Here is a 243793-nt window from a genome sequence, read left to right as displayed (position 1 = left end):
AAGTGTGTTGAAACTGCCTAAGGAGTGCCTGAACGCATTTGTTATAGTCTCTGTAAGGTTGGACTGTCTCTAGGCACCCGAGCACTGATGCTGTTACACAATACTGACATGATGAGCTGGATATCTGCAGCTCTAATCTAAAAACATAATTAAAAGCTTTAAAAAAACAAAAAAAACAACTCTAAGCCCATTAGTGAGGTTGTGCACTGAGCGATCAAAGGGAACTACGCCAGCAGAGGAGGCTGTGGTCTTACGTTAAAACATTTTCAGGGCTTTTGTCTGTTGATTTGTTGAAGCTCAGATGGAAAAAAGCACAAGTGAATCCTGATCTTTTTAGGCCCTTAAAGGGGCCCTATTAGGCTCATTTTCAGCTTCATATCTGTATGTTTTGTCTCTACTGTGACATGTCTCCATGCTTTAATGTTCAAAAAGCTCTTTGTTCTTCTCATACTGCCTGTGCTGCAGCACCTCTTTCACCCTCTGTCTGAAACCAGAGCCCAGTCTGCTCTGATTGGTTAACTGGCCAGCTCTGTTGTGATCGGTCACACACATAGAGACTTCCCTCAGAGTTTAACAGAGTTTGAGTTTACATTTTAGTGAATAAAGAACTAAATCGTTGTCAAACTATAGCAAATAGCTCTAAATTTGATTTCTTAAAATGCCCACCACTTCATTCGCTCTCCACAGGGACTGCTACCTGCAACAAAGGCTGCTCACACAAGATTGGTCAGTCCTACTCAGTAGTGCTGTGTATTGGCAATAATAAGGTGATACGATACTTACCATGTTACAGCTACTAATGCTACTAATAATGATACGTCATATAATAACAAGAAGTTGCATCATGACAAATATAAATATATACAGTGGGATCGTCCTTTTTTCATCGATCTGATGCCAGAGGTCTTTGCGATGTGAAAAAATGTGTTTGCGCTGCAGTGCATCATGGTCCCGAGCGCCACAGTAAGATGACAGCCTGCCATCAGTGAGGGCTGCATGTACCCACGTTGCGTAATCCAACACCTTCTGGCTTCTTTCTCACAGCTAAAAATACCAGCAGGATCTAAACCTCCATCTGATACCGAAATCCTCGCCATCTGCATTCGCAGGCTTCTGCCTCACCGAACATGAAACATCCGTGATTTCTTTGCTAGGAATAACAAACAGTAATCCCTGCAAGAGTTTTTATTTTGGCTGAAGGATCATGAGGGTTCAAGTCTGCAGGCTTGCTGAAGTCTGATGATAGCAGCCTTTATTACATTCTGTTGTCACGCACTTTCAGCACTGTAACAAATCTGGGAAAGTGCTGATTTGTGTCAGTCTGAATTTCAACACCACATACTGATGGAGGATGCTTAACAAGGCTAATGGATGATCTATCACATTTTTTTGCGTTAGGATCGAGCCAGCTTTGAGAACTCTCTCTTTGTATTTCTTCTCATAAACATTATCCGTTTCTCAGTTTGTCAATGCAGGCGAACAAAATAGGCTGTGTTCTTGTTTTGAAGTGACAGGATTAAATTTGCTTGGGAACATGGAACCGTTGGCTTTTATTGGCAACAACTAAATACAATTGTCCGACCGATTAAGTGAAATTGTACATTTTCCCACAGCACAGCTGACTATCACTGACGGCAAACTGGTTTAAAATCACTTGGTTAAGGGAGAGGACATCTCTAACCGGTTGACTGATCACAACAGGGCCAGCCAGCTAACCAATCAGAGCAGACAGGGCTCTGGTTTCAGACAGAGGGTGAAAACAGGTGCTGCAGCACAGGCAGTATGAGAAACATAAAGAGCTTTTTGAACATTAGAGCATGGAGACATGTCCCAGTAGAGGAACTAAACACAAATATGACCCTGAAAATCTGCATAATTGGGCCCCTTTAAAGTGTTTTTGGGAACTCTTCCCCCTAAATGACATGGGTTTTTAACATGTGACTGAAGTGCTTTAAATAATACTCACTGCTGCAGAAGTTAGTTTATTTAATAGATCTATATAGATATTCCAGTCATAAACCTACAGGTAAAAACATCAACACTTTGACTGATGGAGGGTTTTGATCTGCCTCCGCTGTGCTATGCCTCTGGCAACAACTGGATGTTACCAGGACAATAAGTGGAAGGATTTTTAAACCAGTGACAAATTAAAATGTGTTTTCAGTCTCCTATGTTGTAACAGTCTTATGGCTTTCATGTGGTGTAGCACTGAGGTGAGAATTGGCTGACATCAGTGGGATACTGGAGACCAAATAAGCTTCCTGTAGAGTTACAAACACATCTTTTCTCATTAAATGCTTCAGCTTTCTCATTCAAGCAGCTGGTTCACATGTCTTGTTTTGGGCCTTTATTTGATTCTCTCAGTGTGTGTAATCCATTGTTTCTTTCACTCTCTCTGTTCCCTCAGATGTAATTAGCTACGCAGCAGCCAAGTATGACTGAAAGAAAAAAAAACTGATGAAGTAGAAGAGGTCAGGAACACACACCAAACACATCTCTCCAAATGTCTGTCATGCCTCGTCTTTTCTTGTTACACTTTCTTTTTAATTTCCAGGTTTTGCACGACTGTTACAAATCATAAAAGCCTCTTTGATTTCACACATAATCCCAGAGAAAACTGTTGGAGCGGAGTATGGAAGTTTAGACATGCCAAAACTACTGAATGAGACAAGAACCAACAATTTTACAAAGGATATGTTAATTTATAGGGACTGGATTCACTGGATCAGTTGGTTATTCTCCCTAAAAACATTTATAATTGTGACAGAAAATTATAGTATTTGTAGTTTGGCCAATTTTCCTGGAACAAAAATGTCTAGCGTGTTTTACAAAATGTGTTCCTATGAATCCATGAACCGAATAATTATTTAAAGAAAAGGAAATAAACATATAGTACAATCTCCTCTTGTGACTTGGATTCTTGTTAAATGGGTTTAAATGTGATTTTACATTCGACCAGAGACATTCACTATAATTACATCAGGTGTTTGTAACATCCACGGTGGCGTTTACATTCTGTTTTAGCATCGTCTCGTCGACAGTAACGAGCAGTTTTCCCGCACCTTTCTTTCGTTTGTTTGTTTCACATGATCAGATTTAGTTTGAAGGTTCCTGAGTGAAGTATTGCTTTAAACACTTGTGCTTTCAGTCAGGCTGCAGTAAGGAATAAAGCAACACCAAAATATTAGCAGGTCATTTCATCTGGTTCCACTTCCTCAGTTCTAAGAGGTTTGGTGGACAGTGAGGTGCTAATAGTTAGCGCTGTTGTAGCCTGGTTTGGATTACTTTGAAACATTAAAACACTCATTTTTTCCAAACGGGATATGTTCTTCTTAAATATTTATCCAAATTTCAGGTTTTTTTAATAACACTAGTTGACATCTAAATTCTTTGAAAACAAGCTTTTAAAAAGCTATAGCCTACTAGGAAGTGATGTTATAGAGTGGTGCCGGAACAAGTCCTAGAAAAACCCTGAAATGAGCCAGTATTTGACCACTTTTGGGTCCCTCGTCTTGAAGTCAACGTTTATTTTTTCCAGTAGATGCCTGAAATCAGGTCTGTGCTAGAAACAAGCTATAGAGATTTTCACGTTTGGTTTTATGACTTAAAATTTGCAGTAAATACCCCACTCATGAAGGTACGAAGCTTCTATATGTCTTAAACTTGGCGGTTGCTAACAAGTGACTAAATAAATGACTAAACGTCATCTCAGTGACACCATTCCGCCTTCAGATAGCGGTGGTGACGTACGACTGTGATGTTGTTTGTTTATAGCCTTATTTTAGCTTTTGACTTCAAGCAATTGCATTTACTGCTCTGAAATCATTAGGTGGTGATAATAAGTGGAGATTATCCTGCTGAACAACTTGTGTAAGTATCATAAATTTGTGTTTGCCAGAGGGCTTATATTCAGCGATTTACCGAAATGTAAAAATCCCTTTGGTTTTTGTCGAGAGGGCCCTAGTGATTCTCACTTGTGGGTTGGACTAGAACAATACATCATCACTGCACCACTCTATTTTGTCACCATTCAACTGCAGCAATATCTAGGGTGATATACAGTATATATCATCCTAGATATAACCCCTTTTCCGTCTCCTACATAGCAACAAGTTATTAGAGATTTGTTTTCCTTTCCTCTTCCTTTAATCATGTTGCGACCTTTAATATTTGTCCTCTGTGATCTTGATTTAAACCCAACAGACGTGTGACATAAGTGGACTTTATGACTGCTAACAAACCTTCGATTTAAGAGATTATTAGTTGGAAAATAAATCATTAAAACCTGATATTGTCAAATAGTATTTCTCTTAAGGAAAATCAATTCTTTGTTTACTATATTTTATCATGTATAAATAGGGAATATATACCAGCATACCAATAGTGTAATAGAGTTTGTAAAATGAATTAATATTCATAGATAACATTGCTTTAAATACAAAGCTACTTTTGTATTTACATTCAGAGATATATTATAAATACCTTTCTTTACCTGTCAGCGGGTTTTACATATTCAAACATATCAACATGTGTATATATATATATTCAAAACTCACAAACATTCATATATACAGATAGTAAATATATTTACATACAGTAGGTCACATTGTGGTGTGCCGGCGTTGATGGTCTGTTTGAATTCTGCTGTAGAGGCTTTGGAACATGTTGAGATACCCAAAGGCAGGAGATTTATTGCTTTGTGTTTTATTGACATTTTCTGAGAGAGCTGGCGTACAAAGTCTCGCCTCTTCACTAAAACCCGACCTTGACTTGCAGAGTTGCCTGCAGTGTTGTCTCCTCCATATTGCTTTCAATATTGCTGCCGTGTCTCGTGTGGAAGGAGAGTCCCCGGGGAGTGGCGCTGCAGTAATTGAGAGGCGCTGGCAGAGTTTAAAAAGGGCGAGGGGTTAAACGGGAGGCCGAGGCTGATGCAGAGTTTGGCCTCGGTGAGTCGGTTGGGTCAGAAAAGATCCTGAGGGCCCAGGTGGATGATGATAGGTGTGGCTATGGTCTGCGGCTGGTAAAAGGCACTGTCGATGTACAGGCCGCCTACAGACAGAAGACACGAGCAACCGGGGTTAACAGAAGTAATCAACAGCACTTAATGCAGATCCTCTTTCTCCTGAACTCTGAGGTGACGAGAATGAATGGCTTTAACCATGTGATCAGAGACAAGGATGCATATTTAAAGCAGAATATATACTTTTTGTAGCTGCTCTCAGAAAGTAGCTCCCAGACATTCTTAGTGCTCAGGAGATTCAGTGTACCCTATCACTTTGTTTTAAATCAGCATTACAATGTTTCTCTACAAGCGTCTCCAGCACAGGTGGTTTCTGGGTGTTTGCAAGCTATAACAAACGGCTAAATTTGTGAAACAGCCTGCTGCAGCTTTTACTTAAAATACAATACATAGACATTACAACTTGGCTTTTATTTTGAAAGTTCGGACCATCATTCCTATCTTTGCTATGCTTGTCAAACTTCCAGTTTATGCATGGTACATTATGTAGTTTTACAAGGATATTAATTGCAGGTTTGGTTATTAAAGTTTATAGGTTTTATTTGAACAATGAGGCTCAATTTGAAAAAGAAGCAGACTTATGACGACTGAATTGAAGTGTGATACTGACAGATTCGATGAGCTGTCTAGCTAGCTAGTTTTCGGCTAACATTAGCTACTTGGGTTTTAAATCTATGAAGACAAGCTTAAAACAAGCTGAAGTCTACTAGCCAGTTTTGTTAGAAGTGGTGCAGGAACGAGCCCAACAATCTTGAAATGAGTTAGCACTATATATTCCCTCATCTCGAAGTCAATGTTTTTTTTGACCGTGATTTAGTTAGTTTATAGCATTAGCTTTTTGCTTCTGGAGATAGCATTTACGCTTGAGAAGTCAAAAGTGATGATCATTTGTGAATATTATCATGCTGAATAAAATGTATAAGTATCTTGAACATGTTTTTGCCACAGAGGTTTTTTCTCTGCAACATACTGAAATAGAATGGAAAAATCCCATTGATTTTTGTCTAGGGAGAACTTGAAATGTTGACTTTGAAGTCTGCCTACAGCGATTGTTCATCAATGCACCACTCTATTTTGTCACCATTACAATTCTGTTATTACGGCTCCATGCTAAACGCTTCAACATGTGGATGAATCTAAAGCTTGATAAAACAGTTCTTTCCTCGTAACAGATGCTAAAATATGATTGGAAAATTGCTGTTGGGAGCTAAAGGGGATAGCTAAATGCCAGCTGAGCGATTGTAACTTTGAAGTGCATGGCCACATCACGGAAAATTGATAAATGAACCAGCAACTGTGTTTTGAGAGCTTTACAAAGTACAAGTTACTCATCTCTAGACAAAAATATTCATTTATTTCAACAGAATATAACCTACAAACAGGTCAGAATTAAATCTCTTTCTGAAAAGAAAGTATTTTTACTCATCACGAAAAGCAACAACAGCTAAAAATACTCAACAGCAAATGTAAACCTGGATTTTCACCATCCAAAAACAGAAAAATATTCTCAGTGCAAACCAAATGTTATTTATCTTTCTTTTTTTTTATCTCAACCGAAATTCTTTAAATCATTAGAAAAGCAGAATCAAACACAAACAGCATTCACTTTCATGAGGAGTAATTGAAGGAATAATTTCACCTTTTCACAAAGAAGATCTCTGATCAAATTCATTTCATAGTATATGTTTTTTGTATTAATTACTTCACTTTGGGGTGAAGTGTCTTGCCCAGGGACACAACGACATGCTGCTGCAGTGGGGATTGAACCAGTGCTCCCCTGATCCGAAGATCAGCACACTAACATTACTGCGCCACAGCCTCCCAAAGTGTTACAGCGGTAACGAGTTAGTTCCCTACTATTATTATCTATGTTTTCTTTCATTACAGACTGTTTAGTTCCATACTGTTCTTAATAATCAGTGTTTATTTAGTACCCTCATTTCTTTAGTTCCCCACAGAAAATGTTTCGATTAATGCAGTTTATTTATTTAGTTCCCTGATATTCGGCACTGTAAAGTTTGGTGTGGTAGGTTGTTATTGTTACTTCCTAACAATGACTGTTTAAATCCATACAGTGGATACTTAATAATACGTGTATGACTAGTGCCCTATTTTTTGTTTTTTTGTTCGCAGTACTGGACTACACTGGAAATATGGCATTTGTTAGACTTTTATTTCCTTGCATTGAATATTTATTTAGTTTCAGTTCCCTTGGATGTATAGTATTTGATTTAGTTCCATACAGAGGCTCTCAATTTCCTACAGTCAAAATGTAGTCAGACACTTACACAGTAAAACAACTACAGTACACAACATAGAAAAGTAAATAAATACCTACTAAAAACTGCAACGAATTGGTTCCCTCGGTGGATGAAAACGTTTTATAAAATATTTAGTTATGACCACATGTTTTTTCTCCCTTGCTATGGGTTTAATTGATCTGGTTCTTCAGGATTTAGGAAATTAATCATCCAATAAAGAGGAAGTTTGGTTCCTTTCTACAGTTTTTTGTTTAATTTTCCTACATTGGATAAGTAGTTTGTGTACCTAAGAATCTGTTTAATCATTTTAATACCTAATAAAATATGCTTATTGTCTTACAGAAGTTAGGGGTCTGTATTGTTTACATTTCACAATCGGCTTAATTTTATTCCCTTTTGTAGATTTAGTTCCTTTTAGTAAATGTTCATTTAGTACTTTCAATACTAAACTGTACCAGTCTTTAAAACACTGCAGCTCATCAAACACTGAACTCATTTTGTGTTGCATAATGACTTATGACCGAAGAGGTTCTTTTTTAAACTCTGAAATCAGGCCAACTTTCTGAAGGCCGAATTGATCGAGTTGGATGCGAATAAGGGAACATGCTATACAGTGGTACTGATTGGGTTTACAAGTCAAAGCTCTGTGTAATACAATGTTGGTTTTTGATGTTTAAACGTCCTGAACATAACAAATGAAGGTCAGAATCTATCTTTAACCAGTAACTTCCTCTGAAGTGGGGATGAGGGTCCTAATAGGGGTAGAGGTGGGTGATGGGGTATGATGTGGGGACTCTGATGACTGGGACAACTACTGAGGGAACTCTGGAAGGAAAACCTAAGGGAGAGCAAAGCAAAAAAAAAAAAAGAACTTAAATGTTGTAGTGATGGAAAAAAACCAAATGGAGTGATTATTGTTCAGTGACTGAGTTTACCGTAGGGATGGAGGGCGCCTGCAGGGCTGTAACCATAAGGAGCCCCAAAACCTGAGAGGAGAAAGAGAAAAAGTATTGCACAGTGGAGTTATTGCACATACCATGCACAGTATGTATGTTTACAGCTGAATTAGACAATCCATTATGAATCTTTAGGTTTAACATCATTACAATTCCTGTTTGTTTGTTTCAATAAGTCAAAGGACTTATCAAAAGCATGTTTACAGATATAAAAGGATTAATCGAAAGTTCTACAAAAACTAATTTGTACACTGCATGTTTTATGTATGTCTACCACTACTACAAAATGCAAAAGAAAGACGTGTTTTCAGCAATAAAATAACACACTTTTAAATACTTTGTGTCCAAAGGCAACATTGAAATCAGAATAGAGTTTATTGACAGGTTCGTTTACACATACAACACATTTTCTTTGGTGTGTCGTGGTGCAAACATAAAAAAAGGAAACATGTTGTAAGAGAAGGTCAAAAATAAATGATTATGAAAAGAAAATAAATATAAGAAAATATATGCACTCTGCACATTTTGTACAATGTCTTGGCATATACAGTATTTCTGCACAGAAACCTACATTTCATCAAGAAGCGCTCCGCTCCCAACTGTGTGCATCACTTTGAAATGTTGTTGTGTTTTGAGCTTTTTGCAGTGATTGGTTGTTGATGGAGCAGGGGGCCTCAGGAAATGTATTTAACTTGACTAGAGAACTTCAAGTGTTGATCATTTTTGACTGATGATTGATTTGGAAAACTAAGTTGACTTTATAAATTATTGGAACATTTCTATGCTAAGTTTGTCAGTTGGTTGGAGCTGGCTGCCAATACCTGGTAACCACTGCCATACCTGCGTGTTCAACACCGTAGATGTCCCCTCTTTTCAATACTGTATCTTGAATAAGGGCACTCTCTGGCCCACAAAAAATCATTCAAGAAGATAGGCTTCGAAATCTAAATGGACAGTCATCTGTTTAAAGCAGAAAGCCTAGTACCAACCACCACACTGCAGGACTATGCAAAATGAAACTTTAAGAGCCAGGACAAAACACCTGAACTGAAACAGTAAAATAATTATACATATCTGGCAGAGAAATAAATGAGACTGTTGGTACACCTATTATATCGGAACCAAGCTACTCTCAGCAACCTGTTAGCTTAGCATGAAGACGTGGAAACAGCTAGCAAGGCTCTTTCCATCAACCAGCACTTTTACTTCTAATGTAGTCAGTAGCGGTTTTGGGCATGGGCGAAGCGGGCAGCCACCTAGGGCGGTATTTCGTGGGGGGCGGCATGAGCGAGCACTTAAAAAAGAAAAAGTCATCTGGGCCGCGAAGCGGTTTTCTATCTATCATATCACTGTGTGGGGAATTGACAAATTGGCGCCCTCTGCAGGTGCCCCTGCTTGCTGAGAAGGTCCCGTGCACAGAAGCTGTGTGAGAAGGGGAAAGGGGAGCGGTCGCGGTTGACAATTCACCTCTGGGTCTCTCAAATGGAACGGACAAGGGGGGGAACGGGGGATCCACTGTATAGAGCTGTCACTGTCACACCTCGACTTTCTTCCGAATAACGCACATTTCATTCATAATATTATATTTACAGGCCTATAGTTCCTACACGTGTTTGTTTGATTGAATTGTGTGCAGGGGCGTCTCTGCATTAGGGGCCGGTGTGGCGCAGTTCACGACATGATCGATAATTCGATTCCCACTAACAACAAGTAATATATGTGTATTTTATTTCGTAACTAACATTATTGCGTGTTTATTACATGATATGACATAATATGACAATGGTAGCGCTGTAACTGTCTGGTACATTCCAAGTCGCTTCCTGTACGTGTTGAGTAATGGTCGCGCTTCTCCTAGCAGTCTTCCTCAACGGGCATGGGGCTGACCCCTCAGCCCCTGTTTAACCAGGTTAGCAGTCAAAAACACAGTGCGCTTGCCCAACGCAATTTCAATGATGAGCGGTGGGGCACAACGGTTTTGGCCCCATAGACAATGAAAAATAATAGAAGGACATACGTCACATATTACCATCCACCGTTGATGCAGATTTCTGTACAGTTAGACCAATCAGAGTTATTTGTTTGATGCATTTTTATTTGAATTTGAACGAAGCAATAGTAATTTGTTAATTCACTTTGCCCGTGATAGGCAGAGACATTTTGTCAGTCCAAGTTTCTGTTCTGAAGCGGCAGGTGCCATTTTGTTCTTTGCTATTGAGTCAGACCTTTATAGTTGTATATTACTTACATTTCTTTTTTTGTGAGTTAGTTAAGTAATGTTAGTGAGTGTAGCTGAATGACATAATCTTAGCAAACACTGCTCAACTTTACGGCTTGTTCGTCGTTGAGGCTGAGTGGGCTTTTTGCTAGTGGCTGCTGTTAGCCTAACTTAGTTAACGTTAGCTGCGCTCCACTGGCAGCTAGCCGTTCCCATTCCCATTGAGCTTGAAGATGACGGAGGAGTTGTTCTGCCAGGTGCTAGGCCCACCGGAGAACCGGGAGCTGCCACTACCTCATCAGTCTCTGCTAGTGCGGCTGTTAACGTTCCATCTCCCATCTTGCTTGAGGACGGAGGAGTTGTTTCTGCCAGGTGCTAGGCCCACCGGAGAACTGCCACTGGAGTCTTGTGGACTGAGTTAAATTTAGTACCTTGCCATTAGAGCAGAAATTGGAGACTAAGCGTTTGGGACCAGACCAGCCAGTTAATTTGAATATTATTCAGTCTGGAAAGGACAGAAACCGCTCCTTTATTCAGAGTGGTTAAAAAAAAAAGGCATGGCTAACTGCGAGTGTGGCTAAAGGGTCTCTCTTTTGCTTTCCTTGCCTGCTCTTTGGGGGGGACACTGCTTGGACTACAACAGGGTTCAAGGACTTGAAACATCTTTCGGAACGTCTGAACAAACACGAAAGCAGTGGTTCGCATGTTGAAATGCTGTTAGGTTAGGCTTGCTTGGAAGGGTTAATGTAGCAGCTCAAATTGATAACGCTCACAGACTAGCTATTGTTGTACTATAGGCTACTACACCTGGCTTATGTGATCTCTCTTAGTAAGTAGGTTAGCAGGTAGGTGCACTTTACATGACTCACTTACAGCGAATATATGTGTACTGCTTCAACAGCCCCCCGCGTGCATGTGCACGTGCGAGACCGGGCCCCACCAGTCTTTTTGTGCCAGAGACGCCACTGATTGTGTGCATTGATTGATTCTTGAAAAGTAAGTTTGTCTTTCATTTACATTACGTTGTCATAACAACAAAATTGCTGAAAAAAACCCCCCACTTTTTTTCCCTTCGGCGGTGGGGGCGGGGTTCGGAGGGGATCTCGCCGGGGTGTAATTCCATGTAGAACCGCCACTAAAAGGAATAAATACTTTGTAGCTTCACCAACTGTAAAATGTCAGGTTTCTATTTCTACACTTCGGATTTTGTAAATATTATTACTGAGTGTTAGCTAGCTGTTTTCAGTCTCTGCGCTAAGCTAACAGGCTCCCAGGTTTGTATTCTGTGTACAGACATAAGAGCAGTTTTGTTTGTGTTAGTATTTATTTATTTAAATAACATGACCACTTGAATCCATCATATTAATGTGTCAGATTTGCCGCAACAGCTAACTTTTTCCACATTTCCTGTAAAGTTGAAAATAAAGAAAAAATTTAGTATTTTTCCAAAAGTATTTTCCCAAATATTACTCACTGAAAACTGTCAACCATTTCACCCACATTAAACCTTTCAATCTTTATGTTTAGTAATTATGATACAAAAAAGTTAATAAGTAAAAAGATTAAAAATGGGTATTCTTAGTGAACCCTACAATGATTTTATTTGAAATATAACTGATTCACTCCTCAGCATAGTGAACCATGTAAAACTCACCCGGGGGGATGTATCCATGTGTGGGTGCTGTGCTGATGTAGGGGGCTCTGGGGATGACGGGGACACTTGGAGGTCTGGCAGCGAGGGCCGGGAGGGTCAGCATCGAGGCTACGGGTCTCTTTGGCTACACACACACACACACACACACACACACACACACACACACACACACACACACACACACACACACACACACACACACACACACACACACACACACACACACACACACACACACACACACACACACACACACACACACACACACACACACACACACACACACACACACACACACACACACACACACACACACACCAGGTACACACACGAGCACTGAATATGACGTGGTTTCATTTAAAGGTGCATAGAGAAGCATGTGATGTACTCACAGGAGGGTTGGGTCTTTTCTTCTTGATGCTTGTAGATTTGGAGCCGGAGAACAGGCTGTTCAGGGCGGCAAGCGCTGCGCTGGCTTTAGCTACTTTCTTATTGGGACCCGTTCCCCGAAAAACCTGCTTGTCCACCTCCACCTGTCACACACACAGAGGAGGACATCTCCTGATGAGTATAAAAGATAGGTCTATTCTTCTTAATGTTGGTCTTTTTCTGAGAATAAGAGCTGAAACTAATAATCAATTACAATAATTAATTAATTAATTAATAATTTGTTAATTGACGGAACATTTTTAAGAGAGTATTTTGATAATGGGTTAACTCATTTTGATTTTTCGAAATGTCTGGTTCCAGCTCTCTTCCATCTTTATCGTATGAGATAGTTAGATAGACTTGAGAGTTTTTCTAACTGCTCATGCGCGGAAGTGGTGTGTAAAACTTAGGAGCGTGTAGCTCCCGTTTCAAACTTTTGAAAAATACGGTTATGAACGGATGATCAAGTTGTTCAGTCAAAGTCCATAGTGAAATATAATGTGGGGAATATAATGGCATCAAAGAAAGCACACAAAAAGGCTAAAGTGCCGTTAAACGAGAGCAGCGGCCTGTCGGGAGTGAATGACACACGAGCAGCTGAGGAGAACGCCATGGAGAGCGAGTCCTCGCAGGTGAGCCACTCGGAGCTGTCGGCACTAATACGCTCAATAATAAGAGAGGAGATAGGGGCTGCTTTCGAGAGATTCCAGCCGCAACTTGATGCTTTAAAGGGAGAACTCGACTCATGTTGTCAGAGGCTTGGTGATGTGGAGGAGGGACTGACCGATATGGATTGTAGGGTTGCTATACTCGAAACCGCAAATGGAAATCTAATGAAGGAAAACAAAGAGTTTAAAGACAAAATTGAGAGGATGGAGATTCAAAACAGAAAGTTGAATCTACGTGTGTTTGGACTGAAAAAGGATATAGAGAAGAGCGATCCCATTGCCTTTGTGACAAACTTTTTAAAGGAGGTATTCGGAAGTGAGCTCTCATGTGACCCGGCAGTTGAGATGGCATACAGGATTGGGCATGGGACTGATATGAGACCCAGACCTATGATTGTCACTATGCAGAGATACCAAGCAAAGGAAGCTATCTTGAAGCTGGCAAGAAGCAAGGGAGAGATCATTTTCCGAGGCATGCGAGTGAAGATATTTCCTGATATTACTGCGGATATCGCCAGGAAGCGAGCACTTTTCAATGACGTCAGGATGAAGCTGCGTAAGGCTGAGGTGAGGCATGGACTACTGTTCCCTGCAACACTCATCGTAACCTTCAATGGACAAACAAAACTGTATCGGGACTGTAGTGAAGCTGAGCATTTCTATAAAACAGTGATAAACCCGGTTTCAGCTCAAAGCTGAAATAGAGGTGGGAAATGACTGATGGACATGACATAATTAGATGGTATGTTTATGCATATTAGGAGATGAAATTAATTATATTATGCAAAGGGAATTGTTGCAGTTTTGGTGTATTGCAAATGTATTTATTGTAGGCCAATATTCACTGGCCTATAAGTTATCTACTACCTTATTTTAAGTTATTTATTTCATCAACTGCGACTATGAGATTACGTTTGATAGATTTTGAATAGAGGCCAATTTTAACTGGTCTCTATTGTTGTTCATTCCTCCTAAAAATGTCATTTTGATTTATTGATTAATAAATTTGATCTTGCGTTGCAAGACATTACCATGAATGTGTTTAACACAAAGGTTTTTATCTAAAATGTTAGGGAGCTACCGTGCTGCTCGTTTAGGTGAGTGAGTATGCACATGGATAGCAATCTATGGGCAGTGAGGTGTGGGGTTGTGTGTGTGATGGTGTGTGTGGTTGAAGTTGTGTTGCTTGTATGTTTTGGTTCAGCTCTCAATTTGAAAAGAAGTTAAAAAGGAAAAACATTTAAATTGCCATCTTAATGTCAAATAAGTTACCAAATAAAGGGTTTAAATTGGCTCATATCAATATTTGTAGCCTAAGAAATAAAGTGTCTGAGATAGAGGAAATATTATCATGTGGTATTCATTTGTTAGCAATATCAGAAACTCACTTAGATGACACCTTTAATGACGCTGCAGTGGACATTCAGGGATATAGTATATTTAGAAAAGACAGGAATGCATATGGAGGTGGGGTGGCAGTATACATTCAAAAGGAAATACCAGCTAAAGTCAGATATGATTTGATGTCTGCTGATATTGAAGTACTTTGTGTTGCGGCTTCCAAACACAAACCTTTTAGCCGCTGAGAGTCTATGAGGTTTGGGTCCTCAGGTACGTAGATTTATGACGCGCCACAGTAGACCATGACAAAGACACGCTGAGATCCAAATATGCTTAGGTGCATTTATTGAAAGCACAGAGCTATCACAGCGCAGCAAGGATGGATAAATGAATGAATGAGTAGCGGTAGCGGTCAACAAAAATTACGGCTACTCCCAACCCTGACTCTCTCTCTCTCTCTCTCTCTCATCTGCGTCACCGGTGAGTGCCCACCTTTACGCACACACACTTCCGCACGCACACACGCCCACTCCCAGGTGAACCACCCCCTCTGCAACACACACACACTCTAACACACCGTGCTGCTCATCTTCAGCCTATATGTCTCTTACACACCAGCCCCTAATTATTAGGTCTCACATAATAATTCACATTTCAAAACACAATAGGAGACATAATAAATCATCATATCAATTTCAACGATAATGCAAAAATCTCTAATAAATTGCTCAAGTCCATGAAAAGTCATTACAACGAATATTCCTTCTTCTGGTCGTCATGACCGATTAGTGCAAAGTCCATCTGACGTCCGAAAACACAAAGTCCATATAGAGGTCAGCAACGTCCTCATGCTGCCTCCTCCTTCTCCAGCAACAAACACACCTTGGATATGGGTCTGTCCAAGCAACTGGTTCTTGTCTTAATCCGAATTTGACGCACAAATCCCTTGCGATCTGGAAAAGTTTGCAAGACACGTCCCATAATCCAAGAATTACGAGGTGCAGTACTGTCCATTAGCAAAACTAGATCTCCTGCGACAAGGTTTCTCTGGACTCCAGTCCATCTCTGTCGTTCCTGTAACAGAGGCAGGTACTCCTTTGTCCAGCGCTTCCAGAACAGATCAGATATGTACTGGACTTGTCTCCATCTTCTCTGTGCGTACAGGTCTGCTGCTTGGAACTCTCCAGGTGGTAATGAAGGCTGGGTTTTAAGCAGTAACAGATGGTTCGGCGTCAGTGCTTCCAGGTCGTTAGGATCTGTGGAGGCCTTGGTGATGGGCCTGCTGTTAATAATGGCTTCCACTTCGCAAAGAACTGTGTGGAGTCCCTCCTCATCCAAGCGTTGTACTTTGAGAGTGGAGTTCAGGACTTTCCTCACCGATCTAATAAGCCTTTCCCACACTCCTCCATGATGTGATCCAGCAGGGGGGTTGAACGTCCACTTAATGCCCTTTTGAAGTAACACATCATGCACCTGTGCCTGGTTCCACTGCGCAATCGTTGTTTTTAGCTCACGTTCTGCACCCACAAAATTTGTCCCATTATCAGAGCGCAGCTCACGGACCTGTCCTCTTCTGGCTATAAAACGCCTTAGTGCATTTATGAAGGAGTCAGTGTCCAGAGAAGGTGCCACCTCGATGTGAATAGCTCTCAATACAAGACAGGTAAATAGGACACCATACCTCTTCACTGTACTCCTCCTGCTCCTCACTTCGATGGGTCCAAAATAATCAACCCCTACACATGTGAATGGAGGTTCATCAGGCTTGAGTCGGTCTGTGGGCAAGTCTGCCATCTGCTGGCAAACTGGAGTGGCATTAAGTCTTCTGCAGATGGTGCACTTGGACAGAACTCTCCTAATGGCAGTACTTGCTCCTGTCATCCAGTATTTCTCCCTGAGCTTGGACAACATGTGGTTGCGGCCGCTGTGTCCTACCTCTTGATGTATATTTCTCAGCAGCAGGGTAGAAATATGAAGGTCTTTTGCCAGAATGATAGGATGCTTAGACTCCAAAGGCAGTGCTGCTTTGCTAAGCCGTCCTCCCACACGCAAGACTCCATCCTCCAGCCTTGGACACAATTTGTGCAGGTGACTATTTTTCTTGACATTTTGTCCCTTTTCCAGACACGAGAGCTCCTCAAAAAACTTTCTCTTCTGGCAAAACTGAATTATGGCCAGCTCAGCCTTGTCAATGTCCTCCACTGTAGGAGCTCCCAGAACAGCTGCACCTTTAAATGTGCACCTTTCCTGCTCCATCATTCTCTGTTGCTGCATGCTCTCTTCACTCTGATTGGCTATTAGCCTTTTTCTCTTCCTGATACAGGACGACAACCATTCCTTGTATTTCAGCCACCACGCCACAGCTTTCCTTAATCGGATCCACGAGGAATAATGATGGATCAGGTGAGTAGTGGGATCCTCTTCAGCTTGTACAGCATTGACAACAGCAGTTTTCTTCACCTCTGGATCGTCCTGGGGGAGATAACTCACAGGCTCAGGGTTCACAGGCCATTCTGTTTCAGGTTGGCAAAGAAACGGAGGTCCTGTTAACCAGAGTCTGTCCTTCAGAAATGCCTCCACTTTGAGCCCTCTGGATGCTGCGTCTGCTGGATTTGAAGCTGTATCCACGTACCTCCACTGAGCGGGGTGAGATGATTTCAGGATCTCCGAAACACGATTGGCAACAAACACCTTAAATCTGGAGCTTTCGTTGTTAATGTATTTCAGCACAGAAGCACTATCAGTCCAAAACACAGATTCCTGAAGACTCATGTGTAGTTCTTTCTTCCACAGGACATCCATGCGACTGGCCATTGTTGCAGCAATCAGTTCCATTCTTGGAATTGTAACTGTCTTCAGTGGAGCAACACGAGCCTTTCCCATAATGAAAGCACTGTGCATTTGGAGGTGCTCATTCTGTAACAGCAGGTAAGTGACTGTACCATAGCCTTCCTCAGAAGCATCGCAGAAATGGTGTAGTTGTGCAGTAATAACATCTCCAAACTCCAGAGGTTTTAGACATCTGGGCAACTCAAAGTTGTCCAGTAGGTGGAGCCCTTGCACCCACTTAAGCCACTCTTTGGAGACAGTCTCTGGTATGGGATCATCCCAACCAACTCCTCTTCTGCACAAATCCCTCAAGATCCTTTTTGCTGTCAGAACAAGGGGACTTAACATGCCCAGAGGGTCATAAATGGAGCTTACAGTTGAAAGGATGCCTCTGCGGTTGAGTGGTCTGTCCTTCCATACAATTTTGAATTTAAAGGTGTCTGACTTGATACACCACTCTACACCCAGCACTCTCTCAATGGGCACAAACTCCCGGTCCAGGTCCAACTGCTCCATGCCTTTAGCTCTGCGGGGCTCTGGGATGGTCTTGAGCACTTCAGATCTGTTACTGTGCCACTTGGTCAAACAGAATCCCCCTTTAGCGCACAGAGACATGAGCTCATGACAGAGGATCAGTGCCTCCTCCTCTGTTGCAACTGCCACCAAACAATCGTCCACATAAAAGCAGTGCTGCAGCTTGTCCACTGTCTCCTCCTTATGCTCATGTCCAAAATCCTCTGCACATTTCCTGAGGGAAAAGTTGGCGCAGCTAGGGGAGGATGTAGCTCCGAAAAGATGTACCTTCATCCTGTATTCACATGGTGCTTGGTTCAAGTCTCCTTGTGACCACCAGAGGAATCGCAGCAGATCAGCATCATCTGGGGGCACTTGCACCTGGTGAAACATAGCTTCTATGTCAGCCATGATGACCACAGGTTCCCTCCTGAACCTGGTCACAACTCCAATCAGTGAGCTGGTTAGATCGGGCCCTTGCAACAGCTCTTCATTCAGAGATTGTCCTTTGTAACTGGCACCACAATCAAAAACAACTCTGAGCTTTCCCTTTGTCGGGTGGTAGACACCATGGTGCGGTATGTACCAGACCCTGCCATCACTTCTCTCCAGCTCTGCATCAGGAACCTTTTCAGCATAACCTTTACCAAGTAGATCGTTAATAAAGGTGTTATACTCCCTGTAAAACACTGGATCCCTCTGGAGCCTCCTCTTCAGATGGTTTTGACGCTGTTCCACCACTTTCCTGTTATTTGGCATGCTGACGTTTGGATTTTTCAAAGGCAGGGCGACCTGGTAGTGACCATTGACATGTTTGGCTGACTTTGTGACCATGTCCATGAACCTCAGGTCTTCCCTGGACAGACCCACTTGTTCCTCCACAGCAGATTCTGGAAAGTCCATCTTAAATTGCTGTTGCCACAGTTCATCCAGATTTACAATGGACACACGGTTCACAGTTACTGGCTGCTCACAGTAATTGGCCTCTCCACCGTTTCCTGTCAGTGGTCCATTTACCGTCCAGCCCAGTGCCGTCCTTATAGCGTAGGGTCCATTGTGCTCACTGCGGATAACTTCCAGCGGTTCCATGGCTCGTGGAACATTCGTTCCAATCAGCAACTCAATTCCAGCCTCAATCTGTGGTAAGGAGATGTGTTTTAAATATGGCCACCTTGTCAGATCCTTATTTGTGGGTATGTTTGCTTTGTGGACTGGCATTGACAACTGAGTATACGCTTTTGGCAACTCAATGAAGCTGTCATCTTCAAGTGCTGCCACCTCCAGCTCTGGCACAATGTAGCTACTGACCACCTTCTCCTGCCCCATGGTCCTGAGAAGAATGTTGGCTCTCTTCCCAGACAAATTGAGCTTCTGCTTCAGACTCTCAGTACAGAACACCGCAGTACTTCCCTGGTCCAAAAAGGCGTATGTGAGAATGATTTTATTGCCCTTCTTCGCCTTCACTTGAATCGGCACGATAGGAAGCTTGCAATCCATCTCACCAGCCCCTGTAAGCCCACTGGAAACCAAGGTGTCGTCCACACACTGTAACCTGGATGCTTCTCTCAGCTGGTTCTGCCGTTGCCACACTATCCTTATGGAGCACAGTTGGATGTCTTAGGCCACACTTCGAGCAGGAAATCTTCCTTTGGCAATTTTTGCTTATGTGTCCTATACACAGGCAGCGAAAACAAGCACCATTTTCCTTCAGGAAGTCAATTTTCTCTTTGTGTGCCATTTTTTCCAACCGCGCACACACATCCAATGTGTGTCCTCCGGTGCAGCAGGGACAGATCTTCTTGGCTGGTGGTTTTATGTATGTAGCTTTCACAGGTTGAGCTGTTCTCTCCACACGATTCACTGTGGTAGCGAAGCTGGTTCCTCTGATGCTGGAGCGAGGGGGAGGTTTGTGATTCATTTGTTTAGTTGTTATAACAGTGTCCTGAATGTTTCCAAACACAGGGTCTGTCAAGATTTTTACCTGTTTTTCAACAAAGTTGGCAATATCCACAAACCTTGCTCTCCTATTGTACCTTTCCTGCAGGTCACATGCGTCGCACCTCCAGCGGTCTCGGAGTTTGTACGGCAGTTTTTTAATGATTTCCACCATGTTTGTGGGTGTGTCCAGATCACTTAAATACTGCACATCCTCCAAAGCGTTGCAGCATCCACGCAGAAAGAGGCCGTACTCCTGGAGGGCTTTCACATCTTCTGTTTTAATAGTGGGCCATGACAAAGCTCTCTCCATGTATGCTGCTGCCACCTTTTGCTCATTGCCATAGTGCTCTTTCAATAGAGCCTTCGCCTTCACATATCCTCTGCTCGACTCAATGTGCTGACAGCTCCTCACTAGTCCCTTTGCATGCCCTTTGGTGTATTGTTCAAGGAAGTAGAGTCTGTCACAGTTGTTACTGGTGTTTCGCTCAACTCCATTTTCAAATGCTTTAATAAACGAATGGTATTTGAGTGGGTTACCATCGAAAATGGGAATTTCCCTTTTTGGGAGTGCTGAGAGGCATTGTTGTTGCATCAAGAGTGTTGAAATTTTATTTTGTTTTCTCATTATGTCCAGCACACTGTCATTTTGTGATGCATCAGTTTGTGTAACATTGGTCACAGGATCTTCAGGAGTGGTTAGATAACGTTGGAGCAGGTAAGAAGGACCTGGGAGATGTTTTATGTCAGGTAAGTGAGTGACTTTAGGCTTCACAACTGTCTGTGTGGTTTCAATTGCGTTGGATTTTAGTTTAACTGGCAGTGATGGGACAAATTCCATAACATTGATGTTAAGTTGTTGTTTTGAGCATGTCTTTTCATAGTATAAGTTCATCCCATCTGAAACCTTTGACTTTGATTTACTGCCAACACTGCTTTGTGATTTTATAACACTTAGTTTTGCCATTTCCTCAGCGATTTCATTCTCCAGTAAAAGCTGTTCTCTTCTTTTGCGTAGCTTTAACTCCTCTTCATCCAATGCATGTTTTTCCTTTAATGCCTTTTGTTTTGTTGCCAAAATTGCAAGATTTGTTTCCGTTTTTAAGCGAGCAGATGAGCGTGAAGCCAAGGATGAGGAATAATGTGAGCGTGATTTCTTGGTTGCATTTGAGATGCTGTCACAGGGCTGTAGTTCATCCTGAGGATCTTGTCCAGTGGAAACAGGTACTGGAGGGTCAGCAACAGACAAATCCTTACTTTTTTCGACAGGAATTTGTTCTGCATAATTTATTTCCTTTGTTGGTTGCTCAGAAGTATTTGTCTGTAGTGGTAATTCATTTGAGTTTTCATGCGGATTTTCCTTTATCCATTTTTCCACTTGTTCCTTGAATGCATCACTGTAATCCATAATGCTAGAAAACCACTCCTTTTGTTTTTTATGTTCATCATCAGGAAGAAGTTGCAATACTTCGTTGTGCAGGTCAGTGGCCTTTTTACACAGTGCATTCAAGTTATTCAGTTGTGAGGGGATTTCAGTTACATTTTCTTTTGATTTCATGTGCGCTTTTATTTGCGGAATAAGCTCTTTGATTTTATTAACGGCACTTTTGCGCTCATGCTGCAACCGTTCGATTTTATTTTCCATTGCTTTGGCCGTCAGTTTGATTTCCCTCTTTTCACGTTCCATGTTTGAACATTCAGCATCAGCGTTTATTTGACTCATTTTCGTTAGATTGTATTTTTGTATGAAGCAACACAATCACATTTCATTCAAGAGCGTATTCAAATCCATCCATAGACATTGCATTTAAATTTATTGACAGAGCGGATTCGATCCAAGCATTTCAACAAGCAGTAGGTCTTTAGACAACATCAGCCGCCACATGCCACAAAGTCCCGACATCACAATCCATTAAAGCACGGAGAATATGCGCCACCATCAATGCGCCAATGCAACCAGCGTATCCATTTAATACATTGTCCTCATTTGACTCAATGCATTCCAATCGAAGCGGATTCCTTAATCCACAAACATTAACAGATTCAGGCCTACCTGTTCCCAGGTAAATGTTTGGCGTGGTGTGGCACTTAGCTGTGGCTCCTTTGTTCTCGGGCTAGTCGGTGCGGGACGACTTGGTTCTTTGATGCGGCTTGATGATTTTCATTAAACGCCTGTTTTTTGTTGACAAATGTTGCGGCTTCCAAACACAAACCTTTTAGCCGCTGAGAGTCTATGAGGTTTGGGTCCTCAGGTACGTAGATTTATGACGCGCCACAGTAGACCATGACAAAGACACGCTGAGATCCAAATATGCTTAGGTGCATTTATTGAAAGCACAGAGCTATCACAGCGCAGCAAGGATGGATAAATGAATGAATGAGTAGCGGTAGCGGTCAACAAAAATTACGGCTACTCCCAACCCTGACTCTCTCTCTCTCTCTCTCTCTCATCTGCGTCACCGGTGAGTGCCCACCTTTACGCACACACACTTCCGCACGCACACACGCCCACTCCCAGGTGAACCACCCCCTCTGCAACACACACACACTCTAACACACCGTGCTGCTCATCTTCAGCCTATATGTCTCTTACACTTTGGTTGCAAATTCATTTACCTCATTTGAAACCTTTGTTGGTGGGATGTTGTTACAGACCTCCTAATTCAAACCTAAATTATTTAGAAAAAGTATGTCAAATGTTAGATAAAGTTTGTGATCTTGATAGAGAGATTTATTTTATCGGTGATTTAAACATTGACTGGAATATGTCCCACTGTGCCTTAAAAAACAAGTTGCAGACAATAGCTAATACATGTAACTTGGTACAAATGGTGACTAAACCTACTAGGATATGCATAAAGAAAGGTGGAGCAACAAGTGCAACTTGTATTGATCATATATTTACAAATGTTAGCCATTTATGTTCACAGGCAATATCAATTCCAGTAGGGTGTACTGATCATAATTTAATAATTATCGTGAGAAAGACAAAGGTGCCAAAAGCAGGACCGAAAGTAATTGTGAGGAGATCAATGAAATGTTTTTGTGAAGAGTCATTTATAAAGGATGTTCAAAAGATATGTTGGGAAAATATTTTTGAAAAACTAAATCCAGATGATGCTCTTGCAGTATTTAATTTGTTATTCATGCAAGTGATTGACAAACATGCACCACTTAGAAAACTGACAGTAAGGAACTTTAGAGCACCCTGGTTAGATGATGAATTAAGAGATCTAATGAAACAAAGAGATGAGGCCAAAATTGTAGCTTTCTCATCAAGTTATGAGTCAGATGGGCAGATTTATAGAAGGTTAAGAAATTATGTAACAGCATTAAATAAAAAGAAAAAACAATTGTATTACGGAAATAAAATTAAAGACATTAAGGATGATAAGAAACAGCTGTGGAGTTTAGTAAATGGCATGATGGGCCGTAAGCCGAAATCCACCTCAACATATCTTGAGGTGGAAGGGAAATTCTTGACTAAACCAGTACAAATTGCTAATTATTTGAATGATTATTTTCTTGATAAAGTGAATGATCTCAGGAGAAATATGAAGCAACCTATAAATAGGAACTCCACTTTTCTAATAAATGATTGAATTATGGAAAATAAGAATTGTAAATTTAAAATAGAGAAAGTGACAATTGCAGATGTTGAATGTCAACTAGGTAAATGTAATGATAAACCGCCAGGTGTGGATAATTTAGATGGTAAATTTCTTAGATATGTTGCTAATTTGGTTGCAGAGCCTATCTGCTATATTATCAATTTGAGTATTGAACAAGGCATTTGCCCACAGGCATGGAAAATAGCAACAATTATTCCACTTGCAAAACATCCAGCTGGACCATTTTCTGGTACAAATAGCCGCCCAATAAGTTTGTTACCAGCACTAGGAAAGATAATGGAGAGAATAATTTTTAACCAAATACAAAAATACTTTGAAGGTAACAATCTTAACAGTGATTATCAACATGCTTACCGGCCGGGCCATTCAACATGTACTGCTTTAACACAAATGACCGATGACTGGAAGGTGGAAGTAGATGATAGGAAGTTAGTGGGTACAGTACTACTTGATTTTAGTTCTGCCTTTGATGTCATTGATCATCCATTGTTGTTGCACAAGCTAAACAATATGGTTTTAATCTGAATGCGCTGAGGTGGGTAGAAAGTTACTTGACCAATCGATGTCAAACTGTTTTTTTTAATGGAAGTTTGTCAAAGATTAAGTCAGTCACTTGTGGAGTTCCTCAGGGTAGTTGTTTGGGGCCACTTTTATTTTCTATTTTTACAAATGATCTACCATTAGTGCTACAAGAATCCAAAATTGTAATGTATGCAGATGACTCGACAATATATGGAGCAGCATCATCTACAAGTGAGCTGAGTCACTGTATGAACAAGGATCTAGAACAGATCTCAGAGTGGGTCATAAATAATAAGTTAGTACTTAATGCTGGAAAAACTAAATCTTTAATAATAGGATCAAATCATCAGATAAAAGGTGAACCTAAATTGCTATTACATTTAAACCATATTGAAATTGAACAGGTCAAGGAAACGAAATTGTTAGGTATAACTCTGGATCAAAAATTATCTTGGTCTAAACAAATTGATAATGTTGTATGTAAAATGGGAAGGGGTGTGTCACTTGTTAAAAGAATTGCAAAATATTTGCCAAAAGATGTCAGTAGACAAGTTCTAGATGCTTTGGTTCTGTCACAGCTTGATTACTGTTTTGTTATTTGGTCTAGTGCTGCAGAAAAAGATCTAGACAAACTACAAGTAGCTCAAAATAAGGCAGCACGATGTGCACTGCAGTGCTCCTACAGAACCAGAGTGACTGAAATGTTGGAGACCCTTAAATGGTTGAGTGTCAGACAGAGGTCCACTTATACTTTGTTAAATTTTGTTAGGAATATTACAGTGACACACTTACCACATATATTATCACAAAGGTTTATATCGCAGTACACTCAACATAACTATCAAACAAGACATGCAATAGAAAGAAGATTCGTATTACCCACATCTAAATCAAATATCAGACAGAAAACAGTCATGTACAGAGCCATGGTCAGCTGGAACTCGTTACCAGTCCACATAATTCAGGAAAATTCTCAAGTACATTTTAAAAGGTTGCTAAAACATTATATGAGCGTTACAGAGTAAAATGTAACTGTGCCTGTGGTTTGGCCTTGTGATGATGGCTAAAATGTGATGACCATTTTTGTTTCACTTCATATACCATTGTTCATATGATGAAATGAGTTGTTCTATTTTGCTTTTAGTTTTGTTTAATGTTTGTTCTGTGTGTGTGTGTGTGTGTGAGGACCCCAGGAAGAATAGCCAACGCTTATGCTAGTGCTAATGGGGATCCTAATAAAGAATAAAGAATAAAGTTAACGAGCATCTGACTAGTATTGCCTACACTTTATATATATATATATTATATATATGTTAGAGTGTAGGCAAAAGTTGTTAACAATGCAATGTCATATTCTGAACCTCTCTACTACTGACCTTTCTGCAACTCTGAAAATAATTAAATTTGAAGATAATTTATTTGAAGTTTTCTGGCTGTACACACATGGTTGAGTGCATTAACATGTAATGCTAAGAATATCTGTTGATGACTCATCTGTGACATTACTGTGGGTGTCACCCACATGCTCACCTCACAGTTCTTCTTTTGGTTCTTTTAAACAAACTGGAAACCATTTGTATGCCAATTATTTATCTACTTGGCACATATTGATTATAAGATATAATAACAATTCCTTAAAGGAAACAAGATCCTGGTGCAGAATAATGTCAAGAAACTCAGAATAAAAATCTATCTGTCAAAAAATAGAAACACCTGCACTGTGATTCAGATTGATTTCACATGATAAAATTGTGTTTATGTTGGGCTGTTCTTTCCTGCCGTGTGAAGAAGTTTTGATATGCAGGAAGCGCCGAACATCAAACACACTTCCTCCCTCATCAATTCCTAATAAGACCTTGTGAAAGGAAGACAGGAAATCAATTAAGGTTTGTGTGTGTGTGTGTGTGTGTGTGTGTGTGTGTGTGTGTGTGTACCTCTATGATGAAGCGTTTGTCGTAGCTGCTGCCGCTCTCTGATATCAGCTCGTATTTTAACCCTCGCCGTTTCTCGTTCAGCTCCATCACAGGGTTTTTACCTCCCGCTGTCAGGATGGGACCTGGAGCTCTGGACTGCAGTAGGACGGAGACAGAAGAGAGGGTCAGTACAAACATCCGTTAAATATTCCAAAATGTACTAGGTGCTTGTGTTTCCCCAATGTACGTCCTTGCTTGTGTCCAAAAAGCAGAGACATTTTACAGTCCCACTAGATAGATAGACAGATAGACAGACAGACAGACAGACAGACAGACAATGATTGACAGACAGACAGACAGACAGACAGACAGACAGACAGACAGACAGACAGACAGACAGACAGACAGACAGACAGACAAGTATTTTATTGATCCGAATTTGGGAATTTTTGGGCATTGCAGCAGCATAAAAAGACAAGGCATTGTACACAGTCAAATTAAAAGACTAGAAATAGATTGTGTGCAAGTTTATACAATACATAAATACGTGGGACTGGGTGGAAAGGCTTTAGAATTGGTTGTGCAGCAAATGTCTTTGTCTTCTAATAAATCTTCAGTGTCTGACATTGGTTCAAGCTCCTGTTTTCTCCTTGTGTTCCGAGTCCTTGATGGAAAAGTTCCTTTACAGACGTATTAACAAGAGTCCCCTGACCTCCTAATATAAAAGATCTGAAAAAAATGGCCTATTTTGGTTCTTATGAGTTTTTACAGACATGTTATGTTAAAATCATGCAGTTGAGGACAGAACTAGGGCTGCAAGATTTAGAAAAAATAACTATTTGGTATATGTTGACTGATTGGGATTGATCCTTTTTCCGTCATTATTCTCATATCATTGAAAAATATATTTGAATAATAATGGTTAAATTATTTAAGAGGGTCAGTACCAAACAGATACGTTAATACTATGTGTAGGCTGTGATATTTCTGCAGCTCCCCAGCATTACATTTTTCATTTTAAGCTATATTTAGGATTTAACAAATGTTATGCTTTCTTTGAAAATGGCACTAGTCCACATCGTGTTTCTTGATGTAAAACTTTTAATTAATTGTGCAGCAATAGCAAAAAACCATGCAGCCTTTTTTAGGGTGCAATACAAATGTTATTTTGGCACTTTCTACATTTTTTTGTGTATTTGAAGATTTCAGTACACTCGGATCCCTCATTAGCATTGAAGTTGGAAACGTTGGGTATGCCTTGACAGCTGACACATACAATTGATGCTCTACCTCTATAAGAACGACAGATGGGTGAATAAACAACAACAAAAGCTGAAAGAGAGGCAGCTGACTTCAGTTGAGGTTTTGCAGCTTTTGTTTGACACTCTAAACTTGAAAGTTAAGATTTTTTTTAATGAACCTCACTGATAACAGGGCTACACATTTAATCAAAGTTGCAAAATGGACTAATGCAATATCCAGGTTGCGTTTACGAAATATTTAATAAAGGCAAACTGAAGAACGAATTAAAGAATATTCTATAAACTTATAGGTACAGATCCTCCCATCTTTTTTTTACTATTCACACTTGTATTATTTTAATGTATATTCAATGCTATTATTGAAGTAACTAGTATTGCAAAAAAATGTTTGCAAATGCAATATCAGTCAAAATAATTGAAATAAGTACATTTTCTGAGTTTTTTTCTCCAAATCGTGCAGACCTAGATCCATCACTAGTTGGTGAGACTGACCGTCTGTGCAGCAGCCCTATACTCGTGTACTTGTAATAATCCTACTGTGTGTGTGTGTGTGTGTGTGTGTGTGTGTGTGTGTGTGTGTGTGTGTGTGTGTGTGTGTGTGTGTGTGTGTGTGTGTGTGTGTGTGTGTGTGTGTGTGTGTGTGTGCACCCCACCTCCTGTGTGTCTGTGGAGGAGGTGATGGAGGTGGAGCTCGAGGTGGTGGACATCCTATCGATCTTGCCTTCGCCATCTGATTTCTCGTCGGCGCTCAGGGAGTCCACATCTCCGTCACCGCCGAGCACGAAGCCCAGAGCCTGCAGCGCCTGAGGAGCGAACACAAATTATTCATTACCTTCAGTAAATAGTCTGTCTCTACTGCATTAAACAGTCATCTAAATATAGAAGTAATTGGTTCCCTAATGTCCCAACACATCCACATCCAGTGTCGGTGATTGAGCTGCCCTTGAGCAAGGCAGTGAACACTGACAGTGCTGCAGTGAGGCTGCAGAATGGCCATCCTCATCATCATTAACACAAACCCAGCCTGTGAATGTGTAACTGAATGTATACTGAACAACAGAAAGTGTGAGCAGTCAAACTTTACAAGTTTAATAGAAATGTTTGTCACAAAAAGATCCTCATCTGTTCTCGCATCAATTGAAAAAATGTATTTTTGTCCAAGTTAGTTAGATAGAATAGAATCGGAGGATGAACCCCTCTTTATTAGTCACATACATGCACACAGCAGAGCACACACAGTGAAATTGGTCCTCTGCATTTAACCCATCCTAGTACTAGGAGCAGTGGGCAGCTATCGTGCAGCGCCCGGGGAGCAATGGGGAGGGGGATTGGAGGTGTCGGGTGCCTTGCTCAAGGGCACCACAGCAGGGCCCAGGAGGTGAACTGGGACCTCTCCAAGTAGCAGTCCACTTTCTATATTTCAAGTCTGTTCGGGGACTTGAACCGGCAACCCTACGATTCCCAGTCCAAGCCCCTACTGACTGAGCCACTGCTGGACAAATGCGGTCTCTGCATTTGACCCATCCTAGTGTTAGGAGCAGTGGGCTGCCATTATGTACGGCGCCCGGGGAGCAGTGTAGGTAACCAGTGTCTTGCTCAGGGACACCACGGTGGCACTTGGTCTTTCGGGGACTTGAACTGGTGACCTTCCAGTTCCCAGGCCAACACCCTATGGACTTTGCCACCACCGCCGTTTGTTGTTTAATATCTAACTCCAAGCATAGTTGTTATTGTTATTATTATGTGGGCTGTTGCTCAATTGTATCTACATGTGATTTGTCTTAAAAGAAAAAAGGAGCGACAGAAGAGAAACAAATATTCTTTTTTTTCTTCATGAATTTGGTCACAAAAAAAGTCACTTCCATTTGTAGAGAAATATTACGGGAATCCCTAAGGGGACATGCACAAGGTATTGAATGTAGCTCTCTGCTTGTGAATTTGATTGATGTCATTTCCCTTTAATAGTAAAGTATATTTTATTCCTATATATTATACAGCCCCGGAAAAAATTAACCACTTCAGCATTATCATTTTCTCTTGTTTAAAAATGTATAAATTAAATAATTAATTATTGTTTGTTGTATTGTATTCTATAAAATACTGACAACATTTCTTTGTGTTGGAATTCAACAGGCTGCCATACATGTAGAGATAAAGATTTAAGAACAATTTGGAGTGGTCTCTTAATTTTTTCCAGAGCTGTATACCATGTATTGAACATGGGGAATACCTTGAGGGCCACTTGGAGCTTGGTCGTCCTCTTGGAGTTGCCCGTGGCCTGGTAAGTGGTTCCCTGGATGTCCACAGACATGGTGAAGACCGGGGCGTGCACTGGGCCGGACTGGGACAGCAGGCGGTACTGGAGGCCCGGGTGGATCTGGTTGAGACGCATGAGAGCGTTCATGGGGTGGTTAGGATCCGTCATCCTCCAGTCCAGGACTAAGGGAGGAGAGATGCACGTGTTAACTGTGGGCTTATATAACCCTAAAGAGAAATTAGATAGTGCTAACACACAACAACAGGAACTATGAAGACCATTTGGAAACCTTAATCTGGAAATTGAACGAAATGTAATCACATTACAAAGTTGTTCCAAACTTCGTCCCAGAATACTGCTGTAAAAAACACCACAAGAAAGTGTTTGCAACAACAGCATTGCACTTTTATTCATTTAGCAGTACTTTTGGGCAATACACTACTTCTGAATTCATTATTGAATTTTGCGCATAACAACAAACGTTTTAATCGTAGGATTACATATAAAATTATTTCAAATAAACCCAACAACTGCATGCAAGAACTGAAAGGCTAATGATAATCAATAGTACTTAAAGTTCAATTTCGACCCAAACAGTCTCCAGATTTTACTGCTGTTAAAAACATATTTAGAGTGCACGGAGCAGTGTTCACTGACTTTTTTATTTTCCCTAAAGACGGATACTGATGTGTTTAGTATTTTAAGCTGCCATTTTAGATATCTGGATGTATTTTTCTTCAGAGTAAGGCGACCCAGATTCATTTCTGTTCTGAATGAAATTCAATGGGCAAACTTGAAATGTATAGCATTTATAGCAGGATAACATTTTAAAAAGGACATATTGTGCTCATTTTCAGGTTCATATTTCTATGTTGTGCCTCTAGTAAAGCAAAAAGCTAAAACTAGGAGTCTCTTTAGTCATTTGTTAGCAACCGCAATTTTTATGACATGTAAAAGCTTCAGAAATTCACGGGTGCGATATTTGTGATGGAAACTTCTGGAGCAATGGAGACAAAACTCCGAGAGACTTGGAGAGAGCTGGAATTTTGATGGCAAACACTGAAGTTTTATCATGAAGTTAACGGCCGGAGAATTGACAAGACATTTGCTGCAGCCACGAGTTGACACAGCGGTTGCCCGACCAATTCTGAAGAACTCTTCAGTAGTAGCAGATTCTAACCAGTTCAGAGTGTATAATCAGCACTCTTCACTAACAAGACTAAAGAAATAGGGCACTAAATGTAATTAAAACTGTAGTCCATGGCAAAAGAACGTAAACCAGTGGACCTACGCACTCGATAAGAAGGACTCCCAGAGGTCCACAAACAATAAACCCTCAGGTCAACTGGCGCTCGGTCATGAACTGGCAACAACAAAGAGCCACAGCTGGTCCTTCTTTTCAATAAACTTCGGGTTTGCAAACTACGTTGTTGGTGCTCCGTTTTATGTGTAAGGACCCTAGTCATGCTACTGCAGAGGTTTGGTGCTATTTTGAGCAAAGTTAGTGGTTAAAAAATGCCGTTTTGGAAGCGTTCTGCGCACTGCCCCGATCGAATGCACATGTTGGCTACTAGCGTTGCTCCCGGTTTTTCAGGGCAAGCTCAATACCAGTTGATGAACGAAAAAAATCTTGTCATGCAGAAAAAGACCCTGGGGTCAATTTTCGCCGGACCATCCATTTAAGAGAGATAGCAGCAATACCCAAGGCTGTAGACTTATGCCATGGAAAAAGAGAGACTGAAAGGAGAAAGTGATGGACTGGGTTAAAGGTTAGCTACCTAAGCAAAATATTCCCCAACATTATTAACTGACATATTTTATATCTAGAACAAAACGTGAGAATTTCTTCATCTAGTGTTAACCACAGAGCTTGTTTCAGGCTTCTATCCATAAAAGAAATGGTTGACTATGAGACGAGGGAACCCGAAGTGGTAAAATGCTAAAAAAAAGAAGTTATTTCCTGGTTTTGGGACTCCTTTCTGCGCCACTCTATCAGGGACATGTCTGAGACAAGATTTACCTATTTTATTTTATAGGCTAATTTTATTTAAGATATTTTATTTATTTAAATGTGCACCTTACGGAGCTTTGTTATACAGTGTTTATGTTTCCATTTTATAGTGAGTTTTCAATAAAACTACTCGTATTTGGCTTTGACTTTGACTGAGCATTTCATTTCACAGCTCTCACTTTGCGGGAAAAAAAAATATATATCGTATATCGATATTCAACCTAAATATATCGGGATATGACTTTTGGTCCACATCGCCCAGCCCTACATGTCTCCATGCTTTAATGTTCAGAAATCTCTTTATTTTTCTCATACTGCCTGTGCTGCAGCACCTCTTTTCACCCTCTGTCTGAAACCCTCTGAAAGGGAACTTGGGGACTGGAGCCCAATAAGCATAAAATTTGTTATTATTATATTATTTATTTAATATTTAATCGTTTCTCTATAGATTTGTGACTCATGTGTAGTTACACAGTTCCTGGTTCATGTACAATAAATATTGGTTCATATTAATGTGAGTTTTTTCCCTCATAAAATCTGTCTTTTATTCCTTAATATTGATAAAGTTATGAGATAATGACACAAATGAATGCAGACTTAATGGTCACTAACTGTAAACAAGTTTCCTGATTCTGCTGATAGATTTTCTTTAAAAAAAACGTATTTCTGCCAAACAGTTTATCACTGCTAATGCTAATCATTTTGCTGCTATGAGATTCCAGTAAAATTTGTGTCCTGAAAATCTCCAACACTGAAACATTAAGAGCAAAGACAATATTGACAGTAAAAATACAGGCTGAGCTCTTGTGCACAACCTCCACCAACGATCAATGAAACATGAGATATGTGTAATAAACCTGAGCGCCCTCACTGTTGATATGCAGCTGATGAGAGGACACTTTACACACCTCCACACACACCTCCACACTCACATCCTCTCTGCCTTCACGGAGAATCATCTCAGAAATTAATTGAAAATGAAACTGACACTTCAGTGACATCTTGTTAGAACAAAGGTTCTGGCAGTCTCCATGATAAATGTTTTTATTCCCTCGAGTTGTATGTAAACATTGGCAGGTGTGCGTTCAAGATTTGCTTTATGCTGTTCTGTAAACACTTGAGAAGAACCAACAGTTGGATGGTATTGAAACGAGAGTTAACCCTGCTAACCTTCCCTATCCGTGTCGTCTGTAGAAAAAATATCACTCGCATACTGCACCCGGTAAACTTTATTTTTGCTTTCAGATCGAGTAGGAGGGGTCAGAAGTTCCAGATGTTCCTGCTGTCGTTTATGTGCATCAGACCTTCCTTTCAAAGGTTCAAGGCTTATTTTTTATATTTTTCCCTACAGATCTTAGACTATTCTTTTCTGATTATTTTTGACAGAAGCATGGCAGTGATGTTGCAGCTGCTGATGTCAGTAAAAGGCACACAACACATTCATATTTACAATCTTAACAGATATACGTACAGCCCTGTGCAAAGAGTTTTCCTTATTATAATGTGACTCCAAATCAATAGATTTGCTCAATAGAAAATGGCTTTCCCTATCAGCCTGTCAGGTAGTGTTATTTTTAAAAGGATGTACTTTAAACATGATTACACGGCATAGTTCAAAAATCAATTCTGATTGAGAAACCGGGTACAGTGATTTCCTATTTGCTACACATTACTATACTGAAGTCACATTTTGCTGTCTAATCGCAATAAGTATTTGCTGTACCTAAGCATCTGATAATGACGGTGGGAGACACTTGCAAGAGTGTTACAACAACCAACATATTTCCGTTAAGGGAAATGCGCCGCAGTTTCAAACACAAATGTGCCAAACCCCATGCAAATGAAGAAACATCTACACCAACTTGAAAACACTTTCGCAGCATTTGGAAAACACTCACTAACTTGAGGAGTATAGTAAATGCTGCCCATGTTTCGTCTAGTCAGTGATTGTTTTCCAAATACTGATTAAATGTGTGCCATGTAAGGGCGCGATTGACCCTTAGCTTCTGTGGTTTTACCTATTTTGTCGTAAGTACTGAAATAAAATTATGATGTGTAAATAAAGTTTGAAGACATTTGTTCTCTTGAACTTCCATTTACAAATCTTTCGCCTTTTCTTTTTTAAAACATTCTCATTCTCCCAATATTTATTAATGTTTTCAACCCTTTTAATGACCTTTAACAGTTGCTACAACAGAAAGATATTTAAGGTTTAGAATGCAGGAAGCAGCGTTCAGTGACCATGACTGTGTTCTCAAAGGATGATGCTGGTGTGTTTTGAATTTTAAGATGCCATGTTGGATGATAGGATGGATTTTTTTTATGCAGTTCCAAACAACCATTGATTCCCATTCATTTCCATTCATTTCTGTTCCATATGAAAATCAATTAAACCACTCTTGAATTGTTCTTGAGGTGGGCAGTTCTTTCAAACTGAATCGTATTTTTATTTATTAATTTCTTCTTTAACTATTTTATATTGTTTGATGTCCTTAAGTATATTGAATGTTGCGTTGTTGGAGGTGCTCAGGATCTAAGATTTCCATTGCCTAAACTACTCTGTAGCTATTGTGCATACAGAAAGACAATAAATAAAGCCTTTGAACCTTTCAAAGTTGAAGACATCTGAATTATGTGGATCCAATAAACATCAGATTTTCCAGGCTATAAAGATTCAGGTAAATAAATGCAGCTAAAAATAAAAAAATATATTCAATTGTAAAAGGGGCAGATTTGTGATGCTCATCAGGTAGAACAATTAAGTTCATTCCTCATATATGAATATTACGTCAATGTAGCAGCAAACACTTTGTGGATAAAGACTAAAAATTAAATTAAAGTGACTAAAATTCTAATATAATACTGGCACAACTTAAAAAATATACATCAATATTCGGAAGGGTCATAACAAAGTTTGAGTTGTGTAAAAATGTGTATTTTGTGCCTCTCCTGTGACATGTCTCCATGCTTTAATGTTCACAAAGTTCTTTATTGTTCTCATACTGCCTGTGTTACAGCAGCTCTTTTCACCCTCTGTCTGAAACCAGAGCCCAGTCTGCTCTGATTGGTTAGCTGGCCGGCTCTGTTGTGATTTTGTCAAAGCTTAGAGATGTCCCGCCCCGTGGTGTATCACCTACAATGTGTTGGAGTGCTAGCCAATAGAAGTGATGTCACTTTGTCGCAGAAGTAAACAAAAGTGTCCAATGGAGGCTTTCCCACAACTTTGGGATTTTAGCCTTTGCAGACCATTTACATGCACAGAAACCAATAAAACACACTATAGGAAACAGCCTAATAGGGCCTCGTTTACCTAAAACATCAGTCTTTGTTTCTTTATATCTTACAAATTGTGATTATTTGGGTTAAAATCTTTAACACAAAGATAAAGATAGAGTTGTGATCATTTTTGTAGTGTTATTTATTCCTACATGGCCGATCACAGATCTCCCCTTCTGTAAAACTAGTGTCACACAGAATACTTGCAGCAGCTTCTACACACACTTGTCTTTACTCATGCAGTCAGTGAATAATGAGTTGGAGGGTCTGACAGCCACTAAAGACTCAAGTGTGTTTCGGTATGAATATGGATGGGACGCTGTGTGAGGAGACGGATGTGCTGATGGACAGGTGCTGCGAGGAAGAGAGGGGGAGGTGTTAATGCACTGCGTGTGTGCGTGTGTGGTGGGAGGCGGTGAGATAATTGCGTGGCAGCAGTCTGCAGTTTTAATCCCTCTGTATCTGCGCCTCCCGTCAGCCGCTTTGAACTGAAGACGGGGGAGAGTTCCAGGGGACGATCGTCCCACAGAGGGAGATTTAATTACACCGACGCACAGGATGGAGGAAGGGAGGAAGGAGGAGGAGGCATTTTACTTGTTTTTTAGGGCGCACAAAGGCTTACTTTCAACCTACTCCTTTTATTTATGCTGCTATAGGCACAAAGTCGGGGACTCAACCTTTCATTTTTTACCCTTCTTCCTTCATTTCTCTCATGTCCACTATACCTATATATTGTAGGTGATATGCCAAGGGGCAGGACATCTCTAAGCTGTTGACCACTCACATCAGCCAGCCAGTCAACCAATCAGAGCAGACTGGACTCTGGTTTCAGACGGAGGGTGATGCAGCACCGGCAGTATGAGAAAAATAAAGAGCTTTTTGAACATTAAAGCATGGAGACATGTCCCAGTAGCCTTTTAAACTCTTTCAATGAGTTGACTTATATTCATCTTAAACCATCATCCCCCTAAAAAAGTTGTTGTTTTTGTTTTTTTGGAATGTAATTTATGATGCTGTACGTCTGCTGCTTCTTTCTGTTAACACATGGTTAGATCATTTTGAATATGATAACATTCATCTTTTTTTCAATAAATATTTACTTTTAGACTTTACAACATTGTGTGCACACAATCCTACACAAACACCACTGGAATATCATTATATTAATAGTTTAATAATATTATTAGCATTCTAATCATTTTCTTCCACTGTGCAGAGAAATCGCATATAATGAAGAAACGCCGAACAGCGTTTGAATGTCAACTTTATAAACGAGGCTTCAAACTACCTGCCTATTAAAAGTATATCGGCTGCTTCTACAAAACCAAAATACAATACTAGACGGGCATAAAATGTAACGGAACAGTCAATCACTTCTGCACTATTGTACATGATGCACGACCGTCGGTATAAATAATTGGACTTTTTTGCTGCAGTTGTAGTGGAATCTAGAATGATCATAGGATTAAAGCTACTGTAGCAGATCAGTGACAGCTCGTTACTGCTCCTATTTACATTAGCATAGAAAGCCATGGCAGATGTGTTACCAAATCATTACTGGAGCTCAAAATAGAGGGGCATCAAAACACACACACTCAGCTCTCTGGACAACTCACAGCACACAGACAAACACTGTATGTAATCGATGTTCCAACCATTATAAACTAATGTGTGACGGACAGGATCGATGTCAGCCACACTTGTATATCTAGCAGCAATGGTACAGACATGTGCCCGAAGAGGCAAAAATAGTGAGACTATGGGTCCATGGGAATGCAAAATACTGTAAGGGAACACACAACTAGTTGCGAACAAAAAGTGCACCAGGTGGTAAAGCAAATGTTCTTAGTGGCCAAACTGTGGTTCAACACATCTGTGTCAGTCTGTGACCTTCAATGATCAAGCCATGTGTTAGTCAGCTTTTTATTTTTCTTACGCAAATCAACAAGCCAGAACTAACACCTGAATAGCCCTTATTTGAATCTTTAAGGACTAAAAGTTACAAGTCCAGCGTTTTTTTCCCTCTCCATCCATTTGACTGAAACGTTACTGGTTGGACGTAGCGGATTGGAGGCAGGCTTTAGAATCAGCCCACATATCTGGAGGATCCGGATCTGTTCCTTTTCGAGAGTCAAGCCATTTTGGCGTCATGCACAATTGAGTAACTTTGAGTAAAATAAGTCCAGCCTCCAACTGTGTCCAGTTCTCACATACCCCCATTCATACATGGGTGTTAAACAACAGGACATTTGCAGGAAAGAAGTTGAAGTTTTCTAGACATTTAAGTGACATAAAACCAATGTTTCAACTGAACTTTAATTCCGGGTATAGCAGGAGCTGCCAAGAAAAGCTGTAGAAACAATCTAAAGTAAGTTTCTAAAATGACACACACACAGTATAACCAGGACGCTATTACAATAGGCGTCACAGTTTAAGATGTTCAATCATATCCAACACTATTTCATCTTTACACTAAATTAAATAACTTAGAGAACTATATATAATGCTATATTTCTCATTACTTTTTAAAGTATCAATATGATCATCATGGCATTGTCTTTCATTTCATACGATAAGGTATATATTTAAAGAATTGTATTCCCTACAGTATACTACACTAATATTTTATAACACTTTATTTAAAGTTAATACAATATTGTGTAAACGTTTCATATTATTCATAACTTTGTTGTATACATTTCACATCATGGCTAGCAGCAGTGCACGATTTAACTTTTTGCTGTGGTCCAAAACAAAGAAAAAAGCGTGAATTTCCAAAAAAGGACGTTCTGGAGTTTTTAGAAGTTTACTTTTCCATTACTGTTCACGCAGATTTGTAGACGTTTGTTGTTTGTGATGGGCAGCTGGGACAGTGATGTTCTCAGGAAGTGTAAGTCACACTGAATTTAAACAAGTGCATGTGTTCAGGTCTGAGTCAAACTGTTGCTACGACGGCCAAATTTGTAGACAATCCACAATAACAACCTTGCTGTTTTTAGAACATCGACATGCATCAGTCTCTTTTGTGCATATTTTATTGTTTATATTCTTTGTAGCACTTTTAAATGTCACCTCTCTTATTTCTTTAATTTCTTATTTGTATTCAAATAAATACAGCCTTTTAGAGAACGATCTGTTATGCTTTAACGGTTAATTTGCCCCTTAGGGATTTAATCCTTCTTATCTCAACTTATTTCTAGGGCTGTCAAAGGTAAAGCATCAACGCTTACCATTAATCTGGAAACCTTGATGTGTATAAAAAACACAAATTAATCACATCACAAAGTTTGAGTCCACTTCCTCTTGTATTTCCAGCACGGAGGTTAACCATACATTGCATGGCAGGGAGAAGGCAAAGAAAGTGGAACCAGAACACGCCACATGTGTTGCACCTCTCAGTAAGAACCAGGACTACCTTGGTATATCTGTACCCGTTGTTTGGGTGTTGAAAAAGGACGAAAGGCATTTTGCTGAAGCATGTGCTAGCTAGTTTCTTGAAAATGGCGGACAGGGTCACCACTGTAAGAACAGATAGTGCTTGCAGTCTGATAGCGGCAGCAAGAATACTACCATCAGAGCATATGCCCTGTGTAACACACATTATACAGAGGACATTCACTGAAGGCAAGAATTGGGATGGTTACTCCAAAAAAGTAATGCAGTACACATTACCATTCACTTTGTGATGGAAACTTCTGGAGCAATGGAGAGGAAACTCAGAGAGACACGGGAGAGCTGGATCTTTGATGGCAAACACTGAAGGTTTATCATGAAGTTAACGTCTGGAGATTTGACAAGACATTTGCTGCAGCCACGAGTTGACAGAGAGGTTGCCCGACCAATTCTGAAGATCTCTCCTGCAGTCTGAGGTTTTTACTAGATTAGAGTGTATAATCAACACTCCTCATCAGCGAGACTAGTTAATCCATTTTACTGGTTATGCTTATCAAAGAAGTGGTTATGCCTATGAGGAGGAGTCAATCGTTTGTCTGACAACCTGGTTCTCCTTGGAAGAGACTGTCCAGGCTGATGCTGTGTTAAAACTTCAACCCTCATGTAATAGAAAAATATTCTACTCACTTACTTTCTTTATTCATATCATTATGGGATTCTTATTTTATAATTTGTATCTCTTTTTACTGGCTGATTCTTTATCCACATTTGATAAATAAATTCCCACCATACTCAGAAGACATCTTATCCTCCACCGCCATTTTTGCTCCTTCTCCTCATCTATGAACTTTCACGCTAAGTTATGTCCTGTCAGTGGCATGCAACGAAAGCAAACACAAAAAGAGACGTTTGATTTATTTTTCTGTCCTCTCAGTATGCAGGTAGTTGAAGACCAGTAACGGAAGTAACACGTTCATTTCGTGTTTGGTAACTGAAATGTTATTACTGCAGTTATCCACAGTAACCTGTTGCATTACTGCATAACAGACAAGTAATCTGATTACAGTAGCGCGTTACTTTGTAGCGTGTTACCCCCTAACACTGATGAGGGCACACAGCTCGGATGAAGATGGATGGCGCTGATGGACAGTCTTAACGTTGACATGACATTAAGACACTGACAGACAGACTCCTGATAATCTCTGAATGCGTCTTTCAGTTCCCCCGCTTTTCCTCCCAAATCGCAGCTACTCGGAAATCTGATAACGTCACACAATTTTCTGCTTGGAGGAAACATTTCACTTAAAAGGCCACAGCTCCTCGCAGAATTTTAACAGCTTTTTGAAGCGGTTTCATGCAGCCGGCTGATACGGTGAATGATGCCTCTTAGGATACAGTAAGCTGTTGACAATTCACTGAACTGAACTGGATTGCTAATGTGATCTTGAGGAGATATCAGCTCCTTTCAAAGGCCGGCCTACAATGGCCCACATCCAGGCCGAGCCGGGGTACATTGTCTCCTCTGAAGCGGAGATTCAAGTGCTTGCCGCCTGACAGCTGCTCTGATCCTCACAGGCACAGTGCCCTGATCTCTGAAAAAGCTCAGCCTCACCTCTTTCTGCTTCACTGACTCTCACTTTTCCTCCTTTTACACAGCGCCTGTCAGAAGGCACTTTGTTTACAGGACTGTACTTAACAGCTGTGCAGCAAACACGGACACAAACAGTGAACGCAGAGCTTTTTGTCTTTTTGATTAGCTACAACTGAGCGAAGTCTTCAATCAATATCCAATTATCTGCTGTTAACAGACAAATGCTAAGCTTTATCCTGGGGAGCCAACCTCAGCAAGACAGGTTTCTAATACATGGAAGGCTTGATACCCTTTATGGTATTGGTATGTAAGGTCTGGTTTGGATCCTTGTCCTTTTAGATTAATTTTCTAAAAAGTGAGATACCTTTGTTTGATTTTTGTTTCCTTTTCATTTATTCATTTGTGTCTCTTTTTGTGTTTTCTGTGTTAACTTAGGTTTTTACCTTATTGCTCATGCCTGTCTTGTCCAGACCTCCTTGGAAAAGAGATTCCTAATCTCTCAAACATATTATGCACATTTTCTGATTGGTATTTTGAGTCTGTACTGTGACATGTCTCCATGCTTTAATGTTCAAAAGGTTCTTCACTGAGCCTTGGTTCATTGGTTTTCCTTCCTTGGACCACTTTTGGTAGGTACTGACCACTACAGACCGGGAACACCCCACAAGAGCTGCAGTTTTGGAGCTGCTCTGACCCAGTCGTCTAGCCATCACAATGTGGCCCTAGTCAAAGTCACCTCTTTTCACCCTATGTCTGAAACCAGTCTGCTCTGATTGGTTAGCTGGCCGGCTCTGTTGTGATTGGTCAACTGCTTAAGGATACCCCCCCCCCCCTTACTCTATTATGTACAATGTGTTGGAGTGCTAGGCAATAGACGTGCGAATGTTACGCAAAAAAGTAAACAAAGGAGTCCAATAGAAACTCCCTCTGGAGAGAACTTTCGGATTTTAGCATTTGCAGACCATTAACATGCACAAAAACCTATATTACACTCTAAAGGAAAGGGAAAACCAAGTGGAACCCCAAAAGCATACTGTAATAGGGCCCCTTTAAGGTAAACTATAAATGAATAATGCTACAGGATAAAAAGAAGGCTTCAAATCAACACTGTGAACGCCATCAGCAGACACGGTTTCCAGTGTTTCATTATCCGCCAAAGCATTTATTAGTCGGTCTTTGGTTATTAGTATTTTTCACAAGTCCCTTGTGGTGTGTTCTGTGTGTTTAGGAATTGAGAAGAAGAGAACTAAAATCATGTGAGCAGACTGTGACTTTTTTTTTAACCCCGGTGAGTGGATGCTCAAAGTCACCTTTCATCCTTTTGATGAAGTCTCTGTCATCTGACCCGACATCCTCCCGGTGCCGCTTCTGACAGCTGCCTGTGGAATGCAAACACAGACACACAGTGACACACACACAGTGACACACAGTGATACACACAGTGACACACACACAGTGACACACAGACACAGTGACACACACACACACAGTGACACACACAGTGACACACACGACACACAGTGACACACACACACACACACACACACACACACACACACACACACACACACACACACACACACACACACACACACACACACACACACACACACACACACACACACACACACACACCTGGAACATTGCAAAGACACTCATGCCATCAACAACACATTGCTATTGTAATTATCTTTTCCCAGAGTGAATACAAAGAGAATGGAACACGGCATACGACAGAAGAAAGACGACAAGAAATATAGTGATGAGAGGAAAACAGGAATCAGAATACAGACACACGGGTACACACAGGAGAGATGCACATACTAAGATGCACAAACACATAATAGAGTTGTAATATTGCTGTCACAACAAATTACACATAATGAATTTGTCTGGTCATGCAAATTAAGCAGCATGTCATCTCAGGAATCAATTCATCTAATGGAAATTGTCAACTAAACATTACAAAGAAGCCCACAAAATAAACGTCTGTGACTTCACTGTTTCAACTTCTTGAGGGCATTTAGGAAGATAAATCAGAATGGTTTGGGCTATACTATCTGTCCTTTGTTTTCTTGCTATTTTACAACAGCAACCAGGTTTTTTCTTAACATGTATTTGTTCATCTGCCTTAGCAGGTGTTCATGCACTAGTTTAAAGGGGCCCTATTCTGCTAATTTTCAGGTTCATATTTGTATTTTGTTCCTCTATTGTGACATGTCTCCATACTTTAATGTTCAAAAAGGTCTTTATTTTTCTCATACTGCCTGTGCTGCAGCATTTCTTTTCAACCTCTGTCTGAAACCAGAGCCCAGTCTGCTCTGATTGGTTAACTGGCCAGCAGGTTTATCCTTAAGTGTTTTAATCTGCAAAATAGCGCATCAAATCTGTTTGTTCTTATCAAGTGCCAATCTCTTTAATGTATAACTTATTACTCCCTGGTTCCACTGAATCATCTAGGGATCGACTGATTGGTTGGAGTCTGGAGAAACGATTTGCAGGAAGACATTTCCTTTGAGGATCGGGGCAATCTAAGTTTGAAAGCTCATACTCAGAACAATTTAACTGGCTAATGCAAACAAACTTTACCCCAGTTTTTATTATTGGGAATTTATCCACCTACTCATATTTTCCCCCAAAAATAAGAGAGCTTTAATTGATATGTACCTCCTCCATGTTAAGCCATTTATGGCGCTATCTGGGAAAAAGGTATTGAGGCGGGGCTGGGACAGTGGCTCAGGGAGAGGTTTCTCCATTTCGTTAATATCTGTGCAATATATACCTGGCTGCTATTTCTGTAAATTGTGTAATTTTTATCTTTTTTATATTTTGTATCTTAATTAATATCAAGCTGTCTTTGCTGTAACAAACGCATATTTCCCCTCTGTGGGACGAATAAAGGTATTGTGATTCTGAACAGAGAGCTGATCCTTTTTTCTTTAATAACATATTTGTTTAGTTTTTTTACCTTTTCTCTTTTTCTCTTTTTCAATTATTTTCATTATTTTTAGTTATTTTTTATTGCTATTATGATATTTCACATTATACAGTCTGTAATGGTATACTTGTATTCAAGCTTATTTAAGGATGGCCATGTGGTCTATGGTAGTAAATTATTGAACTTAATAGTGCTGTCAGTCTGTTTTTTTTTTTATGTACTTGTCAATTTGAAAATGTTTTTGTGTTGCAATGGACTACCGTAAATCATATGAATGGAAAGACACAACTGAACACACACCTTCTAACAGCTTTGGTGAGGGCTTGCTGGTGGGGAGAGGATCCATATTCAAGACCTTGTAAAGCTGTCCGAAAGCTAGGAGGCGTAACGCATGCTGAAAAACACACACAAACACACACCAGACAGAATAAGAGCACGTCACTGTATCGGTAGAGCAACACAAGTGTGCGGTCAGAGGAGAGCAGGCAGCACCGATATCATTTATTTTCCGATCAATGCGCTGAAATTACCGGGCAAACTTTGAGTAAAGCCTTTGACTCTGTTGGGAGACACTTCATGCATTATAGAGGAGAGGAGTAAACACTCAAACGAAGGAGATAAAAGACATATTCCCAGAGAGAAAAACAAAAGCAGAAACAGAGAGAGGGAGCAAAACGTGAATCGAGGATGTCTTCATTATTTTCTCAGCGCTGAGCTCTCACTCTCTGCCCCGGGGGCAGACTTTGTTGTGCAGTGGCAGCGGTGGTACAGTAGTTGTGTGGGTGTGAGCGGGAATGAGTGTTCCCACGCTCATTAAGGAGGCTAATTAGGCTTCCTAGTTCATCAACGCTGCGCTTCACCGAGGGGCTGCTGATCCGAGGTCAGAGTCCATGGGCTTCTGCAGCCACTCAGCTATTTATAGTGCTGATGTGATGCAGTGGACTCGCTTTAAATAAACCTCCTTCAAAATCAGGGGAGCATTGCTCGTCCGGTTTCCTGAAAAAAAATACTGACTTCAACCGAGAGGAAGTGCACCCCAGTGAGATGTTTCAAAGTCTCAAGAGGTCCAGCTAATGATTAAGCTCGGCTTTTATAGCGGGAAAACAGGAAGGGAAGTTTTATCAATCTCAGGGGCGGGGTGCAAAGATAATGTCTATAAAGCAGCAGTTCAAATTAAAGACTTCCTATAAGGGAACTTTTGAAATAAAGTCACATCTGTGTTTACCTTCTCACCTCTCTAGGTGAGAACGCAAATCACTCTGATGTTTGAGCAGCTCAAAACTCACCTTTTCAAAGCTGCTTTTAAAAAGGGACACTTTTATGCTCATTTTCAGGTTTATAATTCTATTCCATGCCTTTACTGTGTCATGTTTATATGCTTTAATGTTCAAAAGAGTCTCTATTTTTCTCATGCTGCCTGTGCTCCCTCTGGAGGTCCCTTTGGGGCCTTTGCAGACCATGCACAAGAACCTAAATAACACACTACAGAAAAGGAAAACCCGCACAATCAGGGTTCCTTTATTGTGTAAATTACTATTGTTATACATTTTTTATGATTTTCTTTCAATTTAAAAATGTATATGTAAAGCATCTTTGAGAATCTTAAAATATCAAAATGTATTATTATAATTATTTAGCTCAAGTTTTAATTGTTTTTGCCATCCCATACATAACTCCAAGGTGACCTTTTTGTGTATGTGTGACTTGATTACCTTAAGGAGCATCTGTGGCCCTGAGGTCAAAGACTAGAGCATCTTGATTGATGCGCCCGGTGCAGACAGAAGGATGTAGATGAAATGCTCCTATGTTCCTTAAGAGCTACTGCTAAAGTGCCCTTGAGCATAGCTTTAAACCTCCTAAACCTAAATTAAAAAACAAAGAGGTACAGTGGGGCAAAAAAGTATTTAGTCAGCCACCAATTGTGCAAGTTCTCCCATTTAAAAAGATGAGAGAGGCCTGTAATTTTATCATAGGTATACCTCAACTATGAGAGAAATCACATTGTAGGATTTTTAAAGAATTTATTTTCAAATTATTGTGGAAAATAAGTATTTGGTCAATAACAAAAGTTCATCTCAATACTTTGTTATATACCCTTTGTTGGCAATGACAGAGGTCAAACGTTTTCTGTAAGTCTTCACAAGGTTTTCCACACTGTTGCTGGTATTTTGGCCCATTCCTCCATGCAGATCTCCTCTAAAGCAGTGATGTTTTGGGGCTGTCGCTGGGCAACACGGACTTTCAACTCCCTCCAAAGATTTTCTATGGGGTTGAGATCTGGAGACTGGCTAGGCCACTCCAGGACCTTGAAATGCTTCTTACGAAGCCACTCCTTCGTTGCCCTGGCGGTGTGTTTGGGATCATTGTCATGCTGAAAGACCCAGCCACGCTTCATCTTCAGTGCCCTTGCTGATGGAAGGAGGTTTTCACTCAAAATCTCACGATACATGGCCCCATTCATTCTTTCCTTTACACGGATCAGTCGTCCTGGTCCCTTTGCAGAAAAACAGCCCCAAAGCATGATGTTTCCACCCCCATGCTTCACAGTAGGTATGGTGTTCTTTGGATGCAACTCTGCATTCTTTCTCCTCCAAACACGACCAGTTGAGTTTTTACCAAAAAGTTCTATTTTGGTTTCTTCTGACCATATGACATTCTCCCAATCCTCTTCTGGATCATCCAAATGCCCTCTAGCAAACTTCAGACGGGCCTGGACATGTACTGGCTTAAGCAGGGGGACACGTCTGGAACTGCAGGATTTAAGTCCCTGGCGGCGTAGTGTGTTACTGATGGTAGCCTCTGTTACTTTGGTCCCAGCTCTCTGCAGGTCATTCACTAGGTCCCCCCGTGTGGTTCTGGGATTTTTGCTCACCGTTCTTGTGATCATTTTGACCCCACGGGGTGAGATCTTGCGTGAGCCCCAGATCGAGGGAGATTAGCAGTGGTCTTGTATGTCTTCCATTTTCTAATAATTGCTCCCACAGTTGATTTCTTCACACCAAGCTGCTTACCTATTGCAGATTCAGTTTTCCCAGCCTGGTGCAGGTCTACAATTTTGTCTCTGGTCTCCTTTGACAGCTCTTTGGTCTTGGCCATAGTGAAGTTTGGAGTATGACTGTTTGAGGTTGTGGACAGGTGTCTTTTATACTGATAACGAGTTCAAAAAGGTGCCATCTTTTTAAATGGGAGAACTTGCACAATTGGTGGCTGACTAAATACTTTTTTGCCCCACTCTATCTGCTTAGACTTCCTGGCCTGCAGCAACAGAACCCACTATCTCTCTGTAACAGGAGAAAATAGATTTTAAAATGATTTTGATCGTAACAAGTAGCCCAAACCCCTGGGAGTTTAATTAGCTAGATTGAGCCTGAAGTACGCTTTATTGACTGTAAACATTGTTACTTCTGCTGTAAAGGTGGGCATTTTAAACGTTGGGCCTTAAAGGGATATTTTTTAGCAGTGGGGGTTGCTGCTTGGATTGAATGCACACTGGTATTCGACCTAACAGAGTCTTTACCAGGAAACCCCTTAACTGTAGCTTAATCAGAAACTATTTTGATAAGTGATGAATGAAACCTTGAAAAGAACTTGCATTTTCTTACATTGAGAAATCTCATTGGTTTTTGAGCAAGCAAAAGGACATTCAAGATGTTTCACTAGTGGAGGAAATAATCAGCAGGTTAACTGAAAATAAAAGTAATCACAAGTTGACGTCCGAAATACTGATGGTGTATATGTGACTTTAATCACTGCAGAGCTATTGGTAGCAGCAGCAGGGGCTGATGGGTAAAGAGGACTGACCTGTGCGCTGTGAGTGATAGCGTCTGCCTGCTGTGCGCTGAGGTCAGACAGGACGTCTGTGGGCTCCCTCTCACAGGGATCGTGCAGTCCGTGGCCTTCTGTAGAGGAAAAAGGTTATGAGTCAGACATGAGAGTCCTCCAAACAGCAACACACTTTGAACCCTCTTTCATTTCTCTTTACAGGAAAACACACACGGAAATAATTAAGCGACTCCTGCTGTGCAGACTCTGAATGCAGCAGTAACTCATCAATGATTCAGGGACTCCAGGGAACAACCTGCCATTTCAACGCTGAGGCAAAGCCCCAATACGAAAATCCAATCACATCATCACGAAGGCTGCAGCTCCGCAATGATCAAACACGGAAGCTGCCGGAATATGGATTAGAAAGAGACGAGGAAGGAAAAAATAAACCTGAGAACATTTTTTTTGTAGAGTAAAAAACATTGTTGAAGTGGATCGCTGCAGTATTAAAATTGCAGAGGATGAAGGAGGTGGATTCGATCCCTCTAAAAATATTTCACCGCCAACTTTTACTGAAACTTCAACCCTCAATCATGTTGCTGTTAATCCAAAAAGGGGGCCCTGAGGGAATCTGCTACCCAATTAATGCTCTGTGGAATACTCGAGACTGAGACCCAATTCCAAACCGACCCCTTCCCACCCCCACTCTTAAAGGGGCCCTATTATGCTTTTATAGAGTGTTCCCTTTCCTGTAGTGTGTTAGATAGATTTTTGTGCATGTAAATGGTCTGCAAAGGCTAACATCACAACGTTCCTTGCAGAGGGAGTTTCTCTCCCACACACTCCTCCCCCAAACGCCTTTATTGGCTACCTTTGTTTACTTCCAGAACAAAATAACATCACTTTGTAACATGTGCTTTTTTTGGCTCGCAATCCAACGCATTGTACGTGATAGGCTAAGGGGCAGGACATTTATAAGCGGTTGACCAATCACAACAGAGTTGGCCAGCTAACCAATCAGAGCAGACTGGGCTCTGGTTTCAGACAGAGGGTGAAAAGATGCTGCAACACAGACAGTATGAGAAAAATAAAGAGCTTTCTGAACATTCAAGCATGGAGACATGTCCCAGTAGAGGCACTGAATATACATATGAACCTGAAAATGAGCAGCATATGTCCTTATTAAGTGAGATTCATTTTTGAAATGGAACAGGACATTCCCATGAAAACACAGGCATGGAACATTTTGAATAGAACCACATACTGCAAACACAAATCATCATCATAACTAGGTTTTTTACAATTCCTACTGAGGGGAACATGAATGACTGAAAAATATTCATGAAATGGTTAAATTATTTACAAAGACAAATGTGTTGACCTAGCTTGTTGAAGAACTCAGCAGAGATTGAACAACTTTATTCATTCTTGACTTCTGTACGTGAAATACCCTTTCTCTTAAAGGTAGTGGTGCACTGACCAAACAATGGACAATCATTTTAAACACTTCCTCTTATTAATGTTCCTCTTCAGATGGGGCAATGACGCTCCTCCAGTGTCCTTGCTCATTTCAATTTCAGTGTCAAACTTTGTGATATCATTTCGCTGCTCTCTGCAGAGAGTGTGAGTACTGGATCTAATCACTACGGCCAGCTCTTATCCTCTGACAGCTTATATGTATTAATTCCTGGCAGGAATAATTTCACCGTTTACAAGATTAAAACTGTTGGATAATTCAACCAGAGGGCAAATCATATGCTGCCAACATGTTTTGACTTTTGGTATTGAGAGCCTCTTGATAATTTATTTGTGACTATGAACAACCATCTCCTCGAAGATGGAGATATAAGCATTGCTATAAAGTACATAAGAATGTATTTCCAGTTCAATCTCTTTGAGGTTGAATATTATATTTGCACAAATCTGAATGCTGGATTATTTTTTTACCAATCCAAACCTTAAGGACATATTCTGTTCATGTTTAGGTTCTTATTTGTATTTAGTGTCTCTCCTGGGACATGTCTCCATGCTTTAAGGCTCAAAAATGCTCTTGCTTACTGGCTGTGCTGAAGCAGCTCTTTTCACCCTCTGTCTGAAACCAGAGCCCAGTCTGCTATAATTGGGTAGTTTGCCAACTCTGTTGTGATTGGTTAAGAATTTAGAAAATGTCCTGTCCCTTAGCCTCGTATAATCACATACAATGTTTTGTGTGTGGAAGAGAAACTCCCTCTGGAAGGAACTTTGGGATTTTAGCCTTTGCAGCCCATTTACATGCACAGAAATGTGTGGAACACACTAAAGGGAAGAGAAAACCCCTCAAACATAATAGGGCCTCTTAACCCATTTAGGCCTAAAACGCCTGGAAAAAATGCCTGAAAAACCTATGGGTGATTTTAGAAGAACCCCCTAAAACCTGAAGTGTTTCTGGAAATTCAGCAATTGTGTCAACGCCTACTAAATAATTGATTTCTCAGCCTCTGTAGCAGATAGAAACAAAATTCCCCAAAGTATTTGAGAGCTTGCAGCTGTGGCTTTCATGAGTGGACTCTGCAGGTAAATCGACTTTCAACCCTGGGGTGCGGTTGAAAAAACTCTGTGGATTAGAGTGGTAATTCTCCATCCTCCACTTAGTTTCAAAACCTTCAAACTCATGGTCATCATCATCGTCGCCGTCTTCACACGTATGTCTTAACCACAAATCCCAGTCGATTGGTTCGACGGGTTCAAAGTCGTCAGCAATAATGTCATCAGCGCTTTGCAGATCGTCAATATCACTACCTTCACTAATTTCAGAATTCCCTCCGCAGTAGACTAAGTCTGCCATGATTGCTCGAAAAACCAAACAATGCCACGTGTATATTCTGATGCATTTCATTGACTAAGACGCCAATAATTAATGCAAAAAAATCCCACTGAGCTCTTGTACCAGAAAATGACGTATCGCTTTCCCGGCTTCAATGGTAGAATGACACAACACTTTCCCGGCTTAAATGGGTTAAATACACTCTTTAACAGCACCTAGATTTGATAACCTCAGTATGTGTGACACCTAAATCTCATCCTGAGTTCACAAACGATGTTAAACTCATGTGTAAGCGTACAGAGTGTAAATGCAGACAACAGAGGGGGCTTGGAGGTTGCAGTAGACGACTGATCCCTGACCTGGAAGAAGGATCCCTGAGGCGATGCACTCCATGACGCGGCGCAGGGCCTCACCTGGACCCAGCGGCCGGTTACACGTGGCGATGGCCTTTTCACAGATCAGCTCCAGAGGCTGCGGACAAAAACAGGACACTCAACAAACTAAATCAATTACAGGGGACGATTCTGGCCGTACAACAGGTATATCAACTTTTAAAACGTCCCATTCCGTAGATGATTACAGATTGTATCACTTCTGTTGAATGTGACACCTTGAAATCCCATTCAGATTCTGAGGAGCCACCTACCCATCCTTTGAGAGGCTGCCACCCAGCCAGTCTGTTGCACATGTCTCTGAAAATCCTCAAGACGATGACGCAAGACTTGAGATCTGTGACTCTGGCCTGGGGGGACAGACAGACAGACAGAGAGACAGGGAGAGAGACAAACATAACTGAGTGTCAGCACAAGGAGCAACACAGCAGAGCAGCACACATCAGAAATATGTCATTTTTCAAGCTCTGAAATATTAGAACTGCACGCTTAAAAGCAGCATTTTTCAAGACCCCTGGAATTCCATTTTGCTACAAATACTGTTGTTAGAGTTATACAAGAAAACATGAGAGGAAGTTTTACAGGAATGACCCAAACAAGAAACAACAAAATTAATAAATGGAAATAAAATATGGAAAATGTATTTAAATATAATTTCTTAAAAATTAAGTTGTAACATAAATTTAAAAAACTAAACCCAATCACAAGAAAACCAAAACAGGAACCCCCAAAATGAAATAAATATATAATAGATTTGATTAAATTAAGTAATAATAATAAAGTAATTTAAATATATATGACATTTTGAACACAGTCAGAAATTAACAAAACTTCACCAAACACGGACTACAAAATAAATGTCAATAATACAAATAAATATAATAGAAATAAGGAACAGTGTATCAAAAACCCATATAAAACAATCCTTCAAAACTATGTTTGTAATATAATTGTAAATAAACAAATCTATCTCATTTAAAATCCATAGTAATCTATATTCTGTTGAAAAATACATTTTCAAATATAAAGTTGTAACCCAAACAACAATAACCAAAACAAGAACCCCCATAATACTTTTAAAAAGTGATACAATTACTTAATTAGTTTTTTTTATAATTTAGCTATCACTTAACATAACCTTTAGAACATAAAAGTACAAAGATAACGCTTAAAATGCAGATAAGTCTAAGAGTCCTCTCTCTAGGGATCAAAAGAACATCGAGCGGTATTTTGTTTTTGTGATTTAATGCAGAATGCCACTCAAGTAAACACAGTAGAGATGTAAAATGGGGCCTTAAAATGAATCAAGTAGTTTCTTTTTGTTTTGCTCCATTTGTAATGTACAGTATAAAAAGCTATAAGCCCTCAATGCTCAGTCCCCTCCCCCCTGCACTCAATTGTGAAATGCTTTAAGTAGATTTCTGTGTCAGGCAGCCAGGACCATTATTGTATTTCTATTATCCCCCCCATGCTTTGCCTCTTAATAGGGAACCTAGTCATTTTTTGAGTTGTGGCAGCAGCTTCATATGGTTGACCTCATATGACAAAGGTTTCCCTGGACATCTCCGCACTTAGAGACATGAATATTCATGAACTACTAAAACCAATGGAAATCCCCAGGACGACCGACATGAAATGCGATGTTTGTCCAGAGAAAACATTAATTACAAACATATATTTATCATTATAAAAACCCTGGTCTATGGTTCCTAAGAAACTTAAAGGAGGAGCTTAAAAAATGGTAACTACTAACCTAATTCATATAAGTTCATGAAATAATATGTTGACATTTTGTTAAAAGTAAGTTGGTCAGTCAAAGTTTGTACTAACTTATTTTGTATAATTGTAAATTCTTTATTTGATAGAGATGATTTATACATATTTATCTGTCTAATGGTTATGTATTATTTTACTATTGATATTTGTAGCTTTTATTTATTGATGTGCTTATTAACCTGCTGCTGCTGTAACCAAAAATAAATACAATAATAAATACAGCAGCAAATCCTATCTAATCTAAATGAATCATATCTGATCTAATCAAGTCAAGTAAAGTTAAATACACTTCATTTCTCATTTTATTTGATCTAATCAAGTTTAAATACATGTAATTAAATGTAATCTAATATTGTTTAATAACATTTAATCTAACCAAATATTATTTTATTTTAATGGATCCTGTTTAATCTTAACTAACCTAATTTTATTTAACATATTCAAATTGTAATATATATTATATAATCTAATCCAATTGTATTTAATCTAATCTCATAAATTGATCTAATCTGTTTTTATGTCATATAATGCTATTTAATATTAATGGATCAAATTGTCTCAAATATCATTTTACATAATAAATCTAGTATAATTTGATCCAATCTAATATAAACACTTTGTTAACATGCTGCTGTAGCAACTTCATAAATCAGAATCAATAAATTATATCCAATCCATCTAATCTATTCTTATCTTGATGTGATGGAAATTGAAGAGTAACATCCTAAAGTTTATGATATTAACATAAAAGAAATAATCAAACTAGAGACAATGGATGCTTCTAATTTGCAGCAAATGAATATTCCTAAGAATACAGCAGGTGAACTCGGTTGCTTTCATTTACACCTGATTGGATGAGAGGATTGCCACGAATGGCATCTGCAGTTATTACCAAGGTGGAGGTCCTCGGGTCATATTACAGCCCCGTGAACATGATTGAACAGAATCTTCCTTGCTCCCTTCACTCTGCATCTGGTTCTCCTTCCCTCAGGGAAGCTGCTCACCTGCCCTTGACTCTCCTCTGTCTCCCCAGTGGTGGATAACTCTCGGCTCATCTGAAACCTGATTTGGTTAAGAATCTCTTCCTGACCTTCAGTTACATTGCACTCTGCCAAGTTCTTCCTCCAACATTTGCACAGAACAGAAACATTTCCCTGCTGCTCTCTTCTTCTACCTGCCAGTTAGTGTGCTTTTAATGAGTGCAGTTGCAGATCATATGTGATACGCACACATTACTATACTATCTCGAATCGGTAGTGTATGTATACATTGAATTTCAAAAATAATCTGCAAAAGAAAATGCAAATGGCTGCATGTTTCTATCCACTTCTGTATGTTAACATTAGGAGTTCAGTGCTTTAAAATAATGCCATTAGGTTGGTACGTTGGCAGAGCTGGGCAAATGCGCTCAAACACTTACTGTACATTAAAAGAGACAGCTGCACTTACAAAAACACACGCAAATGTAGAAACATCTTCACCAACTGGACAACACATGCAGCATTAGGAAACTTGCAACGAGCACACTATTTACTAAAAGTGCTGCATACACAAAACACTGCAAGAAGCTCAAAACACAACGGAAACAGGGACACTAAAAAGTGATGCACACAGCGGCTTGTTTACATCAGCATCAACATTTGCATTTCATTTATATGCACAAAAACCTATATAACACACTACAGGAAAGGAAAGACCCCAAAAAGCATATATAGGGCTTCTTTAATTAGCAAATCATTGTAACACAGGTTTCTAACAGCCGCAGCCTACAAATAAGGACAAGAAATCTGTTTAAAATGTCTTTGCTTCATTCAACACCTGTTATTATGGAGTTATATTTTTAAAGTTATATTAACGTTAAGGCTTTGACGATTGCGCTTAATTTGTAAAACACATTAAAAATCATGTTAACCCAAATTAATCGGATCAAATAAAGCAGAGGACTCAGAACAAGCTATGTGTATTGCACTGACTGGACCAGTGGACATTAGCAAGGACCATCACTACCTCGGTGTAACGACACACCTAATCCACGCAAAATGGAAACTACACTCGATTGCTTTAGCTGCTCAATCATGGACTAGCCAGTTACTTGAAGTTGCACAGGAGTTGGAGATAGTGCTCAGAATAGAATACTACCATCCGAGCGCATGTCCTGTTTAGTGCACAACATACACAGGGTAATCACAGAGGAGACTGTGTGACAGCTGATTTGGCAACGCTTTAGCCAAGTGTTGGAAAATTGTCTGACTTGTAAATCAGAATCCTGCTATAATAAATAAAATAAAAATCTGATTTCTCATACCGGTTTTTCATGCATGTCTTTGTAGCAATACAAAATATCTATTTGCTTTATCTCCCCTAATGAAAAGTAAACACTGTTAATTTAAGTATTATTTGAACAACAGTATTATCATTTGTAATCGATTGACAGCACTAATTTAATGTACACCTCCAGAAAAAAGGAAGACACCACTCCAAATGTTTCTTAAATCTTTATCTCTACATGTTTGGCAGCCATTCTAGTGTCTGTTGGATTTCAACACGGAGAAAAGTTGTCAGCAGTTTATAGAATACAATAAAATAAAAAGAATATTTAACTCAAAGACAAACCTATAAATAATAAAAATGATAATGCTGAAGTGGTCTCAATTTTTTTCAGGGATGTACATATTATTTTCTGACATATATATATATAGTGCTGTTATCACAATAAAAAAGCTACTCATTTTAGCAGCTGTATGCCTACAAATGAGTGCATAAGTAGCGTTCATTTTAAAACCTGTCTGTATAATGTGATTCTGCTTCCTTGTAATCAAATTTGGCATTCACTGCATATTTGGGGTTGGACTCAGAGGTTGGTAGTGTCATCGGTCCAGATGTGCTCACCTGGAACCACTTGGTGTGTCGGAGTGAAGCCAGCGCAACCCGGCACTTCTGCACGTCCAGGACTTCCTCATCCTCATCCTCCTTCTGTTTCTTGTCCTCCTCCTGCTTTCTGTCGTCCTGATGGCCTTCCTCTGGAGAGACTGACAGGGTGAGACGGGACAGACTGAGCGTGACCTCCCACACTCAAAAAAACAGACACACAGGCAGCGGGGGTTGCTAAATATTAGTCAAACCCACTGATCTGACCGAATGAGCTAAGGGGTAAATTTGAGATATTTGTTGAATTTGTTTTTTTTGGGAGAAGGGGGGGTTCGGGTTTCTCATGCACAAGGCAGGATCTTTCATGACATCGACAGGAGGAACCGGAGTAGACGTGAGCACATGCCGCCCGGCCGGAGTCTCACTCTAGATGCAGATCAGTGGCTGGAGGTGATGAAGCACGCCGGATTAGTGTGTTATCAATTACTGCGCAGGACGAAAATGAAAGCATGGCGAAAACGTGGGGGCAAAAAGCCAAATGAAAGATTATAATAATAACACTTTGGAACAGGGGCAGGATTGTTGCTAAGGGAAATTGTGGCTTAGGAAGATTGGGGAACACATTAAGGATTCTTTATTTATTTTTAAAATGCGATTCTACTTGAAAAGAGGGGGGAAATCATCCCACTTTAAGAAAAAAAAGGTGCAGTTTTTCTGGGAGCGCCATGCTAGTATTTTCACTCTTGCGGGGCCGGTCAGATGTTTATGTTTGACTGACACAGTCTCTCCACACCGGGTTCCTGTGGGGGAGCGCTCCTGCCATGACTGGAGGCCGAGCCATGGGAGAAAGACAGCAGAAGAAGAGTGACAGCATGATGACAAGGACAACATAAACATCTGAGAGTGAGAACGCCACCCTGGAAAGAAAGTGAAGGCCGTTTGTTCTCGGGAGCGACTGAGGGGTGCCCGCTGTGGGACAGTCAAGCAGACGAACAAATAAGGGTGGGAGGGGGGGAGAACAGACTGCAGACCACACTGCGGAGCTCAGTGGTGACGGCTCACAGGCTATCAGTGAATCATCGGAGGAAATCTGCGATGGCGAATTGAAACATTATCTTCAGCTTGCCACGGAGAAATATTAGATGTTGATAAATGTCTCATCAGTGTGGAATCCGTGGCTTTATGGTTCAACAAACTCTTCTCTAAAGAGCAGCAGCAGCCCGCCGAGATTAAATCATGGCTATTTTCTACCAGGCTGACAGTAATGCTGACACAGAGCATTAAAATAAGCTCCAGCTCCTAGAGAGGAGGTTACAGTGGAATCTAATTCCAGACACACAGTATTCAAATTCCAATTTATCTGTATGTATGTGTGTGTGTGTGTGTGTGTGTGTGTGTGTGTGTGTGTGTGTGTGTGTGTGTGTGTGTGTGTGTGTGTGTGTGTGTGTGTGTGCGTGTGTTTCATCAGTAGTAATGTGAGCAGCGTGTGTGGTTTGGCAGTCTGTTGCTGAAGAGACCGTGGTGAGAAGCTGAAGAGGATGGAAGAGGTGGAAGACAAAGAAGGAGCTAATGAGAGACACAGGGTTCGTCCAGTGTCACTCCTCCTCCAAGACCTAGGATTTAGGGTCCTTTATGTTCTGCCCCTGGGACTTCTGAGTAAAATATGTACCACTATGAACTTTCTTATTCAGCACTTTCATGTACAATCTGAGCGTACCTTGGTGCACATGGAGACACCAAAACAAATGGAATTGGGAATTGAAGTGAAACCACAGGAAAAAAAACATTAAATTACATTTTCTTTCTGAAGTAATACTTTTTGTAAAAATTGTTCTCTCTTTATCAGTAATTCCCTACATTTTGAACTCAATTTGAACATTAAAACCATCAGGGATTACATCATACCGTTTTATTACTGAACTCTATGGCGTCCCGAGAGTGCCATGGGAATAAATATAGAGCGTCTCAGTGTTAAATAATAATACAATTGTATTTATTTTAAAAAATATTCAAAATGTATATATATATATTTATATCGTCTGGTGGCCGGGCTTGCCACGGTGCCCGGCCGGGCACAGCCCGAAAAAGCAACGTGGGCAACACCTCCGCTTCTCCGTCCCGCGGGCCCACCACCATACGGGAAACAACGATGGGGTCGGGTGCGCTGCGGGAAGGGTGGCAGTGAAAGCAGAGGGTCTCGACGGACCAGACTCAGGCGACAGAAGCTGGCTTTGGGGACGTGGAATGTCACCTCTCAGGTGGGGAAGAAGCCGGAGCTTGTGCGGGAGGTGGAGCGTTACCAGTTGGATCTCTACGCACAGCGTCGGCTCTGGAACCTTACTTCTTGATAGGGGTTGGACTTTATTCTTCTCCAGAGTTGCCCAAGGTGTGAGGCGCCGAGCGGGTGTGGGGATACTCACAAGCCCCCGATTGAGTGCCGCTTTGTTGGAGTTTACCCCAGTGGACGAGAGGGTCGCCTCCCTACGCCTGCGGGTCATGGGGGGGAAAGCTCTGACTGTTGTGTGTGCTTATGCACCAAACAGCAGTTCAGGGTATTCGGCCTTCTTGGAGGCCCTGAAAAGAGTCCTGTATCGAGCTCCTGAAGGGGACTCCTTAGTCTTGCTGGGAGACTTCAACGCACACGTTGGCAATGATGGAGACACTTGGAGGGGCGTGATTGGGAGGAACGGCCCCCCTGATCTGAAGCGGAGTGGTGGTTTGTTACTGGACTTCTGTGCTAGTCATGGATTGGCCATAACAAACACCATGTTCGAACATAAGGATGCTCATAAGTGTACGTGGTACCAGAGCACCCTAGGCAGAAGGTCCATGATCGATTTTGTTATCGTATCATCAGATCTGAGGCCGCATGTTTTGGACACTCGGGTGAAGAGAGGGGCGGAGTTGTCAACTGATCACCATCTGGTGGTGAGCTGGGTCGAGTGGCGGGGGAAGCCTCTGGACAGACCTGGTAAGCCCAAACGTGTAGTGCTGGTGAACTGGGAACGTCTGGAGGAATCCCAAGTCTAGGAGGCCTTCAACTCACACCTCCGGTGGAGCTTTTCAGGCATCCCTGTGGAGGCTGGGGACATTGAACCAGAGTGGGCGGTGTTCAAAGCCTCCATTGCCGAAGCTGCGGTGGGGAGCTGTGGTCTCAAGGTTTTAGGTGCCTCAAGGGGCGGGAACCCTCAAACCTCCTGGTGGACACCGGAGGTCAGGGCGTGTGTGCCAATTACAGAGGCATCACATTACTCAGCCTCCCCGGGAAAGTTTACTCTAAGGTGCTGGAAAGGAGGGTCCGGCCGATTGTCGAACCTCAGATTGAAGAGGAACAATGCGGTTTTCGTCCTGGTCGTGGAACGACGGACCAGCTTTTCACTCTCGCAAGGATCCTGGAGGGGGCCTGGGAGTACGCTCATCCAGTCTACATGTGCTTTGTGGATTTGGAGAAAGCGTATGACCGGGTTCCCAGGGAGATACTGTGGGAGGTGCTGCGGGAGTATGGGGTGAGGGGGTCTCTACTCAGGGCCATCCAATCTCTGTACTCTCAAAGCGAGAGCTGTGTCCGGGTCCTCGGCAGCACGTTGGACCGATTTCTGGTGAGGGTTGGCCTCCGCCAGGGCTGCGCTTTGTCACCAATCCTGTTTGTGATATTCATGGACAGGATTTCGAGGCGTAGTCGTGGGGGAGGGGGTCTGCAGTTCGGTGGGCTAAGGATTGCACCACTGCTTTTTGCAGATGATGTGGTCCTAATGGCTTCATCGTTCTGTGACCTTCAGCACTCACTGGATCGGTTCGCGGCCGAGTGTGAAGCAGCTGGGATGAGGATCAGCACCTCCAAATCTGAGGCCATGGTTCTCAGCAGGAAACCGATGGACTGTCCACTCCAGGTAGGGAATGAAGCCTTACCCCAAGTGAAGGAGTTCAAGTATCTCGGGGTCTTGTTCTCGAGTGAAGGAACAATGGAGCGTGAGATGGGCCGGAGAATCGGAGCAGTGGGAGCGGTACTGCAGTCGCTTTACCGCACCGTTGTGACGAAAAGAGAGCTGAGCCAGAAGGCAAAGCTCTCTGTCTACCGGGCCATCTTCGTTCCTACCCTCACCTATGGTCATGAAGGATGGGTCAAGACCGAAAGAACGAGATCGTGGATACAAGTGTCCGAAATGGGATTTCTCCGCAGGGTGGCTGGCATCTCCCTTAGGGATAAGGTGAGAAGTTCAGTCATCCGGGAGGGACTCGGAGTAGAACCGCTGCTCCTTCGCGTTGAAAGGAGCCAGTTGAGGTGGTTCGGGCACCTAGTGAGGATGCCACCTGGGCGCCTCCCTAGGGAGGTGTTCCAGGCACGTCCAGTTGGGAAGAGACCGAGGAGTAGACCTAGGATCAGGTGGAGGGATTATATCTATTCCCTGGCCGGGACGCGTCTTGGAATCCCCCAGTCAGAGCTGGTTGATGTGGCCAGGGAAAGGAAAGTTTGGGGCTCTCTGCTGGAGCTGTTACCTCTGCGACCCTGACGGAAAAGCGGGAGAAGATGGATGGATGGATGGACGTGTAGGCAGAGGGGCCACCTATAAATTACTTTAGAAATAATTCAAAGCAGCAGCGGCCGCACTCAGTCAGGAAACACTCTATTATTTAGGTGGCACACTCAAGACTCCATAAAATAAGAAAGTTAGAAATAACCTGAATATGGTATTGTAAAAAAAACAAGATTATTCCAGCTCTTTTGTGAAAGATGGGGAATTTTTCAAGTATGTATACATTCATTTATTTGGCATTATTGATGCTTTTTAGAAGCTGTTTCCCAGAGGCACGCCATAAAGGAACCATCAGTCACAGGTCAACGCCACAGACAGATAAGGACCACCCCCACTAAATTCTCCCTGACATCATCAGCTTAGGGGAATTTTGATTAGTGACCAGGACATCACATCAACTTAATAACACCGTTTTTTTTACAACATGAAATTATGGGATGTCCTTTTGAGCCAATGCAAATTGAACACCTGAGGGGTCATCCCCTGTGATTAAAGCAGAGAAGCACTGATCCGGAGTCATTTTCAGTCTACAGTATGTGCTCGGTAGTAGACATGGACCAGAATTTCATGGTAACCAAGAGAGAAGTCCAGTCAAAAGAGGAAAGGGTGGAGGGTAAGAGGAGCATGTCTGAGGCAGAGAGTGAGAGGGTTGGTTTGATTTAGTTGTCGGGGAAGCCCCTTGTACCCGGGGTTTCCTGTAGCCGGGGTTGTGGGGGGGAACGCCTCGTCAGCAGCGGGGCCGCGTAGAAGGGTCAATCCACACAGCGCTGACCTGCGGAGCTACGGCAACAAAACCAACAGTCAGTGAGCAGAGGCCAGCTTCACACCAGGGGTCAATTCAGAGCCAGAGGGCATCAGTCAGACTGTTACTCACCACAACAAATACATCTCATATGTGATTTATATTTAGATATCCTGAAAGTATTAGGACTGAATCATTGTGGATAAAAGTGTGGTTTCTTTTGATCCAGCACACCTGTCAACAACTGTTCCTGGTGTCCAAGAACTTTCCAGAAATTGATAATTGGGAGATTTGACTCTTTTTTTCATGGGATCAGCTGATCTGTTAACTACAAGAAAAAACAATCTCTGTTTATATTAACGCTGCCCAATAGAGTGGTGGATGTTTGAGTCATAAAACCCAGATGATTTAGTATTTTACTATTTCAGGTTCTCTTGTTTTGACGTCCACGTTTCTTGTGTTAATTGCCTGATATAAGGTCTGTGGTTAACACAAGCTGAGGAGATCTTTAGTTTGTACCACAACATAATATATGTCAGCTGATACCCACTAATTAATTGTTGGGTTTCAAAACAGAGATTGCAGTTACTACTAAAAGTCATCACATTTGACATTAGCCACCTTTAGCTTAGCAATGTTTATAGCATAACATTAGCTTTGTACTTCTGGAGATTGCATTTACACTTCAAAAATAACAAAAGTGGTGTTAATATGTCAAGATTATCCTTCTGAACCAAATGTTTAAGTTTCCTAAACGTGTGTTTACAACATCTATGCAATATTTTAAAATCCAGTCGGGAAATCGAATTGCTTTTTGTTGAGGGAGCCGTTTAAATGCTAATTTCCAGGTCTGCCTAAAAAAATAGGTCATACCTAAACCACTCTATTTGTCTGGGGGTTCTACGGGATAGGTGAAGGTGCGACAGACTCAGACACCTGGCAAGGTTGGGTGTTTTTGTCTCTTAAAATGACATCCCCCATGGCTACTCTATACTTGCATAAACACTCAAAATAACCTTACAAAACAGACTGCCATTCACAGTCAGTTACACACCCCAAACCAAAGGATTTTACACTGTTTCTTAATTTTTGTTTTTGCCTCTTCAAGTTAATCATTAGTGTCTCCCCATGTATTAATCTTTGTATAGTCTGCCCTGTCATGTCTTGCTTGACTAAAGAAATAAAGACACAAAAAATAAAAAAAAGGACTCACCACTCTGTTGTTGAACTACACGAAAACAACAACTGTGAGAGAGTGCTTTCTCTGCGTAATAAATGATCTTAGGTTGAGCGCAGACACCAGCTCAGTGGCGTTCATCATTTCAGCCGGAGAAAGAATCCTTCAGTGGCGGATAAAATGAGAAGACTGCTACCAAAATGCATTTCTCTTTATTATAACAAGAGCAATAAGATATAAAGATTTTCTACTCTGTGATCTTGGTGAATGCAGATAGTTTGGATACAAAATGGAACTAATTTTTAGACCCCAATGACAGAGTTTATACACTCTAAATAGGAAGATTCTTCAGGGAACTATGTGGGAGAACCCACCAAGGCTTCCACCTAAAAACCTATTTATTTGTTTGTGTTGGAAACTGTGAGGACAGTCAACACTGCTCTTGCCTGTGTTAAGACAGGAGAAGTGGAAGGATTTCACGCCATAACAAACCTGAATGAAACAATTTCCTTGTTTGTGCTGACAGGAAGTGGTTGAAGGAAAAATGGTTTTCTCCTTGATGTGACTTTTCCTCAGCAGCTGTTTTGGCAGAATCTATTTTTCTACCTTCAGTACCAGCTTGACTCAATCTTCTCCCCTTGGGAGTGGGACCACAATGGTAGTCACTGTAATGGCAGCTCTTCACTTCTAACTCGCATTTCATTCATTTTAAAATGTCCAATTTGTTGGAATGCATAATTTTCCAAAGTTGATTAAAACAGATGAATTGTCTCGTTGGTATTAGGGGCACCTTCGTTTGCACAGCCATTTGGCCCGCCACGATTTTGTTGCAAGATTTATATTGTCCGATAAATAATTGCAATTAATGATATCATTGTGAATTTAAGACCATATAATGATAACAGCATAGCAAAATAATGAAAGAAAATCCTGCAAGAAAATCAGATCTTTAAAAAATCCTTAATTTAAAAAAACAAATGAAACAAAAACGTACAGCCAAAAAGATTACTAGAATGGACTTTTTTTATTCTTTTTGTAACGTTTTATAATCAAAGGGAAATGGCTCATGTTTGATTATGTTAAAACTTTTGGGGTCATGTCCGTATATTGCACGAAAAATTGATTTCCCCAAATTAATGGAGGTCATTTCAATAGGCTGAACGAAATGTCTAATGATAATTCAGGTAACGTTAAAACGAGGTAATGTCCAAATATCGTACATTAGGAAAATAATGTCAAACTGATTGTGGTAAGGTCCATAGGTACCACCAAGTCTGTAATGTCAATATTTTGTCAAATTTGGCAGTAAAAAAATGAACATTCATGCCAAATCAATGTAATTGTAAAACCAGTCGGTAACATAAAGAATAATAAAGTCATGTCTATATGTCGTATGATTGAAAATGTTAGGGACGTGTCCATATATCGTTACATAATTATTGTGACAGGCCTAAAAACCAGGTCATTATCTTAAAAGACGAATCTCTTAAAATATATCTTATAAATTAATTCATGGTTTAACATGTCTGACATAAAGGAAAAACTATTCTACTCTACCCTGTTTATTGGATAGCTGATTGCCTTTCGTCAGATGCAGGATGATATACAACAGTGTCCTTTTTTCTCCAATCCCAACCCAGAACATCCCCTGCGGAAACCATCCTTCACCGGCCATCAGCTATTTCCCCTACACTTGACCCAGATCCATATCGCCCCTTCTCTTTTTTCCCCCTGTTGGCCTCTCAGGTCTCTCAATGTATCGTCCTTCCCAATTTTTCTCCAGGATCTCTACCAAATTAAGCTCAGGTTTCATAGCACTTTTATACCTTCAAATTCCCACTTTATATTCCTTCGTCTCAGCCCTCTGTTGACAGGAAATGGTTCAGATAAGAACAGGGCAAGCATCTCCCCAAACAGGAAGCGTAAAAGGGGGTAAAGCATGGAGGGGAGAGGGGTCAATACCTTTTTCTGCGGTGCTGTGTTCCTCCCTCATGGTTAAGGAAGAGAGGGTTATCTTCAGCGTGAGTCGAGGGTCTTTGGTGCTGCTGACCCGGATGGCTGCTTCGGGCACGCACGACTGCACCTCGAATTTCTCCTCCGTCATTGTCTGCAAGGCAGGGTTGCACCATTAATTAAGAATCGAAAATCAAAGTGGAAACATTGCTGTTTGTAGAGAGCGAGGCGCTGCTGTTCTACTCTGTTTGGGACAAGCTGTCTGAACAAGGTCAGTGGCCTACACATAAAGTACTTGTATGTACTTTATTGGCCTTCACTGCCTTAAAAACAGGCCTTTCATTTTAACCACTCATAGTAAACCTAGGGTGACCGGTGGCAACAAATCATATGTGGGACAAAGAATACATTTGTGCGGGACAATGCGGGACAATACATGTAACTGTATTGCTAAGAGCTAGTTTAGATTGAAATAAGGTCTATCCAGGGTGTTTTTGTGAGTTTCAAAGTATCGCTTCAAAACGTATTCACCTACATGCGCAATTGAAAAAAAGATTCAGAAAAACTCTCTGGAGTCGCCCTCCATGGCTACACCTATAAGTTAATACATTTCTCTGTTGATTGATTGACATCTGACAAACTTAATAGTGAAAGCCCTCTCGTGTTTTCTAAATACCTTTGGATAAAAGCCAAGTTTTGAATGGACAACTGTCAATCAAATGTGGGACATCGGTAAAATGTGGAAAAGTTGGAAACAGACTTTTGCATTCATGCATAAAAAATGCAGATGTTAACACACGTTCAGTCCATCATGGGAAGATAAAGATTGTGCAAGTTGTTCAGATACCATTCGTAACATGGCTACTGCTAGCTGCCGGCTAATGACCCCATCATGAATCAACCGTAAAAATCCCAAAATAACTACAAAGCCTGATTTCCGTGCTATGATATGGGCCCGTGAAAGCAGCAAAAAGCACACAAACTGTTCTGTTTACCACCACATTTCATCTGCAGCTTGAACCCAAGTAGTTATCGCAAGGCAATTCCCAGCACGCCAAACTATCTTGCTTTTCCGATTCTCGTTTCCTTCGCTGCCAAGTGCTCTATCTCTCCCTGCGAGGAATGACCCCCATCCATCACCCCTCTCCCTGTCAATCCCTCACAGCTTGGCCCAGGAAATGAGAGCTTCAAACGGTTTCCTCCATTTATGATGAAGCCGGCACGGCAGATATGGCAGGTAATTAACTGAGATGGGGGGGGGGGCACAGGAAGCACCGTGTACGTTGACAATGCTTTGTAAGCTAGCAGATGCTTAAAGAGGGGGGTGTGGCTCTGTTGAAACTCATCTGAAGGGTAGAGATCTTGTGATACCACTCGTTTTTACAACATTAAGGCTGCTAGAAACCCACAGGGCTCGTAGGGTTGCAGGGAGACATTACTTTTTTTAAATAACAGTTAGTGCTGTAAAGAGAGGGTACTCATGCTCTGACAGTGGGCGTTACACATGTCAGGGAGACAGATACAAGCCCCAGTGCCACTTCCTTTTTCATATCATATCCACTTCAAACACTCTCCATTCATTGAGTCTCTTCTCTTCACTAAAAATAATCCTTTCATCTGGTTTAAGAATACAAATCTTTTTTTCTCTCCCTGAGAAAGGGTTTATTTCGCCCATGAAAATGACTCTGTAATACATCATTATTGTTCTTCATCATTATCCTGGGGGAAGGAAAATGTTTCACTAAGGCTTGAACTCCTCTCTACCGGTTTGTGTTGCTAATGATTACAACTTAATCTGCACAAGTCACAAAAATGTTTTACGAAGTATTTTGATTGTAATATTTTTCAATTAAAGGTCCCCTAGTATATAAAATGTACTTCTTGCTGTGTTTTATACATAAATATGTGTCCCCGGTGTGTAAGTAGACTCACAAAGTGTCAGGAAATACAACCCTTTATTTTTCTTCCTTACCCACATCTCTAAAAACGGGGGTACCAACGAGCTGTTCCAGATTTGCCGTCCTTATGACGTAATAACTGAAATGTGGGCTGGCTTTACATTGAACTCCTGGCAACATCCCGCCCACGTGACACGTCCCAACCTATCGTCCCCAATATACAGTCAGCGAACTGAAGCAACTGTTTTGGAAGTAAAATGGTCTGCGTTTACATTAGCAAACTTCGCTAACACTCAGAACTAACACTGTACTGGAGAGATTATGTGTAAAGAAGCAAGATATAAAAAAGTTCCTGTCCTTGTGGTAAAAACGTTTGAGTTCCATACTGTTTCAGAAATAATCCTTGATGTGATTTGGAACATAATATGGCATTTACTTTACTGCTGGTAGAAAACTTTCACAGGAGAGAGAGCTGCATGATGCTGCAAAGGGGCGTGGCCAACTTCAGGTCAGCTCAAATTTAAAGAGACAGTGACATGATCAGCACTTCAGCAACAGGGCTGAGATAGAGGGGGATGACGCATGCTACAATGGGTGATCTGTTTGGTATTTTGAGCAACACACTTCACAGACAAGTTTTGTATAGATATGGCCCTACAACATATTGTTCAAATATTGCCTAATAGGAGACCTTTAAGGTGGGTTGAAATAAAAAACACTGAAGTTAGTATCACAACGAAATCTTTTAAAGAGCCCCGCCCACCCCAAGGTTGTTTCCTCTGTTGTGCTTTGATGGCTTATTCTGGATGCACAATGCTGAACACGGCAGTGCTGCAGGGGGGGCTGCGTGTACCTGGATCTGCAGGGGGAGGTTAGCGCTGATGGTGTATAGCAGCACTTTGGAGGGTTTCTCCCTGCACATCAGCACCAGTTCCAGATCCAAGTCCCCTTTGATCAGCAGGCCTTTGGCCACCAGGCCGACGCGCGTGATCCCGCAAAGCACTGGCGTGTAGTCCGGCCTGAGGGAAGATGGAGGACAGCCAGCATCAGATTATTTTGTAGACATGGAAAAGCTGACACAAATACAGCCTGAGAACAAGTCCTCAGCAGTGAGGTGATTTTATTTCTAAATGTGGAAATACTCATTGCAACTATGGGGCGAGGTAATGTCCAAATATCAGACGTTAGGACAATAATGGGAAATTGATTGTGGTAAGGTCAATAAATACCAAAAATATCTTTAAAGTAAGGATTATTAAGGTCATGTTAATATATCTTTTGACAAGTTGTAAACATAAAGATTGATGATGTTATTTCATGTCGTACGACAAGTAGATAATGACAAAATAACTAAAGTTCATGTCCAAATATTGTACAGTTAATACGATATGATATATGGGATGGTTGTATTTAGAGTGGTGCAGTAATGAGTCCTACATCTGGGAATGAGTTAGCATCTAAGCCCTTCTGGGTTATCTCGCCTCAAGGCTTTTTTGATGAATTAAGGTCTGTGGTTAACAATAGCCTACACGATTTTCATGTTTTGTTCTACAACATAAAACATGTCAATAAACACCCCACTCGTAAATGTGTCGGTTGCTACAAAAGTGACAAGTGGGCACTCCCTACATTATAACAACAGACACAACTCTGCCTTAAGCTTAATGGAGGGGATATGGACTGTGGTGTTTTAGTTTATAGCTGAATGTTAGCTTTTTACTTCTGGTGATTGAATTTACGCTTCACATATTATACATGTGTTGGTAATATGTGAAGATGACTTGTGTTGGCCACAGATACTGTAACATTCAACACTTAAACTACTCTTTGCACTCTCTGGTTGGATGCAAACTGCATTTTGTTGAATCTAATCTAAACAGAAACTTATTTGCTGCAACATTCCAAGTTCCATTGGAAAAATCCTATTGCTTTTAGTCGATGGAGCCTTTGCTATGCCCACTTCCGGGTCCTTGATACAGTTTCCGCAAGTATTTTCATTGTAATGCTACTTTAAACCACTACATTTCAAAAAGGGAATAGTCAGTATGAGAAAAATAAAGAGCTTTGAACATTAAAGCATGGAGACATGTCACTGAAGAGACACACTAATAGAGTATAATCGGACCCTTTTAAGAAAATAAATATGTTTTGGTAATCTGTGTGAACTGACACTTTTCACTCAAGGTTTTTTAAATGATTCTTCTTTGAGACATTCTGGAAATTCTCTCCACCTGTGCAAAAACATTGCTGACTTGACATCCTCCTATACACCAACAGTATAATATACTGTATAAATCAGCTTCCTCTCTGTATCATGTCTGAGATGATTTCCGAGTACAGAACCTCTGGGTGGATTTTCAGGCAACATGCCAAATGTTGAGGATTTATGATTGCTTGTTGGGCTTGTTTAATCAACCAATCATCACACGTTCCCTCCTGATGATGATTTACAGCAGAACACAGTTTTATGAGGGAAAGGATGTGGTACTGTATTGAGGAAATGGATAAAAGGTACAACGGGTGAGAACGGGTCTACTTGAAAGATGATCCTTTTAACCTAAAGCTACCAACATACATTTAGATAATGTTGAAATTACGGGATACATTTGGGGGTTTCTTGTCTTGCTCAAGGACATTCCAACATTTGAATGGGCCCTTTTATACTTTTTGGGGTAATTCCAGTTCCTGTAGTATGTAAATTAGGTTTTTGTGTATGTAAATAGTCTGCAAAGGCTAAGATCCCAGTGTTCCCACCAGAGGGAGTTTCTCTCCCACACTCACTGAGCAAGACTATTTTAATATAATCAAAAAACTATGGTTCTCTGGACAGAACCTTATAAAATGTAGCTTTTTTATTTAGAAATCATCCCGGTATGAACATTTAAACAACCCTAAAATACACATTCAGCAGGACATACTTTGTCTCAGCAGCGTCTGCCTCCACTTGAATGTCCTCAGCCTCATTATTGCTGGAGGGCTTTCCTGAGGATTTATTTAGTCCATCCATCCAATCAGAGACTTTCTTGAGTGCTCCCTCTACAGTGGACACCAGCCTCTGGACGGCCTCCAGCTCCTCCGGTGCCGGGTAGATGCTGGCGTGCTTGGCCATGACATGGCGGTCGTCATTAGCAAACGATCTGAAAGACCTCTGGGTTCAGGAGAGAAAAACAAGGAGACACGGTCATTTTTTATTTAAGGTTTTCTTTCCAGCTGATGTGCAGGTTGAATCACACGGAGGGCGCAGGTTCAGTGTGAAGCTCAAGGTCATCCAGAGAGGAAACATGGCCGCTGATGGACCTAAATTGACTTCTGCAGGGATTAAACCTGTGGCCTTTACAGCGTGTGACCTTTGAGGAGGTCTATCTGCCTCAACATTTTCTTTAATTCAGCGTAAATGTCATCAGTGGTAATGTGGTTGACTTTTTTTAGTGAGCATGTTCCAAATTATTAAGAGAACCTGATAGGACGTATAGACTTATACCAACTGTCTGTGAACAGAATTACTACATGCCTATGAGCTCTCTGTACCCAACATTGTTCAAAAGTTCATCATGGTTCAATATATATTTGCTAACTACATAAATGAACAAATAAAGTCAGTCTTAAAATCTTCTATTCTGTCTTTCTGGTTTGCTGAAGCAGAGAGACGAAGCTCGGCTGACAAAAGGTAATGGTCCAGACGTCCCCAAAATGTCGTGAAAAATATATGACTTACAACACTGCACAACTTCACTGCCACAAACCTTGACCTTTAATGGGTTGGTTTTGCCTAATTTGTTTGTACACAGGAAAATACCACAAGGGCATTTTAAGATGTATCAGATCTGGTTTTGGGATTTCTATATTCATTGTTATCGAGTCATTTCAGGCTCAAAACATAAGGAAAATTAAGAATTTCTCATTCAGCTGAATGTGGATGTAATAGACGTAAATAATCTTTGAGGGTTTTAAAAATGATCGATCTATCTTAATGTAACAGCACAATGACACGGGTCCATTAAGGAATTGGATTTCTAAGATTATTGCGGGCCCTATTTTTCCCCTTCCTGTAGTGTGGCTTAAATCGCAAAGTCTGATATGCTGATCTGGTATAATGCAGTACTGTAGTACTCATTTACACAGTATTTACTATTTAAATTTGATCCACATTGACAAACTGTATAAAAACAGGCTAAAATAACTCATTCTGCATACTTTTACTGTTGTTAGTTGAAGTTCATTTTTCAGATAATACTTCTGTTCTTTATATTGTTCTCAGAGCAGGTACTCCTACTTGTACTTATACTTCAAGTATATTTTAATGCTAATACTTTTGCATTTTTACTTGTAGTGGAGTATTTTAAGGCACAGGCTGTATGAGAAAAATAAAGACCTTTTTGAACATTAGAGCATGGAGACATGTCCCAGTAAAGGTGCAAAATACAAATATGAACCTGAAAATGAGCAAAATAGTGCTCCTTTAACTGGTCTGCACAGAGCCTTGACCCCATTGTTTAACTGAATCACCAACTGTAATATAGAACTTATCCAGCGAGATCAGTGTTGGACATTTTTTTGCTGAATGGGAAGAAATCTCTGCAGCAAGTAGATCTGATGGAAAGACTGAAGACATTTTAAGCCATATATTTTGTAGTGTAAATGCCATTTAAGGTTATTTCAGGATTATTCAGCTGCTTTTTAGCTGCTATAAACCAGCTCACTCAGCTGTTTCAAAGGTCCTCAATACTGAACCATCACAAATGGGGTTTCATGGTTAAAAGAAAGATCGTCATCTTCATCATTCTTCAAAGCAATGCCGGTTCTGGGTATGACGGAGAAATTGGTAGAGTTTGTTGATTTGCTGGAAGAATCCAGAGCAGAATAAATGTCATTGAACTTGAACCGCTGTTTTTAATTCAACGCCCGTCTGGTGTTGTTTTCCCTCGACTTCCTCCTCAGACACTGGGGTTTGTGTTCAGCGAGGCTCATCACGGCGCGCACGATGACAGCAACACGTGACGAGACCTGCACTGCTGCCAATCTCTGCGTGGCCCAGATACATCCGCCATTACTTAACATTAACATTTATGACATGGACTTAGAGGGATGGAGCGAGAGCGGAATAAAAAGGGCTGATGTGCAAAATTAGCTCCTGCTCCTTTTTACAAACCTGAGTGCCCATCAGACGAGCACCAAACCAGGCTTTCAGTCCAAGGTCAAACAGCTATCTCTCTCCATCACCCATTCCTCTTCAACTCCCGGTCCCCTTTTTCCTCTCCTGCCTCTCTCCCCGCCCGCAGTGTGTAAGCACACCCTCATTACGGTGAGTTATTTATGATGGCGCTTTAATAATTCATGGCCACTAGTCCCGGGGGCTTGTGCTGGAGTTGCGAGGGTCATTCATCACGACCTAGCTAATCTCTCGCTGAACTGCCGGGGGCATTCAAGGCTGTGTAGCAGCAAGTGTGGGCGGTGTCAACAGCCATAACACACAAAACGTACACACAAACATTAACAAGATCTAAATGAAAAATTAGGACTAGGGATTCTGGATGCCGGTCCCACGTCAGGCTTTATTTGTCTGACATCCGGTTGTTGAGGCCCGCTCTGCAATTACACGGTAATGACATTCACTGCTTTCATTAATTGCTTTGCGGGGTTTGTAGCTGGATGCCATTCAGGTAAATCTGACACACACATCAGAAATAACTTTTTTTTCCCTCTGTAAAACCACTTTTTTTCCAGAGATTGTTAATACTTGCTAACACACTGCTGCTAAGCATAATATGACTGTTGCTAAGGGCGATCAAGGGACTATGTGCAGTCATATTAATCCGCAGAAAGAAGCCTGGTTGATTAAACATCAGCTGTGAACAACAAACATTTGTTTTATCCATCAGAAAACATCATGGCATACTTTTTGAATATTCATTTTTACATTTTGGGAGAGCACAACACTTTGGATTCATGATGGCTGGACTGTCGCCAGTAAAGAAAAAGAAAAATTGTAGAAGAGAAAGAAAAGGGTTAAAAGAGAGAGTAATGGTTGCAGAGAAATGTACAGAATAATACAGACAGGAAGTAAACACTAAAGGGAACAGCAGAAGAAGACAGACAGGAAGTAAACACTAAAGGGAACAGCAGAAGAAGACAGACAGGAAGTAAACACTAAAGGGAACAGCAGAAGAAGACAGACAGGAATAAACACTAAAGGGAACATCAGAAGAAGACAGACAGGAAGTAAACACTAAAGGGGACAGCTGGAGAAGGCAGACAGGAAGTAAACACTAAAGGGGACAGCTGAAGAAGACAGACAGGAAGTAAACACTAAAGGGAACATCAGAAGAAGACAGACAGGAAGTAAACACTAAAGGGGACAGCTGAAGAAGACAGACAGGAAGTAAACACTAAAGGGAACAGCTGAAGAAGACAGACAGGAAGTAAACACTAAAGGGAACAGCAGATGGAGACAGACAGGAAGTAAACACTAAAGGGAACAGCAGATGGAGACAGACAGGAAGTAAACACTAAAGGGAACAGCAGAAGAAGACCGACAGGAAGTAAACACTAAAGGGAACAGCAGAAGAAGACAGACAGGAATAAACACTAAAGGGAACATCAGAAGAAGACAGACAGGAAGTAAACACTAAAGGGGACAGCTGGAGAAGGCAGGCAGGAAGTAAACACTAAAGGGGACAGCTGAAGAAGACAGACAGGAAGTAAACACTAAAGGGAACATCAGAAGAAGACAGACAGGAAGTAAACACTAAAGGGGACAGCTGAAGAAGACAGACAGGAAGTAAACACTAAAGGGAACAGCTAAGACAGACAGGAAGTAAACACTAAAGGGAACAGCAGATGGAGACAGACAGGAAGTAAACACTAAAGGGAACAGCAGATGGAGACAGACAGGAAGTAAACACTAAAGGGAACAGCAGAAGAAGACCGACAGGAAGTAAACACTAAAGGGAACAGCAGAAGAAGACAGACAGGAAGTAAACGACAATGGGAAAACGGTATGGGCTCTGGCAGTGTTTAAAGACTTGCTAAAGGAAAAGAACGTTGCTGTTGACACAGTTCCAGCAGTTGGTTTGCAGTCGAGCGGAATATTTACATTTTTGGGATTCTCGTTGCACATTATCCCTTAAAAAAACATTAGGCTTCATCAAATGTGCAGATAAGTTTAAGAAGAATGTGTTTTATTTAGTTGAATTTAAATCGGGCTGGGATATTCTCAAACCTAGCTTTTTGTGAATTCATTCATCAAAAGTCTCCCTCGAATCCTTGGGGATCTATGTTGTGTTGCCCGGGCCTAATACTAATCAGTATCTGACAAAGGAGACAAATCCACATCAAGTGTTTTGGCACAACTCTTGTTATTCTGCTGCCACAAACCATCTAATATCCCTACAATTCATTATTTTGTCTGACAGATAATCCAATTCTTGAGCTGTCCGCAAACAGCAAACTTAATCAGCTACCAAACTGGGAACAAATAGCAACCTTCGCTGAGTACATGAAACACGACAAGCTAAAAACCTTCTATGGCCGGGACCGCCAAGACATCACTTCCATTTTTTTTAGCGACAGTAAGAAGTTACTCGTTGTGTCCTCTTCTACTCAAAATGTAGTTTATCTAGTGAATGATCGGTAGTATGGGTGTATTTAAATATGACTAGAAATGATTAATGGCTACATAACATTACATTAAGCATTGAACTTACATTAAGTGCAATCAGTCATGAGGATACGAAATCAAAAAAGTGATAATCTGCAGTATTAGCTTCAAATTAATTGCTTCCTTTTTTACATTTGGCTAAGGTGCACACACACAATATATAAGGCGAAGCTCACCATGTCCATGCAGGGGCTGGGGAGGGGGGGTGGATCGTGGGAGAGGTCTAAGTGAGGACCGGTGTCCCGTCACTTGGCCTCTTCATGCGTTCGAACGTCTCTCAGTTTCGGCTTCTCGGTTCAGGTCCCACTGTGAGAAAAAATGAAGAAAAATGACTAAATTCCCACCTTCAGTAAATGTGTCTTAATCTAGTATGACTCTATTTCATATTTATTAAGATTCATTTGTGTAGCACTTTTTAAACACCAGGTGCAACATGTGTTGGCTTGGTAATGATGCAGTCTTAACCTTTGTATTTGTTGCTTATGATGTGGGTGATACACGATTTAAGGCTGACTAAGCTGCTCTGAATAAGCCTCAGCTAAATGCTTCAAATGTGTGGCTGCGTTTTCAAGGCTCAAAATGATAATCCCTGATGTCAGATTAACAACCATTGTGCTTCACATTTCGCCTAATTCTATCCCAAAAAATGTTCTACAACTTCTACAATAAATAGTAGACAATAAAACTTTACCATAACAAAAACTCAGACTTGCTTTATGACGCACGCGGTTATGGTTAGTTTGAAAGGATACGCAACCGCTGTTAATAACTCTCTCGAGTCACAATCTGCACAACAGGAAAGTCGGTAAACATCCCGTCGCCAGGGTGTATCAGGTATACTTGTAGTGCATACCCTGTTGTAAACTCCAATATGTACGAGAGACAATAAACAGGTAATACATCATAAACAGTATACAGTTAAATTACCGCCAGTTCATTATATTGAAACTATGAGTCATCCGGCCCATCGTGAATAAACCTGTTTTAAAAAGGATCTGTAACAATGTGCCATACCACAGTGCTAGTCCTTCTGCTCGTTCTCTTCTGGGATGAGCTCATGCTTTTACAGAACAGATGCTTCATGTTTAATATGGGACATTTCAAAAATTTGCTTCTGAGCCCAATTAAAAAAAAAAAACAGCCTTCCACAAACCGCTTTGATGCTGATGCTGCCATGAAATTGTTCTTACGTTATCAGAAGCACGGCAACACATTAATTTAATTACACAGAACATTTTCTGGCCATTAAAAGCATTAGATGAAGCAGCTTCGCTTCGCCCACGAGGTCAAATGCTAATGAGATGAGAGCCGGAGCCGTTGATGTAACTGTGTGTTGGAGGTGTTGGCGGTGTAAAACATCCCTGGGGAATCGGGGGAGGGGGGTCGAGCCGAGCATCAATTAGATTCACCGTCACCTTGACCTTGTTTTCAATGACAGAGCAGAGCAGGCTGGTGGATTTCACTGCTGCAATATAGTCTATTTACTGAATCATCCTTTAACCATTGCATAGGGTAAACACTCCGAGAAAAATCAAGAAAAAGGATATTGATCAATAAGGCACAGCAATTACTGAGCCAGCTGCTGAGATTTCTGCCTTTCAAAGCCACACGTTACCACTCCTAGCCTCTGTTTTAGAACAAAAACTCCCCAAACAGCACAACTTCAAAGCATTTACTACTGCTCAATAATGGAGGACCTTGCTACATGATAGAGTGGGAACTCAGCACATGAATGCTAACAAGCCTTATTCTCTCACAGAAAAGGAGGAGTGTTTGTGCCTCAGTATTCAGTTTGAAGATACATCACCTTTTCACGCTACATACTGCTGCTGCATCTCTTGCTAATCTCTGCTGAAAAACGTGTGACTTTCTGACTGTCAATGACAGGCTGCAGAGGAGGAAGAGGAAGTGGTGGCACATTTAGGCTGACATGGATCCATCACTCTCCTTTAATGCCTACTTGAGTGACAAGTTTGGAACATTTCCTTTGGAAATTCAACATTTTGATACCAGATCTGTGTGATTTATGTTGTTGCAGATGTCTGGTCAGATTAGCCTGGTCCTGACTAGCTTGGTGCGCTCACCAGCCAATCAGGAGTGGCGTAAAGAGATCTATGCTTCAGAGGTATACGCAGGGAGGCGCATCCCATAGTGAGACATCGAAGTGAATGGTATGAATGAGAACCTAAACTGCATAATATGGCCCCTTTAAGTACAGATAGTATGGCTGCTTGTTTCAGGTCTTCTAAAGTCCATCATATAAAGGCAATGTGGTACATTTTGATATATTTTTGAGCTTACTGCCTTTTTTTCAGAAGAAAAAAAATATTGATTCTTACATTGATTTTTCAACACTGCCACAGACAATTTACTGGAATGAAGGCAAAGGATGTTCACTTTCACTTCACACCCACTTTTGCTACAGATATATGTTGAGCTAAAATCTTAAAATATGGAAAACTTAACACAAACCAACATAGTAATCTTGCCCCAACTCCTCCATGAATTAAGAGTTTGTACTTCTATTGGCCACGCTTCAACACAATAGGCTAAGGGGCGGGAAATTTCTAAGCGGTTGACTAATAACAACAAAGCTAACCAGCTAACCAATCAGAGCAGACTTGGCTCTGGTTTCAGACAGAGGGTGAAAGCCTGCAGGAAGTGGGCCAGACGTTGAAGCAAATGTTTGTAGTGGCCAAACGATGGTACTACAACTTGTGGCAGTCTGTGATGTCATTGGGACATTTTCCCATTGACTGCCATTGGGAAAGAGACGTCTGTAATTCAGCGTTTAGTTATTTTGGAACTAAATCAACTAACCAGTACTAACACTGTTATATAGTAGCCCTTATTTAACCCTCTTGTCATGTTCGTTTATCCCCATTTCCTTACCCGGTCAAATCTGAAGGACATAACACAAAAACACATGAATAAATCACCACATGTTTTTTGACCATATTTTAAGCTGTGGTCAATGTCTCAGACTACTGGTTTTCATGAATAACTGCAGTGAATATACAAGGAATAGACACTGAAAATGTGTTCCAAAATTAACATGGTTGTCGTTTTGTTGGTGTGGATCATCTGATGGATAAACATAATGTAGGGTTCCCCATTCATTTCCTATGGCGGTCGTTTTTGACCAGGAATGCCGTAAGTTGACTAAACCTCTCAGAATTCTATTTTAACTGTGACATAGCCAAAACCTCTGTCACCACCTGGATTAACAAAGCAGATAGGTAAGAGCCTCCCATTGGATAATTACTGCATGGGTGATTATGTTTCAGCTGGCAGCATGTTATGTAACCCTAACTGATGCAGTGAGTAGCTTCTCATTTGTTAAACAGTCATGTCAAAAGACATATCCTGTGGTCGTGGAAAATACGTTAATCTGCTTCAGAAGGGTCAAATTATGGGCATGCATCAAGCAGAGAAAACATCCAAGGAGGTTGCTGAAACCACTGAAATAGGGATAAGAACTGTCCAACGCATTATCAAAAACTGGAAGGACAGCGGGGAAACGTTATCTTCCAGGACGGAATGAGGTCGGAAAAACATCTTGAATGATCGTGATCGGCGATCACTTCAACGTTTGGTGAAATCAAATGGTAGAAAAACACCAATAGAACTCACGGCTATGTTTAATAGTGAAAGTAAGAGCATTTCCACACACACAATGCGAAGGGAACTCAGGGGACTGGGACTAAACAGCTGTGTAGCCGTAAGAAAAGCAGCCTGTCAGTGAGGCTTATCGGAAAAAACTACTTCAATTTGTTAGGGAGCAAAAAGATTAGACTCTGGAGCAATGGAAGAAGGTCATGTGGTCTGATGAGTCCAGGTTTACCCTGTTCCAGAGTGATGGGCGCATCAGGGTAAGAAGAGAGGTGTCTGAAGTGATGCACCCATCATGCCTAGTGCCTACTGTACAAGCCTGTGGGGGCAGTGTTATGATCTGGGGTTGCTGCAGTTGGTCTGGTCTAGGTTCAGCACGTATGTGCCCAAAGAATAAGGTCAGCTGACTACCTGAATATACTGAAGGACCAGGTTATTCCACCAATGGATTTTTTCTTCCTTGATGGCACGGGCATGTTCCAAGATGGCAATGCCAGGATCCATCGGGCTCAGATTGTGAAAGAGTGGTTCAGGGAGCATGAGACATCATTTTATGCCTATAATTCATAAATAAATAGAAATACCTCTGATTTCTCTTGTAAGTTTGTCATGCGTTTCCTTACACAACACATATATTCATTTCATCTTCCCAATTTTAAACTTGTGATTAATCACGATTAAATGCTAACAGTTAAAAGCAAACATATTGCACAAGGACAACAGGACCTAGAGTAACAGTCATTGCTGTCTATATTAGCATACAGTATTCTGCTGCACTTCTAATATTTCCCCCATGCGGCCTCATTTTTTAATAACCTTTCATCTCCCTGAAGAGAGGGGTGATTAAACGGAGATAATTAAAAATACAGCAATGACTTTTTAAGGACGTTGACGGTGCTGCAGGAGCAGCAGATGGTGAGCTCAGCGTGTGACAAAAAGACAACGCTGATTGAAAAAAAAAAAAGCCAGAGTGAGTACATGTCAGCAAGGATGAGTTTCCCGCTATATAAATATAGACTTTCTACACAACTCGAAGGAGACGTACGACAAGCTCTACATAAATGAAAGCCACAACAGTGAACGGTATAAACAGTGGGAGCTTTAAACGCTCCCTCTAAAGTCAACTTTATTTGCATAGCCCTTTATCACAGTTACAGTCTCAAAGTGCTTCAATATGCCCACATTATGAGACAATTAATGAAGAGGACACGATCCAAGCTCAGATCTTCAGTGAGAAACGAAACCCTGCGAAAGCTTTTCATTTTGTTTCACCAAACAGCAATTAGGATCATTAAACCCCAGTCAGAAATAAATGTTACACATTAAACGCCACAAGAAAAAAAACAAGGTTAACTGCACTTTATCGAGATGATACAAATGGATTGGTTTGTTTTTCAGAGGGTACTAATAGCTTTGATTTGTTATCATGAAGACCCTGGGAAGCAAGGCACTAAGAGCAAGGATGCACAATACATATTAAGCAAAAGACTGTTGCAACGATGACGTGTTTTTGTAATCCAGACCCCAAAGTTAGCATTGCAAGGGTTTCATCAACAAAAGGCAATGGGACTACTGATGTCCGCATATGGAAGAAATTAAGCGTTGTAGCAAACGCTTTTGATATTTAACACGTTTTGTTCAGCAGGATAATCTCCACATATTACCACCACAACAAGCTTACGGAATTGTATAACAAAATACATCACAGCTGGATGGCTGCGTAGCGCCACCACTAAGCTAAAGGAAGAACAGTGTCATCGTGATAACGTTTAGAAGTCTCATTTAGCCACTTTTATGCCGCCGTTTTTGACACATAGAAACTTCAGAGAACTTCATGAGTGGAGTATTCACTGGCATATTTGATGACGTAGAACAATGACTTTTATATACTACTGTTCTCCTTTAGTGTCCTGCCCTTTATGTTTTGTGTTTTTGACTATTGTTTATGTATCGATTCTGTCTCTGTCTATATGTTTTGTTTGTTCATGTTTCTGTACTGTTTTTAACTTTGCTCATGAACTCTGTTTTAATAGCAAAAGCCTAACCAGGGACAGGGGTTGCAAATTAGCTTCGGCTAGAAACTTGTATGCATGACATCTGTTTTGTATTTCATATGAAATAATGTTTAATACATTTGTCCCTGATCAATAAACATCTAAATAAATAAATAAAAATAGAACAAAATTAGAAAATGATTTAGCTTGTGTTAACAACAGACATCATTTCAGGCTTCTAACCACAAACATGTTCAATAAACCATTGACTTGAGACGATACTCGAATACTGATCGAATAGTCAACATAAAGAATCTAATTAGGTATTGTTTGACATTTTTAGACACTGTTGCCACTACAGCAATTACATCCTGAATCCTTAAGTATTGATGTGTCAACAGGTGTTAATTTCTTCCCATAATTAAGCTTTTCAGTGCATATTTTATCATATATATTCAATAGAAGTCTAGGATAAAATGACCATATTTCTCACTTGGATTTACCCAGAAAAACGATGATCAGTTTGTGGTTTCAATTAGTGTCAAGTCTTCTTCGATAGAGCATGTTGTTTATTTTGTCAATTTGGTTTCATTTTGAGTATAATAGGCAATACAGCAGGGTATGCTTTTAGAAGTGTGACAGGTATTCACCAAAGGTTGGTTTGATTTCAAACCATTCAATTGACTTATAACTTGAACCCCTTTCCCAGTGTATATTCGGTTAGGAAGGGTTAATTATATCTTTTTAGTATCCTAAAATTTCTGTTGCAGCGTTTTGTTGACTTTCTCTGGTCACTTATGGTTCTAAAAAGACAAGATTGCGAAAGGCAAAATAACAAACTAGAGGTAACAAATGCAAATGGAAAGCAACGGGTAACACCATATTGACGACATAAACATTCTATTTTCAATATATTATTGTGTATGTGTTTTATCTGTGGAAATTGATTTTTTATTTATTTTTTTACCCTTTTAGAAGTTTTTATTAGATGGCAAACGTGTGGAGGCTTGGTGCAAGGTAAGATAGAGCTTTGTGTTTGAGAGTGAATTTCAGTTTACAGCAGCTAAATGACTTATAAGCTGTCCATAGCTCCAACGATAAGGTGAATTAAATAAATAAAGCTCAAGCAATATTTGGATATACAGTCAAACTTAGACTAAACTGCCACAAGAAAATAGGGTGTAAAGCACAGAATAGCAAACAAATTGTTTCCAGTTGTGTGCAATATTCAATGTCAAGGTTTTAAATATTTGAGTTGACCAGATACCTGCAGGGGGAGCAGTAAAGTCAGACTGAAGGCTGAAAGCACCACTGGCAGCCAAACAACGAATGTAAGAGAGTGCCGGTATTGCAAAAGCAACAGAGACTCTAAAGTATGAAAGATGCTTTCAGATTAAAAAACTAAAAGAAAAACTTTTTACAAAAAGTTGCTTAACATCGGACTGACAGCCGTGATTGTGGTGAGAGACAAGGCACAGGGGTTATTAGTCCCACTCCCAGTGTACAGAGGAAAGCGGTTACATTGCAAGTGTCAGAGGTCTTGCTAAAAATGCATCCACTCATGCTGCTGTAATGCACTCTGGACAGAAACATCCAACAAATGGCTGCGCTCTTCCACTCCAAACCGTCCCTTCCTCAGGTATCCTCTCCCTATAATGCCTCCTACTGTCCCTGGCCTCCATGTAGAGAAGGGGGTAGATTAACTACTTTCCAGGGCTGTGTTTATTTAGGTCGTCTTCACTGCGGGGAACTTTTATGAGCAGCCTTTTATGTTCACACAAGACTTCAATAATGCCCTGTGCAATCGTGCGAGCTCACACCAGACGGTTATAGGGAGTAGAAAAAAAGCGTAGTTCTCTCTTACAAAGCTTTTTTGACCAACACTTGATCTGACAACAACGGGATCCGCAAACTCTCTAATAATAATGCAGATGCAGAGAATCTCCGATTTTCCAGCTTTCTTTGTACGGTGGCTGACAGGGGCAAACGTGCTATAACGGCATTAAACACACCATTGGGAGAAACGAGGTGTACTTTCAAAGACAATGCAAATAAAATGTGCCAAACACATGCAAGTTAAGACACATCTTCACCAACTTGAAAACGCATGCGCAGCGTATATTTTAAGTGCTGCATAAACCAAACGCTGCAAATAAAAACACACTGCAAGAACCTCAAAACAAAACGACAGAGACAGTAAAAAGTGACGCACACAGCTGGGACCGGAGCGCTTGTTGACGTCCGGGTATTATAAAGTTGGCTAACTGTGACACTTCCTCAATATGTATGTTTTATTGGCTTCTTTTAAAAATGTGATCGCATGATTCATTCTGACATTATTCAATATCTACCCTCACAGTTGACCAACTTAACAATCCGATAACATCAACAAGCGCTCCGGTCCCAGCTGTGTGCGTCACTTTTTAGTGTCCCCGTTTCCATTGTGTTTTGAGCGTCTTGCAGCGTTGTGTTTGCAGTGTTGCTGGTTTTTTTTTGCATCGCTTTTCATAAACGCTGCGCATGTTCCCTCGTTGCTGAAAAGTTTTGGCACATTTGTGTTTTTATATTAACAAAAAAGTACAAATTGAGCTCGAAAATATAAAGTATATTGCTGCATAAAATGAATATTCTCACGTGCACAAGTAACACACAAAGTACTTGAGGTGTGTTCCGTCCTGTTAGCTAGGGTGACCAGACGTCCTCTTTTGCCCGGACTTGTCCTCTTTTTATGTCCTGTCCGGAGCGTCCGGGGGGGGTTTATAAATTCATGAAAACGTCCGGTTTTCACAGTTTTTCATGGGACCATTAAGCGTGTACTTAAATTGAATGGCGCTTTGCACAGAAGTCTACTGTACTTAGACTTCCCCCCCAACAATCACAAGTGTCCTCTTTTTCGCCACCTCAAATCTGGTCACCCTATGTTAGCCAATCATGTACAATGTGTTGGAGCGCCTACCAATAGAAGCACGAGTGTTACGTAGTGATGTCACTATGTCGCCAAAGTAGACAAAGGAGTCCTATGCGGGCAATCCAGGTGGGGGTGGGGGGGACTTTGGGATTTTAGCCTTTGCAGACCATTTACATAAAAACCTATACAACACACTACACAAAAGCATAACGGCCTCTCTTTTAATATCATTTATTAATAATAATATATTTCATATTTCAGCCACAATTAAATGACTAAATTCCAACATTTTCAGAAGAAAAGTCAAGTGTCAAAGCGACGCTAACCAGATAACAGAAAAAGACGAAAAATAAATGGTGAATTAAATAACAGCTAGAAGATAGGGAGACTTTCCTTCATATCAGGGAATGTGAGACAGGAAAATGTGACTTAGAGGAGGTGGACAGCTTTAAAAAGCCTGTATGGTTAAGGTAAGTGAAAACAATGCATGAAAAATCTTGAAAAAAGAAGTTGAGATGTTAATCAGCACCCTCTCGTCACTGTGAAGATACTGCAACCTGTGTCGGAGAAGACCTTACGCCCTTTGATAACAACCTATTTAAGGCTTGGATCTGCACACTTTCTACACGTTTGTTTTAAGACTAGGCGAGTTCGGATCTGGATGAGTGATAATTGGAGAACAGCGCGGCTCGAAACATCAGGGACCATCGAGATTAAAGCAGGCGAAGCAACGCTGTAAACCTGACAGTCCTGACAGCTGCTGTGGCGGGCCAACAAACAGAATAGAAAACAGAGCGGATCAACAATAAAACACTTAAAACATAGGCCATTTTTTCTCAGTTTATACATCTTCTATAACAAGCTTCACTCTGTAAGGCCCCCGGTTGTCATTTTAGAACATCACTTTACGTTATCTTAAAAAAAAGTCAGTAAATGTTTTGTTTTTTTAAAGACTACATTTACATCGTCAAAGGTCCTTTTGTAAAATGTGCCGTTGTTGTTGTTGTTACCGGTTTATGCCACAATAAGATAGCAAAAAGTAGTCAAGATAGTCAGATTAGCTTCGGCTGCTATGCTAACATCATCCGTTTTATAGCAGATAAACTTTCATAACAGCGTTGTGATGCCAAACAGCGTCGGTTCAGACTGAACCACATACACTGATGAGGATGGGGGGTCTGCATCAGCTGCTCTAACGAGCTGAGCTAACGGCAGACTAAACGCCGTTGGAAGAGCAGCACTGCAGCGGGCGGTAAATGGCGCTGAACCACATTAATAAACAATGAACCATGGCGCTCTGGAGAAAAGGATACGGTTTGGGAAAATCAGCGAAGTAAACGGTGATGTCACGACGCAGCACCACTAATGTAGCTGTCAAAACACAAATGTCTAGGGATAGCCTACCTTATATAAGTGTTGTATGAGCATTATTACCGGACATTTTGACCGGCAGGTTTTGAATTTACCGGTTTTTTAATACATTTTCCCGGCCAAAAAACGGGTAATTACCGGCTAACGGAAACCCTGCGCTATAGCTGTGCGCATTCAGATTTTTAATATTTAAATGATGTGTCCTTTCTTGTTATCTGGCCACCACAGTGGCTCGAAACCTCATATACATTGGGAAGTGGCATACATTTATAATCCAATATATTATTCATTAGTATGAAGTTTGCTGTATATTTCTTTGAAACCACGAATTGAACACTTATGAATAAATATGTTTTCTGACTCTGAAAAATTATGAGTCTTCTGGTAATTTATCACTTGTACATTTCAATCAATATATTTCATTGCAGTTTGATTTAATATGGCTAAAATCTTCATTGTTTTCCCCCTCTCCTTGATTTTGGGACTGTGCCGTCATTACATTCAGTTCTAAATGGAACATTTAAATCTGCTGCATCAAGTTCAGAATTCAAGAGCTTCAAAATGAGCAGCTGTCAAATTAGAAAAAATACTGAATCAAATGTAGCAGTCTGTCTCTGGCCTGACACAAGCTTGTAGCTTTGAGGTGTAATTAAGGGTTCAGTTTATTTGGAAGAAACAAGGTTACTTCCATGTCCAAGGGCAGAAGTGATTTATCTGTTGTCAATGGCTTCATCAGAAGGCGGGGGAGGGGAGTGCCTGCCATCATAACCTCCTGAGTCACACACACATCTAATACCCAATCTCTTCTTTTTTTTTACTCTTATCACCTTGGAAGGGTACGTTAAACATAGGGACATAAGGTTCCAGATTCAAGAACAATATCGGATTGTGGGCTGGTAGCTAAACAGATGAGAGATAACTGCTCAGTTTGCGCTGTGAACAGGCAACTCATTCTCCTCCAAATTGTGTCTAATCAAGACAATGAGGACACAATGTGTTGGAGCAGTAGCCAATAGAAGTGCGAGTGTTAGATAGCTATGTCACTGTGTTACACGAGGTGACTCAGGCAGTGTGTGGGAGAGAAACTCCCTCTTGAGGGAACTTTAAGCCTTTGCAGACCATTTACAGGCAAACCTATATAACACACTACAGGAAAAAAGAAAAACCCCAAAAAGCATAAAGGGTCTCCAATGAGAAAAAATATATACACTGAATGAGTGGGTATTTGTATACCAGAATAGGCTTAAAAAAAAAGAAGTGTTTTAATAATTTTGTGATAGATTGAAGATGTTTTTGTTTCCCTGGCACAAAAGGGTAATTTCATGACAACACAACATCGATTTTGGCTGAAAAATTTGATATTGCTTTATTCCAACAAATAAGTAAATGGGTCACAGAGGGTATAAACCAGGAAAGGGAAACGTTAGCTGGTTAGCTGGATTTCATCACAAAAGCCTCACTAGCAGATCTTGGCAGATATCTGCATGCCTACCTGTAGTCCGGAGTATGGAGGGTGCTGCAGCTACAGTAAAGGTTGGGCGGGCCCTAAAGCTAGATTTGAAGCCCAGCTGGGCGACGGCCACACAGAGGGCTCAGGAAACACAGCTGCTTTGTTATGAAACAGCGGCTTCTGTGCCTTATTTTTTTCAGCAGAGGATTAGGCCTTCATTAATGCATTAATGGATCAGTGGTGCACTGTGCTGCCTGAAAACATCCAAGTAAGCACAACACTCTCAGCCCTGTCCAACACTAAAAGCAGCTTGTTTATGTGGGAGTATTGGTCTCTCTCAAACTGAGGGGTAACATTCTGTTTGGTTGTGTATCAAACATGTCATGGTAAAGGGAGTTTTCTGTTGATGCTAATGTAGATTCTCAGTTAGAAAATAAAAATGGGACCTGCATTTAATGTCCTCATTTGGTTTCATAAGCGCATTTACTAGCTGATCAACGCTTCACAAAGAAACCAACTAGGGCTGCCCTAAAGAGTAAAGATTTTTTCCAGTCGACCAATAGTCATCAATTCAAGTATATACTATGATATATACTGATTATTAAAATGATTTGTTTCTCCAAAAAGATTTCATTTGCCTGTCACCTTGTGGGGCGCGACCTTAACATGCTCAGAAAGATCCCAAACTTTGGATTTCCTGCCCGACAAAATGAAGTTGGTTTTTCTTTGACTATAGAATAATGACAAATGAGTCGACTAAGACCATTTTAGCAGACTAACGTTTAGTCGACTAATTGGGGGCAGACCTAAAACCAAAAGAGTGATGGATAAATTCCCTCACGTGGATCTTCATTGGCGACATATTGTAAAAAATGCACTAAGTTATAGCTATGTCAGTGTTAGTGCCATGTAACACATGTCTTCTATTGGCTAGCGCTCCATCACATTGTACGTGATAGACAAAGGGGCGGGACACCTCCAATCGGTTGACCAATCATAAAAGAGCTGGCCAGCTAACCAGCTAATATAAATGATAAAACCTGAAAATTAGCATTAAACGGTTAGCCTCAAAGCTAGCAGCCACAAGCTTAAGGAGGGCTAGCTTTTAAGGTGGACTAGTCATTCTCATAGACAAGCTACTGTTTGCAGCTGTTTGGTGGTTCTTATTTTCTCTTGATTCAGGTTAGTCAAATGTAAGTTGTCAAATTAAAAATGGTAAAGGATGTCTTCCTCACCCCCAGAATTAAGTGAATTTGCAAAGTTTCTAATAAGACTTTCTTCACTTATTATCCTCGCAGATTTTTTGGGATAACCAGATAACCATGCAGACAATGATGCGTTGTCTGTGGTCTTGGGTCAGGGCAAACTGCTCTTACATAGAATATATCACAAGAACAACATGTTGAACTGATTAAAATAACGATAACAAAATAAAAAAGACAGATTTCCAACTCTGTCTCAGAAATCTACCCAAACTTTTTTTCTTTTTGACTCTAAAACGTTTCTCTGCAAAGACAAAAATATTGGGTAAAAATGTGAATGTCTGGATATTGTGAATACTGAGAAATGGAGCAGTGGTCTCTGCATCTCCAAGATAAAACCGCCTTAGTATCGACAAAGACTCAACAGGATTTTTGCCAGGAAATTATGAGAAAGAACAGAGCGCTGAGAGAGCTGCTGCCTGCTTCAGACCTGCTTTATTATTCTAGTCCGCAGAAAGAGCTTGCCTTGCATTTGTATTGCTTGCCATACCATCTCCTGTATTATCCTTACAGTGTTTATAAAGCTATTTAGGCTCGACCGTGGAAACTTTTATATACAGCAAATTAAGTTTACGTTGTGCGTTTATTTCTGCTCACAAGAGTGTGTCAGTATGAATCGCTGAAGAGTGTGGATGTATGCTGAGAATAAGAAGGTTTCTGTCAATCATATAAAAGGCCTAAATGAATATAAAAATATGTTTTGATTATATCTAGATAAACAATTTTTTAATTCCATCCCACACCTATTACACCAGTATTTTTACATTCAAGGGGCCCTATTATCCTTTTGGGGGCTTTCTTTGCTGTATTGTGTTATATAGGTTTTAGTGCATGTAAATGTTCTGCAAAGGCTAAAATCTGGAAGTTCACTCAAGAGGGCAACCTAAGCGTGTGTTTGCCACAAAGCTTATTTGCTACAATATTCCAAAATTCATTGTAAGAAGGAATGAAAAATATGTCATCCATGCTCCAGTAGCAGTCTCACTCAATCAATGATAACAAATAAGGCAATCAGGGGATGATGCAGCTCCAGCTCCTTGCTCTGTCCACAACCAATCAGAATAGAGTGACATATGAAGCGAGCCTCCTGCGGTGGGTACAAGCAGTGTGTGTGTGTGTGTGTGTGTGTGTGTGTGTGTGTGTGTGTGTGTGTGTGTGTGTGTGTGTGTGTGTGTGTGTGTGTGTGTGTCTCGGCCAGGTAATGGAGACATCATGAGGCGGGGCACGGCTGTCCACTCTGAGCTGAGCACTGAGGACCTTAGAGGACGGGATACCTGAGACCTACAGTACATTTTCATTCCAAACCACTCCTCTTCTTCCCATCAGGCTGCTACATTTTTCGGGTAAAGTGCCCCCATTACAGGGTTTCTTTTGGGATGCTCCCACTCATTACTTGCTATTTTTACAGAAGCAATTTGCCATATTTGGGGGAAAGACATTTTTAGGTTTGTTTTATGTTTTTAAAGGCTGATAACACAGACATGAAATATTGAGTTAAGGTTGAAACACAGCATTGCAACCATTACAATCAGAATTACTTTATTTATCCCAAACTGGGAATTCTTTTCAAATTCATACTGATGGATTTATCAGCATTCAAACCTGACCAATACGCTCAATCAAAACATTATTTTACAATGTATTTCAGAATCAGAAAATCTGAAACAGGTTTATTCCCAAGTAGGTTAACACGTACGAGGAATTTGACTTGGTGTTATGATGCATATACATATATAAAAATAAAACAAAAATTGGGACTGTGATAAAAAACTATTATAAGATAACTATAATAATATTAAAGATATAAAAGTATGTATAAGATTTATTTCCAAGGATTAATTCCACGTGTTGATATTGACTGATAAGTCTGTGGTCAATGTCACTGTCTAGAGGCCATAAATGTCATCATAGTAAATAAATCATCAAAAACACACAATGAATGCTATCAATACATGTTTTCCTAACACGCCATTTATGCTTTCAGTATTGGTTTTTTTTCCTAATGGAAAAAATCACATCAGCAGTTGAGCCAGGGGCATTGAAATCATTCGGTAAATACTTGAAATGTAAGATTGAATGTTTGAAGAATTTGTGCTACACTGAAACATTATGGTTGGTGAAATGTTTACCTCAACATACTATATTGACAAAATCAATGAGGAGCCAAAAAGCTACATATCGCTACTGTTATATTTTTGGGTTTTAAGATTAATGAATTTGGTCCAATTGGTTTCACAGTTCTTACACAGGGATCCCATCTCTCTTTCTTTGTGCATTTACACAGATTTTTGAGGACGTGCACAGAATGGAATGTCTCTCTCAGGCTTGCTTGGGAGCCCTGAGTGAACTCTGAATATAGTACAGCTGTAAGAAGCTAATTATAATATCCAGCAGCGTAGTATTAGGCCTCAGTCCAGACAGGCTTCATGGGCTGAAGCCAATTCACTGGTTCCATTCACCTCACACCATCCACAGCCTGAGAGACAGTTATCAGACTCTGCACCTCGGCGTACCCCAGCAGACCCGCTGCTACAACACCTGAGGTGCCAAATAAAGCTGTAAACTGCACTTTTAAATCCACATTCAAAGCGTATAGTAGTCAGGTTCACAGAGGCAGGCTAGCTACCTCTGGGTTGGTGCCGAGTCCTAAAACCCAGGGATGAGTTAGCTTTTTCAACTTCAGTTTCCCTTGTCTCGAAGAAAAGGTTATTTTTAATTTGTCTGTCTATGCTTTTACAGGTTTTCCATTTCCTGTAATGTGCTATACCTTTCTGTGGATGTAAATGGTCTGCAAAGGCTTCTCTCTCTCTCTCTCTCTCTCTCTCTCTCTACACACCTGACCGTACGCAGCTGTTCAGAAGTTCATACCTTCTATCAATATGTGCCAGTGCATGCTTTCTTTCTCCTGAAGTGTGAAAACACTCTGTAAGGCCAATAACACTTTGTAATTGGCCTTTTCTTTCTTCTTTCTTTCACACAAGGACAGCATTGTTTTGTTCCAAAATCTGATCAATCTGAAAATGCTGGTCAAGTTGAAATATTGTTTTAAAAGGGCCGCTCTGATAAAAGCTGAGTGACAGAAAGGTTTTGTCTCTGTAATAACTTAAGCATTTCATAAAGTGTTGTTGGTATCCTGCATTTATTTCATTCGTCAGACAGCTTCAGAATAGAAAGAGAAGTGCATTCCCTACAGATTTGGTACACAATGTTATTTTAGGGATGGTAATTCATCACGTTTATTGAGTAGATTAACGTTGGAACATAACACGTTTTTCTTGAGCTCAAACACTCCATTTATTTTTCCAAACACAAACTTGTGTACGAAAACAAAAAGACCAAAACTGTTTAGGGCTTGTATCCACAAAACACATTTTCTGAAAGCAAGCATCTTTTCCCACGGTTCGAGAACGTGCCGTCCTGTTCTTTGCGACTGCCCCGAGAGCTTCAAGTTAAAAATATGTTTAACCTGAAAAGTGCTGCTGACGTCACTGTAGAAATTGGAGGAGACACTTGTTTTTGAGCGTGTGTTTCAGACGGCAACTGACCGTCGTTTTTGCTATAAGGCTGTGACGTTGAGAGGTGTAGCTGATTCATACAAAGTGTGGGAGCGAGAACCTTTCCCTTTGTGTCCATGGTGAGGAACAATGTCAAAAAATATAAAAAGTAGCCCAAATCGATAACAGTCGAGGAGGTAAATCTAGTCCGTCTCATAATTCTGCTTAATATTCCGTCATTCTATTTTCTACAGCTCTGGAAAAAATGAAGAGACCACTCCAAATGTTTCTTAAATCTGTATCTCTACATGTATGGCAGCCATTGCAGAGTCTCTTGAATTCCAACACAGATAACTGTTGTCAGTAGTTTATAGAATACAATAACAATGTTAAATAATCATTTAAATCAAAGACAAACCTATAAATAATAAAACAACAGATACTGATAATGCTGAAGTGGTCTCTTTTTTTTTTCCCGGTGCTGTGAACATGTTCATATGACTGAGATCTTTACCTAAAAAGACAAGTGTGATAGTTTCAAGGGGCATTTTCAGATTTAGCTTTGTGCAGCAGTGGAGTCTGGTCTAAAGCCGCTCTGTCGACTAATGGCTTTCATTAGTGAAGCTCAGGATGCACACATTCTTCCTGAACTCCACCTCATCGCACTCACAGCTCACGTACTGCTTCCAAACACTCCTGCTACCCAGTGCAAGACAAAGGAGGGAATTTAAAATATCACCTGATCCTTTAGCCAGCCCTATCACCTGCCGCACTCAACCCGCACACGTGAGCTCAGTGTCAACTTTCTACAAAAATATATATATACAGCTCCACTCCAAATGTTTCTTAAATCTTTATCTCTACATGTATGGCAGCCATTCCAGTGTCTGTTGAATTTCAGTCAGTAGTTTATAGAATACAAAAAAAAAATCATTTAAATGTAAGACATACCTATAAATGATAAAACAAGAGCAAGTGGTCATGACTGAAGTGGTCTCTTTTTTCCGGGGCTGTATGTATTAGATATTATAAATCCCAAAGACCAGAAAAAATGTCTTTCAGTCAGCACCTCTTCAGAACAGTAAGTGGATATTGCTAATATATTAAATTATCTAAATTATCTGGAAAAGTCGTTGTATTCAGGGAGGAGACATGATTATGAATAAAGGGCCAAATTACATTTACAAATTACAAGTTCTACTTCACCAGGGAGGGCTGGCTGAACGCTACCGGAGCAGAAAAGCCTTGGTAAGTATTCCCATCCCTGTGAATTTGCTGGCAAAGTGCTTTGCTTCCCTGTGGGTCTCTTTTTCAGCGAGCCTCAAACAAGCAGCACTCATGTTCCTGGAGCTGAACAGAACTTAAAAGGGATGCGAGGGAGATCTTAGGGGAGTGACAGCGCCTGGTGCGGGGATTCTTTCCTTTCTTTCCTGGGCTGACAACAATCGGCTGGGCCTGTTCATCCCTGTAGAGTCAGCGGGGGGCCTTAGACTGCAGGAGAAAACAGCCTGAACTGTTACTAAAGTGAGGAACAGGTTTAACAGGGACTGACTCTGGGCGAGAACAGAACTTTAAATTCAAAACCACAATAAGGTAACAAAGAAAATACTCCTTATATTTAAATCCTAATTTTAAAGGGTCCCCTATAATGCAAAATGCACCTCTTGCTGTCTTTTCTACACAAATATGTGTCCCCGGTGTGTAAGGAGACTCACAAAGTGTCAGAAAATACAACCCTCTCTCTTTTCCTCCTTTCCCACATCTCTAAAAATGGGGGTACAAACGAGCTGATACAGATTTGCTTGTGTAGCTGGCTTTACATTGAACCCCTGGCAACGTCCCGCCCACATTACACGTCCCAACCTATATCTACCACAACATACACCAGCTGAATCCTCTCCACTGCACATCCGTGTCTGTGTATTCAGCAGGATGTCTGCAGGAGGGACTTAAGAGTTGGTGTATATTTATATTTCTTCATGTTCATACTTTAGAATTGTTTATTTCTTATTTTATTTTTATTTTATACTATGTGCAAGGACTTGTATAGTATTATGCTGCAGCAACTGGCGTGGCCAGCTTCAGCTCAGCTCAAATTTAGAGTGACAGTGACAGAATCAGCACTTCAGGAACAGGGCTGAAATAGAGGGGGATGAGGCATGCTACAATGGGTGATCTGTTTGGTATTTTGAGCAAAACACTTCACACACGTTTGTATAGATATTGCCCTACATTATATTGTTCAAATGTAGCATTATAGGAGACCTTTAAAAGACAGCTGGTTTTGTTACTTCCTATCTTCCAGTTTAGTTTTAAAAAGCTCCAAAAAAAGTCAGTTTGACAGTTTATCTGATTATTTTATAGATAACGAAACCAACTGGTTGTCCGCTGATCGGTCGTGACCAAGCATATATTTTGACAGTTGTTGCTTTTTGTCTGTTTTAGTTTTGGTTTGGATGTCAGACGTCTACCACACCACAACTGGACTTGATCCTGCGTCTACTCGACCGACCTCCTTATCTTAATAAGTGTGATCAGAGTACCGATTAGGAAGTAGCAACAAATCTTTAAAATGATGAAACTTAATAAGACCTTAGCGTGGATACAAAGTCAGCACGTAGTGATGAAAGTGGAGATTACCTGAGCTTCTTAAAGGAGTAGTAAGTGTTCATTTATTATTCCAATAGAGCATTAGCAGTGTCCTCATTAACCGCGTTATTATCAGCAGAGTGAGGCATACAGATTATATACTTTTTGGGGGGAAGAGCAAAGGTATGTTAACAGATATAGAGTGGTGCAGGAACGAGTCCTAAAACCCGGAAGTGAGTTAGCATTTCACCACTTCCGGTTCCCTCGTCTCAGAGTCAGTGGGATTTCTCTGTAGGATTTTGGAAAATAACTCCAAATAAGGCCTGCCTCACTGGGGATTTTTGAAGAGTTTACGTGTCTGAAAAACGATGGTTGTTAACAAGTGGCTGAATAGGACTACAGAAGCTGTCGAGGACGTTGTACATCATTACGCCGAACACGTAAACACTCCCGCTAATTTTGTTTGCCCCTGTTCTGCTTGAAAGCAAGTACCTGCGCTTATGCAAACTCTTAAAACAAATGCTTCAACTTGTACAATTTTGAATCTGTATTTTAGTTAAACTCAGTGTGGCTAAAAGGAAAGCTTTGTTCAAATATGCAAGTGCACGAAAGTAGGTTGAAACGTTCTTAAGTTGGCGTGACGTTGAAGTCGTGCGACCCTGCTGTACTCGTATGTAGTTCATTTATAGCATAACATTAGCATTTTGCTTCTGGCGATTAGATTTATGAATGAAAATTATAAAAGTAGGGTAAACGTGGAGATTATCCGGCTGAAAACTAAAATACTAAAATATGTCATCCCTGCACCACTCTACTGGCAGATACAGTACCTATGGCATCAGTTGACTATGGAAGGTTTGACAAAGAAAATGTTGTATTGGTGGATGCCTAAACAAAATTGGCAGCATTAAACCTATTATTTACATTACATAAACAAACGGTTACCTCTTACTGTCCAAATGCTGTCTGCTATTAATTCAATAAGTGCCCTTTCAACTGCCTTCACTGATCTGCAGAGCAAAAAATGTATCTCTTTTCAGTACTGGTATAGGGGGGAAAGCGTGAATATGAATTTGGGAGTGTTCTGTGATGTCTTAAAAGGTAAAATGAAGCGTGTGAGCTCATGGCCCCATGATGGAAGTCCATGAGGGGTTTTGTAAACAAGTCCCAGTGCTGGCAGAAGCAGCCGACTGGCAGCGATCACCATTCCAACAACCAGAGGGCTGCCGGGTTTGTGTTTTCTGAGAACATCAAACAGCTCAGGAGAAGAGACGACGTCCTCGGGGGAAAAGCACCGTGTCTCGGATGATGAGGTATTTATTTCACATCAGATCCGATTCCTTCTATTCCGTCATCAAGCTGTAAGTACGAGGCTACTTCCAACGTCCATCATGAGTTGAGCTCTCCAAGCTCTTAGGGTGGGTGAATTCAGAGGGAAGGTGGAGCTGAAATAAGAGAAGATGGAGCCGATGGCAGCAGGAACCTCTGCTCAGGTTTCACTGCCTTACCTCACCAGATCCGTTCAACTACTAGAGAAGCAAACGCATGACAGGATAAGTAAACAACCTGCTGACGCAGCTTTCACTTAATATTTATATGCATTCATAATTAATGTGGGTGCGATGTTATATGTGGTCGATATTGCCCAGGTTTTTATACCACTATATGTAAATGTTGTTGTAAGGCTGTCAAAACGAGACATAAAGACAGCGTATGACACCAGATGCAGTATGGGAAGCTAGGATTTTTCGGTATACTGCTTTTGACATACTAAGCATTATGATTTTTCTAAATGGTAGTAGAACAGGTATTGGAACTCATGGTTCGTGGAACACAATGGTCTTAATCCTGTGTCTGATGCATGAGCTGATCATATTCAAAACTAAATAATGACAGAGGCCAAACTAATATTTATTCAGGCTCAGTCATGTCCAATCTCTTTGGTCAACACAGTTTGGACAGCTAAAAAAGGACTGAAACCTAAATTAACGTTTATTATATAATCATAAATAAATAAAAGTATATCAGCAAACCCTAACAGTGGAGAAGCTAGAATCATGTCTGCCATCAGATGTGGGTGATCGATTTAAACATTGATTGATTATTTACATGTTTTCCTGTTGCTGTACTTGTTGTTTTATAAAAAAGGTTGTTTTGTTTCTGTTTATTTCAAATGTGTGAACATATTTAAATCTGTCTCAAATAAAATATATATGTTAAAGGGGCCCTATTATGCTTATTTTAAGGTTCATATTTGTATGTTGTGCCTCTGCTGTGACATGTTTAGTGGAGGAGGAGGAGAATCTCCCTCTGGCATCAACTTTGAGATTTTAGCCTTTGCAGACCATTTACATGCAGAGCATAAGTCTGGTTTCCATGGTGAGTTTGACTTGCACATGACCCTCTAAATGTGTTTGGTTCTTCGTGCTAAAAGGACAAAAAACTATTTGGAGAATACCTACTTTTCATCATTAAAATTGAAGAGCAGCAACAGGGAATATCAAAGACGTCAAGATATAGACTAAGTGGAAATATGTCTGGCTGGAACACACGGTGTGCAACTGCTGAGAGGGCGAATCAAAAGAGGACAGCTTCACAACTGTCACTGTAGAGCCACAACTAAAGGGGGGGGGGGGGTGTAAACGTGTTGTAGAATGACCGAGTGGGGGCTTGTGAGGTGTAACAATGATGTAACTCTAAAATGAAAAAAGGCCTTTTATCTTTGGCCTAATCATTAATACAAAGAGTAAATAAAACCCATATCAACTCTTATTCTGTACCCCATGCAAGACCCTTTTATTATGTTGATGAAACTAAGTTTTCATCGTCCATCTGTCATTTGTTTCCGACCTCACAGCTGGGGAACATCTGTCATCCCACAATTTAAAATGAACAAAATAACTGTTGAGTCATTTTCACTCTAATGACGAATATATTCATCGTCAAGTTCTGCTCTGGTGCTACGTCCGAAACACGTCTGGACATCTTTTTGAGGCAACACAGCATTAAAGCATGGCCACTCCAGAAACCATTTAATGATCCTGAATTCTCCACAAACATTGGTAGTAAATAATACCAAATAATATTGAAACGCATTAATGTCGATTGTTAGATATTGTACCACGTCACTGAAACTGACAAAAATAAATATCCAGAAATGTTCAAAAGCATGTGTCAAACTTGATGCACAAAACGTTAACAATTATGAATATAAACAAAGGATGCAATCATAAAAAGACAAGGCATGTCAACGTTTCGATTAATTCAATTGTTATCTTGCAACGACACAGGGATCCCTTCTCAAAATGTAGAAGGGAAAACAAACGTTCAAGGGCCATACTGACCGCCTCGCTGCACACTATCCCGCATATAACACGGCCCGATACTAAACAAACAAACGACTCGACTCCCAATATCAAATGATTTTATTGACTCAAAAATGATCGTATTTCTTCCGCTAAGAAAAAATAAACTTTGTTCCACGGCGCACCAACGGCTGGAACTGCGACAACAACAACAGCTTTACGGCAGCACTGATCAAGGTTTTCTGTAACTGTTCCAAGTCTGTTCACAGTTTCTGATTCACTATCAAGATGGACCCTGCAGAGCCCAGACAGTGGCTATGTCTCGAACCGGACACTTCAGACAGTGCACTGAGGTTCAGGGTCCTGCATTGCAGAGCACTGACTGTGGTGCGCACCTTCGCTGATAAGTGTTCGATTCGGGACAGCACTTAACGTTAAGCACCTGGCGGAAGTGACGAACGCAAATCTGCTTGCGACTCTAAACCCGCGAAACATTAGCAAAAATAAACTACATTTGTAAACAAACCTACATGAGCAAAAATTAAAAATGAGTGTGGTTTTGGTGATTTTTCTCTCCTTGGTCTACCCCTTTCTCCACCCCATGTGGAAACTTCACCGTCTCCGCAATCGTGGGAGGATACTGCGTTTACTTGCTGAACGCCAGCTGGTATGCACATTTGACATTTTGAGGGGAGGGAGGGGGAATGTGCATAAACATTTAGCATACACGCATGAAAGCAGCCCAGCGCTCCTCCTCTTCCGCTACGTAGCCAAGATGGCGCCCGTGAGGTGCGCGAAGTGTCCATCGTTTCACACTCAATTTTTTTCCATCTGAGGGGCACCATCCGGGTACTTTTAGTGCGCTGAACTCTGCCGATTTTGCCAGTGTGAACGCCCTAAGCCCCCAAAGTCAGTGTCCGAAGGGCAGAAGTGTGCGAATCAAGACAGGGCCAGTGTTCCTGTTAGTGTTTACTTCCTGTCTGTCATCTTCTGGTGATTTATCTGACGTCCAGCGCTCCGTCTTTTAACTTATTTTCCTTTCTCTCTCTTGATCCTCCTTAGCAACGGTCAATATAGTCCTTGACAGCGGTCTGTACTGCTGAATTAACAATGTGTCACATGTTATGAACTGACCAATCAGAATCGAGTATTCACTGTAATAAGCAATTTGAAAGACCCCTAATGCTTCAGATGCAATGAGCAGAAGTGAGAAGCTAACGTTAGGCTATAAACAAACTACCACGATCACAAAGCTTCGCCTCGCCACGGCTAAGGTAAAAGCAGCTAATGTTCCAGGTGGTGATTAAAGTAGGCCCATTTACTTCCATCAACAGGATGGGTTCTGCAGCTTCCTCTGGCTGTGAGCCGGTACCTCCTCTGTCAGCATCTTTGCTGAGGATTTACTGTTAAGAAAACATGTGTGTATTCCTTACACATTGGACAGGACGACTCTAATTGAAAAGAAAATGTCACACACACACACACTTGATCCTTATTACCAAGTGCTGCTGGTGCATCCTCGTCAACACTTTTAGCTGAAGCCGGTACCAAGGCGGCCCGCAGACCAACATTAGGCTCTGGTTTCCGTTTCTATTTACATTCCGCGGCCTCAGAGGAGCCACCTGCTCCGGGATCTGGGGGCTAGTACTGCTTACCGAGCACAACAGGCTCCCACTGGAAGTTGTACTGTTGAGTGCGAATGAGGTTCAAAATATGAAATACTTTCACTCATTAAGCAGATGGGGGTGGGAGGGTCTTGATGACTCTACAGCAGGGGACACATTATGTTATGGGAGAGTCTCTCTCGGAGCATGCTGCCTTCTTTCAACCAACCGTCTTAAGAGTTGCTTTCATTTAATCTTCATGTAAAAAGTAAAAAAGCCTCCGAACTGAGATTTGAGCAGACGATATAGCAGTCTCATTTTTGACAATTTGAATAGAATCCATGACCGAGAAAATAACCTGGTTTCATTGTGGCCACAAAGAATGGCAGAGTGTGAATGAGATTGACCCAGCTATACAAGGTGTTGAAAATCCTATTACAGACAAAGCTCACAGTTACAACAAACAGGTCCAGTCTCGTACAGTCAGAGACAATTACTGACTGCTGATTGGTTAAGGATGCCTTATCAATTTATGTGTTGGGGTGTTTTCCCTTTCCTGTAGTGTGTTATATAGGTTTTTGTGCATGCAAATCGTCTGCCAAGGCTTAAATCCCTCCAGAGGTAGGCCTAGTTTCTCTCCCACACACTCCCCCCTTGCCTGAAACGCATCCATTGGAAATACACTAAATGTTATCAGATCAAAGATTAATTACAGAAAATTACAAATCCAACTTTGGCCACATTCACAATTTAGTCAGCATCAGTTTAAAGTACTGAGGAGTATAAGGTAAGCTGTTGGCAGTGAAGGTCAGTCTCTCCAAAGTCAAATTATGAGGTAAAACAAACAAAAACTCACATAAGGGAATTTCCTTGAACATATGAACATGTAAATAGAAATAAGACCATAAAAAAAGGTTTCTTTTGGCTGCTTAACTCCATTCACACTGAAATTCAAGCAGATGAACCATTCAGTGTGCAGGTGCATCATGGGGGTTTAGGCTACCTGTACCTCTAAAACACTACGAACAATCAAGTGCACTTACAAACAGTGGGAACTTAATTTCTGGTAACAGGTAGTCCGTTGGGTTTCCTGTAATAGCATATTTTGTGATAGGCTGGTCTGCCCGTTTTATTTTATTTTTTGATTCATTTTATTTTTGATTCATTAACAATGTGTTATCTGGATTGGGCTGTGACGAAAAAAACAACCACATTTGGAATCAATTTAGTTGATCTAATCTACTCTTCCATCTGTGTAGAGAAAATTATGTGTTTTAGCGGTAAGGTATTTCTTTAAACGTTAAAAAGCCGCGTGCGGGACGGTCAGTGTGCTCCACGCGGGGTGCACGGTCGACATGCAGCCCTTAGCAAACTTGCCTTTTTTTGTTAATCTCCTTAACAAGAGGGGACTTCAGTAACACGCAAGCAGACCTAAAACACAGGGAGGCTGAACTTAACCGAGCCGTGCGGGACGTTCAACAACACGGCAGCAGCACACCGGTGCATCCCTCGCTTCCTCTGCATCGTAAACTGTCACAAAAAGCGGACACTTACCTTCACTGACAGTCCGCTCAGCACGGGGAGGGGGAGGAGGCTCGGCTCTCAGCGTATCCAAAAGCTTTCAGAAAACACTTTTGGTTGCTTGTTACAGAAGTGAATTCCCGTACTTGTGTCAGTTTCTATCCGGTCTCACAACGTGGACTGGAAGCGGCAACAAGAGCGGCTGCTGAGGGTCTCCGGCCAGCCTGCTGTCAGCGCTCATCCAACGCAGGGGGGAGCGGAGGTTGCGGCTGCGCATGCGCCAACCAAATGCTATTGAAAAACAAAGATCGTTTAATGAAATGATGGACCAAGCAATGCTTTTTAGAAACATGCCAAACTGAGGTCATGTCCTTAGTAATATATTTGAGTCAAATATACTGCCTGGCCAAAAAAAAGGTCACACACTCTAATATTCGTTGGACCGCCTTTAGCTTTGATTACGGCACGCATTCGCTGTGGCCTCATTTCCACAAGCTTTGCAATCTCACAACATTTATTTCTGTCCAGAGTTGCATTCAATTTTTTTTTTCTTGTATTGATGACGGGATATTCGGACCACTGCGCAAAGTCTTCTCCAGCACATCCCAAAGATTCTCAATCGGGTTCAGGTCTGGACTCTGTGGTGGCCAATCAATGTGTGAAAATGATGTCTCATGCTCCCTGAACCACTCTTTCACAATTTGAGCCCGATGGATCCTGGCATTGTCATCTTGGAACATGCCCGTACCATGAGGGCAGAAAAAAAATCCATTGATGGAATAACCTGGTTCAGTATATTCAAGTAGTCAGCTGACCTCATTCTTTGGGCACATATTGTTGTAAATACAACAATACACTGTATATATATATATATATATATATATATATATATATATACACAGTGTATTGTTGTATTAGTGTTTTTTCTTACTAGATTTCTAAGAATTCATTACCGTTTTAAAAAATGATTGAAATTACATGAAAATAGTAAAACAGACTAAATAGACTAAATATAGCCTAATCTATAGAAAATATTATCAAAACGTGAATAGCATTCTAACCATGGTATACTGTATTTCTTTCAGAACACAACAAAACATAGAGAGGTGGGAGTTTCCTGCTATGTGGCAGCACAAGCAAAGGTATTTTGATGAACTTGTGGACATTGTGCTGGAAACAGGCACAAGAATTATAACTTTAATGCAGCTACATCAAACATGCCAGTAAAGTAGTCTCTGCTGAGCTCAAGATAAATGGATGACCATCCACAACTATTTTTACTCTGTATACAAGCGTTCTCCTTCAGCTGATTAAATGTCTGCAGCCAACACGAGGCTGGTATGCATGTTCCATCTGTAGCCTCTAATTTGCACACTGCCGTGCCATTACCCCATGTCTGCATGTCTGCACTCTGTATGTGCAGCCAAAACCAGTATGCGGCAAAATAACAACCTCTGAGGCTTCCCAAACTGGAACATTTGTTGTCGGCTAAGAAAGTCAGTCACTGTACACAGAGAACTTTTAATATTGACGTATCCGTAGACAGGGCTTTGCTGTACATAACAATTAGCATGTGAGTCACTGTGTTACAAAATTAAAATGTGCAACAAGATTCACAGAAAACTTGACTTCATCTCCCACTTAAAGAGGTCCTACTGTGCTTTTGTTTTGTTTTTTCTTTTTCCTGCAGTGTGTTCTATAGGTTTTTGTGCATGTAAATGGTCTGCTAATATCCCCAAGTTCCTTCCAAAGGGAGGTTCTCTCCCAAACAACCACCCTCTGCCTGAAACACCTATATTGGACTCCTTTGTTGGCTTCTGTAACAGAGTGTCATCACTAAACATTCACGATAGGATTGGCTAGCACTCTAACTGATTGAAGTTGATATGATAAGGGATGGACGGTGAAAAGAGCTGTTTCAGCACAGGCAGTATGAGGAAAATAAAGGCCTTTTTGAACATTAAAGCATGGAGACATGTCACATTATAGGCGTAAAATACAAATATGAACCTCTACCTGCTTCCACTTGAAAGAAACATGCTGCGTTTTCCTACTACAAAGTTGCTTTTACCATGCACCACTTTAATTTGCACATGAGATTAAAGATTGAACAGTTGGTAGTTTGGTAAAGGTAAGGCAGCTTCACACATTTGAACTAAAACATTACTTACAAAGCATGTCCTGTTAACTTTTCAATGGTGAACAAAAAACAATCAAAATGCTTATACACATTTACAACGTAAACAATGTTTGACTTCCATGCTTGCACAGCATGCATGTTTGGTATACCATAACTGACCTCGTATACCCTGTGCAATATTATAAATAGGCACCCATGTTATAAAATGTGCAGCATGAATATTACTGTCAGTATCCTGTTTCTCAGGAATGCTTTCTGAGTCAAACTCATTAACCATGTGAGGTTGCTCTTAATTGAAAAACCTAAAACATTCATTTAAAAGAACAACTCAAGAAATTCTTCAAATATTTAACCACTTGCATTTATGTAGTTTATAAACGATGTTGTAAAACTCAGTTACTTAAAAAAAAGTCTAACTCCATTTGGCTGCAGTTATGGGAAGATAAATTGAATGCAAGAAAAAAAGGACAGTGAGATCTGTGTGAAAAATCACAGCCAAGGCGTGAACGTAGTTGAAGTTTCGTCTTCACAGTAATGCAATTAGAACTGTATTTGTTATTTTTTTCCAAATGAAAAACATGTAATAAAAGTTGTGAACTTGAAGGTATTTAACAAAGCGAACAATTTACCGTTGATAGTGTTAATACCTGCACATTGCAGTCAAATGGCTCATGGGTAGTCTAACAATAAAATGACTGGCAGCTCACAATAGGTTTTTCCAGAGTTCTCAACTGCCTCTTCTGGACTTTCTCAGCAGGGTTAAGTTAATCTGAAGCTCCTTGAAATTCAGTTGAAAGGTCAAAAAATGCAATTAAATTCAGTGTTAAAGGTAAAATTCACCTCAAAATCAAAAACACATATATTTCTCCTTACATGTAGTGCTATTTAAATGTCATAATGGGTGTGCGTTGCAGTGTTGGCGAGATCATCCGTAACGTTGTCTGCCTTTTCTCCAATATAACGGAACTAAATGACACTCAGCTTTCAGTGGTCGAAGCGCCATTAAATACTTCTAAAAAGTTAAACAGCAAGGTCTCTAAAGTAGCTTAAAATGTCTTTAAGTACAGTGAGTAAATATGCTTCAACCATTGGGTGTAGATAGATGAGGAAGTTACATATATAAAAGGCTTCAGTGGTGTTTATGGTCTTGGGCAATCAGCAGCAGAGTGGTGCCTCTTCGTTTCTTTACTCATCTCAGGTAGAAAAACACAGCAGCTGTTCCCCAGCAGAGAGCAAAGCATTCCAGGTAATACTGAATGAATCCTGCTGGTGACTCACCACCGCTGTGCACATCAACATAGTAAGGAGTGCATCATATCTAACATCACATATTAACCAAATGAGCCGAAGAGCGGATTAGCTCATGTCAGAAATTACTGTAAGTGCAGCAAATGTGAGTTGACTTTTTGTGTAAAGTAATGAATAATCAAACGCAGATTCAGCTGAAATATGAATTGTGGCAGCTTATCTTTCAAACTAAACACATGTGTATGAACAGGTAGCCGGAGAGGTTCCAGTTGACCTTCTGCAAGACACCAAACCAACAAGTGGCGCCGAAACATGGCAGCCCCTTTGTTCTGACACCTCTACATGAAATGCTTGTGTTGGTGCATGTGCATATTCCTGACTATTGTGTACAGGTCATGTTTGGGTTGTGTGTAAATCAGGTGTGTTTTATATATGAAACGTTTATTGCATGTGTGTATTTCAGGTGTACTGTTTAACAGAGTGAAAACTGAATCCCCCTTGTGGTATTAATAAAGTCTGTTTTCTTTTTTAACACCTCTCACATGCGATCCAATTGTACAACACAGAAACACACCAATTTCCCTCTTTTTTGTGTTACTGTTTTCTCACATTCAAACTCAACTATGGCTTCCTCTCTTTCACACACACACACACACACACACACACACACACACACACACACACACACACACACACACACACACACACTCACACACACACACACACACACACACACACACACACGCACAATCTCACTCTCTCTAACACACACACATAGGGAGCTGACACTCTCCATCTGGTATGTGCTTAACACCACAGACGTCAGGTCCCCCACATCTATCTATACCAGGGAGCATCAGCAGCGTCTCAGCCTTTCAAGCAGCAGAGGAGGACGGCGTTTATCTTATCTGTCCTGTTGCACCACTCTGTGGCTCTGCATGCTCAAGTGACCCTGTTTAGATGGAGAGACACACTGGCTGTTATTCTGCTGCATCAGCAAAGTGCTGGGTTACAGGGGTGAGCATGCGTGTGTGTGTGTGTGTGTGTGTGTGTGTGTGTGTGTGTGTGTGTGTGTGTGTGTGTGTGTGTGTGTGTGTGTGTGTGTGTGTGTGTGTGTGTGTGTGTGTGTGTGTGTGTGTGTGAGCTCTGTCTGCGTCACTTAGCAGCAGGTGGACTGGAGAGTAATAGAGCCTCTGCAGCGGCCCTCCTGCCTGCTCTCCTCAGAACACACACAGGTTTTGGTGATTTTTACCCTCCAAATTTCTCTGGTTTCACACTTTTACAATCCCGCAAAGATCATAATAATTTCTTTGGTAACAAAATTGTTTTGCGATTAGATGGAAGTGGTCCTATTATGCAAATGTTCAGGTTCATATTTGTATTTCCTGTCTCTCCTGGGACATGTCTCCATGCTTTAATGTTCAAAAAGCTCTTTATTTGTTCTCATACTGCCTGTGCTGCAGAACCTCTTTTCAGCCTCTGTCTGAAACCAGAGCCCAGTCTGCTCAGATTGGTTAGCTGGCCGACTCTGTTGTGATTGCTCAACCACTAATAGTTGTCCCGCCCCTTAATAACAATGTGTTTGAGTGCTAGCCAATAGAGGCGCACGTGTTACATGGTGATGTAAAAAATTGTCCAATCGGGGTGTTTCAGGCAGGGGGGGAGTGTGTGGGAGAGAAACTCCTTCTGGAGGAAACTTAGGGATTTAACAGTAAGCCTTTGCAGACCGCTTACATGCACACAAATATAACACACTACAGGAAAGGGAAAACCCCAAAAAGCATAATAGGGCCTCTTTAATATAGCAATTATGTTACCACTCTTTTATTCGGTGTGACTGACTTGTCTATATAGCAGCTTTCTGATTGATAACAGCAGAATAAACAGCTTCCTTCCTTCAATGAGATAAATGATTTGGTATAGTGGGGATGTCAGTGCAGAGGATCCTTTTGCTATACAAGTTGCATAAATGTTGCAAGCAAAGGTCACTAGATGCTTGGATTGCAAAATAAAAACAATTAGCTCTGCATAATCATGTACCTTTAATTCACTGCATCAACCCTTAAATCAGACTTTAGTTCACCTGAAGTAAATCCAGCAGCTACCCTGCAGTATACAAAGCCATTCAAACTAGCTGCACCTTTACCAGCTCTGAGAACACTTTAATGATCAATAATTATAAAACATATCAGAGATATTATTCTCAAATGGACCAATCACACAATGACTACTTTTACTGTCGCTACTTTAAGTACATTTAGATGAGAGTACTTTCTACTTTTACTGGAGGAACATTTTAAATGCAGGACTTATCACACCTCTGCCGATCAAATACATGCAATTAGATTAGATACGTTTAGATTTACTTTATAGATCCTACAATGTTTAAGTGTTTTGTTACTGTAGCATGCTAACAAGGCACCGCACATGAGCTGATGTTAATCACATGAGCAGGTCAAGAGCTCATTTCATCGATTAAAAATGTGTTCCCCCTTTAATCTTAAAGGGATATTTTGCATTTGGTATTTATGTCATGGTTCAACTTATGGATCTAACAGACCATCCAGGAGTCTCTCCATACGTTAGCCGAAAGGTGCAAACGCGCAACAACAGCCCAAAAGGATAAAATGCTAACTCATTTCCAAATTTTGGGACTCATTCCTGCGCTTTCATGGCTTCATGTGCATTTTCAGAGAGAATGGGACATTGTACACATATACAGTCTCTGGTCGTACAGTGGTTTGTTCTTCGTGTGTATAGTGTTACAACGCATGAGAGATCCACACCTACCAGGAAGTGTCATATAGGTGTTTTATGAAGGCCTTTAAAAGCTTAGTTGCACCGGCACAAAAATAATGCTGAATCATGCCTCAACGCTCCCTCAGTAATAACTAAATTGTTTAATACAATGTGAAGCAACTTGTGGCTGATCAAGTGAAACCAGCTTTATTGAAGACTTTTGAAGAGCTTAAATAGCCAGTGTCGTTATTAAAAACATGAATGGGTCATTGTACAAAGCCAGAGCATGTGTCGGCTGCACACGCTTTGGGAAAGTATATCTAAATGTGTAAATGGAAAACAAACACAAGACCAAATTAATGGGTTTATAATCCTGCTAATTCAAATGCAAATTAGCAATTCGGCATCAAGTCTTCATTTGATGCGCACGAAGAATCAGGATGCAACCGTTTCTCCTACACTCCGTATCTCCCAAGAGAGAATTGATTTAATTTTATTCTTTTCGAAAAACAAAGTGTTTGACTCATTTAATTTGCTTGCAGTTCATTTTTTTTATTACTTTGACTTTACCAGAGATGATTAGTGCAGACTAATACTGGTCAATATATGTCAGGGGGAGCGAAGCAGGCAGGACACAAATGCAGGAAGGACACAGGGTTTAACAGAAAATACCTTTATTTCAAGGCCAAATCGATAAGAACTGTCTTCCTACGGAACACATCCAAATTTGACAAGGATCTAACAACGACTGCGTAGGCCGCAATGGGACCCCTCTGGAGGACGGCCTGGAGGGCTGCGGGACTGCTCCAGAGGAAGGTAAGGAGCACCTGGGGCAGGAGGTGGCCTGGCCACCGAGGAGACAGGAGCACAAGTCGGCGGGACCCCTGTTGGTACTGGCGTCTGCAGGACCCCGGAGAGGCAGGAGATGGTTTCAGCGGGACCCTCGGTGGTACTGGCGTCTGCGGGACCCCCAAAGAGGCAGGAGATGGCTTCAGCGAGACTCCAGGTGGTACTGGCATTGGTGGGACCCCCAAAGAGGCAGGAGATAGCTTCGGCGGGACCCCGATGGTACTGGCATCGTCGGGACCCCCGGAGAGACTGGTGCTGGGGGTGGCGGGACCACCAACTTGACAGGGAAAAGGAGTTGGCGGGACCCCCGACTGGACAGGGACATGGGTCGGCGGGGCCACCAACGGAACAGGTGTCGGAGGGATCACCGACTTGACTGGGGGAGGAGTTGGCTGGACCCCCGGCAGAACAGGTGTCAGCGGGACCCCCAACGGAGCAGGAACAGTTGTTGGCGAGACCCCCAACGGAACAGGAGCAGGTGTTGGCGGGACCCTCAACGGAGCAAGAACAGGTGTTGGCGGGACTCCCGACGGAACAGGTAACCAGTGGACCCCCAACAGGACAGGAGCAGGTGTTGTTTGGACCCCCATCGGAGCATTTGATGGCAGGACCCTCAATGGTGCAGGAACAGTTATTGACGGGACCACCCGACGGAACAGGTGACGGCGAGACCCCTAACGGAACAGGAGCAGGTGTTGGCGGTACCCCCAACGGAGCAGGAACAGGTGTTGGCGGGACCCCCTATGGAACAGGTGACCATGGGACCCCCAATAGGATAGGAACAGGTGATGGTGAGACCCCCAACGGAGCAGCAGCAGGTGTTGGTGGGACCCCCATCCAAACAGGTGACGGCAGGACCCCCAACGGAGCAGGAACAAGTGTTGGCGGGACCCTTGACGGTGCATGTGACGGCTAGCCCTGTTCCTGAAGTGCTGATTCTGTGACTGTCGCTTTAACTTTGAGCTGACCTGAAGCTGGCCATGCCTCTTTGCAGCCTGCCGTGATTTAATGCCATATTATGTTACAGTATCTTTTATATCCGGCTTCTTTACACATATTCTCTCCAGTACAGCGTTAGCGATACTTGCTAATGTAAATGCAGACTATATTACTTCCAAAACAAGAGTTGTTTCAGCTCACCGACTGCATATTGCGGATGATAGGTTGGGACGTGTCACGTGGGTGGGACGTTTCCAGGAGTTCAATGTAAAGCCAGCCCACATTGGCCTGATTACGTCATAAGAACAGCAAATCTGGATCAGCTCGTTTGTAACCCCGTTTTTAGAGATGTGGGTAAGGAAGACAAATAGAGGCAGTGGTGGGCCGTCAGGGCCAGCAAGGCCTTCTCTGCTGGCCTAAACATCATCAGAATATAAATTAAATTTTGATATATTTTTTCCACAAATACGTATTAAATTATTCCCCATAGTCTATTCTCTTCATTTTATAGCGTTCGTCTTGGCTGCGCTGCTTCCAGCCTCAGAACGAGATTTGGAGGGCTGGCCTTTATGTTAGAGCTTTTATCCAATCATATTTCAGCCATAATGTGTTGCTAGGGTCAAAGAAATCTGCCCTTAGGCCTTCAGAATCAACAGTGCGGGCGGCTGTAAGCTTAAAGTGAATGCAAACAAAACTGTGGCGTTAACCAATCCGATTTCGAGGTGGCGACAACGGGCCAGCTAGCAGGCGTACGCTAACGTTAGCACGTGCACATCTTCTGATTGGATACGCACTATTGAGAGGCAGAGCTAGGCAGTAGGCAGAGCCATACAGTCTATGGGCAGAGCTAGCAAACAGAACTAGAACTTGAGCGAGCTAATTTGTGTAGATTTCTACAAGCTATTTTTTTCAACCCACAATGGCTGAAGGAGGAGAAGAGATCAATTTGGTCGAAGATATAATTACAACGCCATTTTCAAAACGAACTTTTCAAGTAAAGCTACACATCTTGAAAAGGGAACGACCAACTCCAACGCTAGCGAGCCTAGCACAGCAGGGAAACTACGAGCGGTACCCCTGGCTCACAGCCTCCGAGAGGCACTGCAAATTGTACTGCCGGGAATGCCTGGTATTTGCAACTGATCGATTTGGTGTTTGGAGCCACACTACATTTGCAAACTTGAGTTGTCTAACCAAGGCAGCAACGAGACACCAAAGCACAGCTGGGCACTTGGAAGCACTGGTGCTTTTGAAAACCTTTGGGGACACCCGAGTGGATCTACAGCTCAACGAACAAGTGCGCAGGGAAACGGAGCTCCACAACGAAAGGGTGAACAAAAATAGGGAAATATTGAAAGACTAATTGATTGTGTCCTGTTTTTGGGTAAACAGGAACTTTCATTTAGGGGACACGATGAAAGCGCCGAGTCCAGAAACAGAGGAAACTACGTGGAGCTTCTTTCTTTTCTTGCTGAGAACAACACAGATTTGCATTACCACCTGTACACAAACAACATGTTTACTGGGACGTCAGGCAAAATACAAAACGACCTGATTTATGCTATTGCTGAAGTGATGGGAGGAGAGATCAAAATGAAGATTAAAAAAGCACCCTTTGTCGCTGTTATGGTGGACGAGACGTCAGATGTGGGTAATGTAGCACAGCTGGCACTTGTCCTGCGTTATGTGACAGACACAGGTGTCAAGGAGCGGTTTGTCAGATAATCTGATTAATTAAGTTAACTGTAAATGCTGATGTATTGATTATAAATGCTTCGGAAATATTAATATAACTCTGTTGTACTTGACTATGTTAAGGTGATGCAATGCCCAGTTATACTGCGTTTCTGTCTAAATGTATAGTTTCTAGAGCCATGGCGTCATAATGATGGTATTAAGAGGTGGAATAATTCAGGTAGGACTGTGTAGGACATCACTGAAGGCCTAGGTGTGAAATGCACGGCCCGCCACTGAATAGAGGGTTGTATTTTCTGACACTTTGTGAGAGCCAGACCGGGCACACACATTTATGTATAAAAAACATTAAAAAGTGCATTTTACATAATAGGGGACCTTTAATAAGTATTACTGCTAAACTGAATGAACTGTTATCAGGAAATCTAATAAAGATCTCATAATTACATTCCTAGAGGTTATCTAGGAGCACTATTGCTGCTGGTGTACGTTGTATCCTCATTTCTGCTCATACAAAAACCACATGATTTTACCCTCCCTCCTCTGTCTTCCCGTTTCACACTTTCACTTCCACTGCCGCTCAAATGTTTACACTCTCTCAGTTCCTTCTCTTTGTCAGAGTCACCTTCACCCTTGCTGTTAATCACTTCTTTCACTTGAGGGACTCACTTCCTCTGTTTCTCCCACAGCAGATCTGTGCATCGCCTCCATCTGCCCTTCACCTCCACCGCTGAATTACAATCAAGGGATCAGGACGGGGGAAAAAAGGAAAAGAAACAGCAGCCGTGCACAGCAGCGACATCAATCATGCGTGTGTGTCCGTGTATGTTTGTGTGTGTTTGTGTGGGATGATGCAGTGTTAGAATAAAAGGATACATGTTGGTCTTCAAGCAACTGTGACATTAGTAATGTAATGTATGTGCTGCACCGTATAGAGCAGTTTCCGGGGTATAAATGCATATGTGGAGTAGCAAATGGGTATAATCTGTATTTGCATCATTGTATCAATATACGTTGGCCGGCGGGAAAACTTTCAGAAAATGATGCGAATACAAGACACAAATGTGCAAAAACATGCAAAGGAATAAACCTCTTCTGCAACTTGATGAAACATGCACAGGGTTTTTTATAAACACACTGCATAAATGAAACGTTGCAAATAAAAACACTGCAAAAAGCTCAAAACACAACGGATACAGGCACACTACAAAGAGATGAAAACAGCTGGGCCCGGAGTCTGTTTTAACACTTGGGAAATTAAAGTTGGTCAGCAATCCATGTTAGTGGAAACCTACCAACAATGTCATTTTGGGGCTTATTTTAACAATGTGATCGCATAATTCCTTTCGATATCCTTGCAGATCTGCTGTAGCCTAGCTAGCTAATATAGCTAATCTAGTCATTTCAAATAATGACAAAACATTTCCATTATCAAACCGACTAACTCTGCCAACAGTGAGTCCCCATTGTGTTTTGAGCTTTCTTGCAGTTTCTTTATTTGCAGCGTTTTGTATCTACAATGTTTCGTTCATGCAGCGCAATGTAAACTGTGGTTTTTATTTTATTTAAGTTGAGTAAGATGTTTCTTCATTTGCATTGGTTTGGGCACATTTATGTTTATATATTTGCACATCGTTTTTGAAAGTACAGCACGTTTCCCTTAAGGTAAATGAAGCGGACTTGCACCTTTCGGCCAACGTAGAAGGGGATATCATAATATATGAAAAATGCTTTGGTCAGAACTCAATACAATTTTTAACATGTGGCCCATTCTATGATCAAATCAACCCCCCCGAACGGTGCTTTATGTTTGTAGTGAGTGTGGACTGTTTTCCTCTTTTCTCTGTCAGCCTGCGGCCAACAGCCCGAGGCCAGAGAAAGAAAGACCACATGAAGTCCTGAATTAGATGGAGCTGTAAATATTTGATGAGCTGCTGCGTGTTTCCAGCAGCTTAACGGGCGTCCAAGGTCAGAAGAATCCGCAGTCTGACACGCAGGGACAAGCACATGCACGTTCATGGGTAGATATATGTGTGTTTACAATGCATGCACACACAATGTGGACATATACAAACACACAGCTGTACAGAGTTGTATGCTTTTATCTTTGTGAGATCCATGTGTTTTCTAGGCTTTTTAAAACTAAATCAGACCATTAACTAAATACCATGTCCTTCCTCTCAAATAGCTGTAAGTAATACTAGAAATAGAAAGCTAAAAAAGGAATGTGATCATTTTTCAGTTGTCTTACTTTCTAAAACTTAGTTGAATAGAAAAAATTGCCTAACTGACCCAAAATGTCTTTACCTTGCTTTATATTTACCAAAAATGTCATCACTATTGTGTTGAGGCAGTGGCTCAGTCTGTAGGGAGTTGTTCTTCGTACCGAAGGGTCGCCAGTTCACATCCTGATTGGACCAGAGTGGACTGGTTAATGGAAAGGTGCCAGTTCACCTCCTGTTAACTGCCAATGTGCCCTTGAGCAAGGCACTGAGCCCCTGGGTGCAATAGCTGCCCCTGCTCCGAGCACTATGGGTTAAATGCAGAGGTCAAATTTTGCTGTGTACATGTGATACAAAATAAAGAGGGTTTCCTGAAAATGTCCCTGTTTTGATGGAAATGACCTCCTGTTTCACTTCCAAAATTCCTCTCAAAGAATCAATATTATGCTCATTTTCAGGTTCATGGGGAAACTCCCTCTGGAGGAAACGTTGGGATTTTAACCTTTGCAGACCTTTTACATGCTCAAAAACCTACAGGAAAGGGAAACCCCCCCAAAAAGCATAATAGGGCCTTTTGTCCACTTAATGTCTTCACTTTATTTTGAACCGCATTATATCTATTCCCAAAATGTCTTAAGCTACAAGTCTTAGCAGTTTACCACTGGTGGTCTTCTCAAAGATAGAAGTACAAGCACACACACACACACACACACACACACACACACACACACACACACACACACACACACACACACACACACACACACACGATCAATTCATTGATACGTGTTGCTCTCTCATACATCATGAAAGCCTTGTCGATACTTAACTCATTTATATTTAAGGTCTGCTTAGAGAGATGGAACATCAGAAAAAAGAAATAGCTGCTCACTAAACATCCTGCCTTCGTCTCTGCTGCTGCTGGCGGCAGTCCAAACATGTCGCTGCCATCGCATCCATCTGCCGCATGTTTGCTGAGACGTCAGACAGATGATGGATGTAATGATGCATTATTATAAGGCCACCAGGGGTCAGAAAATAGAAGAAAAAAATAGCAGAGGAACGACCAAGCCGGAACCGAAGCCAGGGCATACAAAAGAGCTAAATATTCCTGTATATAAGGCTGCAGGATTTGGAAAGAATAAGTAGGTTAATTGTGAAAAATGTTCACAAATTTTGCAATTGTGATATGGTTCACAATATTGGAGAGTTTAATCATTTTCTATCATTGTTCTCATTATTAATGGAAAATATAACAAAATGATCATGGGTCATTGCATTTTTTTTTTTTTTTCAAGAATCTTTAACAAACAAATGTGATTTGTGAAAGTCTGTAGTATTACATTTGTAATCTGGGTTCTCTGCATCTCCACAATACTTCATTCAAAATGGTTTTCTTAGCTAATAGTCCTGACTCCAGCTCTGCACATGTATTTCAGTGTGTGTAGGGTATACATCAGGGATGTCCAAACTATGGCCTGGGGGCCAAATGCTGCCCGTGGTCCACAGCAAATTCTAAAAGAATGACGGAATATGGCCCATACCAGAAGCGTGTGCTTGTCTTATATTGTACTTCTTAATTATATATATTATGTAAAAATATACTTTTCCGTGTGTTAATCAGCCCAATGTTCTAATATATTCCCTCTATTAAGGTTGAAACATTTTCAAACAAACCTTAGTTGATAAAAAAGGCCAATAACTTATTTGCATAACAAACCTGACATCTGCCTTTCATATTTCCCCTTATAATAAGCAATCTGAGTCTTCTGTTTTAAAGAATAAGTTGCAACACTGTTAATGTTATGAAATAAATGAAACCCTATGGAGAGCTTGGAGACCAGCACTTCGTATTTTGTCTGTATGTGGCCCTAGGTGAAAAAAGTTTGGATACCCCTGGTATAAATTAATCATGTGACTGCGATTTGTACAAAACGTTAAGTGGGACGTCAATTAAGACATCATCTGTAAAGTGGTGCAGAAACAAGCCCTAAAACCAGCAGCATTGTACCACTTCCGGTTCCCATGTTGCGAAGTCACCGGTTTTTGAACGTGTTCGTGGTTATAGGCCTGAAATAAGATGTGTGGTTAAAGCCAAACAGATCTTGATATTTAGTTCTGCTACATTATATATGTCAATAAATACCCCACTTGGAATGTCGGAAAACTTCTATGTGTCATAGAAACAGCTGTTGCTTACAAGAAACAAAAGAGACAAAAAAACGTCATCAAGCCAAAGCAAGACCGCCTTTAGCTTAGCGGTGGTGATGCATGCCATGCGACCGCGATGAAGCTCGTTTATAGGCTAGCGTTAGCTTTTTAACTTCTGTTGATTGCGTTTACGCTTCAAAAATCACAAATTGGCATTACTATGTTATCATGCTAAACAACACGTGTTAAGTATCATGTTTGACACAGATCTTATTTTTAGCAATATACCGAAATCCAATGGAAGAACCCAATATCTTTTTGTCAAGGGAGCCCTTTGTGATGCTAACTTCTGGATTGGTCTACAAATTACACCATCACAGTAGCTCTCTATTAAGATTGTGTGTGTATAGATTGAAAGAGCCTGTGATAGGGGAGTATTATCTCTCAGTTTTCCCCCCTTATGACAAAAACCTCAGTTATCCCAGGATGGTTAGTGCACTTTGCAGGAAATGATCAGTCGGTTACCTGCAGTATTTGCTCTTCCATATCAAACTAAACATGATTATGAACTACAGAGAAAGCTTTTTTTATTCCAGCATTGACTCAAGAACTCTTCTTTGTGTAAAACAAGTGAAGAGACCCTAGTGTGAATCTGCAGCAACACATTGTCCCTGATAGCAGGGGAGGGGAGCCTCACACATATCCTCTGTAGCTTACTTCTGTGTGTTAAGTCTTCTATTTTGGGCGGTGGTTAAGACAGGTAGCATCACTTGAGAATTAGCTGAAATCCTCGGAGTGGTGATGAATCACAGCAGGAGAGAAGTGCTCCGCAAACGAAGCACAAAAGGGAGAAGGGGGCGAAATGAGTGTTTCTGCGAAGATCCAAAAACAAGGATGGCTTCTAAAACAGCTCTCGAGGAAAGCAGCTGATGGGCAGATGGAAGTGAGATGAAAATAGTGACAAACTGTTCACGCTGCAGGATGGCCACCCATCCTCTCCCACTGTGTTTAGAAAAATAAATAATACATGACCTGCACTGCAGCTTTTGTTAACTGTAATCTGATATTTTGCAGTGAAAATACCAGAGTGTTCACCAGTCAGAGGAAAATATCTGAGACAGTGACAGTGAAAAGGGCGAATCATCAATATTTCAGTGCACACGATAACAAAAACGAGGCCAGTGGCTTTGTGCTGACATTTCTGAATCCTTCTTCAGAATCAGATCTGTGTCTGCATTAATGCTTCAGGGCGTAGACAGACTGACAGATCTGGGCTGTGTGTGAATCCCTGTTTGGCTACAATATAAAGGATTTAAAACACTTAAAACGCAATGTTGAATTGGACTAAAACAATAGGCCCAAAGAATTCAGAAACAACATAGTCAATGTCTAAAAAATATTTAAAGGTTCGTTACAATAACCACTAACATGACTGAAAGAACAAGCTCGTGAATACAACAACAAAATGGATTTCCTCCGGAGGGGTTCTGGCATCTCCCTTACGGTGCGTTCACACCGGACGCAATTCAATTTTTGGGCGCGTCATGATTACATGTAACAATATTCATGTTGTTGTAGTTGATGTCTACCATAGTATTTGAAGGACGCAAGTTAACACAACTGACTGCCGCGGTGTAACTCGAGTGATAAGAGCGATGCGATTAGAGCAAAAAGAGCGATGCGAATATTTGCATCGCGTCGGTGTGAATGCACCATTTGGGATTAAGTGGAAAGTTCAGTCACCCGGGAGGGACTGAGAGAATAACTGCTGCTTGTTCGCATTGAATGGAGCCAGTTTAGGTGGTTGAGGAACCTGGTAAGGATGCCACGTGGGAGCCTCCATAGTGAGGTGTTCCAGGCACGTCCAGATGGGAGGAGACCGAGGGCAGTACCAGGACCAGGTGGAGGGATTATATCTCTGGCCTTGGAAAGGGAAGTTCGGGACCTTCTGCTGGAGCTGTTTCCTCCACAACTCGACTCCGGATAAGCGGTCAAAGATGGCTAGTCACAAAAATAATTATAAAAAAGGAGAGCAAGTGGATTACTGAATTACTTAATTTTTTTTTATAGAAGGTGCGTTTAAATAATTGTAAGAATAAGCTTATATTTTAAGCCTATAGATACCACTAAAATAATTAAGGAGCTACTGTAGTTTTTTAACAGGGTTTAGGGGCTGATAATATTGGTGGGTCCTCTCTATAAGACATTTCCGATCCAAACTAAAGGCCTAGACAGACTTAGACGGGCATCTAAAAAAAATCATCATTTAACAAAAAACTTTCAGACAACTCCAACAAAAGTGCAAATACAAAATATATTTTGAGAACTGTTTTCAGAAAATCCAGTCTTGTTATAACAGCTGTATAATCCAGTTGAAAGCAAAACACAAGTCCAATGTCACTCCACAAAAGAAAGCAAAACATATATCTAATCCAAGGGAAGCAAAACTTTACAAATAGAAGAAAAATATCCAAAAAGGTAGTGACTCACCAGCTGCTCGAAAGGGAAACCAACGTATATTAAAGCTGGGCTTTCGCTGGGCCTCCTTTTCAGAATCAGAATCAGAAGTACTTTATTTATCCCAAACTGAGAAATTGTTGCGTTGCAGCAGCAAAATACAAAGAGAAGCAAACAAATACAAATAATTAGAACTAAAAAATGAAGTAAAAATAAAAATGAATGAAAATGAAATATACAAATGTACAAAATATACTGAGAGGAAAAAAAGATAAATAAAGAATAACAATAGTTAAAAACACACTATATCAATAAACACAGGGAGCTGCTGCAACATGCTGCCACATAGTAGCAGCGCCAACAGAGGTGAGTTTAAAATGGTCCTATAGCAGCCTGAGGTAACACCATCACTTGGAGCTAAACCTTCCAAATCTACCCACATCTTCAAAATTCCCTCCAGCAAGGCTGCCTTTTCCTCTTTTTCCTCCTCTACCAAACACCAGCCCCTATCAAACAATTCCCTCTCTCTTTGATCTCCAGGGCCCCCTTTCCTCACCTGAACACCTGATTAGTTACAGGGAGTTGACAGGTTAAAGCAGGGGAGACAGGGACACAACTCATACTATAAACAGATGTATTTGTTTAATACATAGGTGGATATGTCACATAGTGTGCAGTGATTTAGCATTTATTGCATGAGTGAAGAGAGAATAAAAATTAGCAGGTTTACAGCTCAGTGGGCCAGATGGTGCCGTCAGTTCGAGGGACACATTTTTAATTTGATCAACCAGATGCCCTGGTATTCTTCATGTTTATTTGTGGTAAAAGAGACCTTGACAACATCGTGGCAGACGGCAGTTGGCTCAGAGAGGAAGGCAATCCCCTCCAGCAAACACAAAATACTTTCAGGGACGCATCCAACTTTTGACGAGAGTCTCCGGTGACTTCCCTCCTGAACAGATTTTAAACCTGAAACAGTGAAGTCCTCTCAAGGTTTCAGCACTGCGGCACAGAACGTTTATTTCATGGTTTTTATTCAGTGTCTGCTCCACCAAAAACAGCTGTATGGACACAGAATGTCTGAATTTGGGGTATTCCTTTAAAAGCCAATGGTTCTAATTTTTGTCATATTATATGTAAGAATAATTTTTTTTAAAAAAAGCCAAAAACCCAAAACTAGTCAGTTTGTAGTAAAAGTTGTAAACAATGTAACAATTAAAGATATATGTGCTAAGCTGCACACATTCTTGGAGATAAATTTGTACATTATTTAAATTTAGATTCAAAACTCTGTAAAAAACACTGTAAAGTGTTACAGAGGAAATGTTGGATATGTACGGTGGCCGACCAGTGCAAATGCGCCACAATGGCCCAGAACACCTACATTAGGAGAAATGTGCTGCACTTTAAAACGATGTAGGAATAAAAAACAACCTGAAAACAAAAAGCGCAAAATTAAATGTACCAGGTTTAGTGTGGTCTACAGAGGTCCTTAAATGTGGAATGAGATTAATGACACTATAACAATGTCCAACTGCCTTTAAAAATCAATTAAAGCAACCCTTGTTAAGCAAATATATCAGAGATTGAATACACTGAATGGCTATGAACCTTTACACAAGTTTACTTTCCTCTGAAATGCATTTATATGTATACATCTTTCATATAACCTGTCTGCTTGTCTATTGCTTATTTTATACAAATGTTTAGATTGTTTGATTAAATATTTTTAAAACATTAAGCAGTTAGGGTTAGAGTATTACAGTTTTTAGGATTTTTGGTCATTGCGTTATGTCTTATGACTGCACATGTATTTTATGTTAAAACACTTTGTTTTCAGTGACAGTTATAGTTGGCCAAGTTTTTGAAACTGCAGTTTATTTCATTGTTTTTTGCCGTTGCCATTTTCAGCCATCATATATTTCACATTCTTAGAAAATACAAATGTATTTCTTCTCCACAAACAGTTTTTATATTATATTAATATTTATTTTGAACAAACTAAACTTTTTACCAACTAAAACGTTCTGGGAACACAATCAGCCATTTCAGAAAGTGTTGAGGGTCATGTTCCTAGTATTAACGTACAAGTAGTAATCCCTCTTCAATGCCACACTAGTCAGTTTTTCTGTTTATAAAATCATTCCAATGTAAGAGATGGGCACAATATCTATAACATCAACAAAAACGTGTATTCATACCATGGCTCATTCACTAGATCTCCCTAAATCACATTGTTTTTGGTAGCAAATATACAGTTAACCATTTTCTGTGAAAACAAAGAAATGTTTGCACAAATTCTTTACTTATAAAGTAAAATAACAAAATGCTAATCTTACTTAATATAAACTATTGAGAGCTTCCATCCACGACGTTCTATCAGGCTCACTTCCTGCTTTATTATGGACTTCTGCTACCACCAAGTGGTCAAACATATCAGGAGCATCCAGAATCAGTAAATAACAAGTGTTTTAAAGCTAATATTGGGATAAAAGCATAGAGAGAAGGATGGAGCAACAACAATCTACAGCAGCTTTACATCGGCTGAGTTTACAATTTACTTTAGTTTTAGAATAGAAGATAGAATCAGAGGATGAAACCCTCTTTATTAGTCACATACATGCACACAGCAGAGCACACACAATTGGTCCTCTGCATTTAACCCTCAAGGGCACCACAGCAGGGCATAGGAGGTGAACTGGGACCTCTCCAAGGACCCTATGATTCCCAGTCCAAGCCCCTACTTACTGAGCCACTGCATTTGACCCACCCTATTGTTAGGAGCAGCGGGCTGCCATTATGTACGGCGCCCGGGGAGCAGTGTAGGGAACGGTGCCTTGCTCAGGGACACCACGGTAACAACTTGGTCTTTCGGGACTTGAACTGGTGACCTTCCAGTTCCCGGGCCAAGCCCCTATGCACTTTGCCACCACCGCCCTATGAATTTTATGTTACTTTTAACATCCTCTTTACTACATCTCAGAGGTAAATATTCAATTTTTTAAAACTTCGATTTAACTGAAATTTTACATGATTAATATATAATACAAATCAGCTAGAAAATCATGATTATATTAATATAGGTTAAACTAGTATAGTATAGAATATTTTTAATAATTATAAAATAAAAAGAGATCCAGCAAGCACATTTATGCATCAATAGTAATAATCGAATAATAACATATATGTATGTCTATATATATATGTATACAGATATGTATCAGTCTAAGAATGGCCAATTTTGGACGAGTACTTTCGCTACTTTGAGTGTTTTTGATGCTAATCATTTATACTTTTAAATAAGTATGAATTTGAATAGAGGACTTTAAGTGGGGGTATTCAAACACCAGTATTTTTTTAACCAATCTTGGCTTTCCAGTGAAATTACTGGATTAGCTATAATAATAATTATGCAATTGTTATAGTTTTTTTCAACATATACAAAGACACCTGACAATAACAGTCACACAAAAAACAGACAAAGCTAAGTATGCTAGCTAGCTTACTGCAGATCTGCAATCATTTCTGAAGGAATCATGCGATCACATTGTTAAAATAAGCCAATATAACATGGATGTTAGGTACATTTACAGTGATGTTCATATTCTAATGCGTGTTTATGTTTTCTACAGTGGCCCAAAGATGCAAACCCAAAACACTTGGCAAACACCACAAAATCATGGACACTAAAAAGCGATGCACACAGCTTGGACTGAGCGTTGAAGTTCAGGGGTTATGAAGTTGGCCAAATGTAACTGTCACTGCAGACAAACTTAAATGTAAGTTGTTTATTTTAACAATGTGATGGGATGATGAACAATGATGAATCTAGTCATTTCAAATATACTGACATTGCCCGAATGTCAACAGGCTCCGGGCCCAGCTGTGTGCAACACTTTTTAGTGTTTCCTTTTTACGTTGGTCCCTTTTCGCAGCACGTTGACCCTAATGCCAGTGTTCTGGGCTGTTGCAGCGTGTTTGTAAGGGTCGGCCATGTTAAAAAAAAACCTGTTCTGGCCTTTAATTGGAAATATAACTGCTGTCAAAAAAAACCTCCACAGTGACTTCCTCCCAAATGACACATTTCCGCTGTGGAGTCAGAAAGTGACATGCCTCCTGATGGCAATCGACATGAAATGCACCCCAATACTTCCGCTGTGTTCAGAGAACAGGAAGCAGAGTAACTCTGTAGAGTAAAGAGCACGCGGATATTTGTCACCCTGCCGCAACAAGTGGCACAAACTGTTTTATATCACTAAATACACCAGGAAGTTGACATCTGAACCATGAACAAACGAAGACTGAGTAAGTTAAATTGTTGTACATCCTGCTGTTCTGTAATATTTCTGATATTTTCTATTTTTTTCATTCAATTGCACATAAAGTAAAAAATATAAAGCTCCAGTGTCTGTTGAATTCCAACACAGAGAAATGTTGTTAGTAGTTTATAGAATACAAAAACACAGCATAATAATAATTTAACTCAAAGACATGTCTATAAATAGTAAAACAAGAGAAAATGATAGTGCTGAAGCGTTTCTTAATTTTTTCCGGGGCTGTATATCCTACATAATTAAACCCATGGAGCTATTACTAAAGGGTAAATTAAGATATTTGGGCAAAACAACAGGAAGTAGAAATTAGTTCAGAGGGAATATTACAACTATTTATTGGAGTTTCATATTTAGGAAAACCTTTTCATTTTAAAGTATTCCATTACACATCTGTTCATTCATTATCTAACATGAGAAAAGTGTAAACAAAATGTAATGAAAATATGGAAAGCAAATATTTTATTCGAATGACATTTACATTTTTTTACTTACTAGTTACTTTAAAAATATATAAGTGTATAAACTACAATGCTTGTGAAGGATTCAAACAACGGATCCAAACATTTTTGACAAAACATCACGTTTATTTGGGTTCCTTTTCACATTTCAGATGTCTTTGAGGAGCAGTTCCTCATAATATGGCTAACATTTATTTTTCTCCTTCTTCCCTTTTTTGTTAACTTTCGGCAACCTCTCAAATGTATCTGGCCCAACTCACTAGATGGTAAACAACTGCAATAAACTACGAAACGTTACATAAAACTACCTCCACCTTGAGCTGCAGTAACAGTTAAATAGTGCTCTAACATTTATGTGTCAGTGTCAGTAGTATTATAACATATGGGACATTTTACTGTGGAACATGTACTTTCCTACTTGGTAACTTTAAAAAAACGTTTCTCATATTTGCTCAAATTGGCACTTTAGCCTAAGAGTAAGACAGATAGTCTGTGAAAAAATCCTGTTAATCGGCCTCCTTTTAGTGCTGCTAACTGCATATGATAGAAATACAACCAATAAATGGAGGAATAGAACCAAGTACCGAGTATTATGAATGCAGGAATTCAGGACACCGCTACTGCACTGCCTAACTCTGACTCAAATATTTGAGTGTAACATTTAGCTGTCAAATGAGAGAGATCGCTCCAGCTCGTAGGAGGTGCTTGGATTTGGCTGATCTGTTTTCTACATGGCGGCCAGGTCAGTTTATTTGCGCTGCCTAATCTAACAGTTGGAATTCTCAAACAGTGACATTGCTTTAGAAACTCTTCAGCTGTGATTGGTTGATATCCTTCAAGCATGATTTCATCTTACAAATGCCTTTAGAAGCGCCTGCAAAAAGCACTACAGTCTATGTTTGAAAGACTATTAGATATCGTATAGGGACAGTTTCAGCAAATATTGTAAAACAGCATTTTAGAGATAGTTACCAACTGAACCTTCAAGTCCATGTAGATGACATTACAAAATTATTTTTACTTGACATTTGTGTGTGTTGTGATGGAGTATTTTTACACTGTTGTATTGGAACTTGTGAAAGTTGGGTGTGATTAAGTGCCATCCAGCACAACTCATGTTCACAAGATTTATAAAAATAATTTGTTTCCCTTGCCACAAAAGGGTAATGGATACAAAAAATGAACAACAAACAATGGCATCTGTACAAGGATTTAAAAATGTTTTACTCCTAACATCAGTATAGTATGAAAAATCTGCAATTGGTGCAACCCAAGTATGCACCTTTTGAATTTCAAAAGAAGTAGAAAAAAGATGCAGACTGGAGTTTCCCTCCCTGTTTTCTGGCTGTCATATTGAAGAATAGATCCTGCTGATTGTGAGCAGGCTCTCCTTTGACAGACAACCATCATGCAACACTTCCTGCCAATGTGTTCCCAAAACCAGCAGGTTTGTTTGCTTTACTAAACCAGACAGTTTTTTAAACTTAAAGGGGCCCTATTCCTATTCTGCTTTTTGGGGAATTTTCCTTTCCTGTAGTGTGTTATATAGGTTTTTGAGTTTCTCTCTCACACTACCCCCCTGCCTGAAACACCTCCATTGGACTCCTTTGTTTACTTCAAAGTGACATCAGTATTTAACATTAGCCGGGCAACACATTTGACGTGATAGACTAAGGGGCGTCACATCTCTATCTGTTGACTAATCACAACAGATCCGGCCAGCAAAACCAATCAGACCAGGCTGGGCTCTGGTTTTACACAGAGGGTGAAAAGGCAGTATGAGAAAAAAAAAAGAACTTTTTTGAACACCAATGCATATAAACATGTCACAGTAGAAGCACAAAATACAAATATGAACCTGAAAATAATCATAATAGGGCCCCTTCTAAGGTTTCAAGGTTTTATTGGTCATATGCACAGCATATACAACGTACATGTTGGCAATGAAAATCTTATGCTCCTCCAACAACTCAACACACATGGTGCAAATAACATAAATAAAGTAGTGCAAAAAGAGAGAAGAATATTTACAATAACAACAATAAAGATTTGAGGATGTGAAATATATACATATGTGGAATACATTGAGAGTATTTAAATACTTTACACTGTTGAATGAGGAGGTATGGACAGATGCATATATTATGTATAACAGATGTATATGGCAGATATGTATAATATATAGATATGTGTACTATAAACAGATATGTATGGCAGATGTGTATAATATATATATATATATATATATGTATGTAAACAGATGTGAGTAGACATTCACACAGCTCAGGAGTTCAGCAGTCTTATAGCCTGTGGTATAAAACTGTCCCTGAGTCTGGTAGTCTTGGTCCGGATGCTGCGGTGATGTGGGTCCTTTTATACCTACCGGCCTCCTTCCTACACCGCTGGGTGTAGAGGTCCTCCATGGATGGCAGCTCCGTCCTGGTGATGTGCTGAGCAGTTTTCACCACCCTCTGTAGAGTCTTACGGTTGAGGGCGGTGCAACTGCCATACCAGGCAGTGATGCAGCCAGTCAGGATACTCTCGATGGTGCCCCATATATTCTAAATATATAAGGCTCTATTTAAGGCCAGAGTTTAGTTTGCCAGTAAACAACTAATGCAACAAAGCTTCCGTAAAGAAGTTCTGCTCCATGGGACATGAATAACTAATTATAATCTAAGAAAAAATAATTCCTAACTTGAAAAAAGAGATATGAATACTTTTTGACTTCCTCTAACAACTCAATAAAACTGAAATGGAAGAAAAGGTTGTGAGTGAGTTTGACTTTGTACCATATACTTTAAATGTACTATTTAATCTTAAATTAAATGTAAATACATGTGGTATGAAAAGTACAACTATTCGCTCTGAAATGTAATGGACAAGTACTTCTAGTTTTATGTACTGTACTTGAGTTAGTATACTTAGTGACTTTCCACCCAGGAAAATACATTTTAGTAGACACGCGAGGATGATACAAGTTTATATGTGTAATCCTTTAAATGAAAATGATCTATTGACACTTGTTTCTCTGTGAATGAGTGTGTTTGTGTGCTGGCTGTTTGTCCCACTCACAAACAGTTTTTTGGTGCATTGTAAATGAAGCATAGATGTGTCTTTGTACAGTTTGAATGGACAGCGTCCCAGCTGAGAGCAGAGTTTAAGCAAAGATAGCAAGTGTCTTGCTGAAAGGACAACAGCTCACTGTGCTTCTCTTCTTCTGCTGTTAGACTCTTCAGTTGTTCACTATTCAAAGTTGACGTTCATCCATGAGGGATCTGCACCCACTGCACCATGCATAGACACAGAATAGTTTATGGACATGTTGAAGTTTTCACTTCACCATTTTTCAAAAAACTGGATCGCACTTAATGATAGGTGGAGGTTTGTTGTTTCCCACGCAACAGATGCTCCCTAGTCACTGTATAGATCAGGTCCGTTTGATTTGTGTTTTAATTTAGGAAACACATTAAGACTTGAAAAAATCCTACTGTACAGTATGTTGTCCTTTTCACAGTTTTCTGGATATTATTTTCACTTCTGAATCAAGTACAGTGACATATCTAGAATGTGTTTAGCCTAGCTTAGCACAAACACAGAAGCAAAGGGAAATGAAAAGCCTATTCCATCAAAAGTGTAAAAAATAACCCCCAAAACAAAATGGAATTCAACCTTATTTAAGATTAGTCAGTTTTATTTGTTAAAACTTCAAACCTATTTTAAACGATGTCTAAAACATCTAGTACCCTTCAACATTTTTTGGAATGCTAACTTGCTGTCTGGCAGAGGCGTAGATACATCAGATATCGATACCACTGTCATATTTGTTGATTACTTATAAAGCTACTGTACAGCCAGCAGACAATTAGCTTAGTCTAGCATAAAGAACATAAGGAACAGATAGCCCAAATTTGTCCAGATTAGAGCATTATTCGGCCACCTGTTACCATCATTCAAGCCACTTTTCAACCAAAGGAACTTTTCCCACGGAACTAGGAACCCTATAAAAAACTAATCGCTTTACAACCGCACAGTCCAGGGTCCAGAGCGCCACAAAGTGCCACAAAAAAACTTGTGAAATAGTTGGTGCTTTGTAATATGTCAGTGGACTTACTAACTTAAGGAACCATTTAGTTACTTTATAAGAAGTTAGGGTCCTAAAGGTTCCAGGGACTTTGGATGGAAACACTTTTTGTTTCTTTTGTTAATTACAAATCAACTGGCAAAACATGAATTTGATACACATATAGAATTTGATGTATGAGTGACTTCATTTCTTTAAAAGGCCATATAATGCTTCTTTTGGGGGTTTCTCTCCGCTGTAGTGTGTGTTTTGTGCTTGTCACTGGTTCGCAAAGGCTAAAATCCCAAAGGGAATTTTCTCAAACTTTACTTCTAACACTTTCACTGTATATGATGAACCAAAACATTAAGTGAGAGATATCTCAGAGAGACAGCATCCGTCTTCTCTCGCCTCCTCAAAATCTTCAGTCTAAATATAGCTGAGGAAATAAATATCCGTCAATCTAATAGGTCCCCGGGGCAGAAACATAATCAAATGCTGCTGAGAGCTTGAAGGGCTGCAGATTTGAATAGCAATGATGAGAGTTTCAGCCATTGAGGGTACAACAACATTCCTCTGATGACTCTGGGGCAAAGAAAACATTTCTTTTAATGTGTTTCACAGGAGAAAGAAAACATTTAATGGTTTCAGCTGCTGGCCCATTTATGACCTAAAGTCCAACATTGTTCTTTACTGCCTTTAAAAATGTAGAACTACATGTCACAAAGTCAATAATGTAGACTGTGACTCACGTGTATGAACAAGTTTGTGTATGTAATAATGAATGTAAGAATGCTCAGATCACAGGGTTAACAGTCACAGGTTGAATTTCCCTGAGAAACTGAATACAACATCTCATCTTTTGAAACAACATCTATCATTTCCTATATGTGCTCATCGAGTACATTACAGTATTATCTCAGCATTAATGTTTAAACCTGTAGAGCAGTTGGTTGTAAGCATGTATTACATGTATTGTAACCTTTGTGTTTGGAATTCACAGTCAATAGACCTTATGTCTTATAAGCCATGGATACTATACATTTCAATTAAACCCTTATAATGTCATAATGGCAATGCCAAAATGGAATTGTTTATCCGCGTATCATATTAATGCAGCTTAAGCTTCCCCTACTTCCCAGGTTTCAAATGGTTTGGGAGCCTCACTAATGTCTCCATCCACCGACCGTCAGAAAAACCCAACGTCAAGGTAGTCCCAGAGCATGATGGGAGCCTCGGCGGTGCCAAATCAGCAGTGGGGGAACAATCAGTGGATGACATGGATGACTGTCTCCTCAGCCCCAGCTACGCCCGCTCCAGCGAGATGCACACACATGTGGGCACTGTGCCCCGCTGCCAGACTAAGAAGAACAGCTTGAAGGGGTTGAGGGAGGAGAAGAAAAAAGAGGAGGAGGGGTTGAGTGCAGGGCAGAGCCAGTGGAAGGCGGGTGAACATGTCCGAGACTCCCCTCTGCTCAGTGCCCTGTCAAGCCTCAGTTTGACTAGCATGGACCGGCCACTGCCAGCCACCCCGAAACCCAGCCGGGCATCACCTCTGACCTCAGCAAAGGAAATCTGCGTCAATGATCATTCAGTGGACCCCCTTAAGGAACAAGGGTCACAGGAAAGGAGCAGGGGTGATTTAGAAACTAGTCGAGATGTAAGACAACCTTCAAACATGGCAACAAACGGCTCCAAAACGGCTATGCAGCAGGATGTTTACGTGCCAATGGACCCTATAGCAGAAGCAGCTCGCAGCCACGTGGGCAACCAAACAGAGAAGCTGCTTGGTGTCATGTCAAATACACTGGAAACCCAGAAGACTGTGAACGGCTCGCAGGAGGTGAAGTGCTTCATCAGGTGAGAAAGTTGAATTATTTAAATGTATTGTATCCGAAAACATAAGGTCACAACCCCAAAATTAGTCAGTGTGGTTTACTTTTTTCAACCTGCTCTAAATCTTTTTATAAGGTTTAAAGCAACACTGCATAAACTGACACTGCAGTGAAATTTTATCAACCTGAATAATATATCAGTATCTTGATACAAGTCCAAATAAGGCAAATTGCTGCACTAGGATGAAGTAAAAGACAAACTAAACACTTTTAAATGTATTTTTTAATTTTGTTTTATATTGGTTGAACATTTAATCAGATTTTAGCACTGGCATAACCGTTTTAATGATGGAAATAGGACAGATAACAAATAAACAAAGTGCACAATAATTTCTCTGACTTAAGCCTACAATTTAAAAGAAATATTTTGAAACACAAATTATAGCTACGATTTAAAATAGAGACTTTATTTTTAATATTCAGCAACAATGACTATTACCACTAATAAGGATTTATTTTTAAAGCGAGATTAGTCTATGAGCAGCGGCGGACATGCGCAGTAGCCGCCTGCCTGCCCGCTGTGGTTCAGCCTGTCAGCTGGTTCTGCCTCAGCGGCAGAGCGTGTCTCACTGTGCGGGAGAAGATGAGTGAAGTCCGGGACCCTCTTTCTCGTTCAGTCCGCTGCGGAGAGAGAGAGAGAAGGTGAGGGAACTTAAAAGAATAACTCAAATATTATTTAATTATTTTAAATCACTATTGTTAATCACGGACAATCACTGACTACACGTTTCTTTACAACTTTGCATGTAGTCTGTGTTTACAGTATGTAGGACCGGGAACACATCCGTTTTTGGTTAGTTTTGTGCCATTAAACACTTCAGGTCCTTTCTAGTAAAACATTTGACTTTGAACTCAGTGTGTTACCAGCTGTGTGTCTGTGTTGAACATGAAGTACTGCAGGCTGAAACTGGATGGGACTATATGTTACATAAGAGGAGGAATTTGATCCTGCTCTGCTTTCAGTCAGAATGGTGATAAGGCTGTTTTGGCAGAGATGCAGAAGCCTGTTTCACTTGTTCCTGTCTATCTGTCTGTAAGCCAGTCTGTACTATACCTGCTTCAGTCTGACCTGATGTGATAAAGTATTCAGATCTTGTTCTTCATTAAAAGTACTATTACAACACTTGAAAGTAGTTCACTACTTTTGCATTTAAATGAAGAGCATCTCAGCTAATATCAGAGGACATTTGAATGAGCCACAGTGCTTGATTACATAGCAAATACAGTGTATATGTGATTTAAATATTGTTTATAATTGGCATACTTTTTTGAAAAGTGTGTTGTATAATACCTTCTGAATATAAGTTTTTATTTTTTTAATTTTGTATAATATTTGTTTTAAACCGTCAAATGTTGTGCACCTTTGCAATATAAAATAATTGTTTTTAATAGTCATATTCTTGTTTTAAAATTTTTAAAAAGTACGTTTTCAAAATACTGTTTGTCCCTGTGACACACATCTTGAATATTGCATTTGACATTTCTATATATTTGAATTTTCTGCGATTTAACGTACTTGGAGGTATAGTTCAAGGAAAGCCGAACAAAAATAAAGTAAAGAACATGATGCTAGTGCTACGGTGGCCAATAGTGGCAAACGCGCTACAGCCCTTAACGGCCCGAAACACTTACATTAGGAGAAGCGCGCTGCACTTTCAAAAAACGCAGATAAAAAAACACAGATGTGCCAGAACCCAAGCACAGGAAGGAAACATTGTCACTGTTGGCAGAGTTAGTCTATTTCATAATTGTAAGTTTTGTCAGTATATTTGAAATGACTACGTTAGCTGGCAGATCTGCAATAATATCGGAAGTAATCATGCAGACACGTTCTTAAAATAAGCCATTAAAACATTTAAGGTATGTTTCTTGTGACAGTGATTGTTGTCATCTTGCAAAATGTTTCTATTTGCAGCATTTTATTTATGCAGTGCTTTAGTAAGCACTTTGCATGTTTCGTCAAGTTGGTGAATGATTTGTAAATGTTGCACATGTGTTTTCAAGTTGGTGAAGATGTTTCTTAATTTGTGAGTGTTTTGGCACATGTATGTTTTTATATATTATATGCAGCACATTTCTCCTGTCGGCCACCACAGTTTTCTGCCAAAAAATGGTTGAATGGACAAAGGAAGCTTTCTGCATCCCATCTCGTACCGACAGTCATTGTCTTTTTCAACAGTGACAACAGTAACAATTTAAATTGATGCCAGAAAAAAAAACTGTATAATTACTCCAAAAATATGAAAATTGTGTCAAATAGGCCATCAGAAGGCAGAGAAAGCTCTGTATTTACGGATAATAAATAGGGGATGGATGTCCGGTGGGTCTGCTGGTGGTGTGCTCTGATTTCTGAATTAGATAAGTTCTTCCTTTTTTCGAAAGAGGAAGTAAGGAAACCGTAACTTCGGGATTATTTGTTGTTTGAGGTATTGTGGCTGGGAGTGACGTTAGTGCACTCATACTTTATTTCTCTAGAAAAAACCCTTTAAGGTTGAGCTGGTTGTTGGAAAGCTGACCAGATCTGAGAACCTGGGCTGTTGGTTTCCTGAACTTATTGTATTGTCACAGTAATAGAGGAAGTTCTGTTTTCATCATAATGAATCCATCAGAGCAGAACTGGTTATTGAGGTTGACTTTGACCTCTATGCTCTATGAAGACAGACGTAGCTGGTTTGGATTTGTGTGTGTGTGTGTGTGTGTGTGTGTGTGTGTGTGTGTGTGTGTGTGTGTGTGTGTGTGTGTGTGTGTGTGTGTGTGTGTGTGTGTGTGTGTGTGTGTGTGTGTGTGTGTGTGTTTGAGGACGTTCAGTGTGTTTAATAAGTGTGTAAGGGTTGCTGGCTGGAGGAGCAGGAAGTACTGTAAAATTTGATGCTGGTTTGGGGAGTGCAGCCCCCAGGCGGAGGGAGTTCCCCCCTCACTGGGCTCTCAGAGCAGTTTCTTTAGACCATTACAACACTTTTGAAACACATTTTTCCTAAAAGCGGGGAGTTTCACTATGGCTGCTGTTTGCTGTCATCTTTGCACTGATATCTAGAGCTGTCCTTCATGAAACTAAAAATAATTTGAAGGGCAAGGAGAGCCAGATTTTGCAACAAATGCCTTAAACGATAATGATTGTTTCCGCCCCGGATTCAGATCCACTCCACATTTTAATGAGTTCTTCATTGGCCCATGTTTCACCCATCCACCAAGTTTCATGAATCTAGAGCCAGTAGTTTTCCGTGATACTGCTGACAAACAGACAAACAAAGGAACCAATAAGAAAACCACCTTGGTCTTGGTAATAACTCTGTCTAACTGAGTTGTCTGTTTACTTGTACTTATACTGCTGGCAACAACGCACTTTTAAGGCAGACCACACTAAAATGGACAAAGGGTAAAAAACAATTCAATTCAATAAACTCTCTGCCTCTTTTACAAACGTCATAAGAAGTTTAAATAACGAAAAAAGGTTATGAGCGCTTCCTCGATTTAGGACTCTCCTATCCATCAAGTGTCACAATGATTGCTATCGGTCAATGGCACAAATCATGTGTCTGAGCTTACATATTTAATTTTCAATAGGAAAAACCAAAAGGCACCAGGTGAACAGATTCAGGTAATCAAACAGGAGGGAAAACACAGAGACAGGAAGTAAAAACAGACATAACAGGGGTTGAAAGCTTATCAAAATAAAACAGTATCCGGTCGGTGGCATAATCAGTAACGATCATGGCTGAGATTTACATTTGGTCCAGCAGTGGCTCAGTCAGTAGGGGCTTGGACTGGGAATCGCAGGGTCGCCGGTTTAAGTCCCCAAACAGACATGAAATATGGAAAGTGGACTGCTACTTGGAGAGGTTCACCTCCTAGGCCCTGCTGTGGTGCCCTTGAGCAAGGCACCAGACACCTCCAATCCCCCCTCCCCATTGCTCCCCGGGCACTGCACAATAGCTGCCCACTGCTCCTAGTACTAGGATGAGGACCAATTTCGCTGTGTGTGCTCTATTGTGTGCTTGTATGTGACAAATAAAGAGGGTTTCATCCTCCGATTCTATCAGTAAGCAAAGACAGATGATGAATGATATTTTTATCCTGATCATGTGGAAATAAGTTCATGATCACAATAAATCAAACTTCTTTAATGATCTGTGTTATTTATTCCACTTAAAAAAAATCATAATCACAGGAACAGGAACAGGAACAGCATAACAAGATTTGAGCAACATTTCTCAGAACAAAACTTGTTATGAGACAAGAAATTATCGGAAAATAAATTAAGGCACTTCCTTAAGACTCTAATCGTGAAGTAATTAAAAATAATTGTTTTTCTGATATCGCTCGATAAACTCTACCCAAGTACAAGCCACCCGGATTTAAAATCAAGCATAACGTTTGTGAATGTAGCTTCTGACTGTTTGTGTGTTCACATCTGTGTGTGTGTACGATTGTGTGTGCTCTCAGAGTTTGTGTTTGGAAACAAAAGGTCACCTCCCTTGATGATACTCATGGAAAAATGTGGCATGTTGAGGAAGAAGTCAACCAAAAAAGTTTCACATTGTCAACGTGCCGTTTCACTGTCAGAGAGAGACTACGCAATTTGTTTTCCTCTTTTTATAACACGAGTTAAAAGTGTTTGACTCCCAGAGCCTTCAGACCTGGTGACAAGCCAGCTGGCATGATTACTTGATTGACATCCGGGGACAAAAGAAGTTTTCTTTGCTTCCGTCCTTAAAAAACGTCTTTTGAGCAGATATGACGTTTCACACAGCCGCAGAAATATTCACCCATCCTCCCTGGAGAAGTTTGTTGTTGGCAAGTTGTTGCTGGGTGTGTTGCATTAACAGAGAGTTGTGCAACAGGTCAGTCAGAAAACAGCATGTTCTGCCTCTTCTGTAATGCTGCTCCTACTACAACTGCTTTCAAAGCACTTAGGGTGGGGTATTTAAGGTTCACCAAATTTGAAAGATTTCATCAAATATTTAGTCACATTTGTGATGTTTACATTTTCTCTGCTTGTGATTCAGATTAAAACCACTTTTATCGTTTTTGTTGTCTTGATTAGGCAATTTATTGGACAGATATGTGAATAGGCAATGTATCAACTAAAAATAACCACATTACCTTTGATTTTACCAGAGATATGCTCATGTGTTTTTTGGTAATATATCATTCAGCATTCGTAAAGCATTAAAAAATGACTAATTTATCGAACAAATCTCAAAATATGACTGACTGGAACTTTCCACACACCAACCAGAATTGAGCAGGAAAAACTTAAATCTGATCACAGTTTATGTTGCCATGGAGAGGCCATCGTCAGTCAAATCTGATTAAAATCCACCCACACAATCCTGATGCAGCAGATTAGTGTTAAACCAAATCTGTTGTCATACTGACTCACTTATGGAGCTTATATACACATTTGACTGCTATTTATTATAAATGATTTATTTCCAGATATCCACAAACCAAAATTGAAAAGACTTCCTAAAAATGTATTGATTTACTCTTTAAGTATATTCTTTCGAACTCTCATGTTTGGTTCGATCTGTTCACTTAAGTGAATCAATGTTTTCATTATGATTTTCTCCAAATAACATACTTCTTTGGAGAAAATATACAAGTATACTGTAGTATGCCTCCAATCAGAATTAATTCCACCCTTTACCCCCGGCTGTCTAAGCCTTTAAAAATATAAAAGAGCAATCAACAAAAGACACTTTGAACAAATACCTCGTGTTTTTGATGTAAACTTATTTTGTGTTTCTGTCATTTTTTTAGTCAGTGGAACAAAACAGACAACAGCGGAGAGTACGTGAAGGTAAGCTTCCTCTGTACATGACCTTTATAATCTATTTTCATTCTTATCTTTTTTAATGTTGCTTCCTGTTGCCGTGAAGCTTATTATCATTTCCTCTCCTCTGACACTTTCTGTTCCCTGGGGTAGCATCATTCTCAGTTAATGTTAAAGAGGCCCTATTATGCTAACTGGGGTGTTATATATTCGTTTTAGTGAATGTCAGTGGTCTGCAAATGCTAAAATCCCCAAGTTCTATCCAGTGGGAGTTCATCCCCCCCGGCCTGAAACACCTCCATTGGACTCCTTTTGTTTACTTCCATAACAGAGTGACATCACTATGTAACACCTGCACTTCTATTGGCTAGCGTTACAACACATTGTACGTGATAGGCCAAGGGGCAGGACAGCTCTAAATGGTTGACCAATCACATCAAAGCCGGCCCGCAAACCAACCAGAACAGACTTGGCTCTGGTTTCAGACAGAGGGTAAAAGAGGTGCTGCAGCACAGGCAGTATGAGAATAATAAAGAGCTTTTTGAACATTAAAGCATCGAGACATGTCCCAGTAGAGACACAAAATGAGCCTAAAAATGTGCAAAATAGGCCCACTTTAAGTTAAAACTGCTATGATCCTCTACATAAGGCACTCTAATTCAATTAGGACGGGTGACAGAAAAGGCTCGGGGAATGCGGTTCTTTGCGGATGAAAAGCTTTGAAGCGGCTGCGGTTGCCCCTGGTAACCTCAACGGCCTCAATTCGCTCGGCAGCTCTGCCTGGAAAAAGGTGGAAAGAAACACACACAGAGAATTTCCAGTTCATTGACTTATAATTGGATACTTGACAAACACACTTGTCTAAAAGGCACAAGCTGGCAATGAATGATATAGCTAATGAAATTAAAGCAATTCATTAGTGGCTTCCAGGTCTTTTCCCCACTCCCAAACACACTCACAGACAAACACACACACACACGGTATATACACACATTCTTCTATGTTGTTTTGAAGTGGACCTGGCCCGGGGCCCAGCCCTTGATTCACGCACCAATGGGACAAACCATTCTGGGAAAGAAAGGGAGGGTTGGGAGGTGTTGAGGAGAAAAACATGCCACCTATAAAACGGTGTAATGACAGTAAGTGGAGTGTGTGTGTGTGTGTGTGTGTGTGTGTGTGTGTGTGTGTGTGTGTGTGTGTGTGTGTGTGTGTGTGTGTGTGTGTGTGTGTCTCCCTAAACAAAAGCATTCCCAGCCTGCTGCCGGCGTAACCTCTTGATATACAGTATCTTCATTTTTTTTCTATTTGTATAAAGACGCGTCAGACAAAGCACCACTGAGTGATGACCCCCATGCACAATGACGTTGCCACGGCAACCGAACCAAGACTCCAGTATGGGTCTGGGTCTGGGGCCCCTGGTGTCGCCAGTGCTGATGCCAGTGTGGAAATGCCAGAGCAGTCCTTCCTCCCACCACACCCCCGTTTGTCCTCCCTGTTAACACACATGCATACTCACACAACAACGGAGCAGATAAAGGCTGCGGTTTGACTACATTCACCCACAATTCTTGATCTCGCAAAGGACGAACATTTCAAGGGACTTTGCACAAAAGAAGCCGCAGCAATGCGACAGTAGAGATGGCCTCTGATTTTCCGTTCCAAATCAAGAAGATGCGACATGAATGCTCTAATATTTGCACTTTGTTTTGTTGGGTTTTTGTGTCTGATTGTGCGCCTGTGATGCCCTTCAAGTTCTCCAAAGACAAGTTCTGGTTGGAGCCACCATCCGAGAAGCTGAGGAAGCAGCTGGAGGAGGAGCTGAAACTGAGCAGCAGCAACCTGAAGAGCCACGCCTGGTACCATGGACCAATCCCCTGGGAGGTATGCCTCAAACACACACAAACACACACTAGGGCTGCACAGTTAATGACAATGTTATTGAAATCAAAATACGGTGATGCAGTGATGACGTATTTTTGTAGTCCAAACCGGAAGGTAGCACTGCAATGTTTCCTAAAAAAACGAAAGGGATTTTCCCACTGGATTTAGGAATATTGCAGAAAACAAGTTCTGTGGCAAACAAATGTTTATGTTGTTACAAACACTTCCTGCAAACATTTAGACTGGTGAACTGCGTAAAACAAGATACACGGTAATTATCGTCATACAGATACCTCTTATGTCAACGTGGGAATGTAATTAGAAGGTTGTGTATACTTACAAGGACTGTTGTGAAAACCAAGCAGCTTATAATATTTTAAAACCAAAACAGGTTTGCAAAGGAAGAAATGCCATTAGTTTTGTATTAGTTATTATTGAATTTTTTTGTCGATATTCTGATTTGAAACCGTTGTTACGAAAACTTACAAGAGAGGGGGGAAGTTTTTTACAAAGCTTGCCGCTGTATTTACACCCTCCACCTGAAAGAAGGGAGCCTCATTCAGCTGCGAGTATGACTTCAGGCGGAGTTCTGTCCATCACAGAGTGGGAGTGGCTAGGGTGTGGTTTGGAATTGGGCCTTTGTTTCTCTTTGGTCATTTCAATTTTCCCTTGTTGGTACGGGTCTAATGTCATCTATCCATGACAAATAAACACATGATTTATGTTTTTAACTTTGGAGGACATTGCATTTACTTGGGTTTGTTACATGAAGGATTATCCTAACCCTAACCCTAACCATACACCCATAATATAAACCAAAAACTTAACCCAAGTCTCAATTTAGAACTTACAATATGACGTCCAAATGTTTATCCTTAAATGTTAAGTGAGTCCTCAGTGAAAAAACTTACCAATTAAATATACCCACTTTGTAATACAAGTACAAACACACTTTTTGCGACACAAACTTGTCAACTTATTTATTTAAATGCTTTTATTTTGTTTTATTTGTAAGTGCTGTAGCTTGTTTCAGCCAGCAAGCCACTAAAGCACCTTAATATCACCTTTTTACATTTAGGAAGGTGCAGCATACGCCTCTTAATGAAAAGTTTAATGTTATAAGGGTCCAAAACAAAGCTAGCTGTCAGGACATCACGTTTAAATTTAGTTTTACATTAAAACAGCACATAAGAGTTGTTTTTTAGTTTTTCCCTATTCGACTATCATGAATCAGAGTAATACAGTGGTTTCAACTCAAGAGGGAGCTCTGTTCAAACACCAGCCGATTACATTCATGGAATGCAAGAGCTTGTTTTGTAAATCTAGATTGATCAAATATGTGAAAAAACAGGGATCCACAAGTGACATTGTAAATGCAGTTGAATAATATTGGGCCTCTTTTCTATTTTGAAAAATCCAAAGTGTGAGGGAGAGCAAAGATGAGCAGTTGTAAAGGCTTTAATTAACTGGAAAGCTGATAGTTTGAATTACTCCTTTTTAAAATAAATAAATAATAGAAACAACACTTAAATAGAATTCCTGCAAAAATGGATTTATTTATTGAATATACATTTTAAGTTTATGTCCTTTGGGTAAATTGTTATCAGGGACTGAAATGTCCAGTAAAGTATGCAAAGCCATAAATCAAAACATCATTCAGTAACTGGGGGTTTAAATGCTCGACATTTAAGATTTCAACATGTTACAAAGTTACATTTCTTCGAATTTATAAACTAATAAATAGAAATAATAATCATAATACATAAAAAAAGATACTTTAAAATATAAACAATAATAAATCAATTAAATTCAAGAAAAAAAGGTACGATGTTTGGAGATTTGATTTTGTGGTTCCACTCCATCTACAGATCTTTGTCACTTGTGTTATGAAATTGTGTTTCCCTATTACTGTTCATTTTGTGATATTTGAGGTAATATTTGATCAACATTTTCCATTTTCAAAGTCATGTTTACAGTGGCAAATGTGTTACAACAACCAGAAACTTTCCAAAAAAACAATCTTTCAATACCCCCCCCAAGTCTTTTTAATTTTATAAGTATTCCAAAAGGCAGTGAGGGAGTCAACATTTATCTGAGGAGTTGGTGTCAAACTCTATTCATCCCTGCTATAATAAATATTTTGTCATTAATACTGAATTATACGTGGATTTTCATTCTTGGTATTTTTATAGGTGTGTTGTAAACATGAATGATTTATCTTCTTGTTTACCAGCATAAACACAAACAAGTAGTAGTGGCAGCATCTTTAAATACACTCAACATAAAAAATGAATAAAAGTTGGTGTAAAGTTGCCAAAGTCCTGACCACACCCATTATGCAGTTTCAATTATCTGTGAAAATGTTTGTATTTCTATTTTAAAAAGTATACATTTTTGCACAGGTTTCCGAAAGTCTGGTGGTGAATCACGGTGACTTCCTCCTCAGAGACTCTCAGTCCTGTCAGGGCGACTTCGTCCTCACGTGCCACTGGGAGCAGAAAACACTTCACTTTGTCGTCAGAAAGACGCTGGTTCAGTCCAGTGAGACGTACACCCGGGTGCGGTACAGCCTGGAGGACGAATCCTTTGACTCTTTGCCGGCTCTTGTTCACTTCTACGTGGGGAGCAAAGCGGCTCTGACCAAGTGGAGCGGGGCTCAGATTCAGTGCCCACTGAACAGGACGCTGCCTCTCAGTTACCTGCAGACGGCCTTCTGCACTGCTTTCAGCCCACCATCAAGCCACCAAGCACCGCAGAATGACAGTGAGGAGAGAGTCTGTCCGAAAAGGTAACATTTCACTGACATACATCACTTTCTTTTCATATGGCATCATATCAAAAATCAAGAAACTCACGATAGAATTAAATGGGCCCTTTTATGCTTAATACAGAAGGTATCATATTTTTATTTAGTGTCTCTACTGGGACATGTCTCCATGCCTTAATGTTCAAAAAGCTCTTTATGTTTCTCATACTGCCTGCAGCACCTCTTTTCACCCTCAGTCTGAAACCAGAGCCTAGTCTGCTCTGATTGGTTAGTTGGCCAGGTCTGTTGTGATTGTTAAACTGCTTAGAGAAATCCTGCCCCTTCGCCTATCAGGTACAAAGTTTTGGAGCGTTACATAGTAATGTCAGGCGTTTCGAGGGGGGGGGTGGGGGGTGGGGGGTGGGGGGGGTGGGGGGAGAGAAACTTTGGGAGACCATTTACATGCTCAAAACGCCTCATAACACACTGCAGGAAAGGGAAACCCCCAAAATACCCTTTAATATTTGTGTGTTGGTTAGTGTAGAAAAGTATCAACACGTAGAGGAAGTAACAAAGTGTCATTAAAGCATCATGATACACAGACATATCTCCATTTCAATAACATTTGATTAATCAGAAACAGTTAAAAAATTCTCTCTCTCTTTGTGTCTCCATGCAGTCATTCCTCTCTCCACCACAGGGAGTCAGATGAAAACAGGGAGCAGGATGTCCGTCCTCTGCTGACTGCTGCAGAATGCTCTAATGTCTACAACAGTGAGTTTCATCCCATACTAAACTCTTTTTCTTCATTTTTGTTGCCATGCTCACAGTAGAAGCACAACCCATAAGATAGTTAAATCATGAATCATCAGTGACTGTAAATTCCCCAGAACCAACAACCGATCATTAAAGTGCCCTTTGTCAGTTTGACTTTTGGCCAGATAAACTTCCGCCAAACTAATCTAACTCTAACAACAGATCAAAAAACACCATAGAATCTCATAATATTTATTGGTGGCGTTGGCCTGTGTTTTGGCAACAGAAAGTTTCCTGATCAGTTGGGAAGTCAGGGCAGTCCTCCAGTATTTCACACTCCAAAGTGCTTCAAGCAGCTGCATTCAACTTAAACGTTATGTAATAATAACAGTGACAGCAGACATGCAGATGGCTTTTCAGATACATGAATCACAATTGTCATTGAGCAAGTCTCATAAATATATTTATAAAGGTATTATGGTAAGTTATTTCTGGCCAACTGTGAAGCTAATGTAGAAGCCAAGTGGCTAACACGAAGAAGCTATGGCCCTTTATCTCAACTCTGGATTTGCTTAAGCAGCTGTGGGGCGTGTCCGTTCATCATCCCCCTAATCTACCTGATCTATAAAATGTATTTTCTGCCATTTTCTGGATTGAATCCAATTAAAAAACATGTATCATGGATGTATTACTGATAAACCCTTGGATCGGCACTTTTTCTTAGTTGTCAGAACTCAGGGTATACTGGACCTCACATTGAGACACTATCACCTCTAGAACAAAAAAGTGGTATTACTACACCAAGCTCTGCTAAGCATGCTAATTTTAGTAGATTTGTTTGAGTATAGTATTTGACATAACGTCAGCTTTCTAACGTCTTCATATTCACTTGATAATGTGGGACATTTTTTAAACCAAAATTCTGGCCTTATCTTACACATTGTAGATTCAGGCCTCAATGGCACTCACCACATAACCAAAATGTACTGCACCTTGTTGTCATACCCCTCTGTTTTTCATGTCTCCCTAAACAACTCTTAACTTATCTTTAAAAAGACAACAGGGTAATGCTAAATACACGTGTGAGAATAAAGAGAGACCTCAAGGAGAATGTGAATATCCTGCAGGTGCTACGTGATTACAATACCTCGGGACTTATTCGGCTATATGAGCAATGTAAGAAGATACCAATAAGCTTCTACAGTAGGTTACAGTAACACCCCCTTCAAGGAACAGAATAGTAGTTTGTCACCCTTTATTTATTCCTTTATTGAACAAAAATGATATTGATTATTATTCATTTCACAACATGTCCTGTCCTTTTACCTTCTGATAGACACATAGATCCGTGAAACAATCACACAACAACATTATATCAAAGCTAAAAACCAAGTAATCCTCCCCCCAGTGTTAGTAACAGACAATCGTAGGATACAGCTTTTAATGAAATAATAATATATTTTTTATATCAAGAACATTTTCTAAAACCTGTATACACACACTAAAGCATGTTAGGATACCAATGCAAGACCTGTTCAAAACTCTTAATACAGTTCGGACTAGTTACAAAATATAAATGTTTACAAAAATGGCCGACTACGCATATAGCAGTATATTCATCATTCACTTTTGACTTTGCTTCTAGAAAACAAACTTTGCCACAAAACCTTAACTGCATAAATAAAAACTGTGAATACTAGCAATATAACTGCAAGTAGAAATGCAACCACATCGATCGAGTGGTACTGGATCTTAGACATCTTGTAAGACTCTGTCCTTAGATGGGCCGCTCCTTTGTTCCTCATCACAAACTCGATCCAGAACATGGCCTTGTCCAGTGGTTTCATGGGCTGGTCTCTGTGCAGGTTAGACAGCACCCTCATCTTCTCCCTGTATGTTGGATCATAGAGTACCTCCTTCAGCACCTCCAGGAAGTTGTCTTTGTTGACAGTTGCAATGTCCAGGACTTGGGCCACACCTCTTTCTTTCATCCTGAAGAAGTTGTCATGCTGGTCGAACATGAGGGGCAGGCCCACAAGGGGTACACCGTGGTAGATGGCCTCCTGGATTCCATTGGTGCCTCCGTGGGCCACAAACACTCTGGTCTTGGGGTGACCCAGCAGGTCGTTTTGAGGTAACCAGTCCAAAAGTAAGGTGTTGTTTCCGAGGGTTGATGGCCTTTTGCCTTTGTGTCTCCAGATCACCTTCTGAGGAAGTTGGGCAAAAGCAGCGGCAATGTCCTCAGTAATGTCCTCAGGAAGTTCTGCCACCAGGGTTCCCAATGTCATAACGATAACACCATGTTCACCAGAGCTCTGAACAAAGTCTTCTAATTCTTTAGACAGGGGCTTGGAGGGTTTGCACTGAAATCCTGACATGTAGACAATGTTTGGCATTGTGGGTCTTGGAAACTCAAAGGTAAAATCGTTCCTCATTAGCCAGATGTCTGCTGCCTGAAAAAGTTCCATGTAATCAACATCATTTCCAAAGTAATGCTGAACAAATGGTGTGTAGTTTGAATATGTGATATACCAAATTCCAAACTGTGTGAAGAGATAGATAATTAAGTTCTTGACCCTTTGAGTAAAAGTCATCTTGTCAGTCATCTCTGACGCTGGCATTGGGACATATGACAATGGGGAAGGGGCAATTGCATCATGACCATCCCCCTGAACAGTCCACCTCACAGTGAAAACAAGTGGAAGACCCAAACGGTGACCAAGAAACACCCCTCCACCAAGTGCAGGGTCTGTCAAAACCAAATCATACATGGCATCTTTCAAGCTCTGCATCAGTTGGGTATTCTCAAACATCTCCCCTACCATCTGAACCTGATGATTGTGCATCTGAGAAAACTGGTTTGCCATCTCACACTCCAGAGATATACGAGACCAAAGTGAAGCTCCTTCCCGCCGCATGTTTATCATTGTGTTTGCAAATGACTCAAAGCATTTCTTATCAAAATCAATAGAAGAACCAATAGTGATGGACTCATAGTAAGGAGACTCTTGCTTGATGTACCAGCTGTCAGATGGCCACAACAATGTGATTTTATGACCTCTGGAGTGAAGTTCCTCAACAAGGACTTTCATGTTGATCCAGTGGCTTCCATCCAAGGGGAACACCAAGACTTTACCTCCACGGACAAAGGGTGAAGAGCAGAGCAGCACTGCAAGTGCCACCAAAGCCGGTCGGTACATCACTGAAAGAGATTTTGACAAGCAATAAAACAATATTAGATTTTTCTCTATCATCAAGGCTTGAAGTTGTCAAGTTCAAACATGTGCACCAACCTAACCAACAACACAACTTACAATACAAAAAGAGAACACCATTTCAGCCACTTCATATTTTTAGAAAGGTCTGTGCCACCTATGAACATTTTAATATAGTGTACCAGCTCAAAAGTGAGCATTATTAAAGTGATCAACCCGCTAATTTGGATTAAAATCTTGGATCACGATCATTCCTATACAAATGATTTAAAAATAATTAGCTTATGGAAAAGAGGAGCCTAGAAAAGTTTTATTTTTGGGCTTTTTTGTCTGGGTATGGGGAAACAGGACCCAAGTGCAGTAAAATGAATGGGAGGCAGGTATGGGTCCAAACAAAAGGCGAGCTTTATTTAAATTAAAGCTGTACGTTCAACCAAAAAATCCAGAGGCGGGATTCGGGCAGACGACCCGGGGGCAAGGCAGAGGCCGGAGTCGGCAGGAACGTAGCTGGAAACATGGCTGCTAGGGCCGAAACTTGAGCCGGAAGCTTGGCTGCACGAGGCTTGGCTGCAGCTTGAGCCGAAAGCGTCACTGCTGTGTGACACAAGGTTTCAGGATAGGGTGCAGGCTTTCTGGGGAAGTGACAAATGTCCTTAAATATTCCGTCAGTGAGCTCACAAACCATGGCTTCTCTGCCACTTCCCGGCGTGCACGAAGGAGAGCTTTATCTTGAGCCTCTTTAGAAACTGCTTTCCTCCATTTTCCCAAAACACACAAAACTTGGTATGAAAACTCCACCAGCTCATCGTCCAAACATGCTGCTGGGTCCATCCTTGGTTCGGTCGTACTGTCAGGGTGTGGGGAAACAGGACCCAAGTGCAATAAAATGAATGGGAGGCAGGTATGGGTCCAAACAAAAGGCGAGCTTTATTTAAATTAAAGCTGTACATTCAACCAAAAAATAACCACACCAACTCTAACCAGAGGATACAGACAGACGGACAGGCAGGAACAGGCAGGTAACAGGTACAGGACCAGGTAGGAAACGACGACGACCGAACAAGAGACAAAAGGGGAACCAAGACTAAATACACAAGGCTAATCACTAAACAACACACAGCTGGAGAGGGGAGGAGAAACCCAGGGGCAACAGGTGAACACAATGACACAATCAGGGGAAGGAAGGAAACTATAGACAGGGAGTGAAACGTAACCTGACACAAGAGGAGAAAACATTTCAAAATAAAACACACAACACAAAGACATGACAGACACGAAACCAGGATCATGACATTTTTAAAAGATGACAACATAGGGACATTTTTTATATAGTTTATGAGGTATTTTTTGATAGTCATTGATAACTTCAGTTGATTTTTACGCCTGTCAAATGTTAAAGGATGCACTGAAACCAACTCCAGTCTTAGTAGCTTTTTTGCTCTACTGATGTTTTTGTCAACAAGAATATATTTTATAGGCTATATCCTATTTATATGGAGTACCTTGCAGTATTGTAGTCTACTGTATTTGAATAATACATAGCGCAGTAGCTTCAATTGTACAGGATTGTCAAAGCTTTTGAAAAAGCTGTACTGATTTTTGAAAGAGGCCCGACCATTCAAGCTTTAGCGAAGCTGTACATTTCAATGCTATATATTATTGCATATTATTTTTCAGGTAGATGTTAATCTGCACTAGAAATTAGGAATAAAAAGTCAATTGAAATAATAACCCATGTAAAGTGATCAATTTCACATTATGTGCAATGCCTTTCAACATGCCGCTATGACGAAAAAAAGCCCAAATTGGGATCAATAAAGTGAATCTTATCTTTATCTTATTTTGTAAAGTTAATCCCTTGTTTTCTATTTTCAAGCAGAAAACACAACTTTAAAGGGAATATTCCAACAAATTATAAGATTTTTGATACCAGACTGGACAAAGATTACAACATGAATTGCTTGTTTTGTAAACAATATTCAGAATTTATTCATTTGATTAAGATTTTATTGTGTTTTTTTACTGTAGTGGTTATTGCTATATATCTTTCTTTCACACTTTATTATAGTCATTATGTTTGAATACTTTATATACATGTTCAAGTGAATAAAGAACCGTGTATAAATGATGTATAAAAGAGGAAAACGCTAGGAGGTCATTTTTTCAATATATATATTTCCGGAATGGTGGCATGTGATAATTCATTGATTAGGATCCTTGGATGTAAGAAAAAGTACATGTAAAATAACTAATCCTTTGTAAAGCTTTATTCCACTGTTGTGCAATACATCAGAACAAACTATTAAAATGTATTTGATTTTTTTGCCAGTTTTTATTTACAGCCTGAAATCATGATTTGGAAAACATGAAACAACAGATCATCACTTAAAATCATAATGAATATTAAATCATTGCCCAGACCCAGGTGATAGTTTTTATAAATAAAGTCCTATGTCATTTAATAAAAAAATGCCGTTTTGTATTTTCCCAAAAACCTGCAAGAAGTGTTTCAAATAAGTTGTGCACATCCAAACGAATAGCACATAAACATTACTTCTTTGGCATAAGTCAAGTTATAGACTTCTAGGTAAGTCTAGCAAGTATATAGTGTGTAAACTGCCCTCAACCCTAAACACTCAGCAAAATACTTGATACTGATACAAGTCAGCATCCAGATATCATGTGAGACAAAGATCTTGCAGCACATTAATCATTCCTTTTTGACTTTTTTTCTGGCAAAAAATATTTGCCACAAAACCTTAACTGCATAAATAAAAACTGCAAAAACTAGAAAAACAACTGCCAGCAAAAATACAACCACATCGATCGAGTGGTACTGGATCTTAGACATCTTGTACGACTCTGTCCTTAGATGGGCCGCTCCTTTGTTCCTCATCACAAACTCGATCCAGAACATGGCCTTGTCCAGTGGTTTCATGGGCTGGTCTCTGTGCAGGTTAGACAGCACCCTCATCTTCTCCCTGTATGTTGGATCATAGAGTACCTCCTTCAGCACCTCCAGGAAGTTGTCTTTGTTGACAGTTGCAATGTCCAGGACTTGAGCCACACCTCTTGCTTTCATCCTAAAGAAGTTGTCCGGCTGGTCGAACATGAGGGGCAGGCCCACAAGGGGTACACCGTGGTAGATGGCCTCCTGGATTCCATTGGTGCCTCCGTGGGCCACGAACACTCTGGTCTTGGGGTGACCCAGCAGGTCGTTTTGAGGTAACCAGTCCAAAAGTAAGGTGTTGTTTCCGAGGGTTGATGGCCTTTTGCCTTTGTGTCTCCAGATCACCTTCTGAGGAAGTTGGGCAAAAGCAGCGGCAATGTCCTCAGTAATGTCCTCAGGAAGTTCTGCCACCAGGGTTCCCAATGTCATAACGATAACACCATGTTCACCAGAGCTCTGAACAAAGTCTTCTAATTCTTTAGACAGGGGCTTGGAGGGTTTGCACTGAAATCCTGACATGTAGACAATGTTTGGCATTGTGGGTCTTGGAAACTCAAAGGTAAAATCGTTCCTCATTAGCCAGATGTCTGCTGCCTGAAAAAGCTCCATGTAATGAACATCATTTCCAAAGTATCGCTGAACAAAGGGTTTGTAGTTTGAATCTGTTACATACCAAGTTTGAAAACAAGTGAAGAAAAAGCATGTTAAGTTCTTGACCCGCTGGAGAAGAGTCATCTTGTCAGTCAGTTCTGCCCCTGGTATTGGGACATAGGAAAATGGGGAAGGTGCAATTGCATGATGTGCCTCGCCCTGAACAGTCCACCTCACATTGAGGACAAGCGGAAGACCCAAACGATGACCAATCAGCACCCCTGCACCAATCGCAGGGTCTGTCAGAACTAATTCATACTTGGCATCATTCAGGCTCTGCATCAGTTGAGTATTCTCGAACATCTCCCCTACCATTGAAATTATTTGCTTATTCATCTGATAGAACTGTTCCACCAGTTCATACTCCAGGGATAATCGCGCCCAAATTGAAGCACCTTCTCGACGCATGGTCAGCATTTTGTTAACAAAGATCCCAAAGCCTTCCTCATCAAAGCCAGCAGAAGAATTTATTGTGATGGACTTGTAATAAGGGGACTCTGTCTTGATGTACCAGCTGTCTGATGGCCTTATAACTGTGATGTCGTGACCTCTGGAGTGAAGCTCTTCCACAAGGACTTTCATGTTGACCCAATGGCTTCCATCCACAGGGACCACCAAGACTTTCCCTGAATTGACCAAGGGTGAAGAGGAGAGCAGCACTGCAAGTGCCACCAAGATTGGTCGGTACATCTCTGAAAGATAATCTGACAAGACATGTGATAATGTTAGATCTCGAAGAACTTAAAAAGGCTTTACATTTCTGAATATCAAACCTATGCTTTAGCTTAACAAATAACTAAACATAAAACTGGTAGCTAGACCCATTTGCAAACTATGGCTAGGAGTTTAAAAGAGGACTCGACTTACCATGTTGCAGAGGTTCTAACCCTAATAATAAGATATTGGTTAGATAAAGATTTAGAATATCCAAAAGGTTAAGGATTGTTGAGAGACTGCAAGCAGTGTCCTCATCAAAACTGCTTAGCAATGAATTATGAGCAGTGATGGGCAAGTTACTTCCAAAATGTAATACAGCATATAACTTATAACAGTCTTTTTAAAGTAATAAGTTACATTACATTATTACTGTCTCTGAACTGTGATGCGTTACACTACCTTTGCATTACTTTGAGTTACTTTCACCAAAATAACCTCAAAAGTATGGCTTTATGCTAAAATGTAGTTTATTGCAGCTCATTAATTAAAGCTATCTATGGCAGTATGCTGAAATTAAACTCATGCTCCGTTTAAGTGGGCTGAATAATATGTGATACCGGTAACATGACGTCTCTGTTTGTTATTAATAAAATGTTAGTGGAGCCTCTGCACGGCCCTGTGACCTGCTGTATATGAACGAATCTCTGTGGCAACGTTGGCTCACCTGGTCATTGGTGTGTTAACGGAGATTTGGCTGACAAGCTTTCTAAAAGCCGGCGATTTCACAGAGGACAGAGGCTGCAGATCTTCAACACTCTGCCACGAGTCTCTGAACTTCTCGGGGTTCAACCAGCAGACACAGAGAAAGTTACCTTCTGTTGCTTTGGCCTGCATTGTGAGCCTGCAGCTCTGCAATGTGAGCCTGCAGCTCTCCATTGTGAGCCTGCAGCTCTGCATTGCAAATCTGTTTCTGCAGCCTTCTTAACCAACAGTAAACAGGCTTACTGAGTTACTATTCTACCGGCACGATTATTCCTCTGGTGTCGCAATGTCTTGCGATGTTTGTGAATTCTTAGAAACTAAACACCACATCATTTCAGGTTAAAGTGTGTTGTAACTGCGTTACTGAGAATTGTAACAGGTATTATATTACCCACATTTCAGAAGTAATGCGTTATATTACTGAGTTACAGCAAACAGTAATTCATTACTGTAACTCTGTTACACCCAACACTGGTTATGAGTTATCAGCTTCCAGACAACAGGCTCAATTGACCCTTGGTTATTTTAGATATAATTCAGAGAAACTTTAAAATAACCAGAGAATTACTGTATGTTTTGCATATGTGTGTGAATGATTTCTTTTCAACCTCAGATGATTTCCAACTAATTTTGGTGGAAAGAAGAGTTGTAGGTGAAATTTCAGTTCGCAAAAGGGCACTTTGTTCTTGTGTTTGACAATTAAAAGCTCACATGATTACGTCAAAGGAAAAGGGGCACTAAATTCCTTGTTGTGTAAACTATGTTTAGAATGTATTCATTTAATAAAATATGTTTTCAATTACCTCTGGAAAATGTAGGAAAAGGTTTTTAAACAGCAAGAACAAACTTCTGTCATATAGCACATACCTTCATTAAGTCTGTACATCTGATTAGTTACACTTTTATCACGGCTAAATGTCAAATAGAACCGTTATGCACACCTGCATGAAAAAAACAAGCATAATATATAGGGTTGGAAAATAAAGTTCCTCACATGCACAGATGGCCTGTTTTTAGCACCATTTTGGATGCCCAAACAGAGGTTCACACTGACATAGGCTGGCAGGGGCAGCAGCCTATGCAAATGTATATGCAAATGGTTACCCGCTTATTACTTTTGATTCCTAATTTCTTAGATTGATCGATTAAGCTAAATGCATTCTATGTCTTGCCAGCTCAAGTGCACCTGATTATTGATCCTTACTCAACAGCAACCTTTATCAAGCTCTGAGGATTAAAAACACTAACCGTTTAGACTAGAGTGTGCCTGTTAGTAGTTTCAAGGGTGCAGCCAAAAAAAAGCAGAGTCACACCATTACAAGGCTTCCCATGAAGGATTTGCAGCCATCTAAGGCACAGTGCATGTCTTACATAACTTCCTGATTCACAGATTATACAACCACACTGGGTGGGAATTCCTGCCGCGTATTCCTAGTAGTTTTACAAAAGCTGTTTTGATGTGGTGAATATTCTCTCTCTCATGTTTCACAGCTTTGTGTGTCAGTAATAATAGGTTTTAAACTAGGAAGGGTATATTTAATAGCAGATGCCTATTGTGCTTACAAGGACAAATGTCAAGCAAGCTTATTTCATTATGGTGCAAAGAGCCACATCTTTGAGCTGTATCTAGCTTCAAATATGTATATAAATAATTCAGTTTAATTTGTCTCAAAGATAGTACTTATATGCTACTACTGAAGATGAAAAAAATAATAAATGGTAAAGAAATACAACCACTTTTACTACTTCTTATGATACAAATAATAAAAATACATTTGATTATAAAAATACAAAATATTCTATATATAAGAGAGTAAAGGTTAATACTTTTATGATGTGTGCTCTTTATAGCAACAATAGAAATATGCATAACTTTTGAAGAATGGAGCGTTTAGAACAATTCATTTAAAAGCCCAATACGAATTGTAAAAAATGTATGTACTCTGCATAAGGAAAGAAAAGCTCCCGACTCTGACATTTCGGCCAAGAGGAAACATGAGACAGTTGCAAGATCTGTGTTAAAGTACTTAGGACATGAAGTTATTTTAATCTGGGACCCATTGTGCTTTCCTGTTGCTGCAGGTTTGCTCATCCAAACTTAGAAACTTAGAAATTATGTCATGGTATATAAGCTTATCTTTTAAAATAATACACTTGGAGTTGAAGCTATGCTGTTCAAAGCATTCCAAAAGCGCTGTTCAGCTGCTGTCAATAGAAAACATCTTGAAGTCATTGTAACTCCAGGCAACATTCATCTGCTAGTACTCTAGGGTTTAGGTTCATACTCTTTGCATGCACATATACATCACAGTAATACCCGCATCATGCTACATGAACACAAAAATAACTCACTGAAATCATTAGCCATAAGTCATATACCTATTTTAGCCCCAAACACTTACTGAGAGCGTTCCGGTCAACAGAGTTCACAAGCTTGTTTGTGCCTCCAGCCTCCTTCAAAGCAAACGGATGACTGACTGTTATCCAGCTCTGTGAGAATCAGCAGCTCAAGTGGTGTGGGCATTGATTGAGCAGCACAAAAGTTCAGAGAGTGTTTGGCAGGATCCAGCAGCAGTTCAGTTACACAATGGAGAGCTAAAGCAACGGCAGTCTCACGTGTCAAACTCAGACTTTGAACATAAAGATGTAGTACTGAGATAACTCTGTGGAGGGAAGGTTGATACAGAACAGTGGCAAATAAATATGATAAACTAAATTAAACCACGTTTCCTACATCTTATCCATGCTGTAAACACTGAATGTTTACTGAATGAATGAATCCAAGAATCCCAAGAAATAAGATGCAAATCTGGAAAGCATAATTTCAATTAAATAATATGTACATTTAAACTACATACAGTAGATAGATTCGTTTTAGGCATGTTTTGCAATCTGGGTTATTGGCCTGTAACCAAACAGTGTGGTAATACATGAACTACATAACCTTGTTTGTTGAGTTTAAACTTTACCCTTGCACTTCATGTGATCTACACACCAGCTTCATTTAAGGGTAAATACCCCTCTACCCTAAATTGATGAATTGTTTGAAGAAAAATACGTTTTTATTTCTATATCAAACAAATGGTGCCTCTTGCTGATCAGTGGGGATGAAAGATGAGTATGATGAGCCATGATAGCCTGTAGACTGTAACAATGCATCAATGAAAATACATTAGAAAGTGTAGGCTAAAGCTAATGCTAGGAGGTTATTCAGGAGTTAGCCAGCTAAACGTGTTATTGAATATTAATAATTATAGTAAAAAATGTAACTAACATTCCTTCTGAAGTCTCTGAATATCCGAAGTTTTCACAATGGTGCTCAAAGCGACATCCTTCTGAATGCACCCTGAAAGTCCAAGTCAAAAAGTCCAAGTCAGCTTTACTGTCAATCTCTCCACATGTACCAGACATACAAAGGAATTGAAAAAACGTTTCTCTCTATCCCACAGTCAAGAGGTAAAGTGCACAGGTACTACAGATAAGACAAGACATTTCCTAACACTTAAGTAGACAATAAATAATAAAGTGTACAGCAGATGCAGACATTTGCTAATAACACTGCAAGGTCGGGACAGAAGAGGTCGCTGCGTCTACACACACCGCCATCTTAAAAATCAGTCAACGGAAAGCTGCCTTCATATGATTTGCGATTTGCTGTTTGCCCACTGTGAAGTTGTGCGCAGAGCCTTGCAGTGGACAGCTAGTCAAGTTTCGCTTTTATGGCTACCTCTCACGAAAGCTTGCGCCGCTACATACAGCTGTTGCCTTATTGATTGTGCATTGGAACATTAGCGGTAACTTGGCCAGATAACTTGAGTGGAGCACTCCGTAACAATTTTGACCAGGTTGATGCCATGAGTAGCGCTTTGGCCGAGTCGGCCACACAGCTCTCTCCATAAAAACACAATGGCAGGGGCAGCGTAGAGCTGTTTTACCGCATATCATGACAACGCAGCTTTATTCTGTTTGTCTTTAAATTCTATAAAAATAATAAAACTAAGAATGAGCTGATCTAAGAAGAGACCATCTTGAGGTTAACGGTGGTACTACAACTTCTGTGGCAGTCTGTGACGTCATTCGGTTCAAAAATTCCCATTGAAATGAAATTGTAAATGAGCGGATAATCTATTTTTTAACTAAATCAATTACCCAGCATAAACACCTTTATAGCCCTTATTTAAATCATTATGGTCTGAAAGTTGTAAAATACGGTTAAAGCCATTTTCAGAAAGTGTTTCTCTCTCCGCCCATTTGACTGAATTGAAATCAGCCTGAGAAATTGTGTTCTGGAGACGGAGCTTCAGCAAAATGCAAGTGCACACCCTCTATGGGCCTAAATACGAGTACTTTTGCCCTCGAAAGATAGGCCTTGCGCCATTGAGCAACTTTGATAGGAATGGATAGGATCCCTCCTTCTATGCTGTATCCAGTTCTCTTCATACTGTAAGAAATAATAATCAATATTATGTGTAACTACAACACGTCTTATTCTGAAAACCGTTTTACTTTGAAACAGTTTATTTTGTAACCGGATGTTGGTTTTAGCCTCAGATAGCACATAGCTAATATTGTATTGTAGGGGGAGAAGGACGCGTGGAGTTACATATTAAACACACTGCCTCTACCGCTCACTCATTGATGCTGCAATAATACTATTGCGTGTTTAATAACTGATAAACCTCAGAAGGATTGCATTGTGGAGATCGTATTGAAACGCAGGAGACGTTCATTACAGTTGAGCACACGAATGCGTGTCTCGTTTAATCACACAGTCAAAGTTATAACAAAACAAGATGGCGCTGTCCTGTAAACCAACAAGCATGGGGCTCCACGTCATCGTAAACACAGATTAATTAAAGGGACCACGATCCCTTTTTACAGTTGTACTTTCAAGCATAAACCAACGGTCATACTTACAGGCATGAAACAACAGTGTGTAGAACCACACTTAAGAAGGAGGTGAATTATGTATATTACATTCACTACAGCAAAATGGAATATCGTAGGTGAGAGCTTCATGACTACGCCAACAAGATGGCGACGGTGACGTCCTGGGAGGACCCGCCCCCGACGACGTGAGCCAATAGAAGTCTGGAAAACCCATGTGACGATAAGGGGCCAATAGGATCCAGACCCCGCTACTAACCAATGAGAGGACGAGACCGGAGCTCGTCTTATTTTGAAGTTGTTTATTTTATGACCGGAAAGGGATGGTTCTATAAAAGATGTTTGTATTGTGAAATTGATTTAGTTTTTCCCCGACTGCCAGACAGTAACTACTGATGAGCTCCACTCAGTCAGCGGCCTGTGGACGCGTGTACCGGTATATGAGCCACAGCTGTGAAACTTTTGTAAAACCTACTGCTGCATCCTTTTATTAAATAATCCTTTTAAAACTTATACGAGGAGCTTCACCTCATTTTCGTTTAAATCTACTCCTGGACTTCGAATAAAAGAACATTTCCTACAATACATCCATGCTACACACCCATAAGGGTTTGTGACTGCATCTTACAACACTATAGCAATGACACAAATCAGTCAAAATCACACATACTCACAAGCAAGCAAGCCTCAAGTGACCATTTTAGGAATTGCAGAATTTGGCACTTCTGCGTTGACTTTGTTACATTTTCCCACTTGCTTCCCACTCGCTGTAATGATCAATGCACAGGCTATCACTAAGGCATGCGAATGCCGAGTGCCAGCTTTGGCGGTTTCTCTTGTCCCCTGGCTATCTGCTCTACTGGCTGCAACATTTCTGCCAAACTGTATTTAGGTCTTTAAACAATCTTACACAACATAGCACAGAGAGTAAAAACTAGGTTACTGTTGGTGCCTCATTTAACACCCAGCTTGGTAACGTAAACAATAGGCCAATGCCTCATGAAAATAATTTCAAGATAGCACAGTTACTTTTGAAACACCTCATAGTTTCAGCACTTTTGTGGATTTTTTCTTTATTGTTGCATTTCTGTAAGTTATTCAAAAGCATTTAAATAAAATACGAGTTTCGATTTATCTTGGACCCAATTAAAGAAGTGAAATGCCAAATGTTCCTATTATTTTTGGAACAGCTGGCTCAGATCAACACATTGCACCTTTAAGTAAGGACCACTTGACCTCTTTTATTATAATACTTGCTGATACCTTATCAGTTGATAGGGTGAGAGATTACAATTGGACTCAAGTTCATTCATATACCCCTTTTCCCTCTCTTCTTCCATCTCCAGCTCCACAGACTAGGAGTCCTGGCAGTAGCCGGGTAGCCAGCATGTCGCCATCCCCATCCCTCTCCAGGGGTTCTGACACTGCCAGAAACCTGCATTCTCCTAACAGCACCCTGAACAGACAGTGTAACGACGAATCCCAACCTTATCTGAACCTAGAATCCCCATCTACTGATGAAGGTGGAAGCTGCTACACCGAGCTGTTGCCCGTCCCCCAGAGCTACGTGGAGAGGCTGCGGGTGGAGGAAGGGTCATTGGGCGTTGATCCACTGAGGGCCGAGGACAGTGGCTTCTACTTCTCGCCGGTGGTGGAGACGGTATCGTCTTTCCAACCGAACAGGTACCAGTCACCACTGATGCCTAAGGAGAATAAGCCTTTGGAGGTGGGCATCCTGCGAGGGTGAAGGAGCTGCTGGCGGAGGTTGACCCCAGGACGGCAGCCAAACATATCACCAAGGCTGACTGCATGGTACTAACTAAGATCAATACTTTTGTTCAACGTTGGCTACATTACTATTTTAATATGAAAAGAGTGGCAGGCAGCGGTTGCATGCTAAATATCTCTTACATGCTAAATGTATGTTTGCGTTGTAGACAAAACCAGAGAAAAAAAGAGTAAACATCAGGTGAACACAAACGCCACTTTAAATGAATGCTCATATTACTCTGTTGCTTTCATGTCAGGCATAACAACTTAATGAAGTGTGTCAGTGCTGTGTTTAAATCCACACTTGAAGTCATAATCTGTGTACATGACAATGCCAGATAGTAAGTGATCACACATGATGAGGTGTTCTGTATTGCTAATACAGTTGGCACCAACTAAAGAAATCCAACACATCACACATGAAGGGCTCTACATGATGCTTTCAGATCAATCACCAACCAAGTTTAATGACCCCAATACAGGAGTCTAGCAATAAACATGTGTATGTGTTTTCCAGGTGGCAAAAATTCTGGGGGTGACTCCAGAGGTGCAAAGGATGATGGGAGTTAGTTCAGGAATGGAGTTGCTAACGTTGCCACATGGCCAAAAGTTGAGACTGGACCTGTTGGAGAGGTGAGTAACGATCCATAAATCCTGGACCCTTCTACCTCCAGTCAACCTTGTTCAACAAGTATTTGGGTCCAGCAGAGGATACACTATTTTTTAGTGGTGGTGTGTCTTTATTGTCACAAATAACCTTTGACAGAGTATAGAAAGCCCCTATAAACATTCATTAAAAGTCCAGTCTGTAAGATATAGTTGCATCTAGTGTTGAGCTTGCAGATTGCCACCAACTGAACACCCTTTGGCGCACCCCTCCCAAGCATGGCCTTCAGGTAAATTGTAAATTTGAATGGCCCCTAGTCTGTGGAAGTCAAGCATACAGGAAGTGCGCCGGACCTCGATGCACATTTTCTACTTATGTGTCAGTCAGTAAAACCATTGTCCCCAAACTGTTGCTCTACAAGCCGAATCCAGAGCTATTTTATCTCTCCTTTCAACTGACTGAGCCAAGAGTTGGAGATTGGAGTCGGTGCCCAAGGATAACTCAAGCCACATTCCCTATGGGCCCATATACGGGTACTTTTGCTCTCTAGAGTCAGGCCATTTTAGCTTCATGCGCACTGAGCAACTCTTTGAACGGGGTCCTTCCTCCGACATCCAGTGTTCCTCACACAATGGTGGTGGAAATGCCTAAACCAAAATAACAAATTAAGAATCTTTTAATTTCAGAACTTGGTTTCAAATGTTCTTACTGTACAGCACTGTGCACTCAAGTGTATTCTACCATTGAATTATAAGCAGAATGTGATGGTGTTTTGATTTTATGGTGGAATGCTGGAAGTTAACAATTACATTTGCCCAAGAACCGTAGTTAAGTGCTATTTCGACATACTTGTACCTTTTATTTTACTCTTATTTATAAGTGTCTCACTCCATTTTGCAGGCAAGTGATATATTTTTAATTCCACAACATTTATTTAACACCCATAGTGATACATTTTATTCACTTATGCAGTATTATGCTACTTACCTACAGAGTATCTAAAATTTGCCCAATATACGAATTCTGACAAGTTAAGCTGATAATACTTGTTATACAATAATTGAAGACAATGTAAAGGAGTTCTTCATCCACCTCGATATTCCCCTCCCAAAAAATTTTGTCATGTTCCTTCCTGGTGAAATAGGGCTGATATGACCATATTAATGTGGTTTCGCTAAACTTTAGAAACTCCTTCTTTCTGCAGGTTGCAAACCATGTCCATCATGTTTGCTGTAGATGTGTTGGGCTGCACAGGAACAACTGAGGAGAGGGCGGGCCTGCTGCATAAAATCATCCAAATAGCAGCTGAGCTCAAGAGCACCATGGGCAACATGTTTGGCTTCACCGCCGTCATGAGAGCTTTAGAGCTGCCGCAGGTAAATATACATCATACAGCCTACAACGTGATCTGCTTAAAAATAAATCAAGCAATTAGCCATGAGAGGCTGTCAGTCACAGTGATTTACAACAGTTACAGTAAGTGGCGTTGTTAGTCATTAAGCGCAGAGGAGTACATGTACCTAGCAACATTTTTTTAAAGGGTCCCTATTAGGTTCATATTAGTATTTTTCTGTCTCTACTGGAACATGTCTCCATGCTTTAATGTTCAAAAAGCTCTTTATTTTTCTCATACTGCCTGTGCTGCAGCACCTCTTTTCACCCTCTGTCTGAAACCAGAGCCCAGTCTCCTCTTATTGATTGGCCAGCCAGTTTTGTGGTGATTGGGCAACTGCTTAGAGATTTTCTGCCCCTAAGCCTATCATGTACAATGTGTTGAAGCGCCAGCCAAAAGAAGAGCGGGTGTTACATAATGATGTCACTATATTCCGGAAGTAAACAAAGGAGTCCAATTGAGGCGTTTCAGGATTATATCCTTTGCAGACCATTTACATCCACAAAAACCTATACAGTAACCTATACTACAGGAAAGGGAAAACCCACAAAAGCACAATTTGACCCCTTTTAAAGTAAACGAACAGCAACAACAAATGTATGATTTATTTAATGATAACCAATAAATATTCTTCCTCTATTCAATTTAGTTTTTCAAGTTCACATCATGTTACAGTTTTTATAAGCACACATTTATCTACCATCAGTAAATAACATTATAAATAGCACACTACAACAAGAGAAAAGTTAAGTAACGGAGCAGACAACATATTCGCTGGTGGGCAGGTGGCGCCAACGACAAAGCTATTTAAAATGGTTTGTACACAAGCAAATATAAGATTAGCACCATATTAATGGCGTAGATTGGTGGTGTGGTAAGGTCTACAAATAGCAGGTAGAACAGTAGCAGACACTAGTTTCACAGATTTTTCTTAAAATCAAAGAATCCCTTGTCTTATGCGTCAGCCTTTTACCAACAACGTTATTTCACTTCACTCGTTCTGTTAAATTGACCATAGAAATGTAGAATACATACGCTGTACAGTTCTGCTGTTATTACCTCAGACTGTATGGTTATTGCTGACTTTTAAACAAACAGACACTTGTTTCATCCAGGGATAGACGGCTGTGCTCAACAATAGTACAATCTAGAGACTGAAATCTTGTTGATAGTGTGGGTCCATAGTTGTTTTGTTTTTTTATGTTTATCTGTGGGGCATTTCAAACCACACGCTGCTTGCTAGCAGGCTACAAATAAAAACATGCAAGCTATCTGAATTTGATTCTTCAGGGTTCATGGTAGTATGTCCGCCTTGGATGGATATAAAAGAGAAGTGGATTGTTATCAAGACACAGAGATCCTTGCTACTCAAATATAATACCAGTATCAATTTGTTCAGATGTGTTTCTTTCGTCAGCATTTGTTTATTTGGTGACAAAAATGATGCAGGCATACCAGTATTACTGTCACAGCTTCTAGCTTTTTAAACAAGTTTGAAAGTAGCCTAGCCTAAAGGACAATAACCTTGTGTTTTATAACCTGAAGAATAACCCTTTACTCACTGGACATGAACACGAAAAAGCACTACTCTACATTGATAACACTGCAACATGACCTTTGAACATGACCTTTGATTGCCTATTAACCCTAACTGTGTCCTTTTTGTCAAGTAAGCTGTCTTAAGATTCCTTATCTTAATAGCAGCAGAGGAAGTAACTGTCCGATATGAAATTCAATTTTGTGTCTTTTTGATCAACTTTGTATATATTGTGCACTGAGCTGTATGTTGCCCCCTTTAAAAAACATGAATTGAGATAACAGAGCAATGTTGTGTAACATTACTTACACTTATCCCATGTCAGGATAGGTGTAAGTATATAGATATACTTTTAAATACTAAAAAACCTTCTTACTTTCTTACTAAAATAAATCTTAGCATCACATCAAGTAAAATCCCTGTACAGATGTTTTTTCCTTGAGATTAACCATCGAACACATTTCATTTAACAAATACTACTATAATACTATGCTATTATAAGTGAAATATTCATTTGAATCCTTACTCCTTTAAGTTTGATGTCTGTCTGTCCTCAGTTCAAAACTCTGGTTCCCCGACATTTGGATGCACTGCTGCCAAGGTTTCAAGGTTTTATTTGTCATATGCACAGCAGATACAGCGTATATGTTGGCAATGAAAATCTTATGTCGCGTGCTCCTCCAACAACTCAACATGCATGGTGCAAATAAGATAAATAAAATAGTGCAAAAAGAGAGAAGAATATTTACAATAACAACAATAAAGATTTGAGGATGTGAAATATATACATATGTGGAATACATTGAGAGTATTTAAATACTTTACACTGTTGAATGAGGAGGTATGGACAGATGCATATATTATGTATAGCAGATGTATATGGCAGATATGTACAATATATTGATATGTGTACTATAAACAGATATGTATGGCAGATGTGTATAATATATATATATATATATATATAATATGTATGTGTGTACTATAAACAGATGTGAGTAGACATTCACACAGCTCAGGAGTTCAGTAGTCTTATAGCCTGTGGTATAAAACTGTCTCTGAGTCTGGTGGTCTTGGTCCGGATGCTGCGGTACCGTCTGCCAGACGGCAGCAGACAGAACAGATTGTTGCTGGGGTGATGGGGGTCCTTTAATATCCTACCGGCCTTCTTCCTACACCGCTGGGTGTAGAGGTCCTCCATGGATGGCAGCTCCGTCCTGGTGATGTGCTGAGCAGTTTTCACCACCCTCTGTAGAGTCTTACGGTTGAGGGCGGTGCAACTGCCATACCAGGCGGTGATGCAGCCAGTCAGGATACTCTCGATGGTGCACCTGTAGAAGTTGCAGAGTATCCTGGAGTCCATGTTGAACTTCCGCAGCCTGCGGAGGAAGAAGAGCCGCTGTCGAGCCGTCTTGGATATGACCCTGGTGTGATGTGTCCATGTCAGGTCCTCACTGATGTTTACCCCGAGGAACCTGAAGCTGCTGACTCTCTCCACAGGAGTCCCGTCGATGGTGATGGGTGTGTGTGCCTCTCTCTGCCTCTTCCTGTAGTCCACAATCAGCTCCTTTGTTTTGCTGACGTTGAGATGGAGGTTGTTGTCCTGGCACCAAGATGTCAGGGCTCTGACCTCCTCTCTGTACGCCGTCTCGTCGCCGTCTGTGATCAGGCCGATGACGGTCGTGTCGTCAGCAAACTTGATGATGGTGTTGGAGCTGTGTGTGGCCACGCAGTCGTGCGTGAACAGGGAGTAGAGGAGAGGGCTGAGCACACAACCCTGAGGGGCTCCGGTGTTGAGGGTCAAGGTGGAGGATGTGATGTTCCCCATCCGCACTGCCTGGGATCTGCCCGTCAGGAAGCTCATGATCCAGTCACAGAGGGCGCTGTTGAGCCCAAGGTCCCTGAGCTTAATGATGAGCTTGGAGGGCACAATGGTGTTGAATGCTGAACTGTAGTCAATGAACAGCATTCTCACATAAGTGTTCCTCTGGTCCAGGTGGGAGAGGGCAGTGTGGAGGGTGAGGGAGATGGCATCATCCGTGGACCTGTTTGCTCTGTAGGCAAACTGCAGGGGGTCCAGTGAGTCAGGGAGGGAGGAGGTGATAAAAGTTTTGACTAACCGCTCAAAGCACTTCATGATGATGGAGGTGAGTGCAACTGGGCGGTAGTCATTGAGGCAGATGGGTTTTGTCTTTTTGGGGACAGGGACAATGATGGACTCTTTAAAACATGTGGGGACTACAGACTGGAGCAGTGACCTATTGAAAATGTCTGTGAACACATCTGCCAGCTGAACTGCACACACCTTGAGAGCACGGCCAGGGATGCCATCAGGTCCCGGAGCCCTGTGTGCGTTGATCCTTTTCAGAGATCTACACACATCTGCACTGGTTAAAACCAGTGAGCAGGGATCCTGGGCCTTTTGTGCCTCCACAGCCGGGGGCTTCTCAAAGCGTGCATAAAATGTGTTCAGTTCATCTGGGAGAGATGCAGACACTTCCTCAGCACCACTCGTTGTCCTTTTGTAGTCTGTTATTGTTTTTAGTCCAGACCACATATTTCTGGCGTTGGAGCCCTTGTAGTTCGACTCCACCTTGTCCCTGTATTGTCTTTTCGCACTGCTAATAGCTCTCCGGAGTGCATACCTGGAATTCCTGTACTCATCCAAATCACCGCCGCTGTGCGCGATGGCCCGTGCTTTAAGTTTAGCTCGGACCTCGCCGTTTATCCAGGGCTTCTCATTTGGGAATGTCCGTACAGTAATCCGCGGCACGACGTCATCGATGCATTTGCCGATGTAGCAAATGACCGCGTCAGTGTGTGTGTTTATATCGGTGCCAGGTTTTAATGGAGGTTTTTCTGTCTCTTAGGTGTCCCGTTTGGAGCAGACCTGGACGGCGCTACGGCAGCGGCACACAGAGGGCGCAATTCTCTACGATAAAACTCTTAGGCCTTTTATGAAGAGCCTGAATGATGGGAGAGGTAGGGATCCTCCTTTTGTAAAGCCCAGGTCCCATTTGAAAAAAATCCACTGGAAATAGAAAATCATAAAGGGCGTTGACGGCTAAGAGAAGCATTTGAAATTGCATTCTGTGTTTTGTAGGGAGCAAGTGCTGTGCAGCTGATACAGCAGTATTATGATCTTGTTTCCTGGTGTTTGTTAATACACATCCGCAGCAATAGACTTTTAGATACAGCTGGATAATCCAGCCAAATGCATAGTCTTCTGATTTTTGCAATGCTAACTCTGCATATGTCTGTCCTCCAGAAAGCTGTCCGCTGTCCAACACCAGCTTCCCCCACGTCCTACCCCTCCTTTCGCTGCTGGAGCAGAGCATAGTGGCGGATGAGGGGACAGACCCGTGGGAGTCGACGGAAGTTGGGGTGGACGTGGTCATGTTCCACCTCGGGGCGGCGAGGACCATTGCTCAGCTTGGGGGAATCTACCGCTCCAATGCTGAGAGCAAACTGCAAGGTATAGCAGTGAAGAAAATAAAGACATTGCCGAATTAAAGACATTGCTAAATAGCAGACAATTTGCTAATATTTTGAAGATTTTAAACTTTCTGACTTGGTGACTAAAAAGATATTGGTTACTACTGCAACATAGTGACATCACTACGTTACACTTGAGCTTCTATTGTTTAGCAATCTTACACATTGTACCTGATAGGCTAAGTGGCGGGGCATCTAAGTGGCTGACTAATCACAACAGAGCCGGCCAGCTAACCAATCAGTGCAGACTAAAGAGATTTTTGAACATTTAACATGTAAACATGTCCCAGTAGAGGAACAAAATACAAATATGAAACATGAAAATAAAAATAATAGGGCCCCTTTAATACTTTTTATTTCAACATAATAACATTGCTTTCAACAAACTAATGCAATTATGACAAAATAATTTGAATTAGTCAACTAACTATAATAATAAAAGTTTTTAAACGTTTACACAAGCAGAGGAGTGATGTCTATTTCCCAGTTATTTTCTCCTGAATTTAGTCTAAAATGAGTGCATTTATCTTTAAATAAGGCTTGAATTTAAATACAAAGGATATCAGTTATAATAAGCAAATTGTGAACTCTGCAGTTGATACACTGATAGTAACACGATGTTGATTGATTGCAGGTTTTCAGGATCAGGCAGAGCTCCTGGAGCTCTTCCTGACCGATTTCCAGATGAGGCTGCTTTGGGGGAGCAGGGGAGCTGAGGAGGGCCAAGTTCCGCGATACGCCAAGTTTGATCAGGTGCTGACTGCCTTGTCCAACAGGCTTGAGCCACCTGTCAGATCACGCTGACCCCAGACCTGTTTTGAATTTAAAAAAATTCCCAGATAACTGCTTCGTGTTTTTATAAAATCTCTTTATTCAGATGATTCACCAATATTTACTTACATCATGCTATTTCTCAATGTGTCAATGCCAGAGGACATCATCTAACTCGTATTGAACCAAAATGTGAAGGGAAGATATCAGTGTAAATAAACGCTACTGTTCGGAGTTCTTTGGCTTTTCTTCTGCAGAAGAAACAGGAAGTCTTGGTATATAGTGTCTGAAAAATGAGGCTGTGCCTTGGTCTGTTTAATGTTTAGAAATGTTTCTATGTCTTCCTAAAGGCTGGACCTTCCTTAACAAAATGACCATACAAAGTGTATGTCATATTGTACAACCCTATGACAGAATAACATTTTATCTACATTTCCATTTTGTATATTATGTTCATCATCATGTGTTTATCATAAGGATATTGTAATGTGTAAAGTAAATACATAGTGTGATGTGATCAGTGATATTGTAACCAGTGCGTGGGTCAGTTCACATATCTTTTTTTTAAACTTTCATTTTCTTTTCTCTACTCTTGCTTATTTTAATACCAATATGTGAATTATAGAAGTGAGTGAACTGACTCTAACAACACAAGCACAGTACACAGGTACAGATCATTTCCATAACGTTATTAATAATGTCTTGTATTTATCTGAAAAGTGAAATGTAAATAAACATGCTTACCTCACTGTTTGGAAAATACTGTGACATTTTCTGTAAGTTACAAGTGTGTTGAAAACTCTTATGCCTCTCATTCTTTTGAAGAAATTTGGGGGTTTTAATAGTCTTTGAGGTAATGAAATTGAGGTTGCATATTGATGTGTGTTGTGCTTTATGTTGTGTGTATTTGGAATAGAGCACAACGGGAATATATTAAAGCAACACACTTTTCTGACTGGAAAACTTATCTGAAAAACTCAGGAGAACACCACTATGGCTCCATAACATATGAATTTTACATTAATAACACTCTCTACTCTATGAACTACCTTTTTCTATGAGGTTTTATTTTTATGGTGCATTATTATTCCTATAAAACGTTACAGTTTATTATAAAAATAAATGTTACATTTTCTTTTATATTTATTTTTTATATGCCATAACAATGCTATTACGCTTCAAGTATAGTCAGCATTCTTCAGGTGTTTTGTTTATCGGCTTTGCATTCTGGACTGTGACTGTGATCCGCCAACGTGGCCTTCACACGCGTAGACATAATAAGATATAAGATGTCTATGTTCACACGATACGCTTCGTGCCAGATGCTTTCTGGGAAATGCAGTCTTTCCTGTCATTCCTGGTACGTGTTTCTGGACGACTTCCTCGAAATAGTAAAACTACAACATTTACTGGTTGTCGTTAGCAGAAGCTACATTCGGGTTTCCTGTCTGCCAACAGGCAGCCAAAATGTTTGCGTTTCTGTCAGTACTGCTTTTATACCTTTTTCATCCGGTTTTTGGCGTTTTTCAGAAACTCTACTGCAGCATATCTGAAAGCTGTGAGTGTGACTTTAAGCCAAATATCAGAGGTAAGACCCAGAGATAAGACCATATGTATGTCGTAGCTTGCTCACGTTAACTAACGGGTGCTGCTTCCTGTCAGCCTGCTGCTTTAGTTAAACATGTAAAGTAACTATAGCAAGGTTGATTCACCAGTAATTGTGTCTTATATTATATGTTTTGTTCGTGTGCTGAAACGGGTTAATTACTGGGGTTGTCACGAAGAGCTACGTTATACTGTAGTCACATTAGCTATTATGCTAGTTAGCAAAACACAGGATGTGTTCTCTCATATTTAACATTGCAGATGCTGTTTAAATAGATTGTATCAAATCATAGCTTTGCAAGTATATACATTTAATCTGTAGGTGAATTTTGTTATTAGACTGTTGAAAATGTGGCACTTCAGGGTCTGTGTTTAGAAAATCTACTTCTATGTTCTAAAAACACTTGTGTACATATATAGTATTCTTTTGAATTAAACAGAAAAGCATTACATTACATTAAAGCAACAGCTATCCTGAGCTTGGATAAGGATATTTTTGGACCAAATGTATGGCACAGAAGCCGTAAGCATCTTCATTTATTTAAAATCCTCAGCAATAATTATTTGTCCCAAAATGTCCATGTATTAGTGTTTTTTCTGTCATAAAAGGACTTTTAGTTTTCAGATAAAGCCAAAAAGGTTTGAAAATAACTTAACTAATAATTTAACAATAACATCAAACAAATCTTTGTTCCCTTCAATTTCAGATCTGGAGTGGGACCTTTACAAGAATGTTTATGGACAACATCTGGCTCAGGACATAGTGTCAGAGGAGGTGGCGAAGTTCCTTAAGAATAAAAACCCTGATCGGCCCCTGGTGCTGTCGTTCCATGGCTCCTCTGGCACGGGAAAGACGATGGTCAGCTCCATGATGGGAAATCATCTGTATGGCTCTGCGATGAGCAGCCCGTACGTCCATCAGTTTGTTCCCACGCTGCACTTCCCCTTACCTGACCGAGTCAAACAATACAGGGTAGGTTATAGTTCAGGCAGTGTGAATCTTCGTATCATCAGCATGGTAAAAGATAAGAAACAATTAAATGTGTCTTCATGAGTGGTGTGAATTGTTTAAGGAATTTCATTAGGTTACTCACAGTTATGATCTGTGATTAATCATAATTAATTGTTTGCAGGAGGAGTTGAAGAGGTGGGTGCAGGGGAACCTGACAGAGTGTGCGCGCTCCGTCTTCTTATTTGACGACATGGAGAAGATGCCTCCAGGTCTCATTGATGTTTTGGAGCCTTTCCTTGGTCCATCCCACGTTGTTTTTCGCACCAACTACCGGAAGGCCATCTACGTTTTCATTGGGTACCCACACACACGACGCATACTAGGGATGTGACAGTGCACAGTCAACAGACAGAAACTCAAAACACCGAAATGGGGAGCGAGAAGTGACTGAACTGTCACCTCCATGAGAGAGACAATTTGTCCAAATGATTTTTGACTTCCAACTGAAAAAAGTTCCGTTATTATTAAATGTGAACCTGTGTGTTGTGTGTGTTCCCTGCAGCACCACAGGAGAGGAGGTGATTAACAGAGCGACTTTAGAGATCCGGCAGACGGGACAGGAGAGGGAGGACATCAAGCTGGACGACTTGCAGGAAGCCATCGCACAGGCGGTTTACAACTGCACAACAAGTGAGGGTCCTTTGATATTAAACTGCTAAATATTCAGCTACGTGTACTGTAGAGTTGTACATTTGTATGCTTATAAGAAGCCTTATCAGCGGCACAATGCAAAAGCTAAAATGTTGGAAACACTTTTTCCCACCAAGGCGGTTCTTAACATACGTTGAGTCCCAACCCCTTTGTTATCATTGTAATAGCAACCTAGAACCTACTAATTCACAGCAACTTATGGTGAATAATTAATATTCAATTCCGTTATGCATTCATCCATTAAACACGCCTAAAATGATACAAGAATCATCTGGATTGTATCCTCTAAATCTTGCTATCGATTAGTCAGACTGGTTTGGGTTGCTATGCTGACATCATCCATGGAAGAAGACACTATCATTTCCAATTATGGTTTATTACTGAACTGTAAAAATATAAATTAAATAGTCAAAGTAACCGTCAGTCAGAATGAATGACTACTTTCAACAGCGGGCATGAGGATATGCTAAACTATATGCCTTTGGCATACTTATTGCCACAAATTCATGATTCCGTTGCATTGGTGTACTTCATGACGTGGCTCCTCTCAGGCTCAGATTAGAGGAAAAACAACACATTAAGTTTATGTGTTTATATTATGTTTCATAATTGTATTTAGTGTCTCTACTGGGACATGTCTCCATGCTTTAATGTGTAAAAAGCTCTTTATTTTTCTCATCCTGCCTGTGCTGCAGCACCTCTTTTAACCCTCTGTCTGAAACCAGAGCCCAGTCTGCTGTGATTGGTTAGCTGGCCGGCTCTGTTGTGATCACATCACGTACAATGTGTTGGAGTGCTAGCCAATAGAAGCGAGTCACACAGTGATACCATGATGTTAGAGTGAACAGTAAAGGAAACAAAGGATTCAAAGTTCAGGCATTTAAGAGTCGGGGAGTGTGTGGGAGAGAGAATTCCCTCTTCTTGCCTGCCTCTTTAAGTGTTTCACAGGTTGATAAAACTATGAACCAAACTAGCCCCCGCACACAACTAGAACTGAGCTCATTCCAGTGGAAAAGGGGTCTCCAGAATCACCCCACCTGTCTTTTTTCTGTGGATCACGCAGTTAAATGGTTGTCAGTTGAAGGAAACTAAACTGAGCTTCTCTCTCCAGGCGGCTTCTTCACTCCAGCGTGATCCAGCAGAAACTCATCACCCGCTTTGTCCCCTTCCTGCCGCTGAGCCGACGCCACGTGGAGCGCTGCGTCCGCTCGCAGCTCTGCCAGCGGGGCAGCTGCGGCCGTACAGACGTGGTGAGGGCAGTAGGGGAAGACATGCTCTACACCCCCGCCCAGGGACAGTACTTCTCCAGAACCGGCTGTAAAGCAGTCCCCGCCAAAATCAACCTCTTCCTGTGAGCCGAGGGGCAATCCGATTGTTGATTTTTTTGAAGGACTGAAAGGGAAAACTCTTTGAGGTGAGTCAGTGAAGACGAACAGAGTCAGTCAGTCCCTCACATGGAGGTCAGAGCAGCGTCTCCGGAGTGGCGTCGAGGAGTCTTCCTGCACAGGGGAATTTAAATCACAGCCTCCTGTATTCAAAGCATGATGAGGTTCCTTGAAAGCAAGTCAAAATCTGAATATTATTCAGTGTCAAAACCAGGATTTCTGCCACGCTCTACCTCAAAGCCAACACTTCCTTTAATTTATGAACTCTGAAGGTGGTCCTGCTGTCCTTCTATCTAAAAGGCTATTTATTCAGTATTTATTTATCAGCAATGCCCTCCTTTCACTTTTATACAAACACACTCATTTCAGGTCCCACTCTACACCTACAGGACCGCAACGTGTTTTGTCAATCATTGGTGCTGAACCAATTCTGATAAATGTTGTTGGAAATATACAATAATTATAAGATTATCCACCAATATCTGACCTTAAAATAAGAACCCATTATCGTTGAAATAGCAGCTCCTTTTTTCAATAAAAAAAGGAGCTGCTTCCGTCAGGAATTAAGAGTGTCATGTCCATATTTTTCAAGAAAACATTGAGGAAGAAATCTAAAGACCGAAGAAGGGCTTTACTTGAAATAGTGATAGAGAACGTCATCATTTCTGCCACCAGAGGGCAGTAAATACTTCCTTTTGCAGAGAGTGCAGGAGGTGACGCAGAGTTCACAAACAAATGAAATAATATGTTGTTTCTTTAATGTAAAATGTATTGTAAGAATGTTGCCTGTGTTTTTAATACACACTCAAAATGCACTTTATTTCTATGAAAGATAAAATGGATCTGTCAATCTGCCAAAATAAATCATTACATTCTGAGATATTGCCAATATTTGTTGCTGTTTACAACTAAGCAATGATTGTAAAACCATTCATTATCTGTTGTATTTAATGAAGACCCATAGCAGCAAGTGAGATCAATAAAATTGAACCAAAATTCAATTATAGTTATATTACAAGTGCACTACATGGAGGGGGTTTTCTTTTCGGATCACAGAATGAAGAGTGACACATACTAATCTCTAAGATAAAGTCCAAGAACAAAATAACAGTTGAAGATTTATTTCCCTCCTTCCAGCTAGCTATTGGTTGGTTAATTGTATGTGTTAATGAGTGTTCATTTTCTTTAAATACAGAGACTTGAAAGTTGTTGAACATGTACTTTACACAGAGAGGACAGCCTGGGAACTAACCAGACTCCATGCAAAAATCTGTCATTTTTTGGTTTCTGTGTTACTCTGCTTCTGAAGACCAGACAGTAAAAGTATTATAAGTGGAGTGCAGTTTTTTTTAGCTTTTTTTTATTAACCCTGCCAATAAATTACATATCCTCCCTGTTCAAGTCACATTATGAGGAGCAGACCTAGTTTACCGGGTTGTGACATGACCACTGAGTAGCCAGTTTCAGCCGCTGAAGTGCCTGGATGCTGGTAACTAAAGTCAAATGCAAATAGCTGGTACTACAGTGTAATGAACAAATAAAATGTCCAAATGCACAACAAAACAATGTTCTGTGTTCTTTCTGACATTCAAAAAAACATTTCCATTTAATACACTGCAACATGTATGTCTAATGTATTTAGTGCTTCTTGAATACATCCTTTTCTTTGTACTTTGCTGGATAGAAATGACCAATTTAATAAAAATGTCATTTTTAAGTAGTCCTACAGTACGGCTGCTGCCTAAAGCACTTCCATCAGGAGAAATGTGCAGTAGTTTCAAAACTGAAAAATCTAAATTGCACTGTCGAGGAACCTGCAATCTAAGTTGTTCATACATTACATAATAACACAGTATATGTTGTGGCAATGCAACTTCTAATCTTGAAAAATGATGCAAATAAAAACCCAAATGTGCCAAAACACATGCAAATGAAGAAACATCTTAACCAACTTGACAACACATTTGCAATGTTTACTGAAAGCGTGGCGCAAACCAAACACTGCAAGAAACTCAAAACCAAACTGAAACGATAGTATTGCAGATCTGCTGTAAGCTAGCTAGCTAAAGTAGCTAACCTAGTCCTTTCTAATAAACTTGAAATTATGAAACAGAATCACTCTTTATTGCGTTTGCAATACAGTACCAGAGTGCCTTTAATTTAATAACAAGTTGATTATATACACAATTAATCTTTTATAAAAATGCTGATCCAAACAAGCTTCTCCAACTGCCTGACAACTTGAAAGTGACATCACAGTGTGTGTTGTTTTTTCTCCACCTGTCTCTGATGGTGATGAGTGGAGCTGCTGTTTGTCACAGCTGAACAGGAAGCAGAGGAGATGTGATCTCTTTATCTCCTTCAGCAGGAAATGAATTATTTCTCCATCGGAAATGAACAGGTGTCAGAGGTCTTTCAGTATTGTGCGCGTGTGTGTGTGTGTGTGTGTGTGTGTGTGTGTGTGTGTGTGTGTGTGTGTGTGTGTGTGTGTGTGTGTGTGTGTGTGTGTGTGTGTGTGTGTGTGTGTGTGTGTGTGTGTGTGTGTGTGTGTGTGTGTGTGTGTGTGTGTGTCTAAAATTGACTCGGGTTGTGAGGATTTCTGGTGTTAGGGTTTGAAAGTATTTTTTCCTATCAACCTCTCATGTTTACCATAGAGGTGGTCACTGATGATTGATTTGATTGGAATTGTATTGATCTTTATAAAATGCATACATATTTAAGCCTCAGAGTCAGAAGTAGAACCAAAAAATGATCACTGAAATCTTTTAAGATCAAGAAAGAAAAAAGGTTGAATCCTGCAGGAAAAGGATCTCAGTGGTGAGGAAGTTCTTCAAACATTAAGTGAATGTGTTGTAATGTGTTCGCACCTGTTCCCACCGTACGTAACAGACTACAGAAGTGTTATGATGGGTTTTTTTATTTTATTTTGTGTTTGCAAATACTTTTTGCATTACCCCTTGATCCTAAGGACACTTGCGTGGTTCCAGTCCAGTCTATGCAGAAACTACAGAAACGCGAAATGGTATGATGCTTTGTTTTGTACACATATTGCTATTTTCTTCTACAAATATGTGATTATGTCAGAATCTACCTGCTGATGAGGCTCTGGGAAAAGCTAGTAAATGTCATTTTTACAAAGAAAATCTTACTGCTTATAGTTATAAACCTTATAGCTTGCCAAAGAACTGGTATGAGGGGAAACTGGTGACCATCTCATGGCAATATCTGCTTTGCCCATCAGTCCTCCTCTCTTTCTTTCAAACTTTTGGTCACCTTTATGTTCCCCTCTAAAACACATTGGTTTGGTCCTTTTAAGTTACAGTTTGTCCCTAAAATCCAACACGGATATACAAAAATAAATGCCTGGGATTATTTACTTCTAGGGCTTTTATTGTGAAAGGAAAGGGCAGGAGGAGTGGATCTGGTGTATTTATTTATAGGTGTAAAAGTAAAGTTTGCCATGTTGGTTACTGAGCCACCGCTTTGGGGGTAACCATAAATAGAAGCAACCGCACAACATCTTTGGTTATGGCCTTTATTTGTTTGTCAACATTTCGGAAGCATCTCCTCGTCCTTTGACAGCACCCAGTCGCCTCATATATATGCCACATCTCTCCGCGATCCTGCAGTGATGACTTCATTAACACCCCCCCTCGCCAACCAACCACCACGCAGGCCGTGTGAGGAATAAGAAGGGGTTCGAAGGTCAGCTTAGAGGCCTCTTCACCCCAGCTGCTGTATCACCATCTCCATCCTTCTGGACAATGAGACACACACACATACATGATAATGTGGGAATGACCACCATACACACAGACACACACACAAATATATACACACCTCTCTGACCTCTGACCTCCGGCCTGTTTTCACACGCTCCCTGCAGGACATCCGGACCAGCATCTCCAGCGATAGTTGCAAAAAAGGGGGACAGTTGAGGGAGGATAGCAGAAAGAGAAGCTGGTCAGCTGTCTACTCTGTCCACTTTCTTCTATCCTTCTTCTTCTCTACTACTTTCACTTTCCCCTCCTTTAATCTCCCTTTTCTCTTCTTTCGACCTCTATGCTACCTCATGACAAATCGGGTGTAAAAAGCCCCTCTCACCTCCCACTTTACCTCCTCACCCCTTCCCAACCCTCCCATTCTCCCTCCCCTCCATCAGGGGTGGGGAGGGGGGGAAACAATGGGACACTGCTCCTTCCTCCCCCCCTTTCCCCACCCACCTCCACATCTGTGAGTGCCCCTCTGTCTCCTCATTCTTCTCCCTAACCGCTCCATTATTGGGCCTCTTTCACTTGTAAATGTGGCCAGCGATACTTCTGATGGGTCTTTTATGCGTGCGGCCGGGGTCAGGAGAAAGGTAGGGGCGACGGAGGAGGGGGGTAGGATACAAGAGGGGGTGGGTCAGGGTTGAGGGTGGCACAGGGAGGGAGGGGGGTTTGGTTTAGGGAGTCTTGTGCTATTTTTTTCTTGCAGGCCAGAGTGTGAGGGGACAATTGTGACAAAGAGGTAAATCCTTTTTTTTGTGTGCAGTCATTTGGGACGGTTGGGACCCAGCCTTGCATTCCTGCAGCCGGCCGTCCCCCGGCAGGACGGAGGGAGCGGGACGGGACTGACTTGGATGAAAGTCCAGAGCGAAGGCTCAACTCAAGTTTGTGTAGGAGGATGTGTGCAGAGGCCCTCAGCCTAGCATTACTGAGCATAACTGTCATCACATGTAGCATAGAGTAGTGCGGAATGAGTACTCAAACCCATATGGCAGAACACCTTCCCATTGCACTTTGATACACTTTCCGGGATGGCCCTTTTGATGCTGCTTTATTCACCTCGTTGGTGGCTATCAGGTTGAGCATGTGTGCTGCAAATCTTTGATGAGGGGGAAGGAAAAAATTAAGCTCCTCATCTCCCTCCATCTCTAAAACTGCATCCATATCCATGAACCTTATCCCATCATCCAACTCGTCTGGTGCTGCCTCCTCCTCAGTTGTTTCAGATTCACGGAAAGCTTTAACAAAGTTACTCCCGTTGTTTGTAATTGTGGCCCTTACTTTTACTTTGTTCTTTGCATGTATTTCACACATTTTTGCAGCCATGACATCGAACGTGTGCCTTCCCTTCACTCGACCACAGGCCAATGCTGCAGACTTCCTCTCCATCGTGTCCTCCTCAATCCAGTGGCATGTCATACCAAAAAAACTTCTGTTATGTGCAGTCCACAAGTCTGCTGTTGTGCACACATGTCACTTTCTGAAGTGTTGCAGTCAAGGTTTCTTTCATGGCAGCAAATTCCCTCTCAAATACACGGGACTAGTGTCTTTCTGCACATGACAGTTTTGCCACCACTGATTCCCTCTACAAGCTTTCTGAATGAAGGCTGCTCAACCAAGGAGAAAGGCTGGACATCATCAATCACAAACTCAAATATTAGTCTACTGACTGTACTCTGGGATGTGCTGCTGTGCCCAAGTCCAAGTTTTGCTTGTTTGAAGGGAGGATGCAATGCCTCTTGTCCTCCTTGTCCATGTTCAGCAGGCTGCTCACCCATCTCAGACCGACTAGTGTCTACTTTGGTCAGAAGTAAGTGACTTGGATGCTTCCTCTGAGAAACACAAAGCGCACATTAAAAAGCAAGCAACGTTTCATCTGCTACTCCAAACCAGAGCTAGTAAACTTGAAATCTCAAGTAAAGTGGGTTCAGGAAATGAAAGTTATTTTCCTTTCTTTGTTCATTCCATATTTGTGCTGGTGAAATTGTTTAGCCTAATATAATGTTCTATGTTAGTCTTTTAATTGTTTGTCCAGCTATTCCTTCCTTTGTTACGATTATCCTTTGCCAGATTAATAGCGGGAATGATATGCATATAAAGTAAATGTACTTTGTTCAGTATGCTATTCACACTTGACACTCAAACTTCAATTAAACTGCCATAAACGTATTCCGGTCTGGGGTTAGTGTTGTTACCACACACCATTCCGGTCACAAGCATCACCACTTACAGTCCCAAAATATTTTTCAGTAGCTAGTTATAGGGTGACCAGATTTGAGGTGGCGAAAAAGAGGACACTTGCGATTGTTGGGGGGGAAGTCTAAGTACAGTAGACTTCTGTGCAAAGCGCCATTCAATTTAAGTACACGCTTAATGGTCCCATGAAAAACTGAAAACCGGACGTTTTCATGAATTTATAAAACCCCCCCGGACGCTCCGGACAGGACATAAAAAGAGGACATGTCCGGGCAAAAGAGGACGTCTGGTCACCCTAAGCTAGTAACTTAAGTAGTAGTAGACAAGTTAGCTAACGTACGTTAGCTTGTGCATCGTCATATATCATTCTTTATTCTTTAATATATTTTACCATTGTAATCCTGCTACTAATCCCTATTTTTCAAAATGTATCGGTAATCTGAATACGTGGTTTTTTTCTGTAACTGTAAGGGAATACAGTTCCCTTTTTTTGGTATCCTATAACGCCTTTACATGTATTCCGTCAGTCCCCAAACCTGCTAACACATGACTAATTTAGACTATTAAACTTCATCATGCTCAATATTAGCTGTCTTTAGTTTAGCGGTGGTTATGTAAAATCATGTGACTGATGCAGTTAATCTGGAGCCTAACATTAGTTTGTTTTATTATTCTGGCAAAGGCCCTTTTCAAAATTATTAAAGTAGATTATCCTGCTGAAATAAGTGCTGTGACTATCCTACTAAGAGCAAAACGCAAATTTTCCAAACTAATTATGTCTGATCATGGAATATGTTTAACACTGAGCTATTGTGTCATTGATTCTCTGCAGCCAGATATTAGCTGTTACTTTCTATTGTTCTTTTCAAAGAATATTACTGATATAAGGTCCAATTTCTTCCCCCTATTCTGCAATTGCAATTGAAAAGCCCTGTGGAAAAACTACACAGCGCTGCTCATTTAATTTCTCCATTTTTACTGACGAATATGGTATGGTGCACTGCTCAGTAAATGTTTGCAGGAACTGTTTGTACACAGCGTGTTTCATGACAGACACACAGCGGTGAGTCTGGTCAGGTTTTGCAGGAGGTGAAGTCAGGTGTGATACTGACTCGCTGTAAGAGGACTTGATAACCCACTCCCCTTCCACACTTGTTGGTTTGGAACAGCTCTTAATGTGGCAGACCCTCCACTCAAATGGATGGGTAGTGTGCAGATGTAGCGTGTAGTGGGCGATTTGGAATTGGGACTGAATATATAACGGGGAAGCTGATAACGATTAGGATCAGGTGCGTGGAGAGGTAATCAGGTCAGGTGTTGTGAAGAGCTGCTAAATGGAGAGCGGACGTCAGGTGTTTCTTATGTCAGTGAAGGATCCAAATTCTAGTTATTCCTTCAGAGCCCATTTACTGGTATATTTGTAGTTATAATAAATAGATAAGTTACTGTTTAAGAACAGCCTGCCCTGACAAACAGATCTACTGACTGAATCCAAATCTTGCAGCAATCCACTTACTCAAGCTTCACTCATAGTGGAGTGATGACGTATCTTTGTCGGCCACAACCCGAAGTTAGCGTCACAAAGGGTCCCTCAACGAAAAGCGTTGGGATTTCCCCAATGGATTTTGGTATATTGCAGAAAATAAACTTTGTGGCCAAGAAACGTTTATGATACTTAACAACTGTTGCTCAGCAGGATAATCTCCACATACTAACATTACTGCAATCGCAAGAATGTTAACCAATATTATGCTATAAATGAAAGTATATCATGCATAGCTCGTATCACCACCGCAGAACTAAGGACCCCACGCAAAGCGGAGGGATCTTGATCAGTTTGAAGGGTGTTCTTTTCCCCATAACGACCGCCTCGCTGCATATTATCCCGCATATAACACGGCCAGATACTAAACAAACTAACGACTCAACTCCCAATATTAATTGGAATGATTTTATGGACTCAAAAATGATCGTATTTCTACTAAGAAAAAAAGTTTTCCAAGGCGCACCAACGGCTGGAACTGCGACAACAACAACAACAGCTTTACGGCAGCTCTGATCAAGGTTTTCTGTAACTGTTCCAAGTCTGTTCACAGTTTCTGATTCACTATCAAGATGGACCCTGCAGAGCCCAGACCGTGTTCCTGTTAGTGTTTACTTCCTGTCTGTCATCTTCTGGTGATTTATCTGACGTCCAGCGCTCCGTATTTTAACTTATTTTCCTTTGTCTTTCTTGATCCTCCTTAACAACGGTCAATACACCCTTGACAGTGGTCTGTGCAACTGGATTAACAACGTGTCACATGTTCTGTATTCACCAATCAGAATCGAGTATTCAACTAAACCGTGTAATAAAGGCGGCTCAGGGATGAACTACTTTTGTAGGCCAACCCGGAAGTAAATTGCGCATGGGTTCCTTCGACAAAAAAGCAATGGGATTTCTCCATAGGATTTTAGAATATTGTAAAAACTAAGATCTGTGGAAAACCAACCTGTTAAATGCACGTTTTGTTCAGCCGGATAATCTCCAGATGTGTCACTGCTGATGTATTTAATGTCGTAGAACAAAAACGTGATCCTTCTCTTAAATTTGTGTCAACTACAGACCTTTTTTCGAGCTATTTTCCAAAATCCTATGGAGAAATCGCACTGACTCTGAGACGAGGGAACCAGAAGTGGTGAAATTAGGGTGGCCAGGCGTCCGGCTTTAGGCCGGACAGTCCGGCTTTTCAATGCCCTCCGGACGCTTATTTGTCCTCCTTCTTGACTCAAGAAGGACTGTCCGGCCTAAAGCCGGACGTCTGGCCACCCTAGGTGAAATGCTAACTTACTTCCGGGTTTTAGGACTCGTTCCTGCGGCACTCAATGGCTGTGTCCGAAATCACTCACTCATTCACTACTCCCTACTCACTATATAGTGAATTATATATAGTGGACTATATATAGTGGACTCATCGGTTAAATGAAAAATGCTTTCGAACACTACTTCACCGCGCAGTTAACAACGTCATTACTGTCGCACAATGAAAACGTGTCAATTCAATGTAGTTTTTTCAAAATAGATGATGAATTAATTATTTCTTGTAATGAATTCATATTATACCAAGCATATTTTCCTCATACCAATAAACAGAAACTATCTTTTGTCTGCTGCAACTTTCAATTTGTACTCAAGACTGAATGCTTTCCTTTTTTCGTTGACTTTAAGTCATATTTAATAAAAATGTTTGATCAGTTCCTCGCGTCGCACTGTAGGCCTATGTTTTATTCAGTTTCTTTGCTTGTTTTCTATTCTCTTACTTGTACTTGAATCTGTTTGTAATGTGTCTCCTCCTCCGTAAATCCAACCCCAACACGCGCGACAGATTATTAATTTCGCGCCATAGCATTATAAAAAACTGTCACGTGCGGACGCTGCTCCTCTCACTCCGCCATGGTTTGTGCTTCGCGTATGCAATGCATGATGGGATATATTGCTTGGTAGTGACCACTGGTTGCCCACTACATTTCACGGTGCATTTTGGGAAATGGTGAGTGCACTATATAGTGAATATCAATACTCACTCAACATTCGGACACCACTACAAAATGTCGTACTCACTATATAGTGAGTAGGGAGTGATTTCGGACACAGCCTCTATTCAGTTTGATGATGTGTTGTAGTCTTATTTGGTCACTTGTAAGTACCTACTTGGGCATCTAACCAAAAACTCATTCAACAAATTTACATTGAGACAAAGGAACCGGAAGTGGTACAATTCCAAATAATTTGCGTGGTTTTTGGCCTCATTCCTTCACCAGTCTTTTTGGCTGGCAGGCAATGTCAGGGCATCAGAAGATCGCTTGCAATGCATCCTGGTAGATTGAGTCACTGTCGGCCCACCTCCAAGTGCAGGAGAAGTCTTTTTTTTTTCTGTAAAAAGCAGGCACTAAGGAAATGTTTGCTTCAATTAATTAATTTACAATGAATACTGATTTAACATCTAAACGTGGTTCTATAAAGGTGAGGCCACACCCCCGAGAAAGACCTGGTTGAAACATATTGAATTTATAAGGATTTAGACACTTTGATAAAAGTTTTATAATATTTTTGTGTGATTAGATCGCCTGCCTGTTTATTTTGAAAGCTCGGTCAAGTCATATAAAGTTACTCGAAATGACGTGTGTGATGTGATGTGACAGTATATTGTGTTGTGAGGTTATAATGCTCATTTCTGTGACGCTCCGTTTGTCGTAGCTGAGTGGCCTCCATGGTGTCATGGCCTGACCAGTGTTCTGTGGGATTATATGTTATTCTAGCTTCTGTCCTGACCTCTGCCCCCCCCCCCCCACACACACACACACACACACACACACACACATATAGAGAGGAGAGGGGTGGTCTCGGTGGCAATCGAGTCTCCAGGACAACAGGTGGACAAAGGGGACGCGGCGGGGGGAATGTGAGGCGAGGAGAGAGGTTGGGTGGGGGGGGGGGTGAAGGGTGGCTCCTGGAGAGGGGTTGATGTGGGAGAAGGTGGTGGAGAGAGTCTCTGACCTTGGCCTCTGAGCGTTGGTCAGATGGGGTGCGAAGGCCACCGGCCGTGAAGGAGGAAGATGAAGAGCAGAGGGGGATAAAGCCTGTGATGCCTCTCACTCTCTGAAAGTGATTAATGGCAAAACACACACACACACACACACACACACACACACACACACACACACACACACACACACACACACACACACACACACACACACAGCACCCCGGCTGACCTCTCTGAGCCTGCTGCTCAAACAGTGGCCCCGGGTTCTTTGGCGTGGTCACTTTCCCAACACTTCTGATTGATGAGCGATTCCTTTCCCACCACAAATTATGGTAATAATCCTGAAAGAGGCAAGGAGCTGCAACTGCAGCTGTTCTGCATGACTGTGATCCTTTGAACCAGCGGGATTACAACCTTATGTGTGTTCTTCTTAAAACTGTGTAATAATTTAAGGCAATTATTTTTGCTTGGTGAGCCAACAGCATGCTCCTCCTACATGTAGCATTTTCTTATTATTATTTTAAAAGTCAAAACACGTGTAAAATCCAGAAACAATCTCATCTGTAGCCCTCTGGATGTACTCTCATCATAAGAGAATATTTTCCGTCAGTTAATTAAATCTGCAAATAAATGTTTATCAAGCTTCAGAAGACACAACAAAAAGTTTGCTCAGAGTCAGTGGGAATCAAATTCGTATTGCTTTTGCACATATTTTACTACTTCAGTATCTTTTTCTGTAATTTTCCTGTGCTACGGTGGCCAACAGGGGCAAAAACATTCAAATGTCCCAAAACACTTCCGTAAGGAAAAACGCGCTGAGTTTCAACAACGGACAAAAAAAACAAAACTGAAATGTGCCAGAACACATTCCAATGAAGTAACATCTTCAACAACTCAACAACACTTGTGCAGCGTTAACTCAAAGCAGCTGCATAAACAAATTGCTGCAAATATTAAATGCTGCTATAAACTCAACGGAAACGGGACACTAGCACACAGCTAGGACCGGAGCGCTTGTTGACTTTTGTAGATTATACAGTTGGTCAACTTTTTTTGTATGCAGTGTTTTGTATTTGCAGCTTCGCTGCATTTTTAAAAAAAATAGTTGCATTTTTTTTTTAAACTGCAGCTTTTTCTTTACTAATGGAAATGTTTTTGGCCATTGTAATACAAAAGTACGGTGGCCCCTGTCTTATGTATGTACTTATTCTCCATTAAATGAAGGGAATTTGCACATTTTCCTTCTCATAAGGATCTATTTTTTAATGGACGTTTCTGTATGCACTCAAACTGCCTCTTCTGTTTGGATTTAGCCTAAAACCACTAAATCCATATAGGAATGTAAAATGTATCTTGCTGTGTAAAATGTTTTAAAAGACGACAATTAATCATTTATTTAGTGATTTATTCATGCAAAAATGTATTGTAAGTTTCTTGTAAATTATATCTCCAATGCAATTTATGGGTGTAATAATCCTTCTTCACACTGTCATGTATGTTTCTGCGATGGTGACTATTATCTTAAACCTGTCATATCATATTTTTATATCATCTTTGCTTCTCGTTGCAGGAAATGTGAAGGACAACACAGAAAGGATAACTTTAAGCCAAAAATGAAGTCCTCCTGTAAGTGTTGCTTAAAATAAACAAAGCAGCATGATTGGTTGAGAGGAGGTGGTGATGTCAGAGCGCCTGGGTGAACGGCAGCTGTGCGTCTGCAGCTGGGGCTAAATAGTGGTGCATTGTGTGTGTGTGTGTGTTTTTTTTTGGGGGGGGGGGGGCATCTGCTGTTTGGTACAAAATAAGGTATGATGGGGGTGATGGCGACTAGGAGGTCAGGGACGTCTCCAGCTGGTGTGGTAATTGCGCCCCCAAAAAGGATGCTAACATGTTAAGTTGCGTGTGAGCTTAAACGTCGTAAAAAAACATTTGTCATCTTGAGCGTCAAACATGGCCGCCTGTTCTTGTCGCAGTACCGAGTGGAGGGCGAACGCAGCGACATTTTACGGGAGGTGATGTATCCCTGATGATGTTTTGATTCAGGGGTTCAAGTGTGTGTTTGTGTGTGTGGAAGCTGGTGGGGAAGTAGGACATGGGGAAGTGCTACATCATATGGACTATCACATTAACCCATTTTAGCCTTGCTAGCACACACATACACACACACACACACACACACATACAAATGGCCTACTCGCTTTCCGCACAGAGTCAGGAGGTCATCATTTCTCAGACGCCTTTGATATGCTGGTGTGTGTGTGTGTGTGTGTGTGTGTGTGTGTGTGTGTGTGTTTGTGTGTGATGGGAAAGAGCGAGGGAGGGATGCTGGGAAGGAGGTCGTGATGTGACGTCACACCCCTGTGATTCTACCCCCCCAACACACACCACCCCCTCCTCCTCCCACCGCCTATATCCGGTCCCCTTCCCTGGTGTCCTTCTCCATCCTCCCTGCCTTTTCTTGTTTGACTCTGCGGCGGTGTGTGTGTGTCTCAGTGATGTCACAGGCCGAGTCATGTGACCATGGAAGCATTGGATGGGGAGGAGGGGGGGAGGTAATGAAGGCGGAAGTGAGCGACCTGGAGCAGAATACACTGACGCCTCGACATGGAGGCCGAGACCGGAAGAGGTTTTCTGCAAAGTTATAACCCTGCATCAATGTTACCCCCCCTCAACCAACACACTGAAAAAACTGAAACGTTGACTTTAATTTAATGTATTATGTCAACAGAGTTCACATAACTGTATTAGGTTAGTTGGAAGCAATAATATTAAGTTAAAATAAAATAAAATTTAGTTTCAACTTAATATAATGGCTTCCAACTAACCTAATACAGTTATGTGAACTCTGTTGACATAATACATTTAATTAAAGTCAACGTTTCAGTTTTTCCAGTGCATCAGGAAACATGAAGATGAAGGACAGAGATGAACCTGCTTTTCTTTTTGCCAAAAAGGAGAAGACTTAGCAGCCAAAATGTTCATAAACACACCAAATTTAACCCTGAATACATCAACACTGGTTCTTTTCACCGTCTTTGATGCTGCAGAAAGTCTTGGGCAGGGAAAAAAGAGGATTCACAGGAGGTGATTTCAAGAGATTCAGGGATAAAATAACGTTCTGGTGACAGTAGAAGCAGGAGGGGGAAAAGTTAGATCATGATACAGCGTACACAAACACTCAGGAGGCCCAGCCATCAGTCTATACCTCATCAGCAGATGCCAGTGAGGTTAAATGGCTCTAATGATCTCTCTAATCATTACACTGCTCTCCTAATTGTTTCCTCAAGATATCTTTGTCATCAATATCGCTGCCGATACTGATCAATTCCTCGTTGAGGCGCTGAGCTGCATGTGAACCTGAAGTAACCCTGACTGCCAGAGGAAAGCTTCTGCAGCATCAGCTTCTGCTGCTCAGGTTATTATCACGTTTGGAAGTGAACAAGGAGATTGTTTTTGCATGGGAAATAAACACAAGGCTTGGTTTTATATTTGAATCCTGATTCAAGCTGAACCAAACTTGTTCTCTTCAAACAACTTAGAGATTATTCTGGACATTGAGATCTGTTCAGCCATTTAAATGCCCAACCTTAATTTCCCTAGGCTTACATAAGAGTTGTTAAAATGTAATGTGATAATAATGACAGAGATGCCATGATAGTGGTTGCTAACCTGTGGATCGGGAAGAACCCGCAGGATAAAAAGAAATGTAATACTGCTACAACATAAAATTTGAGTTTTTAAAAATGTTATTTACTCTTATCATTGCCCCTTTTTTGTGATTAACTGATTACTTTGTATTCTTCGGGCCTAAACAAAAATCACTTGTTTAAAACCAAACAAGTGATCAATAAAAGGAAAATATCTCTTACAACGTGATCAGATTTGGTTGAATTTACTAAAGCAGAACCAAATAGTAGGAAGTATTAATTCCTTCAATTATCTTTGGTGTCAAACTGTTTTAATAGGCTTTTCTTGAACAAATAAAATTGCAAAGTCACCTTTTTTATTTTTATTTTTGGACAAATATTGAATAGAAGCTGAGATTCAAATTGCTATCCCTTTTTGGCCCCTCTGAACCAAATTTAAAACTGTCAAGGCTCAAAAAAGGTTGACTATGATCAGCTTGTTCCAGACTTCAATCACACATGTATTTAAACCCCAATTTTAGTTTCACTCATGAACTCAAAGTGATCTGATAAGGAGGGTCTCCTCTCTGATTGGGTGCTCAGTTGCACTCATTCAATAGTGTTTTTCCCCCCCAACATGGTTGGTGGTATTTGGACTTGGCATACACACCTCCCCAAGTTTTTAATCCACTGATCTGAGGAAGAGCTCCATGCCAGAGCTGCTCTGCTCCTCAGGGCAACACGCTGGGAGCGGATTACAGCAGCAAATTAGTTTGAGGAGACCGGCCGCATCCGAGCCGAAGTGATGCTGTGGTGTGAAAATCAAACAGACCCCTGTGTCAAGATTTCAAGGAGGCCGAAGTCAAACTGAGCGTTTGGTTTAATCTGCTTCTGACAGCGGTTTGGTTGCCTGTCATGTCACAGCCTTCACATTTTGGGACGAGATTTAACGTCTAATATCTTCCGCAAATAGTTTATATGAAAACTGGGATAACATTTCACATGAAATCTTATTCTGAAAAAGAACATTTAAGTATTTCAACTTTTGAAGATGTTTTTTTTATATTTATCATTGCTCTGTTTTTGTATAATATTTTGTCCATTTCTGGAATGAAATTGGATTTTTCCTAAAACAGAAAGAGAAATAAATTAAGTTAAAAAAAATGATGTCAAAATAAATATGTTAATTTACCTGATTTCTGAGGGAAAATGTCAGGATTATATTACTGAAATTAAAAAATCAGGGAGCATCACACAAAACAAGCATTGATGTATCTTGTTACAGCACAAAATATGATGTTTCCACCTATAATTTTAGAAGAAATACACCATAATTTGTTTCTTTTCAAACATGTAACCTATTAACTTTAACTTTTCCCTTATTAATACAATTTCAACAAAAAATATATATAAATAAATCTGCATGCACGTGAGAAGGATGAACAGATAAAGAAAAATAACTTAAAGAAAATCTGATGCTTGCAATGATCCTTCATTCTTTATTATGCACAAACAGTAGAATCAGTACAAACGAATTCCGTCTTTATTGGCTTGTAATGGCATCCTTTATCAACAGGATAAAGGGCTTGGAAAAGGTCACGGTTTGTTAAACAAAATTAAAATGATACATTCCTGAAGAATTATGCTAATTATAATCCCCAAAACGCCAACAAAAGGCGGCAACAAAAGCTCACCAGTGGAGCGACAATAAACCTTCCCTGCGAGGGTTTTTTTTTTGCTGGAAAAAGTGCGAATAAAGAGAGTAGCTGCCTGCCTGGGAAATATTAGTTTCACTTCAACAACTTAGAAAAACTGTCCCATCTTGTAAAATACTTAATTATCACTCTTTTATTTTTTTTTTGCTTGACCTAATTCTCTTGTAGGCCTGTAATGACAGTAAATGTGCAGAAATCACGGGCTTCGGTTCATTAGTTAAAGGAGCCGAAATAAAGGAAAGTGAGTCAAATAAAGGTAGCAGGAAAAGACTGTGGCCCTCTAAAGGCCCCGAGACAGAACTACCCCCACGATAAATCAGAGAGAAATATGATTTTGTGACAAAAAAAATAAATAAAAATGGATCGAATGAGCCACGTTTAGAGAAAAAAATATGTATTTTTATGGCGAAAAGGGGTCAGAAGTGCACGAGCGTCAAGCAACAGATGTCCATGCACAATTCTCGGGTTGGATTTGAAATTTAACAAGAATTGCGTTTGGACAATCAGCAGCTAGAGCTCCAAAATACAAATCACCTTTAAAGCAGACATGAAAATAAAATAATTTCGTTTTAAGGCCTGAATTAAGTCGATTCGTTTGTTTACAAATAAATCTTCTTCGTCACGATTCACATTGCAAGTCCCCAGCAGCGTGTTCACACTCACACAGTGCATACACTTCAGAGGCCACAGCAGCCATATTATCCAATTACAGCCGCTAATTAGCCAATCTCCAATTTATCAGAAATAATCCCAAAAGCACCAGCAGTGAAAATGAATATCAGCTCCCATTTATAAACATCACACGGACACTAACTTTGAGATAATATGCAGGGAAATAAGGAAAGAAAATCCCGGAAATCAAAGCAGTATTTGCCCAAAACTCCTCTCCGCCATATCTGCACCTGTTAAGACGCATCTCTCATCCATCCCCTTGTAGTTTCCCGAAAAACTACCATCTACCAGCTGCACAAATCTGTAGAGAAAGAAAAAAGACGGTGTTGCAGGTGCAACTGCTCCACCGCGTGTAGTTCCAGGAGAGACATTGGAGGCAGTTTAGGCTACTCCGGGAAAAGAAGAGGGTCGTGATGGAGGGAGGGAAGCGGGCAGGAGGCTGGAGGCTTCCCCGCGGATGGTGGCAGGGAGGATGGGGTGCGAGCACACGGCACACTGCCGCAGCCACCAGCACCACCGCCACCGCCGGTTGCTTCTGTCGCTCCTGACCTCCACCTCCTCCTCCTTTGCTGACCAATTTGGGGGGCTTTTTCTGCGGCTCCTCCAACAATAAGCCCCGGTGCGTCCGTGTCACGGAGAGAGAGCTCGAGAGTGGGGCCGGTCCGCTCTTGGTACAGAGATTTGAATAAACACACACATTCACACACACCGCGGGGGTGATGATAAATGCCCATTGTGTGAGAAGAAGAAGAAGAAGTAATGAATCTGAGCGAGAGAGAGAGAGAGAGAGAGAGAGAGAGAGAGAGAGAGAGAGAGAGAGAGAGAGAGAGAGAGAGAGCATCTGCGAACAAGGGCAGCGAACCTCTTAAAGACACAACGGTCTTATTTTCCCCTTTTCTCTTCTTTTCTCTCTTTTTCTTTATTTCCAATCACAATCAAAACGCTGTTAACCCTACATAAACCCGGGATTGTATCACACACACACACACACACACACACACACACACACACACACACACACACACACACACACACACACACACACACACACACACACACACACACACACACACACACATTTAAAGATGACGTTTCCCTTTTTGCAGCTGTTAAGAGCTCACAGGCTTCCCTCACTGATGATGTGATGGAGAACATAACAATAACAACAATAAAGAAAAAGCTACTCACAGTGTATTTCAATTCAAAGAAACGAAATCAATAAAACAATGTGTGCATCATAACAGAGCCAAACAAATATTTCATTTGAGGAGAATAAAAATAAAATACTCATTTTATTCCAAGATTCGTATGAATCTGAAAGATACAGTATATTTCTATCAGTAATTTCGATCCTATAGGACATTATTTCGTTTTAACATAATTTCATTTAAGTTTAGATTCAAATTTGAGACATTTAAAAAAAAATACATTAACATTTTAGAATGAAAATGTTTGATACTTGACAGTTCAGAAAAAAGAAAAAAACATCTACATTGCATATTCAAAAGCTCCTGCAAAGCTGGGGACTAAGGTTGTCAACCAAATGGAGGTAAACAATGCATTTATGGAGCTTAATTCAAGTTAAACAGGCTTATTTGTTTTGACAACTAGAATGTTTACAGTCAATATACAGTTTATTAATAATAATGATGATGATGATAATAATAATAATTTAAAAAATGTATCTCTTATTGAACCATTTAAAAAGAGATTAGATCAAATAATGCCCTTTAATAACATATTTAATTCAAAACCTGACTTAAAATAAAAACTTTTCCTATTCACAATCTTAAAGATGGTAAACTTTTAATTGAAATAAAAGAGTGTAAACTGACAATCGAAATGAAATCCAATGAAGCAAAAAATAAAAAAGCTGCATTTTAAACGACACAATGTGGATAACAATGAAAACAAAATTAAACAAACTTTTTTTATTGGCCAATGTGATAACAAACATGAAAAAAGTCATCATCCAATCATGAGGTATGTATAAGGTCAAAGCCAATATCCTTTTTTGAATTCCCTTCTGAAAACAATACTGATCACCAAGAGGTCATTGCAGATATAGCAGTGAAGACATGAAGGTATAAAAAAACTGCCTATTTTGGGAAAATTCATCGGAAATGGGAGGGAAAACAGATTTAATATTTTGTCTGGCTTTTAGTAGCCTACTGCACTTCCACAGCATGTTAAGAATTGCCTGATCCTGTGTCTTTGAGACCAGACTTTTATGTATTCATATACCGCTCACAAATAAGAAACTTATATTTGGAAATCAGAACCCGCTCTGACTGACAAATGCAACAGGTCCTGCCAATATGTCGATGATAAGTTTCAAAGCATTTGCTTGCAGGTCTGAAAATCCAATGCTGAAGTGGTTTAAACCTACATTCAACAGCCAGCAACAGGCAACTCCATTGGTTGCTAAAATAACTTCAGTTGTAAAGAAGTCTATAAGAAATTGACAACATTTTCACTTGATTTATTACCTCAGTAAACAGTTAACTGACACGGTTATGGTGCTAAATTGCTAGTTTCAGATTTTCTTTGATACAGCATGATGATGTAAAGTACGGTCCCATTTAGAGTGAAATAGACAGTAAAGCAGGGTATGCTTAAGGGTGGGACTACCTTGTGATTGACACGTCACTACCATGGTGTATCACTGCTTTGGGAGCCGCATTTATTCAGAACTTTCACAATGTGTTGCCAGAATGTATATATGTATCATTTTGGTCACCCGAAAATGGGTTTTTCACTTATACCAATCTGTCCCCTCTTGGGTCACTGATGGTTAGGGTTAGGGTTGGAGACTGCCTTAAATGCCAGACTCAAGAAACAGTCCACGTTGCCCCCACATTTGATATACAGTCTATGAAATTATGAATGAAAACCAAATTAATCTTACAGATGAGAACGACATCTGTAATATTTTGTCAATACTTGTCAGTGTTGCAACTTCTCATGTCAAATCAAGCACACGTGAATTTATCTCAAAATGTTTGTAAATACTTACTTCATTGCTCGGACAAATGCAGAGTTTTATGGAATGTTGTCAAATAAGCCTCAGTTTTGGTAACTTCCAAATTGCGCTTAGGTTTGGCTAGCTGTGCACAGGCCCAAAATGGGTTTTTTTCCAATTATATTTCAATTGTATATATATGGTCGACTGATATTTATGTGTGGTTTGTTTTCCTACAAAATCCATATGTAAGTGGTTATGTGACACAGGCATGGCCATCTAAAACGGCAAGCAACCCATTGGACGAAAAATATTGGCATTGAACAATTCTGAAATTCTGTTGTTCCTTCAACAACAGCCATGCAATACTCATTCTTAAAAATACAGCGAAACGTTAAAACCAAAAATATATTAATCTTCATTTAGCTCAATATTGGTGTCAGTATTGGCCTGTAGATCAGCTTCTCATCATCAGAGAAATTCTTAGGTCTGGGTTTCACTTCCCTTCAAAGCTTTATACCCTCAAATGAATGAACACTATTTAGATCTGAATAGAAAATAACTCAATATTTTATTGGCTTCTAAAATAACCTACTGTATATCTTGATCCCAGGGTGATAATCCAACATGTGAATATTACTTTTTTATTGTTGCACCCCTTGTGAGCAGCTCTGTACAAAACCATCACTGTAAAGCCAAATGTAAACAGTTAGTCAAGGGGTAAAAGGACAAATTACCCAGCAGGCTTTGCCTTTAAGGTGATGGTGGACCCTTGCTTTCCCTCTCATCAGACATGGTAGTGGATTCCCTTTGCTCTGCCCTGCTGTGTACGGTGAGTTAACATTTCCGTTGCTGGGAACATCTTTGCACGTTGGATACTCATTTGCCTCTTAAAGGGCCCCGCTGCAGCCTTTTCATGGCACTGTAAGAATAATTTAGTGCGGGAGGCCCGAGATCACTGGAGATTACGGCTATGAAAGGGGAAAAGGACGCATTATTAATGCTTGCTCATCGGAAAGAGACGATAGAGAAAAGGATCCCCAATGGGCCTGGATACACTGTAACACACAGATCTGCCATGAGAAACCACCACGGCTTCAGAGTGTATAATAAAAAAATGTTTATTGATGCTGAGAGATACTACAGGTCCCTACTGGAACATTACTGTAGTACAGCAAGAGATAAAATACATGAAGGTCACTAAAAGCTGCTATTCAGTCCCTGCTGAAATATTATAAAGTAATATATATGGCATAGGTCATTATAGGATCATAAGGGTTACCTAGACTGATGGGGATAAAATAACGTCAAGTACAGAAAGCTCAACGTTTCTAACTTTTGTTTAAATATATATATATATATATATATATACAGCCGTGGAAATAACTAAGAGACCACTTCAGCATGATCATTTTCTCTTGTTTTATTATTTATAGGTATGTCTTTGAGTTAAATAATTATTTTAATTGTTTTATTGTATTCTCTAAACTATTGACAAATGTTCTCTGTGTTTGAATTCAACAGACACTGGAATGGCTGCCATACATGTAGAAGTAAAATGGTCTCTCAATTTTTTTTCTGTATTCTGTATATATATATATATATCTCGCATTGTTCGATACCATTGGTGGTCAACTTTGTACTCGATACAACAACAAATATGGCCATGTTTGTGCATGTATGTTCTTTATGATATCACGCTGTTTAAATATAAACAAAATAATTTGAATGCTAACAGTTTTCTTCAAACTTGAAGAACCCTACCTGGTAAAATGCCCCCACTGCCTCCACTCCACACGTCGAGTTAAATGCAAGATTTTGTTTTTTACATGTTCTTTAAACTCAAAGACATAAACTGGGGGATGTTGTCCAAAGAACATTGTCTTATGAAACGTTGTCAGTATATATTTCTAACATTTACGTTGAATTGGACAGATTTCAGAAATCTTTAGTTGAATGATGTCCTCGTAAGACCTGTCAACGCGTCTTTACTCCCAACTCAACAGAAACGGCGGCTTGGTCAGAGGACAAAAGCGTTTTTAAAGTATGACACTCTGAGTACCCTTTTAGCAGAAGTTTTGCATTTCGCAATTTCCGAACAGTATTTTCAAAATCAAATCTTAATGTTCACGCAAAACTAATTGGTTAGATTTGAGCAACAAAACTACTTCAGGTTAGGTAAATGAATACATTGTCGTTTGATTTATAATACGTTTGTACTTCAAAACGTTCAGTTTAGTTACGTACCAAGCGTATTACCATAAGGGAAATTCCTGTGTTTCTTGACCTAACAATCTGCACTGACCTCCTCCGACATTTTGCACACTACATCTTTTGCCAAAATGTACGGGTAGGGCGGCTGATTATCTTGCTGTACTTGAAGAAGAATTTATAAATCCTCACCAAAAAAACATCTGAACGTTAACTTTGGAAGAGGGTGATACCTGGTCTGCCAAAACATTATGAGTGTGAGGTCCTGGGGATATTACTCTCTATTCCACTTTTCATGGGGCGACTACTGGTGCCTTCAAATCAGTTTGGGGACTGCTGATGACCACTCTTCAAACTCCTCACACTAAGAGTAAGAGTCACTCTTGTGGTCCTTTATGTTGAAACTTCTGAAGCCACATGCCTCTGTAGCAGGTTGGGGGTGCAACAGGTTGCCAAGGTAATAGAGCCGGTATGTAGCCAGGATGGCACTTTTGGTATGGAACCAGAAAAACAGTGACATTTGAGTGGCCATTCAGTGAGAATGAGTTTTCTTGTTGATCACTGGGGAGTGCATGCAAAGCGAAGCTCGCCTCTTTACATCCGTTTAGTAATGTTTACCATCTTATTGTATATAAGCATTGACCACAATTACAGTGGTATGCAAAAGTTTGGGCACCCCTTAGGAAAACCACTGCATCAGTTTGTCACTTGCTGAGCTTTTGAAGCAGCAACTTCATTTTAACATATGTTATACCTTATGGTAACAGAAACATCTCAGTAGTGAAATAACTTTTATTGGTCAAACAGAAACATGTTTATGTGCATTCAAACAAAAATAGGCATGTGCATAAATTTGGGCACCCCTAAGAAATAATTCCATTAATATTTAGTATTGCCTCCTTTTGCTGCAATAACGGCCTGTAGACGCCTCCTGTAGCCACAGACAAGTCCCTTAAGCCTGGCAGGTGGTATTTTGGCCCATTCTTCCACACAAAACGTCTCCAGTTCAGTCAGGTTTCTTGGCCTCCGTGCATGGACAGCCTTCTTCAAATAAATCCATACATTTTCAATGATGTTAAGGTCTGGGGACTGGGATGGCCATTCCAGAACATTGTACCTGTGCTTCTGCATGAATTCCTTGGTGGATTTTGATCGGTGCTTAGGATCATTGTCCTGCTGAAAAATCCAACCCCGGCGTAGCTTCAACTTTGTGACTGACTCTAGAACATTCTTGTCAAGAATCTCCTGGTACTGTAAGGAATTCATGTGGCCCTCAACTTTAACAAGTTTTCCAGTACCTGTGCTAGCCACACAGCCCCATAACATGATAGATCCTCCACCAAATTTTACAGTGGGCAACAAGTTCTTTTCATTGAATGCAGTGTTTTTTTCGCCATGCATACCTGTTCATGTTATGACCAAATAACTCAATCTTGGTCTCATCTGACCACAGTATTTTGTTCCAAAATGCTTCTGGCTTGTCCAGATGTGCTTTTGCATACCTCATGCGACTCTTCTTGTGATTAACACTCAGGAAAGGCTTTTTGCACATCACCCTTCCAATGAGCTCTTCCTGGTGCAAAGTACGCTGGATTGTGGAACGGTGAACAACTACACCATCAGCAGCCAGATGTTGTTGTAGTTCTCTGGAGGTGGTCTGTGGCTTCTCTGTGACCATTTTCACCATCCTTCGCCTGTGCCTTTCCCCTATTTTTGTCGGCCTACCACATCTTTCCTTCACACGGACTGTTCCTGTGGCCTTCCATTTCACAACTACGTTTCTGACTGTGGAGACAGACAGTTTAAACCTGTCAGATAATTTTTTGTACCCTTCTCCTAATTTATAATGTTGGATTATCTTAGCTTTCAGGTCAGTGGAGAGTTGTTTTGAGGTCCCCATCTTGCCACTCCCTAAGAAAGAACCTAGGCCAGGCACAGCCAGCTATTACCTATGTTAAATAGCCTTTTTCATGATTGGTTCCACCTGTCTTTGTAATTGAAGGTCTAATGAGCTAATCAAAGCAATTTTGTGCAGCAACCTGTCAGCTATAAATCCGTACAGGTGTTGAAATGAATGCTATTTATAAGGGTGCCCAAACTTTTGCACATCCCATTTTTTGCATTTTATTTTTTTATAATAAAACTATGTAATGCTACCCTAAGAATTTTGGTCTGGAAAACACTAAAACGTCTACATCTTTGTAGGAAAACAAATGTTGTTGCTGTGATCTTCTATTATAAAGGAAAAGCAAATTGTCATGAAATCTCAGAGGGGTGCCCAAACTTTTGCATACCACTGTAAGTATAGCTGAGGCTGGTGCAGGTTCTGGATAATAAACAAATATAATCAACTAAGATATTGGGATCTGATGGTGGCACTAGTTGGTGGTTAAGTAAATTTGGAGCCAATACATAATAGTTGCTGGGATATTTTAATGATAAATACTAATCGGTCAATCTGATGGCAGCGGTGCCAAAACAATATCCATACAAGATTTGCTACCAATCACCACCATCAATTACATTTTAAAACATTTGATTGAATGGAGTGGTTCATTAATGCATTCTCAAACTCGGAGATTTAGAATTTCACCACTTGAAGCACCCTATCCTTGAAGTTAACGTTTTCCTAAAGGTGTTGTGTTAGGAAGTCTGATATAAGATATGTGGTTAACAGAAGCTAATGAGATTTGCACGTTTTTCTCAACTTAAAATACGCCAGCAAATACTCCAATCATGAATGTTCGAAGCTTCTATGTCATAAAACGGCGGATGACTAGACGTCATCACGCCAACACAAGTCTGCCTTTAGCTTAGTGGTGGTAATGAGCAGCCATGTGACCGTGATGTAGTAAGTTTTTTGCCTAGCGCTAGCTTTTTGCTTCTGGTGATTGCATTTCTGGCGATTGAACGGGAAATCCCCTTACTTTTTGTCGAGGGACCCCTTGCGATGCTAACTTCCGAGTCTGGCCAACAAAAACAAAAAACGTTACCCCTTCACCACTCTATAGGTGAAACCTTTTCATTCAGACCATTCTATAATATTTGCCCTCTGGGGAACTCAAGTATCAAAGAAATTCAATTGCAATCCTTCAAAAAAGTTCTTGAGATATTTAAAAAAAAAACACAAATGTCAACAGTGGTGAAAAAGGAAATGTCCTTAAAGGATCAGACTCTATCAAATTTCATGGCAATCCATTCAATAATTGTCAAGGTGTTTCAGTCAGGACCAAAGTGTTGGATGGACCAACCGTCATCTCCATCCCTTGAGCTGCCACCAAGGCTAAAGTTTACAGATTTTAACTTGGTAAATGAGTATATTTTCTATTCTATGTAGTTCTATTTAATTAGCTTCTTTAGTTTAAAGCTGGCCACTATGTTTCTGCAAATTTAGCACACATGTGGGAAGACCCCCCACCAGGCCCTGCTATGCCTGACCATAGAGCATGGAGGAAGGTTGGGGGTCCCATTCTTGAATACATTTAGGCTCTTCTAAAGACCCAGGTGTCCAGCCCCACTGCTGACCTTTGGCCCTTTCAGAAGAAAAGTTATTGAAGGCGCTGGTGAAACCTCCTAAAGCTGACCAGCGAGGAGGGGCTGGGAAAGTGGCCTGATGGAGGCGAAGGGTGGCTCAACGGGGTCACAGCAAAGAAAGACAGGGGGGGTTTTAGGAGGGTGGGGGGTATTCAGTGTGTGTGGAAGAAGTTTCCTTTGAGCCCCCCCCCCCCCCCCCCTTTCTCCTCATGTCCACAAGTGTGTCCCTGCAGCTATTGTGACTCTGAGCTACAGCAGGACAGAAGGCCTCAAACAAACCGGCTCTAAACAATGTTTGGCCCCTTTTGTTTCTCGCCTGCCTTTCTTCTTTAGCCCTCCATCGCAATCTACTGGCCTCCTTTGTATTGATTTCTCTCATTCAGCAGCTCGTCGGCCTCTTTCCGCTGTTTTATATGCTCTTTTCTGGCTTTTTTTGTCCACCACCTCCCCCCGCCGAAAGCCTCCCCTCCTCTGGCATTCTCTGCAGTGTGAGAACGCAGTGCGCCTCTTGACTGGATGCAACTCATTAAAGGCACCTAATTGATGAAGAGTGTAATTAGTGTGACAATCGCAAAGGGGAAATCAATATGTTTTAGCTAAAAGAGCCACATCAGGGAGGACAAGATGGAAGAGAGCAGCATGTGAGGGGAAGCGTATGTTCGGCTGACAGCATGAGGAGGCTCGCTGACACTTTCACATGCAAAAGAGGAGAAAAGAGCTTCAAGAAAAAGCTTTTGTTTTTTTTCCAGTGCGATTCATGATTTTCGATTTCTAAGAACTGGTAGTCTATTAACTTAAATACATAAGAAATACACAAATGAGACCTGATGCTTATGCTTACGTTGTCTTTTATGCCAGACACAATACGTTCTTTGCAGTGCTCACACTACAGAGGAGCATCTCAGTAAGGACATTTGTGTTTCTAGGTCATGGCTTGAGTCCTGACTACAGCTGTACTCACTGCAAGAGTGAAATATAACATGCCAGAATATGAGGTACTGAAAGCAAACAGCACAAAAGTCCAGCTTCTGTCGGTAGCAGGATACCTCAAGTAGAGAATTAACTCTGCAAAGTTCCATTTCACATCAATTTGTCTGTTTTCTACGGTGGCCGACAGGGGCAAACGCGTTACAATGGCCCAAACCATTTCCATTGGTAGAAAGGGGTTTATAAAATTGGCCAACGGTCACAGAGTAAGTCTGTTTCGTAATTGGATTTTTTTTGTCCGTATATTTGAAATGACTACGTTAGCTTCGTTAGTTAGCTAGCGTACAGCAGATCTGCATTAATATTGGAAGAATATTAATGTCCTCGTTTCCGTTGAGTTTTTAAATTCTTGCAGCATAATTTGATTTGCAGTATATAGTGTATGAAGCACTTTTGGTTTCATGTTTTGTCAAATTTGCAAACGTTTTTTAACGTCTGCATGTGTTGGCAAGCAATATTTTCAGTATTTTTGAAACTGCGGCCGTGTCTCCTAATAGAAGTGTTTTTTGCTGCTGTAGCCATTTGCAGCTGCTGCATTTTTATTTTCTGCATTTATATACATTCTAATCAGTCTTGCAGATCACCATTTATGACTAAATTGCCTTTTTTGTTATTAATATGGAAGTGATTTCCAAAATAGTGGAAGCATAAACTATTGAAATGTCATATAAATCTATAAAGTGAAATGTTTTACTTGTGTTTTTGACAATAAATGTATATAGATCCTTATTATTTTTATCTGTATGAGTTTAGAAAACATAGTGTCAGGCAACAATGGTATGAATGTACCCGATACACGTTTAAGGCCAGTCAAGTTTTACATTGAACAAAAAAAAGCCTTATCTTGCAATGTTGGATGTACTATATTTTCCTGACTCCACATCAAAAACATAAGCTTCCCAGCCAGCGTTAGCACTACTTTTCTTTACTGAAATCTGCTTCTTCCTGTTTTTCAGATATCAATATCAAGGGAAAATACAGCATTTTTGTCCTTAGTAACCCAGACTTTGGATATTCTTTTTTGCTCATTTCTAAAAACGTGATAAAGTAAATAACAATCTTTAAATAAAACCACACACAATCAGTTGCAGCTCTGCTTTAAAGTGGCTGTGGCATCCATTCACACTCGCCTGCTCCTGTTACCAAGAAGAAGGATCAAGTTTCATGTGGAGCAGTTATCATGCTCGTGGAAATGTGTCTCCTTTGGCTCATTCACCTCAGGACAGAGAATAAATACAGTCACAGTACAGATCCTCTCTCTGTCAGGGTTCATGTTTTTGCTTCAGCTGAGACTTCTGTGCTGCTTCTCTGCCCCCTGCTGGGGAGGAGGGAGACGGGGAGTCCTGTTGCGAGTCCTGCATGGAGAGTTGGGAAAGGAGGATATCAACACTCTGGACCAGAACAGAGTCCAGAACCTTCTTCTCCTCGCTGGAGAATCGGCCCAGGACATGACGCTCCACTGTTTTCCCCACCGGTCGGCCGATCCCCACCCGAATTCTGGACATCACCTGCAGGAGAGTAGAGAGGATGAGACCACTAACACAGTCACATGATCAAGCTCCAGTGTATTGTTTTGAGCTTGATTCAATTTATTTTTAAAGACCAGTATATTTTTTACATTCATATTTTTGTCTATTTCTTTCAACTTGTACACACAAATGTCAGCAGGAAACACACGCCTACGACATGTTGACAGCTGAGGATGGGGGTCAAAAATGGAACCTAGGATTGGTTGGTAGGCCTGATAAGTATTCCCCCCTGAGCCCCAGCCAACTTAATAGTTTAAAAAATGTAGTTTCTGTGCATGTAAATGGTCTGCAAAGGCTAAAATCTCAATATGAGATACATTTATTTTACTGTCTCTGATTTTGTCATATTGCTGTTCTGAGTAAAAACTGAAATATGTATAGAGGAAGAGACTAAATGAGATTATCTGCATAGATAAAGGATAAATTAGAAAAATCATATCAATAACTGCTATAGAAAAATGTCTGAGCTGTTACCATGAGTTTATCCAGCAGATTTACATTTTAAAAGTAATCAAACATAGAAAAATACTGTAATATCCAAGAATAAAACTAAATCCAAATAAGAGGAGCATGTTATTCCTAAAAAATAAAAATAACCGAGCAAACATTTGTGCAGTGACACTTACATCAGTTTGCAGACAATCTACACAGGAGCGGACTCCATTATGACCTCTGTGAACAAGAAGATTTGGGGTGAAAGTTAATTTTGCATTTTCACTGTCATTTTAAACACAGGTCATCAAACTGTCATTTCCACAAAACATTACAGTGAGCTTCAATATGAATGTGTGACAATAATGTCATTGTAGCAAAGACGTCCTGTTATTATTTAATCAAGATATTGTACAAAGAACAATGGTTTCACCTATTCTCATGCCCTGTCTGGTGCACCAAGCCTACCTGATTCCAACATATACCTAACTACCCTATGCCCAAATCACCGGGTGCCAAAGCTGCCTTCAAAATAAAAGCATAAATAAACTTAACTTATAGAAATAATAATACAAACTTTTACATTTATCAAAACAGCAAGAAAATAAATGTTACTAACTATTTAATAATATACAGTAAATAGCCCCAACAGTCACATTATTATTAGAATGCAACTGTTTAATTATTTCTTACAACGGCAGTGAGGTTTGATTCTTGCATAGTGGTTGAAAAGGTGAATTTAGCATGACACATTGAGAGTAATAATGTTCCAGACCTTCAGACTGCAGCAGGTATGAATATTAAAGACAACCTGAGATCTCAAAAACATTACGAATGAAAACCGACCTGGCACTTCCTCCATGTTTTATTGCAATTTTCCCCAGAGGTTTGTCCAGTTCATCGTGGACCAGCAGGATGTGTTCAGGCTTGATGCCGTATTTAGCAGCTATAGAGGACAAATACACACTTTATAACATTTATATCCAAGATTAGCTAACCAGGAAGTTTAAGTTGTACAAGAAAATAAATAGTGGTAGACTTTGGCTAGCTGCCTTTCATTTATCAGAAACCTAAAATAATAAATAGAACAAAAAAGAACTGTAAAACTGATATATGTTAAATATCAGTTACAGTACGCAAGAGAAAAAAGCGCTAATAAGGGTTCGGCTTGTTGACAACTAATGTCCTGTCATGATCCTAGCTTTTTTAAATGTATTGGTATCTTCATGTTTAAATCCATATAATCAATATCAAATCCAGGATCTTCTGTACAATTTGTGTTTTTTCATCATCCCTTCACACAAACATCCTCCTGTTTTGCAACACACACAAGAGATGGTGACCTCACCTGCTTTGGCCACTGAAACTCCGTTGATGTTCATCAGCAGCCGGGGCCGCAGCAGCACCACGTGTGTTTGTTGGACCTCTGACAGGATGACCTCACCAGACACGTGTTTGTCTCCACTCCAGCGGTCAGCCACGCCGAGCCGGGCGGCGAGCGCGCCGAGCACGGCCATGCCGACGTTGTGTCTGGTACCCTCCATCCCTGTGTTACCCAGCCCCACCACCTGTCACACACACAAGTATAAACAAACACACCATTTGATACCTTATTTTGAGGATTTTCTACTATGTGACTTATCAGAACAGGATTTTTGTTTTGTTTAAATATGAAGATAAGGTATTGTTCACATATATCACATATTAAATTAAATGGCTGGGGATGTTTTTTCTACTTTATACATAAAACAAATGACAGGAGAATTTAAATGTGTGTCCAGCATTTAAGAGCAAAATTCCAATATTGTAATTTTCACGTTCATTTAGTTTTTTCCTCGTGGTTGTCCCTTATTTTGTAAATAGCTATATATTTTCCTTTACTTTCTCTTTTTAACTCACAAATGATTTCTGTGTATGTAAACTATAAGAATGGCGAATAACAAATACATGTGCCTTTATATTTTTCTTTCTGTAAACAGATTTCATTTAAAGTAAAAAACTAACAATGAATTTCTCCTTCTGACAAGTACTGTGCATTTACAAAGCCTTTCTTAAAGGAATTGAATCAGATGATTGAGAAACATCCAATGGAAAGGGTTAAAACACACTAAAGAAGTATGGTAAATGTACTGTAAGGGTCTTCCTGAGAGAAAGCCAGCTGACATAAACACACAGGACACATACACTGCCACTGACTTGTACTGATGGTACTGTTCCATTGGCAGCAGCAGCAGTTTTTTTTTTAACCATTACAATATAGACTACATTGTATTAGACTCTATGGGCAGCTGACACACTGCACACATTGTACTCTGTCTCTCCACACTAAGCTTGTATTTTCTTTTACCCGAACAGTACTCAGGGAACGGATAGGAGAAGTTAACACTGGCAGTAAGTACAGTAAGGATTTAAAAAAAATTGAAATAAACATAAATTACTCATGATCGTCCTTATTATGCTACAATAAAAGTTAAACTTATATGTCATAGTATAGTTACAATGCCTGTTTTGTGTCTTTAAGTCTCCATCAAACCCGATTTTTTTAGCTAAATTCCTTACAAACTACGACTAATCTCAACAACTCTATCAAAACATGTCGCTTAACATCTCAGCAGAGGTGATAGAATATTCAGATCTTGTACTTAGGTAAAAGTACAAGAGAGAAGGAATACTCTGTTATAAATTATATGATTTAAATGTAATTATTGATGCATTAGTGTTCTCAAAGCTGGTAAAGACGCAGCTAGTTTGAATGATTTTGTCTACTGCAGGGTAGCTTGTGAATTTACTCCAGGTGAACTAAAGTCTGATTTAAGTGTTGATTATATTTCACATCATTATTCCAAATCTGAAAAGTAACTAAAGGTCAAAAATAAATATAGAGGAGTAAAGGTACAAAGTAGCAAACAATTTAAATACTCAAGTAAATTTACTTTTAAACCACTGTATGTCACTCACCAAACTCCATTCTAAAATATATCAATTAAAGACAGCTTGCATTTGTAACAACCATATAGCTGAAGCAGTCACGTTACTTTATTAGATATGTAGTAAAGAATGTAGCACTTTATTTAAATTAAATGTACAGCCTACCGAATAATAAACTGGCCTGGGTTGACCCAGAAAATGTATTTAAACCTGAATTCTAGGATGAATATGGCAACTGTGTCCCAACAGCGCTTAATTCTCTGATTTCCTGATTGGTTTTTGATGGGATTTATGAAGTTCAGTAATCCACTTTGACAGGTGTCTAATCTATAGTAGACAAAATCGACAGCTTTTCTTTTAGTAGACAGTATGTAAATTATTTGAGGGAAAACACTTACCAGCCTCCGTTGGCATTGTGTGTGCATTTCTGCTTCAATGCCCATGGCCGGTTTCAGCGTCCCACACAACAACACTCGGTTTATGACTCTTGTTAAAAGTCGTCGCATGGTGACAAAGTTTAACAGCTTCTTACAAAAGAATGACAAATAGCGACACAATGTACCAAACACGGTGTGTTTTTTCAATCGGCTCATAAAAAAGGCGGTTAATAAGACATTTCCTTCGTTTTTATAAAGTGATGAATCAACATTCCCATTAGAATACACTGTGTGGTCATTGATTAATAAGAAGTATTTCTCAATGGGATTCAATATCTGAAACTGCTTTTGATATCTACCTTATTGTATTAAATAAGCTCTATCATGAACATCTTCCGGGAAAAGTTATTACACCGTATTTATGTCACAACTGTTTGATTTTTAACCAAGTATTGTCAGCGTTAGCTTGCTAAGGTTAGCTTACTTTAATTTGTTAGCTCGAGACAGCATGACCTCAACAGACACACTCAAGAACCACAAACCGTGGCTGAACCAGTAAGGCAAACGCACTAAAGGCCTATCACACATCGAGATTTAATTGAATTTAGATTATGCGCTAGTCTCATATGAGGTTACATTAGTTAACAGCACGACATGCCTCTCCTCCCAAACAAGTCAACGAGCTCCACAAAGACAACACTAGAAACAGGCTGCTCATTCTCTGCTGGGCTACAGCACCATCTAGCATGGTGACTGAGAATTACTCTATATTTTATCAGGGGGAGGGTTACTTTAAAAATGTTATCCTCTACAAAAACTAGTTCCTTCTAGGTATCTACATGTTTATATCAAAATATAGAGGTCCTTTTGGATAACCTCAATATCAAATGCAATACAAATAAATCAAAGAGAAAACAAATAAGATGTTTTCTACCAAGTGTATAATATAAGAACACATAACAATGTAACCTTAGAAAAGAAGAAACCAAGATATTTAGGATAAGAAAACTGATCTTGTTTTTAAGAAAAGAAATCAAATCTGAGCTGACTTTAATACAAACAGTAAGGCCCACACACACTATTGTATGAGCATATAGGTTAAACTACTGAATTAAATAAGGACAAATACACTAAAGAAAGAGAAAACCATAAGCAAATTCATGCATAGGCCTATAGAATCAAACTTAAAGTATTAGCCTACAGAATATTACAGTTTACAGAGATGAAATACAATCTGATCCTCTTTTTAATTTTTTACTAACATTGTAATCCTGCTAGTAGTCCAGCAAAGTAAAAACTGTGTGCAGGGCACAACTGCATACCTGAAAAAACACACCTTCAACTAACAAGGAGTTCATACGTGAAATCACCTGCTGTATTAATCAGGGTGTGACCTACTAATGTTAAGCCAGAAGAATGTGATAACAAACAATTATGCAACCATTTATTGGATTATATATGGCATCAAACTAATTCTATAGATAAGATTGAATCTATTTGACTTGCTTCTTAAGGGCCAGTTCACAAAGAGCAGTGTATTATAGAAAATAAGCCCAACTTTGCACGCATATGAAAGCAATATAAACATTGATACATTTTAATATAAATGTTATATTCTGCTAAAAATAGTACTTTTACATTGGGTAAGTATTTTTTGAGTTCAAACTTTGCCAATTTCCTTTAATTTAAATGTCTTTTTGAAGTAAAATGCACACACATTAGACCTTCGATTTGGTAGAAATTTAGATGCTGTCTTAAAGCTTTTTCATTAAAGTGTTTGTCAATTTCTAGTCCTGTATTAAGAAATAAAAATGCACTTAATAAAATCTAACAAACTTTTTGCCACTGGAGACTGAGGATCTGTGGCCTAGGTGGTGGCCTGTCCAAATATATATAAATGATATACACTCATGGCCACTTTATTAGGTAAACATGGTTTTGTTTGGCGTTTGTTTTATTTAAGAATTTATATTTATTTGACAATTTTCCTTGATTATTCATTTTATTCTTTGGCAACTCATTTCTTTAAACTCTGATTTTGAAAGGTTCTTATGGTAACTTAACCTAACATACAATGTGTTTACGACATATGACATCTCTTTAAACTCATCAAATCAAATGTACTTCAATAAAAAAGGAATCCCCTCAGTTCATCTTTTTAGTAGTACAAAAATGAATTTAATAATCAATGGTCAAGTTGGTGATAGTAACTGGCCTTTAATATCTCACTTGAAAGAAAACAAAAAACTGATTCCTTGACATTTTTTATTGTGATCTATTTGGAAACATTTTATTTTTACATTTGCCGTATGAGCTGTAGGTACAACACACTGATCATCAGTCTTGAGTTGGGGAGCAGGGAACAGCGTCCATCACCGGCTGACATCGCTCCACGACAGCATTGATTTCTCCGACCGTCACACCGTCGTAGATTCCCGTGATGTACGTCCAGTGGGTGTCCCCATTGTGGTTGGTCCTGCTCAGCCTGCCAGTGAACGGAATGTCGGCCGTCATCTTTCTGCCATCCATCCTCACGGTACAGGAGTGGTTGGGTGGGACCGTAAGCTCCACAGAGACGGAGTGACTGATGGTCTCCACCGTTTTGGTTCCCTCTGAAAAGGTGACCGTCTGTTCCTTGCTGAGGTCCACCGTCCCTGGGCCAAGGATGGGCACTTTGGCCTTCATGGTGGAGATGGATCCGTTGCGGGTCTCTCTGCCAATGTCCCAGGACTTCTCCACAGAACTTGTCTTGTCCAGTGTCACTGTCTTCTGCACAGATCTGCACTCTAGGTTGGTGACTTTGGCAAGCTGCAGGGCCTCCGGAGGATGATGGAAGAGTTCCATCTGGTCGATGCCATACTCCACATGAGAGATGTGCTGGCTGTAGCTGTCTCGGTTGATAGCAAGAACCTGGTAGCTCTTGTACCAATACTCATCGCCCTCCCAGGGAAGGAAGAAGGCCTCATGTTGGGTCACCACTTTGCCAAGACCATACTTGTTTTTGCCCACATAGATATCTGAGTCAGGGCAGGTTTTGATGGCATAACCTGGGACTGCGCCGTATGATTCTTCAACCCACTCCAGAAACTCAAATTGGTCGACGTTTACCAGCATTTCAAACTTTGTGGACGCATACTCTTTGTCGGCATACGGGTACTGGCAGAAGTTCCCTTTACTGGGAGAATAGAAGCCGGCCTCGCAGTTGACTTTGCACACGTAGTCGGTGCGTTCGGTGTAGCCATTAAAGATAGCGACGGCACCGTTTGGGAGGAATCCGCTCCACGTCACCCACTTGAGGTTGGTGTGCTCAGCAAACATGGGGAACGAATGTGTGGTTGTCTCGGTTTCTAGAATCTCTCTAATTTCAGCAGCTTCTGTAACTTCCCGGGATGGGACAACATCTTCCAGCGTGGGGTTGAGCAATGCCTCTGGAAGAGAATACAGGATAAACAAAATCAATTGAAAAATTTTAAAAAGATGACTGAATCAAGTCTCAATCAAAGGTAAACCAAAGGAGATTGCTGTTATCCAAACAATATGTTCGGAAAAACTTCAGATATTGCATTTACTTAATAGCTTCTGCAAGACTTGTAGTGATAATTTTCAATGACGCATACAGCTGACTCTTCATACCAAAACGACAAAATAGGTAGAGAGCCACTGACTCCTAAAAGGAAATACAAGTGTTTAATTTAACATTTCGAGATTTTCACTGCCAACAAACACGTGGCCTTTTTATTTAAGGTTGTAAAAAGACACTACTTGGTTAGGTTAAGGCAAATAGAATACCTGGTTAGGTCCAGGAAGAGATTGTGGTTTGGGTAAAAATGAGTATCTGATGTGCAGTAGTTATTATATGTACATATGTGGGTTCGAGTGACTTTGTTAGATACTAATGATGTAATGTATTTTTTCCCATAACTTTAAATGAAAAACATCTTGACTTTGATTGTACCTGGGATGCAAACTGTGGCCTTCTGGGGAATGTAATGCCACATGTAATTCAAAATGTGACTATAATAACAAAAGGCCATTAGAAACTCTCTATTATTAAAATGTGACTTACTACTGGTTTGTTCTTTCCCTTCATGTATCTGGGAGAGGTAGAACAACGGGTCAGTCTGCAGGGCTGGGCTGCAGAGCTGCAACACTGCGAAGAAAACAGCAACACACCACTTCATCTGGACAAAGAGGGAAAAACATAACCCTAGTGTCAGCATTTAAAATCTGTAGCAAAAAATAAAACTGATCAAACCAACAAAAGTATAAATAATGGGTTATGGTTGAGTGTGTGTTCTTGACAGACTAGTTTAATACCAACCAATAGTAATGGAAATGATATTTAATTTAAAAAAAGAGACCAGCTAAGTTTTGTAGGTAGTACTTGATATGACATGTTCATTTACATACATTTCAGGTTTGAAATTAGATGGAAAGGTGTGAGTAAAATTGACCCGTACTGCTGGAGTGTACAGACAATAATAGGTTTGTCTTTTACTTCACATGTTGATGATCAATGACGAATGATCAATAGTTAAAGTTCAGTTGAAGGGCAGTTCAATTACCCTGATAAATAACATACAAATTTCCCCTCTCATAAAAAACTGATTTGTCATGTCTCTGCCGGTGGTGCCATATACATAAAACGAAATATATGTTGATGATGTTGATGCTCCTGATTGTCTACAGAGGCAAATAAAGTTCAGACAATGTGTAACAATTCTTTAAAAAGTTCAAATGTTTTTCTTATCATTGATGTTAAGACCGTAATTTTTAGTTTCTGTTTTTAATAGCATGTGAAAACCACTTTTTTTTCTCATGTCAATCTGGATTTATTGTTAAGTGGAATGATCTAATTTTGCATACTTTTTGCCAAGTTATATTTAGAATTATTGTTAAAATTAAGTCAACAAAATCAAAATGATAAAGGAAAGAAATGGAAAGAAATACAATCCAGATAACATACAACCTATTTTACTGCATTGCAAAGATGTCCTCACATAAACATTGTGGAATACAAAATAACAAATTAAATCGCTTCATGTAAATGAATAAAAAAATGCCAAACTCAAATGTTTTATTAATTTGTTGGTACTATTAACTGTGTGAGCCCCCTTAATGCATTATTATTGATATTTTAGCCACGTGCATATTCTAGTAACATTTTTAAAAAAGTCACAGCAAGAATTTTCATCATTATTTCAGGTTCAAATATTACAACCTGGTTCTGATTGTCAATCAATATCATGCATAGGGAAAGAATGACACAGCTAAATTAAGCATTATGTTTTAAATCAGCACTTCATTCAGGTATAGAGAAGCCGTTTTTACCTCGACCGGTTGCTCCTGCAGTGACGCTGCCTGCAGTGTGTGCTGAGTTTTAAAAGCTCTCTGCAGACTTATTGCCCGCAATAAACAGGACAGACAGCTGCAGCAGACCCAAAGTTTACTTCCTCCTGCTTCTCAGTTTAATGTATTAGTTAGAAAATACTCGCATGAAGCTCTGGCAATGTATTTTCCTAAAATAACTATTACAGTGCATGTAAGGGAAGTAGGAAGTGTGACTGAGGATGTTTGGCTTATTGACACCTTTAGACATCTGAAGGGCTTAATAGTAAACATTTAAAAAGGGGCTTGATATGCATTTTCAGGTTTATAACTGTATTTTCTGTCTCTACTGGGACATGTCTCCATGCTTAAATGTTCAAAAAGCTCTTTATTTTCTCATACTGCCTGTGTTGCAGCACATCTTTTCACCCTCTGTCTGAAACCAGAGCCCAATCGGCTCTCATTGGTTAGCTGGCTGGCTCTGTTGTGATTGGTCAACTGCTCAGAGATGTCCCGCCTCTTAGCCTATCAGGTACAATGTGTTTGAGCGCTAGCTTATAGAAGTGTGTTACATAGTGATGTCACTATGTCAATGAAGTAAACAAAGGACTATAATCAGTGCGTTTCAGGCAAGGGGGGAGTATGCGGGAGAGAAACTCCCTTTGAGAGAACTTTGGGATTTTAGAACTTTTACAGACCATTTACATGCATAAAAACCTATATAACACGCCACAAGAAAGGGAAAACCCCCAACAGTATTATAGAGCCCCCTTTAAAGTATCTTTTTGAATAAAAACTCATTACAAGCCACCTGCAGTTTGCTGCCATTTGTATATTTCTATGCTTATTCTTTGTTGCATCTTTTTGTTTTTGCCATGTCAAAATGTACTGTGATGTACACATTCTTTGATTTTCATGCTGTCAGATTGTTTTAAGGAATATCATGGATTTAGAAAATACTGTACAGCATGTGTGTGTGATCTGGTACATTATGTATGTATATGTAACATATCCTCATACATAATTAGAGAAGTGTCTTCCGAAAGTACATTTTTAAGAATTTTCCCAAGAATATCTAACAAAACATGTTCAGTTTTGATTGTTACATCCATTCTTTTTTAAATAACCTCCTATCTTCACAGTAAATAACTTGACTAGGTTAAGGCAACAAAACTACTTTGTTATAGTAAGGCAAAACGTAGGTTTGTGTTAAGATAACAACGCAAGTGTCTTCATTGTTCGTAAGTTTTAAATAAGTCCAAGGCGATGTACGGTATAACAAAAATTGTCTCCATCTGGTGTTTTAGACTCAAATATCCATACTGGATGACTTCCTATGCAGACATTTGCGCGGTAATACTTACGTGCAATTGATTTCATTAGATACTGTATATATACAAATGACAGTGCATTACCTTTTTTGTGTGTTTAGGTCATTGCCTTTTTTATTGTTATGTTAGCCAGTTGTATTACTAGAGCCAGTACAGATATACAAAGGGCCATCATGCTCTTCTGTCTTACTTTGTCCTTGAATACAAAACATGTAGCTCAAGCCCTCAAGGAGTATAAAAAAACCATTAATGCTGATAATGATTACAGGATGATTTATTGATCCTTGCTTGGGAAACAGCACTCAAATTTGCCTGGATTTAACGTCCCATATCTACTAGGCAATAGAGGATTGCATGAAGTCCAAAGTGCTGTGGCGCTCTTTCTCCATTGATGACAAGATACTGTGTGTCTAGATAAGCTCAGGCTAGGAACAAAATGATTAGATCCCCTGTAATAGTGGGTCATTGATTAAGAAGGTCCTTGTTACGTAATGTTGCTGGCTGCCAAGATTAAACTGGAGGGGGAGCCGCTCAACACTAACATTGTCCTGCATGTACAGCCCTATCATTGAAAATCACTGATGTCATGGCCATTTGTGAATGTCCTTGAGACTTATTATCAATGTATTTAATGAAATAAGGCTGTGAAAAGGTCATTTACATTGACAAACTGCACTGTCAGGGCCTTCATTGCATCCATTGTTTTACTCAGATGCTTATGTTACCGTGACCAGTAGTGACCATCTTATTCTCACACAATGGGAGCTGGTCGTATTTTAAGGCAGGCTTTTATTTGTAGTGCATACAAATATAATAACTGTACTCTCATCAATGGATGTCTTTCAAAAACAGTTAGCAACCAAGAAGAGACTCAAATGACCAAAAAGAAACATGGAATGAATAAGAAGAGTCACATGTTTCACATTGACTATGAAAAGTTTCAAAAGTTTGACAGACAAAAAATAACCAAATGAAGGTCAAAAACAAACAAGTGACACAATGCAACAATAAGTCTTTGTCCTGCTACTTTGTATGAGAGGTGGGGGGGCCTTTTCTAAGTTTGGGCTCATGACTATACTTATTGCTCAAGCTGAATATTAAAACACAAATATGTGTCTGTTTAAAGAAAAAGAGGCTGTACAAATTAACAGTACCAATGCTTTATGTTGACATTACTGTTAAGCAAAAAGCCAGTCATTTTGAATGGAAGCTGGTGACATAAACAGTGAAACGTCAACCAACCTGTTTCTGTTTAAAAACATGATGTGTGGCTCTGTAAGTGTTTACTTGGACACACTGATGCTTTAAGCTAAAAGCTAACATGCTCACAATTGTAATGCTAACATACTGATGTTATGTAGATTAAATGTTTACGCTGCTACAATATTTGTATTTTAGCATGCTAACGTTAGCTAATTATAATAACACTTACAGTATAAGGCCGTTACACAGTCAGGCCTGCTACTGGCTGATTTAGGAAAATATGACTCAGGCTAACCTAGCAGCAGGACAGTGTGGCGTCCTCTGTTACCCCAATCAAAAGGCCATAGTTGACGGACAATATTTGCCTGAAATTAACAGCCATATAATCTTCCCCTAAAATGAACTATTGTTTTTGTTTGTGTACATACCTGCTCTTGCAAATGTATCGAAAAATATAATTTTGAGAATGCCCTTCTATTGTTTTTGTTCTGTTCTGTTGTCATGTCTAACCCTAACCCGTAGTTACACATGTTGATATTGAGCATTCCCGTTGTATAATAACAATAAATGGTCCAATAATCCCTGAATCCTAGGTTTTGTTTTGCAAGTATTTGGTTACCAACCGCAGTATTAAGATGTTAAACTGCTGACAGTCAACTATCTGTCCTCCAAGACCATCCCTGCTGCCATCTACTCGCAGGTCACCTTTTGCTGAATTGGACATCAAACCATAGATTCAAAGACATTTTCTAAAACTTGACTGCAATAACTCTGACATCTTTATCATTGGTCTAGATGTCCTTAGCTGCCCCAATTTACAAATCGATTTGTATTGATGGCTTGAATGTTACTCCTTCCTCACTAATCTTGTATGTACGACATGCATGTTCTGTAGAACCTATTGCCAAACTTTTTTTTTAACTTCGCCCACATTGTCATCATTCAGAAAGGCCCATACAACCCTCTCTTCAGACTTGCCTTCACCCATCTTTCATTTCCTAGTTATCACCAATTATTCTTATGTTCTATAGTTTTTTGAGAAATCTCAGAAAAGGATCAAATATAAAATAATGATTAATCAGTTTTCTACCAAAAATATATAAACCTTTAATACAAAGGAACAAGTCCTGCTATCACAGTTCCATTCGTCAAAAATAAAGTAGCACCAAACAACTAATAAAAATAGTTTTAAAGTTCAATTATTTTCTCTGAACTTTCGTTAGTCTTACAAATTAAGCATAAGTACATCATTGGGGAACTGTACCTTATAGCTCTCATGTATGTGCAAATCTAAAATGAACAATAACATTTCATCAGTGTAATTGTGAAGAGACTGGAAATAAAGAAAAAGTTGAAGTTCCATATTGTTTTATTTTTTTATGTAGAGTATGTAGTGTGGCATTTCTGCTTATTCTGACAAATCATTTTCATCCAAAATCACAAACATCAGAGTCTTTCAGGGGCATGGCTTGGCATCGGGAACAGGTTCGCAGCGGTCCACTACAGCTCTGACTTCTCCGATCTGGACTCCGTCGTATGTGCCAGTGATGGACGTCCACTGGGTCTCTCCGTCACGGTAGGTGCGGCTGAGGCGGGCTGTGTAGGGAATGTCCGCTTTGATCTTGCGTCCCTCCATACGGACTCTGCAGGAGTGGTTAGGTGGCACGGTGAGCTCCACAGACACTGAATGGCTCATGGACTCCACCACGGTGGTTCCTCTGGAGAACTGCAGGGTCTTTTCAGCGCCCAGCTCGATTCCACCGGAGCCGATGAAGGGGATTTTAGCTGTGATGCTGCCAGTGATACCGAGCATGGTGGATCGGCCGATGCTCCAGGTTGTCTCCAACTCTGTGGTCTTTGAGATGGTAACTGTCTTCACCACCGTCTGGCACTCGTTGTTGGTGACCCCGGAGATGCGCATGGTTTCAGGAGGGTACTGGAAGATTGCGACCTCATCGATACCGTACTTGACGTCAGAAATGTGCTGGGTGTAGGCATCCCTGTTGACAGCCAGGACCTGGTAACTCTTGTACCAGTACTCATCACCTTCCCAAGGCAGGAAGAAGGCTTCAAATTGAGGAACAACCTTCCCAAGACCATACTTGTTCTTCCCAACGTAGATGCCAACACCTGGGCATGTTCTGATTGAATTTTGGGGCACTGAACCATAGGAACCTTCCTTCCACTCCAGGAACTCAAAGTTGTCTTTGTTGGCCAGGATCTCAAACTCGGGAGCGTAGTACTCTCTATCTCCATAGGGGTAGCGGCAGTAGGGGCCCAGACTGGGGTTGTAGAAACCAGCCTCACATTTGTACTTGCAGACGTAGTCAGTGCGTTCGGTGTAGCCGTTGTAGATTGCAACTGCGCCATTGGGCACAGAGCCGTCCCAGGTCAACCACTCCAGGTTAACGTTGCCACCAAAAATGAAAGAGGAGGGTAGATCCTGCTGTTGTTCTAGGTCGGCAGGAGTTAGAGGGCCCAACACTTTGTTACTAGTTGGTTCAGGCACCTGATCCTCCAGCTCTGGGTTCAGTAAAGAAACTGTATAAAAGAGACAGACAGAAATTAACACATTTAACCATAGAATTTATATTTTAAGGAAAACCAAATGGACTGAACTTTGGATAAGCAACAGACAAAGGAACCCACACCAGGGACCAGACTGTCTACAAAACGTCTGGTTCAGAATGGGTTTAAACTGCATGCTTATATATACTACAGGTGTAATGCAAACTATATCTCTTTAGGTCAGAACAATACCTTTTCTGTGCAGTGAGCTCTTCTCCACAATGTCCTGCAGACTGGCTGAGGACAGAGCCAGCAGGGCCAGCAGCAACAATACGGACAGCTTCATCTGGAGAAGAAGCACGACATTATTTTTGGTCCAAAGCATTTAAACATCAGTAACAAAATCTATAATATGCTTGTTATGCTAGGAAAATGTTCCTTTTTAATAAATAAATAAATAAATAACTTTATCTCAACAACGAATGGGTTAAAATATTTTGGGGCATTATCAATATCTAGCTTTTGTAAGTAGGATATAGGTCTTTCAAAATGTTACATTTAACTGTTGCAAGGTATATTAGTGGATATCAGTGTTAAATAACACTCAATGTGTATAAAACCAAACATACCAATAAACCAAACATTTTTAAGGATTTTTCTAGCAAAACCTAGGAATGTGCCACATCACATTTCACAACAGATATAACTTATATTCAAAATAATATTTAGAATATTGTAAGAATCAGGGTTGTCACCGGTTTTATATATTTATACATATAAGTTAAATATTAATTCCCTGGCAATAAAACGTATGTATTATAATAATGCACAAGTAATCCAATGCCTCTTAAATAATTTTAGACTTCATCGACCTCCCTACACTCATTTAAAAATGCAATTCATTTGCCAACACGCACAGTAAGTTAAAAAAAGAATTTGCATGATGAAGTGAAAATATGACGTTGATAAGAAATATAAGATAACAAAAACGTTAGCAGGAGAGACGTGTCAGTTTTTTCCCTTAATTGTTAACACATAATTAATCATTATAAATATTGTACTATATTTTATTAACAATCCTTTTTATCCACAATCTCACTTCAAGAGAATTAGAATGCAGAAATGTAATAATTCCCAGAGGGTCAATTAGGCAGTGTGTGCAGGTATTTAAGTCAAATTCATTATAATTTTTTTAATGATAAAGTAAATGGTAGTTTGACAAAGCACAGTCTTTACTCTCACAGACACGAGCTACATGAAATCAATTCAGATGCATTATACTTGATGAGGTTTCTAAGTGATTATCCTAAGTCTGGTTGACCGAAGATGGAAAGAGACTGAACAACACTCACCCTTACAGTCGCTCCTTACTGATCCACTGCCAGTTACACCTCCAGGTTTATATGTACTGGTTTATGGCTGAACCATAAAGTAGTCTGTGCACTTTCACTCCATCTGACATTGACCAACAAACAGATACAGCTGTCAGTGTCTTTCTAAGACTTAGCAGAGATTGACTGTGGCTGTGAGTGGTTGATGTCTTTCAATCGGAAGGTTGTGGGTTCAATATGTTTCCTGCGGCAAGATGCTTATCTCCAAGTTGCTCCCAATGGGATGACCAACAATAGGTGAATGTTAGCTTACTAGACCAAACGGCCCATTGCTGTGTATGGATGGGGTGTGGTTGGTGACTATTCCTTTCTCTGCAAAAATGTATTTATGGATATTCATTGCATTTTTGCATGGATTACACTTGGCCATTAAATAAAAATGAGCATTAATAATTTCTGTCAATACACAATTACTATCTAAGTCTGTGCACCATAAGTAATACACTTAAAGCCTCAAATCCATTCAATATTTGTATTATAGACATCCAAATAGACATACAATAAGTACATTTAACCTACTAAACGTCATCATGCTGACACCAGATTAACGCTGGTGTTGTGCAACCATGCTACCATGATGTTGTTTTTATAGAATAACTTTAGCTTTTACTTCTGCCGATTGCATTTACCCTTTAAAAATCACAAAGTGGTGAAAATGTGTGGAGATTATCCTGTTGAACAAAACATGTGGTTATTCTAAACTCGTCTTAGCTTATTTTCTGCGTTATTCCAAACAGTTTGGGAAGAGGTAAACATAAGCATAAAGTGTACAAAGATCCATTTATCACCAAAAATATCTATCAAAACGTTAAGAACCCAACATGTTAACGCTCAATTCAGTTCGCAGTGTTTTTTTGGGGGGGGGGGGTTTAAGTTCTAGGAATAACCTTTTTTTTGTTTCACTGAGTACTATCTGCAGTGGAACACAACATTTTAGTAGTGCCTCGTGTTATGCGGTACCTCAAACAGATAATTGAAAACATGCTTTAAATTGTTTAAATAAAATGAACTATTTATGGAATCATTTATTGTGAGCAGTAGTGCAATGTCACTTCGTTTAAACTCAATACTAACCTGGCTATTGCTCTGTGCATTAAAAGACTTTGTTTTTTAAAGTTTGCAACATCTTTTCCATTAACTTCCCACTGTCTCAGCGGCAAGAAAAACTAATGCTAAACAATATAAAACATCACAAGTTTAATGAGCAATTTCCAACTGCACACCGTATTAATCTGACATTGTCCCATTGGTTTGAACTTTGAAACAATCCCTTGTAGTTATTTCTTAGGCCCAATTTACAACCTAACAACACATTTTGACTTAATTAGTTTGAATCACAAACGGTTTAAACCACTGCTGGTTTAGTATCTGGAATAGATAATGGCAGGTGTCAATGAGCAAGGTATTTTAGCTGCAACTGCTCCTGTAGAAATAAGAGCAACTCAAACATTTGAATTGCAGCATAGGAGGGTGAACACACCATGTTGGTATTGCATATTAGCTTCCGAAATATAAAATGCAAACCTAAAGTATTTTCTTTAACATGTACAACAACCATGTTGTTGTGTTCATGCTGCTCTTGCAACCCGTTATAAACCCAGTGTAGGATAAGATTTGGGTTTATTAACCATTAAAGAACAGATTGATAAGGCAGTACCTTATCAGTTATCTCTGTGCTCCAAACTATCATACTGTATCAATGTCCTTCAGTATCTGGCTCCATCTGTCCTCCCAAACAACATCTAATAAAGTCTGAGAAATCCAAATCACCCCACACGAACATACTAAAGATTAAGTCCCCATGATAATGCTTTCAGTGAGTCATGCTACACAGGGATGCAGGAATGATCCCTTAAACCCTGGAATGAGTTGGCACTTTACCACTGAGGCTTCCCTCGTCAAGGGTATTTTAGTTTAGACAACAGGAATAAGTCTGGGAGGGGATTTTCACGTTTTGTTCTTCAACATAAAATATGTAATTGAACATTCCTCTCGTGACTCTCATATCAGAGAATGAATTTGTATAATTTTATTGTGGTACTTCTGAAGGATTTGTGATTTAATCAATTATTGAGTGGTCATTCTTTTTATTCTGCAAAAATCTGTATGAAACAGTCCATGGTATAAACCCAACACTGGCTGAAACAACTTATGAGCCATGATGAAGCATTGCAATGTTCATCTTATACTTAAATACATAATAATTAATAATAAGAATAATTCTTTTAGCCATTAACACTAACTTTCAATTTGAATAGGTGTTTATGACAGATTTATGACATGGAAAACTTGGCAATGCTTAACCACATCTCAAATTATTTTTCAGGTTTCCAGCGTTTAAATGATTTAAATGAACTCTGTGTGGCATAAACTGTGGACCTATTTTCTCCACCTAAAGAGCCCATCTCCCCGCTTGGGTCTCTAAGGGTAAAGTGACTTTTGTCGATAAGCTTTGCTATTGTACTATGTTATATAGGTAATCTTTATAGTGTTGCAGGGATGACACATTTTTGTCTCCAACGAGGAAGCATTTAGAATCCCAATAAATTCTTCGACAAAAAGCAATGGGATCTCCCCATCGGATTGAGCATTGAGAGGTGCAGTGTCAGCAAAACAAGAGAGACAGAGAGATTCCTTCTACTCCAGCCCTCCGAAACTATCAGAGATGAAAGCAGATCAGAAAAACCAGGAGGCGATTAAGAGCGCCTGAGCTAAGGGAGCAAAGAGGAGAGGAGAGGATAGGGAGAACACAAGGGGGAGTGCGTAACACACATCTTTATTCATTTTAAAATGTCAACTATACACATATACCACACTGAGGCTGACCATGAACAAATGGGTTTATTCCCGTTTCGGCCCTTTCAATTTTTCCCCTTCCCATTCCGCCCCTGTCCCATTTCGCCCCCATCACATTCCGCCCCTTCCTGTTTTGCCCCTTAGTCCCATTTTGTACCTTCTCATTTCGCCCCTGTCAGTTAACCCTTTGAGCCCTGAGCCCTTTTTTCTTATGTTTGGCTTGCCTGGGCTTCTTGTTGTACAAATATTATTAAAACATGAACCAGTTGCTGCATAATGCATACATGTTCTTTTTCATATGTAGGCTACAGGGATGTCACATGGATGTACAAATAGTTATGAGACCAAAAGCACAACAGAAAAAACAAGACAAATGTTATCACTCAGAAATGTATTCAAATCTCACAGTGAAAAGTAGTGTAAACGTCTCTAGACATCAGAAAAAAGTGATTTCAAGTCTTGCTGACCATGGGAAAAAAATAAGACATTCCAAAGCACCAAAATCAATATCTATCTACAATATTTTCAAAAAGAGTCATGGCGCTTTTTGTCAAGAAGGTTAGTTGTGCCATTCCTCAAAGCAGATTTTGTAAAAAAAACAGCAAGACGGCCCCAGTACACTTTCTACACCTCCAGTGCGGTCACTGGCTGGCCTGCATGGGCTGCCTTCAAAAAAAAAAAAAGGATTTATGTAGCCCCACCAACAGCCCCTGATACGTCAACAGAATTCATGCAATGCTTCATGGGATGAATGATTTGATCTATAAACTCTATCTAACTCCTAGAACATCTAAACCCACTTTCAGTTATTCCCGCAAGAGGGCAGAAAACCTTTTGGGGCGAAATGGGAAAGGGGTGAATTGGGAAAGGGGGGTCAAGGGAAAAGGGCAAAGTGGCAATGGGGCGAATTGGGAAGGGGCCAGACCGGGAAGGGGCGAAATGGAGAAGGGGCAAAATGGGAATAATTAAGGGGCAAATTGGGAAGGGGCGAAATGGGAAGACACAGAACAAATGGGAAGTACCGGCCAAAGTTTGAATACTTCGACTCTCTACTCTCCCAAGAAAGTAATAATTTAGCATTAACAGCATGCACTCTAGCTGCTAGTTTTTTCTGTCTTTGACGGGCTTTTAGAATTTTGTTTAACGCTCGGCCCACTTCTTGGGGGCTTGGGTTATCTCCCTTGTTTTGTAAAACAAAGCACGGGTAAAAGAAATAAGGGATTAGCATGACTGCATCCAACTAGCATTCAAGGAAAGCCTAACACTTATTTGTTCCCTTTGTTGCTCACCTGCGGTGTGATTGCTAGTTCATATTGATCATAAGATTTTTTAAAAAGCCCCATCTTTCCAATCCTTTGAGAGAGTGATACGTTCAGGTATTAATCTTTTGTCTTACATTTTTTGAATAAAATAAATGTATTGTACTAAAGAATATTATGTAGTTTGAATGCTTTAAAACAAATTATGTATACTCCCAAAATACTGACTTAAAAAAATAAAAATGGGTTCTATGGATCCCCACACAAACAAACATGCGCCATAATGCCACTTTTTTAAACTCATCTATTTCAAGCAATAGAAGTGTGTTGTTGTGTTGTGCCTCCTCTAATAATGGTGTATTTGAATATTTCTGCAAACTGGTATGACTAAACACTTATGGAGTTGCATGAGTTGCCTTTCAATTTTTCTTAAATTTGAACCAAATTAATGTGACAAATAGTAAAATAATCAATAAATAATCAACCCAAAAACTGATGTATCAAATTTGTTGCCATAATAGAGTGCAGAAAAGTTATTATATTCTTCAATAATAATATTTTTTACCCTTTAACACCAACTTTCCATTTGAATAGGTGTCTGACCAAAGCCAAATGTTGTTACAGATTTATGACAAGGAACACTTGACACAGTCTTGAACCACATCTCAAATGAATGTTCATGTTCTCAGTTTTCAGATGATGTGTGCCAATTCTATGTGGCATTTACTGATGACCTGTTTTCCCACCTAAAGATCCCATGCCCCTGCTCTAAAAGAAAAAGGGAATGTGAACTTGGGTATTGTCATTTATTTTATCACATTAAATGTACCATGCTTGATCTGGATGACTGCGCTACTGTATAAGATTATGAACTGGGGCTGGTTTGCCTTAGAGCGCCGTAGAGCAATTCATGATCTTTCATTGCCACCTGCTGGATATTTCCTTATTTCATTTGGTTTTATACAGTGGGTTTTTAAGGTGGTTTGGGAGGTGGGGTTTCTTTTTTCGAATTACCCTTAGGGGACTATTTCTGCTGCGGAAACTATTATATAATAATATATATATTTATATATTTATTTAAATCACTCTTTCCAAACGTGGCAAAGGAGAAATGCAAAAACCTAAAACTAAATTGACTTGACACAAAAGGTTCTCGGCTTCAAACCACTGGCTCTCTTGACTGCACATGAAACAAGACAAACAGACCAAAGGGAGACGAGGACTAAGAGGTAATGGGACACAGGTGGCCACAATCAAGGGTGAGGCTGACAATGGCCCAATTCCAAACCACACCCTACCCACTCCCACTCCATGATGGAGTGAATTCCGCCTGTAGTCACACTCGCAGATTAACGAGGCTCCCTTCTTTCAGGTGGAGAGTGTAAATACAACGGCGAGCATTGGGACAAACTCCCCTCTCTCTGGGAGAAACAGGTCACAAATCAGCATCTCTTCAACAAAAAATTCAAACATTATAAATAATAATAATAATTTTGTAAACATCTTTTTGAAAGTTTAAATCTGATGTTTATAAGCTACTTCGTTTGCAAAACTTTATAATAATTCTTACCTTTACCGATTTCCAGACTAAAAGGGGAATATGATCGTAAGTTAAAAACAATACCAGGTAACAATGTTAACATCTGTATGCCGATATTAAATGATAGTTTGTTCTGCAGTTTTTCAGAAAATGTTTGCAGGGCGCCTTTTGCATAAATGTGTTTTATGACGGGGACACACAGGTCAGGTCAGGTCAGGTCAGGTCAGGTAGTGCAGCTGGTGAAGTCAGGTGCGATGCAGACTCACTGTTGAGGGGCTTGATAACCATCCAGGTTTGGATTTGGGCCAAACTCAAAATTGGGAAAACACACAATGGCAGGAAGTCACGGGTCAAGAAACGCGAAGGAAATGTAAGTACAAAATAAAACAGGAAATGCAGTTACAGACAGTGCATGATGAGTAACTGTAACTTAACAAGTGAACAAAGAGACATTGCTTAACCGAAAAACCTACATCTAAAACATGGATTATAAACTAAACACGAAACATATAACATAAACTAAAGCAGTTAAACAGAGTGGGATAAGCTGGAAAAATTACAATACATGGAGTGATGTTACAGTATACTGTATGACACTATATCAAATATTTACCACCCTGCCGAGGAAGCTCCAAGTAGCTGTGTTCGGAGATTTACATTCATTGAGGAATACAAACATTTACTAACAAAGTAGTTTAAAACATAATGCTTGCAAAAATACTCTTTTGATGAGGAAGCTATGAAGAGATCTTGGAATAGTGGATGTATGGTGAACTTTCAATCACATTCCAAGGGATTGTACGTTTTATTAACTAGGTACAGGAAACTACTCACGACTTGATTACTTCTTTATTTCATACAAATAAATCTGTCCTTGTTCAGCAGTTGAATCTTTCCAACATGTTTGCATTTATTTTCCCGTTTCCTGATCCGATAGACTCTGAATTTACCTTAAAGTAGACTCAAAACACTTGGCCGATGAAAACTATAGAGACTTGGTAGCAGTCGCATTGTCAATTTTGGTTAAGAAGGTTCCTAAAGGAGTAAGATGAAGGTTCCTAAGTGTCAGCCATGATAAGAGTGGTTCGGATCCTGTAGATCAGGGGTCAGCATACTTTTCGCGACTGAGAGTTGCCCAAAGGATAACAAACTCTATGGAGGGCTACTTGTTTGATTTCATCCTTCTTAAGAATATATGTTTGCAATTTTTCTTTAAATAATTAATATTATGCATTTAACATGTTAGATATAAGAAAGTATTTTTACTTATCCCTAAGCGTACATGCAAACAATGGCGATCGTTCAATATTTCATCTGGCATGCTGTGGCATTTAACCTCATATCTGTCCTACATAAGGAGGGCGAAAATCCAACTTCATGAGGGATATAGGCCTGTTAGCTGGCTTTGTAATGATCAACAAATATTGACGAACATACAGGCTCGGAGAATGCAGAGATGTATAACCAAACTTATCAAACCGGATCAAACTGGTTTTATCCCATGTTGAAAAGGGGCTAATTATATTAGGAGAACATTAAATCTCATATCGTGCACTAAAAACAACCCTCAGCCTATCATGTTGCTAAGCTTAGACGCACTATAGGCTTTTGATTGGGTCAAATGGAGCTTTTTATACAAACAACTGGATGCTTTTGGGTTTCGATCGACTTTAATAGATTGGGTAAAAATTGTGTAAAATGATCCAAAACCACATATCAGAGTCAATGGTTGTTGCTCAGGTTTTTGTTAGACAGATAGACAAGGAGATTGTGTGAGCCGTTACTATTTGATGCAAATATCAAACCGTTGGCCGAATTAGTAAGACAAAATACAAATATAAAGGGAGTAAGGGAGCAGGGGGGGGAAGAACACTAAATCTCATTCCAGGAAGTATTGATGAATTTGATTATTCAGTGGAAAAAATACCAAGACCGTAGGATATAAATAAGCTATCAATAGGTAAAGGTTTGTTGTCTCTTGTCTTCCTCAGATGTTAACATGTATCCCTTCAAAATAAACTCATGTGTCACTTGACAATAATGTTAAATGAGGCTTAATGACTGAGGTAGTCTGTCATGCATACTTGCATGTGTGACACTTAGACACATCATAACCGCATCGTAAACCACTATGTCTGATTGTGTATTCAAACATAGGCCCTACAAAGTGAGCCTGGCTCTGAAGCAATCAGTGGTACTACAACTGAAAATGTTGATCTCATGGTGGTGCTAGATGAAATGCCAGAATCAGTAAAGCTATTCATCATGAATAGGGGAACATGAATCCCTGAACAATGTTTAATGACATCCATTGAAACGTTTCACAAGTTACTTGTGTGAAACTTCCTTGAAGGGCTCGTCAAATGGCTACGTTTCCATTTAAACAAAGAAATTGATGATAACATTGTAAACTTATATTTTCCCTCCTTGTGTTTACCCTTTGACCCTGGGAACGCGTGTACGCATGCACAGTTTTTTTCATGTCTCTCTCTGTCTCTCTCGGTGTGTTCTAATAGATATAGGAGCATGTGAGTTGTTCTGTACGGCAAGGGAATAAAGACGTTAAAGATATATAAACGGAGTGTTTATTGCGTCTAACATTGGTAGCAGAGGATGGTTACCGCTAGTTACAAAGTTCCGCCGAAGTTTGACGAGTCCAGACTGTACGAAATTTTTAAAAATTAACTCAACGTCTGGACACGTGTTGCATAACTCGACAAAAAGAAGCAGGCACTCGCTGTGGCCTTGGGGCTCCAAGGAAGAGCCCGGGAAACAGCTATGGAAATACCCGCAGACGACTTGGACAGTGATAACGGTATGGATACGTTGTTACAGAAACTGGATAGTGTGTTCCTGAAGGAGGAAAAGGGCCGCTCATATGAAGCGTATTCCCATTTTGATGGGATTACAAAAGACAGTTTTCTATCCATGTTGGACTATATCATTGACTTTGAGCAGGGATATAACCGTATGAAAAAGTACAATATGACTCTCTAAAATAGTCAAATATCCTCCAGAGATCATTTGGAAAACATCCATCAGCAACAAGGAATCCAGCTCAGTGATAAAAAAAAAATACCATCTCAAAGACATATGAGACTGAAAAAAAGTGGGGTCACACAGTCTCTGTTAGAACTGGTGTCAAAACGACCTTCAGCGCTGCCATACCTTTCTTTCTTAAAGGAAATATTGAGATAAGCATCGAAGGGAGTTACCAGCACGAATGGGGATCAATCGTGACAGAAACCATCACTGATACTATTAATCTGGAGCTCACAGTCCCGCCAAAGCATTCCTGCAATGTTAATATAGTGCACTATAAGACCAAAGTTGACATCCCCTTCACAGCACTCCTCAGTCGCACCTATGCTAATGGAGAGATCCACACCACGTCCATCACTGGGGCGTATAACAGTGTTGAGGAGGCTGAAATCCGAGCTCTGGTTGACCAATGTGAATCTTTATACAAGTCCTCTGCACATACCATATCTGCAGGTTTGATGCCTTTTGTTCTGCTTTTGATTATATCAAGTTGATTTTCTGGTTGAATTCTTATACGCTTATTGTACCCTTTTGAAATAAGCCAAATGAATATAATGCAAATAATCCATTTGTAATAAGACAATGCCCAAACTGGTTAAGATAAACCAGACGGTTTTTAGTTTTAATATAACAACTCAGCATAGTTTTGATGATTCCCGAATTATTGACATGAAGAACGTCAATTTTCCGGCATTTCTTTCAAGAGCAGGTTACAAGATACAGGAGAGGAAGGTCTGAAGAGGTAGGAATCAAATGAGGAAACGGAAATCAAAAGTAAAACAGGGATTAGCAACATCATTTCCCGGAAAAACAAAATGTCACTGAGCCATGTAGGGATGTGGAGAAGCAAGGTTTTATTTTGATAGCAGAGACGGTTAAATTGATGGCAGCTGGAAGCCTAGTTCACACACACCAATCTTCCCTTCTTCAATCTCGGTCTCACACACACAAACACACACACACACACACAGTTGAGGCCAATTCTACAGTATGTCCAAAATGTATACTGCACATCTGACGCATGCAACAGTGAAAGTAAAGTGTCAGATTTTCAGCAATGAAGCAACAACAGTTTTTAAACTTGAATGAGACAATTTTGGAAAAATGACAATCCCACCAGTTTCAATAGGTCCTCCGCTCCAACTTCATCTAAAATGCATTGTCACTTCATCTTGGATTTGACTTTGATATTAAATATTGTCGTAGAAGAACATCTTAATCAAAAACATCTTTTACAGATAATATGTTGTCTCTCACTGGAGCATTTGTCCTTTTTAACATAAACCCTCTTTTTAGTATGATGGCGTTGCATCCCCACAAAGCACTGGAAAATAAGCTCTGTGGCAAACACACAATTAATATAATTAACACGTTTTGTCCAGGATGCTAATCTCCACATATTAACTCCACTTTGGGGTGTTAACGAACATATTTTGGGTCGTTTTAACAAAACGTGACAATCTGTTAAGCTTTTGTCAACCTCAGACCTATTTCAGGCGTCTGGAGGTTTAACTCGTGAGTTTTAGGACTCATTCCTGCAACACTCCATTTGATCAATGTTAAATGTACTACGCCTGATAATTGGTGCACTGCTGTATTAGATTATGAGCTGTAGACTGGCAGTCCATCTGCAACGTCTCGTTAGCGATTACCGATTTTTCACTGCCATCTGCTGGAACTATATATTATTTTTGTTGAGGTCTTTTTTAAATGGACCTTATATTGTTTTGATGGGGTAAGTTATTCCTCTCTTTTAACTTAATATTTAAAGAGGTTCTTTTGCAGAAAAAATTAACAATGTAGTCAATGTTAACAAACAGTTAATGATTGCAAGCTACTGGAAACTACCGTTATATGGAAAAAATAGTAGCCTACCTGCTCACCAACCATGACCCACACATATCTACACTTTGATGTTTTGATTCCAGCTGGATCGTTGTTACGCAGCGAACACACGGATCCGACGCTTGAAAAGTTGAATTTTTCTTAATTCAAAGTGGATGGGAAGCGTCGCGTCTCCGTTGAAGCTTCCAACAGAAGCGTGAGGACGAGCCGTTACTTCAATAATAATTATATTATTGTTATACTGTGTATATATATATATATATATATATATATATTCAGACTGTGCTGCTGTGCCTCCTGTCATGCTGCAGTGCCTCCTGTCATCATTAAAGGTGCCATAGAACGGAAAACTGTATAAACCTCAGCATAGTTGAATAAGGATAGTTCGGTACTTTGAACTGACATACCGTGAACCTCAAACACCATTGTTTCCTCCTTCACGTGCAAATCATGAATATGCATATCACATCAGTAAAACGGGCGAATTACAATAATCCCTGTGTGTGACGTCACACACGGTAGTCCAGCCCCAACATTTGCATACACCAGCTGCTGGAAACACTAACGCTAACACTTACCACTCCGTAACGTTGCTCTCCAATCTCCGACCAACTGGCTGTTCTTCAAATTCATCAGTTTCCTCCTCCAATAAAGACTCAAACATGTAAGGTTCGATGCCAATAGCCTCCATGGTTAATCTCTCACAGTTTCGCAAACTTCACTTACTTCTGTCGGCTCTGAGGCAACCATGGGTTGCTCCTTGTAAACTAGCCAATCGGAGCAGAGCTCGTCATAATTATTTAAATGAGCCCCAAATAAGGCAATTCAGCTTGTTTCATTCTAGGACCAAATCATAGAGTTGTAAATGGGCCAGTAAAAACCGCACACAGTTGAGGCTTTCTGTTCAAAGTCTGTGAAAGCAAACAGTGTGTGTATGTGGGTTAGGGAAGCATCAATATTTGTGTTGCAGTGAGAGCACAAAGACAAAGGCTCAATTCCAAATTTCATGGCTACACACCGGGATTGCATTCATATGTACACTATCTCACAAAAGTGAGTACACTCCTCACATTTTTGTAAATATGTTATTATATGTTTTCATGGGACAACACTGAAGATCTGACACGTTGATACAATGTAGAGTAGTCAGTGTACAGCTTGTATAACAGTGTACATTTGCTGTGCCCTCAAAATAACTCAACGCACAGTCATTAATGTCTAAACTGCTGGCAACAAAAGTGAGTACACCCCTGACTGAAAATGGTCAAATTGTACCCAAAGTGTCAATATTTTGTGTGGCCACCATTATTTTCACTTGTTCACTAAGAGCTTCACAGGTTGCCACTCGAATCCTCTTCCACTCCTCCATGACGACATCACGGAGCTGGTGGATGTTAGAGACCTTGCGCTCCTCCACCTTCCGTTCGAGGATGCCCCACAGATGAAATAATAATTGAAATCAAGAGCCACTAATTATGCAATAACTAGTTAATTTGATAGAGAGAAACCTATCATTAACTGGCTAGTACGTTTACATTTAAAATGTATATTGTATGTATTTATTTCAACAAAGACCATGTAAACAAATACATTAATCTCAGAAAAGAGAAGAGATGACTACAGCTCATTTCCATCTGCAGTCCTAGGTAGGTAAGGTAGATGGAAAGCTATAGATAACTAGTTTGTTAGCCGGATAATGGAAGGTATATTAGATATAGCTCGTGATACCATTCTATCTAACAAGTTAGCTAACATTCAATGACTAGTTGGTTAGGTGGAAAGCTAACAATAGATAGCTAGTTTGTTAGATGAATAATGCAAACTATGTAGCTTGTTTGAGAGATAGCTTATGACAGCTTTCTATCTTACTGTCTTCAACACTGCTTTAGTGTGATGCTGACCAGTTTGTGTGCTGCTGAGCTGCCAACTCTCACACTTTCGCCGTGTGACACATACTTATATGAGTCTGTACTTTTGTAATTCCTTGTACCAGAGCTATCTACACCAAGTCACACTACAAAGTTATTAGAAATGTCGCCTTATTGCATTTAAAGGCCATTTCTTTAGATTGTCCTGCCTGCCAATTTGCTGCCGCAATGTGGCAAAACTATCCAATCGCCACCATAGTTGTGAAAAGAGCTACCAATTAGACAATAGAGCAGTAATGTGTTAGACAGGTAGCTTGTATTTAATAGCTAGTTTGTAAGATGGATAACATAAGCTAGCTAGCTTGTAAGATATACAGTAGCTCATGATATCTTTCTATCTAACAATGAAGCCAACGTGTGCTGGTTGGTGTGGATATCTAACAATAGCTATTTGTTAGATGTATAACTTATGTTCCCAGCTATAATTCATTGTAGCAGCAGTAAGTAGCTGCTGCCTGCAATCACACTGCAGAAAGAGATAACGTTTTTGCACCCTCAAGTTGGTGTTAGGTACAGAAACACTTTCGATTCTGGAGTCTTCAATTATTTTAAAATGTAGCTGAACACCTGTGTAACAAATTTGTTAAAAAACTAATTATGAGCCATAAGTATGCAAATGAATGGTCCTCATATAATAGGGTTTTCAACTGATTCTCAGTTTGTGCTATTGCTGTTGTTTGTTTCTTTTATGTGACACTTTTATGTTGCTTTCTTTGCCAAGACTCCCCTGAAAAATAGATTCTTAATCTTAAAGTTAAAGGGTAAGTCAAAGTCAAAGTCCACTTTATTGTCAAAGTTTGCAGATGTGTTATACATACAGAAAATTGAAATTCCGTTTTTGGCAGTCCCACAGTGCAAATATAAACAAGAACATATAAAAAGATAAGAGCGTAGAAAAAAAAGGGGGGGGGGGGTAAAAAGGGGTAGGCTATACAAAAAAAAAGCTAAGTAATATATACATATGTTAGACACAATCAACACAGTTTGACAGTAGTGCAAGTAGTTCTTTAGTGCAAATAATACTTTGTGCAAAGTACATTTTCAGTAGCGGTCATCTGTGATGGTCACACCCAGGAATTTGGTGCTACTCACCTGCTCCACAGCAGCACCATTGATGGTCAGAGGGAGGGGGGGTTGGGAGTGGGTTCTCCTGAAGTCAACAACAATCTCCTTTGTTTTCCCCACATTGAGGAAGAGATTGTTATTTTGGCACCAATGGGCCAGCTGGTTCACTTCCTTCCTGTAGTTAGTCTCATCGTTGTGGCTGATGAGACCCACCACGGTGGTGTCGTCAGTGAACTTCACGATGTGGTTGGAGCTGTAGTCGGGTTTGCAGTCATGGGCAGGGTTTAAATTGGGGCGGAGCGCTCCGGAGCGCAGCTCCGCCTCCTCACTTCGGACGGACCGGCAAACGGAGCTCCGCTCCGCCTGCTCCAGTGATCATATTTTAAAAGATTTTTTTTTTTTTTAATGTGATTAAATTAATTTTTCAAGTCTTCTAAAAAATATTAAAATTGTAAGGAAGGTTTGTCAATAATAACGCTGAAAATAAAAGCAAGTTTAGGTGAATTACAGCACTGTGCAGAGCCATGACATCACAGCATTATTCAATCCAGCCAGTCAGTGCAACATGCGAGATTTTTGGCGGTAATGCACCATTCACGTTAGTTTGCCAACCGCCATAAAACCCAAAAATAAGAAGAAGAACATGCGAGATGTCATTCTGAGTGAAACGAGTTTGCAGTTGGTCGCTGTCTGTGCTGTATCTTCGTGCTATGAATTTGCAAATACATTATCAACATAGGAACAATTCTTTAGCAAGACAGGGGTAAGTTGTGCTTCTTTCGTGTATTTTAGCTTCTCAGGCAATGAATGACCTTTTGTATCATTAACAGACGTCTCTCAGTCGAGAAATAAAAATCACCCTCAAGTTCGTATTTCAGGCTGTATTTCTGTCAGATTGTTCATTTACCAAGTTAGTTATTCTGTGGGTTCTAGCCTGCTAGTTAAATATCACATCAGAATGTTTTAAAAAAGAAAGAGTTGGCTAACTGATTGAGCGAATGCCTGCTGCAACGTTGCTTTGCGTATGGAAACTAGCAAACGTCTCTCTTGCTAGTGAGACAACCACCAGCCTGGATAGCGTGCTCGACTCCCAATCCTATGAGTTTGGCCAAAGTTATGAGGTTGCTAAACTTCGTTATTCGTTACAAATTAGTTATTTCTAATGGAAAGGATGAGTGGTAACCTACTTCAGCACACATGGTAAATGGCAGTGTTGGTAGGGTAGGCTTTTGAAAGACTTATTGTTGCTTCGCTTGTTACAGTCATAACATCAGATGGATTCAGTGCCACAATGTCTTTAGGTAGCTCGATTCTTTTTCATTCTGTACTGTAGCTCATGTTGATTTTAACTACATTCAAGTTTGTGAGCCTGTGCATAGTGGACCACCCCCACATACATTGGTATTTAACTTGATTTTTCTGTTCAGATGCTGTAACTCTGACAATGAAGCGGACACTGAGGGACTTTTTCAGTGGGTATGTTGAGGTCATTTTGGCAACAAAAAAAACAACAACAACAACAAAAAACCCATCCATATTTAATACAGTGTTTAGAATTGGTAACCATCATATTTTATGCATTTAACAGTACCACTGTCAGGAGCAGCAAAGGAGTAAGTGCAGGCCCAGCTACAGACCCCTCCAGAACCAGAGCAGGTCCAGCTACAGACCCCTCCAGAACCAGAGCATGTCCAGCTACAGACCCTTCCAGCAGCAGCAGCACCAGTGCAGGCCCAGTTACAGACCTCTCCAGAACCAGAGCAGGTCCAGCTACAGACCCCTCCAGCAGCAGCTCCAGAGCAGGCCCAGTTACAGACCTCTCCAGAACCAGAGCAGGTCCAGCTACAGCTCGCCCCTCCAGCAGCAGCACCAGAGCAGACCCAGCTACAGCTGGCCCCTCCAGCAGCAGCACCAGTCCAGGCCCAGCTATAGACCTCTCCAGCACCAGAGCAGGCCAAGCTACAGACCCCCTCCAGCAGCAGCAGCACCAGTCCAGGCCCAGTTACAGACCCCTCCAGCAAAAGAGCAGGCCCAGCTACAGACCCCTCCAGCAGCAGCAGCACCAGTCCAGGCCCAGTTACAGACCTCTCCAGAACCAGAGCAGGCCCAGCTACAGACCCCTCCAGCAGCAGAGCAGGCCCAGCTACAGACCCCTCCAGCAGCAGAGCAGGCCCAGCTACAGACCCCTCCAGCAGCAATTTGCCAATATGCTGGAATTTAAAACAATATGAACACTTCAAGACCAAATTCCCTTTCATATATGTTTCAAATAAAGCCCTAGGATGTGAGGTTTGTAGGGATGCAGCTTCAGCAGGAGTTTTTAAGTCAGGACCCATAAGGCATTCCTTTTCTTCTGAATGGCAAAATGCCAGAGTAACTCCTTATGGAAACACAAAAGATAAGCAAATGAAATCATTGAGAAAAAAACTACATGACCACAAAACCTCCCACAGTCACAAGCTAGCTCAGTCAGTTTATCAGAAAACACCTGAGGCTTCATTAGAAAAGTTGAGCACAACTGAAAAGGTCTTCAGAACGGCATATTATATTGCCAAAAATAACCGACCGTTTACAGATCACCCGGGCCTCATAGACTTACAAACACTCAATGGGCTCAACATGGGCAGAGTCCTCCACAGTAATGTGGTATGCACTGACATTGTTCATTTTATTGCTGAAGAGATGAAGAAATCCCTAATGTCCAGTATCAGGCGTACAAAGCCCAAGGTGTCTATCCTGATGGATGAAAGCACTACAGTGAGTAAGAAATCCTGTCTTGTTATATACTTACGAGCATCTGTGGCAAATGCAGACCCACTTACATTTTTCTTAAATGTCATTGAGCTGGAAAAAACTACAGCAGATGGCATTACTGATGCATTGATCCAGTGCCTCGTGGACAATGGACTAGATGATGACTTTCTGAAGGACTGTTTTGTTGGATTTTGCTCAGATGGGGCATCAGTGATGCTGGGTAAAAAGGCAGGCGTATATGCAAAACTCAAAGCAAAATACCCTGACATTGTGGATGGCACTGTCTCAATCATAGGTTGGAACTCTCAGTTGGTGATGCAGTAAAGTGCTGTGTTGAGACTAACCACTTTACAAGCTTCCTCGACAAATTGTACAGTCTTTACAGCCAATCACCCAAAAACATCAGAGAACTTAACAGTGCTGCAGCATCAGTGGGAACACAATTGCGGAGGATAGGTCGGGTTTTAGGTGTGAGGTGGGTAGCTTCCTCCTACAGAACTGTTGGGGCTGTGTGGAACATGTATAGTGCCCTGCACAAGCACTTCACAAGTGCTAGTCAAGATTCGGCTAGAACCTCTTTAGAGAGGTGTATGTATGAAGGCCTGGGAGATAAACTGTCATCTGCAGACTTCATTAAAAATCTTGGACTTATGTATGATGCTTTGGAGGAACTAAAAGATGTATCAGAAGCATTACAAAGCAGAGACATCCGTCTCTCTGAAGCGATGAAAAAAATAAAAAGACAGGCTGAGATTTTTTCAGCAATGGGGGAGGAAAAAGGGGCATACTATAAACTTGCTTGTCAGGGTGTTGAAGAAGGTGTTTTCAAAGGGGTGCCAGTGAGAACAGGTGGGAGGCAAACAATGATTCCACCTCAGAAATTCTTTCACACTTTGAGTAATAGCATGCTGTCCAGGATGGTCACAGAGGGTGAACTAGAACTTTATGAGCTGCTGAATATTCTTAATCCCGAAACCTGGCCAACTCCAGTGCCAGTCTTATTTGGAGAGGCCGAATTAAGGCTGCTTTGTACCCGTCTTAAAATCCACTTCTCAAATGTCAAGCAAGATTTCAGAGACCTTAAGGACAGTGGCTTGCCACTGAAAGGAGGACTGATACAGTTGAAACATGCAGGAGACACACTGGCCGTCAGTACTGCAGAGTGTGAAAGAGGGTTCTCCCTAATGAACAACATAATTTCACCCATTCGCAATCAACTAAAAGTTGAGAATTTGTCATATTTAATGTTCATTAACTTAGTGGGCCCACCACTGGAGTTGTGGAACCCCACTAAATACGTTAAAAAGTGGGTTATGACCCGGCGGTCTGCAGACCATATGTCTTGTAAAGTGAGGCATGAAAGCCACCACAAGCTTGACATGAGTGCCATTTGGAATGTCATGAATTGAAGGTGCACTGTGTAGGATGGTGGCCACAGTATGTATTGCAACTAAACTGCTCATTAAAACTGCTGCCTATTGCCAAACAAAATGACTTGTCAAAGGACAAATGGGTTATGTTATTGTTGTGATATGTGCATATGAGATAAATAACTAATAAAGAACACAATGTGAATTAACGGTGTGTTAGTAGCAGTGTATTCATATAGTAGAAATGTTTCGCGACATTGACCACTGCGAGTGAAGGGCTCCCCCACTTTACAAAAGCCAATTTAAACACTGGTCATGGGTCAGCAGGGTGAAGAGAAGGGGGCTGAGCACACAGCCTTGGGGGGCCCCCGTGCTCAGTGTTAGTGTGTTCGATGTGTTGTTGTTGTTGTCTAGTCTATGAATAGCATTCTGACGTAGGAGTTCTTAGTGTCCAGGTGTGTGAGCGCTGGGTGTAGAGCGGAGGTGATTGCATCCTCTGCGGACCGTTTAGCTCGGTAGGCAAACTGAAACGGGTCCAGGGAGGGAGAAAGAGTGGATTTGATCTGCTTCATGACCAGTCTTTCGAAGCACTTCATGATGGTCGAGGTCAGTGCGACGGGGCGGTAGTCGTTGAAGCAGGCTGGAGATGACTTCTTCGGCACAGGAATGATGGTGGTTTCCTTGAAGCACGTGGGAACAACAGCCTGGCTCAGGGAGGTGTTAAAGATGTCTGTGAGGACATCCGTGAGCTCCTCTCTGCAGTCCCTCAGCACTCGACCAGGAATGTTGTCAGGTCCAGCAGCCTTGCAGGTATTAATCCTCAGCAGTGTGCTCCTCACACTGGCTGGGGACACACACAGAGCCTGGTAAAACATGTGACTTGCCTTTTATAGATTTAAATTACATTTGATAAAAATAGTAAAATATCAATATAAAAGATACAAGAGCAGATTTTAGTTTGGCTACAAGGAAACATGACAAAGCCAAATTGCTAAACTATTAATGATAAGGGGGAACAAGGAAGTACTACTGTATAAGGAAGCATGACAAAGCCAGATAGAATGAAGGTTTCCGAATTGATAAACGATTAATGATACGGGGGAACAAGGAAGTATTGGAAAAAAGCTTGTCTGTGGTTTTTGTATCTTGTTGATCTAAATGAATGATTTATTTTTCTTTAGCAGAGCAGAGATTAGGTGAAATTAGGTTGTAGGAGTAGTGTTTGTTTAATGACTCAGCCGTGAAGCAGCTACTGTATATAAACTTGAAAGAGACTGAAGGTGCATCAAGTGATGGACACCAGGATGGTGAGTACTTTATATTGTGTTTCATCTTCAGTGAAATAAATAAATAAGTATTTATTTATGCTTCATAAAATGTTAGTCAAACATCATTAAACATAACATAGATAGATATTTGTGACAGTAAATCTTTGGTTAACCAATTGTCTTTTGAAATGATTTGGTTGGCTGTTATTAAAGTTGCAATTCTTGAATACAGTACCTTGTTAAACCGTTAAAAATCACTTTGGGTTTTAGTTATTACTTTGTTCAGGTCCTTCTATTAGTACATGTTTTGGTTTTTTTTAAATAGTATGGAAGTAATTTAAAACCAATATTTAAAAATATGTACAAAATGTCATAATGTGTGCACAGCATTAATAATAAATAGTCAAAAATCGATGTTGTCATTGAATTTTGTGTTAATAGTAATCCAACTATCAACTAAAGTTTACTGTCAAGTGACCACTTATTATTGATAGATTTCTTATGTGTTTCATCTCCAGATGAAGCTGTCAGTGTTGCTGCTGCTGGCTCTACCCGCTCTCTCCTCAGCGCTCACTCCTCTGGACACAGGGAACAACAAAGAGCAGAGAAATGGTAAACACTAACTTTATATGTTTTTATTTGGCCATGGTGGAAAAGATTTTTTATGGGATATGATCCTTGTGAAATGTCTCGTCTTAAATCTGTTGTCGTTGGTATTGAAGTTCTTTCCTTGGTTGTTAAAGGATCATTTAACATAGTGACATCACCACATAATACATTCTACGTGATAGGGGCGGGACATCTCTCATTGCAGTATGAGAAAAATAAAGCAGTTTTTGAACATTAAAGCATGTAAACATGTCACAGTAGAGAATCAAAATACAATTAGGAAACCTGCAAATTAGCATTAAAGGGCCTCTTTAATGAGTAAGCAAGTAAAGGTGAGGTTGATTGGAATGTCATTCTATGTATTAGTCCTAAACTCAAGTATCATTATACAGTATATTGAACTAACATTTTGACCTGATTATGATAATGGAGGCAAAGTTAGGGGATTGTTAAGATATACTTTAATTTGCCTTTCTTGGGGGACATGAATGTCTGAACCAAATTTGGATGTCACAGTAGTTTCATCAAAAATCTAATCCGTCAACCTTGTGGAGGCAGAAAAGGTAAATTCATGCGACAATTGATGGAGAATTTGTTAATTTTTCAATAATTACCAAAACATTTCAAAATGGACCAAAGTAAAAGACCAACTGAGAAAGAACAGAAATGAGAGTACAAACAAGGTGAAACAGTGATTTCAAGACTTCGTTGTTACTAGGGTTGGGCTCCAAAGTTGGTACTTTAAGGGTTCCAAACTAAAATATGTTGATTTTGATGAGTAGTGAGTCGTGTTAAATCAACAGGTAAATTTACTTAGTACCTGAGTGAGATGACTGCAGCTGGGTTGCCTGTATTCTCTGGAAAAGAAACAGAGAAAGCATACACCCCTGCAGCTTGTTTAACATTGAGGGGCGAGCCAAAAGCAGTCGGAAATGTATACTCTTTAAAACTCAAGGCAGATAACATATGTTACAATATCTGTAATGCAAAATGCAAAGCTGGTCAGGGCGACATATCTGTGCTTCCACCCGAAAACCATGTTGTGGATGTCGTAGGCTAGGCCCTGGTGACATTACAACATGCTCTTCATAAAGCCTTTTTTTCTGTATCTGAAATTACAACTGTGCAGAATAAAGCGCTAACAACAACTTTCAGAGAAAATAAATCCTGTTTCTTTATCATTTTAATGTTGTTGTGTTGTCTGTATTAAAACCCTGTAATCTGTGCATTTCCCTTTACAGTGTCCTTCATGAACTCAGATCCCATTGACAGTCCTGAAATCGACACTAACAGATTAATGCTAATTGATTTACCTCATCTGACTGTTACTAAGTTAAGGCAGAAGAGGCAGGTCCAGTCTGCAGGCATGGTGTCTGTTGATGGCTCGAACCTGGAGTGGGTGACCTGGAACAGCTCTCTCCCAAACTATGCTGTTTCAATTTACAATAGGGACTTTGATCGTACAGATTACGTATGCAAATACAAATGTGAGGCTGGCTTTTATTCCCCAAGCACGGGTCCTTATTGCCGCTATACAAACGCAAAAAAAGTAGATTCTGGTTCGCCCTTTGCACTCCTGGTGAACAATAACAACTTTGAGATCCTGGAGTGGAAGGAGGATTCACGTGGTTCAGTGCCCAAGAGTTCAGTCAAAACCTGCCCCGGGGGAGACATTTACGTAGGGATGAACAAATATGGACTTGGTAAGGTTGCTACTAAAGATAAGGTCTTCTACCTACCTTGGAAAGGTTCAGTATATACGTACAGTGATTACCAGGTCCTGACCATTGATGAGGATATAATCAGCCAAGAGATCTACGACGTCAGGTACCACAAGAATGAGTCTATAATACTCAAGTATCCTCCAGAGATCATTTGGAAAACATCCATCAGCAACAGTGAATGCCGCTCAGTGGTCAAACAAGATACCCTCTCCCAGACATATGAGGTGGTACATAGGTGGGACCATGCAATCGCGGTTAAAGCTGGTGTCAAAACGAGCATCAAAGTCGGCATCCCCTTCATTGTTGAATCAGATATTGAGATCAGTTCCGAAGTAGTGTACCAGCAGACCTGGGGAAACACGGTGACAGAAACCATCACTGATACTATTAATCTGGAGATCACAGCCCCGCCCAACCATTCCTGCACTGTTAACATAGTGCGCTATAAGACCAAAGTTGACATCTCATTCACAGCACTCCTCAGTCGCACCTATGCTAACGGAGAGATCCACACGACGTCCACCACTGGGGCGTATGACAGCGTTCAGGTTGTTGAATTGCGGGCCGTGGTTGACCGGTGTGACCCTTTGGAGAACACCGAGCCTTGCTCATGAAATGCAATGAAATAGAACTGTTTGGTGACATGCATGTTCAATGTGTTTTTACTGCACCAAGTTTTGATAATATCTGCTGTATCTATTCTATCGATTTCATCTAAAACACTTATTCTACGACACTTTGGATGAAAGCCAAATGAATGTAATCCAATGAATACGCCTTATTAAAATGTTTCATACATGAAAAACAACTCATGGCTTCTTTTAATTCCCCCTCTACTTCAAAATGTGTTTTTCTTTACTAGTTATAGTACTCCACTTGTAACTCCACACACAACAGATGAACATCAAACCAGCCATTACTACTGTATATTGTATGCCCTCACACTTCGGCTCCTCTCCCATGACACACGTTTACAAAAAGGGAAGAGGAAAACATGAGGGACACAATATAAAGGGAAGTCCGCACAAAAACAATTGTATGGGTACAGGGCTTATTTTTACAGTCAATGGTACAGGGACAGAAATTTGGATATTCCGCCCACTAAATTGAGGCCTAACAAGTCAGGTATTAACTTTTGGTAGATACAGAAAACAGAATTTGTGTGATTATAATCAAATAAATTACAAATAAATATTGTATTAGACTCTATGACACCGAACGCTACTGCATATTTACAATTGTTACACTAGGAAAGACATATATTAAGCACAAATGATTTGTTATCATACTTTACACATTACTGAATGCATTTCACAATTAATACACAAGTATTGACCATTTTTTTACAATTCATTAATATAATGCATTTCTATTTGGTTGAAATGCTGATTTCAGACAGCAGAGGGCAGCAATGGACTGAGATTATATTTTTTATAAATTCACTTCACTTCCTAGTGTGTGCAAGTGTATGCAATGCATACATATCTAACTTGTTTTTTTGTCTTAGAGTAGATCTCGGTATTCATAATTAATCAATATAATTACAGGAACAAAATAAACATCAATTTGAGATAACAGGAAAAGGGTTTTATTCAACGCAACTTGGACTATTTGCACTGAATATGAATGAATTCAATTAGGATTTCATGTTAGAAATGTTTAATTAATGATCATTTCTTGGTTTGTTGATCACTTACAGCAATTGTATTGATATTTCATTGAACCACTGAAGTTTTGGAGATTTTTGTTTTAATTGAACAAAAACAAAACCATCCATTGGTCTTGGATCTTAAAACTGGATGCTCTTTTGTTCCAGTGAAATGATTTCATCCAGCAGCTCTCACTGGCACTTAACTAGAGATAAATAAAACATACACTCCCATCTTTCTCTCTATCTATATCTCCCTGTCACACACACACACACACGCACACACACACACACACACACACACACACACACACACACACACACACACACACACACACACACACACACACACACACACACACACACACACACACACACACACGCATACACACGCACTGTATACACTCAGCTTTGTTTCAACTAGTCCCAACCTCTTTTGGCTTTCAGCTGCTCCATATTGTGTATAATGGTTCGTTTATTAGCATTACTTCAATATGTTCATGCAGGATAAAGAAAAAGAATGCATAACTGATGATGAAATTACACATTACTCATGGAATACATTTACATAAGTATTACTTTGAGGCATTAATACTGTTTGAAGTGATACAACTTTAACTTCTACTCCATAACAATTCAGAGGATATTATTGTTCTTTTTACTCCACTACATTCCAGTGATGGAAAGTACATTTACTCAAGCATTGTATTCTTTTGTTATATTTGTTTTTTACTTGAGTATTTCCATTTAATGCTACTTTATGAGAGGCAAAAATCGTGCTTTTTAATTAATATATTACACATAAAAACACATGATATGCTGATATGATGTATCATCTACACAGTATTTCCACTAATTAAATGTGGTCCATTGACAAACTGCAACACAAACATGCTGTTATATGTACAAAAACAGGACAATATAATAACCATAACAATGTAATACTGGGGAAAGATCCATTCTGTATAATCAAGTACATTTATCAGATAATACTTCTGTACTTTATATTATTCTAAAATTGGCCATTGAGCAGAATGAGTACACAATTTGATGCTTCTGTACTTAAATAACATTTTGAAATCAGGTTTTTAATGGAGTGTTTTAAGACCATGGTAAAGGATCTGAGTATTTCTTAAAACACTCTTACGTTCATCTTGCTTTAGTTACTTTTAGATTATATTGGTTAAGCACTCAGAGAGTAACTAATCTCAATCCAATGTGAGACACAATACAGAAAGCAGTGTTGTAGTCAGTCACCAATCCTCGAGTCTGAGTCTCTTTCAAATCCCCACTTTTCAAATCCGAGCCCAAGTCCGACTCTGACTCCAAGAAGTGTCAGAGTCGGAGTGGATATATTTGTTTAAACTTAGCTGTTGGTTTGGTTCCCATCAATCAATATTTGTTATTGTGTACTTTGATTTTATCGTTTATTTTCTGCATTGCTTTTATTCAGTCTATATAACTGCTGTGAAGCACTTTGGGCTGCAATTCTTGTATAAAAGGTGCTTTACAAATAGAAGGCTTATTATTAATATTATCATTATTATCAAGGTTGAGTCCAAGACTGCCTCTGACGCTCAATTCAGATACCTTCAAAGAGCTGCTTTAAAAATAAAACATGTCTATATTAAACACAATTACACACTGTCACCATTTCAGGTTTCATTTCTGTTTATTGAAAAGAAACTGAAAATACATTAAAATTCCACTGACCTAACTAATCAAAAGTCAAACTTTTATAATGTTTAACTTCTTTTTATGCATTGTTGTTGAGAAAGTAATTGAAATTATTTGAACGACATATGTTGAAACAGTGGTCAGGAAAAAGTGAACTTCTGCTCATGAAATTCCACGTTGTACCAGTCTTTTCCTTTGTATTCCTTTGACATAAAGAATATTTTGGGCTGCTCTTTCTCTAAAACATGAATGTGAACAGGCCTTGCAGGTGAAATGACTGGGTACATTTTCTTTAAAAACTGAACAGGAGCAAAAAGTTGCAGTACCGCAGTGTTATCAAGTGTGGAAACAGGATAAACTGGCAAAGACTGCAGATGATGACCCGGGCTTTTGTACAGGTGCAGGTGAGAAGTGGACATCAGGAAGACTGAGCACCAGCTGAGCAGGTGTAGAGGCGGGAAGGAGAGTGCATGTCAGCCATGCCCAGCCATTAAATAATATTTGCATACATTCTCCAAAATCTTCAAAACATGAAAAAAAAATACACCAGTTTTATAAATGGCAGTAATATTTAGATATGTTGTATATGGTTTAAGAATTCCCCCCAAAAATGTTAATAATCATAAGTGATTATATTTGTTTCCCTTTAGCCAGTACCATATCATATTTTTTCATTTGAGCATTATTAGCTTGAAATCTTTATATTTTCTCTACAGACACACACAGGGAAGAACTGTATTTCCAGATGTGTGGGTTTTTAATATTCATGGAGGATGAAGGGGTATTTGTGTTTTGAAAGGATTCTCCTACTCCCTGAACTATTAAAAAAGCATCTTGGATCAGCTGGTGAATGCTGAAAACTGAGCTGTTTGACTGAGAAACTCATGAAAAGTCTAAGACTTTATAGAGATGTGCAGTTTTCATAGCGAAAAAGACATATGATATGATGCATTACTCATATGATAATTTCATTGGTAACTGAGTTCAGTATATTCCTTTCGAAGTATCAATATTTTTACTTCTAAATATGGATAGAGGGCAGGGGTCAGGGGTCAGCCACCTCTACTATCAAATAAAATGAATTTGGAGCCACAAAGCCTACTTAATAGCCCAGCTTATAAATGTCTTGGTTTTTAAAGTTTGTATTTGTACTATATGTTCACAAACAATAGTTTATAAAACTATAAAGAAACAATAAAGAGTACTTTGAAATTGTATTGGTTATGTTTGCCTGTTAAGACAAATCACATCACCAAACTCTTATGAAAGTCATGTTTGTTTTTTTTGAGCCAGCGTCTTCCACAGGGTAAGTAAACTCAAATAAATATGTCCACGGAGAATCACAATTTTAGCTTTTCTTATTTTGAACTGAAGCTGAAGATTTGCCATCTGCAGTGAAAGGCACCGCATCGTCGATGGTTGTGACACATACTTTAGTTGACGAAGGCCTGATTTCAAAACGTAAAAAGTAATGCAGTGGACGCAACTATGGACACGGGTACGGAAACCTACTATGCAACAAAGAATAGGGGAGGTGGTTTATCATCCTTCACTAAGGCAAACTAATAAGAAGCATGAAGGCTTTAGCTATAAAAAGGCTTAACTTTTGTTCAACAGTATTATCCCAGTGTCTGCTCTGACTTTGTTTTCTATCTTTGACAGAATTAAGTTTCGGCATCGTACTCTGTCGATTTATTCTGAACCTGTAAGAATTGTACTGCTACGAAATAAGTTGAAAAGTTAAAGTGTTGAACTGGCCCAGGCTGAGATCTCTTCCAACAATAACTGAACTTAAACACACATTATGCCCCATAGAAGGTCAGACGGAGTGAGCGGCATGAGTTTTAGGCGAGCCTGCACTTTGCTTTGCCCTTGAAGGTCCGGTCAGGCTTCATTTCAGCTGAGTGAGCTGTTCTGTTTCAGGGTTGTTGGATAGATGGCTGCCTGCTTTGAGGGTGACAGCAAACAGGCACACAGCTCATTAAAGGCAGCTGAACTACCAGGCCGAGACTGTTTTAATGAGAGACTTAGAGTAGCAAGTCGCTTCGTGCCTGAAGCCAATGCTCTCTGAGGTTTAGTTATGTCACTCACACAGATATACATAGCTGTATATCAAATTGGTAAAGGTTTACTTACATGCTCCGAAATCTTCCAAAAATGTCAGAATTTTTTTTTTTAAATCCAATAATAAGCCAGCTATATAAATAGCAGTAATAATAACATATTTTCTGTATGGTGCAGTATTATATATTGTACAACTGATCTAATTTGTTCTCTCTTTATTCTGTACTATTATCACATATTTTTGTTAAAGCAATATCAGCTTTAACATTATGCCTTATTTTTCAATTTTCCTTTCATTTTATTTGATTTTATCCTTTTTATTTTTCAACTTTCATTTTAATAAAAAAAATGCATTTCATTTGTATACATTTATTATTATTGTAATTTTATGTTTATTTTGTTTGCATTTTTATTCATCCAATATTCCCCAATATCCTCATATTTTTAGCAACTTCTCCTTATTATTTAATTTGCCATTATTATATAACCTTGCATGTAGCTTCATGTTGGTCTAGTGAAGTGTGATTGGTGGAGGCTATCAAGGGCTGTCCACTGCCTGAGAGGCTAAATACAGGGCTACAAACTCCAGATGGACATAGTGCCAGGAAAGCTTCTCCAAGAGCTTGTATCCATGTGTCATTATCATAGACTGTAGGTTATTATACATATGTTGCCTTGTGTTTATTTGTACCCTCTGCAGAGATTGCCTCATGCTACGTAAGTCATGTAGCTTGTTTCTTCTCCTATATGTACATGCTAATTTATCATGAAGACAAACAGCCTGAGGCCCTGCAATGGCTGTTTGTTGTTATGCGTGTGCATGTTTTTCGTGCATTTCTTAATTGTGCTCTCAAACAAACACCCCACACTTTGTTTCATCAGATACTGAGGATCACAGCTGAATAGGCACAGTCAGCCACACAGCATGTGTCACAGAAATGTAATTTACAGTACATTGTTAACCACCTTAAAGAAGATATATTTGCAACCTGAAGCTGGATACAATTAATCAGTATTAATTGTGGGTCAAAACAAAGTGAAAAATATGCATTAATGTGCAATGAATAACATGTACCACTTTACAATAAGACTAGCCTTATAAAGGATTCATAATAAGGTTATTAATTAGGTTGGAAACACTTTATTAATCATTAAGCACCATTTATAAACCAGTTCTAACATACTTTTCATACGTCAACACAGCCTTATATTGGCTACCTAGCTGACTTTGTGTTCTTCATCAGCCAACATCATCTGAATATGTTGTCCCCTGAGTTGATTCTCCCCCATCCAGGCAACCGGTCACAGTTCACAACTATTCGTAAACCATTTATAAGGGTAGTCTTATTGTAAAGTGGTACCAAATAACATTAATGTCTATATGTTTATTTTTGAGTGATAATAGAATGAATCAATAATAATAGGTGTATTATGTTCCCTGCATAGCTGATCAGTTCCAGTGAATGAGGTGCAGATGCATCTGTGCCCATGGTTGCACGCCCAGATGAGCACACAGGACGATAAGCGCTCATTGTCATATCAGAGGAGCAAAGCTGCAGTGACCATGAAAAATGCATGGGCTTTATCTTTGAGCACATTTGCATTTCAGAGCCTCATCTTACCTGGCATCTCACGAAAGCGTGACTGCATTAACCTCGCTGCGTGGCTCTGTGTGTGCATCATGACATTATTCCTGAAAAAAAAACGGGGAGGTTCAGGGAAGATTGAGCTTAAAGAGGCCCTATTATGCTTTTTGGGGCTTTTTCCTCCCTGTAGTGTGTTTAGTCAGTGTTTGGAAGGACACTTTCAAAATGTATTCCGTTACAGAATACAGACTACATGCCCAAAAATGTAATCTGTAACGTATTCCGGTACATTACCCAATCTCAGTAACGTATTCTGAATACTTGGATTACTTCCACATTGGATTGCATTTTATAAGTGTATGAATGCGGCCATCAAACCCTGTTTACTAAACAGGCCTACTCTGGTGTGTTCTTCTGATCCAACTGGCTGAATGTTTTAGGCCCAAGTCTGCATAATACACAAATCTAACCGCAGTCTAAGCTAACACGAGCTAATTTTAGCTAACGTTAGCTAGCAGGTCAAACAGGCTAGTCAGAGTCTTTCAATGGCTCCGGGGTTAGGGAATCAGCATACAGATACTGATACAACTATAAAATAGCAAGGTGACAAGTAAAACTACAGCAGATGACTACCTCTGGCTAATAACTTTTAAAAAAGTACTTTAAGAGGCTTCTTCAGGTTGGAGGTGGAGTCTTTGGACGCGAAAAGGAGGTTGGTTTCTGGCAAGCAGAGGTTGCACTGCACAGTTATATTTGGTTCTCCCTTCTCTTTCTTTAACGTGAAATGCTGTTTGAACTTCCAAGATAGAAACGCATTCCTGCCATGGCTCTGTTGTGCTGGCTCCGGCTCCAGCTCTACCTCTAGCTGCTCCTCTTCCGACTCCATTGTAGGCAACAGATCACGCAATTCAAATAACTCGTTTTCATTCGTTTTCATGTTGGGGCTTCTGGGAAATGCATCAAGTTGCCTCAATTTATTGAGAGAGTGAATAAACTCATGAAAGAGAGAAGTACCGTCATGTACTCCACTGATTCCAACAATGTAACAGTATTCTGAATACCCTCTATTTAAATTGTAACTGTGACAGAATACAGTTACTCAGCTTTTGTATTCTAAATACGTAACGCCGGTACATGTATTCCGTTACTCCCCAACACTGCTTATAGGTATAGGTTTTCTGTGCTTGTAAATGGTCTGCAAAGGCAAAGGGAATTCTCCCAAGCTGCCCTTCCTTAAGGGAGATTACAGCAACCCCAAGGCCGAAAGACCTATGCCATGGGAACGCAGACAGAGGAAGGAGAAAATCATGAACTGCGTCCTTGGTTATCTACCTAAGCCAAAAATTCCCAACAATTACAGGTAAATGTTGATGCTAATGAGGTTAACAGCAACATCAAAGCAAACAGTTATAACATTAAAAGTCAACCAAGGAAATCCCAATTGAAGTGTTAGCCTGACCGGACTTTACTCCCTTATTGCTTTTGATTTCACCATATATTGATGCTGATGATGACATCTTGTCATTGTATCCCTGGATGACCATTCAATTTAGGCGTCATGTAGATAGAATAATATATCTATTATATATTATTCTATAATTATATAATTTTATATTATATCTCTTCGCTGGCCTGGGAGCGCCTTGGAATCCCCCAGTCAGAGCTGGTTGATGTGGCCAGGGAAAGGAAAGTTTGGGGCTCTCTGTTGGAGCTGTTACCTCCGCGACCCTGACGGAAAAGCGGGAGAAGATGGATGGATGGATAGATAGAATAAATGCTTTGGGATTGACGCAGACCCAAGGATTTGTATCAGCAGATATTTTCACTCCAGAAAAAGGCGGGGCCATGACGTAGAAGGAAAGTACACGGAGGCGTTGCTCTCATCCACACGTCTTGCGCTTCTATAGGCTAGCGCTCAAACACATAGTATATGATTTGTTAAGGGGCGTCTCTTCACTTAGCAATTGACAAATTACAACAGAGCTAAACAATCAGAGCAGACTGGGCTCTGGTTTCAGACAGAGGGTAAAAACAGGTGCTGCAGCACAGGAAGCATGAGGAAGAGCTTTTTGAACATTTAAGTATTAAAATTTAAAAGAGCAATGCAAATAGATTCAACAGAAATATCAAGAAGACAACAGAAAAGTGTGACCGTAGAAAAGATATCTAGGATAAAAAATGATGTTATTTATAGGAAACCTGCCTTTCATGAAGCATATTCAGGCATTAGCCTAAACACCAACAATGAAACACATGAGCCCATACTGCAGTTTAAAAAAAGAGAAATAAAATCTGAGCTGACAGAAAATGCTTTATTTTAATACCCAGTTACGCTCACTCACGTTATTTTATGAACATATAGGTTCACCTACTGAATTAAAAATAAAACAAATGAACCAAAGAAAGTGAAAAACATAAAGCAAATTCAGGAAGTAGGCGTAAAGATTCACATTTGTTTTTTAAAACATTGTACTATAATGTGCTATATAATGTCCCTGTTTTTAGAAATGTAACAGTAATTTTATGTAACTCTAAGGGAATACAGTCACCAGTTTTGTATCCGGATTATATAGTCCTGTAACATGTAATCCGTTACTCCCCAATCCTGTCTGCACATTCACTGAGAAGCGTGGTGCTCTGCCACCTACAGAGAGGTTACATTTTGTAACCTCTCTGTTTTCTGATTTTTGTAGGACACTTCTCTACCTGCTCCACTCTGCCGAGACTTTACTTTAATCTCAGTGTTGTGAATTGTCTCCTTTGCTGCTATCTCCCTGTCAGGGTGTTTTTGTCTTCAGTGACCCGTCCTGATCCTGAAAGCAATGAATGCAGACCTGCTGTTCCCTCTGGCCTTTTCTGCCCACTGTTTCTCTGCGTGCCCTCTGATTCATCTGCTCCCCTCACCCTGATGTTTATGTCACTGACTATGCTAATATCCTGAATAATATGCTAAAAAAGAGCCATTGAATATTCATTAACTTATTTTAATACATCCAGGATGACAGTTGGAGAGCTAAGACTCGATGTCATTGGAGGAAAGGTACGACTAAACTTTGTGCTTACTGCTCTGTCTAAACTTCCTATCAGAAGGGCTCATTGTCGGTGAAGGGAGGCAGATGATGACATTTTTGGTTTGACATTTAGATAAGAAATGACGTTCCTTTGGGTGGTGGTTACCAGCCTTTTGTTTTTTTTACCATTTAAAGAGGCCCAATATGGTCATTTTCAGATTCATATTTGTATTAAGTGCCTCTACTGGGACATGTCTCCATGCTTTAATGTTCAAAAAGCTATTTATTTTCTCATACAGCCTGTGCTGCAGTACCTCTTTTCACCCTCCGTCTGAAACCTGAGCCCAGTCTGCTCTGATTGGTTAGCTTGCCGGCACAATTGTGATTGGTCAACCGCTTATCCTGCCCCATAGCCTATCACATAGTTCACTAACAGGCAGACCACGGTCCGGACCCTGACCCTGAAGCCGACCTATACAGACCCGAACCTAAAATCAATACATTAATAAGGGATTTTCATTTTGACGGGGAATTCCATTTTAACCGACGCCAACAGGGGGCGAAAGGGATGAGTAAGCAATACAGGGAGATAAACACAAGAAGAAGAGACGAGTTAGCGGGAGGCCGAGAGAGACAGAGAAGGCGGAGAGAAAAGTGAGGGGAGAGATGAGTTAGCGGGAGACAGAGAGAGAAGGCGGTGATTGGAGCACCAATGAGCACCTTCACATGTGTATGAGAATGGCCCTGACACCATTTCGGCCATGATTTTAGGCTAGAGCTCAGTCCTCTCACTGAACTAAAGAAGGTCAGTGAGGGAGTGGAATATAAGAGGGACAGAAAGACAGACCTTAAAACTGTTCAATTGTTATGATGTGTTTGGACTCATATGTTATATAACTGGCTGAAACTGTTAAGATGTGAAACGGTTAACAAAGAGAAAGGGAAACTCAAGCTGTTGCTTTCAAGATGCACACTTTTTCAAAAGCTATTTTATTTATTTTCTCTATTTTATTTTAAATGCAGCCTGAGTGGAACATAAAAAATATATACAGTATTGTACTGTATATCTGTAGCCTATAGTTCAATAAATAAATATTGTTGTTTTGAGTTGTCCTTTGTTTGATGAGACTGTCAGTTGTTGATTACATGCAGACATTGATACAGCTACTAGGTCACAGTTAATGTATATCACACTCATTCATAATGCCAGTTAGACATTTTGATATTACGGACCTTTGCTTGAGGAAATTTTCCCTAACTGGACCTCTTGAATTTTAGTTGAATACCCCTGGCCTATCACGTACAATGTGTTGGAGCGCTAGCCAATAGAAGCGTGAGTGTTACATGGTGGTGTCACTTTGTTACGGAAAAGAGTACAATCGGGGCGCAAAAACCTCTATAACATAATTCAGGAAAATAAAAATCAAAAAAGCATAATAGGGCCCCTAAAATAATATTAGCATTCTTCATATTGTCCTTTCAGAGCAGAACAGTGAGAAGGTCTGCCTTGCTAGAGGGGATTAAAAGCAAGAGTGTTAAAACAAATCATCATATTTTAAAATATAGTTATTTTTATTTATTTGACAAATGACAAATATTAGAGCTGTAATTTATGGCAAAAATTCAGAAATCCTCAACATTAAGTTGAGATATTACAATAATAATCTCTGATTTCTTACCAGTGCGTCTTCCATTTGTTTATCACAACACCACAGGGTTTTATTTCCCCTCATTTGACAAGTAAATGCTAGTATTTCAAACTTGTGATTAATCATGATTAAGCACAGACGAGTATTGTGATTGAGGCGATTGGATATGTATTATTTTATCAATTGACACGACTTTAAATAATAGATTACGAGATGACATTTATTTTTGAGTCTTTACAGTTTTTGTCTTCGGAAATCAGGACCTAAAAGAAGTACAAAAGAGGGGAGTGATTTCTACATGCAGTATTTCTATGTTGACCTTAATGACTAGAGTGGCCTTACTTGCCATCGTTTCTCCAGCAGGCATCTATGCCATCTGTAAAAAAAAAAGAAGAAAAGAGGATGGGCCTGGTGAGATGTTGCTTTTTATTCTCATAAATAAATAAAGGGCATCAGTGTGTGCTTCACTTTCAGTTCATCCCCTTGGATTGTTTTACAACATGGCAACCGTTCAACCATGTTCTTACCTCACTTCCCCTAAAACAAATTAAGTCAGAGCACCTTGAGAGATTTAGTTTGAGTGAAAGAAGTAACCCCGCCCCCACATGTTTGTAATATTTGCATGTTTGAACCGTCTCCTGCAGCGTTAGTGGGACAGAAGAGGCTGAGATGGCATAGCAGGTGCTCTCAATCTCCATTTCCTATAAAAGCCTTCTCAAAGGGAGATGCTCTCCACGCGCTTCAGTGGAGACGAGCCGGAATATTCTTTGAAAAAGCCTTTTTCTTTTTCTAAAAGTGGGGTCAACGCGTCAGAGAGACGACCAAACCATCAAATAGAAATCTTTGTGTTTTATTATTAATAATGCTGTTGGTACTGCAAGAGCGTAAGGAGGTGACTTGGTAACCAGTTGTGATGTTGCACTGGACGGACAAACTCAGATTTATTGGAGGCAACAGGAACTACCAAACGCGCTACAACGGTCCAAACACTAGGAGAAACATAATGCAGTTTTCAAAATATTACAAATATATACACATAAATGTGGCTGTACTGTTTCTCTCAAAAGCCTACATTATATTCCCAGGATTGGAAAACTGAAAAAAGGAAAATAACTAACTGCAAACTATGGCATTGTAATTTGAAAAATAATAGATTATCAAATTACAATTAATTTGAGTGACTCATTTGATTAGTTCTAGCTCATGTGTATATTTCTATCAAATTCATTTAAACAAAACACTGCTACACATTGTACAATGGTAACCCAAAATGTTAATAAAAGTGTTCAGTTACAGGTTTTGTGCACAACTCAGTATGTGGATAGTGAAGAATATTTGAGACATAATTTTATCAGATTAATAAATGCATACCAGGCCTGGTAAAACAGAAAGTGGCGCAGCCAAATTCATCAATGCAACTCAGCAAAATAAGTGCTAGCTGAGGGCTAGAACGCGCTAACGCAAGACAATTTCTTCAATCTAGCTAGCTAGTTCACTAACTTGTATTTAGTGACCTGGCTAGCTAGTTCACCAGCCAGCCAGGTCACTAACTGGACTAGAAGTTAACTCAAGTCTCACTTACTTTGTGGAGCCCTTTTAACGGCAACAGGAGATGCAATCTGCAGTAGTCATCAGTAATAAAAATAAAAATAAAAACAGGAGGGCGAGTAAACAAAGTCTTAATAAATGCTGGAAAGCTAGCCCAAAAACAACAATATCATCTTTAAATCACACAGACAGAAGTATTTTTATACCACTTGCCTGGGCTTTACATGTATGCTTTACTACATGTTAAGTTACCAGAGGTGAGGAGAAAGAACAGGACGTACGAGTTGTTGTCTTGTTTATGCCATGTTGGATTCAAACCAATAATCTATCAAAACAAACAGACATTAGAACTTGGGGTCCCTAACCAGGAAGGCAGGGTCATAATTGGGCAGAGCAGATAAACAGGCTAATAACTAACAGAACGCTGGAGAGCTTGACAGTACACACAAGACAATGTTGCAGGAAACAAGTGAGAGTGAAGTGGAAAGCCTTGGAAACCAGGTGAGGGGATTGAAGACGGGGGTTGTGGTCGGAAACCCTATACCGCTCAGTAAACACTGTGAAATGTTGACTTTATTTGATCATTTTGAAGTAAAAAAGTAACGTTCACATTTCGCGTTTTGATTAATATAGTGTTGAACGTTCAAAACAAAGCAGTTTGGCGAGCTATGGCATAAGTTGTAGATGAGCACCGTAACTTTCATGATACACATTTCTCGGTCACGATCGGTTGTTTCCATGAACAGTCGAAGATGTTGTCACTGTAAATGTTGCGGCTGCAAGGCATTGTTGGACAGCATTTTCTCCATTCCTTTTAGTAAAGGAAGGTCTAGAGGCTCCTAGGCTGAGGGAAGTTAAAAAGGAAGTTTCAAAGCTCCTCTTAGAATTCGAACAGCTCTTATCACGGCTGCCACTGAGGGACTTCCGGGTCATTTCACTCCATTAGGAACCTTCCTAAGCTAAACTGACAATTTGATCACAACCAGGATCTGAAATGAGAGAAAATGTAATGATATGACAACTTAGATATTGTGGTCCAACGTGTGAGAACAGTATGTGAAGTTAAACAAGATTAATATATAAAGAGCTAAAAGACGTAACATTTGTCAAGAACATTACTAGACAAAAAGAAATCCTGACCTGTCAGCTAAATTCCTACAGCTAACCTGAGCCTGAGGGCAGTAATGATTTTTTATTAAATTAAACACCTTTAACCACTAGAAACAAGTCAAATAATGTAAGAACAGAAGGTTGTATATGAAGACAGGAGGAAAACAGGTTCTTTCCTGTGTTTTGTCTAAAGGGCCTGTTTGTGCAGCGTTGGGACCAGACCGCGGTCTGAATGGATCCAGACTCCAATCTCTGCTGCCCTGCCTGGCTGATGACGCAGGGAGAGACATCACAGCCTGTAACATGAGGATAATTGTATATATTTCATAAACATTGGGGTTTGGTGGGAAATCTGGGGAGGGCCTATTCAGCGCTTCATGCAAACATCACATTTCCCTCACCTGTGGCATTTTAATGAGATCTAGCTAAGCCTTGTAGTTCACCATGAAACTGAGGGTCTTCACACCACAGTGGGAAGCCGTCCAGGAGTCTGACCTTTCAAAGACAACCTGCAGGCTGATGAAATGATAATAAAGCTGCTGGGTTCCAGAGGCTCCCTCCCTGCTCTCCTCAGACATTTCACAAGCACGCTCTCACACTGGAATCCCTAGACTAAATAAAAGGGGAAACAGTAGACACCTGTATGCTGAAGGGACGGATCAAAAGAGGAAATCTGCTCTGACGTTCACACAGATGGAGGAGACATCGTGGTTTCTGCCTTTTCTTTTTTAACAGTCAGCAGCTTTAATCATTTAACTCTAATGTAGCTTTCCATAGTTTGTGTATGAATGACTGAATTGGATTCAAAATATGTAGGTTTGAATTATGTATTAGGTATATGCATATTATCCAGCTAATTCTATCAATGACATGATTCACGATATTGATTAAACAATACCTGATTAATGTTAAAATGATTGCTTCCGCTAATAAAACAATTAGTCTGTTGAGTTTGTATCAATGGCTAGAGCAACGTAACTTATCATGGTTTTCTGTAACTGTACCACTCTGTTTACATTTTCAATAACCAGTCTGTAAATACTGCCAGAGCCCATACCGCGTTCCTGTTGGTGTTTACTCCCTGTCTGTCTTCTCCTGCTGTTCCCTTTAGTGTTCACTTCCTGTCTGTCTTCTTCTGTTGATTTCTGTGACGTCCAGCGCTCCATCTTACAACCTCTTTTCCTTTCTCTTTCTTGATCCTCCTTAGCAACGGTCATTATAGTCCTTGACAGTGTTCTGTACTACTGTATTAACAAAGTGTCCTATGTTCGGAATTGACCAATCAGAATCTACTGTTTAACAAAGCCTTGATGACAGAAAATGTTTTTTTGAAATAAGCATCTGTGTTTTTCACACAGTGGATCTTTCATTCAGGAGTGAAGCTCCTCACTAATAGCATGATGTGTGATGACATTAAAATGACATTCTGTGGCATTTCTCTGTTTGCAGGCTGCACACTGAGGTGGCAGACGGCTGTGATGGCAGATAAAACACAAAATGGACATCATATAACAGTTTGTCTTGAGTAACTTTCCAAAACAGCAATTCATACATCAGGGCCTGAAGTGGGCCATTACTTAACTGTATGCACTAAGGCATACATTCAACTCTTTATTAGACAAACAAAGATTTCAGATTCATATTAAATCCAGAGGTCCCCATAATATTAAACCCCGAGCACCGTCTTAACATAACTATTCTCAGCAAACTCTTAAGAGTCATGTCTTGGTAACAGTCATTGTGTTATGTAAATTATTTGGACACCGAAAACAATGAAGATATCATTGTAAAAGCTTAGAATCTTTCCAAAAGTGTATATAGCTCAAAATGTGTTTTGGGCTCGGTGGGGCCCTTTTACTCTCATCAAATGGATTCAACAAAACGTTTGCATCAAGGTTTGCGGACGATTCAGTGATTTTTTTTTTTCTCCGACACACTCCCCCCCTGCCTGAAACGCTTCCGTTGGACTACTTTGTTTACTTCTGTTACATAATGATATCAATATGCAACACTTGACTTCTATTGACTACTACTAGGGGCATAACATCTTTAATGATAGACCAATCACATCAGAGCCGGCCAGCT

General features: G+C 40.2%; 9 protein-coding genes and 1 long non-coding RNA gene across 12 annotated transcripts; 4 read left to right on the top strand and 6 right to left on the bottom strand.

Moving 5' to 3' along the window:
• Positions 1-1921: 1921 nt before the first annotated feature.
• On the bottom strand, positions 1922-97535 carry LOC134873216 (spermatid perinuclear RNA-binding protein-like). Of its 2 annotated transcripts, none has more exons than XM_063896679.1 (18): positions 97329-97535; positions 72362-72491; positions 67447-67676; positions 65382-65547; positions 62640-62784; positions 54245-54384; positions 49834-49929; positions 49547-49658; positions 46421-46518; positions 42920-43013; positions 40992-41060; positions 29384-29592; positions 27807-27956; positions 25913-26047; positions 12502-12642; positions 12110-12233; positions 8217-8267; positions 1922-5049 (listed from the first exon to the last, which is right to left on the bottom strand). In XM_063896679.1, the coding sequence occupies exons 2-18, from the start codon at positions 72368-72370 to the stop codon at positions 4961-4963; spliced, it is 2058 nt and encodes a 685-aa protein (XP_063752749.1). In that variant the 5' UTR covers positions 72371-72491; positions 97329-97535; the 3' UTR covers positions 1922-4960. The 2 variants fall into 2 exon arrangements, with proteins under 2 accessions (XP_063752749.1, XP_063752750.1); XM_063896680.1 differs by lacking the exon at positions 1922-5049 and adding an exon at positions 6356-8119.
• On the top strand, positions 25183-30273 carry LOC134873217 (uncharacterized). The gene is made up of 3 exons (XR_010166933.1): positions 25183-25864; positions 25994-26075; positions 27826-30273. It is a non-coding gene; the product is annotated as an uncharacterized LOC134873217 (long non-coding RNA).
• Positions 97536-117910: 20375 nt separating the features above from the next.
• Positions 117911-159090, top strand: sh2d3cb (SH2 domain containing 3Cb). Its single transcript, XM_063898282.1, is given in 13 exon segments — positions 117911-118040; positions 123733-124450; positions 130249-130288; positions 132014-132142; positions 134545-134930; positions 135568-135662; positions 150113-150502; positions 150505-150578; positions 151054-151169; positions 152348-152519; positions 156944-157055; positions 157342-157548; positions 158203-159090. Coding segments are annotated over 13 exon segments (2628 nt in total). The 5' UTR covers positions 117911-118021; the 3' UTR covers positions 158373-159090.
• On the bottom strand, positions 136899-146517 carry LOC134874226 (UDP-glucuronosyltransferase 2A2-like). Its single transcript, XM_063898284.1, has 2 exons — positions 146282-146517; positions 136899-138846 (listed from the first exon to the last, which is right to left on the bottom strand). Coding segments are annotated over exons 1-2 (1584 nt in total). The 5' UTR covers positions 146283-146517; the 3' UTR covers positions 136899-137263.
• Positions 139762-146491, bottom strand: LOC134874227 (UDP-glucuronosyltransferase 2A2-like). The gene is made up of 2 exons (XM_063898285.1): positions 146282-146491; positions 139762-143164 (listed from the first exon to the last, which is right to left on the bottom strand). Exon 2 carries the CDS (start codon positions 143148-143150, stop codon positions 141570-141572), a length of 1581 nt encoding a protein of 526 aa, XP_063754355.1. The 5' UTR covers positions 143151-143164; positions 146282-146491; the 3' UTR covers positions 139762-141569.
• A 614-nt stretch (positions 159091-159704) lies between the features above and the next one.
• On the top strand, positions 159705-163870 carry tor2a (torsin family 2, member A). The gene is made up of 5 exons (XM_063898095.1): positions 159705-159927; positions 160652-160917; positions 161078-161253; positions 161459-161577; positions 162706-163870. Exons 1-5 carry the CDS (start codon positions 159807-159809, stop codon positions 162960-162962), a joined length of 939 nt encoding a protein of 312 aa, XP_063754165.1. The 5' UTR covers positions 159705-159806; the 3' UTR covers positions 162963-163870.
• Positions 163871-189032: 25162 nt separating this feature from the next.
• Positions 189033-195166, bottom strand: ptrh1 (peptidyl-tRNA hydrolase 1 homolog). Its single transcript, XM_063896332.1, has 5 exons — positions 194476-195166; positions 192498-192717; positions 191996-192095; positions 191344-191389; positions 189033-190696 (listed from the first exon to the last, which is right to left on the bottom strand). The coding sequence occupies exons 1-5, from the start codon at positions 194668-194670 to the stop codon at positions 190451-190453; spliced, it is 807 nt and encodes a 268-aa protein (XP_063752402.1). The 5' UTR covers positions 194671-195166; the 3' UTR covers positions 189033-190450.
• Positions 195167-196705: 1539 nt separating this feature from the next.
• Positions 196706-217431, bottom strand: LOC134873079 (natterin-3-like). 2 transcript variants are annotated; one of them, XM_063896482.1, is made up of 3 exons: positions 217276-217431; positions 198521-198635; positions 196706-197882 (listed from the first exon to the last, which is right to left on the bottom strand). In XM_063896482.1, exons 2-3 carry the CDS (start codon positions 198633-198635, stop codon positions 196792-196794), a joined length of 1206 nt encoding a protein of 401 aa, XP_063752552.1. In that variant the 5' UTR covers positions 217276-217431; the 3' UTR covers positions 196706-196791. The 2 variants fall into 2 exon arrangements, with proteins under 2 accessions (XP_063752552.1, XP_063752551.1); XM_063896481.1 differs by lacking the exon at positions 217276-217431 and adding an exon at positions 199786-199819.
• Positions 203668-206279, bottom strand: LOC134873082 (natterin-3-like). Its single transcript, XM_063896483.1, has 3 exons — positions 206177-206279; positions 205077-205170; positions 203668-204857 (listed from the first exon to the last, which is right to left on the bottom strand). Exons 2-3 carry the CDS (start codon positions 205168-205170, stop codon positions 203773-203775), a joined length of 1179 nt encoding a protein of 392 aa, XP_063752553.1. The 5' UTR covers positions 206177-206279; the 3' UTR covers positions 203668-203772.
• Positions 217432-225106: 7675 nt separating the features above from the next.
• LOC134873282 (natterin-3-like) lies at positions 225107-228223 on the top strand. Its single transcript, XM_063896769.1, has 3 exons — positions 225107-225121; positions 225601-225694; positions 226933-228223. Exons 1-3 carry the CDS (start codon positions 225107-225109, stop codon positions 228027-228029), a joined length of 1206 nt encoding a protein of 401 aa, XP_063752839.1. The 3' UTR covers positions 228030-228223.
• The last annotated feature ends 15570 nt before the right edge of the window (positions 228224-243793 follow it).

This window comes from Eleginops maclovinus, chromosome 12 (genome assembly GCF_036324505.1).
Source record: "Eleginops maclovinus isolate JMC-PN-2008 ecotype Puerto Natales chromosome 12, JC_Emac_rtc_rv5, whole genome shotgun sequence".
Classification (NCBI taxonomy): domain Eukaryota; kingdom Metazoa; phylum Chordata; class Actinopteri; order Perciformes; family Eleginopidae; genus Eleginops; species Eleginops maclovinus.
This window is presented reverse-complemented; position numbering and strand designations above follow the sequence as displayed.

What these genes read in the sequence shown, in the direction of transcription:
- LOC134873216 (XM_063896679.1), bottom strand. An exon ending in GCAGACGCTGCTGAGACAAA is followed by an intron (nt 65,548 to 67,446) that starts GTATGTCCTGCT and finishes ATCTTCCCTCAG; the next exon opens with GCCGGACTACACGCCAGTGC. An exon ending in ACATGGATACATCCCCCCGG is followed by an intron (nt 8,268 to 12,109) that starts GTGAGTTTTACA and finishes TTCTCCTCTCAG; the next exon opens with GTTTTGGGGCTCCTTATGGT.
- LOC134874227 (XM_063898285.1), bottom strand. Translation starts at nt 143,150, where the DNA reads ATGTACCGACCAATCTTGGTGGCACTTGCAGTGCTGCTCTCCTCTTCA.
- tor2a (XM_063898095.1), top strand. Translation starts at nt 159,807, where the DNA reads ATGTTTGCGTTTCTGTCAGTACTGCTTTTATACCTTTTTCATCCGGTT. An exon ending in CTTTAAGCCAAATATCAGAG is followed by an intron (nt 159,928 to 160,651) that starts GTAAGACCCAGA and finishes CTTCAATTTCAG; the next exon opens with ATCTGGAGTGGGACCTTTAC. An exon ending in GCCATCTACGTTTTCATTGG is followed by an intron (nt 161,254 to 161,458) that starts GTACCCACACAC and finishes TGTTCCCTGCAG; the next exon opens with CACCACAGGAGAGGAGGTGA.
- ptrh1 (XM_063896332.1), bottom strand. Translation starts at nt 194,670, where the DNA reads ATGAGCCGATTGAAAAAACACACCGTGTTTGGTACATTGTGTCGCTAT. An exon ending in AAACATGGAGGAAGTGCCAG is followed by an intron (nt 191,390 to 191,995) that starts GTCGGTTTTCAT and finishes TCTTGTTCACAG; the next exon opens with AGGTCATAATGGAGTCCGCT. An exon ending in TAGATTGTCTGCAAACTGAT is followed by an intron (nt 190,697 to 191,343) that starts GTAAGTGTCACT and finishes ACTCTCCTGCAG; the next exon opens with GTGATGTCCAGAATTCGGGT.
- LOC134873079 (XM_063896482.1), bottom strand. Translation starts at nt 198,635, where the DNA reads ATGAAGTGGTGTGTTGCTGTTTTCTTCGCAGTGTTGCAGCTCTGCAGC. An exon ending in AGGGAAAGAACAAACCAGTA is followed by an intron (nt 197,883 to 198,520) that starts GTAAGTCACATT and finishes ATTCTCTTCCAG; the next exon opens with AGGCATTGCTCAACCCCACG.
- LOC134873082 (XM_063896483.1), bottom strand. Translation starts at nt 205,170, where the DNA reads ATGAAGCTGTCCGTATTGTTGCTGCTGGCCCTGCTGGCTCTGTCCTCA. An exon ending in GAGCTCACTGCACAGAAAAG is followed by an intron (nt 204,858 to 205,076) that starts GTATTGTTCTGA and finishes TCTTTTATACAG; the next exon opens with TTTCTTTACTGAACCCAGAG.
- LOC134873282 (XM_063896769.1), top strand. An exon ending in CAACAAAGAGCAGAGAAATG is followed by an intron (nt 225,695 to 226,932) that starts GTAAACACTAAC and finishes TTCCCTTTACAG; the next exon opens with TGTCCTTCATGAACTCAGAT.